The sequence below is a fragment of the Onychomys torridus genome, chromosome 6 (genome assembly GCF_903995425.1).
Source record: "Onychomys torridus chromosome 6, mOncTor1.1, whole genome shotgun sequence".
NCBI lineage: Eukaryota > Metazoa > Chordata > Mammalia > Rodentia > Cricetidae > Onychomys > Onychomys torridus.
In genome coordinates this window covers 120170426-120439742 of record NC_050448.1, presented here as the reverse complement: position 1 = coordinate 120439742, position 269317 = coordinate 120170426, and the positions used below count along the sequence as shown (strand labels likewise).

The following is a 269317-nucleotide window of genomic DNA, read 5'->3' as shown; positions in this document are numbered from 1 at the left end:
TTAATAAGAATGGGTTAATTTAAGATGAAACAGCTAGCTAGCAATAAGCTGAAGCCAAGGCCACACAGTTTTCAATTAATATAAGCCTATGAGTGATTATTTTATAAGCAGCTGTGGGACCATGGGTAGGAGAGATTTGTCTGGAGAAATTTTTGTCTACATACACATTCATATCTCAAGGCACAAAACAAGATCTAAAATGATCAAAGGCCAAGAAGTAGAGAACATGCTCTGAAAGATCACTTGGAAATAAGGCTGGAAGAAAGTTTTCTTTGTTTAACCTAAGTATTCTCAGGCAATTTTACCTCCTAAGAGACATGTGACAAATTCTGGCGACACATTGTCAGAACCATCCTATTATCAACAATAATCACCTTTACCTCGATGTGTGTTTCATTGCCATTGAGAAACTCTGTTTCATCTAGAGGGAAGGGGAGGTAGAGACGACTCAGAGAAGCAGAGGAAGGAAAAACTACAGTCAGGATGAGAAAAGAATCTATTTTCAATAAAAAGAAAGAAAGACGGACTACAAGACTCACATGTTGTCACATTAATAATATTTTTCCTGAGAAATGCCAGAAAGACAACATTTTATTAAATATTAAATACAATTGCAAGAATTGAGCTATTATTATAATAAATTACTGATAAACTTATAATTAACCTTAAAATATTGATCCATATAAAGTGACTTAGAAATCAAAACTGAGAATCACAGACAAAGGCTAAAACAAAGGCCAGTATTTTAATTGTACTAGAGAAGCAATAAATAGAGTGACATTTCAAAAAATGAGAGACAGAAGCTTGCTGTTCTATGTCTACCTGTGTGTTTAATGAAACTAATATTCAAGCAAGCTCACCACAGCCTCATTCATCTTCACAGCTTCTATCTTATCTTTATAAACTACGAATGAAAAATGGTTTAGAGGGTATAAGTTGTGAGCACAGCAGTGTAGAGCAGAAACAGGATCATAGTGACTTCAAGGCCAGTCTGGTTTACATAATAAGACTCAGTTTCAGAATGATTCATGACCTTCATTTTTTAAAACTAACTTTAGGTTTATGGAAAATTTGAGTGGAAAATAGAGAATTCCCAGTTGGCTTCTTACCTCCCATTACAATCTCTCCAATCATTAGTCTCCTATATTAGTTATGAATTAATCAAAATTGAAATATCCATATCAATACATTATTATTTAACATCCATTGTTTACTTACATTGTTGTATAAATGATACTTGTTAATAAATAATGAATTACTTACTAATTTAATTATTTGTCAAGTATCATGCCAATAAAAGAGAAAAGTAAGTGAAATAAGTTTAGTATCTATTATGTTTGGGGCATTTTATTGGTTAACTCATTGTAAGTACATATATACATATACATAATGGGGTTCTCTTTCTGGCAGTAGGGCCTTGCATCATGGCTTACTGTGGTGATATTGTGTTCCCCAAAATATTGTGCACCCTAATAAACTTATGTGGGGTCAGAGAACAGAACAGCTACTAGATAGAGGCCAGAAAATAGTGGCACAGACGCCTTTAATCCTGTCACTTGGGAGGCAGAGATCCATCCACATCTCTATGAGTTCAAGGCCACACTGGAAAAAGCCAGGAATGGTGACTCACACCTTTAATCTCAGGAAGTGATAGCAGAAAGCAGAAAGGTATTTAAGGTGTTAAGCTTTCAGGCTTTCAAGAAGCAGTTCTGCTGAGATCCATTTGGATAAGGACACAGAGGCTTCCAGTCTGAGGAAACAGGATCAGCTGAGAAATTGTGAGGTAAGGAAGCTGTGGCTTGTTCTCCTTCTCTGATCTTTCTATGCTGACCCCAGTACCTGGCTCCAGGTTTGTTTTTATCAATAAGAACTTTTAAGATTCATGCTACAGCTTATTGCATTTCCTACTGAGCAGGAAAACAGAAAGATCTAGTCGGAACCAGGATTGTAATCCTCTGAACCCATTACTACATCTCCTATCTAAGTTTCTTGTCCAAAATGTCTATGATTTACCAAAAGAGTGCCACCAGTTAGAGACAAAGTGTTCAAACATGTGAGTCTGTAAGGAACATTTTAATACCAAACCGTAACATTTGTCCTCAGACCACCATAGGCTCATGGCCATCCTATGATGCAAAATGTATTCAGCCCAGTTTCACAGCCCCCAGTCTCATAGTTCCAACACTATCCAAAACTCTAACGTTTCTTCCAAGATTCAAAACAATCTCATCACTGTGATCACCTGTGAAGTCAAATCAGGTTCCATATAAGGCTACAGAGTACACAATACCATTCTAAAAGGGGGTGGAGGGTCAGGAGGATAACAAGAAAATTTTGGATCAAAGTAAGACTCAAAGACATCATGGTAAACACCAAGCCCTATAGTGCCATATTGGGCATCTGGAGCTCATAATGTTATTACCTGGGCTCTAACAATCTTGGTTATCCCTAACCTTCTATTTCTGTTGTCTATGACAATTATAGTGTCTCTCTTACGGTGGTTCCACATGGTTCCTGCAGCTTTCCCCCATGATTATCCCTCATTTCTAGCATCTCTAATTTATTGGGGTCTCCACTGCAATTTGGATTTCACTCCACAGTTATGTACAGCCTACTCAAGTGCACCATGCCATGCAGGGAGTCTGACAGCATTGCTTGGTCTCAACATCTTTCTGGAACCTTAGTGCAAGCCTCCACAACCCTCTCACACTTGCATCTGCATGCCTAAAAAACTGCACCATAAAGAAAATGACAAGTTCTGCTGACAGCTCAAGATGTAGCTTAGACTGAGTCACAGATGCCATGGCCTCTGGCCATCTTTTGCCATTATAGCCATTTTGTCTGCAACTGCTTTTTCCATTGTGTCCAAAACTTTAATGGTGTAGTCGGTTCTTCTCTCACCAAACAGTACATTCTCACATCTTTATGCTATATTCTCTGCTTTGAATTCTTACTCTAAACCTCACCAAACAAAGTAAATAGCAATCATACCACAGCCCAAATGCTATGAGGTCTGGAATTTCCTCTGTCAAACAATGTACTCTGCTACCATTGAATCTTACTTAAATTTGAACACAGGCAAAACATTGCCAGACTCTGGCAGAATGTAGTAGGAAAGGTGAGTAGTCCAATTTCAGGTATACTCTTTGTTCTCCAAAACCTCATGAGTCCAGCCTTTAATATCCACATTTCTATCAACAATGGTTTTCCACACCCCTCTCCCAAACTGGTTTCAAAAGCCTATGGGTGGTGCAGTTTGGTTTATCTCAGCCACAGCCCTACATTGCAATGTAATAGTTATTTCTCTGATCCCTGGGTTAGAATAATGACTGCAGCGTCTTGGAGGAAGGAGGATGTGTTTTAGCTTACAGTTTCATGGTGAGACAGGCATGGTGGCTGGGGCTTTGCCCCTGCAGGCAAAAGCTTGAGCCACAGCTTGTTACATTTTAATGGATAGGGAGAGAGAGAGCCTAGGCCAGAACAAGGATAGCTAGAATCCATTATTAACCTTGTCCCATGGCCTTACAACTTCTAGATAGATCCAATATCCAAAAGGTGCCACAATCTCCCAAATGGTGCCACCAATACATGAGCCTATGAGGGGTGCTTCTCATTCAAACCATAGCAATTATCATCATGTCAACCATTCCAATAATTGAGTTAAATGTTATCATCTCAACCTTAAACATGAGATTTAGGCTCAGAAATTTTGTGTGATTTCTTCAGTTATATGGCTATTGAATAGAAATTTGATCACAATGGTTAGGTCTTATATATCAAATACTCCAGTGTTTTTTTTTTATCCACTAGGATTTTTTTTTCTCCTGAATTTTCATGTTTCAAAGAAATTTCATCTGCTTCTTAAGCAAGAACTCAAGAAGTGAGTATCCCAAAACTCCTTTTCCAGCCTTGGCTCTCAGCTCTACCATTGGAGATCTGTGTGGTTTCTGTGTAAGCCAAGTGGCTATCTAAACCCTGCTACCTTTAAGCCAAGGTTGCTCACTCACACAGACCTATAAAAAACATGTTGCAAATGCAAGCAGTTGTTCATATCTTTCAGCTCCCGCTCACCTCCCATTTGGCCCTTGCCTCACTACCCTTCCTCACCAAACTAGCTTTGAGCTTGGCCTTTTCTGTACCTGCTGACCCTTCACCCTACATTATTGCTCTTGCTGATTTTTTCTTAGAAACTCTGTCCTCTGGGTATCCCTGCATATTTCCCAACTAAATTTGAATTTCCTACTTCTGTACTTTTCTTATCTCAGATATATCAAGAAGAGACGTTCATTTTTCTCCCTCATCCTTGGGTCATGTTTGCAGTCTCATTCTCTCTGCCCTCTACAGAAGTCTCAGGAGGATGAGTTATCAGCAACCATGAGCTGGAATGTAGAAAGAGCCTTCATCAGAACAGTGTTTGAACATGAGTATACTGCCTGGCTAGTTCCATATCCCACTACTTCCTCTACTTCTTTGCTGGTACATGTATTAATATTATTCTTCTAAGTTATAACTCTCTAGGGAGAAAGAAGCATTTCAGTCCCAACTATGGTTTCCTTTTCTTATAATTCCAAGTGTATCATGGTTCATCTGTGTCTTCTTTGGCATATGTTTATTTTGATTGTTTTTCCACTATAAACCGAACTCTTATGAGTATTTATATACCTCTTCTACATACATACAATATTCCCAAAGGGCACCACCTAAAAGTAGAATTGCTGAGTTTTAAGGCTGAGTGTTTTCAGTTTCATTGGGTAATGTCATGTTTTTATTTTTAGACTTACACCAGTTTACACCAGTCTTATTGTCAGTCAATCTAGACTCAGAAACTGCAAATGTGAAAGAAGACTTAATCCAGAGACTGGGGGATTACAGTTTGTAGAATCAAGCTGAGTTTGCTCTGAGTCTGTGTTCCACACAATGGGGCACTGAAAAAAGAATTATGACTGTTAGAAGATAAAAATGAGGATGCCTAACTAGAATGCAAATTCCCATAAAGCACGGGCCTGATAACCTGAGACGCATCTTAAGTCTCAAGGCACAATGAAATTATCAGTCAATAACCATCTAGTGGTTGCTTGTGGTCAAAGAGTTTAGATGGGAGCATCTGAGATGATGCAAAAGCCCTGTGTCCTAATGGTCTGTGTGGTTATGAGCATACTGCTCTTATAGGAGACCAGAGTTCTATTCCAAGTGTCCATGTTGGGTGCCTCATAACTACCTATAACTCCAGCTTGAGGAATTCCTCTGACCTCTACAGGCACCTACATTCACATGCTCCCATGATCTTTATTCAAATAACTATATTTTGCCTAAACTAATACTATGCCTTTATTTTTCTTCAGTATCTCCTGGTTATCACAACTTCAATGTATAGGAAAAAGAGTAATGGAGAAAGACATTAGACAATAACACCAACTCGAGGTTATTTGGATGAAGGAACCCAGGATAATGAACAGGCACTTAGTAGGTCCCAAACATATTTAAAGATTTGTATTGGTTTGTTTTGGTATGGGTATCAAGGAGTTAATTTACATGAGATGAAATGTAAGTGATATTTGAAAAAAAATTTCCTTAGCTTATATTTATGTTCTGTAATAAAATAGGATAGTTTAGCAAAGGTTGAACTTTGTTGTTTTTGCAAAATGAAATATGTGAGTCTTTTCAAAAACTTAACTCTCTTGGCCAATGAATTATATCACCTGCGACAAGCACACAGTATTTTGCAGAACAAAACTTTCTCACACATCATAGTCATAAGTCACAGAGCAAAGATGTATTTCAAATAATAAAAAGGAAGTGCCATTCAGTTTAAGGGCTTGAGTGGACAAAAGAGTTTGAGGAAAGTTTCCTTGTGAGAGGTGGTCTTTGGCCACACTTCCTTCCCATTGAGCATTAATTCATTATTCATACATTCATCTACTCTTCCTGAGCACAAATGTTCCATTTGTGCTCTACATGGACCCCATGGTGCCCAGAGTAACCCAGGAGCTAGAGGTGGAGCTAGAGATGCCCACTTCTTACTGATTATTACAAAGGAATTGGGAATGAATGCTTTGCTTCTCTTCTCACTGGCCTTCCACACACACAATTATACCATACAAGGGCTTCTGCACTATAACAAACATGTTGGGTTCTGTATTGTTTTGTTCCATAAAAGAGGGTGGAGATGGTTGGCAAGGGAAATTGAGGTCTGAGAGATCTCTGAGGTCAGGAAAAAAAGGTTATGAGAAGCTGGTGAATTAAAGAAGCTGTACAGGATCCCAAGCATATGTGACATTATTCACTCCCGGTAAAGGTCAGACATTGGTAGGCACCCAGGCACATCCCACCCCCACAGGTTATCTCATGATTACCAGTCCCTTCAAATGACACATTTATGCTATCTTTATGCCAGGAGTCACTTTCTGTTCAATGCTTCTTGTCTGGTTTTTGACAAAATTCTGCTAATAAGCTGGTGAAAATAGTCGTGGGAGAAGATTTCTCTGGGTTTTGATTACAGGAAGTTCAAGATCAAATTCAATAAGGTTTCTTCAATGAAAGGCTTAGATATTCTGTGCCCTACACAGAATGTCATTGTAAGTACAAAACCCAATGTTGAGTAGAAGTTATATGATCATGAAGTAAAGAGAGACATTGAAATCCAGCCTGAATCTTCACTGAATCTCAATAAAGTCTGTTTCTGTCAAGGAACATACAAATCATTTCCTGACTCTTTCATCTTCTTCCATTGGAACCCAGACAGAAAAGTCTTCATCATAAACAAAACAGCCATTGAGAACTTGATTTATGCCAAGCACTGAATTTGGTACCTGGGAATCAAAGTTGAATGAGATTGTTCTCATTTTTATGAATTCACGGGTGATCCAAAGTTCATATTGTCATAGCCATCTCCTTCTAAGCTATCTTAATATGCTCATGGAAACATTCAAAACAGAAATCATGAAGCTGAAACTCTCACTGGGAAAAGAATGCACTATTGGAGCAGAACATCTAGTGGCTACTAGTTTAAGAATTATCTATTTATCAAAACATAGCATTTATCCTCAAAACAGTGGGGTTCATGAGTAAAGTGGAAAGGCTTCTAGGTTGTTCAATAGAAGTATTTTTAGCTGGCTTCTCAAGTGTGGCAGTACTGACATATTAAGCTGAACACTGATGCTTTCTAATTGCCTGATATTTGTCTAGAGACAACATCTAGTTAATATGACATAATTTGGAGGATAGGATTTCAGGGTTGCACAGAAATCCATTCCTGAGTGGGCTCTTCTGTATTAGTATTAGAAGATACAAAGTAATGGTCAAGCGGTTTTGGTTTCTAAAATGGAAAGATAAGTAGCATTCTAATTTGTTCTTGCAGGCCTTTCAGAGGGCTGGGCTTCATGGCTTTAGCCATCTCAACATAAATACATTGGGAACACTGCAATGATTTGAGCAGTCAGCCGAGCATCTCGATTTGAGGACATGCCTTTTCTTAAAAAGCGATCAGTCCTCTAATGCTGCTTTATTTATTATTTGTAAAAGCATAAATACTTTTCCCATTAGGGAACCCCCAGTCTTGTCTTGATCCATTTAAGAAAGATAATCCCGAGGCTGTTTTGTTGAACACTGGAAAGCCAGCTATTCTTGTTTGAATGTGAAATGTTCCCCACAGGCTCATGTGTTGTAATACCTGGTTCCCAGCAGGAGGCGCTGTTTTAGGAAGTTGTAGAACCTGTAAGAGGTAAGAGCCTTCCTAGAGAAAGTGTATCACTGGGGACTGGAGCTAGGTTTGGTAGCATGGTTGCACTCTCTGTTCTGTGTCTCTGCTTTCTGTGTGTGGATGAAATGTGATCATCCAGCTTCCTGCTCTGCTAGCTCTGTCTTCCTTGCTTGTTGCTATGGTAAACAGTATCTCCCCTGGACCTGTAAGCTAAACTAAATCTTTCTCTTCTAACCTGCTTTATGTCAGAGTATTCTACCACAGCAACAGAAAAGTAACTAATATACCAGCAGTCCCACACAGACAGAACAGAGTAGGCCAATCTACCCCATTCTCTTATTTATGTAGTTCATTCATTAACACATTAAAGACCAACAACAAGCTTTTATTGCCATATGTAAGCTCAGATATTATTTTAGATTGCCAAACTGTTTATAACAACAAAAATGTGAATTGTCTGTGAGCCAATTCACTCACGTATTGTCTGGATCATGTCAAATCCCCTCACCCCACCCTGCATGGAGCAGAGGCCCTAACATGGGCTGATGTTTGGCTTGTCAGGCAGAGTAGCTCTGTTGCCTCAACTGCATCTGACGACAACAAGGAAAAACATTGGACTCATTTTTATTGTTCTCTAACTAGTAAAATATAGCAATATAATGCCCCCATTTAACTGGGGTTTTGTATCTGCAGTAAAGGGATTCTCAGAACAAATGTGTGGAATAAACTTCTAACTCTTCTTGGCTACAACCCTGGTGAGGAATAAACATATTAAACTACAAAGTGTTTCAATTCAATGTCTTTGAACTTTCCCTATCGGGACTGTCATTTTCCTTCTTGTTTGTGTGTGTGTGTGTGTGTGTGTGTGTGTGTATTTTATATGTGTGTGTGAAATATATATTGGAAATATATATAGGATATATATGTATCATATATATATATATATATATATATATATATATATATATATATATATATTAGTATATCAATAAGCTTCACATTCTGTGAGCCATTTTTTGTGCATCCATTATGTATTAGTTAAAGTTCTCCAGATAAACAGAGCAAATAGTGTTTGTTCAGATACATGGAAAGAAATTCACAGTGAGGAATTCACTCACAGGGTTGAAGAGTCTGAGAAATCTCACGGTGCACAGTGAGGCTACCAGTGTTGCCTGCAGTCCAGTGACTGACAGAAGTCAGACCACAGAGGGACTCTAGCACATGAACGCAAACTGAAGAATGTAGCTTCATTCCAGGACACATAAAGACAGGATGAAATGGCCACTCTTCACTTGTACTGCAGTTTTACTTGAAGAGTGGGGCAGAAGTTCATTCCCTATATAGCTTATGACTATATAGAACAGTACAAGTTTACCTGCATTTCAGAAGAGAAAATTGAAATTTAAAAGAAATTTTAAGCTAGCAGCAAAGAGCTTCAGTTTTACATATTGAGTATTCAACTCACTCTTTTGTTAGGGATTTCTGAAGAGTTTTGAGAAAAAATTCTTCCTGTCCCACTGCCTTTCATGTAAGGGAACTCATGTTGAGATAATAGATCAGGGTAAACATCAGAGCCAGCTAGTGGCTGACTCCTCATGAAGCACACCAGTGCCTACTCTTTCAGATATGGCTCTTGCTCGTTAATGAACAAAGAGTTAAATCTGAAACCTCCCATATACCAATTGACCAAACTGAGTGTAGAAGGGACCCCAGTCATGTACTTATATTTCCAAATTAACTAGAGGGAGCATTACTAGCATATAAAATAGGTACAGGTAAATGTCAAACATACTGAGTATAGGATACACTCAGGGCAGGACCAGAACAAGAGACTTTTAGTTTGATAGACTCTCAATGGAAAGGAGAGGAGAGATTTATATTTTTCTTAAAACATGGTTTGAAACACCCTAAGGTCTCTAAGCACACTTCCACTGCTTACCTAAGCTGGAGGTAGTCTATCTAGATAGAATGGGTGGTCATGGTGGGCACTGGATCACACATGAGGTGGGCACTGGATCACACAAACTACCAGATCCCATTCAATCATTGATGGTGTAAGATTCTACAATGACAAGAAATTTTCCATCTCTTCCATGTGACAAACAGTGTTGGGTGTTCGCCTTGTGAGCACTTGCTATTTCTAATGAGAACATCCACAAGTATTCATAGAGATCAACTCAGACAGTGAATCTGCCCATCTCACATGCCTGTGTGTAAATGTAAATAGTGACAAAATGCACAGTGGCTCCAGAAGTAATACAGGGACAGCCTCTGTAATAGAAATGACAGACACTGGGTGCTTCACAAATCCCCACATCAAGCAAGCTCCTAGGCTATCTCTAAGGGACAGTGCCTGTGGGTATATAGCTGAATCCTCTACTACCACCAGCGTGAACCTTCCGTTAATCAAGATTTTCTTTTGTTTTTTAGGGATAAAAATCCTTTCTATTAAGAGCATCCCCTGAAGGCTTCTACTGGGCATCTTGTTCCACTTTCTGTCATGCAGATGTTCACTTGGTTAGCACTCAAGAAAGAAGCAGACAGATTCATTAACAGACACGCAGACATACAAATTCCTCTTTGGAAAATACACCACAAAATTTTCTTGAGGGCTTGCCTTTTATGATTAGTTGCCATGGACATTGTGCTTCAGATTGCAGCCATGCCTCCTTCATTTTGAAAGCTACTGAAGGGTTCTATCACATGCCAGGCTTCCATGAGGCAGGGGAGGGCTGAAGAGCAGCAGCGAGGGTAGGCAAGCTGGCGCCTCTGCCCTGCCCCTCTGCTATGTTCCATTCTCCCTGGCAGCATCATCTTTATTTGTGACTTGTCATTAATTCCTTCCATCTTGTACTCCAAGCAAATCCTACCTCCTGATTACATTTTGGGATTAGTTTTCTGGGCTGAAGCCTAGCTTTGTTACACATGTGTAGCTACTATTGAAACTTAACACTGCACAGTAGAATGTTGGGCTCTAAGTTGGCTTTCTGCTCTGTAGGCTGATTAGGTGGAGTAGAAGACAACTACCCCTCACCAAAGCTTGTGCTTTCTATTACAGCTTGAAGAACTTCTCTGGCTGCTTTAAACACTGAAGATGAAAAGCAAGGACTGTTGGGAGAGCCCGTTGACTTTCCCAAACATCAGCACATTCTCTCCAGAGACTTAGCAGTTCTGGGTGTAGTCACATTCTGTGTGGTCCTAGTAAGGAACCACACGCTAGATTGTGGACTACTGAGAGATGGGAGTAACTATTGATGGTTAGACATGTGTGTGTGTGTGTGTGTGTGTGTGTGTGTGTGTGTGTGTGTGTGTGTGTGTGTGTTTAATCTACATCACAGGGAAGTCCACTGCTCTGATTCAAGCTGATTGTGAAATTCTAGCAGCAGTGGGGGCTCATCTTCAAAATGGTGCAAGCAGTGTCCATGTTGAAGCAGGAGGTAAGAGCTACCTCCTGGAGCACAGAATCTGGAAGGAGTGAGGAAAAGGCTGAAGAGGAACCTAGGACCACTGTAGAGTGGGGGGTGGCTCATCAGTACCTGGGAGCCTACACTGTGACTGGTGTCATAGTACTTCTAGAACTTTCTTTTTAGGTTCAAAGGTTGCTCTTTTGGAGTCTTTGGTTTGTGGCATGCAGATATTTTATCACACTATGGGGAAATAGGTTTGGAGTGGGAAGGTTATGAAAGGTATTGTATCAAGGCTAATAAAAATAATTCTCTTTGAGGCCAACAATGATAGGAGAGTCTAGGCAGCATGGCCAGAAAGCCTTTAACTGCCTTTTCAAATTTACAGGGACCCATCTTTTTATTCAGTGGGCAGTTTAAATCTTTGAATTCAAAACTTTCTTTGGTTGTTTCATTGGGATCCTTGACTCTTTCCTTGGGAACTCCTGGCTGTCTGAAGGGTATTCTAAGGAAAATAAAAAACTCTACTCACAATCTGTAGACCAAACCCATTACCACTCCCCATTGTCACATTTCTGGTGCTGGCAGTCATGTAATTACACTTTTAAAAGTAGCACTTGTTTCCTGTCCTCTTCAACCTCAAAGAGAAGCTCGAGATAGAAGTTGAGTTGGGCAGCATCTTTTAGCAGGCCCAGAATACCAGACAGGGACATAAGAAAACACGAGAACTCTTCCTTAGATTCACTTATTATGTGTATGTATGGCATGTATGTGCAGGTATCTGTAGAGCCAGAAAAGTACATCAGATTTGGAGTTGGAGTAGCAGGCATTTCTGAGTCACCAATGAAGGTGTTGGGAACTAAACTTGGGTCTTCGGGAAGAGCAGGAGGTACTCTTAACTGCTACTGCATCTCTCTAGCCCAAGAGTCTCTTCTAGATGTTTGTATACAAAAATACAAGGTTGCCACTGTTTATTAGTACTAATGTTTTGAATTTTTGTGGATTTCTGATTAGATAACATATCTGAAAATAAGTGTTTTGTTTTATGGATTATGTATCATTATTACTTTACCTTTGCTGACCCTTGCATACACACACACACACACTGCAAAACAAAACATAGAATATCCTCAAAGAGAAAGGAATGAGTGAAGGAATACTGTCCATTGAAGGCCATCAAGGCAAGTAACAGGATGCAAGCTTGGAAAGACTATGATTTGAAAAGGCACAATATGTAAAAACATGTTGTTAAATTTAATGTCTATGAGTATTGTGTCAGTATTGTGCTATAAATGAAAAATAGTGGAACTGAAAAAGGTATCTGTCTTCTCAATATTTTTTTTAAAGTTACAACTCAAATTCTCTGCTAAAAGCTAATAGTGTGGTAGCAAATTTAATGGCAAAAATCTCAAGGTTTTTCTGACCTTCATGGGCATCAGGTTGACAAGCCACAAGAAGTCCTGCACAACAGGACTCAGTAGCCAATGTCGGCTCAAACTTGGGGGTCTGGCTTTGAGTTGTTTATTTTAAGTGTGTTTAAATACAGCACAATCTGGTGTAAACTTTTCCTGTGATGAATAAGTCAACCACATGTGTACAACAAAGCATACCTAAATCTCTTTGAGGAACAAAGTAAGCTAAACACAGATCAGCAACAACGAGCAAAACTCTTGGTAAAAAATATGTGACACTTTCCATAAAGATAAGTTCTATAGATTGATTGAGAAAAACAAGCTTAAAAAAGGGTCTGGAGGAGACTCTGGTGCCGGGAAGTCCCCAGCTACACAGATTTCACAAAGGTCACCAGGCTAGAAAGCCCGTCCATTCCAGCCTTCTGGGTGGAAAACAGGTTTCACATTACTCACCTTGAAGAAACAACACTGTGTGCTTAACATTCCAGCTTCCCCTATTTCATGTTTGTGAGCACAAAGACCTCTGCCACCCACGTCTACAAAACACATGACTTGATGGTCAGTCCATTAAGCAATGTATAGAGAGCATGGCAGATATAATATGCCCCGAAAAGAGGAGGTATTTCTAAAACCCAACTGTAAAGGTAAACTGAAGAGACTGGAAAACCTATCAAAAGTTGAAGAGAGGAGTGGCTAATTTTAAATTCTGGTGATGATGATAACACTGATGCTGCGAGTATGGCCCTGTTTGCCATTTTCACTCTAGGTCTTGATGATGAATGTAACATCACTGGAAAACAAAACTAGCTTCTTTAGTGCCATTAAAAGACAAGTAAATCAAGAGGTTTACATGAAGCAGTAAAAAATTATGTTCCAGCAATTGTGGTGCTTTGAAAGAAAATGGCCCCCAAAGGGAGCAGCACCATTAGGAGGTGTGGCTTTGTTGGAGTGGGTGTGGTCATGTTGCAGGAAGTGTGTCACTGTGGAGGTGGGCTTTGAGGTCTCATACATGCTCAAGCCACACCCAGTATCTCAGACCACTTCCTCTGGCCTGCAAGATGTAGGACTCTCAGCTATTTGTCCAGCACCATGTCTGCCTGCATGCCTTCATGTCCCACTGTGACGATAATGGACTGAACCTCTGAAACTGTAAGCCACCCCAATTAAATGTTTTCCTCTGTAAGAGTTGCCATGGTCATAGTGTCTCTTCACAGACATAGAAATACTAACTAAGACAGCAATTTTCTTGGTCTATTGTCAACATATCCAGTGTAGTTACTGATGGTGCCCAAGCAATGGCAGGTAAAAGAAAGACACTTACCAATGATGACACTTTTCTAATTGTGATCAAGCCTGTGAAATTTAAAAGGACCCAGAGATTAAATCATCACTGGAACTCCTGGAATTCCTTAAAAGTGTTGGCAGCATTGTTTACTTTCCAGAAGTGTGATGGCTAATCGGAGGTTAAAGGATGAAAACTGACTTACCAAATGCAAGTTTTTTGTAGCATCAAACTAAACTGCATTGGAACTTGACGATGGAAACCTGCATCTTTTAGATTTAGCATTTTTAGTGGAATTTTTTGCTTATTTAAATGAGTTGAACAAGTGTGTTCCAGGTGAAAACCAATTTACCAATACAATGTTTCAAATGAATTAGGCAATCTTAAACAAAGGCTAACATTTTTATGTGATTTGACATCAGCTCCATACATTGTGACATCCCAGCTTCACACAGTCCTGTGAACAGTGAAATTACATGGCTTCATTTTTTGATTTTGTACGAGAATTTTCAAATAAATGTCATGAGTTGGGGGAAATGATACTTGGAATATGTGTCACTCCATCTTCAGTCAGCGAAAACATGTTAGCTGTCAGTCTTCACAGGGATGTGTAGAGCTGAAACAGGACACTCTCTGCTTACAGGAAAAATCAACTGCATCTCTCTCTCAGGATTTTGGAGGCCCTATCTTCCCAGAGACAAATATCTCTGGCTGTGCAATCAGCTAATTCACGTCATTGCCTTTTGGCAGCACTGGCATTTTTGAGTAACTGTTTTACAGGTGAAGCATACCAAGAGTAAAATAAGACCCAAGACTCCCAAGGAACATTAAGAATGCCCTGAGAATTGCAGCCACTCCCATCAAGGCAGATACTGACAAGCTAGCTTCTCAAATACATGTTTCCCTTTTTTACTTTCACAATTTAAAAAAGAGAGCTTTCTTCATTCCTGAAAATACACAATTTTCATGATGCTCACAGGAATAGATGCTGCCAAAAATATATGACACAAAGTCTGATTGTTTCGCTCAGAAGAGGTCCTTCACTTTCCACATAAGTTTTAATAACTAGCTAATATGTCTTCAAAGTCAAAGGAGATGTTGACAGGGATTATTCTCAATCTATCTATCAGTTTAGAGAAAACTGCTCTTAGCTCAATATGGAGTCTTACATTGTTGACTAGGTGATCACCATTTATGTAGATGTTTAATTTCTCTCAGTCATGATTTCAATATACAACTTTTATATTTATTTACTCAAATTTGTTCTGATTCCAGTTATCCCTTCACATCTATGGTTTCTGTATCCTTAGCTTTATCTAAATGCAGACCATTAGTCTATAAGAAATGTAGCATAACATTTAATACCCCTTAGATTGCATTAGGTATTATAATTAATCTATACTCTATAATAAATGAGGGATATGTGCAGGTTATATGGAAATTTTGGGCTGTTTTGTAGAAGTGGCTTTAGTATCCACAGATTTTGGAATCCACAGAAGTCCTGAGAACAGCTTCCTGTGGCCACCAAAGCACAACAGCATTTGATTACTTTTGGCACCAACATAAATGGAATTATTTTACTTTCATACTTTCAGCATATAAATAGAACTTATTTTTGTATATTGATATTACATTCTATGAAACTCTTTGTGTTCTATTGAAAAGCCCTTGATTATAATTAATTAAAATTCCTCTTGGTATTTTCTACACATAGGATCACATGTGCTGCAAATAAGGACAGTTTTGATTACTTCTTTCCAATATGGATGCTTAATTTTCCTCCCTTTCTTCACTCACTACTGTCTCTAGTAGAATGCTGAATGCATGCGGTGACAGCAGACGCCTTTGCCTTGTTTCCATTCTCACAAAGCAAGCCCTGTGCTTTCTGCACCAGCATTGTGGAGCCATAGAAGTTCTGCAGATGTCCTTGACTGCGACATCTTATTCTTAATTTGTAGAGAGGCTGGTATTTTAATCATTTAATTTCCTCAAATTGTTCTTCTTTATCTTCTAAATTACCATACTTCTGCCTTTAATTCTATCAGTGTGGCACAATTCATTGATTGTTTTATATATGCTAAATCACCCTTGCATTTCCAGGATGAATCAAGTCTAGTCAAAGTGCATAATCTTGTTAGATTCAGTTGACAAATCTTGCCTCATGTGAGACAGTGGTCTGCAGTTGTCTTTTAGAAAAGACATTTCTTGTGCTGGGTATCAAAGAAACACTAATTTCTCAGCACTAATTAAGACGCTATCTTTATTTTTGGAGAGTTTGTGAAGAATTGATGTTTTAACTTTTTTTTTTTTAACTATTTGGAAGAATTCACCAACAAAGATACAAAGACCAGAGCCTTTGTTTGTGAGATCTGAAGTTACTAATTCAGTTTATTTGGTTGCCAACCTACTGGGTTTTGTTTTTGTTATTTTGGTTTTTTTTTTCTATTTTCTTGATGATTTTGTCATTTCTTTCTAGGAATTCTTCCATGTCTTTTCGGTTTGTCTAAGTGTTATAAAATCCTTCCCTTCACTTCTTTAGATTCAGCCAGAGTCACCTCCCTCCCCTCCTTCATTCTGTCACTTTTTGTCTTCTCTCTCTTGATTTTAGTCAATCAGCTAAAGGCTCATGATATCGGTTGGTCTTTTCAAAGAATCAATTGCTTATTTCACTGTCTGCAGGTGTAGTTTTTTTATTGTTTATTTGTTTGCTTTTTACATATCTGTGCCATTTGTTTCTGTTCAGATTTCTCAGAAATCAACACAGTATTCTCACGTTCCTTTTTACTCTAATAAACAGCAATTTTGATGCATTCCAAAGTGTGTGTGTGTGTGTGTGTGTGTGTGTGTGTGTAAACAATTACTGAGATGAAACCAAATAGAATCCTAGAATATTAGGTTTGTCTTTAAAGATGTAGAATTAATTTCAAAACTGGTCTGATCTTTTATGTCCATTGGGGTTTATTTCATGTAACTGGGAGCCCCAGCATTTAGGACATATATGTTTACAGTTGCTATAATTCATAGTTGTATTGTCCCCTTCATTAAGGGATTGTTTCCTGGTGGTAAAGCAGTTTTAACACTGTACCTAGATTGTAGGTACAAGTCCATGATGGTATCAATTTAGTAAGAATAATCACTGGGTTATATAGTTACATTGGATTGGATCTTTATAGTATGTAAATTGTATCTTATTGACATGGCCTTTGAAAAGATTACAAGGTAAGCTGTTCTGTGCTTCTTATTACAATAAAGCTAAAGATTTCTGGCCTGATCCTATTTATTGAGCATTCAATAAGATTTTGTTAAAGTTTTATGAAGAACGTTTTATTTAATTATCACAATAGCCCTCAGAGTAGAAATTACTTCCCACTGTGGATATGTAGAAACAGTCAGAGAAAAAATAAGCAGAGATTCAGTCACTCAAGGAATACCATAGGAAGGAGGAATGTGAACCCTTTGTCTGGGGCAACGCTTGCATTCTTAATGAAGCTCAGCACCTCTGCCAATGGCTGCGCAAATTGACTCTGACTGTGTTTTCTATGTGGAATGGACTGCCTGGCTCCCCACAATTGTCCCTTTAGGATTTTGCAGACACATTGAGCTTATCTCCCCCTCCCTGCCTATGTCACTCATCCCCATCAACCTCTGTGCTTCATCCTGTTTCGAGCTTCATCTGTGTTTCAGCTGTGATTTAAACCCACTGGCTTCAGGAAACTACAGCAGTACTTGACATCTTGGATCAACAAAACCGAGGACTCCAGGCTCAGAGAGATTTCCTCTTTGGAATTTGGAAAAGCAAATTTTCCATATATTAAGTTTTGCATTAACTGTGGATCTACTGTTAATTTGATTTACTATTGAATGTGGCAGTTGTTATGTAAGATATAAATAGATCCTTGAATGACTGTTCTAGAAGTCCATTTTCTCTAATGGGTTTTATGTTAGGCATAGCTTATTCTATTGGATAACTTTCAAAAGTAAACTCTAAAGTCAAAACACTAAGAAGAACCCGGATTCATGAATGAATGATGACTTCTTTCAATAACAACAACAAACAAAACCAGCTTAAAGTTGGAAGTTCTACTGGTTGAGTCTGAAATGTGGGAACAATTTATAATTGAGGGTCTCATGCTTCATTAGATAAAATCTCTTTGAGGTATCATCAGACAAATGTGATAATTCCCCACTGCTGGCCCTCTCCAAGGAAAGATGCCAGTTTGACCACACAATTTAAACACGTGCCTGGGAAGTTTTACAAATCTTTTTTAAAAACCCAAGGAAAAGTATATTCTCTACTACTTAGTTAAATTGGTCTTTGGGAAGGATTTAGAGATGGGAAAATGTAGAAAACAATATACAAGTAAATATGAGGGTACTTCTTCCTGCACCTGGGCCATGCTGGTTGTAAGTTAGCCTCTTGAAGACTTACACAAGTGTGTACAAACACACTCGAGAAGGATAAGAAGGAAGTACCGATGACCAGGGAGTGCTACAATAAGGATTGTCAGCTGGTTTTCTCTGAGTAGTTGTGAAAGCTCTTCTCTGGCTAAGCATCAATGAGGTGAACTGGGACCTTTTACGACCTCAGTGTCAGCCACTTATCATGACGATCACCACAATGATGCCATCGCTAGCACAATGGTAGACAGTTGTAAACCTGTTGATACATAGGAGGTGGCTGGTGATTTCTACCTTGATTCATAATTCCTTTGTTTTCATCATCTTCTTCCTTTAAAAACCCATTATGATTTCTAAACTCACATATTTGTCTAAGGGTTTATATGTCAATTTCTCTCTTTAATGAGATGGTTAGTCTACTTTTGGAAAGTAATAACAGTTATTTGGACTGAGTTAGGGTCAAAGGACATGTTCCGTGGCTGAGACTAAAGGTTGGCAGGTGGCAAGGGCTGGTTGCCCTGCATACCTGAGGCCAAGCTCCTCATACCATTGCTTCTGAGGTAGAATGATCCAAAATGAGGCAGTGACAGATGTGCCTTCTGACACTGTCTGAGGTGTGAAGGCATGAGTGGTTAAAAAGAGTTATTTTAGTATCCACACTGAGGAAGGTCTTTCTATATCACAGAGGAGAGAGAGCAGTTTAACTCTTATTGAAACCTTTGGGACAGCACACCAGGCTAGGCATTTAGAGCAGTGGTTCTCAATCTGTGGGTTGTGACCCCTTTGGGGCTGAACAATCACAATGGTCACATATCAGATATTTACATTTCATTTCATAACAATAATAAAATCATAGTCATGAAGCAGCAACAAAATAATTTTATGGTTGGAAGTCACCACAGTATGAGGAACTGTATTAAACTGTTAACAGCATCAAGAAGGGTAAGAATCACTAATTTAGAGCCCATTGAGGGAGGTCCTGAGGGAATGTTGTATACATCACAGCATAGCCTGTGTGTTCCAACATAACCTGTGACAGTGTAACCATTAATGTTTACACATCTACTTGATACTTCTGAGTTTTGGGGGGTGCAGGCAAGAGAGTTGCTGTTTATGTTAGAGTTGGGATAGAACACATCACTCAATCCTTCTGAAGCTATACTTTTAGTGGGGTTCGCTCTTCTTTTATATGTAGTTACAGGCACAAGATTGGGCTGTGGTTATGATAACAGTAGCATACAAACCCCAACTCTCTACAGATGTTTTTAGCATTTTCCCTCATATTCCTTCCTAGTTCTTTTTCTTGGTTAGTGGCCCACTATATGTGTCCTTGGAGACCAAGGTAGAACTGCCAATTGCCACTGGCTAAGGGGCTCCATGCTTTCCACTCAGAAGGGTTACAGTTCCACACTGGAAATTTGGTTTGGATTGGATTTTGGGCCACAGTTCTCATAGATCCAAAAGAAAAAAAAATGTTCCTCTTCAAAAAGGTTCTTTGTTTTAGAGTTGCAAATAAAAAGGGGGAAATTATAAGCCAAATCCAAATTACTATTATTATTGATGATTATTTATAAGCATAATTTTCCTAAGACCACTGTTCCAATGCACAAATAAACAGAAACAGCTGCTCTGGAAACTGTAAAGAGTGGAATGCAGGCAGGAGTGCATCCTAGAGCATCTAAGTCGTGAAAGTTTTCCACAGCATCTAACAGTGAGTCTGTCTCCCATCTATCTGTGCTTAAGAAAGAAAGAAAAAGATAACCAGCTAAAAAAGACTGTACTAATTACTGTTTACATATCACTGTAAAACTCCAAAAACTGCTAGATACACATTTAAGTGGCTTTTTATCCTTGTTATGTGGGATTAGGGAAACTGAGGCTCAGCTCCATGGATGGAACTGATTCAAATCTAAGCTGTATTCATGAGGATCTCATTAGAAGATTAAAAAAAAAAAACAGAAAAATCTTATTAGTTAGGAGTCTCTGCGTGGATAATAGCGCTGTGTGGAATGGAAAGTTCAAAGTTGCTGAGTCCTGTGTTTGTGAAGAAGCTTCTAGCCATGTCACAATTCCTGGGATGAATGCTACACTTTTCAGCTTGTCACTCAGGAAAACTTAATTGGGTAGAAATACTTAGGTAGTTTTTTAACATGCCATACTTCCTGTACTGAAAATGAGAAGTTAGAGACTCAAAGTGTCCCTGTCCCTTGCTTCTCTGGAGGCCACTGTTGAGACTAACAGCATGAGCTACTAACCCCAGTCTCTGTTCTGGAGTTAAAGCCAGATTCAGTTCACAGAGCTGTCCTGCAGTTCATTAGAACTTCCATTTTTTACCACACAGTTCACATTCTGTTATGATTTTTCTCTCACCTCACTGATCTCATATTGCCTTTAATTAAACAATAACTCTTCATGATACTATGATTTCTTCTAGAACAGGACTCTTTAGCATCTAAATCTCATAGCACCTGGCTTAAAGAACAGACTTCATGGACATTTATGACATCAATAAGTATAATGTCAGAAGACACACTGTATGAATGAACTCAGAAGCTGGGAGAATTGAGGCACCATAGCATCCTAGTATGACAGGGAGGCATTAGACTGGAAAAATACACTGTTTTGGTCAATTGTGTAATCTATCTTTGACCAGGAAGAATTTCCACCATGGAATTAAAAAGTTAAACTCTCCTTCATTTAAAGTTTCTTTCCACATCAGTCTTTGTTCATAGAGACACTGCTGCTCTACATCACTGAAGGACAGTCTTAACTCCTTCTCTCCTTCAGTAGTAGGAAGGTGCTGTGTCAAATCACGTGTGCTTTCTTAGCCCTCCCTTTCCAAACAATAGCAGAATCTTCAGGCTGAGAAGCCTTGAGAGCAACTGTAATCTGGAGTGAGCACACAAAAATCTGTATAACATGAAAGGCACTAGCCAAATCAATCTCAGGGGAAGAAGACACCTTAATGGATGGCTATTAAGAGACTCTCTCCATGAGGCAGTGGTGCGCGCCTTTAATCCCAGCACTTGGGAGGCAGAGGTAGGTGGATCTCTGTGAGTTTGAGGCCAGCCTGGTCTACAGAGTGAGATCCAGCGCCAAAACTACACACACAAAAAAACCCCTGTCTCAAAAAACAGGAGGAGGAGGAGAGGAGAAGGAGGAGGAGGAGGAGGGCATCTTGCCATGAGGACCAAAAATGGGCTATTCTTCTGACTCTTATCTCCAGTGAAGATGTACAGAATTGTAAGAGACAGGAGCAAAAGTAGCTCCATAGAGCTGTAACTGGTTATCAAATGGTAGAATGAGTCTGTTCTCCCTGACACAAGAGCCCATCCCCAGCACTTCTATAGCATGTGATGTTTCTAAACACTTCACACACATATTCTTAATTCATCTTCTTTGAAGAATCAGGGCAGAACTATTACTAGCTCATTGTCCAGGCACTGAGTCAAACTGGTTACATCCTGGCTTCTGTAACTTGCTCTGTGACTTTGGACTCGCTCTGTAACTTCTTGGAGCCCCAGTTTCCATGCTTACTGAAGAGATACTAACAGTACATATCTTGAGTTTCTAAGATTAGATAAGACATCATAAACAAAATACTTGACTCTTTGCCTCATATAGAATAACCTCTTAATAAAAGACAGCTGTAAATGGTATAAATATCAACATTTAAGAAAACGTCCCTCTGCTACCCTTCCAGAACTACGCTCATGGACAAGTGAAGGAAGACCTGGATTAAATGCTGGTTCTGAGCCTGATCACAAGCTTCTGCCTGGGAGCCCTCACAATCTCATTTAGTCATGGCTCCCACTGACTTGAGTTAGCCTCCTGCATATGTTGGGAAAAAGCCCCAAGTTTCTCTCCATCATATGGGTCTTCTAACCTTCTCACTGGTTGTACACTGCCTGATGTCAGCCATTGTCAGCTGCAGGCAGTACGTGACATGGCCATCAGACACGTTTCATGTTTCATAAAGTTGGCCAGGAAGACAGCTTTTCTTAGAGAGACTTTTGGGGGGAAATAAATCCCTCCTTTCAAGTAAAATAACCCTGACTGGAATTGCTGGGCTATGGCAGCTACATCAGGGCATCATTAAAGAAGATCTTTGACTAAAGCACTGTTTATAATTTCAGAGTTGTTTAGAGTCTATGGTCTAATTTCTGCCGTGTGTTCTATCATTAACAGTTCAAGAGAAACCCTACCTTTTTTAATCATCTGAGCAACACAACCCCCACTTATGACATGGCACCTCCCAAAGGAGAGAGACAGTCTTTCATTGAACTGGGAGGTGTCCTTTGGACACCATTATTTGCTGGTTATCATCTCCTTTCAACCATCTAACTGGGTGGAGACAGAAGAATAATTTACAGAGAAGAGAGTTCAATGCCAGCCTCTTCTGGTTTAGAACATGTATTGTGAGTTGTCTATCATGAGGCAGTCTGGCTTTCTGGTAGGAACCTGCTTTTATTCAAGTGTAAAACCTCAGAATGAGATCTCAATAGACAATTTGCAAAAGAAGACATACAAACAGCCAGTGAGTACTCCAAATGCTTAGGACAACCAACCAACAAGGAGCTGTGCAACAAACTGCCAAGAGATGACATTGTTACTCCAGACAGAATACCTATTATCAGAAAGACAAAAATTCACATGTGGAGAAGATGAGGAGAAAGGTGAACCTTTACAACACTCTTGAATATAAATTAACGTGGATTTTTATGAAAAATATATAGAGGAAATGAGTTAGTGAGACACCTGCATTAGTCATAGCAGTCAAGAAATGTAATTGATGAAGCTGCCCATCAATGGGAGAGCAGATAAAGAAGGTGTGATATACATGGTGGAATATTATTATTCCATAATACTCATAAAAATGAATCCCTTTAGTTTGTGTCAATGTTGATGAAATTTTAAGTATGTTAAGTTGCAATAACATGCAAATGCATGTTCCTTTGCATTTGTAGAAACTAAAAAAATCAACTTCATAAAGGGAGTCTTCTGTGATCTCTAGAACCTGAGGAAAGCAGTAGGGGAGAAGCAGATATTTCCCAAAGGGCTCTGAAACAAAGGGAATTTGTCCAGGTGCTCCGCGGCACAGGAGAGTAAACAGGGTTCCCAACCATCTATGATACAAAACAACCAGAAGAATCCAGTTTCCTAACACACAAATTACTAGTGTTTGAGGAAAAGAAAATGCAAATTCCTCTGATTTGATCTTTATGTTGTACACATTATTGAATTACTGTACTGACCCTTCATTAAACATGCACAAATTAGATGTGTCAAGAAAAAAGATAATCCAAACAGAATTGAACCAGGAACATTTCTGCCACTGAGCCAAGTCCCAAACACTTGAAGGAAGTCTCAGGGGCAGCAGGAAGTGTTCTCCAGGAGGAGTGGGTAGAGAGGCCATAGGTGGGAGGGGCTGAGCTCTGGTGCCTATCCACAGTTTCCAGAACACATTGCACCACTAAACACAAGACTTCTCAGAGGTCTGGCAGTATGAAAGCTAGGCTAAACAGGGCAAGTGCCTAAGGAAAAATAAAATGCATAGTGTCCCCCTTTAAAACATCTGCCTAAAACTAATCATAACATAAAACACATTCAAACCCTACCTCCTGCCTTGGGTTCACTGAGTAAGATATCAAATGCTCCTTGTGTGTTGATACCATGGGAACAGGATTAGGCAATATGACTTGGTTGAGAAGGTGGACTCTTCATGGAAGGGAGCTCCTGTTCCCTGACTGATTTCCATGTTCACATGCATACTGAAGCACCATGTCAGGCATCAGCCTCAGCCGAGATTCCTCTGTGCATCAGCCTCAGCCGAGATTCCTCTGTGCTACCTCTCAGGCTTTCCCAGGTCCGAGAGGAAACACAGGAGTTGGGAGTGTGAAGAAACACAGGAGTTGGGAGTGTGAAGAAAAGGAGACTGCAGACTTCTAACCCTCACATCCATCCAGCCCTGAGTCATCAGTGCCTCCCTTCCTTACTCCCACAGCCATCCTTCCCTAGGTTCTCCCAACCTCCCTGTCAAGGGGGGGGGGGGGATGACCACCCCACGGGCATCTCTTTGTCTTAGTTGGTGACACTGTCATTACTTACAGCTGTAAGTGTACTAAAAGCTGCCTCAGCCCTGACTTCTTTTTTGTCCTTTTCAAAATTATTTGCTTTACCTCCCCCTACAATGATCTCTTGAAAATACAAATCAACAACAACAAAAAATGCTCTTTTCACTCCTTTGCCTGACAATTCCAAGATGCAGACACTCCCCACAGCTTTTTCCGGTGCCATTCAGTGGCCTAGAGACCACCTACTTGGCTTCCTTCATAGGTGCATATTTGCTCTTAATCTTTCTAAGTTTCTACTTCCTCGTCCTTAAAGAGGCGATAGTAACAACTGATCTCTAAAGGTTTTTGTGGGGGCAGTGGGTGGGGGTTACCATGAGACACAGTGAGTAAAATCCTTAGCAGAATTACATGCAAGCACTAAATGAATGACTGCTGTACTGTCTTCAGCTCCTAGACCCTACATCATATCTCCTTCAGTCCCAGGAACAGGCCATGATATGTCTCTCTTATCTCAGAATCTTTGTGCCTCCTATTTTTATTAGTTGGATTCACTGAATATTCATTCATCGAATATTTACTGAACATCTGCATGCATCCATGGCTTCAGCACCAACCATTGACAGTAAGTGCCCAAGTGACAGCCAACAGCAAGACACAATATATATGAATGCATGTCAATTTTATATTCTGGAAATGATGATTCATGGAAAGCTTAGCAAGCCCCTGTCGCAAAATAAGGCAAACGGCTTGCCCATTGTGTGGGAAGCCATAGGTTCAATCCCAGTACTGAAAAGAGAGAGGAGAGTTGATCCAATGAATCTAATTATTTTTATAAACAACTCAACATAATATTCCACTTAATATTTAATTCCAAGTAAATGAATACAGAAAGTCAACTATAATTTTGCATTTGAAGACACAGCTTCAGAACGGTAGAGCCTGGTAGCTAGCTGAGCTGTTTATAGAAACCCAGTGGATGCATCTGAAAGGGACAGGCAGAAGCCTGCTAAGAGATGCCGAGAGGCACAGACGTCATTAAGAACCCACAGATGAGGTTTAGTTGAAGTGAAAGGCAGCTAGCTAGACATGCAAGTTCTGGGCTTGTATTTTTTCTTTCCCAGATAAATTGTGAAAATCATTTCTGGGATCCTGCTTGCATCACTTGGCTGCTTTTCCTGTTTCCATGGGGGTTAGCACAGTTTTTGTACTCAGAGTAATCTGCCAGATCACATATTGAATTATGAGACAGAATAAAAAAAAGTGATTCTATTACTAACAACTGGGGTCACATTTCACTTCTCCTTTAAGACACAGTGACAGGAGCTACTTGGTTGTTATTTTTAAATTACAAGTCAATCCTGAACATGGCTATTTCTGGTCCCTTTTAATAAAGTTAAGAATAAGTTGCACAGTCATAGTGAATAAGTGGTTGCAAATAGCCAAACTCAACTCTGACTCCAAGGACACAGTCTTGTCACTGTGTCACAAAGGAGTATGTTCTAATTAATGTTTATCTTGTCAAAATAATGTCCAGTTGAAACAATAGTAACCAGCTGTGGAACCACTCTGCTATGTAACAAAATGGATAATCTCTAAAAAGCATATTGTGTATAAGAAACCTGGCATGGATACATGCTACTGATTCCATGCATGTGAAATTCTACAAGAGACAACTTTGTAATGTCAGGGAGCAGACCACTAGATCCCTAATGCCAGGTTATAAGGGACCAGGAAGAAACTGTTTGGAGTGATGGATGCATAGCTGATTGAGGTGAGAGCATGGATATTCAGATACATATGATTAGTGCATTTTACTGGTAGCAAACATAATAAATGTATACTGAAAGTTGATTTTTTTTTCTAACAAGATTTCCAAATGTTTGCTCCCTAACAAACTAAACACAGCTCTTTCAGTCACTAAGGATAAAGGGGACTTTATATTTTAAGTGAGCATTTTAGTGTTTGAATTCAGGTAACATAAGCCAGCTGATGTGAGGCATTATGCAGCACAGGCCCCTGGGTTCCATACTATCTCCTGTGATATCCTTGTGCTTGGCCTTTGGACAATGCAGTAAGTCTCCATGATGAAGCCAGAAAGGCAGAAGAGAATAAGAAAGATGATTCTAACACAAAGCAGTGATGTGTTCTCAACGTCCTTTACAAAGTACCATGGGGCACTCTGAAAAAGATACAGGACTGGCTTAACCAGCTGCTTGCAAAGGAGCAGGTCTGGGTCGGATGAAGACACCATTGGAGAGCTTGGGTTTAAATTTTCAATGGGGGGGGTGATTTCAATGTGGAAGCTGAAGCTCTGGAGATGGGTGAGATTTCTAAGAGAAAGGATAGAAAATGAGGGAAGGGACCACAGAGCCCTGGAGCATTGAGAAGACGTAGAGATGGAAGGTCCAGAAGAGTGGAAAGGGAGTGTCTGGCAGAGTCACGGGGAAACAAACAGAGCCTGGGGTTTGAAGGAGTATCCCTGGGTATGCTGCAAAAAAATGAAGAAAGATAAAGATTTGACAAGCCCTGGACTCAGACAAGGGCAGTGGACGTGGGAGCAAAGGTCGGGCTGAGTGATAACGAAGTGGAAACAGTGAGTCGTGGGAGCAGCTGATAGAGCAGGATCAGAGCGGGTATGCTGAAGAGGTGAACGGCCGGCACTTCCTGTAAGCGTGATTGTAAAACCCTGACAAACAGATGGATTTCATCTCTACCTCTGAGAATTCAGTTACCAAAACCATTTCTAGTATCAAATAGAAAGCCTCCCTCTAGCCCTGGATCTGGAGACCCATGTACTTCTACAGCTACCATGTTTTTCCATGTAACTGTCCCCAGTGCAGAACACCTCCATGTGCCTAGTACTGGCATCATACCATCTACAGAATAGGCGTTGTGGCTTGCCGACCTTTGGGTACTGTGGTAAGTATGAACTCCAGATATATTTAAAAAAAAATTCTTTGAAGTAAAAGAGAGGTCAGACACCCATCATAATAACGCTGTTCTTGGACGGTCATGGATGCAAAGTACATTCTTGTGGAAACTCAGCTCCTTTTTGGCACTGCCTGTGCATTTGAGATAATACCTTCGGGCCTGTAGTCTCCCAGGTCAAGTCCATAGCCACACTGCACTGTCCCTCACTGGCAATGAACTGCCAAGCTGTGTTGGTTTCCTACTGACGGTGGCCAGTGCCGCTGTTTCCCTTCAGTGGCACAGCCTGCAACAAGGATGACCTTGAACTAGTAACACAAGCATTTTTGCATTTCAAATTCTCAGGGGAAGATTAGTTATGGGTTTTTTTTTTGTTTTTTTTTTTTTTGGTCAGGACCCTAGTCCCTGTATTTATTACTTCAACCAGGTCTCACTTTCCAACTACCAAATGAAAGAGCATTGTGTATAACCCTGCATTTGTGGGTATTTATGAATACATGCCAATCAAAGTTCTATTTATATATCATACAGTGTAATTTACGTGCAAAAGTTGTTTACTTTAGAAAAATAGAATCTAATGGCTTTTCTTTAACTAAATCACGGAGTTAAGGAAAATTCCAAATAACTAAGTAATCCTGTATGCTTTTAATTTAGCTTAATGTTATCTACCTTAATTTGTATTTGCTCCTTCAGGTTGAGTCCTTAAAAATAAATGTTTTATTTAAGATGATAACTTTTATATATAATCCTAATGATTCCCTTAAAACACAGCAAAACAAACAAAAAAACAAGTGTCATTTTAACTTAGTAACAGTGAGTTTAATATTTAAAACTTAATGTATACATAAAAGTCCCATTTTACTGAAGAGCTTGCCCTATTTTATTTAGCATGTACAGATCCAGTCCTATCCAAACATTATTTACTACTTTACAGTTAGATAACTACCCTTAAGTAATGCTGATTAGCAGAGTAACTTCTAGAAAACGGCTTTTATGAATTGAAGTTCAGAGAAAACAAATGAGTTTTATTTTATATTAGAACATGAGTAATTGGATAGGAAAGAGCAGTGGATAAACTAATTTGTAAGCATCAAGGGAGAGCAGATGGTATTCTGCCTCTTTGATGTGTCAAAGTCTGAAGAAATTATGGGATGTACTCGGAAACAGTGAAAGTGAACCCAGCTCAAAGGAGAAAGGAAATCTACATGGGGAACCATTTTATGACATACAGTGTTTGTGATATTGTCCCTATTAAAGCCATTAGATGCCTCACACAGTCACTAGGGTGATAACATCATAGCAAACTGACAGCACAATTCTTCCATAAGCTTGCTGGCCACCAAGCCATCTGAAGACCCTCTTTGTCTAGAAACAGACTTCCTGCTACTGATCAATCAAATTTCCCTTAGAAGTGAGGAGAAAATAGAGAATTTAGACTACTCTCTGTTAGATGTTCCATCTAGTCTAGTCCCCATGCAGAATTCTATCTCTGATTTCCAGATGGAGATCAAAGTTTCAAAGACATTAACTTGACTGAGGGATATAACTAGTTGAATTAATAAAAGGATCAAACAGGAATAATTTGGTTTCTTAAAAAGCACCATGGGGCCAGGCAGTGATGGTGCTTGCCTTTAATCCCAGCACTTGGGAGGCAGAGCCAGATGGATCTCTGTGAGTTCAAGGCCAGCCTGGTCTACAGAGTGAGCTCCAGGACAGGCACCAAAACTACATGGAGAAACCCTGTCTCTAAAAAAAAAAAAAAGCACCATGGGAACTCCCATGATGAACTTAATTTCATAATATTGTATCATATAAACAAGCTACCCTACAGAAAGAAGAAGAGAGAACTAAAATGTGAACTCCTTTTAACACATGGGAAAATATTGACCTTGCCATTAATCCCCAGGCCCTGACTTGTTCCACAAGGCAGTGAACCAAGAGGGTCCAAAGAGCACACAGACAATTCCTGAGAATGTGTCTCAGGTTCTGCATTCTCCAGGCATCCCCAAAAGATGAGTCAGTCATTCTGTGTGGCTGAAGCAAGAGAAAGAGGACCAACTTCTGGGAAACCCGCCCTCACTGGAAGTCTGAGGGAGACCACAGCTGACATGGCTTATGGCAAATATTAGACAGGGAATACCAGTGGGTTCTCCTGAAGAGGCACAGCTATTTCCTAACTGGTCAGTGTTTTCAGAAAGAAATGCACTTAGAAGGGACAAAGAGAAGGTAGAATCATATTTCACTTAGCATAAACCAAAATACATGCAAAAAGAACATCAATAATATTAATGTTAGGCTACATAAGAAATTAAGGAAAATGAGATTATGGAATGACACAATGTATAATTCACAAAGAAAACTGAATACTACTTATTGCATCATGTAATATTAATACCAAATAAACTCAGAAAATGAGGACAATATTAGAAACATATATATATATATATATATATATATATATATAGAGAGAGAGAGAGAGAGAGAGAGAGAGTTATAAATCTGTTTATCCAGAAATATGCATCTTACAGAAACAGAACATATTATTCCTTTGAATGTATTTGATTATAAAGTCAGCTACAAAAAAGAGGCCAAAATAAAAACTACTATTCCAGAAAGCAGAGATTTTCCAGTCTTTACTTTCTTATTGTAAGCAAATGAATTAAGAGAAGAGTTAAAACCCAACTACTGTCTTTGACTGGACTCCCAGAGCTTAGTCTGGTGCTGTTACAGATCTCTGCATCTGCTTCCATCAGTTACTGGATGAAGGCTCTGTGATGACAAAGTATTCACTAACTGATTACCGGGGATGGCCAGCTCAGGCACCCTCTTTGTCATTGCTGGTAGTCTAAGCTGGGGTCATCCTTGTAGATTCCTGGGAATTTCCCTAGCACCAGATTTCTCCCTTACCCCAAAATGTCTCCCTCTATCAAGATATCTCTTTCATTGCTCTCCCACTCCATCACTCCCCCAGCTTAACTTTCATGTTCTCATGCCCCATTCCCTCCCCTCTATTGCCCCCTCTATTTCCAGTTTACTCATGAGCAAGTGTGGGGGTCAAGATCATGATGGAGAAATCTACAGAGACGACTGAACCAAGCTCGAAGGAACTCTTGAACTTTAGACTGACAGCTGTGGAACCTGCATGGGGCTGGACTAGACCCTCTGCCTGTGGGAGACAGTTGTGTAGCTGGATCTGTTTGAGAGGCCCCTTGCAGTGTGATCAGGATCTATCCCTGGTGCATGAGCTGGCTTTCTGGAGCCCATTCCCTATGGTTAGACACCTTGCTTACCCTTGATGCAGTGGGGAGGGGCTTGGTCCTGCCTCAGGTGAATGTACTAGGCTTTGCTGTCCCCTCATGGGAGGACTTACCCTTTTGGAGGGGAGGATGGAGGGTCGGCCAGGGTGGGAATGGGTGGGAGCAGGAAGAGGGATGAGAGGGGAATCTGTAGTTGGTATGTAAAATGAATTAAAAAAAAAATCCTCAACTACTGAAAATTAAGTTATATTCAAATTAGCCTGAGATCAAAATAAAAACATAAACTACTTATGAAATTACTTTAAATTTTTCTTTATCTTAAAATGAGTGTGTTATGATAGCTCAAACTCAGAAAAAATACACTTTTATTAGAAATGAAGACAGAAATGATTTAACTTTAAATACTTTAAAAAGAATACTCGAGTAAGTCTGAAGAAAGTAGAATCCATAAGTGAATAAAGATGTATACAAAGGATGAATACTCATTGCAGCTATATTGATAACACATCAAAAGTGGGGACATTCCAAATATTTGTAAGAATAAATAGAATACTTATGCTATGTCTCTACAATAAAAAACTACTTAGCAATACAGTGGAATAAACCTCTGGCTATGTCACAATATGGATAATCTCAAAAGAGCATATTTCCTATGAGAAGTTTGATATAATAAACACACACTATTCCATGCATGTGAAATTCAAGAATAAACACATCATGAAGTCAAGAAGCAGACCACTAGATCCCTAACATCAGGGTACAGAGGGACCAGAACAAAACTATTTGGAGTGATAGATGTGTATTTGATTAAGGTGAGGAGCATGGTTGTTCAGACACATACAATTAGTACATTTTACTGGTGACAAAACATACTGAACATATTAGCGTACTGTACACTGAATGTGGTGGTGTGAATAAGAATAGTTCTCATAGGCTCACATACATGAATAAGGCCATTAGGAAGTGGTGCTATTTGATAGGCATTAGGAGGTGTGGCTGTGTTGGAGTAGATGTGGCCTTGTAGGAGGAAGTGTATCACTGGGGGGTGGGCTTTGGGTTTCAAATGCTCAAGCCAGGCTGAGTGTCTGTTTGTCTCTTCCTGCTGCCTGCAGATCCTGCTGTGGAACTCTCAGCTACTTCTCCAGCACCATGTCTCCCCACATGCCTCCATGATGACAGAGGACTAAATCTGAATTTTTAAGCATTAAATTAAATCCTTTCCTAAGACACTGAACAATGCTGATTGTGTTTCAAAAAAGATTTTCAAGTGTTCACTACCTAATACACTCCAGTGTGGCAGAACCTGGGGTGTGTGTTCTTAGTACCTGTAGTTCATCTTCATCTTGCCCAGGAGGAACCCAAGATGTAACTATACCACAATCTTAAAACTGTACAATTTCAAGTATTCCTTTCTACTCTAAATATTTAGATATTTATTTTAAGATGTATTCATTTTTATTTTATGTGTATGAGTATTTGTCTGCCATATGTATGTGTACCACTTGCACATCTGGTGCCTGTGGAGGTCAAAAGAAGGCCTTGGATTCCTGGGATGAGAATCACAAACTGATATAAGCTACCTTGAGGATTCTGGGAACTGAAGCCAGGTTTTCTGCAAGAGTGTTCTTGACCACTGAGCCACCTCTCCAGCCCCTCTACATTTTTAAATAAATGAAAAAAGGAGTAAAGAACTCCTTACATCTCCAAAGTTAGTTATATTAGTATACTGGCTACATCAGAAGAATGATTCAAGTAAAATACCAACAAAAGTCTAAAAGTCAACATTTGTTCTCCAAATGTCAATACTCTCCATATGTGTTTACTTAAATGTTTATTGTGCTTAAATTTTTGAAAGAAAAATGATGAACTTTTGCCATACGGCAATATTACAAAGCCAAAATTAATAAAATAGATAGCATGCTTAGCTGAAAGAATTTGAGGGATCTGTGATTAAGAACATATAGGTTTTGAGGATGGACTTCAGCAAGCTCTGTGAACTTTCTGTACATCAGTTACCTGCTCAGTGAGAGAAGCTGCACTTACATCATAGAATTGCTAAAAGATTATGTCATGTGATGCATGCATGCCCAGTGCTTTGTACACACTGACTCAGCACAGAAAATGCAGTCTTATCAAAACGTTCTTATCTTCATTCTAGGAAACAAATGACTGGTTTCTCAGTCTGAGTTGTCTTCATCAGAGCCATTTGTGGCTTAAGAACCAGAAGACTTACTGTTTTAGGCTTGTCTCATCTCATACACAGCCTAATTGAAAGGCAAAAGGCAAGATGTCTGAAGTTTCTATTTGCAGTCTCTAGCTGAAGATGCTTGTGACCTCATGTGTGTATGTTAAAATCCTCTTTCTAAGACATGAGTTCAAACCACCTTTAACAGAGAACAGAGGGATGTCTACTAGAGGGCATTTTCTCTGAACCTGAAAACCCAGTCACTGTGGAGCAAATCCAATGGCCAGGACACTTTCATCTGGGCAAGAAGGCAAGATCCTGTAAACCCAGCACTTGGGAGGCTGAGGCAGGAGGATCACAGAGTAGAGGCCAGCTGGGTTACATTTTAAGTTTAAAGATAGCTTGAGGTTCACAGCAAAACCCTGTCTTCAAACAGAAATTCATTCAATTATTAGGCTCATCTGAATATTATCTCTTATTAGTTTGGAAATCAGAGTTTCAAAGATACACTGATTAGAACCAACTATAACAGGTCATAAGTTCCAAACTATATACATGAGGTTTTCAACACCATTGAATTTTAAAATGTGTTCAAAAGTTTGCCTTGCTCTCAAATACCCATTTGGTAACAATTTTATTAGACTCAATAAAATGCACTATGTCTTAAAGTACTTAAATACGTTGCTTTGAATGTTGTCTGCAGCCACAGCTGGTATCAATGTGTTGATAAAATGTCATTCAAGAGAGCAAGTCCAAGAACACTGCTGGCATTGATGTTCTTTCTAAGCCAGCTGTATAGGTCAAATGTCAAACCATGCTTGCCAGCAATACATAATTAATGGAGACTTAGACAGTTGTATCTCACAGGATGGAGCTGAATGAATATTAAGCACAGTTTTAGAATCTTGTCGTGTGTTCTCTTCCACTGCTTCTGTTACTGACACAGTGACAATCAGTAGTTTATGTGACGTCCTCTTCGTCTGCCACCAAAGAACATTAAATAGTGCCACTTTTTACCACTTACTATTTTTCTAGAATTGCTCTTTAGCCCTCAACTCCAAATAAAATAGAATCTGGCAAAGAAGGAATTATTCATGTTTTGAGGGCTAAGAAAATTTAAGTGACCTATGGAATAGGAGGAACAGATAAACCCACAATGTCCTTCTGAAGCATCCTGATCACCTGGACATCAACACTAATAAAATCAGTGCCCTGGACTCATTCAATGTTTGCCGACCTTTAGTTCACATACCTGGAGGTGAAACCAGGGTCCCAGATAACAGAAAGCAGTGGTGGCATCCTCCTGATGTCTACTGGGGGATCAGTGGGTCATGGGCTGTCTCTGGAGCCTGGAGCTCTAAAAGAGGAGAGGATATCAATTCCAGAGTGTTGTGTGAAGACTTATCATCAAACAGAGTTAACAATGCTGATACTGTCAACAAAAAAAAGAGTTGAGCATCTGCATCTTCTTACACATGGCTAGCTTTCAAATTTTTTTCAGACCATATGTGGATTCAGCACGGATTTGACAATAGCTGCTTTTTGATTTCTTGATTTACTTTTCTTTTAAGTTGAAAAGAGAAGAAGAAAGGCCAAATGAAAAGGATTACTGCCAGAAAAAAAAATGCCTTAGTATGTCTTTCTTTTAAAATAATTCTTGGGTTTTTTGAGTGTATAGTTGCCTGGTGTTTTGTTGAGTTTTTCTTAAAGCAGGTATGTAACTGAATAGCTACAAAATGATCTCATATGTTTATTAATAAGAGACTTAATACATGATGCAAATGCAGTTTATATGAAATTATAAAAGAATTTAGATATCAGAGTAACATAAAAGTGTATATGTTATACATACTTTTTTATGCCTTAAGAAGGTAGAGGCCCCACCATTTAAAAAATTAGGAGAATGAGAAAGAGACTATAAGAAAAACATTGATTGCCACAAATTTGGCAAAAATTTGATGTCACTTAAACTGACACCTTCAATTATATATTAATACTTCATAAAACCAAAGTGAATTCTAAAGTAGTATGACAAAGAAGAAATAGAAAAAGAAAAATCTGAATTTTATCCCTTTCCCTAGGTAAGACCCAATGTGTCTAAATATATAAGCAACCAAGAATAAGTAAGGCTATATAACTAAAAACAGCAATAAGAGCAAAATGGGAACCGCTTACCAGGAGAAGAATCATACAGGTTAAGTATGAAGACGACAGAGGCTGCCTCACAACACTACATCTTCTCACCTCACCTCTACCCCATGAGAAGCTTTCTATTATTAGCTGACAGAGGAAGAGAAGTCTGTCCTCCATTACAGATGTTCTGTATGATATGAACGCACCACACAAGAGTGGATAGCTGCAGCACTGCAGTTCCCTAGGGACATCCCAGACAAACAATCCTGAAGAGATTCTCCCAGGAAGCTAAGTATGGACAACAAAACATCCACTTGTGTCCTTGGCTAAAGAAGAAAATAGCAAGATGTCTGATTGTATTCTAATATATTGATAAGATGGTCAGGGTCTTGGAAGGAGTATGATGGGAATTTGGTGATGAGGAAATCTGAGGAAGATGTATGTAGATGGCTTGATCTCTGACTGAACCAAAAAATCCACCCCAAAACATGTTTTAAAATGAAAACATTTATTTTCTAGATGAATCTCTGAAAGATGACATCATCAGAGAGGGACATGACAGAGTGGCCCAGTATGTGGTCACTTGTCACTTTCCCCCCACTTCCACCACTGTCTTGGACCATTGAAATCAGGAACATGTTGGCAGGGCTGGTAGTTATGCATAGGCTTAGCAACTGACCTCCACTTGCAAAGACCACATTGAGGGTGACTATGTTGAGTGTTCATTCTGCTAGCCCCACAGAGCAATGCTGAGTCCCCAGATGGTATCACTGGCTGCGACAGTCACCCAGCTCTTTAGTGGCAGGTTATGTCGAATTTCTTCCTTCATGGATCTGAATTTGTTTCTCCTACGCAATGTTTCTGCCACAGCTATCATCATGGCTCAAAGAAGGCCTTATGATATCCCACAGGGCACTGCTTCTAATCAAAGAGCTTACTTCATAACCAAGGACATTCAGTCATGGTCCTCAGCTTGTGGAACTCACTGATCTTACCAGGCTCTCTTCCATCTTAAAGTATCAGCTTTGTAGAATGGCTTAGTGCAACAGCCTTTTGAAAATGCAATCACAGCACTAGCTGCATGGCAATAGCTTACATGATGGGGCAATTTTATCCAAAGGGCTATGTATGCTCTAGATTAGTGTCTGGTACATGGTGATATTTCTCCTATAGCCACAATTAACGAGCCAGATGCCAGGAGGAAGTGGGAAATAGGTAGCACACTTTCTTGCCTCCAGGGATCCATGAGCAAAAATTTCAGTTCCTGTTTTCACAACCTTATGTTCTAGGGGAATTATGGTAATGGTTTTGGGAGGAAGAAAACCTCTGCCTGAGGAAAAGCCATGAGTAAAATGAACTGAAAGTTAAGTTGGGACTGGGGAGATGACTCGGCAATTAAGAGCACTGACTGCTCTTCCAGAGGACCCTGGTTCAATTCCCAGCACCCACACGGCAGCTAACCACATCTGTAACTACAAGATCTGACACCCTCATACAGACATGCATACAGGCAGAACACCAATACACATAAAATAAAAGTAAATAAATTATTTTTTTAAAAAAAGAAAGAAAGTTAAGTCTATACCACCTGGCAATCTGAGGTTTCTTGTGTCTCTGAATCAAGAGGCAAAGAAATGAGATATTATCTTTGTTCACAGAGTTTATTTACCAACCACTAAGGGCACTCTTAACTATTGCTCCATACGGAAGATAAAGAGGAGTGCCTGGGTACAAGGTGCTCTTGGGACATCCCTCAGCATTATATGTTTAAAGTAAGACCACTTCATTCCAATCCAGGACTTATGCCATTCTCTTTAGAAGATTTGGTTCACTTCTGGTAAAGAACTGTCACCAGCAGAGGAACTTGCCAAAGACAAAGGACATACAGAATAAGAAGTAAAAACAAAACCCCAAATACCTGCTGCAATCACAGCCACACGACACCCAACGGAAGCAGCACTGTTCTTGTCCTAGGATTTTCCTGATTCTGCTGTGGATGGGATATAAACCATTCCAACATGCATTTTTGTGTCAAATATAAACATATTTATAACCAAGTAAAGACATACAAACATCAAGAATTTTTGTTTCATTCTGTCTTATTCTCTTAACCAAAAATGGTTGATTTTTTGCCACAGTATTTAGACAATAATTTCATAGCACATTATTTGAGTTAGGAGCTATCAAGGAGAAATGTAAATATCATTGAAAGACTTAACCTCCTAATCAACTCTGAAAATAAGAATAGAGTCTCTCTCTCTCTCTCTCTCTCTCTCTCTCTCTCTCTGTCTCTCTCTGTCTCTCTCTTTCTCTGTCTCTCTCTCTCTCTCTCTGTCTCTCTCTCTCTCTCTCTCTCTCTCTCTCTCTCTCTCTCTCTCCTCTTCCTTGCCTCCTCTTCACCTTGCTCTCTCCTCTCTTCTGCCTCTCTGACTAAATTGGAGCTAGGACATTGGTATTCTACCTTTAGACTAGATCCGTCCAAATGGGACTATATACCGTCATCTCTCCCGGTTATGAGCCTTTATTCTAAAGGTGGAATTCACACCAATAAGTCTCCTGGATCTGGGGTTCCTGATCTAGACAAGAAACATGTGATTGAAACTCCTTTGAGTCTCCAACTTGTCCACCAAAGTCCTTGGAACTTTGTAAAGCCTGTAACATACTGAACCAGTCGCTTATGGTCTATCATTCTGTCTACCTCTGTCAGCCTCCTACCTACATTATTAATTGTATTCATCTGGAGAATCTTTACTAATGTAGATTTATGAGAAACTGAGTAGGTTAAAACTATAATTTTTAAAAATGAGAATAAATCTAGTAATCTTTCTTACTATCTGCAGAATCATACACTGAAAGGAAGAGGAAAAACAGGTAACATGGTTTATATATAAGTCATGCTTAAAAATAACCCACAAATTCAGAAAATACATAATTAGATAATGAAATAAAATCAAACACAATTATCAGTCAAAATGATAAGTGTAGGCAGGTTAAGTAAAATACAAAAGGATTTCATATAACATTATTAAACCTACTATACAATGTCTTCAATATCCTAAAATAGGGTATGTCTGAGTAGCCAAATGGATATACATACATACATACATACATACATACATACATACATAAATAGGTAGATGGTAAATAGAGAAAGGAAGAATAGAAGTATAAAGAAGGGATGGAGAGAAGAAGTGAGTAAGAGAAAAGAGAGAAGGGAATATAGAGCAAATATTAAAATCTACTAGAAGAGAAAGTAGACCTGAAATTAACTAGAGAAAAGAACTTGACAAAACCAAGGATAATCCACAATAGATATACAACAATTAGAATTATTTAAAACCCAAGTTAGTAAAAGGAACACAAAGAGGACTTGATATCTACTAATAGAAGAAAACTTGATTCACCTTTCTTAGAACATGGCCTCAGGAGGAAAACAACATCCTATTTAAATGTTTATGAAATACTTACAGAAATATTTGACCTTTCCTTAATACATTGTAAAAGCAGAAGTTATTTGGATAACATTCTCTGCTCATTAAGAAATACCAGAAACCAGAATGAAAATAGGAAACAAAAGCCAAGCCAATCTCTCTTGATGAAGGCTCCCTTAAATGTTCTTTACATCTATGAGGAAAATACAAAACTACAATTACTAAGCACCTAAAAACCAATGTTCATAAAACTACTGATGATTAAAGAAATGCCAAGAATAAATAATAGCATTCAATATTTGACTGTAAACATCAAACAACAAGAATAAATGAATTCAACATTCTTAAGAAGTTAGGAAAGAAACAAAACAGAAATAAACAGGAACTAAGGATAGGAAGTGATAAAGATAACTGAATAAGTGGAAGTATAAACTGAAAGCTGTTACTTTGAAAAGTGTCAGTGAAGTAAATAAAACTCTAGCCACCATCATAAGAAAGAAATGAAGACTGTGCTAACAAGACTAGAAATGATAAAGAAATAACCACAGGTCGGGAAAGAGCCTTACAAAAATGGGCTGTTTTCTTTCTAGGAACTATTAAGACTGACCCCAGCATGCTCAAGACCCTAGGTTCAACTTCCAGTACTGATAAAATATAGCACATGTTATATCTCTGTGACAGAAATATACATGTGTAATTTACATAGAAGAAAGAGACACCTCTTGCCCATCTTTCTTAGCTCAAACAGTAGGGGAAAGCATTACTAAGGAAGTCCTACAAGACCTTTGAAAACCGATTCTTTATAATGTTATTTACACTGTTCTAAAGTATAAAGAACAAATCCCAAAGGAAACAGGACAGTAATGCAAAATCTAACAAAGTACTTAAAAAAGAAAATTGTCTTTAATTATTTATTTAATTTAATGTATTAATATTGAACACAATTCCTAAAAATTAGCAACGTGACAAAAGAATAATGCATTATTTTAAAGAGTTATAAGAAATCTGCAAGATGATTTCAATATTATAAATCTATCTTGGAGATTGGAGAGATACTTGGTGATTAAGAGCACTTGCTGCTCTTCCAGAAGACTGGAGTTCAGTCCCCAGCATCCACACTGGATGGTTTACAACCATCTGTAACTCCAGCTCCGGTAGATCCAATGCCCTCTTCTGATATCCTCAGGTACCTGCACACATGTAATTTATACTCACACAGACATATATACATATACATAAGTAAAAAAATCTTTGTATTAAAAAATTCTATTGATATAGCAATATAACCTTCCCATTAATATGCATGTGAACAAGAACTCCTGGGAAGAAGCTGTGTCTGCAGACTGATTGAATGGTTAGAATTTCAGCACTATGAAGAGATTGGGATGTTGCAGGTCAGGAGGCTAATTTCCTTGTCTTGGGCTAGTTCTATCCTTTTCAGAACAGACATTCCTGGACTATCTCTATGTCTTGTTACTAATAGACATCCTTTGGAATCTATTAACTTAGCAGACCACTAACTTCCACTAGCCCAAAAGCTAAGAATGTCATCAGATAGCACATACAAAAATCTATACAATAACTTCTCCCATTTTGCTTTATCGGCTATTCCAATATACTCTCCAATGTATTTTAAACTTGCCTTCATTTATAACTTTCTTCATTTTGTTAAACTATGAACTCCTTCCCCATTGGAACATGGAATTTGGGGTGACTTAAATCTGTGGTTCTGGGACCATAGTCATTCAAAATGGCTCCAAAATAAAGTGTTCCTATCACCTTTAAGATGAGAGCTTTCTTTTTGTGTGTCAGCAGTTATAAGGAACAGTTATCACTTTTATATGTGCTAAAAGGTTGGCCAATATCTGTTCCTATTAAGAGTATTAAAAAAGTATTTTAATGGATATACCTCTAAATATTGAAATACATTTATTTTAGTTCTCAAAAAAAGGATTATATTTCAGCAAGAAACATGAAAGCATCCCTATTCACAGACAAGTCATGAAATTTCCTATTACCACTATGATTTAACATTTGTGGTGGTTTGAAAGAAAATGGCCCCCAAAGGGAGAGGCACTACTGGGAGATGTGGCCTTGTTGGAGGAAGTGTGTCACTTTAGGGGTAGGCTTTTTGCTCAAGCTTCCCTCGGTGTGGCACACAGTAGACTTCCTGTTGCCTGCAAGATGTAGCGCTCTCAGCTCCAGCACCGCATCTGCCTGCATGCTACCATGCTCCCCATCATGATCATGATGAGAATGGACTGAACCTCTGAAACTATAAGTGAGCCACTCCAATTAAATGTTTTCTTTGTAAGAGTTGCTGTGGTCATGGTGTCTCTTCACAGCAGTAAAAGCCTAACAAAGACAACATGCACCCAAAAGTACTAGACAGCGAGATTTTCAATTTCATTTGGAATAGAAGCAAAAAGAATTCAAAACACCCCAGCAGAAGGAGAGCACTGAAGGGAATTTTTCTGTCAGATAATTCCACGATTGATAAAGCACTAACATGGAGGTGGCCAAAAAGAAAGCGTAACAGAGCATACAGCCAAGCATAGATCTGAGATCAATGGAACGTTACGTATAGTAAGTGTAATATTTCAAATCAGTGAGGGTATCAGCTGTTACAATGAATCACTGAGGTAGAACCAGAGGCCATGTAAAGAAAAAAATACAGCCTGACCTATGTTGGTCACTACAATTCAAAATAAATTCCAAATGTGTTGAGAATGCACTCCACAGACGGCACCACATGGGGAGAACTTCTGCGGGTTGTTCGTTAAAGCACTAGTGCTGGTGGCAGCAGCACCCTGGGAGACTGAAATGCCGACTGATAAAGAACTGGGCGGGGGTATGGGCCAGGGCATAAACTGTATGTCAGAAATGGAATGTGAGCGGTGGAAAACAGCAAAAGAACATCTTTATCACTACATCATACCAGAGTATCTCGGTGCTACACTGAATGAAAAAGTGAAGGGCAGTAATGCACATAGCTTGCCGTTATCTGTAATTCTAAGGGGCAAGAAAGAAAAGCACACACACCTTGCTAATTTCTATACAAACACTAGTTCTCTTTCTACTGTTGCTTGTTGGTTGGTTTTTGTTTTGAACGTACTCTGTAGTCCTGGCTAGCCTTGAACTTGCAGCACTGCTCCTGTTTGAGTCACCCAAGAATACCTGGAGTAAATACAAATTTTTATCAAGGATAAATATAAAATAAACATCAGCTGTCTCTCATTGGAGAGCTATGGGTGTTAGAAATGTGAGAAAGAATTGGGGTTTACACTTTTTTTTTTTTTTTTTTTTTTACTTTTGTTTTGTTTTATTTTGTTTTTCGAGACAGGGTTTCTCTGTGTAGCTTTCGCCTGTCCTGGAACTCACGCTGTAGACCAGGCTGGCCTTGAACTCACAGAGATCCACCTGGCCCTGCCTCCTGAGTGCTGGGATTAAAGGCGTGTGCCACCACTGCCTGGCTCACATTTTTTGTACTTTTTAATATTTAAAACAAGTAAATAAATGCCTGTTCCAGAAGTAAATAGTATTTTAAAGGACAAAGTCCTAATGCAACTAAACATAGCTAGAACTAGCATAACACAAAAAAATTAGAAAAAATAATGATCTATAATAAACATTTGTCAATGAGCAGAAGTAAATCATTTGCCAGCAAATGTCCATAATTCTTTGGATACTAAAATGTTGCTTTAAGAAGAAAAGGGCTTCAGCTCCTGTCCGCCCCGGAACTCCCATCTGGACCAGAGGTGAGTGCCTGGGGTTATAGCCAGAGAGGCAACTGCCCCTGGGTCCCACCGCTGGACACAGCCCATCCCAGGAGGACCTGACCAACTTGGCCCCAGTTTTGGCCAATCAGTGGGCCCTGCGGGAAGGCTCCCCTTTTCCAAGACTGCAGACAGACACTGCAGTCTCCACACCCTGCCCCCACACCCATCTTCTGGAGACCCCAGCCACTTCCTGAGAATCCGAGACCAGCCCCCAGCTTCCATCCTGCCCTGGAACTCCCATCTGGACCAGAGACCAGAGGAACTCCCCTCTGGACAAGAGGACCTCCCATTTGGACAAAATATGGAGACTCCAGGGACTTGCCGATACTCAGAGTCCAGTCCCCAGCTCCTATCCAGCCAGCACTCTCATCTGGACCAGCACTCCCATCTGGCCCAGAGCTTCCATCTGGACCAGAGAGAGGCTCTCTAAATCTGTCAGCTCTCTCTGGACCAAGTACACTGATAAGACCAAGAATGAACCCAAGAGGAGATGGGCAGATGTCAAGGCAGAAGTACAAACAACAAAATAAAGAGCAATACAGCATCACCAGAACCTAGCCCTTCTCCAACAGCTAGACTGGAACATCACGGAATGGAAGAAGAAGAAGAAAACAACCTTATAAGTAACATCAAAAATAAAGTAGAGGAACAGACAAACAAAAAATGGGAAGAACGCTTTAAAAAAAAAAAAAAAAACTAGAGGAAAGGACAATTAAAGCAGAAGAAAACAATAAGTCCTTGAAAGAAAATCATGAAAAAGCAAGGGAGACAGTCCAAGAACTGAAGAGGGAAATAGAAAAAATGAAGAAGACACTAGCAGAAGGAATGCTGGAAACAGAAAATCTGAGTAAATAAACAGGAACTTCAGAGGCAAGTATAACCAACAGAATGCAAGAGATGAAAGAGAGGATCTCTGGTGTTGAAGATATAGTAGAAGAAATAGATTCATCAGTCAAAGAAAACACTAAAGCCAACAAAGTCATGACTTTGAAAGCCAGAAAGACATGGACAGATATAATGCAGACACTTAGAGACCATAGATGCCAGCCTAGACTAATATACCCAGCAAAACTTTCAATCATCATAGATGGAGTGAACAAGACCTTCCAAGACAAAACCAGATTTAATACTTATGCACAAACCCAGCCCTACAGAAAGCACTAGAAGGAAAATTCCAACCTAAGGAAGGCAGATACACCCATGAAAACACAGGCAATAGATAACACCACAGCAGTAAACCCCAAAGAAGAGAAGTACACACATACTACCCCCAAAAAATAAAAATAACAACAGGAATGAACAATCACTGGTCATTAATATCCCTTAATATCAATGGACTTAATTCACCTATAAAAAGACACAGACTAACAGAATGGATATGAAAATAGGACCCATCTTTCTGCTGCATACAAGAAACACACATCAAATTCAAAGACAGACACCTCCTAAGAATAAAAGGCTGGGAAAAGACTTTCCAATCAAATGGTCTTAAGAAGCAAGCTGGTGTAGCCATCCTAATGTCCAGCACAATAGACTTCAAACTAAAATCAATCAAAAGAGATGATGAAGAACATTACATACTCATCGCAGGAAAGATCCACCAAGATGAAGTCTCAATTCTGAACATTTATGCCCCAAACACAAGGGCACCCACATATGTAAAAGAAACATTACTAAAGCTTAAATCACATATAAAACCCCACACATGAATAGTGGGAGACTTCAACACCCCACTTTCACCTCTGGATAGATCTGCCAAATTGAAACTTAACAGAGAAATAATGGACTTAACTGATGTTATGGCTCAAATGGACTTAATCGATATCTACAGAACGTTCCACCCAAACAAAAAAGAATATACCTTCTTCTCAGCACACCATGGAACCTTCTCTAAAATCAACCACATACTTGGCCACAAAGCAAATCTCAACAGATACGAAACAATTGGAATAACCTCCTGTGTTCTGTCAGACCACCATGGTTTAAAGTTAGATTTCAACAACAGGAAAAACTACAGAAATCCTACAATCTCATGGAAACTGAATAATGCTCAACTGAATCACCAATGGGTTAAGGAACAAATAAAGAAAGAAATTAAGACTTCCTAGAGATCAATGAAAATGAATACACCACATACTCAAACTTATGGGATACTATGAAAGCAGTGCTAAGAGGGAAATTCATAGCACTGAATGCCCACATAAAGAAGCTGGAGAAATCTCACGCTAGTGACTTGATAGCACACCTGAAAGCCCTTGAACAGGAAGAAGCAAAGTCTCCCAGGAAGAACAGACGCCAGGAAATTATCAAATTGAGAGCTGAAATCAATAAAATAGAAATAAAAAGAACAATACAAAGGATTAATGAAACAAAGAGTTGGTTCTTTGAGAAGATCAACAAGATAGACAAGCCCTTATCCAAACTAACCAAAAGACAGAGAGAGAGCATCCAAGTTAACAAAATCAGAAATGAAAAGGGGGACATAACAACAGACAATGAGGAAATCCAGAGAATCATCAGGTCAAACTTCAAAAACCTCTACTCCACAAAACTTGAAAATCTAAAAGAAATGGATAATTTTCTGGATACATACCACATACCTCAGTTAAATTAAGACAAGATAAACCATTTAAATAGTCCAATAACCCCTAAGGAAATAGAATCAGTCATTAAAAGTCTCCCAACCAAAAAAAGCCCTGGACCAGATGGTTTCACTACAGAATTCTACCAGATCTTCAAAGAAGACTTAATACCAATACTCTTTAAATTGTTCCACACAATAGAAGCATAAGGTATATTACCAAACTCCTTCTATGAGGCTACAATTACCCTGATTCCTAAACCAAACAAAGATGCAACAAAGAAAGAGAACTACAGACCAATCTCCCTCATGAACATTGATGCAAAAATACTCAATAAAATTCTGGCGAACAGACTCCAAGAACACATCAAAACAATTATCCACCATGATCAAGTAGGCTTCATCCCAGGGATGCAAGGGTGGTTCCACATACAAAAGTCCATCAATGTAATACACCATATAAACAAACTCAAAGAAAAAAAACCACATGATCATCTCACTAGATGCAGAAAAGGCATTTGACAAAATCCAACACCCCTTCATGATAAAGGTCTTGGAGTGATCAGGAATACAGGGAACATACCTAAACATAATAAAGGCAATCTACAGCAAGCCAACAGCCAACATCAAATTAAATGGAAAGAAACTCAAAGCAATACCACTAAAATCAGGAACAAGGCAAGGCTGTCCCCTCTCCCCCTACTTATTCAATATAGTACTTGAAGTTCTAGCCAGAGCTATAAGACAACATAAAGAGATTAAGGGGATACAAATTGGAAAGGAAGAAGACAAGCTCTCCCTATTTGCAGATGACATGATAGTATACATGAGTGACCCCAAAAATTCAACCAAGGAACTGATACAGCTAATAAAAACCTTCAGCAACATAGCAGGATACAAGATCAACTCAAAAAAATCAGTAGCCCTTCTATATACAATAGACAAACAGGCTGAGAAGGAAATCAGAGATACATCACCCTTTACAATAGCCACAAATGATATAAAATACCTTGGGGTTACTCTAACTAAGCATGTGAAGGACCTATATGACAAGAACTTTAAGTCCCTGGAAAAAGAAATTGAAGAAGATGTCAGAAAATGGAAAGATCTCCCATGCTCATGGATAGGCAGGATTAACATAGTAAAAATGGCAATATTACCAAAAGCAAACTACAGATTCAACGCAATCCCCATCAAATTGCCAACACAATTCTTCACAGGCCTGGAAAGAATAATACTCAACTTCATATGGAAAAACAAAAAACCCAGGATAGCCAAAAGAATCCAGTACAATAAAACAACCTCTGGAGGCATCACGATCTTCGACCTCAAGCTCTACTATAGAGCTACAGTAATAAAAACAGCTTGGTACTGGCATAAAAACCAACATGTGGACCAATGGAATCGAATTGAAGTCCCTGACATTAACCCGCACACCTATGAACATATAATTTTGACAAAGAAGCCAAAAATGTACAATGGAAAAAAGAAAGCATCTTCAACAAATGCTGCTGGCATAACTGGATGTCAATGTGTAGAAGGCTGCAAATAGATCCATATCTGTCACCATGCACAAAACTTAATTCCAAGTGGATCAAAGACCTCAACATAAATACAGCTACTCTGAACCTGATAGAAGAGAAAATAAGAAGTACTCTTGAACGCATTGGCACCAGAGATCGCTTTCTAAATATAACACCAGTAGCACAGACACTGAGAGAAACAATCAATCAATGGGACCTATTGAAACTGAGAAGCTTTTGTAGAGCAAAGGACATGGTCAACAAGACACAGCGACAGCCTACAGAATGGGAAAAGTTCTTCACCAACCCCACATCTGACAGAGGGCTGATATCTAGAATATATAAAGAACTCAAGAAATTAGACATCAAAATGCCCAACAGTCCAATTAAGAAATGGGCTATAGAACTAAACAGAGAATTCTCAACAGAGGAAGTTCAAATGGCTGAAAGACATTTAAGGAATTGCTCAATATCCCTAATTATCTAGGAAATGCAAATCAAAACGACTCTGAGATACCACCTTACACCTGTCAGAGTGGCTAAGATCAAAAACACAGAAGACAGCTTATGCTGGAGAGGATGTGGAGCAAGGGGAACTCTCCTCCACTGCTGGTGGGAATGCAAGCTTATACAGCCACTTTGGAAATCAATATGGTGCTTCCTTAGAAAATTGGGAATCCATCTCCTCCAAGACCCAGCAGTAGCACTCTTGGGCATATACCCAGGAATGCTCAATCATACCACAAGGGCATTTGCTCAGCTATGTTCATATCAGCATTGTTTGTAATAGCCAGAACCTGGAAACAACCTAGATGCCCTTCAACTGAAGAATGGATAAAGAAAATATGGTACATATACACAATGGAGTAGTACTCAGCAGAGAAAAACAATGACATCATGAGGTTTGCAGGCAAATGGATGGATCTAGAAAAAATCATCCTGAGTGAGGTAACCCAGACTCAGAAGGACAAACATGGTATGTACTCACTCATAGGAGGATGCTAGATGTAAAACAAAGATGATTAGACTGCTACAGATCTCCAGGGAGGCTACCCAGAAAACGAGACCCTAGGAAAGACCCAGGGATCACCCAATGACAGAGAAATGGATGAGATCTACATGAACAACCTGGATGACAGTGGGAGTAATGAAGGGCAAGATTTGAGGGAAAGAAAGCTTAGGGGAGCAGGAGATCCCAGCTGGATCAAGAACAGAAAGGGCGATCGAGGAATAATAGACCATGATAAATGAAGACCATATGAGAACAGGAATAGGCCGAGTGCTTGAGAGGTCCCCACAAATCCACAATGATATATCCTTTGTAGACTTCTGGCAATGGTCAAGAGAAAGCCTGATCTGACCTAGTCTGGTGATCAGATGACTAAACACCCTAACAGTCATCTTGGAACTCTCATCCAATAACTGATGGAAGTGGATTCAGAGATCCTCAGCCAGGCCCCAGGTAGAGCTCCAGGTGTCCAACTGTCAAGAAAGAGGAGGGACTGTAAGAGCATGAATTGTTGAATCCTAGATTGCAAAAAGCACAGGGACAAATAGCCAAAAGAATGGAAGCACATGAATTATGAACCAAAAGCTGTGGAGCCCCCAGCTGGATAAGTGAGACAATTGAATAGCTTGAACTGTTTGGGAGGCACCCAGGCTGTGGGACCTGGACCTGTCCTTAGTGCATGAGCTGGCTGTTTGGAACCTTGGGCTTACACAGGGACACTTTGCTCAGCCTGGAAGGAGGGGACTGGACCTGCCTGTACTGAATCCACCAGGTTTAAATGAATCCCCAGGGGTGTCTTGGTCCTGGAGGACATGGGAATGGAGGGGAGGGACTGGGGGGAAGGTGGGGGTGGGGGCAGGAGGGGGGAGGACAGGAAACCCATGGCTGATGTATAAAATTAAAACACATAATAATAAAAATAAATAAATAAATAAAATATAAGAAGATAATATTTTTGCTGTGGAAACAACTGAGTCATTCAGCATAGGTATCCTATGCACAAGACCTTTAAAAAAAAAAAAAACGAAGAAGAAGAAAAGACATTCAGCCTTGGTCAAAGTCCCAGTTGTATGCATAATTACATATCCACTCTGTACTTCCCTGGGGCAGTTATCAATTAAATAGTCCACTTCAAACAATATGTTCCATGTGCTTCCAGCCTGGAAGAGCAGCACACACACCGGCTATCTTATTTCTGTAAGTATAATCTTATGTCTTCACAAAACAGAACTCACCACAGTGAATGGAGGAATTGGTGTATTTCAACATGAAGGGTATGTCATTTCTATCAAGAGGGCCAAAATAGCTCTGGCCCTCCCTCTGCCACATTGCTACTTAGCAGAGACTGAAAACCTCTCTCTCTCTCTCTCTCTCTCTCTCTCTCTCTCTCTCTCTCTCTCTCTCTCTCTCTCTCTCCCTCTCTCTCCCTCTCTGATCTTCACACAGGTGCCCCACACCTCTCACGGATACTTGTTTTAAGTGACAGGCTCCAGGCAAGAGAGTCTGGTGTTTCAAAAGACAGATGCCGTCTTAAACACACCTTCATATCTATTATCTTCTTTCACTGAGCAAACACCCTGTATTGATGAAGCTTCAGCTAGAGTAGTGACCACTTCATTTTGTACTTCGTTTTCTTCTCTTGGATCTCAGTGAGGCTCCAAGCCGTGGTTTTACCTTCTAGGCTTCAGCTAAAGCTTCTACTTCCTGTCCCTTATAAGTTGTTGTATGCCACGTGTTTTTCTTTTCTGGAGCCTGGAATGTGGGTACAGTGTAGTTGAAGACAACTGTAGTAACTCTCTAGACCCAGAAAGAAAAGCCATGTGCCAAAGATGGCAAAGTTGCTCCACCAGCCTGAGAGCTGGGGTGACTTTGTGAAGTAACACCCAAATACTCACCTTTGAACTATTAAATGAGGTATAAATAAGCTTCTAAAACTTGTAAGCCCTTGCACTTGGCGTTGCCTTTAAAAACAAATGAACAAACAACAACAATACATTGGCTTGGCTTAATCCTTGATGATAGAAACACGTTTTGGTGAGGTTCTTAATTTAAGAAATCAGTTTATTGCAACCCACTAGAGGAGGAAGATTTTGGAAGGTGGAGAGAACACTGTTGAATTTGACATTGTTGGGATCAGTATAGACAGAAGAGCACCCAGCTTGCTACAGATTTCTTCCAGGGGAAATGTCACCATTGGCAGGATCCACAGAGATCTCTCCCTCAGAATCACCCAACACCCAAGGTTAGATGTTGTTTGTTTCAGTGTAAAAGGGGTGTGAACCTGTCCATAGAGCTGGTCTTCCTGAGACAAGCCAGGGTGGTCATGGGCACATCGGGATGGACTCCAGCTGTACAAGGTCAGCCCTGGATAATACCAGCTGGCTTTGATTGTGATGCACTGGTGCTCTTAGCTCTTTTTCCTTCCTGGAGTTGATGTCTGTTCTCAAGACACTTTTGTTTCAGTCTTTTGGAGGGTTAACTGCTTTTGTTTACTCTTGGTGACATCATTTCTTCTTCATGAACTCTTAGAAATGTGATCTTTCAAATATTTTCATTACATGTTTAGCAGAATAAAATAAAAGTAATAAAATGAACTGAAATAAAACAGTGTCATGTCCAGCAACAGAAGGGTCATGCCTAATTCCAGAAGTGTCTCAAAAAAAGAGTGACATAAAACACAAATGTAAGTAGTAGATTGGTAAGCAATCAAAAGAGATCGGTTTCCCATTATGAAGGTTCAAAGCTATATGCAAACTGAATGGAAACTAGACCTTCAAGCCATACGCATTAAGATTTGTTATTTCCTTTCTTTAAGCTTAAATTCAAAAAGCATTTCAGAAGCACATGCTTTCATAAAGGAAGAAAAACTAGGCTGAATCTACTTGTTTATAATACGAGAATATTATTTCACCTTCTTTCCAAATTTTTTCTTAGTTTGAATTCAATCCTACCAGTGGTTTTCAAAACTCACCCCAGGGATACCTAATAATAGGTCAAGTTACGTCACATTTACAGATTTTCACATGACCAAGTTCTCTCTTTGGTTCTGAAAATTATTCTCTTCTGTCATAAGAAACCTTTCCACAGTCTGTTATATTCTTACCTGCCATATTTCTAACATAATGTGCTGCCTTTGACATCCCAGTGACTACTTAGCACCAAGTAACCCTTTACAGAATGAAATATGAGCTGTATTTTTAATATTTTAATTATATGAGCTACTTTGAAATCTCTTTTCTCTGTATAGCATTGATAATCACATGACCTTACACCATTTCTAATACATCCACAGAAAGATTTCTTTGAAAAGATACTTTTGTATTGTATTTGGGATTACATTAAATCTATAGGTCAATGTGGAGGGTCAGTCACTTGGCCCATGAGTAAATTCTATTTGTACCTTTAGCTGTTCTTTAATTTTTCTCAACTATGTTGCACACCTTTCAATGAGCAGGACTTCCATAGCCTTTGCTAGGCTCATTCTGGGAAAGCTCACATCACTGATGTAAATGATAACTTCAAATATGTTCCCATCAGAACACAGTCCAAGAGTGCAGTTCTGTAAGGAGATTTCTGAGTGCTTATGAGAAAACTCCAAGAAACCAAGACAAGAGTCTTGTGGCCTTAGTTTCTCCACAAACATGTAATTGTTCTTGGATTATGCTTCTGTTCCCCTCTCAGATGTGGATAGGAGTGAGTTTACCTTGATTATTCATATCAAGTGGCTATTATTGTGTATGGAAAAACATGGTTTTGCAGCGTGTACCTTAGCTGACACATGCAGTTCATCCTTGTGAGGGTACACTTTGCTCATGTGACTCTTCTTAACCCCCAGAGTATAAATTGTCCAATGTTCTATCACACGAGATAGAACCTCATTTTAGGCTCCACTCTCCCAGGTCCCACTGCCGTTATAGAGCAGATATTTTTTTCTATTACATCAAAATTTGTCTTTGTACATGGACCTTGTACTCTGTGTCCCTTGTGAATTTACTAGTCTACCAAGGATTTTTGAGGTTACAATGATAAAGGTTTTCGAGGATTTGCTAGGTAGGTGATCCTGCCATCTGAGAAGGGGGCTTTGGTCTACATGCCCTTTACTCTTTTGTGTTATTTGGAGGCTAGAATGTCCAACACAGTGTTTTGAGGAAGGGGTAAACATATATATCCACACTTTTCTGATACTAAAGGGAAGTCCATTTCTGTATGTGTAGGCAGACATTTACTTTACCTCAGCCCATCCTCATTTCCCTGGACTCTGTCCTAGCTCATCTGTCTACCTGAATTTCCCCTTACTGCTCTTCCTCCTGGAAACTCAGATAGCAAGCTGGGACAGTGACGGACTCCTCTTATTTATTTTCTGTCTCTCGGTGATCACTGTCCTTTGTTGCCTAGAGTTTGGAGTCTTCAAATATTATATATAAATGATACATGTCCCATTCGATTCACCATGGGGAGAAGGAACATAAGAAGGGCAGCCATGCCCTTCCCTGCTCCTTATAGGATCAGTATTCATTCGGTCACTCTAACATAGACTCTATAGTTTTAGCAATGGGGTTGTTGATTTTTTTTATCTTAATAAATAATTTTTTTCTTTATTATTATGTGTTTTAATTTTATACATCAGCCATGGGTTCCCCTGTCCTCCCCACTCCCACCCCCACCCCTGCCTTCCCCCCAGCCCCTCCCCTCCATTCCCATGTCCTCCAGGATCAAGGCACCCCTGGGGACTCATTTAAACCTGGTGGATTCAGTACAGGCAGGTCCAGTCCCCTCCTTCCAGGCTGAGCAAAGTGTCCCTGTGTAAGCCCAAGGTTCCAAACAGCCAGCTCATGCACTAAGGACAGGTCCAGGTCCCACAGCCTGGATGCCTCCCAAACAGATCAAGCTATTCAATTGTCTCACTTATCCAGAGGGCCTGATCCAGCTGGGGACTCCACAGCCTTTGATTTTTTTTTTTAAGTTTGACAATCCAACCTGTCTTTCCCAAGAATACTTTATTGCTACTTTGCTGTAGCATTGTAGTTAAATAATTACATCCATTAGAATGCCCCCTGCTTCATACCATTCCTTTACTCTTTATTCTCCCTGTTTAGCACAAACTAGCCCCTGCCTGCCCTATAGTTGCAGGGTCCACTGTGTGGTCCTGAATAATTTGGGGACCATTATCACCTCCAGACCTTACCTAGAAACTTGGCACATGCTTCCATTTATTTTGCTTCTTTGCGAAGTTTTGATATTACTTCCTTTCTCTGTTTTTTCTTTCTTTCTTTTCTTCATTTTTTTCCCTAGACACAGTCTTACTATGCAGCGTTGGCCAACCTAGGACTCACTATGTAGCCCTGACTGATGTCAAACTCATAGAGATCTGACTGCCTCTACCTCCTGATGCTAGAATTTAAGGTATGTGCCACAATACCCAGGTCAGATCCTACTTCTTGTTACTTGTATGAAAACCATTCACTATTATTTATTTTACATCTGGCTGCTTAACTGTATTATTGGTTCCAATGATTTTCTAGCTGCTCTTATTTTTAAAACTTTTAAATTGTTGTTTTGTTTTGTTTCTTTGTTTGTTTGTTTGGTTGGTTGGTTGGTTTTTTTGAGACAAGTTTCTCTGTGTAGCCCTGGCTGTCATGGAATTCACTCTGTAGACCAGGTTGGCTGCTGTGGATATTGATCTGTATACATAAAATGCTGATTGGCCAGGCAGGAAGTATAGGTGGAAGAAGGAGAAAGGAGAATTCTGGGAAGTGGAAGGTGAAGGCAGAGAGATACGGCCAGCCGCTGCCATAACAAGATGTAAGGTATTGGTAAGCCAGGAGCCATATGGCAAAGTATAGGTTAATAGAAATGGGTTAATTTAAGATAGAAGAAGTAGATAACAAGAAGCCTGCCACAGCCATATAGTTTGTAAACAATGTAAGTTTCTGTGTGTTTACTTGGTTGGGTCTGAGTGTCTATGGGCCTGGCAGGTGAGAGAGATTTGTCCTGACTGTGGGCCAGGCAGGAAAACTCCAACTACAGTTGGCCTTGAACTCACAGATCTGCTTGCCTCTGCCTCCTGAGTGCTGAGATTAAAGGTGTGCAGTACCATTCCTATCTGGACTTCTAAATTGTTTTTATTTATGTGTACATGTATGTTTTGATTTATGTGTATGTATATGTGACTCTGTGTGTGTTCAGATATCAGAAGAGGGTGTCAGAGCTTCTGGAGATACAGGCTCCAACTATTCTGGTGAGATGCCTAGGTGAGTATACATGTGCTCACAACCACAAAGCCAAATCTCCAACCCTGTTTTCTGGTTTTTCAGTCTGCTCTGGACTGAACTTTATGTCTAGCTAAAATTCATGTGGAAACTATATCCTCTCCTCCCAGGATGGCATTGGGTGGTGGAGTTTTAGGAGGGTAATTAGGATTGAATTAAGTCATCAAGACTATTGCAAGATATTCGTTCACTGTGTGAAGCCATATTGATGTGATTGGTTTAATAAAGAGCTGAATGACCAATAGCTAGGCAGGAGATAGAGCCGGGATTTCCAGGGAGAGAGAGGTAGAGGAGCAGGAATCTAGGACAGGAGAAGCCAGCCAGATGGAGAAGAGAAACAGGAGGTGCAAGATGAAAGAGAGGTAACACCACGTGACAGAACACAGGTTAATATAAATGGGTTAATTTAAGTTAAGATATGGTTGAGAGGAGCCTAAGCTTAAAGCCAAGCTTTCATAATTAATAAGAAGTTGCCGTGACATTATTTGCGAGCTGGCTGGTGGGATAGAGAAAGATTCGTTATCTGTGGCATCCAACATGGAGGCTCACATATCCACACAGGCCTGAGAAAGTGGTCTCTCCGTTAGGCTCAGCGTACAGAGGTATAGCTCTTTTAAGAAGCCCCACCATACAACTGAGCAGCTGAGCAGCCAGCACTGGGTACAAATTCCTGCTTCAGGCAGATACAACAAATTGACAGAACTGGGGCTAGTATGTGCAGCTCCAGGGCTGGTAGCTGATGTGAGAATGGGTTCTCCTGGAATAGGAGGTGGGGTTAAGCCAGCCACCAGCTCGCCATATGCTAAGCAGAACCCAGTGATGGTAGCCTAGCAGTTTAAGGCAATGCTGCGGGTGCTTAGGAAAACCTAGTCTAGATCTCAAAACCTTCTGAAAAGGTACAGTATACTTAAAAAGTTGCTTTGGTGCTTAAGAAAGAAAAGAAAATGAGTATAGACAGTCATAGAAAAGAATAGTTCACTGTGGTCCCTCAGGAGTCAGACTAGCCAAACGCCATCTCAACGCATGCTTCTATAACAGTCATAGCAGTGAGCAGCAGGGGTCTCCACCCCCAGACAAAGTCTGACCTTAACAGTCACGTGTCACTCTGGATGGTCATAGCAGAGCAGAACCAACAATCCTATCAGAGGCCTGGGGGTCACATATGAAACATTGTAAATACTTCTGTATCTTTGTGCCTTAGTCTTCATTTTAGTGAAAATGTCTGTAGGCTTTAGTAACAGGCACATGTCTTGCTTTTATAGTTAATCTTGGAAAACTCTCTATAATGATATTATGCAGTTTGCTTTCTCATTACCATGGTTTTTTACTAGAGGGAATGCTGAATTTCTTATTAGTATCTATGGAAATGAGCACATGTTTTTTTCCCTTTTAACTAATCACTTACATACAGTTGATTGCTTTTTATGAATGAATTTTCTTCTGTCACAGGCAGGAAAGTTCATGAAATCACTGCTTGAACAATATTCTGTGGCTTTCCCCATCATGATCTTGACCTCACTTGCTCCTGTGGTCCTCATAATGGGGAAGACCAGAGACAGCTGACCTAAGCTGGTGGGAGCTCATGGACTCCAGCCTGTCAGCTGGGGAACATGCATGGGACCAAACGAGGCCCTCTGAATGTAGGTGACAGTTATGTGGCTAGAGCTGTTTAGGGATCCCCTGGCTGTGGAACCAGGACATATCCTGGGTACATGAAATGGCTTTTATGGAGCACATTCCCTAGGGTGGGATACCTTGTCAGCCTTGACATAGGGTGGAAGGGATTTGGTCCTGTCTCAACTTTAGTATGCCAGACTTTGTTGACTCCCCAAGGGAGGCCTCACCCTCTCTGAGGAGTGAATGGGGGTGAGATGGGAGGACGTGGGGAGGAGCCAGAGAAGGGAGAGGAGAGGGAACTGAGATTATGTAAAATGAAAAAAAAAATTTTTAATAAATAAAAAAGCAATATTCTGTTATTTTGTTTACATGTTCTGGACTTGATAGAGTTAATCAATAGTTTTATAGTTTTTATATACTGGACATCAAACCTGCAATTTGCACGTGTTAGGCACCTTCCACCCAGTTGCACCTCAGGCTTTTACACCATCTCCATGGTCATAACTGAGATTGGGCTCTACAGTTTGATACTATAGTCTGTTGATGATCTAGAGAATTTAGCAGAGGAAACTGCTGAATTTCTCATCTCTAAGACGCTTTTCTATGGATGTTGGCTTGTTTAAGCTTCTGTCTTTTTTTATTAAGTTCTTCTGGGTTAACTTAAACTGGTGCTTCTCAACCTGTGGGTCACAGCCCCTTTGGGTGGCATATCAGATATTTACATTATGATTTATAACACTAACAAAATTATAGTTATAAAGTAGCAACAAAAAATTTATGATTGGTGTCAATCATAAAATGAGGAATTGTACTAAAGGGTTGCAGCACTAGGAAGACTGAAAAACACTAGTTTAAACCATTTAATCTAGATATGTTTTTCTTGATAGTTATGTATTGTCATTTTGCTTTTTTTAACCTCTACAAAAACATATCTTTATCATTTATAATATTTGCAATTCTATTCTTTATTTTTCATATGGTCTGATTTATTAAAGATTTATCTTTATAATTGGAGTATTAGATGAACCAGCTCTTGATATCATTTACTAATTTTTATTTATTGCATTCTTATTCTTTAATTTTTTTTCTTTCTACGCCCCTATTGAAAATTTCAAATTCATGTCTTTTTCTTAGCTTCTTAGGCCAAATATTTAGTTTCTTTAATTTCAGTTATTATCATTTTATCTACTATTTATAGAGTATCCTTAATTTATATCAAATATCTAAAATGTTTCTCTCCATTTGTGTTTTAGGAACCAAATTTTAGAAGATATTTATACAAAAAGGAACAGCATAAGATTCATGTGGCCCAAATTGTTCAGTTTATAATGGTAGACTTTGTTGTGCTCTGATACTTTTGATGAAGAAATAAAAATGCTTATTTCTTGTTTACATCTCCAATTTTAGTCTCAAATACCCAGAATTCACCCTAACCCTATCTCTGCTAAGCAAATGTGTATTAATCTTTCAAGTCTAGTTCAAGGTCAATTTGCCAAAAATCAACTGAAGAACGCCAATTTTCCACCAGACTAAATTGCCATTTTTTTCTTGTTCCTTTGAACTACTTATAAAGTTTATAACAATTCACATTGGATAGGATAGTTTAATAGCTTTCAAGGTTTATGTAAATGTTTAGTTGACCATTTTTCATAACAGCATTTTAAGCAATGTTTATCTTGTTGCTACCCTGCTTCCTGCTGCTATTGGTGAAGGCCAGAGAAGATAGAGGGGAGCTTCATAGAGATGGGATTGAGAGGAGGGCCAGCATATGTTGCTGATTCCAGAGAGAGAGAGAAGCCATTGCTGGTGAAAAGGGATCCATTCATGGGACAGATGGCCACAAAGAACAGACCCTCAAATCTAATGACATCTTACAAATAGAGTCTTCTCTGAAGCGAAGGGCCTCCCCAGTTTCTTCCTCCCTCTGTGCCCAGGACCTCCTGCCCCATGTCTTCCCTGTCCCTGGTTTCTTTGCCTACTGCAAGGGCCGTGCTGGGTGCTGACTGCTCCCTCTTCTGATCGCTCCAGCTCTGCTCCATGCAGAGCAATCAGCAAGGAGCTGTAGCAGAGACAAAGCCTCTGCTTGCTCCTTCAAGCACTGCTACGATAGAGTCCAATGAAAACCAGTGCACAGAACGCAAGCAGGGAAGAGGTTCTTCAACGAAGTGGACTCTTGTCCCCCGGGGCTTCACACGTGTGACTACTTCTTCGCAAAACCTTTTCCAAGTCTCAACTGAGTTTCTGGCTTTTCCTCTGGAATCCCAGATGAGCCTTTTCACACCACCTCTGCATGGCTGAGAAGGGACTAGATGGTAGCACTCCATGTTTCAAAAGGACCTTCACTTCCACACACCTCACTGGAAAGCTGCTTCACTATATAAACACGTATTAAACGAAGAAACGTGACCTCATTTGGAGTTGGCACTGTGCGCTGCCCAGGCTGCTGGTAACGAAGGTTAAGTAACAACCAGCTCTTACTCAGAATACAGTCGAGAAGCGGTGAGGCCCAGGCCTTAGATATCTTCAGATAGCATAGATACCCACCCTGACCCCTTGCTTTGTGGTTGCCACAGGATTAGAAGTACGCGGTGCTTTACCGTCACAACGTCACTAGAAGAACTAAAATGAGAAGTCCTAAGCACGTCCACAGTTAACAATAAAAACAGCAGCCAAGACGCCCCATGGGAGGTCTTACCCTTTCAGAGGAGGAGATGGGGGTGGGGTAAGTTGGGGGAAAGGCTGTGGAGGGGAGCAAGAGGAGGGATGAGAGGGGGATCTGTGGTTGGTATGTAAAATGAATAACACTTTCTTAAGAAAGTAAGAGCAGCAAAAGGAGTGTACGTGGAATCAGCAGCATGTGCTGGTCCCTCGCCGTGTCCCTGGCTCTGCACTTGACGCTCACTCTCCCAACTAGCGCATCCTCCCAGGTCAATCTCTTTTTATTTCTATAGACCAAGCATGTGTTATATACCTGTGATATTTTTGAACAAAGTGTGTTTGGGGGTCTCTTCTTCTCCCCTGCCTCCACCCCTCCTCCTCTCCCCTTGAATGCCCCATTCTTTTCCTCTTTAAAGTACCCTGTGTCCTGCTGCCCAGCCCACCCTCCTTCCTCAGTACCTGCTCTTACCCTCCATTGGTCTCCCTGCTAGGATTTTAGGTTTTATCCAAGCTCCTTTATCCTACAACTTAAAGTACTTTTGGAGCGAGCCCTATAACACATTTTGGATAGTTAGGGAAGACCTGAGAGGTATGGCTTTGCTTTCTGAATCACTTTAGATCAGACCCCGACCCCAACACATTTCTAACCATGTACTCTACAATACAAACTGTAGCTACACACTTTCAAATCCTAATAAAATCTCAGGTCAAAGCTTTAACCTTCTATCGCTACAGTTAAGGGGAAATGTTTTAAATACACACATATTTCAAGAACTATTTAAATTAAAACATTTTAGAAGAAATATTTTCCATTTGAGGGATGGTGAAAAGTCCAACTTGATTCTGCTTGGGGCATTAGTTCAATATAAAACTGATCTTTCCATATAATATTCTGTAATTTCCCCACTGTTAAAATACCTCAGCCAGACATGTGCTCTTTGAAATTAATTCCAATTTCTTAAAATTAAAAGGTGGTGAATAGAAGGAACTTAATTTCATGCTGGTGTTTCTGTGGCTTTGGAGTGGCATTTTAATGTTTTTGTACTCGCTAAATATGTGAGTTAAGTCACTAAGCATGGTAGACATATGGTACCATGTTTATCTGAGCTATGACCAGTATAAGAAAAAAAAATCAAGAATTCACATATTTTTGTTCCTCCATCTACTATATTTTAACATGTGGTTTTTCTACTAGTAATGATCACCAGCTAATATGAATTATGGAAATATATCATATACTTTTAAATATATGTTAGTAACTATGCTATATTAAAAATAGGTGTTTGTGATTATACTCAGTTGACAGGCCTTGGATCCTGAGCTTGGGGGCAGAGGAGTGAATGAGCCCAGTCCAACCTTAATACAATCAACTTAAGACACCATTCTTCTGCCAGAGTCATAATGGGAGTGATTACAGACACGAAGCTGGTTGCCATCCTTGGTGTTGTGGCTTGAATGTGGAATACCCCCATAGACTCCACACTTGTTCCCAGCCAGCAGTGCTGTTGGGAAGCATGTGGAACCTCTAGGAGGTGGGGCCTTCCTGCAAGAAGTGGTCCCTGCAGATGGTCCTTGAGGCTTTACAGCAAGGTCCCCACTTTCAGCTTGGTCTCTCTAGCTCCTGATAGAAGCCGTGATATCTAAGGAGCTATGGAGAGACAGGATCTGACCTGCTGTGCTAAAAAATAAAATTACACATGACAAATGTGTTGTGTCTGTAGCGAGGAGGCTAAGAGTCTGTATGTTGGTGGGACATTATGAGTGGTTCTCTTGGGTCAAGACTACAGGGGATAGTTAGGTGGTGAAGCTTCACAAATGCTAGAATCAGGCACCATCAACGGGTCTGTGAGCAGGCTTGTTCAGATAGCCCGTCTGCAGCAAAATCCTTCAGATTGATTCATAGTTTATTTCGGGACCTGTTATTTTTAGTATGCTCTAAATCGGGGCGGGGGATAAAAGTATACTGCCCCTTAAGGGCAGCATTTGAAATGTTAAAATGTCCAAGAACAATATTTTAATTTATACTTAAGCCAAGGAGCTCTGACAAGGGTCTATGAGTGTGCATGTAAATGTAAATGGAGGGGGAAATGAGATATTTATTTTCACTAACTTTGTGTTGAGACAGGTTTTCGTGTGTCCTAGGTTGGCCTTGAATGCCAATGCAGCTAAGGATAACCCTGAACTTTTGGTCCTCCTGTGTGCACAGTTCTTGGATTACAGGTGTGCGCCACCATTCCTGGTTTATGCAGGGCCTTGTACATGCTAGCTCAGCACTCTACCAGCTGAGCTACCTCCCAGCTCTATGTTCACTAACTTCAAACTGACATCCAGCCTTGCTTTCAATCATGAATGTCAACTGAAGATCACATTACAATGACAGAATAAACAATTCTGTCACCAATGATAAAGAGACATTTACATACTTTCCTTTGCTGTTGCAAGTACCTCTGAATGTCATGTACATTCATCACTGCTTTGACATCATTCTTGTCATTCACCTGTACATGGTGGCAGCTTTTCTAGCATGTGCACCTATACAAGGTAGCTGGCTACCACCCTCTAACCTCTAATCCCAGGAGTGCTTCACCTCTAGCCAAAGAAATCCCCAGTAGGTGGCCCAGACACCTACATTGCCTTCTCCTAAACATCTTATTTTCATTGTTACCAGTCTGCAAAACTAAATATTTTAAGTCGGACAGGCACAAGAGCTGGGTGCAGACATGCCAAGTACAGATATACTTGAGGGGTCAGATCATACCTGCAGTGAGCAGCAGCTCCTATTGCTAACAGATCCCAACCAGGCAGTGTTGGAAGTCCAGAGCAACAGAATACTTACTTCCAATTGTTTCTCCCCTTTGTGCTTCTGCTAGATCAAGAAGTAAAGTGTGCAAGCTCAGTGTGTTGCACAAACAGTGTTTCTGTACAAGCCTTCCATGGACATGCCAACAATCTAAAATCAACTATAACTGGGCTGCTGGGACAGCTCAGCTGAAAATGCACTCCCCCTACAAGCCTGAAAACGTGGGTTTGATCCCTGGAACCCACTGTGCAGAGAGGGAAGTGTTCCCTAAACTTTTCCTCTGATCCCCACACACATGCTCTGGCATGCATGCACCCATACTCACATATACTCATCTACACAATGATACAAATTTTAATTTAAAATAATAAAGTCACTCACAGTCTTGCAGATGAGAACTACTAATTCGAAGAAGACATGGAAAGCCATGTGGTTCTGATGCTGGAGAGAGCGTTGAGCCAAAATGAAACTGAGACACAAAGAGCTCTACAACACGTGCAAACTATTCAAAACTTTTCCTGAGGCAACTTGGATGTATTTTGACAAGTTAGAGCATCATTGAGGATTCTGGGGTCCTTTGCAGTACCACTGAGCTAGACTTCATTAGTACCCTGATCTACTCTGAATCTGCATAATTCATATCAGTTATGATGGCTCTCCTCAGCTTGACATAACAGAATATTAATTTGATGTTGAGAGTCTGTGATAAACTACTCAACACTGTGAATCACTCAGAAATCCGTAACGGCTCCCAGATCACTTCTATAAGCAAGGCAGACAAATCTCAGCTCTGTTTTCTGAATATAATTTTCACTGAAAACATCACAGATCTTTCTTTCCAGACTAGCAGGAGTTTTTATCTCCCATTCTCTTTAGATGATCATAGCCCAGCTTAAGAACATAAACTCATCCACTCAGTTTCTCAGGCAGGACTGGTGGGAGTCTTTCCTTGAGGACGGTTTGTCATTGACATTTCAGGTGCTCATGCCCAATCCATCAATGATTGTTTCTATTTACATTCGAGTTACTTTGCTCTTTGCTGTGACCAAATACCTGACAAGGAGCAACTTCAAGGAGGAGAATTTTACTTGACTCGGGGTTTGAGAGGATACAAACTGTCCTGGAGGGGAAGGTGTGTTGTGGAGAGCAGTCTGGCAAGAGCATGTGGTGACTGCTTGTTCACATCTCAACAGGCTGGAAGTAGAACAGAACAGGAAGCTGCCAGCAACCTACTTCCTGATGCTAAGACCCCGCTCCTCAAGGTTCCACAATCCCCCAAACACCACAGCAGCTGTAGACTGAGTGTTCAAATGCACGAAGCTGAGGGAACACTTCACATTCAAATCGTCACAACTTCCAGAATAAAGGAAAAATCTGCCTCTATTATTTTATCACCACAGCCAACACACCGGCCCAAACATGTCATTCTCTGTCTGATTCTAACAATTTTACTTATTCACTTGTCAAATCTCTCCCTCAATTCTGACCATGTGCTCCTAAGGGTTCTATATATCTGCTCTTACCTTTTACTTCCTATGATGACAGGCATGTGGTTAGGGAGTTAGGAAAGGAGGTAGATTCTCAATGAGGCAACTTAAAACTTTCAAATACTACCCTTTTCACAAGTTATACTCAACACTGCTCAGTTAAAAAACAAACCAATGGAACGGTATAAGGGCTTATGCTGACCACAAAGCTAAAAGATAAGTTTCCTTTCACTCCTGGACCCAAACTAACAATCACATAAAGCTAAAAGGTAAACCCACAAGAATAAATACAATTAACTTCCCTTTCCTGGCCCAAAGCTAACAGGCTATCATGTAAACTCGGCAGCACAAAGGAGGATTTGTGTCTGTGGGGCAGCTGGGGAAGGCTGTTCTCTGGAGCTTCCCACAGAACCTTACCTCAACTCCTTAAATTCTTGCAACAAACACCACCAGACCCCCTTCTCACTCTCTCTCTCTTCCTCACTGTGTCTCACCCACAATTCCCTGCCTCCCGTTGCCTACAAGCTAGGACCCACTTGTGGTCCTGGTACTCCTTCCTCCTCTGGTTGGAATAACTGTCACATGTCTGTCTTCTTCTGTGCAAGGTTTAAATAATACTGTTTCCTCTTTAAACAAGTCACCTGCACCCCTGGTTTGTGAGTTCTTTGTCTTATTCTGCCACAATGATTAGCCCAAGGAGAAACTGCCTTACTTGTTAACGTGCTTAGTGATTTGACTTCTATGTTAGAGCAGCAGTTTGGGGAAGTGTGGAACTTTCTCTGATCCGAACAATGAACACAGGTGCTGGAAGATCTCTAGCCCTTTGGCACTGAGCAGTGGGGAGGTGTTGGCAGCCACATATCAAGCCATGCATCTTAATATAACAAAAGCATCTACAGCATGCCCTAAACAATACCATTTCCTGAAGACTCCCTTGATGTCCTATGGGAGAGCTCTAACCCAAATCTTTTTTTTTAATTGAATACCTTAAAAGTATACTCTTTAAAGCACAGTAATGAATCCAACAGTTTATTAGTTCTCTATTGGCAAGTAATAAATCACCCTTACATTTGGTGGCTTATGGGAGGAAGGGTCAAGAATCTGAGAGAGGTAAGCTTGGTGGTTCTGGTTCATAGTCTCTAGGGCTCTCCCAAGCCTGAGGCATCTGAAAGGACCACAAAGTTAGTTCTTTCAGTCAGCTTTGGCAAGAGGCTCCAGCTTCTCATTATGGGATCTCTCCATGGTGGCAGGCATTGAGGGGTGCTGGCAAAACATAGGCAGCTGGTTTATCCTGAGTGAATAATGAAGAGGGAGAGAGGGGAGTCCAGGAGAGAGTGAACTGTAGAGTTTCCTAACCAGATTAATCAGAAGTCATACACCCTCCTTGCTGCTTGTATCCTATTGGCCTACAAGCCAAACCTGGTAGAATGGACAAGGAAACACACTGGTTTAAAGGACAGGGGTCATTGTGAGCTATCTTGGAGACTTGTCTCCACAATTTGAATATGACTTAGAAATATACCTGCTACCATTTGATTATATTTTGCTCACTTAACGCATACAGCTACCAGTGGTTTGCTTATTTTATGCTATGAGAAATCCCAGAGTGGGCAATACACAGATGCTGTGGTGGAGTCATGGATACCTCTGAGGTCCCAGGTCTTCTTTCCCTCCTTGCCCTAGGCAGCCTCATCACCTCAGGACACACTGGAAAGAGATAGTATGATATCAATGGCCCTCTGTCTACTCATTCATGCAGTAATTATTTGTAAAAAACAAACAAACAAACAAAAAACCTTCTGGGGAAACTGAATATTCAGCTAATCCAACACCTGTAATAGATGAAGACAAGGAGAAACAACCCAACTGTATAATAGACAAAGCTAGGAAAAACAAGTGTTGATCATGCTAACAGTATCTACTTATGTTCCAAATTCAGATTCTGCTCCAAATTAAGGAGAGAGCCTTAAATATAAAGGAGCTAATTAACTATTTCTCAAATGAATGTATTTGTTGTGGAATATTATTTTAAGATGTGTTACATTTGTTTATGCTGTGGGACATTTGTTTAGTAATACAAAGATGTGTTACATTTCTTTTATGTTACATTTGTTTAACTCTGTGAAGCTGTGTTCCTGTGCCTGTCTAAAACACCTGATGGTTTAATAAAGAGATGAACAGCCAATAGTAAGGCAAGGAGAAAGGATAGGCCATGCTGGCAGGCAGAGAGAATGAATAGAAGGAGAAATTTTGGAGAAAAGATCAAGGAAGAGGATAAGGAGGAAGACTCCAGGGTAGGCCACACAGCTACACAGCAAGCCACAGAGTAAGAAGTAAAGAAATGGTATACAGAAATAGAGAAAGGTAAAAGCACAGCGGTAAAAGATAGACGGGATAATTTAAGAGAGCTGGCTAGAAGAAACAAGCCAAGCTAAGGCTGGGCATGTATAAGTAATAATAAGACTCCATGTGATTTATTTGGAAGCTGGGTGGCAGGCCCCCAAAGAGCAAACGACAAACAGTCAAAGAGGAAACAAAACCAACAATAGCTATTCAATATCACAAGCTTTGTGCATCTGTAATTAGCATTTCCCCCAGCTGTGCATGCTACATATTTGTATTAAAGAAAATAGAATTTTTTCCCATTACTGAGAGTTAAATATAGTAAAAAAAAAAAAAAAAAAACAAAACAAAAAAAAAAAACAAAAATCAAAAAAACAGTAATTCTGTGTGATTTCATTTTCTCTTATCTTTTCGGCTTGGACTTACTGTTTCCATCAGTATATGAAATGATGAGCCTACTTGCTTTTAAGTAAGATGTTTGTTTTTCCAACCATACCTGAGCCTCCTAACTTTCTCCCTCTCTCCTACAGCCCTGCCTTATGAATAAACACTTTCCTTAAAATTGTTTTTCTTTGATGGGCACTAAGGTTGGGGACTGTTGTTTTATCTTTGAGATAGGGTCTCATAAAACCCTGATGGCTGCCAACTTACTATGTGGCAGAAGATGGCTTTGAACTTCCCAGCCCACTGCTTCTGCCTTCCAGATCTTCCAGTTCCTTACACATACATTCTTTTTCTATTATTCTTTTCTTTGCTCAGAATTTGCCCTGCAAATATAATTTAAAAATGAAAAGAAATCAGGCAAATTGATTAAACATACCCACTCTAGTATAAAGGAAAGCATGCTCTAAGAAACTGCCTAAGTTCTGTGAAAGGTCAGCCCCGAACAACCAAACACATCCCCCAAATACCCTGAAATGCCAACATAGCATTTTTGTACTAAAAACAAAACAAAACAAAAAAGTTCAATTTTTATGCCAAAATTGACTTCAAAATTGAAGCTGTTAAAAATATATGCTTAATTTAGTAGCTTTTAATTAACTGAGCTTTTTTCATGGGTGGGGTTGCTAAGTGGTGAGTTGATTCTTGCCACAGAGGAGTATCCTGCCTCTGAAAAAGGCGTGCTTTTTACTAAGAATAGATGTGTGGGATACAGGATAATTAAAAAGCACTTGGCGTAATTGAAGTTCTAGTGAGGAAATAATTAAAGTCATGGCTTTGCATGCTGGGTGTACACCAACTACTTTAAGACTGAATTCAGTATTGGAATGTATGGCCTTAAAAGGGTTTTATTAAGACGAAAATGACTTACAATGCCACTGATAAACCATACTTTCCGTCTTTAAATAGACCGGGATCACTAAAATTACACATTACGTGGATAGGAAGCCCTGTCACGCCTATCAGACGTATAGAAAACCATCCTTTAAAAGTCAAGTTTCTGCTCTTCTTCAAAAGAAACAAGGGAATTTTTTAAAAAGTACTCACTTGCCATGTCATCACTAGTCAGTCTGTTTGCTGCAGGAGTTAGTAATTTCAAACGTGGGAGTGACTGAAGGCTCTCCTCACTTACCAGAGTCCATCTCTCCCCCTCGGCAGACTATTCAAAGAATTGGACTTTCTTTCAAGATTAGGGAAACACAAATGGTAGCTAATTAGGGACTGGAATCCAGATGAGAAGCAGCTGAAGTCTACTTTTCAAATTCAGCATTATTTCCGTTTATTTTCAAGTGAAAAGAAGTTTAACTTTCATGACCATTAACAGGCAAATAAGCCTGAAGCTTGGTGAGAGCTAGACATTGCTGAAGAAGTAAAAATTAAGGGAGAAAATAGGAGCTGCCCGTTTCAGAACATGAAAAATCACTACACATGGAACGCAAATAAACATGCTTCCAAACAAATCCAAGCCCAGGATGTGATTAAATTCAAACAAGAGAAATTGGGAATATTATTTTGAGCTGTAATATAAATATACTGAAGTGACTCTGTATCTACTCCCTGTTCTGTAGAACTTCACCAAAACAAAACAAAGCATGACATGGTGGGGGTGCTCGTTACTCTGCAGATGACTCAGACATCCATCTTTCCTCCTGTGCTCCTTATGTCAGAATAAAGAACCAGTTGATGAAGGAAATGTCCACAAGGACAAAGCACAATAAATAAATGTAGACAAGTAATGCAGGGAAAAATCACCATTTTACTGCTTCTTAATGAAATAATGGATTTGGGCAAGAATCAACAGTGGCTGCTTAAACACATTCGGTAAAAATGCTGACCTAATCCTTCTAACGAACCAGTCAGTCTGACATCACCTGACACACATCCTTTTAACATTAATGGATGTGACAACCAGACATCAAAGTGTCCCTAATGTGATACACCAGGCACTGAAAGCATAGCTCCTCTTAGGTAGTATTTTTGCCAAAAAAAAAAAAAAAAAAATCTGAATTCAATCAAGATTTTGGCCCTAACTACTAGTTTACAGGAAATAGAGATGAGGGAAATTAAATAATGTCATGAGAATAAAATAACCAAATTCAGACTGTGGGGAATTATATATGGCAAATGATCCAGTGTCTTGAAAATAAAGGCAAGGATGGTTACACATGATAAGGGCTCTTCTACCAAGGCACTGTACTGGGCCCTGATATGAACAAACCCATTTATAAGGACTTTCGGAGCTGATGTTGACTAATGGTGCAATATTAATGACATCATTACAATCTGGACAGCCAATTTATAAAAGGCACACACACAAAAAAAACCTATCAGAAGACTGACAAAATGTATCAGTAATATACCTACATCCAAGGTAAGAATTGCAGCATCCATAAATACTGTGAACTACAAGGAACTGTGAGTTACAAGTGAGCACTACATACAATGTAAAGTGCTGAAGACCACTTTACCAATAAATAGGTGTAAGCAGTTGGAATGAAACTGAGAAAATAGATGTATCTGTAAGTGTAACAGAATATCTATCATTAGGAATCATTGCATTGACTTTTTTTTTTTTTTTTTTTTTTTTTTTTTGGCTAGTTGTGTTCGGTACTTCTGGCTTCCAGTTCCTGGCCATCCAAGCAGTGTCAGGCATGGGCTCCAAGTTGCGGCTTGGGCCTTAAGATTGACCAGTCATTGGTTGGCTGCTCTCACCAGCTCTGAGCCACTGTCATTCCCTTTTCCTCCTGCTAGGTTGCTTCATTCAGCCTTGACATGAGGTGCCTAGTCTTAGTGCACCTTGTTATGCCATGCACAGGTGATATCACTGGGAACCTGCTCTTTCCTGAAGGAAACGGGGAGCAGTGGATCTGGGGGGAGGGGAGGAGTAGAAAGAGGGAGGCTGCAGTCGGGATGTATTTTGTGAGAGAAGAAGAAATAAAAAGAAAAAAGAATGGCCAGCCAATGACTGCTCCAACTTCAGACCCATAACAAGAGAGTGAGCCCACCCCTGACACTGCTTGGAGTGCCTGGACCCAGGGGACCCAGACTGGATGGTCCAGAGACCGAGGAGAGAACCAAACTCAATTGGAGAAAAACAAGTATCAATGTAATGCCTAAAGATACTCTGCTATATGCAAAGACTGGTGACTACCCCAATTGTCATCAGAGAGCTCTTGTCCAGTAACTGATGAAAACAGATGCAGAGACCCATAGCCAAACACTGGGCTGAGCTCAGGGAATTCTGCTGAAGAGAGGCAGAAAGGATTATTCGAGCCAGGAGGATCAAGGACATCACAAGGGAACCCATGGAAACAACTAACTTAGGCTCATAGGAGCTAGCAGAGTCTGGACACAACAACCAGGAAGCCTGTATGGGACCAACCTAGGCCCTCTCTATATGTGTCACAGTTGTGTAGCTTGTTCTACTGTGGAACCCTAGCAGTGGGAGCAGGGCTGTCCCTAATGCTTTGGCTGGCTTTTGGAAACCCATTCCTCATACTGGGTCGCCTTGTCCAGCCTTAATACAAGGGAGGAGCTTAGTCCTACAGCAACTTGATATTCCATGCTTTGCTGATACCCACGAGATGCTGATACCCTTTTTGAACAGAAACAGGAGGAGTGGGTTGTGGGGAGTGAGGGTAGAGGGAATGTGGGGAGAGGGAATGGGAAAAGAAGGGAGGGGAGACTGCTGTGGTTGGGATGTAAAATAAATGAATAAATTTAATTAATAAAAAGTAAAAAGAAAGTATACTAATAAACATTTAATAAACTTGATTTCACACTTTTCCTCCAGTTGCCTTAAAAATCATTAAACATGAGGCTGGAGAGATGGCATAGAGGTTAAGAATACTTACTGCTCTTTAAGAAAAGCCAAATTCAGTTCTCTGCATCCACAACCATCTGTAACTCCAGCTTCAGGAGACCCAAGGACCTCACAGGCTCCTGCACTCATGTGCACATGCCCTACACACACATATATATGATTAAAAATAATTAAAATGAATCTTAAAAATTTCATTAAACATTAAATTTTGTTCATTTTATAATATACTTAAATCTATGCCAATTTATGAATGTGATTACTGCAGACAACTTAATTGTTTGTTCTGGTAAACAGAACTCTCCCTAGGAATCCCAAGTCATATTCTGAAGTATGTGGTTATAGAATCACCTAGTGACAGGAGGCTGGAGACTCACAACCAGATCCTTTCACCGTTGGTGAGTGAAGGGTGGCTAAATCATTTGTGGCATTGGGATTACAAAGTCACACAGTGGCCTTGTTAAGTTCATATCCGAACTCAGCCTTTACCACGTCCCATGGCCTTGCCTTTAAACAGTATTTTCTTGACTCAGGCTTGCTCCTAGCATACCCATGCAGCCCATCACTGGTGAGGCTCCCTTCAACACCTCCACTGAAGACTTGCTATGAGACCTTACTACCTCGACGATTCCAATTTCTCAGTATGAGTTTTTGCATGATTATGTTGTCAGTTATAATCTATTCCTACCAAGAATCAATTCTATAAAAGGAAATTACTTTCCCTACATATTTATCTAATAAAAGATATCACATCACACCAAATAAGACTTCTTATGTTTGAATACATGCTGTCAGTTTTGCATATCATCCTTCAGCTAAGTATCACAATAACTCCCACAGTTTACTATTGGTTCAGCAGAGGAGTGTGTGTGTGTGTGTGTGTGTGTGTGTGTGTGTGTGTGTGTGTGTGTGTATGTGTGTACATGTGTGTATATGCATGCACTCACTTATGCATGCACATGTGGAGGTCAGAGTTCTACATTGGGTGTCATCCTCTATCACTCTCCAACTAACTTATGAGAAATCGTTTACCAGACCAGTGGCCGAAAGGGCCCAGGAATCTGCCTCGTTTTAGCCTCTAGGACTAGGGTTATACTGCTGGGTTTTCTGTGAATGCTAGTGATCTGAACTCAGGTCTTCAAACTTGCATGGTAATCCATTTATCCAATGCATGATCTCTTCAGTGCAGGTTCAATATCTATTTTCAATACAGATTGTGTAGAGAGAAAAGACAGGGTAAAAACAGCCTGACAAGACACTGTATTCTACTTCTATTCAACTAACTGTGGGTGTTCTAGAAGTGCCATAGAACAGGAGTCCAGACTGACAAGGGATGTGAAGGGATCAGGCGTGTGTGTGTGTGTGTGTGTGTGTGTGTGTGTGTGTGTGTGTGTGTGTTTTAAAATTTCACCAGGGTTTCAGAAGGTTAAGAAACTTTATCATAAGTCACAGAAAGAGGCCTTAATCATCTTCATGTGTTCAGGATCAAGTCCAGCACTTGGCACATAGTGTCGTCCATGAGTTTTCCCATTTCCTTATTCCCCTTCAGCCTGATGAGACAGAAAATAAAGGAGTCCCCACTCCTTCCTGTGGCACAGAGGCCACTTCTGCAACTAGAAATATGATTTAAGCCAACAACACTCCCACTTTACCTTTTCTTCCCCTATTTTTCAGCATAACCAACCATGACAATTTCACAGGTGTGGATACAGCACAGAATAGCTAGTTTTGTTGAAGCTCTCTCTTCAGAGCTGTGTTCTTTGGAAATTGCCCTTCCTTCTCATTATTTAGAAGTATGGGGTAGCAGGAGTGCTTTTCCTAATGCTGGGTAGTTAATCCATGATGGTTACACTTCTCGTTCTGAGTAGGGATAAAGAGCTTTGCAGCCATCCAGACTTCTTGCAGATCTGTAGGTTCACCAATAATCCTGGTTTCCCTAAAGCCCTCCCAGTTTTGGCATGGAAAGCCCTCTCAACATGTCTCACTCACAAGCAGTCTTGGATAGGTGACCACACTGTGATAACAAGAAAGCCCAAATATAGTACACAAATCCCCTTAAAAGGCAACAGCGAGCCATGGAAGCAAGGATGACTAAAGGAACTCATTTCCAGAGGTAAGCTAAGGATTCTCAGCTGCATTTTCCCAGAAAGGTCACAGGCTAAGAATTTTGGCTTGGCCAGGCATGGAGCCGCAGCTGGTACTCAGCACCCTGGCAAAAGTGTTGGCGATCTCATATGGCTAGAGAGACAAAATTGGAGGCAGAGGAATCAGATGCATGGCTGGTTTATACTTCTACATATTTGTCAGGTTCTGAAGCTACACAGGGTCGGAGCTAAAGAGCCAAGCAGAAAACCACAGTAAAGAGAAGCATAATTTCATGCAGACTCACACAGTGATGAAAGACAAAGACCTACTGAGGGTAGAAGCCCTCCAGCAAATGGAGGCAAGGGCTGGAAGCTTTGCAGGGAGTTGCTTATTGAGGGTAGAGCTGCCAATTCTGGACACAACTACAAGCTACGAAACCAGGCATGGTCCTTGGCACAAGACCACTTTTGGAGGGCAAGGGATGGCAGAGAAACTGGCAGAGGCTTTGGTGGATGGAGTGGAATACACGAGAAACTGAAGATGAACACAGCTCATGGTCTCGAACATATATGATTTGTGCCGAAATCAAGACTGGGGAAACTGGCTAAAGTTTTAGGCTAAAAAGTTGTAAAGAGCAGGCCAGAATCACATGTGCTCTGTCAAAGCTAAAGTGAAGACAACTCATTAGGCACTCAGACCAAATCCCAAAGAACACATGGCTTCTAGGGACTATGCACTTGGCTGGTCCTTCCTCAACTTCCCTGGAATCTATGTCTTCTACAGCCAGACTGAATTAGGTTGCACTGCAGTGTTCCCAACTGCTTCATTTTAACTTAGTTACCTTTTAAATGAGCTATCTCAATATAGTTACATCCTAATACATTGGGAGTCAGGCCTTCAACATTTAAAATATAACACAAAATTCAGTCCAGCCATTGGGTTAAGATTATCGGTGCCCTTCCCCACAAAAGGGAGATTTGTCCTGCTGAAAGTATGTCCTGTTTTAAAAATGAAAGATAACATCTGGAGCTCTTGTGCCCTTTTAAAAACAAAAGGAAAAGTGAAATTTAAAACATTTGACAATTTACAAGAGGAACATAAATGGATGGAGCAAACAGAAGAATACAAACAACTAGTAAGATAGTAGATATAAACCGAACTATATTTAAATTATATTAAACATAAATGAGCTAATTGTTTTAATCAAAAGGTAATGATTGTCAAACTGAAAAAGCAGGCAAAGAAATAAAAAGGAAACCAACTAACAAAAATAGCAAGTTTGAAGCTAGCCTGTGCTGTATAGGATCTTGTCTCAAAAAAAAAAAAAAAAAAGAAGAGTCCAAGTTTAAAGTCTTCTCTGAGACTCAAGACAACTTACAGCTATAAGTCTTTATAAAATAAAAACTAACACATACTCGCAACATACAACAACACAAAATAGTTCTCATCTACAAGGGAGAAATGGGAAAACAGCAAGGTAAAATTAGACAGAAGGCCAAAATGGAATAGGGCAACTATTAATTCCTGTAGTTCCATGATTCCTACAAGTTGCTCTCTGATATCCACATAAAAATAAAACAATATTTAAAAGTATTATGTGTGTGTGTGCATGTAAAAACTAAGAGTAAAAAATACAACCACAGAACCAAGCTCAGAGATTAACTTAAAAATAAGTATGATTAATGTTAAGGGAAATAGTGAAAATGTATATAGAATGCTCTTTTTGTCAGGCAGGAGAAAGAAAGGATGTGTCTTTAAGTATCTTCTATACTACCAAGTATTAACTTTGGTCTTTTAATATGCCTTAGATCATTTGAAATTAAAATTCTTATTTCTTGGAGTGCTTCACTTGTCACATGAATGATTTCAGAAAGGCTGAATTAAATTCTGCAAATAAGACAGATTCAAAATAATTAGGCTGTTATACTGATAACCTAGAAATGAAAATTTCAGAGCCCATATAGTAATTAACTATACTTGCCCAAAGAAACAGAACCAAGTTTAAAGTAGGTAAATAAGAAGTGTTAGGTTACACTAAATTGATATCTAAGAAATTCTGTTGGAGTGGGGGCTACAATTCAGTGTTGAGTGTTTCACATACTGGAGGTGCCAGGTTTCCCAGAACCAAAGAAGAAAGTCATTTGTCACTGTTATAACGAAAACATTTTTTCCCCTAAAGATCATTTGCATTTGCTTACTGATTTGGGTTTAGATGCCCTTTCTCACCCACAACAGACTGGGTCCTTCCTTATCAATCATTAATTAAGAGATGCCCCAAGGAGGCATTTTCTCAATTAGGTTTCCCTCCTCTCAGATAACTCCAGCTTGGGTCAAGCTGACATATAACTAGGCAGGACAGGGCCCAGAACCACTTTTCCACAATTCTGGCTTCTGGCTGGAGTCCAGGTCTCAGCGGGCCTCTCGGATGCTCCCAGAGAAGGAAGATGGCTGAGAACAGAGAGGCCCTGGAGACAGACCCCGAAACCTGCTGTTTCAGCAGCAGCCAGGAGACTCCATCAGTCTTGGGGCTTGTCAGACAGGAGAGGGGCTCGATGGTGAACAGCCCTCTGCAGTTTCTCTCCAAGACTTAGCTGCCAGAGAGCCCCCAAGAGCACAATGTCAGCCGGAACCACTGGGGGTCTGTTGCTACTTTCCTATTCAGATTCCTACTTCCCAGTCTGACCTTCTCTTAAGTCCACCCCTGACTCTGCCTTCTGACTCCATTCCTGGAGGGATGTCAGAGGAGAAGCCATGATAGAACTGACCACCTCCTTGTGGGGGGGTGGGATGTTGATCATTCTTTCACATTTGCAGTTTCCCCAGTTTCTTAGGCAAACCATTTCTGCTTTGAAGCTCAGAACAGTGGTATTGCTGCCCATTTGCCTATTCATCCAGCCAACAGATCTGCATTTGCCACGCTGTCCGCTAGGCTGTTAGAGACTGCCAGAACAGTGAAGACTCCTACATCAACAGCTAAAGAGAAGTGTGGGAACAAATGGCCACAAACCCAACAACTGTCAATCGGGAAAGAAAAGAATAGGGAAACACCCAAGAGGAGGATGTGGTGGTATTGTGTTCCCTACAATATTGTGCACCCTAATAAACTTATCTGGGGTCAGAGAACAGACAGCCACTAGATACAGAGCCACAAATGGTGGCTAGAAAATAGGTCAGAGCAAGCCATAGCAGAAGCTGGGCGGTGGTGGCACATGCCTTTAATCCCAGCACTTGGGAGGCAGAGCCAGGTGGATCTCTGAGTTCAAGGCCACATTGGAAACAGCCAAGCATAGTGACATACACCTTTAATCCCAGGGAGTGGAGGCAGAAAGGGAAAGATTATATAAGGCATGAAGACCAGAAACTAGAAGCATTTGACTGGTTTAGCATTCAGGCTTTGGAGCAGCAGTTCAGCTGAGATTCATGTGGAGGACTCAGAACTTCCAGCCTGAGGAAACAGGATCACCTGAGGAACTAGGAAGGTGAGATAGCTGTGGCTTGTTCTGCTTCTCTGATCTTCCAGCATTCACCCCAAAACTGGACTCAGATTTGATTTTATTAATAAGAACTTTTAAGATTCCTACTACATCTGGCGCCCAACGTTCGTGGTACGAATTCACAAAAAAGCCTCTTGCCTGTGGCCTTGCAGGACCCAGCTCAGGCCCAAGCTACACTTGGCCGGTTGTGGTGGCACCCGCTGGTAGGATTTACTGAAGAAGGCAGAGGCAGGAGGATCCCGAGTTTGAGGCCGGCCTAGGAGGCTTGCTAAGGAGAAACTACGCCGGCTGGGGACTAGCTACAAATGGTGGCAGTGGGACCATGGAGGCAGTGGCTGCTGCTCCCCGAGTTGCAGGCTCCTTCTCATTGTGTTGGTGACTGCGGTGATGCTGCTACCTGGGACAAAGATTTTACTGCTTGTTCAGAGAAGAATTGCCGGGACCATGGTGTTACAAGAAAGCATCGGCAAAGGTCAGTGTGGAAAAGTTTGGTAAGACAAATGGTGGGGAGAAATTGCTGTGAAGATATTCTCTTCTAGGGAGAAACATTCATGGTTCCAAGAGACAGACATTTATCAGACTGTGATTACTCCAAACCACAGAGGAGGGAAAAAAAAAAAGTCTGCAGGTAACCATGACCATGCCTAACAGTGACTTTGAAATCTTCAAAAAGATGACAGGATCCCACAACGATGATTCCACATGGATTATTAACACCACAGAAAGATCGACTTTGGACTACAAACTGCTCAGGACAATTTCGAGAAGCTAGCTGAGATGATCCAGCCTGTCAGGCCACCTGAACAAGGATTTGAAACAAGCCCTGCACTTTCTCATTATGCAGCGGCTGGACAAATGATACAGGACTTGACAATTAACCCAAAAATAGAGTTTTTGTTGAAAACGGAGAATATAGATAGATATGAGGTAGATCACTGAATCTACCCTGAGATAAAAGAAATAATAGGCTAAATGGGTAGATGATTGAATCTACTGTAAAAAAAAAAAAAAAAGGAGAAGATATAAAAATGATAAAAGGTAGATTACTGAATCTATTATGGAAAGAAAAATACTTTTAAAAAGGAACTACTTGTTTTAAATAGGATAAGTAATGAACATTTTTTTTGTCTGAGTTTATCAAATGTTACTGGACTGGACATTGTTAGATACCAATGGAGTTTTTCATCTGAATCTGTCAAATGTTAATGGACTAGACATCATTAATGTAATCTTGACTGTGTATATTGTATATACTTATTGGATATGATTTTTCTTGTATTAGTTATAATCTTCTTTAAATTTTAGACAGAAAAAAAGGGGAAATGTGGTGGTATTGTGTTCCCTACAATATTGTGCACCCTAATAAACTTACCTGGGGTCAGAGAACAGACAGCCACTAGATACAGAGCCACAAATGGTGGTTAGAAAATGGGAAGAGTAAGCCATAGTAGAAGCTGGGCGGTGGTGGTGCACACCTTCAATCCCAGCACTTGGGAGGCAGAGCCAGGTGGATCTCTGAGTTCAAGGCCACATTGGAAACAGCCAAGCATAGTGACACACACTTTTAATCCCAGGGAGTGGAGGCAGAAAGGGAAAGATATATAAGGCGTGAAGACCAGAAACTAGAAGCATTCGTCTGGTTTAGCATTCAGGCTTTGGAGCAGCAGTTCAGCTGAGATTCATGTGCATGAGGACTCAGAGGCTTCCAGCCTGAGGAAACAGGATCACCTGAGGAAGTAGCAAGGTGAGGAACTGTGGCTTGTTCTGCTTCTCTGATCTTCCAGCATTCACCCTATACCTGGACTCCAATTTGACTTTATTAATAAGACCTGTTAAGATTCCTGCTACAGAGGAGGACTTCAGCGAGGCAAGAGTGGGGGAAGATTCTGAGAGGAGAGCAGGGAGGAAGACGACGCTTGGCTCTCAAGGACAACAAGCTGTTGCTAGTGTGGGAGGAAGAGCGTTGGGTAGCAGCAGACCACGCAGCCCTTGGGGACCGTGCTGAGGACAGAAACTCAGACGTCACAACTGCATTCCTTATCAGCCGTCTGCTTCTGCTTACTGTCAACATGGGCACACCATGCCAGCTTTACACCCAGGCTTCCCCACCATTCTGCACTCTCTCTAGCGGCAGCCATCTTAACCCCGGGGAACCTCCTCTTTACTTTCCCTCTAGTCCAGAATTCCTACGGCCCTGAAAATCATATGCCAGCACTTCATTCTTAGACCACAATTTCTCACCAATCCCACCCTCCCACTCCCTTCCACCTAAAAAGTCTTCAAGATTTTTATTTATCTTAGTTAAAAATTAGCATAAAAGTTGTCAAATTGCATCAGAATAAGCAAAACAGGAAGTTGCATGCTTTCCGCAGCCTACCAAGGCACGCAGGGTTGTCCACACCCCTGCATCTCCAAACATCTGTCAACTTATATGCAAGCAAAAAATGTTTTTTGTTTATAATGAACACAAAATTTGGGGAATTTTTAAAAACTTAAAACAATGATGAAATTGCAGATGAGCAAATGGATCAGAGCCTTCAAGGTGCTTGACGGATCCTCCTTTGGGCTCGCCTCCAAAGAGAACGAAGCCTCCCTTCGACGTGTGCCTTAACAGACGTGTCGGCCCCAGAAAAACTTGCAGGGGCCTCTCCAGTGAAGTGTTTCTAGTCTTTGTAGTTGAGAAAGAAAGGCTGCTTAGAACCAAAAGAGTCTGTGGGCAGAAGGGTTCCTCATTGAAACCCGGCAGATGGCAGCATGGCTCAGAGTTCCAGGAGAACCAAGGCCTCCACACCTTTCACCACTCGGTCCACCGCTGCTCAGCAGATGTGCACAACAGGCTGTTGGCAGGTGTTGAGGAAACCGCAACCTTAAGCAGGCAAGGAAACTTGAAACTCACTTGTGAGGCCTGGATGGAAGGAAAGCCAGCAGACCAAAATAAGAGAAGCCTACTTAAGTAGAACCAATGGAAGAGACAGAAAAGGACCCTAATGAAATGAAAATATAATGGAATTACATAACACAAAAGAGTACTTTTAGGAACTAAGAAACACATAAGTTTTAGATTAAAAATCCAACATTCCAATTGAAAAGGGGAATTACTGTCTTCCAAAACTTTAGTGGTGGTCAAAAGATCAGATGGAACCTTACAAGAGGCCTAGTGACAGATTCTGTATTGATAGAAGGCCAAGTTACACAGAAATCAGATCCAGAGAACCAAAGGAAAGAGAGGAACACAGGAAGAAGAGATAACAACTGAGTAGCAGAAGAGAATCTGTATAACTTACTATAATCGCAGGGCCCTGGATATCAATGAGAATTCCCCAAATCTGCTACAACAGCACGGAGACAGTTTGCTGGGGTGGTGGGAAGCTGGGAGACAAAAACCACCCAGGATACTGGGCACTGACTCTGGGGAAATGTGAAGCACACAGATACTGAAATCCTCATTGATAAATGATATCTAGATACTTGTCATAAAGTACCAACTGCAGGGATGCTGGGAGACAATGACCTTCCTTTCACACTCTTGCTAAAACACTGCAGACACAAACACCTAAAAGCTGTAAATGTAAGTGACGCTGATGAAGATGCATAGTTGAGGACACAAACAGAAACCACTCATAAGTAAGTGAATCCTTGTTAGCAGTCACTGCTTTTACTTTTCAAAAGTGCTTGAAGGTAGGACAGCCAGAGTGGAGACTGTACGTGGAGTGGTATGCCTCCCGACTGTCAGCTGTCTAAAGAGGGTGAGTTCTTGACTTTGAAGTTGCCAGTTTCCTGAAAAGTGAGAGTCACTCATGGATCACATTTAGAACTGGACAGACTGTAGCAAGTCCTTAATAGCTAAGAGTCACCCCCCTTCTCCTGCTCTGCTGTGGCTCCAACAGGAAGACAGTTCTGCATGCAGAACTTGAATTCTCGAGCCACAAACCTGAGCTCCAATGCCAACTTTAGTTTCCCACCACAGCCATGGCAGTTAATTCCTTCCCGCTTCTGTGTTCTAATCTAAAACGTTAACTCAAGCAGCAATCTCTTCCCATATCCATCGCCAGTACCTAGTATATAGCAAAGCATAATGTAGGACCCGAGACACCAAGAACAGCATGCATGTCTGGTTTTGGCCATCAGAGAGTGGCTGGTACAGAGTGCTCAGGAGCCCATGGGGGCACTTCCTAAGGCCCTAGGAGAACCCACAAAGAACTCAGATGGACTAAATCAAGTAAGAGGGCAATTGTGAGAGAAGAGAAGCAAACAGTTTCTGACACTCTACATTGTGTTACTTTAAGCAAAATAAAAGCTGGAAGAGGTGGAAAATGATTGCCTCCAGGAACTGGGAGGCAAAGGCAGGAAGCCACAAGCTCAAAACCAGCCTGGGCTATACAGAGACCCTGTTGGCCTCTATTAATGACTCTACTACTAACATTATTTGTTATTATTTTATATTAATATTTGTGGGACTGGGGATTGAACCCAGAACTTACACATTAGGCAAGAGATCTACTGCTGAGCTAGCTATATGCCCAACCTTCCCTTTTTTTCATTCTTTGAGATAGGGTCTTATGAAGTTGGTCTCCAACTCACTCTATAGTACAGCTCTTGACCTTTTAATCCTCCTGATTCAGCCTTCAAAGTAGTTAGGATATTAATGAGGCCTGAGCCACTATGTCAGGCTGGGTGATCTCTGAAGAGTAAGTGTTCCTTTGAACAACACTCTCAGTCACTCTCCAGGAGGAGATACAGTCACTTGATCCCTGGCATCCATATCCACCCTTTCCAAATACTCCACTGTGGCACACGGTAGTGAAATTCTTGATCTCACTTTGACTTCATGCTAATAATAAAGGCCTTATCCTGTAGCATGAATCTAAAGGTACTTATTAATAAAATCAAACCTGAGGCCAGTTATTGGTGTAAATGCTGAAAGATCAGAGAAGCAGAACAAGCCACAGCTACCTCACCTTGCCAGTTCCTCAGCTGATCCTGTTTTCTGACTGGAAGCCTGAGTCCTCATCCAAATGGATCTCAGCTGAACTGCTTCTTGAAAGCCTGAAGCTTAACCAGCTAAAAGCTTCTAATTTCTGGTCTTCATGCCTTATATACCTTTCTGCTTTCTGTCATCAATCCCTGGGATTAAAGGCTCACTTTGTGGGATTAAAGGTGTGTGTCACCATGCCTGGCTGTTTCCAATGTGGCCTTGAACTCACAGAGACCCAGACGGATTTCTGCCTCTGGAATGCAAGGATTAAAGGCGTGAGTGCCGCCATTTTCTAGTCTCTGTATCTAGTGGCTGTTCTGTTCTCTGACCCCAGATAAGTTTATTAAGGTGCACAATATTTTGGGGAACACAATATCACCACAGTTATCCCATTGGGACTGGGATCCATGACTCTGCATTCTGACTGGTTGTGGTTTTCCGTTGTAATTTCCATCTGTTGCAAAGAGAAGTTTCCTTGATGAGAAGTAAATACTACACTTACTTATACCACACTATACACTGTGGGTATAAGAACAACTGTCTATAGATGGTTAGGAATTAGACTAGTTTAGTAAACTAGTACTTGTAGATTCTCCATGACTTTACTAGCACTGCATAGTTAGGTTAAGTTTTTAGACACATCTATGAAACACTAAAGCATCATGGGCTCAGGGAACATTGTAGAAGAGGGGCAGAAGACTCTACATGCCAGGGGATCAAACTGTTTGCTGTGAGATTGTCTCCTGGTAATATCAGAGGCTATACCCATGAGGTCTCACCAACATGGCTGCCCAAACACGAGCTGAACAAAGATGACACCAACAGTCATGCCAAAGTGGACAGGGAAAAGACTATGTGGCTTTAACCCTACACAAAGGAAAGCTGGGAGCAGGAAAGGCATTCCTCCCCGGGAAAAGCATGCCAATTGACTGTCCAGTGCCACAGACATCCGTATAAGCAACAGTATACACACTGAACAGCTTATATTTAGGAACACACACACACACACACACACACACACACACACACACACACACAGAGCGGGGGGATGCAATAACAATTTGTGAAGAAAAGAGGTCACACATTTGAAGGAGAGCAGAGAGGTTTTGGAAGGAAAGAAGAAAAGGAAGGGAGAAATGTTATAATTACAATCTCAAAAAGAAAATAAAAGGCTTATCCCAAAGCCTCGTAGTATTAAGAATGGGTAATTTCAACTGTCCGATGTGATCTGGGCATGGAAAGGACAAAGCAAGCTGTTCTCCTGTGGTCCGGTAGTAAACACCAAGGCATTAGGGTATCTATAGTAGGAATGTCAGACAATCCCTAACATAAAATGAACGAGCTCTGGCTTCCGAGGACAGCCTGAATGCCCATGAAAAGAAACAAGGGCTGACACCATGTTTTTTTCTGTTACATCAGCTGGCACTAAAAACTCATGACTTAATAGTTTATGTCTAAAATCTCAGAAAAGTAATGATGGAAACTCAACACATACTTAAGGCAATATTAAGTACAATGAGACATTTGCTATCTTTAGAAGGTGTTATATCATTATTAAAATAAATTTCTGAATATTTTATTTATATGGCATTACAATATAAGACAAGTAAATATACTATTTAAAACCATGCATTTGGCTCATAACTGGCCTAAATTTATTACAAATTTACTTCAACGGTTCATAAGAATAATTCTGATTTTTGCATAGATAGACAAAAATACTTTAAGAATTAATATTTTTTAAAAAAGAATGAAACCAGAGTTCAATGCAAAATATCTACCACAAATGAAGACTAAGAGTTATCATCTCTTAACGTTTCAATCAAATAATAAATTATGTCTCAAATATCTTGAGATACAAACTCTAACACTGGTAACAATCATCGGTCAATAAATTCAACATTTATCTAAACATGGTTACATAGGAAATCTGAAGAAACTGCAAGTAATTCTTAATGCTCTCATTCTGATTCTCCGACTTCTCAAGATTGTGCTGTATTTCTTTCAAACATATATCCTGATGCTGAGCTTTCTAAATGAAGAGAGAAACAGATAATCAAGATGGCATTCATATGCAAGATGAAGAGCTATAAATATATATGTGATAAGTAGATTTTTCCAAAGAATTTTTAAATAGCATCTTCCTTAAAACAAAATCCTTAGTGATTAAAGCATATATGGCTGATCAGTCTACTTTGATAGTTTGTTGTAGTACATTTATTTAGCCCTAAATTATTACAGATTTAATGTGATGGTTTTATTTAGAGCAGTCATTACTAGTTCCTATTATGTTTAACATGACATCTTTTCATATTCTTTTTGTCACTTTTCTGCTAAAAATTATGTTTTATCCCATAATGCCTTCACTGTTTTTAACTTTTTTATTTTATAAATTTTATTATAAAAATTTTTGCAAATAAATAATACAGTTCAATAATCTGCTGTATCATTAGAATATACATACATTCAGAAAGGAAGCTGTTTTAAAAACTGACAAAATTCTAGCTTTGATAAGGTGAACATTTTCTCCTAAACACTTTTAAAACCTTAATTCATGTCCTGTTTTTAAGGAAGAAGTTTTTAAACTCATATAATTTTTGAACTTTGGTTGTGTACAGGTTTCTAGGTGGGCTGTCAACTGCAAATGCAGTAAGCATTTAGGTAAGATGGATTTCCACCTAAAACCTAGACACCCCAAGAACAGAGAGAGACCGTTTGTGTTCTCATAGCAGGTGTTCCCACACCCAGCAACTGAACCTGAGCAGTGCCCAGCAGGTCACAGACCGAATGGAGCTGGTCATTATGGTGCATCAATCTGGAGGAGACAGTAGCCACACCATCACACACTGCAGGGCAGAATGTAAATGCAAATGAACTTTGGGACAATAAGGAAAGTTGGAAAGACACTGTGGCTTCAGTAGGGTTGCCATGGCTGTGGAGCTCTGAGGTCACCCTTCCAGCTGTGCATCCACCCCACCTCCTAACCAAAGTACTTGGACCAGAACCATGAGAAGGCCTGCAGAGTAGGCGGTGTGCGGCAGAAGACACTGAGACAGCCAACTACGGCTCGGGCTCTCTGAGTAGGACACATTAGCCCATTTCTAGCTGTTTCTAAACTAGGCTCAGAATTCCGGACTGTCTGCTAGAGCAGTGACCGTGGGTTCGACATCAGACCCTAACCTTTTACTGAGTAGCTTTAGCAAAGTCCTAAACACTTTATTTTTTTCAGGGGCTTCAATTGCACAAAGAATATCACACATATTTTATAATATTGGGAATTTGTTTATTTGTTTGTTTTTAAGTTTAGAAACTCAGCAAACAGCAGAATTAAATTAAAAATGGGGAATGTTCTGCTCTGATTTAATTTTCATCAAACATCTGAAGGCAATAGGCCTAAACAGTGTATGTCAATAAACTTAACTTTTTGAACCTTTTAGGTTTACATCTTTTTAGAGAAAATGAAAAAAGGATTTTCACAGAGTATCCAACTCCTGTAAAAATAAAGCACCAACATTCTCTATGTAATTATCAAGTAGACAGTTATTAAATAATTTAAGCATGACTAATGTCAGCTTCAAGATTATCTTATGCCAATAGACTATTTCATGAATATTCAGGAAAAATATGAGACTAATTAAACACAGCCAATTTGGTATTCTCATTTCATGGCTGAGTGGATCAGAGCATCCAGCTCTTATGATGATTGGACAATGGTGGATATTAAAATCATATATTTCTAAGATATATTCATTAATCAAGACAGATATAAAATCTAGTTCGTTACTAAATTGCATGTCTCTTTAAAAGATGAAAATTCAAATAAATAAAATTTAAATAAAAATGACATAGCTTCTTTGTGGAGCCTTCACTGAGAAGCATTACACAAAGATACAGAGCAGGGAATGGCCTGATGAGCCTAAGCAAGGTGAGCAATTCTCTGCCATGGTCGTGACAGCACAGTTTTGCATTTTTAATATTTGTAATTCTAATCTTAGCAGTAAAACAAAAGCTTTGCCTCCCCTACACCTGGGCTTTCAGAATGGAGCATTGTTACAAGGAACGCATGTTAAAGCATGTTAAGTACTCACGTTTATAACACAAGCCATGCTAACACTTACACTGTTCATTTGGCCAACAAGTTGGTTTTGTTCTTCGTTTTTCTTTCTAAGCTCAGCTTCCAGATCTAATATTTTAATTTGTAAAGCCCTCTCTCTAGATGACATCTTCTCTACTTCTTCAGAAACCTGTAATTTTCATTAAAAGAATAAAATAACTAAATGTGCTTTCCTTAAAACATATTTTGAAGCCCTGATATAATCATAGTATACCACTTTTTTCCAAGTAGATACTAATTGGATATTAGACAATTCCATTAGAAAATATTCAATGTATTTTATCTTGAGTTGGTGATATAGTTCAGTGGCAGATGATTTCCTAGCATGTGCAAGGCCCTTGGTTCAATCCCATCACAGCAAAGGGAAAAATAAAGAGTTTGATTTGAAGAAGTACATACAATATATGTGTGTATATATGTATCATAAGTATCTGGAAAGTTAATTTGAGGTTGAGAGGTGTGCATGTTTGCACTATTTATGACCTGGGTAGGGATATCCTTTACAGTTTCAGACATATTAAACCCAACTGCCACTTTTCATAGTATTTATTTATTTATAGTCATTGTGGTATCTGGGGGAGTGGTGGAACACAGCAAGGTCTCACTGAACACTGATTATGTGCCCAGATGCCCAATGGAGGGGCAGTATGCACACAGCCCCTAGACAGACACATGAGATTGGTGCTACATCCTTTACTTTCAATGCAGCCTGAATTTGAGTTTTTCTATTTCTCCTAGTTGCTTATCTTAACAGAAAGTCTAGCCTAGCTATGTCCATCAGAGACTCAGGAAAGTGGAGGCCCATTTGTAAGAATGTTGGTTTGGAGCCACAAGTGTGCAAGCTTAGGTCGAGGCTAGTCTAGAGGATGAGCTTAGCAGGAAGGACTGCTCTGACTATACTCCGAGGACTCAGTTCTAAGTTTCTGTGAACCAATTCCCAGACAACAGGAAAGGACAGCAGTGAGTTCTGAAGTCAAGAGGGGGAAGAAGGCCCAGGGAAGCACCTGTGCCCGCAATGCAGACAAGGAGGACAAACAATCATGGCCATCATCATGTGGTCAGAAATGAGACATCACCACATTCCACCACTGCAGGAGAGTAAAGGATAGGCAACTTCTGAGGACTCTGACCACTGTGAGAATAACTCAGAGAGCATCTGACATTGACAAGGTCTTATGCTGAACTCAAGCAAAGCTCTCCTTTCTTTCCAGAGTTTGGTGGGGCTGAGAAATCTGCAGAGCATGTCTACAACTGGCTCCAGCTTTCATTATTTAGCTTTCATTCTCTGATGTGTGCCTCAAAATCATCTGAAATTGGCTTCTTGGAACTTCAGAAAATTCAAAACACTGGAGGATCGCAGAGTTTAGCCTTGACAGAACTGACACTAAGGACTTAGAGGATACAATAACTAAAAGACAATAAGGAGGGAAGGGTTCACAGTTTACTTTCAGACATGTCAGATTTGGTAAGTCAGTGTTAAGTGGAGATGCCAGGTAAAGTAGACTTTAGTAGGGTCAGGAACGAAAGTCCCTAGGGTAGAGATGGTCACCTTTTAGCCTCACTCAACCTAAGAGGGGAATTATAAGTCCCATTTTGCTGATTCTTAAAGAGACAGCCTGCCCTTGGTGAGTGAACCATGCATCAGAGGCAGGATCCAAATCCAGCTACTTGGACTCCAAAGCTCACTCTATGGTCTTTCAATGTGAGATTTCAAGTTGTTTTTTGTTTCTTTTTAATAAATTCATTTATTTATTTTACATCCTACTTTCCCTCCCTCCTCTCCTCCCAGTCCCTCCTCCCAACCCCCTCCCTTCCTACCCCCAATCCACCCCTCCTCCACTTCTGTTCAGGAAAGGGCAGTCCTCCCATGAGTATCAACAAAACATGGCATATCAAGCTGCAGTATGACTAAACACCTCCCCATGTGTTAAGGCTGGGCAAGGCGACCCAGTATGAGGAGTACAGTCCCAAAGGCCAGGAAAAGAGTCAGAGACAGCCCCTGTTCCTGATGTTAGAAGTCCCACAAGAGGACCAAGCTATACAACTGTAACATATATACAGAGGGCCTAGGCCAGTTCCATGCAGGCTCCCAACAGTTGTTCAGTTCAGTCTCTGTGAGCCCCTAAGAGCCCAGGTTAGTTGATTCTGTGGGTTTCTTGTGGTGTCCTTGATCCCTCTGGCTCCTACAATGCCTTCTCCCCTCTTCTGCAGGAGTCCCTGAGCTCAGCCTAACGTTTGGCTGTGGGTCTGCATCTGTTTCCATCAGTTGCTGGATGAAGCCTCTCTGATGACAGCTGGGGTAGGCACCAGTCTGGTCACAGATGGCCAGTTGAGGCTACTTATCCACTATAGGTAGGAGTCGTAGCTGGTCTTCCTTCTAGATTGCTGGGAGATTGCCTCGTACCAGGTTTTACCTGAGCCTGGAACAGCCCCCTTTCCAGTCATCTCTTTTGGTCAAGTTGTCTGATAACGCCATCTCTTCTTTGAGATCTTCCCACCATCCCCTCGCACTCTGATTGAAGTACCCACTTTTTCTGTCACTTGAGCCCACCTCTACCACAGAACCTGCAGGTAAGATGACATCCCCACTACACTGAGTACCCCGAGAGCTCAGGACTGGCCTTTTCATCTTTGCCGGTGAAGCACTATTCAAGCGTCCACTCGCCAAGAGGCTGGGCAGGCTGAATGCTAGCTTCAGATTGAACTAGAATGGAATTCTTGTATGTTCTTGTTTGTGCAACAAATATTTGTCACAGAGAAGTTCAGCTTTAGAGTTCAGTGGATGTCAATCAAAACCAGAATCATCTTTATTTATTTATTCAAACACACACACACACACACACACACACACACACACACACACACACACACACTCTCCGGATCCTTCCTATCTTTGCTCACTCTCCCGCCACATCAGCACTCATCTAGAAGACAGTCCTGGAATATCTCCGGGTTTTGCTCTGAGGGAAAATTCAGTAGAGAACAAAAATGGAGTGCTTTCTCCACCCTGTCATCAGCATAAAAACAATGACTGGAGGCTTGGCAATGGGAGCCAACTCTGGCAAACTAATTAAACAAGTTTCTAAATAAAGGCCATCTGTACCTTTTGTCTCCCTTCCTCCAGAGCAGCTTCCAGCTGCCTGGACAGCACTGTGTGTTCTGCAGCTTTCTCCTTCAGCTCCAGGTCGCTGCGCTTCAGATGCTCCTCCTGGTCGTCCAGCTTCTTCTCAAGCTCTTTATTCTCTGCGTCCATCTGCTCCAGCTTTCTTTTACAGAAATATGCATACATATGCTTATTAATGTGAGATAACTATATGACACACAAACATATACACACATACAGATTATAGTGCATAGGGAAAATGAAACGTGTCCACTTAATGCTTACTCTTTTAGGTTCTCACACTTTAGCTGAATGAGGTAATTCTCCTCCTCAAGAGAAAGCTTGTTTAGAAGGCTATGGTTTCCATCAATCTAAGTGGAAAAAAAATACTTTTTCAGCTATTTTTTCATTGACTTCCAAGGAAGCACAAGAAACAAGAAGATATGAAAACACAGACACCAAGCCATATTTACAATGCTAATACACAAGTTCTCCAACTCCTCACTGAGTTTTACAAACTGATGTTGTCTATATTAGAAAATTAACTACATTTTTTCTTTGTGATGGTAATTTAAATATCCTGAACAATGTTTTACTGAAAAGACACTTAGCTATGCAAAGCGTAGGGATGTGGCTCAGCTGGCAACAGCTTTCCCTGCATGTATGAAGCCAGCACTATGTAAAACCAGGTGTGATGCCTCATGCTGCAACCCCAGCTTAAGAGTAAAGGAAAGAGAACCAGAAATTCAAATTCACCCTCTGGCTAAGGCCAGTGTGAGCTACAGGAAACCCTGCCTCAAACCCGACAACAAAACAAAAAAGAAAAAAAAATGTGTGTGAAAATCTTCAACATTTTAATTAGATATTTAAGGTTTCTCATATCAATAATGTTCCACTGACATTACTGATAATTATCTGTGAAGATAGTAAAGTAAAAGCCAAATAAATCAAAGACACAGCTACTCAAATCAAGACAGACTATTCTTCTTACTGCTTCAAAGTCTAATTGAAATAGTTTAAGTAGCTTTAATAGTAAAAGTATTTTTTTTCCCTGGAGAGATGGCTCAGCAGTTAAGAGCACTGGCTGCTCTTCCAGAGGATCCAGTTTAAATTCCCAGCACCCACATGGTGGCTCACAATCATCCCATAACTCCAGTCCTAGGGAATATTATGCTCTCTATTGGCCACTTTGGGTACTACATGCATGTGGTGCACAGACATGCAGAGGAAACATCCACACACATAAAACAAAAACCAATTTTTCTCATACATTAAAGCAGTAACTTAAGTAAAAGAAAATGATTATTTTTCTAGAAGAATTTCTTCTTGAAAATTTGCTTTGTGTTTTTAAAAGCTGAATTACATTCATCTGGAAGACACAAAGTGAATTCTTCCTGAAAGTGTCTTGCAAGTAAAGAAACAGACTGGCTCTCAGATTCAAACATGCTTCTTTAAGAAAACATGAAGTAACCCTAAAACATGTAGAGTGCAGACTGTGTGATAAGCACCAAGGGAGGGTAGATACATAGTGATTACAAGGGTACACATGGTCCTTGTTCTGATGGATTGATAGGTACTAAGTAAAAGGACGGAATTAATCCCAGTAATCTGGGCGCTCAATTCTAACTTTTGCAAGGCAAACAAACTACTATTCCCTTATGCTGATGTCAGGAAACAGACATGCAAGCCCAGCTTGGCCCCTCCTCTCATTATGTCACCACACTGTGTCCTCCAAGTCCAAATGCAGACTCAGATAAATAACTGTGTCAGCTACTTCAATAACCAGTGTCAGCAGGAAACTAAAGGGTAACCGTAGAATATGTACATGAAAATATTTTCATCAACTGATATAGACGGGAATAAAAAGTTCAACCCAACCCGAGTGCCCTCAACAGGTGAAATGATGTCAAATATCCCTTTAACGCGTCTTCCAAGACTCAGAACAGCGACGATGGGACACCTGGCCCTGGAGCTCCCTAATGGTGTGCGCCTGCTCCGCACACTTCTCCTTGCTGCGCTGCAGGTTCTCCTGACACTCCTGAAGTCTCTGCTCGGCTGCCGTGAAGGAGTGGCGGGCTCGCTCTACCTGCTTCAAATGAGACTCCACCTGGCCTCTCATCTGAGGTGTGGCGTCAGGGGAAATAAATGCAAGGTCACACATTTGCCAGGAATATGCTTTCTATCTTAAAGACTAGACATGCTTGTTATTAATAAGTACTTTACATATGTTAAGTTGCAGGAGACATACGACCGGAATTCATTCATTTTCACAGCGCTTGTTGTCTGGTGCTATCAGCCCACTTCAGGGGTCACACACGGGACGGACTGAGGAACTGGGGGTTTCTTTTCCACTGGTTCATCTTTAGCTCTCCAGTAACTGTCACTTTATAGCACCTTGTAACTCACACATGCCCTGTCAGTCTTCTTGGCCTAAATCAGCCTTCACTGAGCGCTGCTTCAGACAGCTAACATATCGGTTCGCACTTGCTATATGTGGCCACTGTCCTGTCATGGGAGCAAATCTAATCTACCCACAGTGCCCCCCTCACCTCCTGCCCTTTCTCACTGCGGCACTTGTGTAAATATTGAAGAACAGTGTGCTGATGCAACCTAAGGAATGCCACACTGCTCTGTGTAACCATAAACAACTAAAATGTGACATTCAGGATGTTCTCACGGAGGAAATGCAAGAGGGTAACTTGCCTGAGTTGGGGACACCCACAGTTTCGGTGCAACATCTGGCCATCTTGAAAACAAGAGATAAAACCAGAATAAAGCACACCTCCAAATCCCTAAAACAGCTATGAAGCCATAAGAAAATCGGGAGATTCAAGCAATGGATAAATAAAAAGAATTAAAAACAAAAAACAAACAAACAAAAAAACAGCATCCTTTTCCAGTTCTACACAGAAAACATTATAAGAACAGTAGCTGGAAAAGCAGGCTCCTCCCCTTTGTGCCTTTGAACAGGCTCTGAACTGGTTTTTACTGCACCCCTAGCAGGAGAGAAAATGTGCATGGCACTGTCCTGTGAAAAACAGACCACACGAAATGGATCTTCTGTGGCCTGCTAAAATGGGCGAGAAACAGCTCTAAGAAAGGGTCCAGTTCCTCATTTGATGGCCTAGTGGCCTGTCCTGGCTGACCTTGACAGTGACACCTCCCTCTTGATTCCCAGTCTCCAAATGTGCCAGCACCGCAGCAACAGTAGCCATGGACTCTGGGCCCGACCACTAACACCCCCGACCCCCAGCCAGGAACCGGTGTCCTATGACTCTCTCACTGTTTCCTTACCAAAACAATGTGAAATCCAAAAGGGAATGTGGTTCCATCTAAAAACTTAAAAATATTCACAAAAACACCATCACCTGCCAACACTGGCTTCTCTGGCTTCAGTCGCAACTGGGTGAATAAAGGGAGAGGTTTCTCAAGATATCATTTTTCCTCCTAAAATGTATTTACCAGATAATATTTACTTTGCAATTTTTTTAGACACAAAAAAATGTAAAAATAGAAAAGAAGAGACTAGTTTGAGTTTTACTGCTGATAGGTCTCAGTTAATGAATAATTGGGCCTTTTTAGTTTTAATCTACTCCTGTATCAAAAAAATGAAGCATTTATGCTATTTCTCAAATATGAATAAAAAAAGTAAAAAGATGTTCTCACAAATAAACAACATTTCACGCCTGTGTTTTCAAGGGGGAAGACAGACCCTCCCATGGCGACTCTGAGAGGCCATTCCTAGGCACGCACTCACAAAATGACAGGGAGAGAAGCGACCGGGCGACAGCCAGGGTCAGATGATGCACACACGGGAAATACTTTGTTACTTCAATTTCAAACTTACCTTCTCTAACTTCTTATTTTTGTTTTTTATTATTAGGTTATTTTCATGTAGCAAATTTTTACATCTGCTTTTTACCATTTCAGCTGCTTCTTGCAACTTTTGTACCTTAAAAAAACACACACAGAGACTGTAAAGTACCATGTATTATTTTAAGTGTAACATGAAATAAAAGCTAAAGCATGTATTTATATTTAGTTCACTTTGAATTTGAATTTTAAAGAAGTCATCATTCTCTCTCAGCATGTTTATGTAACATTACTCCTGACAGAACTTCTTAGTATACAAGTCTAACTCATCCCTTCACTTTCTGCCTGTCTTCTCTCATCGATAGTCTCATACTCTTTACTTGAGCTCTAAAGACTACATCAATTTTCATTTTCAGGTCATTGATTCTTTAAGAAACTAGTCTCTCATTTCCTCTTACACCTGTCATAACAGCTAAGATCAATAAAACAAGTGACAGCTCACGCTGGCAAGGGGAACACACATCCATTGTTGGTAGGAATGTAAACTCTACAGCCACTATGACGTCAGCGTGGCAGTTCCTCAGGAAGATGGGAACTGATCTACCTCAAGATCCAGCTATACCACTCTTGGGCATATACCACAGAAAGACTTGTTCAACCATGTTCATTGGTGATCTATGCATAATACAGAAACTGGAAAGAACCTAGATGTCCCTCAATAAAAGAGCAGATAAACACAATGTTGTACATTTACACAATGGAGTATTAGCTATTAAAAAATGAAATAATAAAATTTGCAGGTAAATGGATGGAACTAGGAAAAAATCATCCGGAATGAGGTAACCCCGACCCAGAAAGACAAATGTAGTATGCATTTGCTTCTGTGTGGATCTTAGCTGTTAAGGCAATGATAAGCAAGCTACAATCTATAGAACTACAGAGGGTAAGCAAAGAGTAAGGGACTATGGGGACAGATAGATCTCATACAAAAGGACACAGAATAGGTAGTAATCGGTGGGTACGCTGGAACAGGAGTGTGGCGTGGTGGTAGGAGGGCACAGGAGAGAACACAGGGAGAACATCTAAACTAAGGGTCACTTGAGGAGCAGCATGGAAACCTAGTACAGTAGAGGCTTCTTAACACATAAACATATATGCAGGTAATCTAAATGAAACCTCCAAATAATGGGGGAAACCAAGTCCCCAACTGTCTTTTGTCAATGAACAAAGCTTCCAGTACCAGGATTAGGTTACATCTAATTGAGTTGTTGGCCAAACAGGTCCCATAGGAATCCCCAAACCACCCAGGCTGTTGCCAAGACAAGACACCACAAACTGACAACAAGCCTCCATTACTGAGGACAACACCTCCAAAACTCACTGAACACGGAGACATCAAGCTGGTGCCCTAGAGCCTTCGCTCACACATTCTAACATCTCTGGTACAGGAAGGTACTCTGCACAGTACCAAAAGAGAAAGGTAAACAGCCAGCCATGAGCCCTTTGATCTGCAATGGTGTCCTGCCTGTACCTAGGGCAATGGTGACACAAACCTTGTGGGAATCATCAACCAATATCTGATTTGACTCAAGACCCACTCCAGGAGAGGGAACTCATACCTGACATTGCTTGGTGACCAAGAGCCTGACACTAGATACCCCAGGGACCTAGGAAAAAAACCAAATACTACTCTTCTAAGCAAACAAACAAACAAGCAGAAATAACACCAACTCCTAATGACATTCTGCCATACTCCTAGCTTCCTCCTGCAGCAGATGTGAACAAATGCAGAGACCCAAGCCAGACATTATACAGAGAATGAGAGACCTTGGAACACTTAGTCCTAAACAGTGTCTCCATCAAATTCTTTCCTGCAGGGCTCAGGAAACCCTGCAGAGGAGGAGAGAGAAAGAATGTAAGAGCCACAGGGATGGAGGACACCAAGAAAACAAGGCCTTCAAAATCAACATGTGCAAAGCTCCTATGAATTCACAGAGACTGAAGCCTCATGTATAGGGCCTGTATGGGTTTGTACCAGGTCCTTGCTTTTATTTTATGGCTTCCATTTTAATGTTTACATGAGATTCCTGAGTGTGCAAACAAGTGGGTCTCTAATTCTTGTGCCTTCTCTTGGGCTCTTTTCCTTCTGTTTGATTGTTTTGTGCAATTCTAATGTGTTAGTTTTTGTTTTATCTTATTATATTTTACTATATTATATTTTGTTTTATTTTATTATTGTCCCTTAGAAGCCTGCTAATGAGAGACAGAAAGAGAGTGAATCTGGATGGGAGGGGATGTGGGGAGGAAATGAGAAGAGTAGAGGGAGAAAAGAAAATATAATCAGGATATATTATGTGAAAAAAATCTATTTTCAATAAGGGCAAAGAAAACAGCTCCCATTCCAATAATTTTCCCCATCAAATCAAAATCCATCCAAAGGGCATGAGTGAACTGCCCAGCAGCTACATCGTGATATATTCAGATGAAGCATGCTTGCTGAGGCCGAAAAGCCAAACAAGCAGGTGGACTCGATAATGTGCTCGGCACACAGTCCTCCAGGCTCCATGCATTCCTCTGCCTGCAGTCCTTCAGCTGGGCATTTCAACTGCCACCCAACCGGTCCAGGTGCAGCCCCTCTGCTTGCTACACTTTACTCCACCTCCGGCTTTTGCCTGAGATACATTTTCTTTCCTTCCATCTTCCTTCGGTCCCTCTCTCCTTCCCACAATGCAGACAGTCTTTGGATGGCACCACACCACCAGTCCTTCACTGTTCTTTACATACACTCTCCCAATAACAGCTCTCTTTAATGACCACTTTGTTCCTATTATGCAAGCATCTGTACACATCCAGTCTTTCCCAGTTTTCCTTCAACACTGCACTTCCAAACCTGAAAGCTTAACTATAACTAATCACTGGACATACATTCTACTTTAGATAAACCACCATATGTTATTTTGTGTATTTGGGATGCATGTGTGTGCTCTTTTGTGTGGATGTCAGAGGCCGAAATCAGGTGTCTTCTCTACCGCTCTCTACTTTATTTCTGAGACAAGGTCTCTCACTGAAATGAACTACAATGTGGCTGAGCCGGCTGGACAGGAGTTCCAGGGGTCCATCTGTACGTCTCTACCCCTCAAGTGTACACTGCTCTGCTCAGCTTTGTAGTTACATCCTGGGGATCCAAACTCAGGTCCTCAAGCTTGCATGGCAAGCACACTACCAACTGAGTCATCTCACCAAGTCTCAGATGTTTCTTTCCATGTATTTCATGTGAATAAATCTGAATTATACATTACTTATTAGGAAAAGGAAGTATTGGATTTAATGACCCTCGGTGACAGTCACTGTTGTAAATCAATGTCATTAAATATACTAACAAGATTCCATATTAAGATCCCCATCACACCTATGCAATCAATTTTAAATTTCCTCTTAGGAGTATCTAATATTTCCATAAGTAGTCCCAGCTCTAGGAATTGGCAAGACCACCTCTATGAAGGCATACGGAGTCTTAAGGAATGTTTGAGACACACTGCATTACATCACAGATATTTGCCCCATCTCTTCAGTTCTGTCGACTTGAGTCACAGTGTTTTAAGTCACCTACAGATTTCAATAAGCATTAGCAAGTTACCTGAGTTTTATATACATCAATGAGAGTTTTCTGTCGTTTCTCTATTTCTTGTAATTCTACTAGTTCATTTTCAACAGAAACAACTTCATCCTTCAGAGCATCAAGCGTACTCTAGAAAGAAATACATGATTGATGGGAGGTTTTCCAGACAACAGAACATTATAACCCATGTTGAAGAATATTAAAGCATACCTCATTCATCAACATCAATGAAATAATCATTTTGATGGCATGTAATTTCCACCTAAAATTAATATCTAATATTGATGAATAAATTTAATCAGTATACAGATTTTTAAAAATTTACTGACAAATAAAAGAGCTGAAAAAAAGTTGAGTTCTAAATAAAAAGAATCAATAACATTGACATGTCAAGTTTTCCACATTCATTTAACACTTCTCAATCTCAACCAAAAGTGTAACAGTTGGAGGTTATACAACAAAACTAATTCAAAACTCAAATGGCAGCTGGGCATGGTGGCACATACTTATGAGGCAAAGGCAGAGGAATTGTTGCGAGGTCTAGGCCAGCCAAGGCTATTTAATAAAACCCAGTCTCAAAATTAAAAGCAGAAATAAAAATGCCTTATACGAGAGAATAAACAGGAAAACCAAACAATTTATAAACAAAGGATACTAAGTGACCAATATCTGTACTTACTAGATACTGAAATATATAAAGAATTAAGCTGTCAAGATACTAAAAACACAGAAGACAGAAGAAAAGGAAAAGAAAAATACACAAAACATAGTATACATTCGACTCTGGGTTTTAAACCACTAGGGAAAACATGGGCTGTAAATGAACCTCAAATAAACTACAAGTACTAGGCTAACCACCTGCCTTGGCCAACTGCTAACAAAGCACCAAACAAATTAAAAGTTTTTAATATAAAGATATGAAGGAAGATCCAGACAAAACTGTACATGACTTTAGAAGAGCACAAACTCTACTGAGATGTTGCGACTGGCAAGGATATTCTCCTTGTGTGCATGCCAGTTAGCCTACCACAGTTTCACAGATGCTAGCATAAGGCACAGACCAGGTAAGCTGCAGAGGCCATTATTTATTACCCATAGCAGTAGCGGGGAAACCATAGGCATTGTGTTAACTTCCTGAGGTGTACCTCCAGTGGGGTAAGACAAAGGGGTTGATAAGAACTACCTATGGATTTAGATGTATTAGAAGAAGGAAAATGTAAAAATTCAAATATCTCATAATAGGCAGAGAGCATGTCTGTTCTTTGCGTGAAAGAAAACTACTGGTATCCACTGAGGATGTTGTCCTCATCAGCCTTAACTGTTAATATGGCCTACAGTCAACTGAGTAACTGCCTAGTTCAAGCTGGCCTGTGGGGATATCTGTGAGGGGTAGTCTTGATAATTAATTGATGAAGAACGGCCCAGCCCACAGTGGGCAGCACCACTCCCCAGGCAGGTGGTACTAAGCTTTATAAAAAAATCTATCCCCCACCCCCAAAAGCTGAACAAAAACAGAGACTGAAAACAAAGTATCAATCCAGGTCACTAACTCATCAGCGTGTATCCTGAATTCAAGAAAATAGAAAGGGAGAGGAGACAGCATCCCAAAGAAACTATACAATATACCCATATAAATGTGTATAAAATCTTAACACAGCAAAGATAAAGGAATATTTTGAAAATCCAACATAAATGTGAAGCAGGATTTCCACAGAATAAGAATCAGACTAGCAACAGATTGTTTTCTATTAACAACTGTTCTTGTAAAAGACAGTAAACAAAAGGGTCACCCTCTCTCTGGGATGCTATATCCACTTGAAGTCAAGCAAATGAAGGCGCAATAAAGATATTTTTAGACATGTAAAGCACTTCTTCCTATTTTCTCTTTTTAAGGTTAAAGAATTTAAAGATATAGTCTAACAAGATGGGAGCTCCTGACTAACGGTTCTTAAGGAAAGACTCCAGGACAACTGGAGAGCAGCCCACTGAGGCAGCAGGGGGGATACAGAGGGGCGGGATACAGAGGGGCGGGGATGCGGCGGGGCGGGGATGCAGAGGGGCGGGGATGCAGAGGGGCTCCTGCACATGACAAGAGTACAGACCGGCTTCCAGGAACACAAATATGAAACAGAACTTCTGGAATTTTTATCCTTTAAGAAATGAAGCATTTTCTTTTCTTTGCATTAGAAACACACTTGTTTCCTTTCTTGAAACGATTATGATTACTGGATGTTTAAAATTGTGTTCACATTAGGGAAATTTCAGTGGACTTTTTAGGTATTTATTGATAGATTTTAAGAAAAATGATGGGATTCCAGACTTTGAGTTTCATAATTGTTGGTGGGGAGGGGTTGACATCCAAATCTTTTCTACTCTTTCTAAACTTCTATTTCTGTTTCTAGAACATGAGTCTTGGAGAATTTTGTGATTATTTATTTCATGGTTCAAATGCTTCTTTTCTGGTTTCTGTTTTGTGGAGTTGAGAATGGTGCCCTCATGTTCAGTCACATCCCATCCAGCCACAGGCGTGTCTCCTGTCTAAGAACTCAGGTTCCCTTTTTTCTCAGAAAGTCTAAAATCTTCCTCTCTCATCTCTTCTCTGGGACACATATAAACCAATCACTCCTGGGACTTGGCTCAGTTGAAAATTCTTTCTGGTTATAAAGCAGCCAAGAACATACTTTCTGGTTTCAAACAGACCCAGCCTGATGGCGTACCATATGGTAACCATGACACCTACAAATAGTTTTGTGCAGTAAAGCTAATGCAATTTTCGATGATTCACTGCTAAAATTAGAGAGTAAATAAACTGTTTTAAAGTTGAGACAAAGAGAGAGTTGTTCAATCTCATAAGCCTTGTTTTGTCCTACTAAATGCAATTTAAACTTATTTTTGTATTTGTGATTAAAAAGCTTAAATTTTATATACATGAAAAAAGACATTATCTGTGTATCTAGAAATTGTCTTTCGTAATAATACAATATCATGAGAAACATGGAAGACAAAACAATACATGAGTATTGCCCAGCCTTGCCTTTACTCCAAGGTATGGCTAATAAGTGTGCACATACATGTACACACACGTACACACACACACACACACACACACTACCTTTAATTTCACATTCTCAATATTTAGGGCTTCATTTTCATCTTCAAGTGAGTGAAGTTTTCTAAGAATTTCTTCACATGAATTTTTTCCATGAGTTTCCATTTTCTTCAAATCATCCAAAAGATTAACGATTTGCCTTTATAAAATAAGTGAAAGCATGGAAAATTTCATTCAACTAACAGACTATAAATGTTTTTTAAATTATTCTGGTAGGGCACACTGTTAGAATGGAAAAGGTACAGACAGGCAGCAGGACTGATGGAGCAAGGGTGCAGGAGTGGTGGCCCAGGCTGTGCTCAAAGCAGCCAGGGTTAGAAATACTCACTTCCTGATGATGCCGTCTAGCCTATCGCCCACTGGAGGCATGTCTGCTCATCCCACTCATAAACATTGCATATGAAAAGTACACACACACACACACACACACACACGGAGACCAGCTCAAAAGAAGGATCAAGTGAGGTAGTGACACCTCCTCCTAAGAAGCAATTACATGTTAGTTCTCTATGATCAAGCGTAACAGCACGGGAGCAAAACTGAAGGCAAATATTAGGGTCTGTTCTGTTACTGCTCCACAGCAGCAATGTCAAAGAACAGATGTGTATTTTTACTCATTAACTTTCTGTTATGCACTTTAGTCCCTTGATTTAAGGGGTAAAAATTTTTAGGATTTGAAAACTTACATTATAAACTTTGCTTCATTCATATCCTTGTTTAATTGAGAAACATTATTTCTACTTAGAACAAAGTTATCTATATTTATAAGAAATAACAGAGATACACACTCAAGCACAAAGTGCAAATCTGCAAGTTTCACCTTTAAAATGGGAGCAGCAATGCATGTTTAAAGAGTAATCCTTCTCACTGCCATTTCTTAGCAGAAGAACAGCGTATCACTATCAATAACACCTTTACCACACAGAATCCAGAAGAACCAAAGCGTGCAGTGTTGGGGAGAATCAAGTCGCCTCTCTTCTCATCACACACTGACAATCTGCATCCGTGCTTACTTTTTCATTGTTTCAATCTGAACTTCCACTTCAGTTTTTTCCACTACGATCTTCTCATAATGACTTTTCCAGGCATTGGAAGCTGAAACTGTTTCAGACAACTTGGCTTCCTAAAAATATATAAAGCATTCATCTTGTAACTTAAAAGTGTTTTTTACAGGTCTTAGGCACAAATACTCTGTAAATATGAAACCGCTCCTCCAGTAAAGCATGCAGCTTTTCTTGTAGAGAAGCTCAGTGTGCAGCTTCCAAAAGAGGAAAATGTTAAAGTGAGCTTTAACAAAACACTCATATGACTGTTACTTTATATGTGCACAGTAAAGGTCCAACTTACTATCTTAGGATGTTGATGTGGCTAGTTTTAAGGAATATTTCACAATTAATAAAATAATTTCTATTTTACTTATGAATGCATCTTAATTTTCCATTCTTTACACAGAAGAGCTAACAACCACACACATGTTGGTTTCCCCAATATATAGAAACTATTTGCAATTCCACAGCTCACAGCATCTTCAAATGCAGGCTGATTTGTCTGTCTAGAGGTCGCCCATGAGCTTGCCAACACGGCTGCTGTCAGCAGAGAGCAGAGGCTCAGCCAGCATGCACGGGAGAGCCACAAAGGAGGACTTGTGTTTGTCTCCTTCATCGCTGCTGGCAGGGTTCAAATGACGCCAGGAACACTCGGTAAGTGCCATCGGCTCTCGGCAGCACTCTGGCTTTGTCCACATTCTACAGAAAGCAAACTCACTAGTTATGAGAACGCCAGTTAACCATGAATCAGAGGACCCACCAACAGTCTGGATAGCAGTTAACATACTGTTCTCCTCTTTCCTTCTATCATTCATTCATTCATAGAAAAGTTTATTGGTCATCTTGTATGTACAAGATATGGTTTACGCTTTTCACAGAAATATTTGTTACACTGAAGATTAGTATCTTATTTCATATTTTGTGTAAAATAAAATTTAATATAAATTATAAAGTCAGAGATGGCTATGACATTGACTATAAAGTCAGTTCATATTATAATGTATATAATGTAAGATACTGAGGTATTAAATCCACAGAAGAAATGTATATATTAGATATGTAAAGTCCTCATTTCTTCTTTCACCTGTCCTTATGGAAAGACACAAAGCAAGAGCCCCTCACCCTCCACTGCAATGGACCTGCTTCTGAACTAGTGCTGCGGCAGCCTCCGAATGACCGCAGACCTCACAGACCCTTCCCAGTCCCCACCCTCCTTGATTTCTCTGTGTTGTATTGCATGTATGTGCATGGTAAACAAAATAAGAATTCAATAAAATGTGTCATGGTTGAACTCATTTGTGTTTCAGGCTTAAGACAAACTTGAGGGAGAATAGAAAAACATGGGATGGCTTCAGAAAGAAAGAAATACCATAAAAAATTAAGACATTAATATGATGAGTTGAAAAGGTAACTGATTAGAGGGAAAAGGAGCCTGGGACACTGAGCAAGGAAGAACTTAAAGCCAGAGGCAGCAGCCAATCAACAGAGCAGCCAACTCCACACACGGAGGCTCAGGAGGGAGAGAGAGAGAGAGAGAGAATATAGCAGCCCCATCTGTTTTCTCATGCATGTTCCCACAGTCACTGGAGGAAGCAGCGTTCTTATGCCCAAGTTCATAAAAGAACTGAAGGTCAGAGAGGCTAAACACCTTCTGTACAGTCTCCAGCGCAGGAGCCTTTCCAGACTGGCCTGGGGCTCTGGTGCTGTTAAATCAAGGAGGAAGCCTCCAGAGCACCAAGCCAGGAGTAGTGTCAGCCACTCCAAGCATCTGTCAGGTTACAACCTTGTAGGTGCTAAGACTAGTCTTCAATTCAATATCTAGTTACTCAAGTGAGTATAAGTTAAATATTAGAGCCTTAAAAGGGTGAGATTTGAGCTTATAAAATATTAACTTGTTTTGTTTGTACAAGCTTTTATACAAGTCTGTTTTCATTTCCAAAAGTCACTAATAAATCTATAAGCCTTAGCATACGTTCTTAAGAGGTGGGATACTAGTGAGCCACAGCAACAATGAATATTTGATTGGTTTGCAACTGAGTAAGAATACTGATTTGTCAGAAGAACAAAGCACCAGGCCACTTCTCAGCTCTGTGTTAGACTCAAAGATATCTTTCACATGTTTGTTGACGTCAGCATATGGCTTCAAATGCATTACAGAGGTTAAATGAAGTGAATTACTGAATACAGTCATATGGTCTAACAACATAAATCAGCATTTCCCAAACTGATATTTCTCAGAACCATTTCCAAGAGCTGCTTTGTGGGCACAAGCAGAGTTCTGTGGTTAAGTGTGGGAAACTCTTTCTTCCATGCCTTCATTACCGCCTTCTGAGAGCCTTCTCAGGGCCTTTAATGCTAATATGCACCATAACTTTCCAGGAGGCAAGACTGAGTTAGGCCTACTCTTAGCTAGCCACAAAAGCTTTTGGTGTGTATGTGTTAGGGAGGGGGCATGGCATATACTTACATCTCCTTTCAGCAAGCCCCCCAAAATGCTATAAATTTCAAATTGTGTATATTAGGATACATAATCTTTCAAAATAAAAAGCAAAAAAAAATGAGTAGATTTTTATAGCATGAATAGTAACATAGATAGGAATGATACCATTATCTAAAGATTCACAACATTAACTAGGCTAACTAACTATGCTATCTAACTATGTTGTCGAACTAAACTAACTAGCTATATTGTCTATTTAACTATGCTATCTAACTAACCATGCTATCTAACTAACTCTGATATTTAAGTGCATGAAGCATCTTATACAAGAATGGGCACACTCACCTGGGCTCTAATCTGGGAAGTGAGGTGTTCAATATCCCCTGTAAAGTGTTTCAGCCGTTGTCTGTAAACTTTGGATGCTTTTTTCAGAGCCACACCTTTCTGCCTACTTGCTTCTTTGATGGCTACAGCTTCCTGCTTATTCAATTTCACCTGCAAGTTCCACTTGGCTATTTGGGTTTCCAAGCTCTAAAAAATGTTAAAAGAAATTAAATTACACCAGAGCTTCAATGTTTTAAGAAATGTTGCAAAAACACATATGGCATCTTCCGCACAGATTTTATCAAAACAACTAATGGTGAGTAGTTAAAAAGCTAAACAGTGATAAGAGGTAACATAGCCAAAACTTCCTGTAGCAAGTTAAAAAAAAAATTCCACATATTTCAGTATATGTAAAACTAAAGGCATTATGACTAAAGAGACTAATATTTGTGATTGTGGCAGAAACATCAGCTTCCTAAAAGCTCCCATGATCAGATATCATTTAGTTCACATATGAAATATAACACAGGACAGTTGAAAATATGACCTTAATCGTAGATATGCAAAGCTCAAAAGGTAATTCTCCAGATACCTGGGAGTGCCTCAGGGGAGCAAGATGCACAGGGAATGGAGGAAGAAAACAGGAAAAGCCAAGACCCGGTGACCAATCTTAACTTTAGGATCGGAAGGAATCTGCCGATGTTCAACGTTCCAACCAGGAGAGTAAGTGTTTACCCAGGAGCAGCAAACAGTTTGAAGGGTGTGCAAGGGCACAGCCACTGAATGGGATGGGGCTAACAGGCAGGATGAATTCCTTGACATGCTCTTGGTAAAACATGAGAGAGCTGGTCTAGTGGGACAACTGTTATGCCTTCCTTTCAAATGATTCTAAGTATCTGAACATTAAGTGCTGCATGTAAATATTAGTGAACATTAAGTATGTAAGAACTAATGACTAGAGATTGTTATGCTTTTGTATGTTTGAAATTACATGCATATTAAACCTGAAATTACAGAATCTACCATTCCTGGGGTAGCCATTTCAGCTAAAAATAAATTTAGGACTCACAGTGGTAGATAGGATTTTCTACTTAATGCTGTGACCAATAAAGGCTGTTTCCCTTCACTTCCATGAATGTTGTAATTAAGAAGCATGTTGCCGGGCAGTGGTGGCTCTCGCCTTTAATCCTAGCACTAGGGAGGCAGAGCCAGGCAGATCTCTGTGAGTTCAAAGCCACCCTGATCTACATAGCGAAATCTAGGACAGGCCCCAAAACTACACAGAGAAACCTTGTCTTGAGAAACAACAACAAAAAAAAGCAGCCATGTCTTTGGATTTCATCTCTGCAGACTGGTTAGGTAAACTTTGAAGCAGCAACTACCTCTTCAGCTGCCTCTACAAATTTATCTTAAACAATCCAGACCAAAAAATAAAAATAAAATAAAATAAAAAAGTCCCATGAGCGCTCCAGTAAATAATTGGGAAACATAAACTGGAAGGTCAAGTCCCTGTATGAGAAAGGACTCGCCCACAAGAAATGCACCAGTCATTCCTCGAGATGGCCACACGGTGTCACCACCACACTATCCGGTTTGGGCATTTGCTTAAACTCTTACAAAGTTTACAGACCATAAAGTTAAGGGGGTTATGAGTCAGAGAGTAGAGGTGGCTGGGGGTGGATATACTCAAAACACACTGTATACATACATGAAATTCTCAAACCATACACCTTAATATTCCAGGGATAGAATGAAACTGGCAAATTATTTTTAGTTTCAAAGTAAACCCTCAGTCATTTGCCAAGTGGATGAACACATGTGAGATAGCACAAAATGTGTGCGTATTATTTACATACACATGACAGGTTATACAGTGGTCTACACATACGTCCTATTGTGCATATATGTGCATACAGACACAGCAGGACATAGATCATTATTCACTATCTCTTCTAAAAATATTCTAGGGGTTGGGGATTTAGCTCAGTGGTAGAGCGCTTGCCTAGCAAGCACAAGGCCCTGGGTTCGGTCCTCAGCTCTGAAAAAAAAAATATTCTAACTCCAACTGACATACTATAAAAATTTAGGAGGAAAAATTGGATCAAAGCATCCAACATTGCAGAGTATCTTTGGGATATTCTGAAAGACTTAAAATGTAAAATTTTTAAAGGCCCAATGAATGACAACAAATAAAAACCTGAGATTTTAGCCGGGCGCTGGTGGCGCACGCCTTAATCCCAGCACTCGGGAGGAGAGGCAGGCGGATCTCTGTGAGTTCGAGGCCAGCCTGGGCTACAGAGTGAGTTCCAGGAAAGGAGCAAAGCTACATAGGGAAACCCTGTCTCAAAAAAACCAAAAAAAAACAAACAAACAAAAACCAAAAAACCCTGAGATTTAGGTTGCCAGGCTGAATTGTTTTTACACTTAAAAAATAAATGTGTTAAACTCAAAGTCAAGTAACTGAGTTCTAATCCTCCCACCACAGCTTTAAATTCCAGATTTTATGTATTTATTTTACATAACATAATTCATGCATACAAATAAGGTCAAACTGTAATTAAAGTGTGTGTGAGAAGAAAGCGGAAGAGCAAGGCCCCAAAGCCGCCTGTTCACTGTCCTTAGCAGCGGCAGTGTTGAGGGATCTGAATATCAAAAACGGGGATGCCACAGCAGAGCTCTAGACTTTAGCCTTATGTTATGTCTCCAGATTAACCAAGTATACTTAAAAAAAAATACTGTTAAAAATTATCTTTGAAAATAACTCATTATTTCATTTAGAATTTAAAAAAAAAAAATCAACTGCTCTTTGAGGGCACTGTAAGACCGTGAAAGATGATCTGAACCTGGTGACTGACAGGCTAGAGCACACTATTTGCCTGTGTGTGCCTACACAGCATTGGCACAGTTCACCACTGTATCCTATATCACCCACGCAGAGAGCAAAGAGGATCCATGAGGGCTATGGCGGAAGGTTCTTGGAGGAACAGGAACGGAGAATAAAGGACTATTTCCTACTGACAGAGTCCAGCAGAGGGAAAATCAATGCCTCCAGCTGGCTACCACTCCTGACTCCTGCCAGGTTCTGATAGACAGCTCCAAACCAATAGCTACACAGATGCCACGGTTACACTAAAAGCAAAACTGAACGTCATGTATCTAGGGAAGGGGGCAGCAGGATGGAAGGGGTGATACGGACAGAAGAGAGCGGAGAAGGCAGGTGGAGCGTAGTCAGAATACACCAAACACACGAATGAAATTGGCAAAGAAAAAAATTAATTAAAACAAATGACAGCCTCTATAAACCTGCTTAATATCCTCAGAAGAGCAAAAGCTCTTTGCCATTGAAGGACAGGAGAGCTCTTGAAGCAGGTGCTACAAGATGCAGACTTCTGCTATGATTCAGGACAAGAAAAACAGGTCTACCTAGACATTCTCACCCTTGGTCTGTAGAAGTCTCTGAAGGTGGGAACACTGTTTCTTTTCCTTTGGCAAAAAAATAAGATAGTGGATCCAACTAGGTTGTGACATGTAACAACACCCTCAGGCTCTGGCCTCAAAACGACTGTGACTGGGAACACCTTTTTAAAGCAAACATTCCTTCTAACTGTACAAATACAAGGGGTCTCGGTGTTCTGAATACCAAAAATAAGCTCATTTCAAAATTATTAGAATTGGTAACAAAAGAAACAACTTACTGATTGCCTATTAGATACATGTGAGAATATGCATAAAAGGCTACATAGATATGGGAAAAGACTGGAATACTCTGCAACCAAATGTTAACAATAGTTTTGGTGTCCCTCAGTTATTTTAACTTACGTTTCCATAATTTACAAAAATGTCCACAGTAAACATAAATTAACTGTATGGCGAGAAAGATTTAAAAGATTTAAAATCTCTGCTGGGGTAATCTTTTTGTATACTGTGTGACGATGTGTCTCTGTTTAACCTCACCTGCCTAAGGCACCTTCTGATTGGTTTAATAAAGAGCTGACTGGCCAATAGCTAGGAAGGAGAGGATGGGTGGGACTTCCAGACAGAGATAGAAACTCTGAGAAAGAATCTGAGGTGAAAGATTCGCTGGACAGACAGTACTGAGAAGAGGTAACGGACACATGGCAGAACACAGATTAACATAAATGGGTTAATTTAAGTTTTAAGAGCAGTTGGGAACAAGAGTAAGCTAAGTCCAAGCTTTTCGTAATCAGTAAAAAGTCTCGTGTCATTATTAGAGAGCTAGTAATATAAGGAAAGACCTGCTACAAATCTCCATACATTCTTCCTAAATTGAAATATAAAAGGAAACATCTTCATACAGTGATCTGGACCTAAATATTCAGAAGGCTAGACACCTTATGATTAAGATTTATATTCAGTGTTTTCCACAGAAACACCAAAATTGCATTCTTTTATTATCACTGAATTTCACAATTAAGCAAAGCTGTTAAAGTTAGTTTTTCATTAATTTTATTACATAAGCTATAGAAATGGAAATTCATAACCTTTACATGTTCTTTTAGCTTATCATTCTCAGCTTCCCTTTTCTGAATTTGGAGGTGTAGACGGTCATGTACTACTTTGACTGACTGAGAAAACCGGTTTGCTTTCAAAGCACTTTCCTGCAATAGAAAAGAAGACAAATACTAAGTTCCTGTGTCTCTTTATCTCTGACAGAGCTGGAGTCTGAGTCCACCTGAGCAGAAGGTGATGCAGAGCACTCTTTTCCATACACTGCGGCCCCATGAATGCACTTCAAATAAAACTGCATGTAAAGCTCCCACATGTATTCAATACCTTCTAATCATCTCCTATAAACCTTCCCATCTCTCCTCCCAAGTAAAACTTTAAGTATGTGCAAAATGTTACTCCAAATACCAAAATTATTTAATTTTTCCAAAGAAATGAAAACATAAATTTATAGTTCTTAAATGTGCATGTATATATTTGCATGTGTTTTCAGGTACAGGGACACATACATATACACATATGCACATATATGACATGTGTGTGGGATCACAGGACAGCCTTGGGTGTCATCATCAGGACCACCCTGCAGCTCCTCTGAGACAGGCCCCCTCATTGGCCTGGAGCTCACCAAGTAGGCTAGTCTGGCTGGCCAGCAAGCTCAAGATCCTCCTGCCTCTGCCTTTCCAGGACCAGAATTACAAGGCTTCTTGGGACTAAACTCGAGTTGTGGTCTTCTGACTGGCCCATCACCCAACCCAGGAGTATAGAATTTGTGGTGACTTAAGCCAAGTGGTCTAAGCAGCATAAAACTAAACTAAACAGACGAACAAAAACCTTTAAAAATTAAGATGTTCTATTTGATACATAACAATTAACACTGATCTAAACTGTCAAGAAGCCTTCACTGTGCCCTTAACTGAGGATATGAGAACAGAGTGGGAGGAAGGGAACGGGGTCAATACTAACAAAATATAAGTCATGCTTTAAAAACTCAAAATGTGTTTACCTTTTCATTCTGAAACAGACACAAAAGTTCTTGGATATAGGTCTCTTTTTCAAGTACCTTCTTCCTAAGAGTCTTCAGGAAAGACATTGGAAATTAGAATTAGAAAACTCAGAATGTGGATGATACTGGCTGGAACCAAGCAGCATACATGAAGCAAAACTGTCCCCACGAGGGGCTGTCAGATGGACAGACACTTACACTACTGTCACTCTCATTGTCCCTGAGGTCCTTCAACAAGCGGGGCGAGCTCTCTCCTGTCTGTGAGGGAGAGACACCAGACATCAATGTTTGAAAGCACACTTGCCGTTTTCAACACGATTATTGTCTGTCCAGTTTGGGAGTTCATTTCCTACGGCTTCCACTCTCTGCATGACATACAGCTGGCCAGTATTTTCTCCTTTCTGTAGATGCCCTGTGCTGTTACCTGACTGTATACAGAAGCTTTGGAGTGTGGTGTCCAATTTCCACTATATCATATATTCATTCTCTTCCCTCCCCTCACTGAGGAGTGAGCCCAGGGCATCGTATATGATAGTTATGCAGTTTGCCACTGACCTACATCCCTAGTCCTTAAATTATTAACTATTTCTATGGTGATATTTTGTTTGTACTGAAATGTGATTTTATTTGTATGTTAATAAATAAAGTTGCCTGGGGGTCAGAGCTAATAGCAAGCCATAGCAGAAGCTGGGCGGTGGTGGTGCACACCTTTAATCCCAACACTTGGGAGGCAGAGCCAGGCGGATCTCTGTGTGTTCAAGGACACAGCCAGCATGGAGACACACGCCTTTAATCTCAATACCAACCATAGAAGACCTGGAGGTCTGTACAGACAGGCAGTGATGAGGAGGTCATGTGGTTGGGTTTACACCCAATGAGAAGGCAGAACAGAAAGTCAATAAAAGGAAAGACACACAGGAAGTAGGCCTCTTTCTGAGGGGAAGGATGACAGCGGCAGCTAAGGGTAAAAAAGGCGGTTTTAATTCTCAGCTCTCAGCTACTGCTCTGACCTCTTGAGCTTTTAACTCTGTAATAGGCTCTGTGTTTCTTATTTAATAAGATTGTTCCTCTACAAAAAAAAAAGAAAAAAAAAGACAATTACTAGTTTTAAATACTTTACATTGGACTGGATTTTTTAAATTGTATACAAATTATATATATTGAGATCGATACTGTTAGAAAATGCTATATGTATATTTCTAATCTTGTTCAAGATATTGTATTATACCATTCATTTAACAATGTAATGCAATTTGCTGATCCTTGAATGTTATTCTCTCTCTCTCTCTCTCTCTCTCTCTCTCTGTCACACACACACACACACACACACACACACACACACACACACACACCTACTTTCTAAAGACTCTCAGAATACTGTTTAGAAAGAGGCATTATAACTCTAAATTCTAGCAATGGGAAGGGAAAACAGGATATGGTAATAGGGGACTGAATGATCAAAATGGATTATACACATTTTTGAAATATCATAAAGACTATCTAATACAAGTAATAAATGCTAACAGGACAATGATAAAAAAAATAAATTGAGTAAGACATTAAATTCTTTTAAATCATCAATACATATAAATAGACATTTCTCAAAAAGACAAAGATGGTTAATAGGTACAGGGCAGTGCTCGGTGTTACTGATCACCAGACAAAAGCAAATCAAAACCAGACTGAGTATGAAAAGGTTATGAAAAGATGAGAAATAAAACGCTGACAGGGATGTGGAGGATAGGGAACTCATACGTGCTGCTTGGTGAGAATATAAATTGGTCTAGACAACTTAAGTGTCTATCAGTTGGTGGATGGATAGCACATATGGGTGTAAATACACAATGGAATACTGTTCCGCCATTTAAAAATTAATCCTGTCATTTGCTTTACTATGGATACAAGTGAAATCATGTTAAGTAAAATACAACTCAAAAAGACAAGATCATGTAACTCATATGTGGAATATAAAAGTTGATTTTATAGAAATTGAGAGTAAAACGGTGGGAACCATATGTCAGAGAGAGTAGCCGGGGAGGGGAAGGGGAGCAGTGGGAAGAGTTAATCAATGGGAACTAAGGTGCAGGAAGGAGTCAGAGGTGCTGGCGTGGTATTTCACACTAGGGTGAACAAAAAGACCACTTATCGGCCCTTTTACCAGGGGAGGGGCACCGAACGAAACACATGAGAGCTGAAATTATAAGAATTTTAGACTTGCAATTAGAAGTTCAATCATTATATTTCAAAGAAAAAGTCAAAGACTTACTTCTAATTCAATATACCAGTATTTTAAATTCACAGTTGGAGAACTCACATGTCCTCCAAGCAGGAGGTCTCCCCACCTCGGGAACACTCAGCACAGGAGCCTTACCTGTTCGTAGTGTGTCTGTTGGATGAGTTGTTCTAAGGCTAATTTCACACGGTTAAAAGTGTCTAATCCTTTTGATAATATTTCCTTCTGCTCAAAAATCCTCTTCAAATTGGATGCAGAAAGATTAACCTGACAAAATAAAAGAAGCCCACATATACATGTTAAAACAACATTAAGTAAAACACATTAGAATGGAATCATCAGTGAGGAGCTGTTTCCTAGTATCAATCAAGATCATTATTTTGCATGCAGTATTGGTGAGCCATGGCAAGTTTACCCACAGTAGTCAGAATGCACTATATGGTACATTAAAATAAAATAAGTTGTAGAACTTCACAGCCTTGCAGTATTTGTTCTACTAAACCACAGAGCACAATCTGTTCTTGTCTCAAAGTGAAGTTTAGTTGAAAGTGTAAAGTTGTCTTCTGTTCCAAATGACATCACAGAAAACAGGTAAACGGCATCTCTCTGAGTTTTATTTTTTTAAAGATCTATTTATTTTTGTTTGATGTGAATGAGTGTCATGCCTGTATGTTTGTGCAACATGTATGCCTGGTGCCCATGGAGACCAGAAGAGGGCATCAGATCTGCTGCAGCTGGAGTTAGGGATGGTCCTCCAGAAGACCTGACAGTACCGCTAACCACTGAGCCATCTCTCCACCCCACACATTTAGTTTTAAATGAACTCTTCAGAAAATCTCATTCTCTAGTTCAAGGCCAGGTAAGTCACACATCAACCTGTAGTATGTAGCTTAGTCTCTTCCTAGGTGCATGTCTGAGAGATGTCTGCCTTTTAAGAAAAGAATAGTCAACAACAAGAATAAAGAATGCTGTCCTGGCTCCCCCCACCCCCGCATTTTTGGTATCATGTAACCGTATGTGGGCATTCCGTTAAGATTTGAGTTCTTAGTCAGGTCATCTGAATATGATGCTCCCTTTCCATCTCACTAGCCATTCTAAATCCAACACTCACGTTTTCTAAACTAATTCCTTCCACGGTGTTCTTAAATAACGGCAAAAGTAATTCTATTGAACAGGATGCCGATTCAGCTTCCTTAAGCGCTGCTTCCAACTCCGTCTTTTCATTTAAGATGTCTTGCTTGAGGCTAATAACAAAAAAATAAACCTTCAGTTACATCTAACACACAAACTGGAGACTTTTTAATGTAAGACAAGAACAGACAAGCCTGCCTCCAGACTAACATGGGTTTGGTTTACAAATGCCCCTAGAGGAAGCCTGATCATCAGGACTATAGGCATCCAGGCCAAATGTGGGCTGAAAAGAGGCAAAAAAGAGGTGGACCTGGAGTACAGAGAAGAGAATATCTCATCTTATTTACATTCTGCTATATGGAATCATAAGTTACGTGAATTTAAAATTTATCTATAGGGCAGTTAAGAGCATTGGTGCTCTTCCACAGGACCCAGGTTCTATTCTCAGCACCCACATGGCGGCTCACAACTGTCTGTAACTCCCTCTTTGGGCCTCCATGAGCACCAAGTATGGATGTGATGTACACACAAATATGGAGGCAAAATTCTCATATATATAAAGTAAATATATCTTTAAATTTTTAATAAATAAAAATCTATGTATAACTAACTTTAAAGAAGCTTTTCCAGTAATTATAAACAAAACAGCAAGTTCTGTGAGAGCATCATGCTCTTCATTACTCAGCACTGTTTCTTTCTTTACAGAATGTCTTATAAAAATTCATTCAGAGCTGATGATAGAGCAAGAAAGACAGCTCAACAGGTCAAGGCATTGGCTTCGAAGTCTGGAGGTCTGTTCAGACCCTGGCACTCATGGTGGGAGGGCAGAACAGACTCTGAAAACTGTCCTCTGACCTACACAACACAATTTCTCTCTCTCTCTCTCTCTCTCTCTCTCTCTCTCTCTCTCTCTCTCTCTCACACACACACACACACACACACACACACACACACACACACACATACACACACACACATACACACACAGTGGAATTGTGTTCCCCAAAATATTGTGCACCCTAATAAAATTATCTGGGGTCAGAGAATGGAACAGCCACTAGATACAGAGGCTAGAAAATGGTGGCAATCACACATTTAATCCTAGCATTCCAGAGGCAGAAATCCATCTGGATCTCTGTGAGTTCAAGGCCACATTGGAAAGAGCCAATCATGGTGACTCATGCCTTTAATCCCAAAAAGTGAGCCTTTAATCCCAGGGAGAGATGGCAGAAAGCAGAAAGGTATACAAGGTGTGAAGACAAGAAACTAGAAGCTTTGGGCTGGTTAAGCTTTTAGGCCTTTGAGCAGCACAGTTCAACTGAGATTCGTTCTGGATGAGGACTGAGAAGCTTCCAGTCTGAGGAAACAGGATCAGCTGAGAAACTGGCAAGGTGAGGTAGCTGTGGCTTGCTCTGCTTCTCTGATCTTCCAGCATTCACCCCAATACCTGGCCCCAGGTTTGCTTTTATTAATAAGACCTTCTAAGAGTCATGCTACACACACACACACACACACACACACACACACACACACACACACACGTAAATAGAATTATTGACATCTTACATATACTTCAAGTAGAATAGTTCATTCTTAAGTATCACTGGCTTAAAGTAAAAAGCTTATGATAAATAACTGCCATTCTCTCAAAATTATGGTCAGAAAATCAACAAATATATTTGATGAAACACCATTTTCCACTTTCCCCCAGATAAACTAGAAGCTGGGCTATACTACCTGTAAAGGCAATATGACATTTTAAGATTACTGTTACTATATTAATTCACACATATATAACAAGTAAATTTCCAATTCAACAAAGCAAAATATGATAATTATCTGTTATATAACAATACACCAAGCATTAATATTCACTTTACAAGTTATTAGTAGATTGGGTTGGCTTTTCTATGCCTTTCATTAAATAAAAACTTAAACCACACACCTGTAATCCAAGAGTAAGAAAGGCTGACAACCACTCTAAACTGCTAAGCAAGTATTTTTATAATCAGATTACCTAGGTATATTTTAATGAATGAATTCTAAATGTGCAAAGGGTATTCTTGAATGATTACTGCACTTGATTTGGAAGTTAGAAAATGACATTTTCTCTGCCAATAACAAGGATACCTGCTGAGGTGATTCTCACTGGCACACTGTGGGACAGGTCCTCTCTCCTGTGTGAGATATGAAAAGAGTCTCCCAGGATGACTTTCATTGCTAGCAGATGTTTCCATCAACTCAGTAACTCTCTTTTATAAGGTGCTTTGGCAACAACTTTTCCACAGATGCTGAAAGCTAGGGAACATATGTTATTAAACTCATCATTTCAGTAGACTTTTTTCCTGTTGTTACCCTGTGATATAAAGACCCCAATCATGTACAAAACATTTCAAAAACAATATCAAAATTTTAACTGCTACCTAGGCATGGTTTAGCATGGCTTTAATCTTTGCACTTGAGAGGCAGAAGCAAACAGATCTCTGTGAGTTTGAGAACAGTCTGGTTTACCCTGCAAGTTCTAAGCCAGTTGGGGCTACATAGTGAGACCTCGTCTTAAAAAAAAAAATGATAAATGCTACTCACTATTCTAGTGACTCAAAATAGTACCAAAATTGCACAGCATAGTAATTTATCAATTTCAACTTTCCATACACACTTTTAAAAGGTTTGCTATTATTATTATATCTGGGTACAAATTTTTTTAAGATTATTTTTAATTATGCGTCTGTGAGTGGGCATGTGCATATGAGTCCTAGGGGTTGAAGACAGAGATCAGAGTCCCCTGACCTGGAGTTCACAGCAGTGTGAGTAACCTTGCATGGGTTTTGGAACTAAACATGGGTCCCCTACAAGGACAGTAAGCTCTTTACCACTGAGCAATCTCCCCAGCCCCAAGTGTAGATATCTTTACTGATCTGTTTCTTGAAGAATTATAGTAATCCTTCAATAATCACCCATAGGACTAGAAAACAAATGTGCAAACTGCGCATTTTGTATTAGTTCCATCAGGCCTAGGCAACAAGACGCTGTTTACATACACTTAGAACTGTACAAACTCAACACACCTTTGAATGCACTTTGCAACAACAGCTGCAGAGCAGGTGAGACATTATTTTGAAAGTAGTCCTTTGTGATGCATTTCTTTATTCCCATTCCTAGCTCAGTCTAGACTACTCTTCACTGATAATAATAATAAAGTAAGAATATTTTCATTTAGCCCTAAAGATGTCACTTTAAAAATGTTCATACATGAATTCCTCCAAAATTGCCCATTTAAAGAGATGAATTAACACATCAGCAACAAGAGGCTAAGTTTTCATAACTAAACAGAAATGCTCATGTGTCTCTTTTGTTGTTGTTCATGCAAGATCAAAGGTCACATTTAAGGTTTTCTACATTGCTTTCAAATATTTATGATTTAGACTTCCATATTAAAGTACATTATGCTCAAGAACTTTTCTATAGTTTAGGTACATGTTGAAATGATAGGTGGAAACTATTCACAATATTTGATTAGCAATTCAGAAACCTCCCAGGACACCTGCAAAAACGACATTAAAGTGTGTTGGATGTTTCTATACACAATACAGAGACAAATATTTAGTAGCTAAAATTCAAAAGGAACAGTAGTCCAGAGAGCCTGCACCACTCTCCCTGGATCTCTGGCTGCTGAACTGTGCAACATCTGTCACTACAACATCACACTGCAGAGGATACACAGGGAGATTTACAGTCCAGAAGAAGCGCAAGTACACAGATCACATGAAAAGCCAATACAGGCCAAAGAGGAATGTGCCCTGGAAAGTCACAGCAAAGACATCTGTGGATCTGCTTGGTTTGTGACTGTCACAGCCCTTCGAGGGGGAATTAGTATTTATGTTTTACTCATTCATATGTTCAAATATTTACCTCTCCACAGGCTGGAATCTCAAGAAAGAATGTCCTATTTATACTTGAATCCTAAATGCCTACAAGCCTTGGAGTACTAAGCAATGCCTGGAAAGTATGAAAGACTTAGTACTCTCAATGAATATGATAGGCTACTGATTTTCACTTATCTGTCCCTTGACCGACTTTTCTGAGGGGTTAAAAGAAAAATAGTTTCTATATTTAGAAATAAAACTTAAAACCAGAATGAAAGGATACAGATCTTCCATTCTTAGGAAATACTTGATAAAACGAGAATCACTTTGGTGGTATCAGTATTTTAAGTGAGTTCTCATGTAGCTTTCTGGACTATCAGTGAGTGTACATAAGACAAATTATAAAGCAAAAATTTCGTGCTTCATCACCTACAATTATTAACTACATCTTAAATGATAAATAAATAAATAAATAAATAAATAAAGCTAATGTGTGGTAAAAATGGGGATCTGTGATGGTTAATTTTCATTATCATCTAGACACAATTCTATACAAGTTTAAGTAAATACTTAAAGTTCAGTAGTCTTAAGTTTTTTAAATTGTTAAGGGTATTCATGAAGCTGCTGATGTAGCTATAACCACAGAACTATGTTCCATTTTGATCAACAAGTGTGTTGAGGGATGGACGCTTGGGGACAATGACTTTAAAAAAGAAAGATCATGGCACTGGACCATTCAGGAAATGTTCTTTTGAAAATCAGTCTCCCTTGGAGAGGAAGCATAGAATTCCACAGGCTTTTATTTGTTTTGCTAAACATGAATCCCTGAAAAACAAAATTCATTAACCTCAAACAATAGCATCCAGATTCTAAAAAAAAATTTAAAAATCTTCCATGAAATACTCAGCAAGGAACACAAAGTACATGTAGGAATGATGCCTTCTGTCTCTCAGTATTCTGGAAACTAGTCAAAACTTATCAAATAAGTAACTGCATATTGTTTGACTCCATTGTGGAAAAAATATATTTGTGAAACTTGGAAACAGGTAAGTAAAAATGAGCAAAGTAGGAAAACAGACTTCTAAGTAAACCTACCAAAATGATGGAGGTGGGAGTGAGAGATGGGATGACATTTATGATTCAGAGAACCTAACCTGAATAAGAATCTGTGATTAGCGGGAGACCAGAACCACTGAAATAAAACCTGTGTTTTATGGGGACAACAGATGCTGGTCAGCTGAGGCCGAAAAAAATAGCTGTGATTAAGAAGAGACCTCCGCTGCTGACGTGGAATTGTCTGGGATGCTGTGGTCCAGGGGGACCAAGACTACATCTTAAGCTGGCAGATGAACTTAGTAATTTGTTAGAGTTTTCCTTTTTGAAGAGGAAAAGGGATCAAGCTTGGCACCATGTGGCAGTATTGGAGTCCCTGAAGAGAGGCCAGGAGGCCACTGGTGACAGAGCAGCCTCAGTTGTAGTGGAGGCCCCAGAACTGAAAGGGCCACGAATAGAAACTGAAGCTTGGTATCATTAGCCAAGGTCAGAGTTCCTAAAGAAAGCCCAGGAGAAGTTATTGGAGAAAGTGCATCCTCAGTCACACAGAGACACCAGGATTGAAAGACATGGAAAGAAACTGGTTAAAGTGCAGCCTCAGATGCATTTGAGATCCAAGCATATTGAAGATGCTAGGACCATAGGATGACCACCAAGGACAGCAGTATGTGTGGTATAGAGTTGACCTAAGATAAGCTTCCCATGGCAGAACTGGAGAGGTATGGCTATGCAAGCCCTTTGAAGCTCAGATCACGAATAAGTCCCAGATACCACCAGACACTGAATACAGTGAGTTATTTATACTTTTGGTGTCTGGTTTCTGCTCTGATTGTTTCTGTGCTCTTGGAATAAGAAAGTATATAAATTGTTTGGATTTTAAAGTAATCTTGTATTTTAAAGTGTTTAGACTTTTAAAGATGATAGGGTTTTAAAATTATATTATGTTTTATATAGCAATGTTAACAAAAGATCTTGGGGATAAAAAAGAAAGGAAAGGTTATGGATTAATAGCAGTATGTCTGTATGTCAAGTTGACAGGGTGTCAATTGTATTGGTTAGTTTTTGACAATTTCAAACAAATTAGTTACATGGAAGAGAGAATCTCAACTGAGGAACTACCAGCCTGGTCTTTGGGCATGTTTATGGGGCATATTTTTTTTTTTTTTTTTTTTTTTAGTTAATGACTGAATTAGACACAACCAGCCTACTGTGAGCATTACCACCCTGGGCAGGTGGTCCAGGTTGTATAGGAAAGAAAATTAAGCTAGCTAAGGAGAGCAAAGTATTAAATAACATTCCTCTGTGGTCTGTGCTTCAGTTTCTGCCTTGAATTTCTTCCTAGGCCTCCCTCATTGATGGGCTGTAACCTGTAAGTAAAAATGAACCTTTCCTTCCAAGTTGCTTTTTTGGTCAATATTTTACCACAGCAACAAAGAAGTAAACTAGAACACAGAGCTAAAGATGAAATGTCAATATATTTTCTCAGAAAATATTTTAAAGAAATCAATTAAAAATTGCTTTCACGGGTGATAAACACATGAATGTAACAAAGGAATTGTAATCCTAGACCAGCATGGGAAGAAGTTCAAGGAGAAGTGGCCATATATAAATATAACACATCATTTGCCCGTGATGCTCTAATGAATCGCTCTACATGTATTTTTTTAAAGTGTCCCTTCAGGTACCAAAAATAATTTATAAAATTCTTAAAAATTTTTTCTAATTCTTCTTCACTATCTAATCTGAGAACAAGTAGACTAAACAAAACTTAACCATTCTTAGATGGCCAGAGATAGCACATCAAACTAAATGATTAGGACCTATGAATATCACTTAATTCTTACTGGCCCCAGGACATGAAAAATCAATTAACCATTAGCCACACTGGGCCTTATTTTTCTCATCTACAAGAACAGAATACAGACCACAGTCACAGTAACGTGCAGAGAAAAAAGTGGACTTTGTCTTTCTTTTGCCCCCCGCCTCCTAAACTTAGAACCCATCGGGCTCACTCTGCTGGGTCTTTCTCAGCAGTCTTCCTATTTTCCCATTTTTTTCCTTTTTAAGTAATTATCCTGAATTAACCAACCTATTCTTAAAATTACTTACAAGCTTCCTGAATTGATCAGAACTGGTTTTACAGAACAACCTTTAGGACATATTTATTCTTTGTGGAAATTTTAGAAGTCATTACCAAAGTAGTCATAAATTGAGAACTGCTACACTAGAAGATGGGGTGAGGGAGAGCAGTGGCTTCCAAGAGAATGCAGCCCAGAGGATGGTTATTTATTTTTATAGTCATCTTCCTGTTGTGTGTACGGAATTAACAAAAGTTGGCCAATAAATAAAAAAAATCTCAAAATGCTTGAAGAACAAAAAACTAAACTATTAATACACAACAATTGTAGAATCAGCAAATAATAACAACAATATAATACCTAGCTATTAAAAATTACAAATATGGTAATTGTTTTACCATAAGCCAAAAGTATTTTAAAAGCAGACAGAGTTTCTGCAGTTCGATCCTTTAACTACTCCAGACCCTCATCCCCTCAAACACTTGACTATAAGGCCTCGCGTGACACGGAAACTTGGCCTTTTGGAACGCCAACAGCAGCCACAGTTTGGTTGTGGATACTCAGTTGACCTCAGTGCCACCTATATGGACTTGTGTTTAATATCATTTATTACAACTGTATTATCTATTCTCAGTCTGCAAGTATGGAAACGGAAGCCAAAATTGTGATGTGCGCAAGACCACACAGATGGTTAAATGTCAGAGGTGGGACTGAAAGCACATTGGCTTCTACCACGTTCTACCTTATGTCAATCATGGTTTTCTTGGGAGGTGGGGAGGAGGCGTCCTACAGGGCTAGAAGAAGGTATTATTTCCTGAGGGTACATGGGACATGACTCAGGGCATGTCAAGAACTGGGCTGCCAGGGTGGGCTCAACATCCCCCAACCCGGAGCCCGCTCTGCACAGGCCCTCCACGAGCTAACCTCATCCCCCACCCCAAATCCCGAGACCACACCGCGGAAAGCCGGGGCAACCTAGCCGCCTTCCTCGGATGAAAGTGGGCTCGAGCACCAAGGACCCAGTGTCCAGGCAGGGTGGGCATCAGAGGACTCACTTCCGGGTAACCCTCCGACCCCGCGCCCCAAGGTTCCTAGAGTCACGGGGGCCGCGCTCAGAGCCCGCCCCCGAGCGCGTCCACACGTCGCCGTGACGTCATCCGCCGCCGCCGCCACTACCTACAATGGCCGGAGATTCCTCTGAGATACTGTCCGGCTCTGGGTCGGCAGAAAGAGAGTGCAGAGGGAAGAGTAGAAGGCCGGAGGGAAGGACAGGGCGCGCGACGCAAGAAGCCGAAGAGTCACTAGAACAGGCAGCGGTGGCGACAGCGTCGCTACGGAAGCAGCCAACGTTGCTAGTAACCGTTGGCTTCTCTGGAAACGGACGCCCCGCCCCTCCGCTCCGACGTAGCTAATTGGCCAAGGCTCCGGAGCGCGGGCGCCCTTCCTGCTATGATTGGCGGAGGCGAGAGGGCGTGGCCGGCGGGGAGCTTTGTCTGCTCTGGTTTCTTTGGTGTTGCTTTGAGAAAGAGTATGGCTTTTGTGTGCAGTTACCAGAAAAATCTCAACCACTATCATCCTAACGGGGAAGAAAGGTCCATTCCGAGCCTCCTGACACTGGATCGAACAAATGCCCTCCCTACTTTTGCGGGAGGAACTTGAAAAAAGCCAAGATACGATGACTAAAAAAAAAAAAAAAAAAAAAAAAAAAACCTCATTTCCGGTGTATGCCATTATCCCTGACCATTCCCTAGTCGTCAACCCTCATAAGTGATAGAGTCAGCGTGTTCTCCAAAATACCTTTCAGGTCCCAAATACTTCCTATAATAAAACTGTTACGCATTCTAGACTGCTGAACCAGCAAAACAAGCTCTTAGTGAAGAAAAAGGAGGACCCAATAGTGCATTTTTACAAAATGAGATTTTCATTTTCTTGTCATTGTTTTGGTGGTTTAGGACAAGGTCCCGAGTAGTTCATGCTAGCTTCATACTGTTTATGCAGCCTAGGGTGACTTTGAAACCCAGATCCTTATGCCTCCTAAGATTGTAAGCTTGAGATTGCCAAGCAAATAGAAAGTTTTGTACTCTCTTTCTATTTAACTGAACTCACAAGCACATGAAAAACGAGCTCTTTAGTCCATCACAAGACCCTCTCGGCTATAAGATTACAATTCAAGGATTTGCACATAATGAAGCTATGTAGCTAGCATACTTTTTCTTTCAAGATCCAATAGTAATATTTTAGCTTTTCCATATCATATTGTCCCTGTTGTAGTATTTAATTCCACATTGTTGCACAAAAGAAGCCATGGAGAAATAGAAAACACATAAAGATAAGAATGCATCTGTGCTTCCATCAAATTTTATTAATAAAAGTAAGTACTATGCTGGATTTGACCAACAGGTTATGGTATGTAGACCACTGATATAAAACTTAAGCTAAACAAGTGTCTAGTATGTGTTGAACTCATTGGCCATGTATGTGAGTATAGGTAGCATCAGTACACCCATTGGCTATTTCCCTCATGGACAGATATGTAAGAGCAACAAATAGGCTCAAGATATTTGATGAGTGCACATCATATTTTGACAAAATAAAAATGGCAGTTTAAAGGACAGCTTATTGGTGACATAAGTTTTCTTCAAAAAGGTTTCAAGTAATTCCCTTAATCCCTAATTACACAAAAATGGAACCTATTTAACTTATTTGGAAATTTACCTGGAGAATGTGGCATTAAGAGGTCTCGCAAGTTATTTTTTTTCCTCTTAGAAATCAGCAGCTTAAAAAACTTAATTATCCTATAGAAAAGCAAAATCTGGCCAAATTCTCACTATCTTAGTCACTCCAATAGGTACCAGACAAGTGAATTCCAGCATTTTAAGGTCCTGTCTTGGACTCAGATGAGTGCACACTATGAGGGACCCTGGTCAGCAACAGGACCTAGAAGAAAGCAAGGTGAAATGACTTTGTTTTTGAGGTGATAACACAATATCTCTCAGACCACTTAGCCCTGGAAAATTCACCAAAGTAACAGGACTTTGGGTTTTCATAGAGTTCCCACAGAGCAGATCTACATCACTGTTACTGGATAGAGTGTTAGTAGGTATTCAGCCGAGCATAACAAAATAGCAGACTGTTTAAACAACAGAAACTTGTTTATCACATTTCTGAAATCTCAGAAGTCCAAAATCAACAATCAACCAATTTGGCTGCTGATGAGATGTCTGTTTCTGGTGCTTGCGGATGGATGGTTGCCTTCTTGCTTTATTTCTCACTTTATCGAGAGAAGTAGCAAAATGTCACCTGTCTTATTAAGGGCACTAGTCTAATCATGAGGACACTACACCTGTAGTCTAATCAATCCCCAAAGGCCCCATCTCTAAGTGCCAACACACTGAGCGGTAGTGGGGAAGAAGGGACAAAACTCTCTTTCCACAGCAGTGGGTGCTTGCTACTGCTCGTTGATGAGTGCTCCTTCACTGAAGGTAGTTCTGCCAGTGCTGGTTTAAGTGTGGGAAACGATTTATTTTCTGTGGGAGCCCATTTTCAGGTTCCTCGTGGCTTTACCCAGCAGGTCCACATAGAGGATGATTAGGGCCACGGGCCTGAGTGCAGGTGTCCGAAATGGTCTGCACTTGGCTGTGCTGGGGGCAGAGGTCTTTTGCTCCACCCCCTTAGTGTAGCTATAAATACCCCGGGGCAGAGCGCGTCAGGGCCTGTTGGAAAAGGTTCCAGGCCCTCTCGAGGCTATCCTTTATTTTCTACCTGTTTATCTTCGCAATATATAATCCTTCTATCTAATATTTCCTGCTGCTCACACTCAAGAAAACTCTGGGGAACTGTGGGGTTGGTGGGTAAATGCCCCACAATTTTCCCACTGTCATTTCTCAACATGTAAGTGTCAAATGAGTATCTTTGGATTGGATTGCTAGACAAGTGCGTGTGTCCATCTCAATATGCAAATTTGGTTTCACCTTCAATAAGAAGTAAAATTATGTGTCTACAAAAGAATTGTTTTAAAATAAATTTCTTTATGATGTCATCAGTAAATGTTGATTTGTATACTTCTATTAGAGATCTAAGTACCCTGCACCATGGAGGACTTTCTCAGTTTGCCTGAGGCTGTGAATTCAAGATCTAAGAAGCTGTTCCAGTTCTCTCTGTTTGGGGGATAAACCACCCTGACCAAGGAGCAGCTTAGGAGAGACAGGATATTTTTAGTACACAGCTCCAGGTTACAGCCTGTCACTGGGAACACAGTAGCGCTGGTGGAGGCTGAGGGCAGGCTGCAGGAACGGGTTCTCACTTTGCACTTTGCTGAAGCAGGGTCTCTCTTGCCGCATCCACTGCCCAGCATACTCCACTCGAACTGGATTTTGCAGTAGGTGCTTTTCTTGTGTTCACTTGTCATCTCCCCAGGCTAATCCTGTTAAAATCTAATAAAGGGAACAATTAAATCAGTCTGTGATAAAGTGAAAGTAATAAGCAGATGCCATTAACAGGCTGCTCAGTCTTGTCTCAGGCCTCAATTTCAGTTTCTGGGCCATGAACAAAAGACAATGAATCACTGATGCCCCTGCCAGCAGGGACAGGGAGATAGGACACACTGAGCCTGAGACACTGAGCCAACCCCCACAGTCAGTACATGCTAGGCCAGCCAGCCTCTGTGGCAGCTCAAGGACAAAGCCTGGGACCTGTCCAGGCCTGCCCAAAAATAGATAACTGTAACCCCCAACTAACGCTAGCCAACTAAAAGTTACTAACATGATTGCCACTCGCATAAACCAATCCAGAATCTGTTCCTATGTTGTCTGTAGACCCCAAGCACGCCTTGCTTTAAAACCCCTGCCCCATTGTTACTCAGGGTCTCTCCTGCTCTGTTGCTACATCAGACAGACAGAGAGGCCTGGGTTAACTCTCAACAGTAAAGACTCTGCTTTTCCATCGGATTTGGTCTCTTGATGGTCTTCGGGGGACTGTGAGACAACAAAAGGATACATGCTGAAAAGTATTTTTAAAACTGTTTGGCTGACTGTTCACAGAGTGGCTGGGTAGAATGAAATACTAAGAACAAAAATAGAGGAAAGAAAACAAATATGACCTGCTACTGCTTCTTGGTATGATTAGAGGCAGCAGGGAATCTGGCGAAGCCCTGGGATATCAAGGACACATTGAGGGCAGGGTCAGAGCGGAAAGAAAACTGAATTGGAGAGTAGAGAGAAACTTTACACTGCCTTTAGTACTGCTGCCAAGTCCTTCTGCTTATTTTCCATCTCTTTTAAAAATCCCCTTATGTTTCTGCTCTGTTTTTCACCTTTGAAAAATATCTATAGTAATAATAACAACATCTTATATCCAAGACATGATGTTATATTCTACCAGGTTCAAACAGATATAGCAGTATTTAATAGAATGTAATTTTATGCCTGATTTTCAAATGAGTACTATTTAATAGCATTTCTATGTATTAAATTACTAATAGTGATTCTTATTAGCCACTCATTTTGACAAAAAATACTCTCTCTCTCTCTCTCTCTCTCTCTCTCTCTCTCTCTCTCTCTCTCGTTCATGTGTTGATAAGTTATTTCCACAGTGAAGTTAGCAAGAAGTGTAGGGAAAGTAATTCTAAACAAACAAGTGAATCTCTTCCTTTGGATCCAGGCCTCAAGAGTTTTCCTGGTGTGATCAGACTTCTCTGGAGAATGAGTGCAACCAACACTTCCTGCTATTCACACAAGGTACATTCTACTGATTTTCACAGAATTATTCAGACAACCCCTGACCTCAGTCCTACTCTTGAACTCAAGACACATCTCATTAAATGGCCCTTAGAAAATGTAACTACCTATATTTGATTTTTAATTTAGTCTAAAGGGGAAGTCATAACTTCCTGAGCCTTGTGAAGTAAGGTATGGGGAACTGCTTTGAAAACTGCAAAAGCAGGGCCAGTGAGATGGTTCTGTGGGCAAAGGCACTTGTCAACAAGCCCAAGGAACTGAGTCCAATCCCTGGGACCAACATGGTGGGATAAAAGGAGTGATTCCCACAGGCTGTCCTCAGACCTCCACATGCACACCACGCCACAGACACAGCCACGCAAACAACCTCACACACTAAGTAAATAAATTTAAGAAATCATTTTAAACCTGCAAGACACTACACAAACATGTTGGTCCTAATCATTTCTGAAGCTCCAAGGTCTTTATTGTGGGAAACTCTTCACAGGATCCAAATTCAGTGCCTGCTTCTGCCCTGAAACATGTCCCTGTCTTGTTCAGTTTGGTAATCTTTTCGTCATCAGCTCCTCAGTAAGCAGCCTCGAGAACCACTTGTTTTGCTGCTGGGCTCATTTCTGCCCTGCTTCATCTCACCCCATGTTCTCCGTCACCATAGTTTGACAAGGTGAAGACTCAAGCACAGGCTTTCCACAGTTATATGAATCCACCGTGTCCCCTGCTGTGAGATAGATACTTCATTGGTTTGCCCATTGCTGTGTGCCAATAGTCTCCATGAAAAGAAACACAAAGGTCCTCAAAGACCACGCTGGCCAGCAGACCAGACAGTGAACAAAGATGGGTTTTGATTCTTGAGTTACTGAAATAGAATAACTTATTTTCTTGAAAGCAGATAAAAGTAGAGCAGAATGGTACAGTTCATACAACACTGAAATGAGCCCTTGGAAATTGAATTCCCAGGTTGTTTTTTTTTTTTTTTCCACTTCATCAGACATTATCAACTCTATGGACACAAAAAGATCACTTGTTCACTTAGAGTCACTTTATCAGAACAGAACACTGCTCAGGATTGATTTTTAATTACTTGCCCAAGTCACTTTCCCCAGTTTTGTTTTTGTTTTTATCTCCTGTAGAGTCAGCCAGGTGAAGGAGAAAGGAGTAAAAAGATCTCAGTACCTGGCCTGGCCCCGGGATGGATGCTGACAGCAAAGAGGGTTCCAGAGGGCAAATCCATGTTTCAGAAGTGGGTGTGATTCCCAAGGTACCTTCAGAAAATGAATGAGTGGCTGAGAATCTTGGGAAGAGATGATACAAGTGGAATCTAGGACTGACCAGAGGGAAGATTTGATCCAGAACCAAGGAGATAGAAAGAAGAGAGACAAGAATGGGTGCCAAGCCTAAACTACCAGTGCAAGGTAAGCAAAGCCCCAGAACACCTGCTTCGGTTTAACCAGGTGAAGTTGGACAAGACTATCCACCCAAGGTATTCCTTGCAAAGTTACATGTATTCTGTATATCGAATACCCTCCATACCTGCATCCTGACACAGCCATTGTTAACTACCAACTAACAGAGACTGAACGTAGTCCTCAGTTGTTCTTTCATCCAATGAGTAATTTCTGTAAGTGATGACAAGAAGCACTTTTTATGAGTTATGAGTTTCATTTTTGTACATGTTGCTTGACTACTGGGATCACTTTTTCTTAAAAGCACAAGAGACTGGCATAAGAAAATAAACTGGAAGGAAAGTTAAAATGAAGAGCTTTGTCCTGTTCACTGAGTCACCATCCCTAGTTGCCCTTGGGAGTTGCCACATAAGCCAGTGGAAAAAACCCACACTGGGAAGGAGCCTCAGAAGGCAAGGTGTGATGTGAGCTGCAGGTGAACATGTTTGGCAGTCACACAGTAAACCTCATTCCAGTCTCCAGCACACCCAAAGGAACACAGACCTAAGAACTGTCTGTCATGCAGGAATGAAAGGACAAACTTTCCTGAACAGAAGGCACTTTCTCTAGGAAAGAGAGTTGGGGACATGCATTTTATATCTTCATGGTCTAGCTCTTATTTTTCCTGAATGCATGTGTTTGTTCAACAAATATTTATTCAGGTTTGACAGAGCTAGGTGCTGGGAAAGAAGTAAGCAAAAGTGAACATGTTCTTTATCTCACACAGCCACCTCAGGAATCCATCAGTATGTGATGTAAATGGACCCAAGATAGTGCATCAAAGGAGAGTACGGATATCTTCATAGCATGGAGACGATCAGGCAAAGTCTTTAGTCCATAGCTGGGATTTGAAGGAAGAGCTGGTGAATAGTAAATAAGGAGACTCTCAGGAAAGGGCCATTAGGGCAGTATGCCCTCCCTGTCTCCCAATGTTTCAACTTGCTCTTAGCTCTGCTCCTCACTACTGGGCTCTCTGGCTGTGGTCCTACACTCCAGGGTGATTGCTCTGGAGATTCCCCCATCCGCATGCTCTCTATATCACCTACCATCTACTCACCCTTCCCAGCTCAACTTACACAGAGACTCTTTCCCTTCATCCCCTCTTGAGCCATAGAGAGATGCTTCCCAATGTGTTGCAGATGCTTCTGAGGCTTACCCTTCATATGTTGGAATCTGTCCTGCTAGGCTATGAGCTCCCTCGGGACAGGATTCAGCCTGGTTCTTTGAGATCCTAAGTATTTACCATAGTACATGAGTCTATGAGCAATAAGTATTAGTGAGAGGAAGAAGAAAAAGAGTTATATGTCATGACAGCAGTAATAACAGTGATAGCTGATGTTTAAATGTCACTTTCTGTATGTTAAGGATTGTTTGTTGTAAGCATTTAACACTCTTATCAACCAGCCTAAATGATGGATGTCATTCTCTCTCTCCCTTTCTTACAGATGCTGTTTAAACTTTTGATCCCAATCTGTAAAATGCAGGTGTTAATAATAATAATTTTTGAAAATGAGGATTTTAGAAAGTGTTATGGCTTGAATATGAAATATCTCCCACTGGTTCACATATTAAAGCCTTGGTCCCCTGCTGATGGTACTATCTAGGAAAATTCTGGATACAGTGGGAAGTGAGGCCTACCTGAAGGAATCTGGTAACTAAAGTCACACCTTTGAAGATTATGCTAGCTCCTCAGTCCCCACCTCTCTGCCTTCTGTCGGCTGGGAAACAAAGACATTCCTGAATGGCATACTCTGCTATTGCGGTGCTCTTCCCAAGCTCATGGAATCAAGAAAATGTGTACTAAAGTCTTAGATACCCACAAACTAAAATAAAAATTTCCTCTCAGAAGTTGTTTATGTCAATTATTTTATCACAGAAACAAGATAAGTAACTAAAACAGTAAGTGAAATGCATACATGGTAAGAACTGGCTAAAGACTGCATGCTATCATGATGACATGCAAGGACAAAGACAGGAACCCAAAGCCCTGCTTCATAAGACTCCAGTTTTTAGGGAAAGAAGAGTGACAATAAACTTACCCTGAAGATGCCCATTAGAGCACAACACAGACTTAGTGAGACCTCCACATCGACAGCAGTGGTAGGTTTTTTCTTGGCCTGACACGCTCCACTCCCTAGCAGCCCTCAGAAATGGGTCACAATCGGGCAGAATGTACAAGTGACTGAAGGTCTCCTGATGTGCTCTCTGTGGAAACAAAGCTTTCTCTTGGTTCTGGAGAAAATTCACAATAGCCACTGCTGTGTTTGGAGCTAGTCAGCAGGTCCAACCTTTTGACATTGACACAGATGTTATTATCCACATAGCTCCACAGGCCACAGGTTGGAACTCCGTTAGGGAAGGACATTGTGTAAATATAATTTGATAACTAGGAGAAAACATGATATAGTGATAAACAACAGAAGTGGAAGCCCCTCACGCTTAGTTTAGCACTATGCTACTACTACCAATTTTAAAGGGTTTTTAGGTTTTCTGAGCCTTAGTTTTGACACAGTTCCTGTAATAAAACATCATGACTAAGGCAACTTAAGGAAGAAAAGTTTCAAAAAATAAATAAAAAGGGAAAAAAGTGTTCACTTGGCTTATGGTTCCTGAGGTACAAGGATACATTATAACGGTATGCCATGACAGAGGGTAGCAGGCACATCTGCAGGAAGAAGAAGCTGAGAGAGCTCCTCAACCACAAGCACAAAGTAGACAGAGTGAACTGTAGATGGCATGGGGATTTAAACTCTGAAAGCCTACCTCCCAGGCTTCCCCAAACAGGGCCACCAGCTTGAGGACAAGTATTTAAACACCTGAGTCTATGGGGGACATTTCTTATTCAGCCACCACAATCACTCATGAGCTAGGGATAATACAACCCACCATTCAATACAAATATACATTCCTTCCCTTACTGGCTAACTATCAGAATTTGAAAAGCAGGAGTAAAAATGATGTCTGCATCAAGGGAATGACATTTAAAAGGGTTCTACTGCAAATTCCACAGCATTGTGTTATTATCAGAGATCATAAACAAGGCATAAAATATATGGAAAGCCTGCTTTCATCCTGCGATGTTACTGGAGATACAGGTTGACTGAATCAAGTCCTTATCCCCAAGGGAGCCCTGCTTGGAAAGAAATCCATTCTTCTCCCTGGCACCAGGAGAAAAGGGCACTGGGGCCAGGGGAAAGGCCTGGCCTGCACAGCATCCAAGTTCCTGGCACTTTGCCCTCTCTTGGCAGGGTATCTGGTCTCCTAATCCCAGCCATCAGCTCAGAGCTTGCCCAGACCACCTGGCCCAGGGCTCTAGGGACAGGGATATGGGATGATTTCCAAATCTTCAAAATAAGCAAGCAAGGGATTCTCACAATGGGCACAGTGTCCTGAGTGCAGAAGGGAAGTGTGCTGATGGAGGAAGTCGCCAAGGACTCGGGAAGGAAAATCACGGAGGTCCCTGGGTGGACTGCAGCAGACTGAATTCAGTGCTCCGATTGCCATGCAACCAGGCCATTACTCTTAAATTCCTCTTGCCTCATTTCCCTTTTCCTTCTGAGAAGATATGATAGTAAGTGGTGGAAGGTTTTTTTCCAAACTATGATTCAAGAAGAAGTTTAGCCACGGAACAGGTGAGTGCTACTGCCTTAGAGAAGAACTTGTAGAGACATGTCCCAAATAGATCCACCCCAGATTTTTCAAAGGAGGCAACTCCTTCATCATGTATTGTAAGGCCTTCCCAGTTCAGGAAGAAGCCATCTGCTCCACATTGATCACCTGACTCAAGGTACCCAGCAGGCTCCCTGTGAGTATACGAGAGGCTTCACTACAACATGACCCACAGGGGTAACACAGGACCTGTCCACAGGCTAAAACTTGTGACTCTTCTGTTTGCTCTAAGTCCAGAACTTCTTTTCCTGGGAGCAGGAATGAAGCTTCAAGACAATGGGTACGACGGATTGCTTGTTGCAATTAACCCTCAGGTACCCGAGAATCTGAACCTGATTACAAACATTAAGGTGAGTGGCAGTTATGCAGTTGATACCATTAGCCCATTAGTTCAGACCTCTTACCATTTTTAGAAAGTTAATTCCACCAGGTTTGAGCTTGAACAGTACAGAGACCAGTATTTCTTAAAGACAGTGCTGATAACATGATGTGTACACTCTGGCTAAATCACACAGTTGTGTGTAGTCCCCGCTCATAGAGATTTCTTTTATCTTCTTATTAGTCACCATCTGTTGGCTTCAGGGTTTGGTCATAGTTTTCATATGTTCTCTGGAGAACAGCTTAGAGAAATTAAAGCTGTCTTTGGTGAAAGAAAGTCGGATGTTTGAATGACAGAGGAGCCTGGGAGTGTGTGTCAAGATCATCCTGTGGTGTCTCATTTCAAGAATGAGAGTTCTCAAGGGAGAAAGTCTATGTAGGCTCCCAGAGAGAAATATTCTTTGTTTTCTCCCAATGTTCTATAAAATAAATGACAGTTTTTACTTCATCATGGTATGGGAGGATCATTACCTAAGAGCTTCTTTGTTAGGTATTGCTTAAAGTGAAAATAATATCCTCAAAAGGTGCAGGCCTGAACATGCCCATAGGTGTGACATAAAGATGTGTTCAGTAAAAGCTTAAAACCCTTTCAGAAACTTGGGGAAATCATGAGGGCAAGCTCCAACACATAATCAGTGTACTAAAAATCTCTTTCAGGTAGCCATTTGATGTCTTTTCTAAAGAAATCTTCATGGGTTCATTCAAAATAAATGTATTGCACTGTTGTTTATGTGTTTGTGTGTCATCAGAGAAACAAGGATTTACACATGGCGGTGTTCCTTCTGTTTGTTATAGGAGATGATAACTGAAGCTTCCTTTTACCTGTTCAATGCTACCAAGAGAAGAGTGTTTTTCAGAAATATACAGATTTTAATACCTGCCACTTGGACAGCTCATAATTATAGCAAAGTAAAACAAGAATCCTATGAAAAGGTAAGGATTTGGGATTCTCTTAAAAGAACCTAATTCAATTTAAGGGTGAAAAACTTTCAATTTATACTTTGTCATTGATAGCAGGACAGAGATATGCTACTGCAAAGAGTATTGCTGAGAAAGTGTGGACCTTATCCCATAGACCTTTATAAATGATTATGAGAAAAAAAGAATGGAAACACAATAATAAGTGTAAATTATTCAGTCACAAACTCAGTCACATGCCTTTGATGAATCTGCTTCTCAGGTCATCTCTTTATGCAATGCACAAGATCCTAGCTCAGTTTTTAGTCAAGGAAAAAGTCGGGTTTATGTTGCTGAGGGCGAGCAGGGACCAGCACAACCCAACTCTGGTGGTCTTTGCTTGTCATTGTGCTGGGAACAGTCAAGTCCATGCGGAGAGACATCCATGCATGTAAAAATGCAACTGTGGTCAAAATGAGCATGCTTTGCCTTTAACTAAGGCCTACATGCTGATTCAATGGAGAGAAGCAAACCAAAAGGCTGTGATAAAGAGAACGTGACTCCATTTTCTTTTCTAACAACAGAATAACTTATCATTGAAGAACATTAATAAACTGCAGATGATATGAAAATATTCATTGGTATGCACCTATAAAATGCTAAAGCACTTTGAAAATTACTATGAATAAGAGTTCTTCGTGTATAGGAGAAGAGCTAGCAACAGGGCATGGAGAGGAGCTTAGGGTTTCAGCAATGGAGTGGCTTGGTGTCTGTAGCTACAGTGCCATCAGGATAGCTAGGACATGGAAAACATGTCTTTTATTTTAATCTGTGTCACTTGGTTTAAATTTCCTCAGACTGTTTTAATTCTTAGCTCTCCCTTGAAGACAGAAATTGAATAGCCTAGCAATGTAGAACGTAGCCCAAAGGCATGAAGATGTTGAGAGGCTTACAAAAGCATTTGATTTTTCATCAGATAGAAACATTTGACAGTGCTTGGCATGAAGATAAGTAGGAACCTGGAACAAACTGGGGAAATTCTAGTGTTTATTAAGCTGCCATTAGTACCTTCAATTGAGTTATGTTTATACGTGTGTGTGTGTGTGTGTGTGTGTGTGTGTGTGTGTGTGTATGTGTGTGTGTGTATTTACTACCTATGCAATCTCATTAATTGCTATTATCAAAAATTAATAATTATGTTCACATAAGGTAAGGACTTTGTTCCATGCAAATAATTAATAATTACTGATCCACAGTTTGAATATTTATTTAACTTCAAAACCCACACTGTTTGTACCAAGCTATGCAGTCTCTATAAAGATTACATTCATGAACTTGCCCTTCAGTACAACTGAGAAGTCAATGGGAGTACCCTGATCCTATGAGAGGTATAAGTATAGCATATGTAATATGATCAAATGTCCTGGATACAATTTTCCTAAGCATTGTAATGTCAGTTAAGCAAACATTTAGTGAATGATACTGATCTATCTGGTTATGGAAATGAAAGATGGGGATACAGTGTACAGAAGAGGCCCCACAAACAACGTCCTGCTTCCTGTGATGGTAGACTAACCACAGAGAGTTCACTGGAAACTGCTGTAAGTTGACTGTGCAGTCCTGGATGATGTGTAAATACTAGTAAATGTTCTTGATTTTATGACTTTTACAGTGTCATAATATCACAATTTTACAGTGTCGATGTCTGAGAATATTTTGTTCTGGAAAATGGGAGGGTAATAAAGGAGAGAAAGAAGTCCATGAAAACTGGCTAAACATTTAAAGGAGAGTTTTCTGAAAGTGCCAAAGAATTTAGCTAATATTTAGCTATCAGAATATCTAAACTCTAACCTCGAGTCATTCCTTTTGCCTTTAATCTGTTTTAAAATTGTGTATAATTACATACAGTAAAATTGTAGCTTAAATTTCTTTAAAATGTATTTGTTTTAATTTAGGCAAATGTCATAGTGACTGAGCAGAATGGGGTACACGGGGATGATCCATATACGCTACAACACAGAGGGTGTGGAAAAGAGGGGAAATACATCCATTTCACCTCTAACTTCCTGCTAAATGATAAGTTAGCAGCAGGATACGGCTCAAGAGGTAAGTTCCAATCATAAAAATCACAGCCCGTGACAGTACAATATTTTGTGTTTGGTACAGAAGAGATCTCATACAACCCTCAGCTTGTCAAGGACTTTCTGTTTGAGCAGAAGGCAGACCAAAGGCACATGGAAGGAGAGGCACAGAATGAGCCAGGAAAACCAAGAACCTGGTTAGATAGAGTAGTGCTCTGAGAATTCAGTGAAGGCACCAAGCCAAGGGTTGCCGGGACATGTCTTCTGAAGCAGGGGTTAACAGCGTTTTGATGGGTGAAAAGGAGAGAGTAGGAGGAATCATGTGAAAAGTACTGAGGTGCAGAGGAACTCAAGGCTTTGGAGAGAAGCATTAGACCCACTGACAGGGCACAGGCTGGGCATGCAGGGAAATGCCAACATGTACCCAACAAGCAGGTGATGGGAGCGTTGTGGAATATCCACACTAGGAAGTCACCACTGATGGCTCACTGTGTGTATGGGAACAACAGCACCATATCATTTCAGAAGGTGGATCTGTCTGTCCATGTGCATAATTGGGCTTGCTAGAGTCAATGAAGGAGAAGCTGGATGTGGAAGGGTACAGGGGAACACCTCAGGGGTGTGCTCAGGAGGCTTGAGTTGAGGCAGTAAGGTAGAAAGGACCAGAGCCTGGAATACAAGCAACAAGGATTTCCTATGCCCAGATGCTCTGCCAATTTCATTTAAAATATGTTCTTATGAAATCTGAGTGGCCTTAAGTTCTGAGAATACCAGAAAGGAGTTCTGGATGGCTGTCTGCAGAGTGGAAGACCAGAGGTGTGCACGGACGATGTTAAGAACAAGGAAGGGAAATGGGGGTGGCAGTGGAAAGGAGAAGCCATGGGTCTGGGTTAGGCAAAATGATGGTGAGGAGCAGTGGACTGCCCTACAGATGTCTAACTGTGGTCAGACATCAGTGGCTGACACTTAGGAGAAAGATTACAGTCACCAGCCTGTAGACTGGTGGACCATGTGTGAGGAGACACCAGTGAGAACAGGCCAGGCAACCCAGTGCTAACTTCAATCTGCAATTTCAGTTTTTGTTCAGTTTTAAATAGGGCCTTTCAGAGATTTTTATTTTTATTTTTATTAAATCTAAAACTAAGTACATTTTGTTACTCCTGCTTAGCAAGCAGGAGGTAAAGCAATCTATCAGGATATTTTACAAAATTCTTAAAAATTAGATTTTTCCCCTCTCTGGTAACTAACCATGAGGTTGATGTTCTCTGGCCCTCCGTACGACTTCATCAGTGTCTCTAGATTCATGAGTCAGCACATCATCAGTGTCTCTAGATTCATGAGTCAGCACATCCTTTCCCTTATTACTCTCAGCTGCGGCTGTTCCCTCCCAAGATGCAAACATTGCACAATGTTCCACAGCCTGGCTCAGTCAGCAGGCAGTCCCCAAGTTACAGAACCTAAACTAATTCAAACAAAGGGAACGTGTGCTTTGGTTAGACAAGGGCATTGACCCGGAAGGCTTCCACAGAGAACAATTAACTGCTGAGCTGACCTTGGAAAGAAATCTAAGATTAGAGAGGACAAGGGTAAAACTGTGAAGGATTTGGTGTTAAGAATGAGAATTTCTAGGGGCTGGGGATTTAGCTCAGTGGTAGAGCGTTTGCCTAACAAGCATAAGGCTCTGGGTTCAATCCTCAGCTCCAAAAAAAAAAAAAAGGATTTCCAAGAACAAGGGTTACAGAAGGGGTACAGGAGAAAGGAGCATCCAGGCTGGAATGGGGATGCTGTGATCTTTTCAGACTCTTCCTTCTTCCCTGGTTTCAGTCATTGATGTAGACCGGGGAACGGCCCATAGGAGAGCAAACATGCTTAGGCCCAGACTAAACTTAGAAAAGTTACTTGATTGCAAAGATGTACTTCTTCCCTCTAAGTCCTTAATCTACTGGGCTGCATGCATGAAGCTACAGAAAAACTTGTTAGACAGCTTCAGGGGAAGAGAATGTGGGATGCCTTGCCACTGCTGCAGTGGATGATGCCTCACAGTTCTGGGAGCAAACATTTCCATGCTGCCTTTTCTATGATGGCAGAGGATGAGGTAGGAGAAGAGGGGGGAAAAGGACCAAAAATCTGACCTCAACTCTTTGGAACAAGAGTGTAGTAAGGTGATACTGCATCTAAGTTGATTAGCAAGGCCCATTGCTGAGATTTTAGGCACTCAGAAAGTCAAAACTCTCTCTTCTACAGGCAGGGTGTTCGTCCACGAATGGGCCCATCTCCGCTGGGGTGTGTTTGATGAATATAACAACGACAAGCCATTCTACATGAACGGGCGGAATGAAATTCAAGTCACAAGGTCAGTGTTTTCTCTCATGTTACAATTCACTACTGATTGAGTACACTGAAAATTTCAAAAACTAGAAGGGCTTTAGAATAATTTTTACAGTAAGTGGCTGCACATACTGACATTTGCTGCTATAATCTCAGCACTAGAGACAGAGGCAGAATGTGTGCTACAAATTCAAGGTCAACCTGGTCCACACCGTGGGGTCCAGGTCAGCCAGGGCTACACAGCGAGGCTTTTTCATAAAATGTTAAAAAATAAAATGATAAATAAGAAAGTAGGCATTTTTATCTTGATTTAGCTATTATGTTATTTAAAAATAAGAAATAAAAATAAGTTAATGGCAAGTAAATATTAGTAAGGAATAAATTCTTGTTTTTTATCCTTATTTTTTACTGAATTTTAAAATGGGCAAATATTTATGTGATTCAAATATGAAAAATGAAAAGTTGTGTTCCTCAGCATCTCTCACTGGCCACCATCTTCATTCTGCTTCCTCTATGAACTATAAACAGTTATGTTTTCATCATCTTACCACTGTCTTCTCTATTTCCAATAATAACATTGATTCAGTTCTTATTTATTTTTCCTCATCAAGAAAATTCAAATAAATATGAATATATATTTCCCTCCCCTTTTAAAAATGATTAGTGATCCATTGTGTGGTTATGCTATAACTTATTCAATCAGTCCCCTCTTGTTGGAGACATGGAGATTAATAGGAACCTTTCATGGTTGCCAATATTACTGTCACAGCATCATACATGTGCTGTTTCATTTTTATGCATGGAACTCTATAAATCTAAAAAGTCTTCCAAGAATTCTGGGTCACAGAGCATCCTCAGCTGGTAGACATGTGCCATCAGTACCACTTCTAAATGACACCATTTCTCACTCAGCAATGTTCAGAATATTTTAATAAAGATGGAATCTTTCCAAAGTTCTCCATTACAAGTTCACTCTCCTTCCCTTATGTCCAATGGAGCACTGTCTCAGTATGTTGCTGCCCCTGTCCTTCCTTGGTCTTCCCTTGCCCAGAGTCCCTCTGAGCTCAGTCCTGCTTTGTCTCACTCTGGTTGCTAAAGGTTTTGGCAATACAAAACTCCCCCGTCCAAATTCAAGGTTTTAAACTAATGCAGAGAACCTGTATTTCTAAGTTAATAAACTTCCATAAGAGAACATTTAAAATTTTTATACATATCTACTGAGCTATAATCCTTGAAACAAACTATTAGAAAAGATAATCAAGAAAAAACATATTTCTAAAAATACCCAATTCCTAGTTTCTCATTCCATTTTTTTAGGTGTTCATCTGACATCACTGGAGTTTTTGTGTGTGAAAAGGGCCTTTGTCCCCAGGAAGGCTGTATTATTAGCAAGCTTTTCAGAGAAGGATGCACATTCCTCTACAACAGCACCCAGAATGCAACTGGATCAATAATGTTCATGCAAAGTTTATCTTCAGTAAGTATGTCCTTGGAATGGCAAACTCCTATAGGCTGCCATGTCTTTCTAAGACACACAGATATGCTTGATGTATGTAAATATCAGAATAATTAATAGTCACTATACTAGAGTCAGGGGTCTACAGTTAATTTAGTCTTTATCCTACATAGTAAAAACAAAAAGAACAAAATCTGTCTCCTCCAAATGATAATAAATGCAGATTGTTTTTAAAAGCAAAGATCCACTTTCCAGGGAGAATGTTTAACAAGAGGACTTTTGAGGCCACAAAATGAGCTGCCCATGTGGTAGTGTTCCTTTCTTGTGTCATTTCATAGGAAGAGGTATGAGGCTTGCTAGAATGATGGAACAAATAACTGTATTCCTCTCACTTAAGGCCCTCTTTCCTCTGTTTTGAGAAAATCTAGAACTTCAAAAGACAAGCAAGCTAGCCCAGGAAAGTTAACTGATCCTCAGCTTTACACCTAAGTCTTGTCAACTAGTATTTCATATTAACTCTAAAAAGATGAATGTGTAACTCCATTTTAAACCTGATATTTGCCAGACAGTGGTGATACACACCTTTGATCCCAGCACTCGGGAGGCAGAGCCAGGCAGATCTTTGTGAGTTTGAGGCCAGCCTGGGCTACAGAGTGAGTTCCAGGAAAAGCACAAAGCTACACAGAGAAACCTTGTCTCTAAACAATAAAAAACAAAAAACAAAACAAACAAACAAACAAAAAAACATCTGATATTTAAGAGTAATCAATTACCGTATTTCTCTCTGGGCAGTTCATTTTCTTTAAGAAGGACGTCACACCCATGACAAACTGTCCAAACTGTCACCAGAACCTTGCACTAGGAGAAAGCATAGAGTGAGAAAGGAGGCAGTTGGCTAGTTCACAGGTTTCATGGGGCCAGCCTGTGTGGCTTCATTTGTCTATTGCACTTTCCAAAGACCTGAAAGTCATTATCTGTAGATCTCTCTGCTAGGCTGGGAGTGTGGTGGGCACATGTCCTCCTGGAGTATTCTCCCTGTTCCATGGCTGACCGATCATGTTTACACTGGAACTGTCTTCCTCTATCTGTCCCCTTTCCCTCTCCCTCCTTCCTTTCCTCTCTCCTTCCCCATCCCATCTTTTCTTCCTTTTTTCCTTCATTTTTCTAACTTGTTTCTTCAGTCTGGTTTTAATCGATGGTAGGACTCCTTTGCAACATGAACTTGACTGTTTCTATTTCTTGCCTTTATCCATTCAGTTTTCTAATATATAACTTTTATAACTGGCCTGTTATAACCCAGTTCTATATATTTGATCTAGATTTGTGAGTAGATAAAATCTTGGTAACCCCTTGCAAAAACCTACTTGAACATATCCAGTCACAAAAGTTTAAAAATTCCCTTGCTACAGTCACAAAATGTAGGGGTAAAAAGCACTAAAAGAAGCACCATGGGTGTGCTCCTGAGCCTACCCCACTGAAAACCCAAGCAGGTGTTACCCAGCTAAGCTTCCTCCTCTGTGGAGTCAGAGATGGGACCAGGGAACCTATAAATTTTTCCAAACTCTAAGCTCCCATGCCTCTAATCTTTGTTCTTTGTAGGGCCAGAGCCACAGAGAATAGACAGGCATTCCCCTGCAGTGCAACAACTATAACTTTAAAGGGGGATGTTTGCATAGGTTTATTATCATTAAATGATTTACATTTAGATTTCTAAATGGGAAAGGGTTTCAGGAAGTAGATTTAAGTTGTTTTGCCCTCATCTTATCCTCACAGAGATCAATATTTGAACTAGATCAATGTTTGTTGACTGATCTGTGGAAAAGATACAGTGTCACATAATGGGATTCCAAAGAATGGGCTAGCCAGCATAACATCTCTTAGGGTGTTTCTTCAACACAGTATCATGCAAGGGAGGAGAAGGAGTTGTTCTGTTTAAGACTAAGGCGTATATACACAATCTGCTCTGTTTTCTCAGTGCAAACAAACTTCTACAAGAGATTGCTTCTGTGACCACAGGGTGCTACTATTTCAAGCAAAAGGTGTCGAGGGTTATTTGCAAACTTGCTACCACTTTTGAAAAAAGGAAGTGCATGACCTTGCTGTCAGCTCTGTCCTCCTTTTCCCTGTGGCCTAGGGAGGACACAAGTGTCTCTGGTCTGGGAAGGGTGCTTTGTTCTTTTCCAGGTGGTTGAATTCTGTAATGCAAGCACCCACAACCGTGAAGCCCCAAACCTACAGAACCAAGTGTGCAGCCTCAGAAGTACCTGGGACGTAATCACAGGCTCCTCTGACCTTAATCACAGCCTCCCCATGCATGGGGCTGAGTTTCCGCCTCCTCCCACATTTACCGTCATGCAAGCTGGGGACAAAGTCATCTGCTTAGTGGTGGACGTGTCCAGGAAGATGGCAGAGGTAAGGCACTGGTTCCTACGGACCGAAAACCACTCTTTAGTTTCCCCTATCAGGTTTTAGCTCTGTTTCATTCAGTGTATGAAGCAGGAAGGCACAGAAAGTTTTGAAGAGTCCAAGATATGTTATTTTCTTGGGAAATAGGTAGGGCAAACTCAGAATGAGGCTGAGAAATTATGGTGACATAAGTGAGATCCACACAGAGTCCCTAACCCCATTAGCAAGCCCGTGTTGCTGCTAACTGTAACATTTCCCCCCCAAGACCCTTTTCTAAAACCTAGATACTGTTTAAAGCCGTCGCCGAGCCACACTCTAGTCACTCTTAGAGGCTGCGATTGGGAATGTCGGCACAACCACCACAATGAAAACAAAACTATTGAATTCCTACCCAGCCCCTGTGCTCCATGACAGAAGGAACCAAAGCTACAGAGAAGTAGTGTTTTCCATGCCCACCTAATTATGTAAGGCTGGGGCAGATTTCAAGGACCATGTCTCATCCACCATATTAACCTTCTTCCAAGCTTGTAAGAGAAGTAATATTTGGGGTGGGGGGCACTAAATTAAAATGTTGTCTAGTTTGAGGTATCTATGAGACATTAGATTAGTGATGGGTCCTGAGAAGTGTGAGAGGTGGGTCTGGATAACAGGGGAGATATCGGAGGGTTGGGGATTTAGCTCAGCGGTAGAGCGCTTGCCTAGCAAGGCCCTGGGTTCAGTCCTCACTTCCGACAAAAAAAATAAAGGAGATATCAAGAAACAGAGGTCACAGCCATCTCTGAGCAGCTGGTCACTCCTTTACCTGCCTTCAGAGCCATCAGAGTGACCTTAGTGAATTAGTGGTAGCATTATCCCTATCCTTGATTAGTGCATGTCGTGTACATATCAAAGGCAATCCTCATAGCAGCTATAATAACCAATAAACATAATATTGTGCTCACTCTCTAAGTGTCCAGCCTCAAGTGGCCACCATAGCAGAGGGATGGACACTGGTGCTGCAGATTACCACAGCTCTCTATTACCAGATCCCTTTGTAAAGCTTCCTCTCTGGACAGAGTTAAAAAAGAATCAGTTACAAACCTCTTCTCAATGGACATCATAGGTTGTTAAATTCTGAGCTGGAGTAAAATGGTGAGAGTATGTCATCTCATTTGTGAATAGTTCCTCAGCACTCTCTCTCCTGCACATCCAACACACAACTAGCTGAGTTGTGTGCTGAGTACACAATTAACTGAAAAAATGTTCTAGCACTATGCCACTCTTTACAACTCAAAGAACTGCACTGTGCCTGTAAAGAATGAACAGACACTTTTGCTAATTGAATCACTTCATCATCGTTGGTCTACCAATCAAATGCCACTTTCTATTTTTTCTTTTCTTTTGGGGACCTAGGCAGACAGACTCCTTCGACTACAGCAAGCAGCTGAATTGTACTTAATGCAGGTTGTTGAAACTCAGACTTTTGTGGGCATTGTCACGTTTGATAGCAAAGGAGAAATCAGAGCCCAGCTACAACAAATTAACAGTGACAATGACCGGAGGCTGCTGGTTTCCTCTCTGCCTACTACCGTGTCCACGGAAGAAGAAGCAAATGCCTGTGCGGGGCTCAAAAGGGGCTTCGAGGTAGAGTACCCTGAGCTCAGCTGCCCTCACTACCTTCTTTTTCATTTTGAATCTCAGGCTTGGGGTTTTTGGTTTTGTTTGTTTGGTTTTGGTTTCGGAAAAGGGGTGTTCTCTTATAGCATGGTCATAGCATCCTCAGCTGTTAGAGGGTAATGATGAACCTAAAGTCAGGACCCGTTTCTTACTACCATTGCCCTCCCTCGGCTTGACCAATCAGCCAACATAATCATGAATTAAGAGCTGCTTGTTGAAAGAATGAGTACATAAAACGGTACAATGAGCTTGGCTAAAGGACTGAAGCACCATCTAGAGTCTTTCCAAACTATCACTATCTACTCTGAAGTGGTCCCAGCTGTGGCCATTGTTATCCTTGTATGTTTCAAGGCAAAATCATCATTTTTGGTCTCTGCCTACAGACATGCCAGATTTCAAAGATAAGAATCAAGAGGGTCTGAGAAGATAAATAAGTCAGTATTCACACAGACGCGCACGGGCGCGCACACACACACACACACACACACACAATTAAGACCAGATATATGTTTCAGGATTGACAGAATTGATCTAAATCAGCATCTGATAGAAAGCAAGACATCAGCTAGCACTGTTACCACCCCTAGCCAATGGCTGTTCAACCTAAGCTGCCCATTGACATTGCTTGAGCTCAGTGGGAGAGTGCATGTGATTTTAGATTCAATCTCAGGCATGCGAACTAACAAAAACAAACCCATGATGCCTGCATTTTAGGATACATTTGGGGGTTCTGATGTCATTGATCTGGGGTGTAGCTAAGGTGGGGAACCACAGCTCTCAGCCCTCTTACTGGTCACTGGCTGGATCTTACAGGCAAGGGTCTCATATCATAATGTGTACAATATATTTTATGAGGCAAAGTCTGTACAACTGTCCTGTGATAGAGTGAGGTGAGGATCAACTTGGAGGTGGTCATAGAACACAGGGGACCTTGAAGAGGTGTAGGTAACATTGGTAGCAACTGTACATGAATTCCTCTATTAAGTCAGACCATTTAAATCACATTTCCTTCTAAGTAATGGGTGGCTATCTACATTCAGGTCATTGAGAAGAGGAATGGAAGAGCCGATGGCTCTGTCATGGTATTGGTGACCAGTGGGGCAGATGAACACATAAACAACTGCCTGCTCACCACCATGACCAGCGGATCCACCATTCACTCCATTGCCCTGGGTGCCTCTGCAGTCAGAAAACTGGAGGAGTTATCACATCTTACAGGTAAAACCTCCCAAGGTGGTGTCTTTTAGAGAATACCCTTAAAACTGAATGCACAAAGCTCAGCTATGAAACCCAGATTACATGTCTTAATTAGGAAAAAGGTGAGAAAGATTTCTCTTAAAACACACAAACCATTGATAAAACTATCTAAAAAATTTTTTCTAGTTTTAAAATGTTTTCTCTAGATTTGGAGTTTTGTACATCCAATGAAAATAGTATTTTTATGATTTGTTAAAACAGCCTGAGAATGCATATTTGCAAAGCTAAAATCATATTGACTAACTGCAACAACTTCTAGAGTAGACATACGAACAGCATTGTAAGATACATGTCTGCTATTTTCTAGACAAGGCAAAGAATAATTTCATTTTATATTCCATAAAAATTAATCCAACAAGCTGGGCATGGTGGCACATGCCTTTAATCCCAGCACTTGGGAAGCAGGTGGATCTCTGTGAGTTTGAGGCCAGCCTGGTCTACAGAGTGAGTTCCAGGATAGGCTGCAAAGCTACATAGAGAAACCTGTCTCAAAAAACCAAAAAAAAAATAAAATAAAATAAAATTAATCCAACAAATTGAAAATTAAGATTTATTGGAATTTAAAAAAATGGTGTTCTCAGAATATAATTGCAAATGCACAGCAATGCAATGACTAGCAATTAATCTACATCATTTAGCAATTATTTTGGATCTAAGACTACCCACTAAGTATCTCCTGAGTTCTTCTACAGTGGGCAGTACACTAAAGCCTGAGGAAACAGCCATGAACTGACACTGAAAATCACCTCCCTAAGGCCACTTGCCTCATAGTGATGTGAGATGTCATTCACAATGAGCCAAGGACCCTCTTACCAGCTCCAGACCATCACACTAATGTGGACACAGTGTGTCGGAGGAGACATAATCTTTATTTTATCTATCTATCTTAATAGTTGGCATTCAAATCTTGTGTTTCAGGAGGTTTAAAGTTCTTCATTCCAGATGAATCTAATCCCAACAGAATGACTGAAGCTTTCAGTAGGATCTCTTCTGGAACGGGGGACATTTTCCAGCAAAGCTTACAGGTCAGAACTTCAGCCTTCTATGTGTAGAGGGGGCAGAGTACATGGACTGTACCACCCACATTATTCTCTGAATCTGTAACTCTCTGTGTGGAGAAGGTTCGAATGAGCTTCTTGGTATCCCCAGAGCCTGGAGTCATTTTACCTCTTGTCTGCGTGGCTCATTTCCAAGAGTTACTTTCTGTAATGACCATTTCAGCTTTCAAGGTCTGTAAAATGACTTCTTAGAGCCTGAAAATGCAGCTAGAGGTAAGGTAGAGTAGAGTGGGGTGGGGTTGGGTAGGGTTGGGTGGGGGGGTGGGGCAAGAGCCAGAACAAAAATAAGAAGCAATGTTTTCATTTTTTCAGTTCTGTTCATTTCCCCTCAACCACACTTTGTTTCACTCTGGCTGCTTCCACATCTTTACAGTTTCCCATTTTTATGAGGAATATTAATTATTTCATGAAGTTTTAGAAATTTCTATATCTTTACCTTGGTGTATGTGTGTGTGTGTGTGTGTGTGTGTGTGTGTGTGTGTGTGTGTGTGTGTGTGTGTTATTTTGAGACAGGGTTCACATGGTTTAGACTGTATGTACCCCAGGCCAGCCTTGAACTCCTGGTCTGCCTAGTTCTATCTTCTAACTATAGGAATCACAGGCATAAGCCACCAGCCTCAGTTTTAGATTGGCTCTTAATTAGTGCAACTTATTAGATTTGGGGCACAAAAACATCCTCTAATCAAGCTACCATTAAATTTTTTCAGTTTAAATACCTTAAAGAGTTTAGATATAACTAAATAATGTTTCAAACAGAATTTCACCTGCAATTTCCACACAGATGGTGAGTCAACCTGACAAGTTATGCTTGATGTAAACAGTGAACTCAATGAATTACTGCCAGGAAATATTGAACACACAGCTGATATATGCACAGTAAAGATAGTAATAGTCCCATCACTAGAAGTCAAATAAATGCCCCCAAGAGATACTGTAGTCAAGTGTTCAAAGGTCAAAGATAAAGTGAAGATTCATAAAAGGGAAACATGCATCACAGGTTTCCCAGCTTGGCAGAGAGTAGACATCTGGGCAGAACCTCTATGGGCCTCCAGAGATAGTCTAAGTGCTAAAGAAAAACTCTGCCCACCAATAGTAGTCTACCTAACAAAACTGTTCTTTAGGGTAGCCCACTAGCCCAGGCTGGCCTTAAACTCTCAGCAATCTTCCTCCATCAGCTTCCAAAATGCTAGGAATACAAGCATGCACCACTGTGCTCAGCTAGCCAACTGAATTTCGACCAAAAGGGGCATAAATATACATTGAAGAAAGAACAAACTTTTCATTAAATGTTGCTAAAAAAGATTGGATGTTCCCAGGCAGAAGAATGAAAGTAGACCCATATCACTCAGCAATTTCAAAACCCAAGTCAACATAGATAAAGTTCTTCCTTGTAAACTTTACATAGACAATAATAGTAGAAATAGTGAAGCACTTGAGGATGAATAAGGGTATTTTTGTGGGGGAGATGGGGACAGGGGATAAGATCCTCAAAGCATGAGAAATAAAGGTTCAAATCAACTAATGACGATTACATCAAACTAAAAAGAAGCTTAGCAAAGGAAGCAATCAGCCCAACACAGACAGATCCTGTGGAAGGAGGCAGCATTTAAAAACTGTGCTTCTAATGATGGCCAATATCCAAAATAGATGAGGAACTCCAAGGACTCTAGCAAAAAGCAAAAACATCCCAGCTTTTAAAAGTGGGCAATAAGCTGGATGTGGTGGTGCACTCCTTTAATCCCAGAACTCCAGACGCAAGGGGGGGACGGGGGGGGGGGGGGGGAAGGGGGGGCTCTGTGAGTTCCAGGCCAGCCTGGTCTAAGAGTCAGTTCCAGGACAGTCAGAGAGCTACATAGTGAGTCCATGTCTCAAGAAAAGAAAAACAAACAAAACAACAACCAAAAAACCCCAACAAGAACTGGGCAATAAACACAAAAAGACTGTTTTTAAAAGGAGACATACAAATAGTCAACAGATCAAGCAGATGTTTTTCAAAAAGAAACTTACAAACAGCCCATAGGTGTATGAAAAAAATGTTTAAAATAACTAATCATCAGAGAAATAAAGATTTAAACCACATTGAGATATCACTTGTTCCAGGAAAAATGGCAGATGGTAAAAAGATGGAAGACGACATGTTGGTGAGAACGTCATACTGTTGACAGGAACCATGAAGGAGAATTTCATCAAGCCTCCTCACAAAACAAAAATGCAACCACCATATAATTTTTAAAGCTGGTTTTTAAATTTCTTACTAGAACTTGTTAAAACATAAAGATATAGTTATATGAATTAAAACCATCTAAACCTATCAACAAACAAAATCTTCTAAGCGCTCACCATCATAAGTGGTGGTGTAAAGCCAGTACTTACTTTCATGGGAGATACAGGAGAACAGCTACATCACTTTTGAAGGGTAATGGAGCAGACTGGGTGTGCAGCACAAGGACAGAACAGCTGCCTGGCGGGCACAGGCTCTTGTTTAATCCCCAGCATCACAAGAAAACAATCAAACAGATGAACAGTGAAGCCAGGCATGAAGGCATGAAGCTATAACCCCTGTATTTAGAGATAGAAGGATCAGCGATTGAAGGCTAGCCTGAGCTGCTCGAGACCTAGCAAAAATAATAATGCATTGTACTTGCACTAGCTGTAAGAAGGTATTTACAACTAGTTATGCAATGTATAATGTTTTGCTTTGATCTATATATGTACAGTACACATCTGAATTAAATGTATTGCCTATTCATTTTTTTATTATAAACACAAGGCAAAAAAAAAAAAAGGGAATGTAAAGTGTCACTAGAAACTTTCTCTTTAACAGCTTGAAAGCGTGTGTGAAACTGTGCAACCCCAGCACCAACTGGAGAACTCTGTGACAGTGGATAGTGCTGTGGGTAACGACACAATTTTTGGAGTCATGTGGCAGACCAGTGGTCCTCCTGAGATTGTATTATTGGATCCTAGTGGAAGAAAATACAACACTAGTGACTTTGTAATCAATCTGGCCTTTCAGACAGCGATCCTTCAGTTTCCAGGAACTGCGAAGGTTAGTGTGGGAGCCTGTTCACAATGACATGACGGTGCTCAGGCGCGTGTAGAGCTTGAAAGTGTGTCACATGCTTAAACATGTTGTGCAAAGAAATGTGCTGACATGTCAAAACATTATAAAAAATATTTAAGAGGAGCAATCAAAGCATGTCCACTGTGTTAAGGACTATGTAAATCTGTTACATTCACAATATGGAGATCAATGTTTCTCTACAGCATTAGTAGTTATTTTTGAAACCTGTATCTTTGTTTATAAGAGATATCCAAGCTGGGCAGTGGTGGCACACACCTTTAATCCCAGCACTCTGGAGGCAGAGGTAGGCAGATCTCTGTGAGTTCAAGGATAGCCTGGCCTACAGAATGAGTTCCAGGACAGCCAGGGCTACACAGAGAAACTCTGTCTCAAAAAAAAAAAAAAAATGAAAAGAAAAAAGGAAGGAAGGAAGGAAGGAAAAAAGAAAAGAAAAAAGAGATATCCATATAAATATAGTTTCCTATATGTTTGGGAGCAGATCGATATAGACTTTATAATATGACTACTAAAATGTCTAAGTTTTTGAGTACCTACTATGTTCTGGGTCTTGCACTTATAATAAAATAAAATAAAACGCCCTGACTAGGATTAAGCACCTGGTACCACTAGAACATACATGAGGATGGGAAGAAGGAAGCTCCTTAGCAATGAGAACATCATCATGGAAATACAAGAGACAAGAGTCCTGAAATGGGTGCGGCATTCTGGGCACAAGAAATAGAACATGGGAAGGCTCAAAGACGAAGCAGAGCTGCTAGTAATTCAAGATGGAAGAACCTGAGAGTAGCACAGAGGCTGAGAGTGTGAGGGATGGGAGAAGAGGGAAGCGAAGAGGTCCAGCAGATAAGCCACAAGGGCTCTTCCTAACAGCACAGAGAGCAGGGGCTGGACCACTGGAGGCTGGGAGCCAGCATGCCTCAGACCTGACTGCCTCATCAAGTACTACCCTTACCTGCCTTTCCCCATTATTTTGTTGTTTTAAGTCAGGGTCTCACAGTGTTGCCCAGGTTGGTCTCAAACTCTCAGACTCAAGCATTTCTCCCACTTCAGCTTCCCAAATTGCCAAGTTCTGGGACAATGCAGATGTTCCACCTGGCCCAGATTGGCAATGGCCACTTCACTGGATTCTGAGCTGGCAACCTCCAATCTACCCATCAGTGGAACCTTCTGAGGCCTGCCTCCTGCTCAGAACTCTGTGGAACTTTTATGATGAAATGCCAACAATTAAGGTTGCTGCCGAGCAGTTTATGTTTGGCTTCTGCCCCAGCTCATACCCTTCTCCAAAATACGTCCTTCTCTGTTCCTATGGAACTTTTCTGCAAATTGATTATGCTCACCTCACATAAGGGCCGTGGATGCCATCTCTCATCTTCCTTGAACTTTTCTGCAAATTGATTGTGCTCACCTCCCATAAGGGCCGTGGATGCCATCTTTCATCTTCCTTGCTCTCTTGCCTGACCCCTTCATCTGGATTGGAAACACCAAAGAGAACTTTTTTGATCTGGAGGTTCCTGCCACATGTCTGCTAGTGACACCATCAGTTCAAAGGCAGACAGTGAGAGGTGTGTCCTGGGTGTTTGACTCAGGCCTCCCTGGTGGGAGATGGCAAAGTGTGAGTCCCGTGGAGGTAGGCTGGCCAGAGTGTGGTGGCAACCAAACCCGTCTTCTCAAGTCTCGCCTTGATTCATTGAGTTTCTGCTGATTCTCTTCTGTTATTTCCAGAGGTTAAACACTGGCAGCACAGGAGTCCTAACGTCAAAAAGAAGAAACACTCTGTTACATAGAAATCTCAGTCTTGTTTGTTCTTTCAAATATTGTTTCTTCCAGGTGGCTTGTATAAATGAGAGGATGACAGGGAGCAGAATTTTTAAAAATCCATGGGCATAGGCACTGTGCCACTCTGAACTGTTCAGGATAGTAGGTTATGTTCTAGTGATATGAGTACTTTCTGTTCTTTAAAATTTCTGGGGCTTGAGAGGTATGGAACAAAAGAAGAATGTTCCTCTGTTAGCCCAGGGTGTCGATAGATATCACAATGGCCCACTTAATTTATATAATTTTACCAGTTCTAAAAAAGAACTAAAGTATTTAACTTTGAATAAAAAAGTCCAGATTGATCAGTGCAGAGTCCTTTGATGCAGTGATGGTTGCCATAATGTCCTAAAACTGGGAGGCAAGAATGTGTCCTCAGATTGATTCAGGATATATTTACCCTCTGGGGCTGCCTTATAGTAACAGTGACTGGCTAGGTACCACTTAACTAACAGAACCTGTCCTAACATCTTTTCTTGAATTGAAAAACAATTCAGCATCAATAAAGTGTTGATTTTTTTTCTTCTTCACAATTAACAAAAACAACACCTTGTTTTGCAGCCTGGGCACTGGACTTACATACTGAACAACACACACCATTCTCCTCAAGCCCTGAAGGTGACAGTGGCCTCCCGTGCCTCCAGCTTGGCCATATCCCCAGCCACTGTGGAGGCCTTTGTGGACAGAGACAGCACCTATTTTCCTCAGCCAGTGATGATTTATGCAAATGTGAGGAAGGGTCTGTATCCTATTCTAAATGCCACCGTGGTGGCAACAGTCAAGCCAGAGGCCGGAGATCCCATTGCACTGCAACTTTTGGATAACGGAGCAGGTAAGGAGTAGCAGCACGGTGTTGTTACTCACCCTGGGAAGTCCCTTCAGTCAACTGCTTTCCTAGTCAATCTTACCCGATTCTTGAGAGCTTGTTTGAAAGGGAACCCAGCTGCTCACATGACTCTTGATCAAAGATTCGCCCTCCTCTATTGGGAACGGTCCTCTGCTTCCACTGAACACACATCTTTGGGAGGGAAGTACATGAGAGAGGATGCAGTTACCCACACATTTTATAGATATAAAACTGAGGTTCAGAGGCAGTCAGCTTCAAAGCTGTCCTGGTACAGATCCTTAACTTAAACCCAAGTTCTCTGACTCCCTAGAGAAGGTTCTGTCCCCTTTCCTTCTGACAGTGATGAGAAGAACTGACCACAGTGCCTGTAGAATGGACAAATCTCCCTTTGCAATTTCTCAACAAAGGTAGACCATCTAAATGCCAAGATTTTTTTTTCTTCCATCAACAACAACAACAAAAAATTCTATATCTTCATGAGTAAGATGGTTACCACTTATTTTATATAAACAGACCCCTCAGTTTTCTCACATGGCAGGGCTTGTCCCTATCGTGGGGGGAGCTGGTTTTGGGGCACTTTAATAATAACACAAATGTCAACATTTGGAGCCTGAGGTGTGATGTGAGAACTGTTATGACCTTGGGATACCACAGGCTGCTTACCCAGAGTGACAGGCTGCCTTGAATGCACTGCTATCCTGGGATCCAGATCTTTCTTCCTAGAGTAGTGGACTGGACTCTGGATTGTGCTGCCCTCTGAGAATCACAAAGCAATGAAGGACAGGATGTGAGAATGTCCCAACGGCAAGGCACAATGGCAGGGACCAGAGCCTGCTAGCCGCAGCTCAGGGAACTCTTACACTCTAAACGACAGTGTGGTGTGTCCTCTATTGAGGACATCAACTAACTGCATGCTTTTTATCAACCACCAAAACTGTTTAGCATTTCATTGAAGATTCTTAAACAAACATTTCTCTTGAACTTACAGGAAAATTTAAGTTTGTGCATTTGAATTTATCTTTTGGAGACAGATTTTTATTTCAAAGGGGTGAATAAGTATGGCCATATGACCATAAATAATCTTAAGAATGCTTTGGTTCTGCAGAAATTATTATTAGTTTTTTAATTGTAAATATATTTTAGTACACTATGTTCTGTTATTATTTTGGATCATAAGAATGAAAGCTTTCAAGATGATTTTTAAGTGTTATCTCTGAAATACGTGTAATGAGGTTGGATGCATTCAGAGTGATATGTTCATAGGTTATTCAGCTTTAGAAAACAACTTTTCAGAGACAAAGTAATCACAGGACTAAATTATGATGTCATCTCATTTTAAACTGCACAACAATATCAAAAGTAGCTACACTACCATATGCCAAGATAGAAATAATTTTGCAGGGATGGGGATGTGAGACCTTCACAGCCTACAGCAACACCATCTGCAGGAGACAAGAAAGCAATTCAGTTCAAATTCAACAGTCTGACACAAAGTGTCGTTTTAGGCACATGTAAGCACAGCACAATTTGATGAAAACTTTTCTGGTGACAATGAACTCAAACCTGTGTGCACAACGAAGTATTCATAAATCTCTTTGAGGAACACATTAAGCTAAATAAAGATCAGACATGACTACACTGAAACTCTTCATGAAGTACACGTGACAATCCCATAAAGAAATTTTCTATAGACTGAGAAAAACAAACATGGTAAGAGTCTGGGCGAGGGTCTAGCCACACAGATAGCACAAAGGTTACCAGGCTAGAGAGCACACCTGCTCCCAGCCTTCTGGGTGGATAATAGGTCTTTCATTCCTGGAAGGAACAATCTTATGTGTTTAACATTCTTGCTTATCAGTGAGCACAGAGCTCTCTGCTCCCTACAGAAAGAGGAATACATATTTAATAACTCATTAAATATTAGCAATCAACTCTGTTGACATGTTAACACAGAATGTTTGTCTATATGCACAGGTGCTGACGTTATAAAAAAGGATGGAATTTACTCCAGGTATTTTTTCTCCTTTGCTGTAAGTGGTAGATATAGCTTGACAGTGCATGTCCATCACTCTCCCAGCATAAGCACCCTAGACCACTCTGTTCCAGGAAGCCATGCTATGTATGTGCCAGGTTATATAGCAAACGGTAAGAACCATTTGCACTGTGAATGTGTGTAATATTATTTCGTGTATGTGTGTGTGTGTGTGTGTGTGTGTGTGTGTGTTTGTGTGTGTGTGTGATAGAAAGAAGGAGATGAGAGGGGAGAGGCTAAAGGAAGAAGGAGGGAGCGAGAAAGAAGAGAAGGAGAGACAAGGAGACAGAGGCAGGACTGAGGGAGGGAAGAAGGGGAAAAAACTGAGAGAAACATGGAATTTCCAAACCATGCTTAGGTCTGTGGCTACCGCTAAGTGGTAGAGCACTTGCCTGGCATGAATCAAGATTCATTTCCCAATAACTCTCTCTCTCTCTCTCTCTCTCTCTCTCTCTCTCTCTCTCTCTCTCTCCTCTCTCTATTGACTGCATCTTCAATTCTTAGTGATTTGTGGTAGAGAATACAGAAAAGAGATATTTCCTATAGACTGACCCTCTCATTACTTTAGTAATTGATTCTGAATACTGTCTTGTGATTGTTTGGTTGCAATAACTGACAGACAAAGAGACTCCTTACAATTTATTGGTTCCATATTCCCTTTATAGAAATTTAGACAAGGGCAAAAAGTTGAAAGCATGATGCAAACAGCCCCAGAGGTCAATACAGGAAATGAGTTCCTGAAACATGAGCTTGGCTATTGTAGACAGCTGAGCAGAGGTTCTGCTACCCTTCAGATAAAAGTGCCAAGATAAATAGGAGGTAGACACTGCCTTTTAGTTCCCATTGGGAAGCATCGTCCAAAATAAAAGGGAAACCCACTGGGCTGAGATGTCTGTCAAGGCAATCTCTAGGACCATTTCTAATCATTTTGTTTCTAAAAATGGAGGATTTTAAGACAAGCTCTCTCCCACACATTCCCCCTTCTCATCTTCAGTGGCTTTGTTTTGTTTTGTTTGTTTTTGTTTTTATTTTTGTTTTGCAGTGCTGGGAATGGCCCTCAAACACTTGTGCACCCTGGGCATATACTCCCTGGCTAACCTACACCCACCTCTCAGGTCCTTCCCTCCTCCCTTCTGGAATGGCACTGCCTGTGCCTGAGGCCCAGCTCCTCCATTTACTGCTGTGTGATGCAGAGCAACTGAACTCTGTGTCTCTCCATTTCATTAGCAATAAGTGTATGGCAAAATAATTCACCCTCCTCATTGCCTTGCTAAAGGAATTAAGTATTTAATACAGCGATATATTTAAAAATACCTTGCCATAGTAGACACACAGTGAATACCACTTACTATTATTAAAAATCATCACTAGATAGCTTCATTAATCCACATGGTTTTGATAACATTTATATGCCAAAACCTCCAAATTCATAATTTTAAGGTTATTGAATCTAGCTTAAATGTTTTTAAATATTAAAACCCATATCTAATTAGTTCTATTTTAGAGGAATCATAAAAATCTAACTTTTGGTCTCTGACTCTTTGGCCATCTTCTATCAAATTACATCAATTAGAAATTATTTTAAGAATTACTTTTAAAATATTTATTTGTTTGTTAATTATTGTATGTGTACATGCTAAAGCAAGTGTATTGAGTTCAGAAGACAACTTGTCAAAACTGGTCCTCTTTCGCCCTTATGGGTCCTTTCTTTCATCATTCCATGTTCAAATCTATCATCAACTTGTGCTGTCTGCATATTACACACCCTTTCTTGCCTCCCCCTGAAGTCACCATTGAAAGCTGCCACTGTCTTCTCTCATGGTGACTATCGAATGGCTCTTTCCAAGTGGCCTCATGGTTACTGAAGTTTGATCCATTTTCTAGGGACCTGTGAGAAGGCAAAATGATGGATCATGCCATCCCTGCTTTCCCACAGCACTGGGGTTAAACCCTAAGCCTGCTACACTGATTCCTGAGGTCGGTTATTACTGTTCTTATGTCTCATCTCAGGGTCTTCTGCTCTCTGTTTGTCTGTAGTGCTGGGGTTTGAACCCCAGGGCACCATACATGCCAGGCAAATGCATTACTTCTGAGCTGTAGCTGCTTCCTTAGCTTCCTTCTCCTTAGCTCAGTCTCTCTAACCTGTACCTTGTCTGCATGTAAGTTTTCATGCAAGCTGTTCTCTTTGCCAAGGATGTTTCTCCCTTCACTTCTTACCTGAACAACTCAGCCTTTGGGAAACTTGAATGTTACTTCAATACCACCATAAATGATGTGATCTTGCAGAGCACCCTGCCTTTTTATTATTCTGTGTTAGTCACAGTTTATAAATATCTATTTACTGATATGACTACCATGGCTGTAAATCTCATGAGGGAGACTGTTCAGTCTGATTCATAGTATAACAATCTGCCCCCAAAGAGTATGTATGGAGGGAATAAATGGATGAATGAACACATTATTGACTCAGTTGTTCTAATGATGTCTCAATAACCTGACAAGGCAGTTCAGGTTTGTAATTTGATATTTGGCTTTTTCTTTGTGCTTCAGATAATATTCAAATGAATGCTCCAAAAAAAACTGGCCACAGAGGTGTGGAGGAGCAGTGGGGCTTCAGTAGAGTAAGTTCTGGGGGCTCCTTCTCAGTGCTGGGAGTTCCAGCTGGCCCCCATCCTGATATGTTTCCACCATGCAAAATTACTGACCTGGAAGCTGTAAACGTGGAAGACAATGTGGTCCTCTCTTGGACAGCACCTGGAGAAGATTTCGATCAGGGCCAGGGTAGGTTTGCTGACGTTGTTACACAACTACCTTTCTACAAACAGTATTTCATTTTCAATGTTCGTGTACGTGTACGTGTGTGTGTGTGTGTGTGTGTGTGTGTGTGTGTGTGTGGTCATTTTTATTGTTTTCTGCAGCAAACTTTCTGGTCAGATGTTCTTTGGACCACCAGCCCCGACATGGAGACTTATTAATTACAAAAGCTTAGCCTCATCTTAGGCTTGTTCACAACTCTTACAACTTAAATTAACCCATTTATATTAATTTATGTTCTGCCTTGTGGCTGTTTTTCTTCTCCATAATGTACATCTGACCTCCTATGTATCTTGATGGTGGAATCTGCACACCTGATTCATCTCCAAAGTTCCTCTCTCTCCCAGAAATCCCACTATCCTCTCTTGCCTAGCTATTAGCCATTCAGCTCTTTATTAAACTAAGCAGAATAAAACAGCAACACATTTTCACACAGTATGATCAAATATCCCACAACAGTTTTCCATATAAACTTTACAAAATGTTTCACTAGTTAAAGCAAGACCTAGAGACAGCTCAAATAAAACAACCTAAAATTTACATAACAGCCTGTAGGGAGGATGACATCTTGATTATGTTGCATCTTGCTTTTAAAAAATACCAAGTCCTCCTGGCTCGGGTTTTAGCATCAGTCTTTACAATGTGACTTGGTATTTAGTGCTTTTTCAGTTGTATATCCCTTTATATCCATTTTCATTACTCATTTTCAATAAACTAAAAAAACTTACCCAGTGACTAAACTTTCCCATATATGTTTTCAATTTTAGCTACACGCTATGAAATAAGAATGAGTAAGAGTCTACGGAGCATTCGAGATGACTTCAACAATGCCATTTTAGTGAACACTTCAGAGCTAAATCCTCAGCAAGCTGGCACAAGGGAGATATTTACTTTCTCACCCAAGCTTGTCACCAGTGAACTTGAACATGAACCTGATGGAGAAATGCGAGAAAACCACGTAGTGTATGTAGCCCTGAGAGCAGTGGATCAAAACTCCCTGAAGTCAGCTGTGTCTAACATCGCCCTGGTGTCACTGTCTGCTTCCCAAAATTCTGCTCCTGCACTTAGCAGAGACAATTTAATACTAAAAGGAGTTTTAGTGGCAGTAGGTTTGATAGCAATGGTCTGCCTTATTATAGTTGTAGCACACTGCACTTTAAACAGGAAAAAGAGAACATTAAAGAAAGAGAATGGAACAAAATTGCTTTGAACAAACATGCATAGTACCTTCCTTCCTAGATATAATGCCCATGGTCTTTACTTTCATAATAAATGTCAACAAAATAAAATTAGCATCAACACTATGTTGAAATGCATTTGGGCAGTTATATAATCACGGTTCAGGTTTTTACATAGCAGATGGACACCACTCCCCAACCCCAACCCCCCCCCCCGCTGTGCACACGCAAAAAAAAAAAAAAAAAAAAAAATCCAGCTTTTATAATACTCATTTGGGGGAAATGTTTAGAAAACAGTAATGTTCCAGTTATGGAAAAATAATTTTAAAAAATATTGTTCAAGGTAATATCTTGAAAGGCAAGTTAAGGGCAAAATCAAATCTGAGCCAAGAAGAGCATATTTTATTGATGTTGAGGGAAACAAAAATATTCCAGGCACAGAAAAGGAGGTTGGGTCTGAATTAGGCAGTGTAATTGACTGTATGAAGCAACCATGTTACTTTGATTAATTTCTCATCTCCGCTTTTCTGTGCAGAGCAGGATGCGTGTTTATAACTGACAACCAAGCTGCTGCATAGCTGAGGTCTCCACTGCAGGCTCTTCATGTCTTCTCCTTTGGTTAACTACATTATGGCTCTCATTACACCACCAGTGCTTGGACAGGCCCTTTCTCACTGTGAGAGGAGACCTTAGAGTGTGGCCATTGTCCTTACCCCTGGATACTGATCTGTGACAGAGGTCGCCAAAGTTTATTGTTTATAAGATTTTAGTCCCATTGAAGCTGCTTTGAAGTTATTGCCTGGGAAATAATTGAATAAAAATGATTACAGCTCTCATGAAGCTTTAAGTAAAGAATAAAAACATTATTCTGAAATAATTTTAATATGTACACCATACAGTTTTACTCTATTTGAAAGAAGAGGTTATGGAAAGAGAGACATTTAGAAGCGACTAGCAAATTCTGTTCTCTAGTTAAATAAGAATCTGCAATCCTTTCTTTATCAAGGGCAGAGAAAGGAGATGGCAGTGATGACAGAATAAAAACCATCAAAAGTTACTTACTCTTTTTAAAGATGTTATTAAATAGTAATATTTCATTTCTGAATTCAAGATCTTACAACTTTATTGAATACATATAATAATAATAATGATGATGATGATGATAAAGGTGGGTGTTTTTAACCAGAATCAATTAGGAATGATTTTATCATATTTGGGGACATGTTGTTGGGGAAATGTGGGGACATGGGAAAAGAAGAAAAGAGAGGACGTGAAGCCAGGAGAGAGAGATTCCGCAGAGTGGAACAAAAACAGCCAGGGATTCTCTCTGCCCCAGCTGCCTTCCCAGAATTCCTGTTACTGTCCATGTCCACCAGTTCCGTCTAAGTTTCCAGTCCCTAAATCTCCACAGGCTGGGGGCTGGAGGCCTCTTCAGCCCAGGTTCCAGTGTGGAGCTGAGTCCTTCCGCCCTGCATTGCCACTACATCCAAAAGCCAGCATTTGCTTCTCCGTGGCTTCAAATTGGGCTGGTAAAATACAGAGATGGGGCTGGGAGTAAGGGGTTCAATTTCTCAGATGTTTTCCTTATTCTACAGACAGAAAGACAGAATCAGGGTGGATCAAGGCCCTGTGCTGGAGAATAGCAGAGCTGTGTAAATGTGGAGTCAAGTTATCAGTTACCCCTTTACTCTCTGCCTACTGAAAAGGGCGTGAGAGCTGCCAGGGGTGACTTCACTCTTCTGTGATCCATTAGCAGGAGAGAGCCACTTGTGGGGTTTGATGCGTAAGTGAACCCCAACATTAAAGAGGCTGTGGCAAAAGGATAGAAAATTGAAGCCAGGCTGCACCGTACAGCAAGACTGTCTCAAAAAAATAAAGCCCAAGGAAACAAAAGGAACGAAAGACTAAAGGACTTGCTTTATCTCTGTTTTTCCCCCATTTTGTGACAACAGTCAGTACATCTGACAGGTTTGGAAATTAGCAAAGGGGCAGAGACAAAAGTGAAGGACACCGAAAACATAAAGTTCACACACACGCTGGGCAGAGTGGTCTCATGAAGTGGGGAGAGGAAATGGTACTGAGGATCAGGAGGGAAAAGTGGAGGCAACAGGACAGATGCAGTAGATAGAGGAAAATACTGAATTAGAGATCCCAGCCACCCATAGAGCAGACCTACGGTAAAGTTCATGTTGATCATTAATCCATAAAAAAAAAAAAAAAAAAAAAAATAGAAACAGAACGTTGGGACAGGGAGAAGGAGGAAGCATGAGGCATTAGCCACTGGCTGTGTACCACATGGATAATGACAACATTAAAGATTTGACCTGAGATTATAAGAGGAAGGAAAATGTGAGCTAGACACTCAGTTATCTGATTAGGGCAGAGAAGTCTGGGAAAACGAAATACAGACAGACAGCAGTCTAAATGACAGATTGGTGATGGTTATACAGTAGACAAAACTGTTCTCTGGGGATGAAAGACTTCTCACGTTTGCCCCAGCTTTTAGTGCTAGCAAAGAAAGATGAAAGTTCAATGGAAGACGGACAAAGGTAGTAGATGCCAGCTTCTAAAAGACTATCAACAGAGCATAGGCTCAGCAACTGAGAAGACCCCTAAGCAGGCAATGTCGCCTTGCATGTTACTCCCAGAAAAAGCTACCCCCAAAATGTTTATTTGTCTTTGTTTATCTGCTATTAAAATATATTTATTCTAAGAAGTACTGAACCTGCTGAATCATTTATTTCAAAGTTTAAATCCAAAGACACTAATGAATGAAAATTCAGATGAATTTTCTTGTTTCTATGAACCAAGATTCTTTAAGACACTGGACACTAACAAAAACAGAGAGAAACTGCCCCATCAATGGGGGGTCCATCAAGGTGAGATCTGTGTTTAGTCAGATTTCCCTGGAAGACTCGCATTTTGAAACATTAGATAGTACTTAAGTAGAAAGCAACAATTTTATGGGGTGAATAAACTAGGCTCTCAGGACCCTGGTGTAGTTGCAAATTCAAAAGTGAAATCTGAGAAAGCAGGTATCACAAAGGGAGAAGTTCACAAGTCGACACCTTTTCATGTTTGGATGAGTCTCACGTTACACAGGAAGTTTGTGGGAGAAAAATGGCTGAAAGGCAAAGAGCTGGAGAATATTCAGCTACTGCCTCATTCTGGGGAAAGGTGCCGAAGACTCTGCTGCATCTGTTGGGAAAGGTGGAAATCACACTGGGTTTTCTCTGGCCACAGCAGAGACCATGTTACCTAAATAGATTATACCTTAGAACTGAGGGCAAATCCTCAATCTTCTCTGAAAAAGCCTGATACCAAGGCTCTCTGGAAACAAGATGACTGACTAGTAATTAAACCAGCACTAGAACAGAACTCTAGAAAATTATACATACAATCCTGCGCGTGCGCGCACGCGCACACACACACACACACACACACACACACACACACAAGTGAAACATACCAGTAAGGAGTAAATTTGTTGGTAGAAGTAAAACAATTCTCTAGATCTGGAAATAGATGACAATGAGATAATAACTATTATAATGATGATACACTATCAGAAAAGAAGAAGAATTTTGAGAAAATTTTTAAAAAGAAAACAGTAGCAAACAAAAAACTTCCACCAGGGAGCTAGAGCTGACAAACACTTTCAGTGAAATAGCTGGACACAAAATTAACTCATGAAATCAGTAGTCCCTCTACATACAAATGACAAATGGACTGAGAAAGAAATCAGGGAAACAACACCTTTCACAACAGCCTCAAATAATATAAAACATGTGGGTGTAACTCTAACAAAGCACATGAAAGTTTTGTATGATAAAAAGTTCAAGTCTTTGGAAAAAGAAATTGGTTGGGCATGGTGGCCCATGCCTTTAATTCCAGCACTCCGGAAGACAGAAACAGGTGACTCTCTGAATTTGAGGCCAGCCTGGTCTGCATAGTGAGTTCTAGGACAGCTGCGGGGGAAACTCTACCAAAAAAAAGGAAGGAAGGAAGGAAGGAAGAAGAAAAAGAAAGAAAGAAAGAAAGAAAGAAAGAAAGAAAGAAAGAAAGAAAGAAAGAAAGAAAGAAAGAAAAAGAAAGAAAGAAAGAGAAGAGAAGAAAAAAAGCTGAAAAAAACAGACAGAAGAAAGAAAGAGAAATTAAAGAAAATATCAGAAGATGGTAATATGTCCCATGTCCATGAATTGGTAGGATTAGCCTAGTAAAAATGGCCATCATACCAAAAGGAACCTACAGATTCAGTGCAATCCCCCATCAAAATCCCAACACAATTCTTCACAGATCTTAAAAGGACAATTGTCAATTTCATATGGAAACACACACACACACACACACACACACACACACACACACAGACACACACACACCCCAATGGAATCAAATTGAAGACCCAGACATAAATCCACACACCTATGCACACCTAATTTTGATAAAGAAGCCAGAAATGTACACTGGAGGGGAAAAAGCATCTTCAATATATGGTGCTGGTCAAACTGCACTTAGAAGAATACAAGTAGATCCATACTTAATCACATTGCACAAAACTCAAGTCCAAATGGACCAAAGACCTCAATCTAAAACCAGATATACTGAACCTAATAGAAAGTGGGAACAGCCTGGAACTCTTTGGCACAATAGAAGACTTTCTGAGCAGAATACCGATAGCACACGCACTAAGATCAACAATTAATAACAGGGACCACATGAAACTGAAAATCTTCTGTCAGGCAAAGGACACCATCATTTGGAGAAGGTGGAAGCCTAAGGTATGGGAAAAGACTTTTACCAACTCTACATCCAATAGAGGACTAATATCCAAAATATATAAAGAACTCAAGAAACTAGTTATCAACAAAACAGATAATCCAATTTTAAAATAGAGTACAGATCTAAACAGAGAATTGTCAATAGAGGAAACTCAAATGGCTGGGAAACACTTAAAGAAATGTTCAACATCCTTAGTCATCAGGGAAATGCAAATCGAAATGACTGAGATTCTGTCTCACACCTCTTAGAATGGCTCAGATCAATAACACAAATAACAGGTCATCCTGGCAAAGATGTGGAATAAAGGGATACAGACACAAAGGAAATGAAATGAGTATGTTGAAGAGATATCAGTATCATATCATGTTTATAGCATCATTTACAATAGCCAAGATATTGACTCAACCTACCAGTCAACAAACAAGCTGATAAAGGAAGTACGATACATATAGGCAAGAGAATACTGTGGCCATAAAATAGAGAAAGTCATCTGTGGCCACACAGATGACCCGGAGAAGGTTACATAAGAGAGTCAAGCCAGGCGAAGGAAGAAACATCCTGCACTGAGGTCAAAAGGCCTCGTTCATATGCAGAATCTAGACGATTGCTCTGCCATGAAGTAAAGAGTAGATCAGTGGTTACCAGAATTTGGAGATAATGGAGAGTAGATAGAAATGAGACAATATTAGCCAAGGATATAGAATTCTGGATAGATAAGAATTCTATCAACATATCCAGAATAGGTAAATGTATAGATATAGAAAGTAAACAATTGACCTTGTGAAGTCTGGGCCTTGGAAGAGAGGGCCTGGTGTAGCTGAGGGGAGAATGATTTCAAATTGTCTTTTTTTAAAGATTCATTTATTTAGTATGTATACAGTGTTCTGCATGTGTGTATCCCTGCAGGCCAGAAGACGGCACCAGATCTTAATACAGGCATGGTTGTGAGCCATGGTTGCTGGGAATTGAACTCAGGACCTCTGGAAGAGCAGCCAGCACTCTTAACCTCTGAGCCGTCTCTCCAGCCCTCTAATGGTCTTTTGGGGAGGTGATAAAATGTTGTATAGTTGCTTGTGGTAATAGCTACACAAATCCTAAAAAACTAAAGCTCCCTAGATTGTACAGTTTAAAAGGGTGAACTGTGTAACACATGAATGTCTCAGTAAAGCTATTTTTGAAAAGGAAATAAAGAGATGGTATACAATATAAATTTGGGTGTACCCTGCCTTACATGTTAGGATCTGTGAATGTAGTATATGGAGAATTAAGGCAGACATGAAATCTGAGAAGTGGTGAGATCAGAGAGAATTTCCCTGTGTGTGTTGTAGGAAGCAGAAGCATACAGATCAGACATGAAGACAGAGAAGAGATAAAATAAAAGTTAGGGACACAGGTCACAAGTTTATGATGACAGAGAAGCTCTTGGGAACATACATGCTGGGAGGAGACTGCAGTTTGTCCCTAGGGACTAAAAGAAAGAAATTCCTGCTCTACAAACCCCATGTGCCCTTCTATTGGAATGCTCCTATCTGCAGGACGGTTCCTGGGATGGGTGGAGAGGGGCCCAGATGGCGGCTAATTTTACTTCCCTCTTCCTGCTGCAGTCTGTTGAGTCTTATCAAGAAGCCACTTTGGAGAATACTTCTCCCCCAATAATTAAAGAGCAAACAGAAAACAAATTAATAAAACAGAGATTTGACTAGTATGGTTAACTGACATGTAGAAAAATATACCCAACCATTGTAGAATACACATTTTTTTCAAATGCATTTGAAGTATTTTACCAAAATAAACATGAGCTGATGAAAAATTCAAGTCTCAACAAATTTTAAAAGGTTTAAAAGTCTCCAACTATGGACTACAGGAACAATGTAATCACTAAAGTGTTTACCACGTGAACATGAGGCCCAGAGTCTGAATTCCTACCCAGCACCATTGTGGACCATGCTTCTAGCTACCGCACTGTGTATGTGGGCTGGGAAGACAGGAGGGTCCTGGAGGCTCTCTGCCTAGCCAGTCCAACCAAATCTGTAAGTCCCGACTCAGGAAGAAACCCCATCTCAAAAAGCAAAGTGGGGCACAGTCAGGAAAGACACTGGATGTCAACTCTGACCTTCATACACACATACAAGTCACAGGTGCATATAAATACCTAACATCACACATACTGGCAAATAAATTAAAAATCAATCTCCAAGCATGTTTTCCAACTACAATGGAATTACAAATCAACAAGCGATCAGTTGGAGAAGTCCTGAACGTTTGGAAATTAAGCAGTATACCTCTGTTTAATTGATACTCTAAAAAGAACTCAAAATTAAAATTATAAAGTATTTGGAAATAAACGATCATTAAAACATGTGATTTCACAATATAGATGATGAAGGTACAAGAATGGAATGAAACTTAATTAACTAGAGGTAATCATACGAACTATTCCAGAGGATGGAAAAAGAATCCTGACTTCTCAGGATACATGAGAAGCTGGAGCAAGCGTGGGATTACTAGCTGGCAAGGCATTACAGGAAGGGAAGCCCATACCAGGCTCTCACTTGGACACAAATGCAAAGATCCTACTGAAATACCAGTCAATTTAAAAGAATACTACACCCCAGAAAAGCAGAGTTTATTCTAAGATGCAAGAGTGCTTTAACTCTGCAAAGCCAATCAGTGGAACCTGTACTGCCGGAGTAAAGAGAGAAATGAAATGGGAGCATCATCATAGTAGAGATACTCAAATGTCTGACAGCATTCAGGACTTCATGGCCATTTTTATGGTTGGATGTGACAAAGTCTCACACTCCAGCTCAGACTATCTTGGAAATCACTATGCTGTAAATCTGCTCTTGAGTTCCTGGCAGACCTCCTCCCTCCGCCCACCAAGTGCTGGGATAACAGGCATGAGCCACCATGCCAACCTTGTTCATGATTTTAAAAATGTATTTTTGGTAGACTTGAAGGGTAGTTCCTTAATAAAGTATAGTTAACTATAAAATATCTCTGGTAATAGTGTGCTTCATGATGATATATGGAATATTTTCTGAATGGTTGCTCTGAGGTTGGGCAAAGCAACAAAAAGATATCCATTCTTTCTATCTGTAATAAGCACTACACTGCAGGTCCTTGCTAGTGCATGAAAATGAAATGTCAAGTGATACCAGATTTTTGTTTGTTTGTTTGTTTGTTTGTTTTTTCGAGACAGGGTTTCTCTGTAGCTTTGGAGGCTGTCCTGGAACTCGCTTTGTAAACCAGGCTGGCCTCGAACTCACAGAGATCCACCTGCCTCTGCCTCCCAAGTGCTGGGATTACAGGCGTGCGCCACCAGCACCCAGCTATGATACCAGATTTTAAAAAATAAACACATCACAAATCACAGGATCATACACATATACCCACAACAAATCTACAAATTTCTAGAAACAAGCAAACTTATCAAGAGCACTGAATTTGGGGTCGATATATAAAATTGACTTATTTGTGTATAGCAGTAAATAATTATAAAATGAAACTATAAAAATACCATTGACAGTTCCCTCCCAATGAGACATCCTAGACATAAACACTTGTTGAAGATGCTATGAGCGGCAGTGGTAATTCAAACAACCACCACTGCAATGACATTTGACAGTAATGAAGAGAGAGTCTATTAAACTCCACTGAGGACAAGTAGGGATTTAAAACCAAGGAACAAGGTGAGTTCAGTACTGAACACTGAAAGAAAGCATAAAGGATAAGGAGTTTCTGTCCAAACTCACTTCACAGAATTGTTGCTGACAGCTGGCCAAGGAGATAAGATATTGAGGTGAAACACATGCCAAGCATGGGATTTTTCCTCAACTATCTTAGGAAATTCAAGTTCAAACCAAATCCTACAAGGAAAGAACCACTCATGGAAAAGGCTGGAGATTCTGACTAGAGTGTTGGTCAAAGGAGAGTTTGACACTCCCTAAGACCCAACAGTTAAGATTTTAAAATACATGCAACTGAAATCAATGCTTCTATCTGTGACAACTTTAGTCACATCAGCCCCAACTGGAAATAATACAAAAGTCCAACAACAGCAAATGGGAAATGAACTGGAGCACATTTTCACAATGGAATATGATAGTAAGAGAATATATCACTGCCACTTAAAACCACGTGGCTGAACTTCACATAGAACATGCTGTGTCACAGTGGCCAGACACAAAATTTCATAACCTGAATTCATACTCATGAGACATTCAAAACCAGGCAATGTTAACCAATGTGACAATCAGTAGAAGTCAGACAGTAATTGTCATCTGAGTGCTTTGCCTCAGAAAGGAGCCTCCTAGAAGGCAGAAAATGTTCCATGTTTGGGAAAAGATTACCCCTAGAGAGTTAACTCCCTACACTGAGATTTGTGTTGTTTGATTCATAGAGCTGGCTTAGAAAGCCAGATCCCAGGTGCCATGTTGTAGTGCTTTATCTGAGCCAAGGCCTCTGCATGCAACAGGCCACTGGTGGGTACCATAGAGTGTAGAAGAGCAGCCACAGCCTGTACAGTGGTGGGCATGCCAGGGTAGGCCCTTGACCTGGCAGAAGCTTAGAAGAGTGTCCTAGGTGAAAGAACAGTGACAGGGGCCAGCTGGAAGGCCTGAACAACCTGTGAGGGCACAAACACAGACTGAGACCCTCTCACAGGAACCACTGTTGTCAAGAATGCAGCAAGAACAGTGCGGCTAAAGGCTCCACTTTGGCTCCATTCTAAGTGCAAAGGTAGAGGGAGAATAAACCTGTATCTTGTTTGCACATGTGGGCGTTGCTGTCTGTCCAGCATGAACTGCAAGGCACAAGCTGACAAATAATTTATTTGTGCAAGTAGTAAAATACTACTTAAGAACTTATCGAAATAATTAAGAACACATGGGCATGTGGGTGTTTAAAAATCATATCAGAAAAAAAAAATCAGGAACTTACCAAGCACATCAGATGAATGAGATGCAACACTTGGACGGTGATGTAACCATGGAACTGTTGTCTGATCATCCAGGACATGTGTCAAGGGACAGAAAGACAGAGAACTCTTGACTATTCCCCAGGGGCTTCAGCTCAGTAGTCTCTACTGTTTGACATAATCCACTTTAATTGCTGTTTGTCCATCCATCCATCCATCCATCCATCCATCCATCCATCCATCCACCCATTTGTATAACTAAACCTGGCCTGTGACTCACCTCAAAGGTCCTATACTTCAGTGCCTCAGTATGGTGATATTTTATTTGTGTTGAAATGTGATTTTATTTGTATGTTAATAAATAAAGTTGCCTGGGGATCAGAGCTAAGAACAAGCCATTATGCAGAAGTCTGGTAGTGGTAACACATGCCCTTAATCTGATCACATGGCAGGCAAAGTCTCTGTGTGTTCAGGGACATAGCCAACTTGGTGACACATGCCTTTAATCCCAGTACCAACCATACAGACCTGGAGGTCTGTATAGATAGGCAGTGATGAGGCAAGGAGGTCATGTGGTTGGGTTTAGAACCAATGAGAAGGCAGAACAGAAAGGAAATAAAAAGAACACAGGAAGAAGGTCTCTCCCTCAGGAGAAGGATGTCAGGGAGTAGTAAGATAAGGTGGTCTTAAGCTCTTGGCTACTGCTCTGCATTTTAACTCTTTTAACTCTGCATTTGCTTCTGTGTTTCTTATTTAATAAGACCGTTTAGAATTACATCTACAGCTCGGTGTCTACAAGCTCTTCAGTAGGGTTTGTCAGCATCTTGTCTAAGTATCTTTTGTGACTCTTCTGCCTCTTTAGCAGCCTTCTGACTCTGCCTTGAATGAGACTGTTTTGTTCTCTATGTATCCTCTTTAAATCCTTGGTAGTTGTTCTGAAACACATACCTATAGGTATATATTACTATGTGAAGTGCAGCATGTGATCTGAGAGTTAACATTAGTAATTAAGATGGGCATTCCAGAACTTGTGATTGTTGACAGCCATAGTCTCAAAAAAAAAAAAAAAAAATCGGGACAACTTGATAAACTGTATCCAGTGGAACTGATGTAGCCTGTCAATCTAACTCTATTGATTAACTTTTGACATTTCAGAAAGACACAGATGAACCTGTCTATGGTTTTAATAGCATACCCACAATAACTGTCCTACTTCACACACTTTAGGCAATTGTAATTAGTCATCAACTTGAGATTCTAGGAATGACTAAACTTGCCTTTGGTCTCAGCTTGTAGACAAACAGACAGACAGACAGACAGACACACACACACACACACACACACACACACACACACACACACACACACAGCTGCAACCTCTTTATTTAGTATTGGAACAAAACATAATGAGAATGAATCTGAGTAGTTTAAAAAGTGGCTCATCGTAGAGAACATTAGATTCACCTTAGGGAACCTTCAGGTTTTCTTGCTTCCATGTGTCTGCTAGACTCTCAGTCACTTGCTCACCTTAGTCATCATCCACTACTTATAGATCCAAGTGTCCCCACCACCTCAGATCACTCTGACATCTTTTGCAATTGCCATCTCCTTAAACAACAGGAAGGTTCTTGAAATACAACTGCTGGAGGCATTGGGTAACAAACAGACTGTCCAGTATCCAGTAGATCACATGTTGGAGATGAGCAAGAACCAATATTTACCCTTACTCCAGTGATTGGTCATTTCCCGGCATGGTTTCTTAGTCCAGCCACTTATAGGACATGAACCCAAGGCAGGGCAGAGACAACTGTAGGCTGGCTTGCCTGGTCTCCCCCTGTATGGCAATACAGTCAAATCTTTTTCTGTCCCACCAGCCAGCCCCAAATAACAACACAGAGACTTCTTATTAATTACAAAAGCTTGCCCTTAGCTTAGGCTTGCACCACTAGCTCTTATAACTTAAATCAACCAGCTTTTATTACTCTTTGTTTTACCATGCGGCTTTTTACCTTTCTTTCATCTTGCATCTCCTGTTTTCTCTCCATGTCTCCTGGCATCCCCTCTGCACCTCAATTATTTCCTCCTCTTCCTTTCTCAGAAATCCCACCTGTACCTCCTGCCTAGCTATTGGACATTCAGCTTTTGATTACACCAATCACAGCAAATACACCTTCACATGTTCAAATACCTGCAACATTCTCCTTTCATTGCTTCCCATCCCTCTGTGACTCAGTTTCCTTTCCTTTAGATGAAGTTAACACTCAAATAGATCCTAAACTTACCTTTGGGCCTTTTTTTCTAGGGAAAATAAGCAAACCTGTAGTTTGGAGACAGAACCTGTTTCTTTACATGATTGAGTGTGTGTGTGTGTGTGTGTGTGTGTGTGTGTGTGTGTGTGTGTGTGAGAGCGCTTATGCCAAGGCATATATATAGAAGTCAGAGAACTACTGGCAGGAGTCTCTTTTGTTCTTTCTCCATGAGAATTCCAGAGATCACACTCAGGTTGTCAGGCTTGAGAGCAAGTGCCTTTCTTTATGCACAGTCTTCTCTCTGGCTTGGATCTACACTTTGTATTTGTAGGCATGACGAATGCAGTCATCCTTTCCTACAAACATGTACTTTGATCATCTGGACAATCACTTTAAACCTCTACTTTAATTCTTCCTTTTTGATTGTTTATGAGCATGTTAGCAGTAAATACTAACTTAATTGTTATGAGCCAAATGTCAAAAAAGAAAAAAAAATGAACAGACAAGGTTAAATTCATGCTTTTGTCTATCTGAAGACCAAATTAAGTTTGGGTAAAAGCTATTTCCAAGTAATTTGAAGTCAGGAACATGGTGGGCCACTTTGGATTTTCATCTGAAGTTTGGTGAGCTTGTAAGAATCTATGTGGTAGCTGATCCTCCATAATTTATGCTTTTCAGGGTGGCATTTAATTTCAGCAAAATAAGTTCATGTTGTTGGTTTAAACTTTAATGACTGGTAGGAGATGTGTGGTAGGGAAGCAATGTGGTACTGAGAGAACTGGAGGAGATTTGTTTTGAAAAATAAGATCAAAGTTTTACCTTTTCTCCCTAGTATAAAATATTTTGTAACATCTGAACTACTCACTGATGATTTGGTATATACAGATTGTATAAGGAGTATGCCATGAGATGCTAAGGTCATTCAGGTGTTGCTGGGATTAAAAGTGAAGTCCACCAGTAGAGACAATTGGACAGATGCCTTATAGGAAACAAAAGTCTACTTAAATGCACTAAAGTCAAGCTGGGAAGGTGGGGTCCAGGGTGGTGGTGGGTGGATCAGTGTCCCAGACTAGACAAATATTTGTAAGTAAACATATCTTTCAATGGCCAACCTGCTTTTCTGGCATGCATGTTTCTGGGAACCGGATATAGGCTCCCCCACCCTTGCTCAAGCATCTGGCACAGCCTAAGGCAATCCCAACATTCCCTTTAAATAGAAACAAAAGTACACAGTTTGATTTTAAACAATACTTACTCTTGCATTGTAGACAAGTGTGGTAAAGAACTATTTAGGGTCAAAAGGTTAAAGACCTATAATAAATCACCTTTGATAAGGAGAAAACTGTGTCTCTACTTAGTGCATATATACAGTAGTAAAGACACTTGTACAACCAGCCCTTTCCAAAGGGAAATCGACATGATGGGATCTTTGAAGAGTCCTGTCTTCATCTTGATCCTCCACCTTCTGGAAGGGGTTCTTCTGAGCAATTCCCTCATCCAGCTCAACAACAATGGCTATGAAGGCATAGTCATTGCCATCGACCACAATGTGCCAGAAGATGAAGCCCTCATTCAACAGATAAAGGTGTGTTCTAAGAGGCAATTTCCTGTGCTTTGGCAATTCCTAGCTAATAGTAATTAAATCATCAATAGGTATAATATTGTGGTAAAGAGAACATGATTTGTCTTGGCTCCAGTTGCTTGACTTGGCAAGATATTTTTACGTCTGGATCTCAGATTCTTTATAAAAGGAAAGCAGTAACTCTTTAGCCACCAGGAATTTCATGAGAAACAAGGTGAACACAATGCACATAAATCCAAGTTAGATGTGCTGTTGGCACTTAACAAATGACATCTGTATTTTCTGCCTGTAGGTTGTCACTGAAAATTGTTTTGTTCTATACAAAGGCAAATTCAGCTGTATTCAGCAGACATTGGTAACTGCACAGCAGGTAATTCCTCTGCAGGATGCTACCACCAGCACATAGTAGGCCCTCTTTTATTCTGCTTGTAACCAATCTGTGATGCTAAATAGGAGTCTGAGGTACAAGTTCTAACTTAACCTTCCCAATAGGCAGAGACGCTGCATATTTTCAACCTGGAAGCAAGGGGTCAGCTCAGAGCTGCCACAGGTTGGGGCAGGCATAGACACACGCTGGCACCTCTTCTGTAAAGGGAGGAAAGGTATTCAGAAGCTCTTTGTCCTGGAAAAGCTGAAAGAGTCATCCAAACTGTCAGCAGGTAGCTAAAAACAAGAGGAAACACTTTCCAGCAGATCACCCTGGAGTCCTTAGTCTGCCCACAGCACATTCACAGTCAGTACTGTGGAATGGGTGAGTATCCTCTGCAAAATGGTTTGATAATAAGTTGTTCTCTTACAGAGCCTGGGTAAGAGCATATGAAAATGCACACTGGTACCTAAGACACCGTAGGAGCTTAATAAACTGTAGTTCCTGGCACTGCTTCCCAGTTACCTGTTTGCTTGTTTGCTGTTTGTTTTAGCAGTGCTTTTACTTTATTGTATTTTTAATTGTTTATGTTTGTATGTGTTACTCTCTTTCATACATTAGTTTAATTTGTTTATGCATTTCATTATTAGGCAGTATGTTACCTTTAGCTTCTTCTTTAGCATTTTAAAAATTAATGTTCTTCTTTGACAATTTCATGATGTATATAATGCATTGTGACTAATAGCCATCCCCACCCAGTCTCTTCTCTCCCATCCCCATCAGCATCCCCTTCCCTAGATTCATGACTTCTAGTTTTGTTTAGGGGCAATTTTGTTGTTGTTGTTGTTTTGTTTTGTTTTGTTTTGTTTTGTTTTGTTTTTGTTTTTTTGAGACAGGGTTTCTCTGTGTAGCTTTGCACCTTTCCTGGAACTCAGTTGGTAGCCCAGGATGGCCTCGAACTCACAGAGATCCGCCTGCCTCTGCCTCCCGCATGCTGGGATTACAGGCGTGCGCTACCACCGCCAGCATAGGGGCAATTTTTGATGACAGTCTGTGTGACACTTGGATGGATGGGAACCATTCATGGGACCCAGGTGAGGTAACCAGTGAGCACACAACGGGAGGCAGTGACTGTTCTCTTTCTGAATCTACCTAGCAAAGAGTTGGGCAGTGAAGGTTAGGGTCCCCTGAGCCCCTCTTCCATTAGGTACCTTTTTACCCCTTCTGAGGGAGGGTTCCTAAAGTCCAGAAGACGCCCAAGGATGCCTCACAAAGCAAACTTGGAAAAATGGAGTGTGGGTGAAGAACCATCTCTGTCTGCCAGGACTCCTGGCCAGAGTATAACTCAAACAGTTGTGGGGATAGAGGGTGGCACCGCTTCCCAGGAAGCCATCCTGCCTAACCCACGGGCCTTCGGACCATCTTCGGTGCAAGCAAGTTCATGCCTGAAACTGGTCAGTAGTCAGCAGAAACCTGGGGTGAGCTTTCGTTGGCCACAGCAACAATGAAGAAAATACTGGGAGAAAGAAACAAGGTAGAAAGTGGACGAGACGCACAGCTGTCTCAGGCCAGTATACTTCAGGGATGTGCTAGGAGAAACTGGCACCTCACTCCAATAACAGCAACTTGGCCTTTCCTGAAGCTTTGAGCCTTCAGGGTGCTTGCCCTCCCTACCTTTGGTGAGTTTCCTCCTGAAAAATATTCATGTCTCACCACAGTTATTAAATTGGCTTTCTAATATGAACAGCGACTGAGTTGTGTGAGCTAAGTTGGATTTCACTACTTTCTGCACAACATGAAAACAGTTAAGTATGATGGTGTCCTGAGGGTCCCTGCTTAGAAAGAGACAGCTCCTACTCTTGGATATCCCAGGTCCGAAGAGTTCAGGGACCACATCCTCCCCCGTGACTGCAGCTGCCTTTCTTGACGCCTCTTCAACCTTTGTTCCAATAATCTTTTTGAGGGGAGATTCTCTACCCAGATCCCTTGTTGGGACGCATCCCCTAATTCAGCTCAGACAGTGTTCAAGGATCCCCTACCTGTGTGTAGAGTAGGGTACTACAGCCGCTCTGTCCCCACGTCTGTGTATGGAGTAGGGTACTACAGCCGCTCTGTCCCCACGTCTGTGTGTGGAGTAGGGTACTACAGCCGCTCTGTCCCCACGTCTGTGTGTGGAGTAGGGTACTACAGCTGCTCTGTCCCCACGTCTGTGTGTGGAGTAGGGTACTACAGCCGCTCTGTCCCCACGTCTGTGTGTGGAGTAGGGTACTACAGCCGCTCTGTCCCCACGTCTGTGTGTGGAGTAGGGTACTACAGCCGCTCTGTCCACCACTACCAGCTCCTGTCATTACTGCCACTGTTCCATGCAGAAGCCTTGTGAGGACATTCCACAGATGAAATCTGTCTCTCTCTGTCTCTCTGTCTCTCTCTCTCTGTCTCTCTCTCTCTCTCTGTCTCTCTCTCTCTCTCTCCACACACACACACACACACACACACACACACACACACACACACACGACAATGGGAATATTTGGAGGTGTCCCTTCAATGCACATAGACCTGTCTTGGCGCTCATGTACCAATTTGTCATTCATCAAAATAATTTGCTCAGTCAGTCAATTAGTCTTTTATTCATTTATATGACAAATATTTGCCAAGCACTCCATTATGTTAGGTACCAGGAATCCAGCTGCCATCAATGGTCTATGCTTGTCCTTAGGGAATACTGGCCCATCCAGTACACAATGTCCCACACCCTTCTCTCATTTAGAGTTTAAAGGTCTATGTGGACATGATGTCATGCTCTCAGAATGCAGAACAGGTGGCATATGCCTCTATGAAAACATATAGACAAGAACATTTACTTCATGCTACTTGCTCTTTCTCCTGGAAGGCATCAAATAGTCACATTTCACAAGTGCATCATAGTCAAGTATTCAAACACAGTCAAGTTTATACCCAATCACCAAGCATTTGTTTGTTGTTTATTGTTTTTAATTCAGGACAATGATAGCATGTTAAATTCTTCTAGTGATTGTTAAGATCTGGGCTTTGGGGGATAGAGATGCAAAGCACTGAGCATGCTTTCTGACTTAGAAAGGGAATCATTACCGCCACTATTTGAAATGGGTAAGGCTTGGAGAAAAAAAGTCCATTCCCCCAGTTTTCCCACTGAGAAGGGCAACCACAAGACTCCTCAGTCACAAGACTCAGCCACAAGACTCAGCTCTGCATCATTAGCTGAGCACCGCCTTCCTCACCACAATGGACTGTCTTCCTCCCATAGCCTCTCCAACTGAGCAGTCTCCTCATGAGGCCTGCTCCAGCCAGGACTTGGCTCCTGCAGTGAGCCCTCTTTCCTTTTTGCAATTATCCTGTCCCACTAACATCTACAAATTATAACCATCCCCATTAAAACAAACAACCACACCTACACCTCTTCTCCCATTCCCCTTTAACTCAGACATTCCTTAACCTGCTGTCTGTAATCACCGACTCCAGGGTCTCACCTCTCACCCTCCTGCTCCATTCACACAGCACTGCCATCTGCGTTCTGCAGACTTGGCTTACCCGTGTTGCACAAGGCAAGGTCCCCTTCCCAGTCTTCCTCTCATCACCCCTGATTCCCTCTCTGTGTACTGACTCTCATCCCCTGTCTCAGAACACCAGAGTTCTCCTCTTTCCTTGTCAACACCCATTCTCAGTCCTAGCTGACCCAATGCCTTCTTCCTACAGCATCGTTGTTTATACACTCTCTCTACTATCTTGTCTTACTGCACCCAGGGAGTCTGCAGGAACACATGCTACCACTGCTCCTTCTTTTCCATGAAATAAAGCTATGTACCATTTGCAAGTACTAAATGATGCTGTTTCCTTAAATCTAACTCTTAACACTGCACTAAAATGAACGTTGCCATAGTATTTAACATTAGATTTAGCCTAACTGTTACGAAATTCTCAGGTATGTCATTTTGTCTCCACTGTTGTGTGCTGTGATAGCCAGAGAATTACACCTCCAGTTCTCAGTTTCTTTCTCCAAGCTTTATTTATGGTTGAGGCATCAAATGCAATGGGGGCTCTAGATGATAGTGAATAAGCATTAATGTTAAGAAAACATTCTTCTTTCTAGGGTGTGCTGGAGTTGAGTTTTTGTTTTGTTTTGTTTTTCACTCTTTGGAGGCCCACCACCCAGCTCCCAAATAAATACACAGAGATTTATTCTTACTTATGAATGCCCAGGCTTAGCTTGGTTTGTTTCTAGCCAGCTTTTTAATTTTTTTTATTTTTTTAAATGTATTCATTTATTAAATTTTTTTCATTTTATATACCAACCCAGTTCCCCCTCCTTCCCTTCTCCCACCTCCTCACCTCCCTCCCACTCTACCCCCATCCACTCCTCAGAGTGGGTAAGGCCTCCCATGGTAGTCAACAAAGTCTGGCATACCAAGTTGAAGGAGAGCCTAACCCCTTCCCACTGTATCAAGGCTGAGCAAGGTATCCCACCACAGGGAATGGGCTCCAAAAAGTCAGTTCATGCGCCTGGGATAAGTCCTGGTCCCACTGCCAGGGACCCCACAAACTGATCAAGCCACACAACTGTCACCCACATTCAGCGGGCCTAGTTCAGTCCCATGCAGGTTTCCAAGCTGTCAGTCCAGAGTCAGTGAGCTCCAACTAGCACTGGTCAGCTGTCTCTGTGGGTTTCCCCATCATGATCTTGATCCCTTCTTCTTCTTCTTCTTCTTCTTCTTCTTCTTCTTCTTCTTCTTCTTCTTCTTCTCCTCCTCCTCCTCCTCCTCCTCCTCCTCCTCCTCCTTCTTCTTCTTTTTGAATGCCGAATGCTGTTTATTGAAGAAGGGAGAAGGTCTTAAATATAGGCTTACAGCACAATGGGAGAACCCTGGAGGGCAGAAGTTTGCTTCTGATTTTTTGTTTGTTTGTTTGTTTGTTTTTTTGAGCTGAGGATCTAACCCCGGGCCTTGTGCTTGCTAGGCAAGCGCTCTACCTTTGAGCTAACCCCCACCCCCACTTCTGATGTTTTACAATCTTGCATCTAAGCTGTTAACGCCCAATATGCTGGATATACAAGGAGCTTCCTTTAAGCATTCAGGAGGGTGGAATCTCACAGGGAATTAGCATAGGGAGGATATCAAGGTCAAGGTCAGCAATCAAGGCAATAGTTACCCAAAACGGGAGCCAGGACCCTACAAGACACCCCCCCCTTTTACTAAAAAAATAAGCTTCTGACTTAGGTTGTGTGGGACGTCAGCATGTCACCTTACCCGTCATGGAGACACCTGTCCAGGCCATACAGGCGTTCTGTCTTAGGTTGGTGAGCGCCCCCCAGGTATTACCCATCTCTGAGTACTCATTATCATCCGGGCTCAGTTGTGTGAGAGCTGCAGAGTTAACTGTTGCCAAAGATCTCTAAGTGGCACTGGGCTTGCAATCTGTGTGTTTGACACAGAAAAGACCTAAAGAAGTCTTAACCCACCCACAGCCAGTAGGCTAAAGGCAGCTGAGCCATTCTCTTCCTTAAAGAGCCTCACTGCAAACTTAAATGACTTGTAATTTAGTCTGTTTTCAGTGATGTTATATATGCTCTCTCTCCTCTAGGATATGGTGACTCGGGCCTCCCCATACCTGTTTGAAGCTACAGGGAAAAGATTTTATTTCAAAAATGTTGCCATTTTGATTCCTGAAAACTGGAAGACAAAACCTGATTATGAGAGGCCCAAACTCGAAACCTTCAAAAATGTGAGAAAAAATTCTTTTTGACATCTTTTTCTTCTGAAATTTAGTTTTTATTTCTGTTCATTTGTTTGTCTCAGGCAAAATAGTATAGAATGAAATGGAATTGCGCCAAAATCCCCCAACTGTGAGTAAGTTCTTTACTGAAATGGTGTGATCATCTTTTCTTATCTTTCAGGCTGATATCCTGGTGTCGGCAACCAGCCCTGCAGGTGAAGACCAGCCTCACACTGAGCATGTAGGCACATGTGGAGAAAAGGGAATCAGGATCCATCTGACCCCCGGCTTCTTAGCAGGGAAGAAGCTGAAAGAATACGGACCACAAGGTATGGACTCAGCTAAAGCATTTCAGCAAGTAACATAGCACAGCAATTGTTTATTAACTACTGTACTCCCTGTATGAGAAAGCCCACAGGTGACAAGAAAACCTGAAGTCAAGCCAGGGAAGCATGCTTTTCATTTAAAACAAGGAGTCAGAGTCATGTTTTTCTGAGCAATAATTTAACATCGGCTTGTGAACCTGCATATGTGGGGCAATTTTAGCTTTATAAATACTATAGTGGCAGGTTGTTTCAGTGAAATTGTTTGGCATGAAGTGTTAGACTTCTATGGATCTATGAGCTTCATTCGACTGAATGAAATCTCCTTCCTGCAGTTCATAAGATAGCCACCAGATGGTGATAGTGCGCTCAGGCTCAATTGATTTGAGTTCCTGATTCAGCAGAATTTGATTCTTGATTCTGTAGTATTCATGAGAGGTTCGCACTCCAATTTTTTAACAAGCTTCCAGGTAGTGCTGCATGGGGTACCACTCTCTAGGTAGCAGACAGAATCATCCTGCTGTCATCTCTCAAAAGTCTCTCTCTCTCCCTCCCTCCTTGGGCAAGGCAGAGGGAAAGGGCAAGCCACGGCCCTGCCTGCCTCACCCCCATATCTTACACACTGATTAGAAGGTTTGCACCTTTGTTTTACACTATTCCATTTCATTTCCATAACCGGAACAGGAGATTCCCAACCTATGACCCAATAAGTATGTGTTGAATTAATTGGTCTATCTATGCCTTTCCAGTCCCGAGCTCATACTAGCCACCACAGCTGCGTATCCACCATTCCTTTAAATAAATTCTTTATATACCATGACCCCAGGCTTTTGCCCTCAAAATCTTCTGCTGCCTTGACAAACAGTTATTTCTTTTCTAGAACTTGAAAGAAAATCTCGTGCAAACCTTTAAAGCAGAGTCTGGATTGAAGTTCTTCAGCATGCCCTCCCACCTAGCTCTCCAAACTCAGCCCACCTGGGACTATAACTCAGAAACATTAAGATGCACATAAGTCACTAAGAGTCATCTAAATATAGCAGATACTTACTGGGTGCCAAACAACAGTCTCTAGATATGATGTGCCCAGATACAACAGGAGAGAAATAATATTGCCTGTCTTCATAGAGATAAGCTACGATGACAGCATAAGATGCTAAGTGCCATAATGAGATATGCTCAAACCACACAAGAAGAGTGTCTGGTCTGGTCTGAGCATGTTAAATGGCAGTTGGCTAGATCAGGGCTTGATATTTTTTTCTTAATGTTTTGGAGACAGAACCTCAAAAATATTGCCAAGGCTCATCTTGAAGTACTGATCCTTCTGCTTCAGCCTCTCGAACAGCTAGGTTTACAGGCACTGTCCACCAGGCCCAGGTGGAAGCCTGGACTTGAGAGAGGAGTGGTAATTACCACTGCAAAGACAGTGAGCGATGCCAACCAAAGAAAGCAGGCGTCAAAGGAACCAGAGGTGAACAGAGGATGATGTGGCCTAGAGCAAAATACTCAGAAATGAGCTGTGATTCAAGAGCACAGAGGTGAACAGCAGGAAAAAGCTGGCGTTGTTAATCACTCCCACACAGTGTAAGGACTTAACTCTTGTGCTGAAAGGCATGTCCTCCACAAGACCACATCCTGTGTGATGAGGCAGCTGCCTGACCAGTGTAGATAACCTCCCGCTCTCATTCATCACCCCATGAACACACAACAGGTCAAAACAAATGTGTGTATTCTATATAACTGTATACTTGTCATATTAGGTCATGTTAAGGAATGCTAGCTCCCAATTTTATTATTTAGAAATGAATAATAAAGTCAAGCAAAACAAGCATTTAGAAGAATTATTTTCTAGTGTGAGGTTATTTTACCACATTTTTTTTATCTTCAGCTGTTTGACTTTTTTCTCACAGAGAAGGCCTTTGTCCATGAGTGGGCTCATTTCCAGTGGGGAGTTTTTGATGAGTACAATAATGAGGAGAAATTCTACATATCCAAAGGAAGAACAGAAGCAGTAAGGTGTGTACATTTTGACTTCGCCTTACCAAAATAATTTTACAGTGCAACCAATTTTTCCTTGAATTACTTTTTTGTTTGTTTGTTTGTTTTTCAAGACAGTGTTTCTCTGTGTAGCTTTGCACCTTTCCTGGAACTTGCTTTGGAGACCAGGCTGGCCTCGAACTCACAGAGATCCGCCTGCCTCTGCCTCCCAAGTGCTGGGATTAAAGGCATGCACCACCACTGCCCAGCCCTGAATTACTTTTAAAATACCAGTTTCTGTCTTATATCAAGTGGTTCTGTTAACTGAGTTCCTACTTTGTGAATTGTGGTGGTATGCAGTCTGCCAGGTGCCTCTGCTTGTGATGTCTGTCACATAGATCCAGAGTCACTGTGCTGTCATGACCACAGGTCAGTTTGACCATTCAAATCTCAGCCAATGGGCACCATGGTCTGTTTGTCCCACTTCTCCTTTCTAAGCTTCCATACCATTAGCTACTGTGTCCTCCCTTAAGAGCAAGGCTGATTTGTGCACATTGCTTTTTGAGATCTAGAAATATCTATCAACTTATTCACCCTTCCACAGCTACCGAGCACATCAGCCTACATGACTAACATGGCTGCTTAAAAACAAACAAAAAAAAAAACAAAAAACAAAAACAAAACTTTGTCAAGTCAAGCATGATGGGTCACGCCTTTAATCCCAATATTTGGGAGACAGAGGCAAGTGGATCTCTATGAGTTCGAGGCCAGCCTGGTCTACAAAATGATTTCCAGAACAACTAGGGATGTTATACAGAGAAATCCTGTCTTGAAAAACAAACAAACCTTTATCTAAACATATTAATAATATTCATTGTCTCTTGTCTTCCAAACAAACTTTTAATGTATATGCAGGCCCAGAAGTAATCAAAACATGATAGCTGTCCAGAAGTTACTCTTTTCATATACTGTAGAGCATCTATGCAATCCAACAGATTGAACCATACTTAATAGAGAAATTGCAGGGACAGTCTCAGCAAGAAGACGGGGGGGGGGGGGGGGGGGGGGGCCTCTATGATCACAGCTGTCTCAATTTCTTCAGGAATTTGTGTCCAATCCAATGGCACACAAAACTGAGGAAGTACACAACAAGGTAGCCAGTGGGGGAGAGCGAAAACCCAAGGTAGTAAAGTGAAGTTCAGGTCGTCAAGGGAAGTCAACATAGGGACATGATACAAAGGGGTCATTCCATGTGCTTTCCATATGTTAGCAATAACTGACCCTGAAATAGGGTGGAAATACTCCACTGAAGACAGCAATTCACTGGAAAGCACAGTAAGAAGTGGTAAAGATAAACCTGAGAAAACTACAAAATGATTATGAAAGGCTTAAAAGAAAACAAAGCCAGGGAGGGTGTCAACACAGGAAGTGTATAAAGTCAACAAAAGTTGATTTATGAATTCTATGAAATTCTAGTATGAAATGCATTTGTGTCTTGTTCAAAGACCCCAGCATTCATTCAGCAAGATCATTCCTGGAAAAGGGTCATAATAAAATGGACTTTTACTTGTCAATTTTTAAAGATATTTCAAAACTGAATTGAATAAAAAATTATATATTGACAATAATTTACATACACAGTAATTTAACAAAATTTGAATAATAGATCTATGAGGAGAGGTGAGATTTCTTAAGATATAAGGAAAAATTTTAACTATGGGAAGAAATAATAGAATCTCTTACAATTGGATAAACTTGTCAAATAAAAAAACACAATGCAAATTATACATATCTATGTACTAAAGTCTATGCATGTAAATTATTAATATTAATACATCTCAAATTAATAAATATTAATATCAAGTCTACATGTAGTAAAAAATCTTTCTATGTGTTTAGATCTTTACACAGTGAAAGTTTTCCTGTGCATTTAAGAATTAAAACAATAGATGATTTCAGTGGCACGTGTGTAATTTCAGCATTCAGGAGGCTGTCTCAAAAACAAAACTATAGAAAGGCATAATTAAAAGAAAAAGGGAAAAAATGTGACTACCCATAAATTAAGAATTTTGTTTTACATTAACTAAGTAGAGTAAAAGGGAAAACAGAAAACAACACATGCTCACAAAAACAAAACAATCCATTGGGTGGTGGTGGCACACGCCTGTAATCCCAGCACTCAGAAGGCAAAGGCAGGTGGATCTCTGTGAGTTCGAGGCCAGCCTGGTCTACAGAGCTAGTCCAGGACAGGCTCCAAAGCTACAGAGAAACCCTGTCTCGAAAAAAAAAACAAAAACAAAGGCAAAAAACAAAAACAAAACAATCCAAGCCTTTAGAATCATAGTGCTCACTGTGGCACCTTAGGAACATTCAAAGCCAGTCGTGATGGCACACACCTGCAATCGCAGCATGCTGGAGGTGGAAGCAGGAGGCTGGGAGGTCAAAGCCATTGTCAACTACAGAGCCAGTCTGAGGCAATCCTTGGACATAAGAGTCTTTGTCTGAGAGGAAGTGAAAAAAACAAAAAAAAAACAAAGACAAAAAAATTGAAACTAAATGAAACACTAATAGAAAAATATACAAAGAAAAGAATACTTAATTCATAAAGAAATAAAAATAACCAATAAACATACGAAATGATCATACTTACTAGAAATTGAGAGAGTCACTTTAGACAGAGATGAGGTCATCTCTTCTTTGCAGGTTATCTCGTGTAGTTGACAGCTCCCAGGCATGGGGTTTAGATTCAGAAATCAAAACAACTTCCCCAGAAGATGACATATATCAGAGCTCTCATTTTTTCCTGTTTCTCAAGCAAATAATTTCATGTTTAAAATAACATTTTAAGTAAATGATAGATAAGCCATATCAAGAGGTTTTCAGAATATGCTCAAAATTTCATTTGAAATTTGATGTTTACACACATTTTATTTTGGATATTTAAAAGTTAACAGAAAAAGTAAATTTAGTAAGTTAGAGTGAGTTCATATAATGTCAAAAGATGAAAATAATTAAAACCACATTGTGCAAAAATGTGCTACATATCTATATATTAGGACTTTAAATATGCCAGCTCAATAATTTTTAAATCAGAAAACAAAGCACTGTTATGCTGACACACGGAAAATCTTCCAACAAGTCAGCAGTCATTTATTTCTGATGGCGAAATATGTTTTTCCCTTCTCTTTATAGTTTTTATGAGTTCTCAAATATTCTTTTACATTTTTATTATTTATATACTCAAATCTGTAATTTAAAAATGAAGCATCGGGGAAAGTATTCCATTTATAACAAACTCCATAAACATACAATATAAAAAATTAATTGTCAATGAACATACAATCACTGTACAAAAACTGTTTGGAATAAAGAATCAGGATACATAGGTAAACACAGGGAAGATATCAACAAGTCCTGTGGGGAAGCTAAGTGGACTCTTGATTTTCTAGAATGAGGAGACTGGATTGAAGGAGCCTGACGACTTTGATCCTAACTCAGGCTATTATAGTACTATTTGTGAAGCCCCTCTGGTTCTTTCTAGCCTTATAAATGACTGGCATAAACTTGGTGCTTTTGTTATATGAAGATATGTAATTTCTTCTTGGTCCAATGAAAAAAAGTCATACAAAATCATACAAATTTCAGGTGAGTTCTGGACCCACTGCCTAAGCATTTAACTTTAATCTGTTTTCAGATGTTCAGCAGCTATTTCCGGGAAAAATCAAATTCGTTGGTGCCAGGGAGGCAGTTGTGTCAATAAAGGAAGCTGCAGAAAGGACCCATTAACAGGACTGTATAAAGGAGATTGTGTGTTTGTACCAGACAAGCAACAAAGTGAGAAGGCGTCCATAATGTATGATCAAACTATTGATTCTGTAAGTGCCTTATTCTTTCCGCTGGTGCTTTAGTGAAGTCATTTTGGTTTTGGTTTTGCCCAAGTGCTCCAGGGGAGGATCAAGTTTGAGAGATACTAGCAGCTTTAGGAGAGAAATCAGCAGTTGGTTCTCTTTGGTATAATCTCAGTTGCAGAAAACAAACATACAGAACTCTTACTGAGTGTCCCACAGGGCCAAGTCTTGAGGAAGAAAAATTAATATGCCATTGTATATTGGGTTTATAGCCCGAATGTACAGTTGGATGGCAAAGGAGTTTGTTGACATTTGTCCATTGCACTCTAAGACCACAGAGGACTGAATGGACAGACATTCTCTAGGAGGCTAGAAGATGAGGAAAACATCTGGGGAGTGAATGAAGACAGGTTTACAAAGCAGGTGATGGAGAAGGATCTCCCTGGTAAAGAATCAGGAGCAAAGCGATAGGGGTGAAGAAGCTTGGGAAGCCTGAAGACCTACAGGATAGAGCAGAAGAAACTAAAGACTCACACTCCACAGCCAGAAGGAAGGAGAGAAGTGAAGGAAAATCAACCCTTGTGACTGCTATTTGCTATGAGAAGCTGCAAGGCTTGTAGGGTGTGAGTAATCATGAACCACACAAAGGGCCTTATAGGGCTACAGAGACACAGCTCAGCTGGTAAAGTGTCTGCTGATCAAGCGCAGAGACCTGTGTTCAGATCCCTAGAACCTATGTAAGAGCCAAGGGTGCCAGCGCTGAGAGATGGAGATAGGTAGATCGCTGAAGGTCATTGCCTACCAATTTCATCAAATAGATGGATTTCAGATTTACTGGGAAATCTTGTCTCAAAAAACTGAGTGTGGAGGGTGACTGAGGAGAGACACCTAACATTGACCTCAGGCCTCCACATGAATACACTTGCATATGCACTCACACAGTCTGTACACACAACACACATAAGACACCACCTACAATATAAATATAGAAGTGTTATTAGAGTAAAAGGGAAGAGTTCTCAACCACTGTGGGGTGAAGAAATTGGAGAAACAGCAAAGTGGAAAGCCAGATTAGTCATGTTCACAGTGTGAAGAAAGGACCATGAGGACTTGGATGATGGAGATTTCACTGAAACTGGGCTGGGGGGTGCAGATTATGAACTATAAGTAGGAAGAAATGACTAGCTCTTGGTTGTTTTGTTGAGGGAGGAGAGCAGAAACCTCCTCATTTCTTGAACTGGGTGGCAGTGTTGGTAGTGCTGACATCAAGTAAGGAAATGCGTAAAGAGGGTGAGGAAGCAACAGAGGAAAGTGATGTGGTCATTTTGAAGACGTGGGGTTTGAGAAAAAAGATTTCCAGGTACATTTTAGAGAGAGCTGGAATGATGTGTGTTCGAGGTTGAATGCAGCATGCTAATTAATGGGGTTCAGGAAGTAAAGAAATGGAGTCTGGTAGTCTGAAGATGGAGAGATAAGATTAGACAGAGACGAATACTGAAGAGTGTGGTGTGAAGGATGATGTCTTGGGTAGGAAATCTGAAGAATAAAGGAACCCACCTTAGAGCAGGTGGGTTGTTCACTGAGGTCCAATGAGGCTGAAGACATGGACGGGAACCCAACTTCAGACTGATTTTCCCCAGAAGTGGCATGTACCATTGTGACACAGAGCCATGGTTATAAGCGAGCAGAGGAGCCTGAGGATGGGGACATAAGGAGGTTATTTTGTTAGTTATTTTAACAAGTATATGACTGTTATAAGCATCATTATATTGGCAATTTCAGGTGGTTGAATTCTGTACAGAAAAAAATCACAATAAGGAAGCTCCAAATGCCCAAAACCAACGATGCAACCTCCGCAGCACATGGGAAGTCATCCAGGAGTCTGAGGACTTTCAACAAACCACTCCCATGACGACTCAGCCTCCCACACCCACCTTCTCACTACTGCAGATTGGACAGAGAATTCTGTGTTTAGTTCTTGATAAGTCTGGGAGTATGACGGTACGTTCACTGAGCTTTCATTTGGGGGATGTGGATCATAGGTGTGTGTATATGTATGATACAATCTGGCCCGCAATTTGGACTTGGTGGAAAATAAATACAATGGGAGTGTCCAAACCTAGCAATAGCTCTGTCATCAGAAACACCCACCTTGGACTGGAGATATAGCTCAGCTGGTAAAGTGCTTGCCTTGAAAGCATAAGGACTTGAGTTCAAGGCCCCAAACTCACTTGTGATCCCAGCACTGGGTAGGTAGAAACAGACAAATGCCTGTGAACCTGTGATCAGTGAGCTCCAGGTGGTGAGAAGCACGAGTGCGCGCGCACACACACACACACACACACACACACACACATACACACACACACACACACACACACACACACACACACACACACACACACACACACACATACACACACACACACACACACACACATACACACACACACACATACACACATACACACACACACACACACACAGAGAGAGAGAGCTCACATTGCCTCATTCCACAGACCCAGTATCAACTGTCCCTTCTGTCAAATTAAACTAATGTCAACTTATAAGCAAAGATCTGATTAAAAGGTTAATATTGCTCATATTTTGTTAACATACATAGGTCTAGAGTTCCATATAAGCCTTATTTAGACCTATTACTAATGCATTGTATTCCAATGATTGCCTAATATATTTTGTCTTTTACTAGTTACGCAAAAACTCTAAAATTTTACCCAAAGTGGTTGGTAGGTACAAATGGGAAACAGGCCACACAGCTTAATTATACTCTCGCTTGGGACAGTCACTTCCAAATACCCTTTAGCCTGGTCTGCTGTTGGTCTGTTCATTTAAGGGTCAACTTGACCATTTTTATTTACTTGCCTTTTCAGAACGATAACCGTCTTAACCGAATGAATCAGGCAAGCAAGCTTTTCCTGCTGCAGACCGTGGAGCAGGGGTCCTGGGTCGGGATGGTGACATTTGACAGTGCTGCCTACATACAAAGTGAACTCAAGCAGATCAACAGCGTTACTGACAGAGACCTGCTGGCAAAAAGTTTACCCACAATATCTTCAGGAGGGACGTCTATATGCTCTGGGCTTCAAGCAGCATTTACAGTAAGGCCTGTACCTTATGCAATAGTTTGCAACTCTTGGTGATTTTTGCTCCTATGAAATTTTTATGTCCAGTGTTTCCATACATGGCTGGTGTCAAATTGAGTTCTGTGACCAAGGACAAAGCAGTGGTCAAAGGGTACAAAGATACTGGCCTCCAGAGTTATCACTAATTCACTTCTTCATGCTTCCATCCTTTTCTGCACATAGGCATTCAGGCTTTTCTGTGTGCATGCCTGCAGTATGTCTCGTGTGCCTCCTCTATCAGCTCCACTGGGTTACACATTCTCAGACACTATGGCAGAATCACCTGTTCTTACCTGATGGTTCAACTCAGTTACCATTGTCCCCCTGTGGGAAACATGGAAACTCCAACCTACTCCACAGAACACAGTAATGAGAAATTAGACAAAGGGATCCAAACTGGGCTGCCGATCTTACTTCCTAGTACCAGAAGGGCTTTGGTCAGACCAAGGTTATGACCACAGCTCTGAGACCCCCAGGCACTGGCTCTTTTCCATGTCCACAGTCTCAGCACTTCTAATATCATCAAGGTCACCTTGTGTAGTGGCCTCCTGTCAGCACAAAGAGACAATGCAGTGGAGAGAAGTCCCCTGTGCCTGCATCTTCCCCTCCAGCCTTCTGGCCACACAATCTCATTCTGAGTTCTTCATCCAGATAATGGGGCCTACTTGATCTTGACTGTTTGCCCTGTGTTTTGGTCTCTCTCCATCATTTCAGTGGTGTGTAGAATCTGGTCTTCTTGAATAGATCACATGTGCCTTTATTTAATTTTCTTTCCATCATAATCTTATTTAACATTGGCATATGGACTGTCCTCTATGCCCTATTAAAAGCATATCTGGGTACACAACTATAGGAAGCACTTTGGAGATTGGAGGTGGGAGGGTCAAAGGTCAAGGTCATCCTTGTCTATAGAGAGAGCTTGACACCTGTGTAGGCTACATGAGACCCTGTTTCAAAATCAAACAAAAGCTGTGTGTGTTGAAGGTGGGGTTGGACAAAGTGTTGCTTTAATAATAAGCATTAAAAGGTAACTACCTCTGTGATCTGGGTAACACTGTCCAGTCAGAACCTATGACACCATCATGCAGTAAATCTTGTCAGACAGTACAAAGCTAAAGCTACAATCTCCTCTGGGTCCACGGTCCCTCAGCTTGTTCCTGATGCTTTCAGAAGGTGTGTTAGAACCTCTCTAAGCCTCTTGGGGAGAGACTAGATGAAGGAAACTCAAAAGCCCTATGCCCTTTCCCAGAACCGCCTGTCTCTTGGACCACCCTGCATTGTCCAGCATCCTTTCTGGGCAGGCTAACAGGAAAAGATCACTGTAGAGTTCCATGACATTGAAGTGCTACAGCAGTGTCACTGTGAGACAGATGCTCCTCCAACATCACCAACATGCACTTGTTCCCTCTGCAATTGCTCCTTCTTGCCCATGTAGATGCAGTTTTCACAAACACCCTGCCCACCCCAAGACTGATTCCCACTCTTAATCATGTCTTAAAAGGTAATTAAGAAGAAATATCCAACTGATGGATCTGAAATTGTGCTGCTCACTGATGGGGAGGATGGCACCATCAGCACCTGCTTTGACCTAGTGAAGAAGAGTGGGGCCATCATCCATACAGTAGCTCTGGGACCAGCTGCTGCTAAAGAGCTTGAGCAGCTATCCCAAATGACAGGTGAAGGAAGATCTGCACAGACTTACCACTATTGCTTCCAATGGTCCCTGAACTCCAGTGACCTGAGGAGTCAGGACAAGTGAGAAAAGGAGAGATGGGTAACCTCAGCCAATAGCTATGCTTCTCCCAAATGACCATTAGAACTGACCACCCTTCTCACTAAGGTCTTGGTTCCAGTCCAAGGCCAAACTATAGAAAGTCTAACTATGCTACACCCTAGCGACAACTTGGGAGCCCTTCCTGGATACCTTATAAGTATTTAACTACCTGAGAAAGACAGGAAGGAGAGGAGGGAGGGGAGAAGAGCCTGGTGAATAAAGCATAAGGCTAGTTCAGTCATGCAGTGCGCAGGCAGTCTCTCCACAGAAGACCAGTATGGTGCAGACAGGCCCCATCTGGCCCTGGCTTCTTTAGCAGAAAGGGTGATCATTTTCTTTTATTTAGGGATAGTATTAGAAACATAAATTATTACTGTTGGGGCCTAATATATCTGCCCATGTTGTCTAGGAGCAGGGCCTGAGATGGATGATTTGATACATGTGATTATAGAAGAAGAGTTCTCAAAAGAAAAGAAATGGAGGACAGACAGAGCTGGAAACAGCAAAGGATGGAAACAGATCTACACTCTAATCTCACTCTAGTCAAGAGGCCTCTAGACTAGAAACACAAGATACAGGAGGACTCCCCTTTGCATTGCTATACCCATCAGTCAGTGTGCATTCATTGTTAGAGCAGATCAGACATAAAAATCATTTTTCTGTGAAGGATGGTCCTGGTGTAAAGCAATCCTCTGGAAAATGAAAAGTAGCCATTGGTCACTAGCAGGCAACTCTTGGAGCAAGGCAAATTTCACTCACCTGGAAAAGGACACAGGACGGATATCAGTAGCACTACAAAACACTGTTCCTGACTTTGGATGCTACTTAATAGTTTAAAAGTGACTACCCAAGATGGCCCCATGGGCAAAGGTGCTTGCTGCCAAGCTCACAACCCGAGCTCAGTCCCTGGAACCCATGCTGTGTAAAGAAAGAGCCAACTGCTACAAGCCATCTTCTGACCTTCACACATGCAGGGACACATGCACACACAAATACAAAAACACAAAAAATAGGAAAGACTTCCTATCCTCTTCTTTAGTTATACTTATTCTCCATACCCAAGCTGCCAGGCATGGTATTTTAATCTTTCTTTTACTACACATCCCAATTTTCTGTAACAGATCCTTTGCTCACTATTATTTCCTAATATTGACACACATGCATCTTTTTTGATTTGACATACAAGTTTAAAACCCAGTTTGTTAGAATTGCATTTAAATAATAGGAGTCCAATCAGAGTGGACTAATAGACTTTCTCATGTAGAAGGACATGACCTTTAAAATGCAGATACTCTTGGAGATTTGTGCAGATAATTGAAGCAACTTCATGATGGGCGTTTCTGAAGCTATTCATTACTAGGATTGAAAAGTCAGGACCAGTGGGGCATGGTGGTATAAACCTATAACCCCAGTGGTTGAGAGGTAGAGAAGGTAGAGTAAAGGTCATGCTTAGATAAATAGTGAGCTTGAAGCTAATCTGAGCTACAGGAGACTATGTCTCAAATATATGATATATATACATCAGTGTCAACTTCTGAGTTAATAGGCACATATATTTGACATTGAACGATATTATCTGTCCTGCTATTTTAGCTGTGGCCAAAATGTTGCACATACTTGCTCCTAGAAAATAACTTCTGATATCATAACTGCATTTCAGGAGGTTTGCAGACATATGCTTCTGATCAAGCTCAGAACAATGGTCTTGTTGATGCTTTCGCAGCCCTTTCATCGGGAAATGGAGCTGTCTCTCAGCGCTCCATCCAGGTTGGAATTCTTACTGTTTGGTTTCTCGTGTCTACTTATGCTCACAGATGAGACACTTCGAGTTCTACACTCCTTTGTGTATTAATTAAAAGTCAGAGTCTTCTGCTTGACATCAAACATTATTCTCCAAATGCAACCTTCCTTATTTAAATGAGGCAGTTGGCAATGACTTATTTTGTAAGAAGATGAAATGACTTATATAAAGTGCCCAATAATTGCTCGTAAGCATTTGCTAATGAGTACTCATCAGAATAGGATTGGCTTGTGTTGTCTTCTGAACAGATCATCTATACATTTTCTAGGTCAAGTGTTCAGACATGATTTGCCCTATTTTTCCATTGCTCTAGTCCCTATGCTTTGCCATGACTGTCCTGTAGTGGAGAGGCAGCACTTTGCACTATGGAAACCCGTGCAGTCCATTCACACTCCTAAATCTTCATCCTGGGTCTTCCATTTACTGACTTTGAGTGAAGAACTTTACTTCTCTGAGTCTGGAGCAGAAAGCAACTCTGGGCTAGTCTGGTTCTAAAATGCTGAGAAGCTCAAAGTACCTTTCAAATATCTTGGGACTATTTCTGAGAAGGACAAATAGATTTCAAAGTTCTCTATTAGAGTAATTGCAGAAACTGCATGCGGAATTTTCAACTAGAGAGAATAAACAATCAGCCCAGTGTGAATCCAGACATTCACAATCAAAGTTTGAGTAAACATGAAGGAACAGTGGCACCTCAAAGCCTGGATGAGAGATTCAAAACAATAGGATTTGGGGCCAACTGATGTGCCATGTTTCCAATCGAGGGAGATGGCAATGGCTCCTATGTTGGTTTCCTGCAGAAAATTTAAAAATAAACTCAAGGGCCTTCTTTTGCAAAGAAAGGAATTCACTCCAGAAAAGGAACTCAGCAGCTTAGAAACTCCCAGTCACATCTATGATTTTTTTTTTTAATTTAAGAAACTAGCAAGGAGGGAAATAGAAAGGTGAGCTGGATTCATTTCCTAGCCCACCATGAGAACAAGAGTCCTGTACATCCAGACTCACTTGTTATCTATCCATAGGACCAGAAAGCCTGGCTCCATGGCCATTACCTCTTCTAATAGGTGTCAATTTAGAGATAATGAATTACTACAGAGGAGACAATTCTCAAAACCCCACTTTCTACAGAAGCATTGTTACCCTTTTCCCACCCCAGTGTCTACTCTGCAGCAACCCCATCCTATGCCAACAACAATCGCCTGGTTCGCTGCTTTACTTCAGACACCTTTATAAGGACTGCCATGATGCTTAACTCCGTAATTTGTCATTTTAATTTATATCCTCTCTCCATGGGTAAGAAATGAGTACAGCCAGTCCCCCTTGGGTTTAGTGTAGCAAGAAATGGGATGTTTACACTCGTACAGCAGAATATGATGGGCACCAAAGGACAGCCAGGGAAAAAACTGCATCAAAGCTCATAGGAAAGAGGTGACTCATGTGTCCTAAGAGACAGACATCAGTGAAAGCTTCATGAGGAAAGCAACATTTGTACCAAATTCTGGAGGCGCAGTAAGACTCAGACAAGCAGAGAAAAAGTAATGATGTCTAGGAGAAGCAGAGAGTGTGAAGTTTGGGATTCATAAATCCTTAGAAGGAGGTAGTCTTTTTGGTGGAGAAAGAAATATCATGAAAACTTGAAGCTGGAATAGTAATGTATAACTGAATCCTAAATGACCCTAAATACTGAGCAAAGGACTCGAGAACACATGTAGGCCTTATCATTGGCTCCTGGTGTTCAGGACCTGGTGCTGAGACTCTGAGCTGTAGGCTGGATTGTCCAGGAAGTAAAGCATTTGTCTTCTCCACAGCTGGAGAGCAGGGGAGTAAACCTCAAGACAAACCAGTGGATGAATGGTTCAGTGATCATGGACAGCACAGTGGGGAAGGACACGTTATTTCTTGTCACCTGGACAACACAGGCTCCTCAAATTCTGCTCTGGGATCCCAGTGGAACGAAACAAGGTGGCTTTGTCATAGACACAACCAGCAAGATGGCCTACTTCCAAGTCCCAGGCACTGCCAAGGTACGGTGTCAGCTTCCTTACACACTAGACAATTTTTTTTTTTTATAAATGACTGTAGATTTTTTAAGAGGGTTGAGTATTGACTTCAGATGAAAACTCTTCATTCATTGAAGTCAGTCTGCCACTTAAGTCAAGAGAGAGGGAATGGGTAATTTTATGTCCCCAAATAAAAGGGAAACAACTGAACTTCATAGCAGTCAGGATGACAAACGATCCTCGATGCTCTGGGATTATGAAAATTATTTTCTATCCTTCAGAAACCCATGCCTTGAAAACTCCAGGTAGTGATCAGTAAGGACACAGCTTTTGGGCCTCATTATCCCATTCTAGCTTTGTCTTGACAGTGGGAGCCATGTAGTTAGTCCAAACACATTCAAGTTCGCCTTGACTGATAGAGTCCCAAGGGTGCCCACATCTTTTTAGATGTGCTCACAACACACTGTGAGCACATAGGAATTTGTTGTAAGTCTCTGTTACCCACTGGGAATATCTGCATCTGTTTTGGTCAGGTTGGCTCCTGGAAATACAGCCTGCAAGCGAGCTCACAAACTCTCACTCTGACTGTCACCTCCCGTGCAGCAAGTGCGACACTGCCTCCAATTACAGTGACCCCAATAGTGAATAAGAACACAGGAAAGTTCCCCAGCCCTGTAAGAGTGTATGCAACTATTCGCCAAGGAGCCTCGCCCATTCTCAGGGCCAGTGTCACAGCCTTGATTGAATCTGAGAATGGAAAGACAGAGACCCTGGAATTACTGGATAATGGAGCAGGTAACCATCAAAGAACTGGAAATTAGTTCTTCTACTAAGATACCACTATGGAATAGCTAATGGGCATGGTCTGGTGAGAACAGTTGGTAGTAGGGAACCTGGTGCTGGGGGCTGGCTAAAGAGCTCTCAGCATCCTCATACATGTTTGAAAACATTGGGGAACATGAGGAGGGTCCAGTCTTAGCCTCTACAAAGCCAAAGTGTGCTGATGGTTTGAATTCAATAGGATTGGAGATTGCACAGAACTGTCTGCCTTCCAAACTAAGGAAAGGGAATAACAGCCATTTTCTGTCAAGTCCATTGCCTCCTCAATACGTATGTGCTGCTCAAAGCCTAAAAGCGTAAGCAGCCAAAAGCTTCTATTTTCTGGTCTTCATGTCCTATATACCTTTCTGCTTTCTGTCATCACTCCGTGGGACTAAAGGCTCACTTTCTGGGATTAAAGGTCATGATTAAAGTCACCATGTTTGGCTGTATCCTTGAACACACAGAAATCCAGGTAGATCTCCACCTCTGGAATGCTAGGATTAAAGGGATGTGCTACCTCTGCCTATCCTCTATGTTTAATATTGTGGCTGTTTTGTTCTCTGACCCCAGATAACTTTATTAGGGTGCACAAAATTTTGGGGAACATAATATCACTACACATATGCACATATAAACATATATATCTTCATTTTTATGTTCACCACACACTTTTTAGGTATTACTATCCCTCCATTACTGGTGAAGAAATACTGTCACATTTTAACAACCGAGACAAATTCCAGCACAATTCTAGATTATTCATATATCCATGTGAACTCTAGGTTAGATTCAATCCCCAAGTGAGAAACTCTGCCCATTTTTCTTGCATTTAAGAAATCTGTAAGGAAGAAATACAATTCTGTATTTCTTTTTTTAGAAGATGTCTGTTTACTATGACAGGAGTATCTTTATTAGAATGAATTTTGTAAATGAATTCCCTACTCAAACATCCCTTGGGGAGAAATTGTTTTTCTTCTCCAATCATGTACATAAAGCAATCTGATTTGACTTGGCAGATAATTAGTGAGTTGATAGTTCATGCTATCAGTCATGACAGAGATGTAGAAAATGACAGTTCAGTGTGAGAAGATGTACACATAAGTACATATACATGTACACATACAGTGTAAAGAATTGTAAGGCCTCATTCTATACATAATCAAGCCTCATAGTCCATTGTAAATAATGCTCAGTTTCTCTGTTTGCAAAATGTTAACCCACATATGGATTAGAAATACAGGTGTCAAGTTGCCTTTATGGTATTCATGAATTCCTTCATCTCCTTGTCAAGGTGCTGATGCTACCAAGAATGACGGTGTCTATTCAAGGTTTTTTACAGCTTTTGATACAAATGGTAGATACAGCATAAAAATATGGGCTCTAGGAGGAGTCACTGCAGACAAACAGAGAATGTTACCTCAGAGGAATGGAGCCATGTACATAGATGGTTGGATTGAAGATGGTAAGTGATCTGAAGACTTGACCAAAAGACTTAGGTCTAGAAGAATCATTAAGCCTGTAAGGAAAAGTAATGCAAGACAACTATTTATTTCTGAGTCTTACCTCTATCTTATTGGTGTTTGGGGCTGGGTGATCCTTTGTGATGAGTACACTCTTACATCTTGAAGGATTCTGATGCATCACTGGAATCAATCAATCCACTAGATACCAGTAACAACCCATTCAAAAATGTCTCTAGTCATCCTCCGTTGTCCTGTAAGAGGGCAAAATCCCCCCCCCCACACGTTTGATAACCAATTAGGCAGATCATAGCTTTTTACTAATTTGGTTACAAATCACAGCATCTACAAACTAAAATATAATATCTCTATGTGTTTTACTTTCTTCCCCTGCAAAATAGACTCTTAGAGGGAAGCCCCCGAGCCCACAGGTAGTCAAGTGGGAAAAACAAATCTTTAAGAAATAAGACCATCCATACCACTCTGGGTTTAAAACACCTGCTCAGGATCAGAGTGGATTAAGAGCAAAAGAGTCTAGGACTTCCCTTACAAATTAAAACCAACGACAAAAAAAATGTTTTAAATAAGTGGAATTTGTGAGAAAGTAAATTCTGAATAATTCCATATTCTGGATGGAATACCTTTATTGAAGATGAGTTCTTGGAGCTTCATTGACTTCACAAACCATAGCAGTTTTGAGGCATAGAATTAGCTTTAAATAAGAATGTAAAGCAAATTTTATAATTCCTACATGAATAAATCCCCAGGTATTGATTGAGACAATTAAGTTGAATGTGGGTGGCATATATCTGCAATGTTAGCACTCTAGAAATGGAGGCAGGAAGATCATTGAGTTTGAGACCAACCTGGGCTACATGTAAGGCACTGTCTCAAAATAAAAAGAGAGAACATTGGGATTCTTTTAAAAGCATAAAGTTTTGGAACCCTTAACATAAACTATTTCAATGAGAAATTGTAATCAAGTAAGAAAGATAAAACACAAATATGGAGAATGTAAAAAATAGCCTAAATTAAACAATCAAGGAAATTCTCCAAGGCCAAGGAGATTAAGTAGGAAATAAATAAGAGAGACTATGGCACTCACAATATTATCAAAGTGATAAGCGACTTCTTGAGGCAATGCCATGGTTAAACAAAGACAGTATTTAAACAGACATTATAGAAGACAGGAAAATGGAGACCAGTGAGACAGCTAGGTGGGTAGGAGAGCTTGCTGCCAAGTCTAGTACCTGGAGTTCCCTTCCTGGCATCCACATGTGGGAGGAGAGAACCCACTCCTGCAGTTTGACCTCTAACACCCACATGCTCTTCTCCTACACAAATAACTGACTAAATAAATGTTTTTTTTAATTAAATGAGAGAAGGAATATATCTAGGGCAAATGTTTAAAAAATTAGTTTTTTCCCTATTATAATCAGGAAAAACCTGTTAGGTAAAGAAATGTGGGCCTCCCTTGCTCCTTTTCTTCTTATGAAACCCAATTTGGTGTCTTGTCACCAAGCTTTAAAGTGGAGTTTGTTGGTGGAAGGAGAGAAGGATAAAGGAGAGGAAAGAAAGATCCAGTAAGAAACAGGAACTCTAGCCTTTCAGTGATGTTACTCTTCATATTTTGAATAATTTTTTAACACAGGTGAAATAAAATTCAATCCTCCACATCCTGAAACTAATAATGTTCAAGACAAACAACTGTGCTTCAGCAGGACATCTTCTGGGGGATCATTCACAGCCTCTAATGTCCCCTCGGCTCCCATTCCTGACCTCTTTCCACCTTGCCAAATCACTGACCTGAAGGCCAGCATCCAGGGGCACAACCTCGTGAATCTGACTTGGACAGCTCCCGGGGATGATTATGACCATGGGAAAGGTAAGATGAATGTGATACAGATCCTAAAGAGGAGTTGACCAACCAAGCAGTTGTAGAGCTGAGGTTGGCAGCTGTGACAGAGGCAGGGAATCTCGGATAGCTTCTGAAATTAAAAGTAAAGATTTTAAAAGTACAGGAAGTTGACCTACTTAAGGAATAAGATATTTTATCTCAGAAAAGAAAACTTTGGGATTTTGTTTTTTGGGTTTGTTTGTTTGTTTTTTAACCAATGACAAATGAGGGTTTGTAGTGTTTCTAGAGAAGGGTTGGGAATAGAGGGTAAATGTCTTCGAAGGAAATCTCCCAGTCCTCTAGACTTTGACTCTCAAAGTATCAACATAGAAATTAGGTCTGGGATGGAGCCTAAGACTCTCTGTTTCTAGCATGTATTTATGAAATGCGTGGGCAGCAGCCTGACCTATTGAACTGGAATCTGGTTTTTACCATCCTCTGAGCACATTGATGTTCAAGAAACACCAGCACCAAAAACCCCTTGTCCACACAATGAAGTCAGGCAGTGAGCAGCCTTTTTCCTCAGCCAAACCCCATGCTCCAGAGCTCTAAGTAATCACAGAATGTCTTTATATTCACCCCTTTGTTAAGAATAACAAGTACACACAGTAGGTAGAAACCCTTGTAAATATGGTTTACTGGTTCCGTCTATTCATGGCAACTTCATGAGATAATAATGTAATCCCTAACAGACTTTTAAAGCTCAAGATTTGAGAATTACAAGTCACATTCCCCCCTCATTCTTTTTTCTGTATCTCTCTATTTGTATTTTAGCTTCCAAGTACATCATCCGAATAAGCACAAGCATTGTTGATCTCAGAGACAAGTTCAATATCTCAGTCCAAGTGAACACTACTGATCTCATCCCCAAGGAGGCCAACTCTGAGGAAATATTTCAGTTTGAACTGGAAGACAGTAGTTTTGGAAATGGCACAGATATCTTCATTGCAATCCAGGCTGTGGATAAATCCAATCTGAAATCAGAAATATCTAACATTGCACGGGTATCTCTGTTCATCCCCACTGAAGAACCACCCACATCTGAAGACACAACTCCTCCTTGCCCTGATATTAGTATCAACAGCACCATTCCTGGCATCCATGTGTTAAAAATAATGTGGAAGTGGCTAGGGGAAATGCAGGTGACGCTAGGCTTGCACTGAAATTTCAGGAGATAAATAAATCATTCCTTTCATTGTAGACTTTTCTAAAATGTATTTTAGACTTCCTGTAGGGGGCAATATAGTGATATGGGAAGCTCAAGATCTGGGTCCATGTGTATTAAAAATCATCTGCCCAAATTCTAAGGTTTAATCATTGCTCAATCTTTGAATGGTAATTTTGAATCCTTGGAAGAACCAAATGTTGCTTGTATCAACATGGATATTTATTTGTACAATTTGGTTTTTATTTAAAGAAACATTGCCAAGTAAAAATGACATTCAATTGCAGTTAGTTAATCTACTAACTACTAAGATCTGAGTAAAGATGGTACATGTATGGAAGGGAGGGAGCGCACTGTAGGAATAAATGGCACTCTGGTGGTTTCATGGTGTAGAAACGCACACTATGTTCCTGACACTGCAAGTCAGTGATGCTGAGAGCCACAGTGGCAGGAAACAAGGAAGGGGAGGTAGATTCAGGCCAAGTGATACAGAAATAAACATATATTCCATAATTTTTTACAAATATTTTATTAACAGCTGTCTTAGTTTTCTATTGCTGTGAAGAGATGCCATGACCAAAGCAACTTATAAAAGAAAGCATTCAACTGGGGGCTTGCTTACAGTGTCAGTCAGTCATTACCATCATGATGGGGAGTTTGGCCACAGACGGCAGGCACTGGAGCGGTAGCTGAGAGTTTCCATCTTAGCCTCAAGTTGGAAGCAGAGGTGGGGGACAGGCCTGGTGGGGGATTTTGAAACTTCAAAGCCAACCCCCAGTGAAACACCTCTTCTAGTAAGGCCACACCTAATCCTTCTCAAAACAATTCTACCAATAAGGGACCAAGCATTCAAATATGCAAGCCTCTGGGGGCCATCCTTATTCAAACCACCACACCACCTTATAAACAGGAGCTTATTTAACAGTACTCAGTTAAGTCCACAGATGTTGTTCAGCTGCTAATAAAGCCGGCCATTCATTCTGCATACATCCAACGTGTATTTCTTCACTTATTAAAGCTAGAATTTAAGAAAATGTTAGAACAATTAGATACACAAATAATAGTGAAAAACAGAGAGATGTGAGCATATCGGGAAGAAAAAATGTCTAGCACCCTCCCCCTATCCCATATTCAAAGTGCCAACATGGGGTTTAGTTTAAATAGAAGGTGAGAGGTATGTATAATTAAGCAATCTAAGTCAAGGTGTGGCCCTTTCTGTCAGTGACCCAGGATTGTCATTCACGCCAAGTGGCCTGCAAGTTGTCAAAACTGGGTTCCAAGAGACAAGTCCTTCCACTGGCTGGAACCATGACCCCAACCAACCTTTTCCTTTTCTCAGCTTGAGACTGGGAAAATTCCAATTCTCTGGGGATTGTCTTAGTTAGTGTTACCATTGCTATGTGAAACACCATCAAACATGGTGACCATAACTATGACCAAAAAACAAGTTATGGAGGGAAGGGTTTATTTGACTTACATTTCCACTGCACTATTCATCAAACAGGAACTCAAACAGGGCAGGAACCTGTGCTAATGCACAAGCCCTAGGGGGATGCTGCTTGCCAGTTTGCTGCTCACAGCTTGCTCAGCCTGATTTCTTACAGAAACCAGGACCACCAGCCCAGGGATGGCACCACCCACAATAGGTTGGGCCCTCCCATATTAATCACTAACTAAAAAATGCCCTACTGGCTTGCCTCCAGCTGGATCTCATGGAGGCATGTTTTCAACCTGAGGCTCTCTCCTCTCCAATGACCACAGCTTGCGTCAAGTTGACATAAAATTAGCCAGCACAGGGATCAGTTTCATAGTCTGATGGTCAAAGAGAGGGAGGAAAGCAAAAGGGCATGCTTCTCTCTAAAGACCTTCATTCATGCCAGGATGGTTACACTGGATGCCAGTCATCTCTCAGGGGTACTTGTAGATGCTTTGCCAACTCAGTGATCAGAAGGTCAGGAGGCAACTCTCTTGAGCAAAGTGCAAGCGGGCACTAAGCCACATGCCAGGTGAGAGGGCCACTTCATGTTGCAGTGAACAAATGAGTCTGAGGTCCTGATCCAACTCTCTAGAACATGGCTGCCGTAAGTCTTGCCGGGAAATTTCTAAGAGATTACTCATTGCAAAAAACTTAGCTTTCTTCCCCATGCAATAATGCAGCTCCATTCCATGACAAACTGCTCAATGATACAGAGTTTATAGAAATGGCTTTTTTTTTCCTGAGCTCTACTTTCTATCTTACCTCTTTGTTGACGTTCATCCCCTTTCTCCTCAAAAGTCAGCTCTTGCCTGTCTATGAAGAGTGTATGCATGAATGTGTGAATGAATGTACTATTCCATAGTACATTCCACTGAGTTCATCCAAATGGAAAATTAAATTCCCAATGAATGACATTCATAAGGGACACTGTCAATAACAGGATTTTCTAATAAGTGGCCCATACCCCACCTGGCCTTTGTCCTCTAGGATGATGACTTTGTCTCATATTCCCTTTACACTCATTCCCTATCCTCTTCATTGGCCTCAACTTGCATCAAAAGAAGCTGTCCCTCCTCTCCAGTACCACATACCAGGCAAGGATTCATAGGACATTCACCAAACTCCTTCATGAAGCTTTAGATCTGGACATTACTCCTATAATTTTTTTAATGCTTCTGTTCTATGCCTTGGATATATGCTATCTCATCTCTTTTTTCACTGGCATGATCAACCTTACCTAAGACAGACACTGAGTGGCAACATTCTCTTCCCAACCCTCCTACAATCACTCTGAGTGACAGAGTATTTATGTCATGGTTTGACAAATATCTTAGACAAAATTCCTGTGAAAGCTCAAATTCCAGCACCCTATTCTACCCATCCAAGTCCCCAAACCCTCGAGTTTGTTCCTTCTGCCTGCTTCACTGGCTTTGGGAGCTCATGGTGGACCTCATGGTTGTGTCTCTTTACTCAGCTCATTCTCACCATCTCTGTGGGGCGTCTCCATGCCTGTGCATCCCGCATCCTTCCTAATGACATCTTCATCTCTCATCTACCTACCATCTTATTACATCTGCCCTGAAGCTAGCTAGTTTTCCATTGAGCATGTTGTCTGAGGCTTTGTGGCAGGAGAGTAGAGGCATGGGGGAAAAAACATCAGATTCATAAACATAAGAAGCTTGAAGCCAGTTGATAGAAAGGCTGGACTCACCAGGGCTACATGTGACAGTACAGAGTACGTGTGCACAGTGCAGCCACCTCTCCCAGACAGGGCAGGTGCTGTATAAGAGACCTCTAAAAGAACAGAACTCATGTGACACAGGGCTTTGGAGCAACAGTCTCCTCAGCTCCTTTGCCCATTTCCACCCTCAAGAGCAACTTCTTTCTTTATGAATAAACTCCTTATATTTCTATCACTACTCATGTTCAGTTCACTGTTCCAGGATACAAAAATCTAGAAATCCCAACAGGTACACTCCTAAGTCCAATCCACACCTGTTAACGTTAGTGCAGCCAGCAAGGAATTAAGATCTCAGCTACTTCTTATCTCCCTCTTCCTTCTTCATACTTCCTTTTACCTTTTCCCCAGAGCACCTCAAAATTTCTATAAGGCAAACTTCCAAGGGAGGTCTAATCATAGCCCTGGGAGCCAAATTAAACCTATCCTTCCTCTCTTCCCTTTGGTGGCTTAAACTGTTCTCCCAGATTACAGGATATTAGTCAGTCTTCTGTAGAGGCATTGATCAGCAGCTGTCTGGGACCTGTGTCTTTAAACTGAGAGGACTGCAGACCCTCACTGTCTCCAGGGAACCTGAGAGGCCAAAGCCAGAGTCCTCCGGTGACTCCTGCCTTAAGGGTAAATGTTCTAATGCCCTTGGTCTGTTGTGTAGATAGTCGGGATGGAGCTCAAATCAGGGTAAGCATGATGGTGCCAATAAAACCGATGATGCCCAGTGGTCCCACCTGCCACTAAGTCCTTTGAATATCACTGCAACGACAGACTTCCCTGGCACTCTAGCAATCCTTTGCCTGGACCATTCTTCCTCTCTGTTCGTTTCCTCCCACCCTCCCAAAGGCCTGCAAGGATGAGAACAGCAGACTTGGATGGTGCTCTGGCACAGGCACTGTGGCAGCTGTTGCCCATACCTTCATCAGACAGTTCCCCAGCCATTCACCCCTCCCCGGAACTAGACGGGGAATTGGGGAAGCAGTTGTTGAACCTGTCACACATAGGATTCTAATGCCCACTGGTGTCACATGCTGGTCCCACCAGAATCTCCAAGCTTATGTTTATTCTACAAAACAAACCCCTGGTGGAGACAGAAACCTAAAGTCTGGGACCCAATCTCAATGTGATCTTTAAAGATGCCACCAGTGACCTACTTCTTTTAACCAGGTCCTATCTCTCACCACGATATTCTATTCAAATTTTGAACCCACTGGTTAGATCAGAGTCCTCAAGACCTGGTCACCTCTGGAAATAGCTTTACAGTCACACCCAGGGGTATGCTTAACTAACCTCACAGGCATCTCCTAAGCCGATGAAGTGACAGTCAATATTAGCATCACCCTGTCCAAGCCCATACTGCCCCAGGGTCAAGTAGGACCCATGGTCCTACTGCAGCCAGGGTCTGTGTTGATATCCGTGGCCTATGTTACCACCAAAGGCTGTGGGGATGTCTGTAGTCTGTACTGAAGCCTGAAGCAATGTTGATGACCCAGGGTAGTACTTGCTGACAGAGGCCATATTGATGTGGGTGGCCTACACAGTCACCTGAGGCCATGGTGATGACCGAGGGAAGTGTGGGAGCCCATTTTGAGGTTCCTCGTGGCTTTACCCAGCAGGTCTGCATAGAGAAAATGATTAGATCACAGGCCTGAGTACAGGTGTCTGAGATGGTCTGCACTTGGCTGTGCTGGGGGAGGAGGTCTTTTGCTCCACCCTTTGGTGTCTCTATAAATACTGAAAGACCCCCAGTGGAGATCTTCCCTCAGGAGAGACCCCGAACCCAAGGAACATGCCGAAACCATCCATCAGATGCAAACAGCAAGAGGGTTTATTTGAATACACAGGTACCTGGGGCAACAAGTCTCTCGGAGGACTTGCGCGCCTTCCTAGGGAAAGGGGGACTTTTTATAGGATCCCAGGGGCAGAAGCGCGGTTACAGAAGCGAGAAGCATAGTTACAGGGTTCCCATTGGTTGATTCAAATAAGGCCAGGGTGAACTTGGGGACATCTCGGAATTTGGATGTGTGTGGCTGACCTGGCCTTGGCTAGGGCACAGTGGTGTTTTCCTAGCCTGACTGTCTATTCCCCAAGGCCAGGTGGCCCACCATAGATATCCTGTTTTGACTCAACGGTTTCTCTCCCAAGGCCGGGTGGCCGACCATAGTTATGAACTCCTGTTTGGCCTTCTTCCCCTGAACCGCAGATATCCTGTTCTTTATGTTTAAGCCTTGCAAAATGGCGTTACAGCAGTCAAACTAAAGCTATTGTAGGGGGTCTTTCAATACCTTAGGGCAGAGACAGTCAGGGACCATTGGAATGGGTTTCAGGCCCTCTTGAGGCTATCCTTTATTTTCTATCTGTTTTTCTCCACAATCTAAATCCTTCTATCTAGTATTTCCTGCTGCTCACACTCAAGAAAATTCTGGGGAGCTGTGGGGTTGGTGGGTAGCTGCCCCACAGGGTAGTGCTTGCTGACAGGGGCCATACTAATGTGGATGGCCTGAACTGCCACCTGAGACCATGGTGATACCTCAGTCAGTGCTGCTGCCAAGGGCTTTGTCTGGGTCCCTGCCCTTACTGTAGCTGGGCCTTGTTTGTGGTCTGTGCTGAGGCCAAAAACCATGTGGAGGCCCATGATCTGGTCTCCTGCTGGCTGAGCAAGGAGGCTGTTGTGATATTGATGATTGCAGATGCACAGTTGAGAGGAGGGACAAAGGAGGCTTCTGTGACAACACCTACCCCTATCCCACCCACCCCACCTCTAAAAAAGTATCAGCCTAGACAGAAAACCATCGAAGAGAACTTTTTAAAAGTGTGATGGGGATGCTGACATTAGCTCTCCACAATTGATGGCTTCTGGCCAGGGTGCAGGAGGGGAAGGACTCAGTCCTATTTAACGAGTTTGACCATGCTCCAGTGAGTACATAGATAACACAAGTTAGACTTTTATGTTATTTTTTTGTGTGTGTGGGTGAGGAAGTCACAAGGATGGGGAGGGCCGACATGGAAGGACTGGAGGTGAGAATGATCCAGGTGCATGATGGGAAATTCCCAGAGAATTAATAAAAATGTTATGTTGGTTAAAAAACAATTAATATCATGCTTTATATGACCATATTCTACCATCGTTCTCTACCAGGCTAGCATCAAACTCACAGAGATCTTCCTGCCTCTGCCTCCCAAGTGCTGGGATTAAAGGTGTGTGCCACCACTGCCTGGCTAGGATTTTATTTATTTATTACGTATACAAATGTTCTGCCTGCATATATGCCTGCAGGCCAGAAGAGGGCACCAGATCTCATTACAGATGGTTGTGAGCCACCAGGTGGTTGCTGGAATTGAACTCAGGACCTCTGGAAGACCAGTCAGTATGCTTAACCTCTGAGCCATCTCTCCAGCCTCTAGTTGTTTCTTAAAATGTCATTTCATTCTTTCTGTGTTTGAAGTTCTGGTCTGAACTTAGAGTGTGGCTTCTCTGACTGTTGGGGCATCTGCTTACATGGTTCCTGGTTCTAGACACATGTTTGTCTTTGAGCCTCTCAACTCCCACACATTTTAGGCTCATGTAAATTCTGTGTAAATGAGTATCATGAACCTATATGTTAATGACACAAGGAACAATACACACACACACACACACACACACACACACACACACACACACACACACGCTCTGCTTAAGCACATTCTCCATGATCCTATCAGACACAAATTAAGAAGTTAAATTGTTAAGAATTTCAAGATAGGGGCTGGAAAGATGGCTCAGTGTTGTGAGCACTGGCTGTTCTCCTAGAGGACCTGGGTTCAATTCCCAGCGCCCACATGGCAGCTCACAGCTGTAACTCCAAAACACCAATGCACATAAAATAAGAATAATTTTTTTTAATAATTTCAAGATAACTACAGCAGAGCATTAAAACAACACAGGACCCTTGTGAGGACAGGACCACATGTGACTACACCAGTCTGAGATGCAGGAAGTCAGCCCTAGGACAACACAGCCCAGAAAGGACAAGCATAGAGCCACCCATAGGAAAAGTGTCTTTCCAAGGCTGCTTGCATGAGCAACTGGGATTTATAACTAAACACACTGCTTGTGGTCTCTTTTGGAAAGTGACTGGGCCACATTCAACTCGAAGTTAGAGTGACTCTGGAGACCAGCCACTTCAATCAACATACTCTTCTATCTTTCTGGAAACAAAACCAATCCAGGCTTGGACCAACAGTAGAGAGATCTCAGATTTTCAGGTGATCTGTTCCTTTCAGCCAAATAGCATTTTTAGTTAATTAATTGGCCAGCTGGTCCAGAAACATAGTTACAATTACATTGATGTTATTCATGAAATATGAGCTTGATGAAGAGGGGAACTGCAGTTACTTTCCTTAGTAGTAATAATTATTTGGAAAATAATAATATTTATTATTGTTTAGATGTAGTAATCAGAAGATGCTAGTCTGTGCAGGACGCTGCCCCAAGGATTCTGCTATGATATCACATTTTCCTTCACAGAAATTCTACAAGGCTCCTGATGTTATTGCTCAAGTTTGACAAATGAGGAGGTCGAAGCCAAGAGTGATTCAGCAAACTGACTGAAGTCACACAGCTCCTCAGCACTTCAAACCAGGCAGCTCTGCTACTGTATACATCTCTATTTATATTTGAATCCGTCTCTATGATTGCAAATCCTATTTCCAGGCAGGTGGACTGGTCACTGACAGAGACAAGATCATTGAAAGCTACTTCCAGAATAATAGTACAGAACTTTAATAATTTTAAAATGTTATTTGACATCAATAAATTACAAGTTATAGTTGGTATTATTATAATTTACTTTCTCGGAAATAATTTTTAAATAGTGTTATTATAGATATCATTTTTATCAGATAGTCCAGTTCCCAAAGGCGGGGATCTTGCAGATGCAGGAAACATTTTATCTTAATGTTTCCACATATATGAAACATTTAATGGAGTTCCCCTTGAAGAAATAGTTGTCTTTTACCTGAATATTCTGTATACTCTTTCATAAGGCTACATTTATGAACAACCAGGTAGTGGGAAATAAAGCAAAATCCCCACTGACTCACAAAAAGAAACTGTTGGCTGCATAGCTGTTGACTTTAGCATTGTGTGTCAATCAAATTACTAACAATGGTCACAGTTCCATGTCCCACTTGCCTCTTTGCTTTGCTTTCTATTTTGATGCTGGGCAACGTGCTGATGGAATTTGCCAGCTAACATAACTGCTAGATAACATATTTGTCTCAGTAGTTTGTATCCTCCTCTGTTTACTTCTGGATTGAATCAGATCTACATGGAAACACACATACTAAAAACATTTGCCTGGTAATGCATTAACAGCCCTGAGTAATAAGCAGTGAGTAACAAAGGTAACCAGGTGTAACAGAAGATCCCAAGCACTGGAACTATTTCATTCATATCCTCATTCGAGAATGGGGAAAGCTTCCTGCCCTAATTTCCTGTGTTTTGTGAGCAACTGCAATGACCAACAGCAACAGCATCAAAATTTATGTTACCAAATTAAATAATGATTCTTTACTTTTCCCACCAACAAAGTATCTTTAAAGGTTCATACTAGCAAATGCAGTGAGGGGCATATTCTTACCTCATATCTCATGGAATAGAAAGAAGCAACCATCCTTCCAGAAGGCAGCTGATAATGTTAAGATCCACAAAAGTTTTTAACTCTGGGAACATCAATTTAGGTGAGATATCTACCACAAGGAAGTAACTAAAAGTTTAGTAACATTCATAGCAATGGCATTTGAAAGCTCTCAAATGGACCTGATCTTAACATTTAACAATAATAGTGATTAATGGTTTATTCATAAGATGAAAGTCTTCATTTGAAATTGGACTTATTAAACTTTTACAGACATAATAAATGGTTTAAAATACATATATACTTGCTAAATATGTACATTAGGAAAGTTAATACATTGCTGTATTTAACTGAGCTGCTGGTCACAGAAGAAGCACTAAGCAATTTCAGTGTTTCAGCATCTCTCCATTCCTCTCCATTTCATTCCAAAGAAGTCTCTCAGCGGGTCGTTGGTAACACATCATACAGCGTTTAGATGTTTGAATGCATAGATTGTCTTGATGCTTTAAGTGGGGAAAGTGTGTGTGTGAGGGGGGGAGGGAGGGAGGGAGGAAGAGAGAGAGAGAGAGAGAGAGAGAGAGAGAGAGAGAGAGAGAGAGAGTTTGTACACTTAACAAAGAAATCATCTGTGTAACACAAAAGCCAAAACACACTGAGAAAGAAAGAGTTGTATTCTAAACAATGTATCATTTATAGAAAGAAAGTCATTAGCATTGTATAAACTAAAACCGTATACCAAACTGAACCAAACCACTTATCTGGAAGACTCTTTGACATTATTACATAAAGCAGGCGACTCCTGATTTGTGCCAAACAGCATAACTACCACATACTCATACAAACAGCAATGGGGAATAACAGGTCAGCTGGGGCTGGTTCTCTTGGAACTGCTTATGTGAGTAGTCAGTCCTCCATACTGGCCTACATAGCAGCTGGATGCTTGAGTACCAGCATGTCCTCATCTGGGACCATCTCATTCTTCAGAAATCACCCCCTAGATAACTTCAGAAATTGGTATAGATTGGAGAAGTTGACAACAAAACTAATTGTGGGGGCTGGCAAGCTAGCTCAGCAATTAAGAGCATTGGCTGCTCTTCCAGAGGTCCTGAGTTCAGTTCCCAACAACCGCATGGTGGCTCACAATCATCTCTAATGGGATCCAATGCCCTCTTCTGTCATGCAGGCACTAAATGCAAATAGAGCACCCATATACATAAAACATAAATAAATAAATCTTTGAAAATTGATTGTATATTGATTCCTGCTTAATCTTCAGTCAAGCTGAGTTCTGAGTTGTCAGGGATTTAACTTCCCTTAGCTGCTGCTCAGGGTGTCTTTGGACAGAGCGTGTCCCTCGGCTACTCTATTCTTGTCACAGCTCAAGGGAACCAATGCTATTCCAGAACACTCCAACCATGTGTCCAAGAAAAGAGTAAATGCTCAACATGGGCAAGAAAAGCTATGTTCCTTAAAATTAGTGTATAGCTCACCAGCCATATACAATTTAGCCACGCTCAACGGAATCTAATCCTTTAGTCTACCTGTTGTAGTATGGTCCTTTTTTCTTTCCAATGTTTTTTATGAAGTGTCCTGTAAATCGTGTGTGTGTGTGTGTGTGTGTGTGTGTGTGTGTGTGTGTGTGTGTGTGTATGTGTGTATAGATAGATATAGATATAGATATAGATTCAATGACACAAACAATAAGAGGGTAGTGAGGTAGGACTCAGCTAATGGGGTTTACTGACTTTACCTTGGTGTTGGCAACATCTAATGTGGCATAGAGTGTTAAGTAGTTACAAGAGGTTTTGACAGGGCAGGAAACCTGGGGAAGACATTACAATTCAGTTTCTAGCAGCTTATGAATAATATAACATCCATATTTTCACTACTTGAATACAGTTGGTTTTAAAGCTTGAAGGGTAAGTATTTGTGTGAGTGTGTATCTGTGCGCACACAGAACCTCACTTGTCTCAGGGCAGAAGCCTGCTTCATAATCCAGAAAAGCCTTTCAGATATGACTATTTTTTCTTTATATAAAAATGAACTCTGTAAAAAAAAAAAAAAGTCTTCCATTTTTAAAACTAATTAACCTAATTATGTCTTTATATGTATATGTGTGTAGGATATATATGTGTTTGCACCAGAAGAGAAGATTTACAAATATGGGAAATCTGTATTAACTTAAGATACATGTGAATGCTTCACTTTATTCTTTCCTGAAAGAGCTTTGACATCCTACAGAGGCTTTGGTACAGAGGATCCAATTTCTCACACTTGGCTGACCAGCTGACGCAGGTCACTGTGATACTGAAGGGATATTGATTCCTCTCAAAGACCACCATGGGAGTTATCAGTCAATGTCCACAGGTAAAGTGGGATCATATGGGAAAACACAGTGAGAGTAACCCCAGGAGAATGCCCACCACTAGCACAGACAATTTCTCAGAGCCAGTACTAAATCTCTGGCATGTGAATTGAAGAAAATAAATCTGCCATAAAAATTATAAAGGAAGTTAGAATGTCTATGTCTTTGCATATATGACAAATTATCCTAAAGGAAAATACTAACTTTTTTTCATTAAAAATTCCTGTGATGGGCATAGTGGTGCACATCTTTAATCCCAGCACTCTGGAGTCAGAGGTAGAAGGATCTCAAGGAGTTCAAAGACAGCCTAATCGCCATAGTGAGTTCCAAGATAGCCAGGAATATACAAGGAGACTCCATCTCAATAAAACCAAAATAAATAAATATATACATAAGCCACAAATATATTTTTTTAATTCCTCCAAGAGAAAATTCTGCAACTTGTCATATTTTGTTCCAAGTACTTAGGATGACCTTGTAAACATTTCTTGACATGCCTCCTCCCACCACTTGACATCAATGCTGAACTTCTCATCCTCGGGAGAAATTAAGAGTGACTCTTCCTGGTTAATGCATCCTCATCTTCTCAAACTTGAGTTTGAATGCAAATAACTTGGGAAGCTATTTAAAAATACAGATCTGATTCAGTGAATTCAAAGGCCCGGGACTCTTTGTTTTGAATGAGACTCACGTGGTGCTGAGCCTCACCTTGAGAAGTAAAGGATCAATACCATCCCCCCCTAACCTTGGGCCCCTGGCTTCCCCTTCAAGGTTGACTCACCAGGGTGGACCCGAGTCAGGCAGATGAGTGTCTTCTCTTGGTGACAGGTGATTGTTTTCAGGGCTGGTGACTCAGGGAAGGCTGCTCACTGCTCTTCTTCTGACACAAATGATTCATTCATTGAGGATGTGTGACTCAGAAAAGGCTAGAGAGCTCTCTTCTAGAGGACTCTGTGAGCTAAGTCAAGGAAGAAGACCCATGTGTCTCTGGCAGCAAAGCTGTATGTGAACTGGTCTCTGGGCACGTGTTCTGATGAAAGGTGAGACCAAGAGGGCAGAAGATGGGCGGAAACCTGACTCTACTCAAATCCCTTGTTTCCATAGTTACTCCCAACCTGACCTTTGCCTCTGCAGTGCCATGTAATGTGTTTCTGATAGCCTTTATTCATATAAATTCAGTTGGTTTACTGTTACATGCAACCATCTACATATTACTCAGAAAATACAATTAATAATTCAGAAAGCAATTTATCTTCCATTTTTAAAAGCTAAATAAGCCATTCATTGGAATTTTATACAGAGTCCACTTCCTAGATTTTAGCCATTCATTGGAATTTTATACAGAGAGTCCACTTACTAGATTTTAGCCATTCATTGGAATTTTATACAGAGAGTCCACTTACTAGATTTTAGTCTGTGTCTTAATTACTTCTCATAGCTTTGATCAAAACTCCCAAGGGGACAACTGAAGAAAGTCTGGGTTGTTCGGGTTTGTGGTTTCAGAGTGTCTGGTCACTTGTTCCTTGGTCCCATGCATTTAGAACATCATGACAGTGGGAGGGTGCAGTCTTCTTGTGGTGGACAGGAACCAGGGAACCAGGAGGAACTAAGGAATAGGTATAATCTTCAAAGTGCATGTCCAGTGACCTAGCTCCTCCAAGCAGTCCTCACCTCTTAAGATTCCAGGACCTCATAAAACAATGCTACTTTTGGTTCCACACATGAGCTTGTGGGGGTCATTTCATAGTTAACCTGTAACAGTTTGAACACTGCCTGGTCTAGCATCTGGGATATAATATCTGTTTATGAATAAATTTATGCTAGAGGCTCCTTCTATATGCTCCTTGCCTACTAATGGCTTATAGTTTAGTAGGAGAGGCCAACGAAGAGGCAATATCAGTTAACATAGTGTGATAAATTACAGGAAAACAAAGGAGGAAACAATTTCCATGAGAGAGCATCTCATCAAAATCTCAAAGAAAGGGAGAAAGAGATTCTGGTCAAACAGGAAAAGGAAATAAGCAAATACAATGTTCCACTTAGAAGTAGGAACGATTCATCCCCAAAGCATGAAAACAGACAAGTTAGAGGTAAGGAGGCTGTGGAACAGCAGCTAAGCTATAAATCTGGAAGAGCTCTGAGTAAACTGCCAAGATTTTGGACTTTAAACTTTGGTAGTGCTCATAGATTGTAAAATGTACCAACAAGACAGTGCCATCTTTGTGTTAGCACAAGGGTGTTGCCCAATATAACAAGAGGAATCAGGAGACAGACTCAGTTCTGTCAGGGGTGACTGCAATCTCAACCAGAGAGCTATTGTGCAAAAATATAATAAGGCACAATGAAAAGGTTTATATACAATTAAGTTTATCATTCTCATTTCTAGTTGTAAACATAACATCTTTCTTACAATTTGATGTATGAGATTATTCTCCTTTTGATTTTTTTGACTTCCAGGCATTTCTTGTATTTATTATTCATTTAATAGTGATCAAATTCTAAGGTGTATCATTCCTCTCATCTGCTCTCTGTATAAAATTCCAATGAATGGCTTATTTAGCTTTTAAAAATGGAAGATAAATTGCTTTCTGAATTATTAATTATGTTATCACTCTGCATTATCAGTCTCATCTATCTCTAGAGTTTAAACTACCCATCCACGGAGTACTATCACAGATTTTTGTTGTGAGTCATTGCTTGTTCAGACAAGAAATTGTATTTGATTACTCATTGACACTTATTTACTTCCCATATCTTGCTGATTCTAAAATTTCCTGATAGATAACTTTCTCAAAGAGTACATGAAATGTGCATTGGGTGGCCTAAAGCCTAATGTCTCTGACATTATTTCTATCTCATGCCAATATTTAAATGATCATTAGAGACAAATTTAAAATAGCACTCCCCAGCTTCTAGAGTCTAGGGTTGCTGTTGAGAAACCTGGACCAGATGTGTAACTGATCACTATTAGCATAGTGAAGATGGCTGAAACCGTGTGTAGAAGTAAGATCACTCTCTAGACAGAGACAAGAAGCCAAGCATGAGCACTTGAGAAGAGTTAGCATTTTAAAAATGGGCAGAAAAAAAAAAGACCCCATGAAGCAAACTGAAAAGGAATAGCCAGGGGGTTGCAAATGTAATTAGAGAATGATCTGAAAATGACAAAGGGTCAGTTCCACAAAAGAGGAAATGGTGATAGTATCAGGTACCAAGAAGAGGTCACATAAGAAAAGCACACCAAATTGTTCATGGCATGAAACAGCAAATCTAGGTTGTGGGTTTTCTTTTGGGGGAAATATGAAAAGTGTATGTATAATTTCCAGATGTTGATGAAGGAGTGGAGAAATGCATGTTTGTCATGTTTTCAGTTCATGATCCATTATCTCCATAGTTCTTGAGCCTCTATAGCAAAGCCCTCTGTGGCAGCCAAGATGCAAAGACAAAAAAGAGGAGGTGCCAATATCCTCTTTGGAGAGTATGGCCCCAATAACCTAACTTCCTCCCATTAGGCCCTACCTCCTAAAGGTTCTACCAACTCTCAACAGACCCAAAAGTTGAAGATGATCAAGCCTATAACATTTGGGCTTTGGGGTGATACTTTAATATAGAAACTACAATGTGTTATGTGCTGGTGTTATATGTTGCATGGTATCATGCTGCAATCCTCTATCTCAGTGTCTGTTTTGCACACTAATCTATGATCTCACTAAAGTCAAGACTGTGTTTATTTTATATCTATGACAGTGTTGAGTTTATAGCCAACACTAATTTACGACCTCATTAAAGTCAAGACTGTGTTTACTTTATATCTGTGACAGTGTTGCATTGGTAGTCAATAGGGGCTCAGTAAATATGTGATGGCAACTTCATTTTCCTGGAGTTCCGTGTCTAATAATCAACCTACCTCACAACAGCAAGCTACCTAATAAAGAAAGAATACTGCAAAGAAAGGGCTAACCTAGTTAACATAAACATGTAATATAACACATAAATATTAAACCTTCATCCTCTCAAATTAAGTGTATATCCACCGCATTAAGCACATTCACAGTGTTATGTAGCCATCAACCCTATTCATCATCTGCTTAACCTGAAGCACCATCTCCATTAAATAACTCCCTCTTCCTCATCTCAGCCCCTGACAACCACTAATTAATTACCTTTCTCCCTCTATATCTGACTACTCAAAGTACTCTATGTGAGTGGACGATCAACACTTGTCCTTGTATGACTCCGTCATTTTGCCTACATTACATCTTCAAGGATCATCCTGTGTAGCATGTGTGAAGATTTTCTTTCTTTGGAAGGCTGGAAAATATTCCACCATAGATATCCTCTTCCACTTAGCCCTGAATGGACACTCCAGCTGCTGTTGTGAGTAAGGTATGAACATGCGCACAAATATCCGTTCATCTTCCTGATTTCATCGACTGTGGTGTATACCCAAAAGTGATACTGCAGGTGTTTATTGTGAGGACTCACCACACATTTTCTAGGATGGCTGCAATACTTCTACCAGAAATGTACAACGCTACGACTTTATGTGTATCCTTACTGAGTTTCTGGTTTTATCTATCTATTGTCTATTGATCATCTCTCTATCTATATCTATGTCTATATCCATGTATACAGATATAGACTGTGTGTATGAGTGTGTATGTTCATGTGTACAGATAGATATATATGTGTACATACACGTAGAAGGAGACCTCAGACAAATACAGGTGTTGGTTTTCACTGTAGTTGGAGAGCTTCTCTCCAGGTGCCACCAAGCCCTGTTAGTCCAACAATCCACTTGTAACATAAACACACAGACATTTGTATTATTTAAACTGCTTGGCCATTAGCTCAGGCCTACCATTGTCTAGCTCTTACTCTTATATTTAACCCATTTCTATTAATCTATACTTTGCCACGTGGCTTGTGGCTTACCAGTACCTTATCTCTTTCTTGTCATGACAGTGGCTGGTAGTATTCCCCCACCACCACCCCACCCACTCCACCGCCCACCCCCCACCCCCGACCCCCACAGCCTTCACTTTCCAGAATTCTCCTCCTCCTTGTCCCACCTCCCCTATCCTTCCTGCCTGGCTACTGGCCAATCAGCACTTTATTTATTTTAACCAATCAGATCAACACATTTGACATACAGAACATCCCACAGCATTTCACCTTCGTTTTATGTTTTGTTTTGTTTTGTTTAAGGCAGTGTCTCTCATTGGCCTGGACCTTGCTGAGTAGACTGGGCTGCCCAGCCAGTGAGTCCCAAAGATCTGTCAGTCTTACTCATTCCTAACACTGAGATCACAAGTGCATGCCACTGCAGACAGAGCATTTGTTCTTTGTTGGATTGTCCCGGGGTCATTAAACTCTGGTCCTATGCTTGTAAGGAAAGCACTTCACCACTGATCCCTGGCTACAGCCCTTTATTTTCGATAGGCATCTATTCCAATAGCTGTGAACAAAGTACCTCGTTGTAAAGCTCTTAATTTTAGGTTTTAGAAACTCTGGATTCTCTCCAAACTTCATATTTGCTATGGCAGGTGATAAAGTGGCAGTCAGCTCACAGAGGACACTGGCACAGCTCACTTCAATGAGGTTTACTATGAAGAAAAAGCCTCCAGGCCCTGAGTGGGCCTCAGGTGGAAGAGAACTCACAGAAACAGTGCAGGTGATTATGGAGCTGCATCAGAGGGAAGGAGAGGCTTCCTTGAACTCTGAGCATGAGCTCCATTAAAAGTGATAATGACACCTGGAGCTCCACCTGGGGCCCGGCTGAGGCTCTCTGCATCCACTTCCATCAGTTATTGGATGAGAGTTCCAGCACGACAGTTAGGGTGTTTAGCCATCTAATCACCAGACTAGGTCAGATCAGGCTTTCTCTCGACCATTGCTCGCAGTCTACAGAGGATGTATCATTGTGGATTTCTGGGGACCTCTCCAGCACTCTGCCTATTCCTGTTCTCATATGGTCTTCATTATCATGGTCTGTTATTCCTCGTTCTCCCTTTCTGTTCTTGATCCAGCTGGGATCTCCTGCTCCCCTAAGCTTTCTTTCCCTCAAACTTTGCCCTTCATTACTCCCACTGTCGTCCAGGTTGTTCACGTAGATCTCATCCATTTCTCTGTCATTGGGTGATCCTTGGGTCTTTCCTAGGGTCCCATTTTCTAGGTAGTCTCCCTGGAGTTGTGTAGCAGTCTAGTCATCTTTGTTTTACATCTAGTATCCTCCTATGAGTGAGTACATACCGTGTTTGTCCTTCTGAGTCTGGGTTACCTCACTCAGGATGATTTTTTCTAGATCCATCCATTTGCCTGCAAACCTCATGATGTCATTGTTTTTCTCTGCTGAGTAGTACTCCATTGTGTATATGTACCATATTTTCTTTATCCATTCTTCAGTTGAAGGGCATCTAGGTTGTTTCCAGGAAAGAGGAGGGTCTGCAAGAGCATGAATTGTTGAATCCAAGATTGCAAAAAGCACAGGGACAAATAGCCAAACAAATGGAAGCACATGAATTATGAACCAAAGGCTGTGGAGCCCACAGCTGGACCAGGCCCTCTGGATAAGTGAGACAATTGAATAGCTTGATCTGTTTGGGAGGCACCCAGTCTGTGGGACCAGGATCTGTCCTTAGTGCATGAGCTGGCTGTTTGAAACCTTGGGCTTAAACAGGGACACTTTGCTCAGCCTGGAAGGAGGGGGTTGGACCTGCCTGTACTGAATCCACCAGGTTTAAATGAATCCCCAGGGGTGCCTTGATCCTGGAGGACATGGGAATGGAGGGGAGGGGCTGGGGGGAAGGTGGGGGTGGGGCGGGAGGGGGGAGGACAGGGGAACCCATGGCTGATGTATAAAATTTAAAACACATAATAATAAAGAAAAAAACAAAAATAAATAAATAAATAAATAAATAAATAAATAAATAAATAAATAAATGTGATAACGAGACAGAGACAGAGAAAAGGGGAGGGTGCTGTGAGAGGGGCCAGAACAGCCTCTTCAAAGAGCAGCCTACATCTCCAGACCAACCAAGCACTCTCCCTAGGGAGTCCCAGACTAATCCCCAAAACAAAGAAAATGCCTGACTTTTTATCGTCTTTCAGGAATAGTGGGAAGTTTCACATCAAGTGATTTAGCTCAGTATAGTGTATGGGACAAGGAGAATGGAGGAACTGGAATAGGCTACCTTGCATTTCGAGCTGTCAAGTCACAGAGGGATGCTTATTAACCCTGCCTGACAGAACCGCAGTGTGCCAGGCCCATTCAGGATATGGGTTCAGGCTTGTAGGTGCAGGTCTGGTCCTACCATTCTTGAATCCTGAACTGAGATTTCCTTTATGTTTCCTGAATGAAGAACACTTTACACAGAATGCCCTGTTCATTCATGGACTGTTGTGGAGCTGCTGAAATACTTGTCATGTCTTATTTCACAAACAAAACCACCCTTTTTTCCTGTTAACCTAAGGTAGCCTTTGTCTTCTCTAAGTGTGCACGTTAGACTCAGTGAAGCTTTATCACTTATAAATAAGCTCAATGATGACTTTAAATTGTGTTGCCTTGAAGTATGTGTGAAAAAATGGAGGGGGGGGGGCTAAAAGTACTTAGAAACAAGCAACCCAGACAATAATTAGCAAATAGTTGGACTACTAGTTCACTGAAAGAGGAGCAATGTGTAACATTTCTTCACAGGTGGCAAGGATCAGCCAGGAGAATCATGACTACTAAAAAATGTAAAGATGTGAACACCTTGCAAAGAAAAGAGGCCAAGCATGAAGGATTATTTCTCCCCAGAGCTGACACTGGTAATCAGGAAACTGACAAAGCCGATGTGTCAATATGGTGAACACCAGCAACATTAAAATTCAATGTGATTAATGGAATCTTGTTACAGTGCAGTTTCTTCCTGGAATCTTGTTAAAATGAAAGCTGTGGTTCATTAGATCTGGGCTAATGCCTGCCAGTCTGCATTTCTAACAAGTTCTCAAGGTGATGGTCCATTACAGCTGGTACACAAATTACACCTGGACAGCATAATATACACTCTCTGAAGGGCTATCATATTTGCTGACATTTGAGGATTTTGATAAAACTTCTACCAAAAGAACTAGCACTGCTGCGGCCATCACATTCCCCTGAATAATACTGTAGGTATGAGGCCCCAGGCATAGCCACTGTGCTACCATCGTGAGGGAAAAGCCACCAACCTAAGAAATATGAAAGAACCTGCCCCAGAGTTGTCACTGAGCCACGGTACCACCCTGGACTGCTTGTAGGGAAAAGAAATCAGCATTTGATTGAGCTACTGTTAGTCAGATTTCAAAACAGAAGTCACTCAGAATGAAATAGCATTCTCTGCAGAACAGTCATCCATAGCCATAGATCCTTGTGAAAGGCAACTTTAGGTTCACACTAAAATCAAGAAGAATATCCAGAGGTTTCCAATGTACCTGCTGCTTCCAACCTCGCTGCTAGCATTTTCCACCAGAATGGAACATTGGGACCACTGCTGACGTCCAAGGGCATCATCATCACTCAGGGCCCACAATTGGCACTTGAGCTCACTTTTGGTACTCTGCATCCTATTGGTTTAACAAGTGCATCATGTCGATGTAGTATCCTATGGGAAATTGTCACTGTCCTAAACAACCTCTGAGCTCTGTTAATCCTTCCCCCAACCCAAACCCTAAAAGCCGTTCATCGTCTCCAAAGTTTCACTTCTTCAGAACATCAGTCGGGATTCTGCAGTGTGCATACCTCTTGTAGCTGTCATAGTGCCTTGGATATTTTTTTCAGTTTAGTACCTTCAGTTCTCTGTTTGAGATCTGCACTGATATAGTTCAATCTACCAATAAGCTCATGAAAGGCATGTTTAATTTCATTTACAATAACTTTTACCTCTAGCATCTCCTTTTTAATATTTCTTAGAATTTCCATTTCTTTGAGTATATTGACCATCTGTTCATACCTATTACTTTCTCCAGGACTATGTTTAGCATAGTCATCATTGTCTTAATTTTCTGGTCTGAGTATTTTCAACAAATGGTGCTGGTCAAATTGGATAGCAGCATGTAGAAGAATGAAAATAGATTCATGTGAACCACCTTGTACAAAACTCAACTCCAGATGGACTAGGACCCCAACAGAAAACCAGACATCCTGAATCTGATAGAAGGGAAAGTGGAGGTTAGGCTTAAACTCATCGGCACAGGAAAAGACTTTCTGAACAGGACACTGATAGCACAATCATTATGATCAACAGTTAATAAATGGGACCTCCTGAAGCTAAAAAGCTTCTGCACAGCAAAGGACACCATTATTTGGGTAAAGTGTAAGCCAAAAAGTGGGACCCAGGCCTCCAAAGACAAATATTATATAACTTTCCCTTATATGTGATGTTAACACTTAAGCTTTCAAAATGTGTGCTACAATGTGAATAACCACAGGGATACGGTACCTTAAAAGGTACCAGCAGGGGAGGAGGAATCTCCCAAGGAAGGGGGAATAGAATTTAGTGTTATGTAGAGACAAAGGGGAGCTTGAACAGGAGGCTCAAACAGGGAGGGGATGAAAGAGGAGGGAGGAGGGGTGAATAAGGGGAGGAACAACCAAGGCCACATGAAAAATCATATGGAAACCTACTACTCTAGAAGCTTCCTAAACTACACGCATATGAATGGAACCTAAATAGAGTCACAAAACAATAGGGAGACAGTGCTGCAACTACATCCTATACCACCAAGTGAGGAAGTGGGAAGGATCAAGGGAGAATTTGGGGGAAGGGAAAACAAGATGAAAATATATTGTAAGAAAAAACATTTAATAAAAAAGGGGGGCCTAGATAATTAACCAGATGATAGTGATGCATCTGTTTTTACTAAGGTTATTAGTCTTGCACAGAACAGAATAAAGTCGGGGTGAAGGGATGAGAAAAAGGAGTCAGAGGGTGTTGGATGACCCCAAGGACAACTCCTTCCAGAAAACTTCCTTCCAGACACAGCAAAACTGATGTGCAAAGGAGCTCACAAAGACCAGAAGCTTGTGCAAGTTCAAATCAGACAAAATTCAAGCAGGAAGAAGGGAAAGTGAACACAAAGTCCCAAGGAGGAAGTCACAACTGCACAGGTTCAAGCCAGATGGAGTCCAGCACTGAGAGGGGGAAGTGGACATGGGGGACCAAGAAGCTCTCTGAAACCGATACCAGCAGACAAAGGGAAAACATCCAGTGGAGTGTCTGGGTCTAGCAACCACACTCCAGAGCAGGCCTCATGACCACGAGTAGTTGGCCAACACAAAATGAACACAAGGGTGATTTTGTGGACATTTTATTTGATTTTGTGTTGCTTTGCATTTTTGTCTATTGGTCTTTTGCTTGTTTGTTTGGATTTCTACTTTTGTGTTTTGTGGGGATTTCTGGGGTTTCTTGTGCTGTCAGTTTTTTGTTTCTTTTGAAAGAGAGAGAGAAAACAAAGTTGAGAAGAGGGATAGGGAAAGCATGATCAAAATCTATATGAAAATTTTTTCAATAAAAATGAATGAATTTTGGTCTGATCAGGAGGCTGCATCCTGTCACACCTGTTTCTTATGCTCCCTCATCTCTTCACATTGTTTCTTATGCTCCCTCATCTCTTCACATTGTTTCTTATGCTCCCTCATCTCTTCACATTGTTTCTTATGCTCCCTCATCTCTTCACATTGTTTCTTATGCTCCCTCATCTCTTCACATTGTTTCTTATGCTCCCTCATCTCTTCACATTGTTTCTTATGCTCCCTCATCTCTTCACATTGTTTCTTATGCTCCCTCATCTCTTCACATTGTTTCTTGACTTTCAGTATGCTTTTTTTTTCTTCAAGGCCAGACATGAAGAACTGAGTAAAAGGAACTGAAATAGATTTAGAATGTGGTGGCAACGTGTGTGCACAGGAAGAAAGCAAGCTATGATCCTGTGAAGTGAGCCAATGCCTCTGGCCTATGAGTGTCTCAAGTGACCTCAGAAGCGTTCTCACTCCTTCAGAGGACAGGACAGCTGGAGTGAACTAACTTGAGTAATTCCTTCTTCATGTGGAAGCCTAGATGGAGCAGCCTCTTCTTCTCCCGGGTCACATGGGCTCTGATAAACTCCCCGTGGGATACGCTTGGTTCAGTAGCTTCTCCTAAGGGCAGATTTTATTAAGACGACTATTTCAGAAATAGTTGTTTTCCTTCCCACTTCTGGAAGAAAGAGGTGATCATCACCAGCATCTTCTGGGAGCACTTGGTTAGGCTTCCATGGGTTCCCCATGACTGGATCACCCTGAGTCAACACTGAGCCTCCCAGTAGGGTTAGGTCTTCCTGACATGGTGCTCCTCTGTTCCCAATGGCAGGAGACAAGTGAGTAGAGACTCATTGAACACTATGCCAGCATGTCCCTAGAGTCCTGTCTTTAATTCACTTTTGTCTTGCAACATTCTGAGTCAGATTTTATTATCCTCGCCCTATTGTCCAGGAAATGGAAGTACAGAGAGGGTAAATAGAACAACCATGCTACAAAGATGGGGGTTAACCTCAGACAGCACAATCTGTACTCTCAGCCCCAGTGCCAAACCACTGTTCTTTAAAGAGTGTTGCCGTTGGCATCTGCAAGAACCTCTCCCATCCCAAAACAAATGTATTTTTTAAAAATCATTTTTTCTAAGTGAGTCTATAACAAGTGTATGTAGTGAGTACTCCTGTCTAGTCCCTAGTGCACTAGTGGACACTGGAATTAAAAAGCAGGCCCAATGTCACAATCACTGCGTCAAAGGAGGAACCAACACTGGATTCTTTTGTAATGAAAGCACCATTCTTGCTACTGCACTACACAAAAAGTTGAATTCACATAAATACCACAGGGAAAAAAAATCCATGACACAGTTGAAATGAGAAAAAAAAAGATACTCGTTTTCTATCATTTTTCATAACTCATGCATCCTTTTGATGGGATGAAGAAAAAATATTTTAATGACAAAATAATTCTGCACTATTTTAAAGACTACAGTAACCCCATTCACTCTGGTTACCAATCAGAGGGAATCCATGGTACTCTGCCAGAGTAAGTGCTTGGGGATCTAGATCTTTGTTTGAAATTTAACTAGGAGAAGTAGAGATGTCGGCTGTCTCTTCATCTGTGACAGTCCGGCCTCTCTTTCAAGCACAATTCTGGTACCTTCCAGAATAGAATAGGGTAATAGAATAATCTAACTCCTGCACTCTTTTTATGGCCCAGCCTAAATATCATCACTCCCCAACTCACCAGCCCTGACTCACCCAGGAAATAACTGGGCGTGTTTTCTAGCTTCATCCTCCTTGATGCCATTCATTTTTATTAAGATGCTCATCCAACTATATGATAGTCTTCACAGGTCAGTCTTCTTCGCTAACGTACATGACTCTTGTGGAAAAGGACTTACTATCATCTGAGCTTATCCCAAAGCATATACTCCACACATACTTAAGGAATCTCTATGAGGACTATATCACCTAGTCTGGTAGAATTCCTCAGACAGAAATTCTGCTTTCTCACCAGTTTCAGAAATCTTGAAAATATAAGTATAAAACATGTAATACTTTTTCCACTGGGATTTTTTATCATTGCTTTTAGTAGCCTTCTTCGGATAGAGGGTTTGAGCAGCCATGACCTCTGCAGAAACCAGCCACATACATACATTCAGGCACAACATTCTTGCACATTAAATAAAAAAATAACTGAATATTTTTAAAAGTGTATTTAAGCAAATAATAATGCCAAAAATAACTTTTCATAAAATGTGAATAGACTGTTTCAACAAGAGGAGAAATTTCTTATTGGTAATATTAGGGAATAAGACTAGAAGTTGTGAGTTAGAACCAATTGCAAAGAGTCTGAAAAGTGAGTATGACCTGTGCTGAGCCACAGTACAGGTAAACTCTTGAAGAATTTGAGAAAGGAGAAGCAATACTGTAATAAGGGGATTTCCTGAGGTGTGAAACAAACAGACCAGAAGATACACCACCCTGCCCAATTGTATACAGGAAAAAAAAAAACCAACCTTGCTGACTGGGGTTTTTGTGCCACCTGACTAATACTATAGGACAGTTGCCTAGAGCACAGAGTTCTAACAGGAAGAGGAACCGGAATCACCTCCAGCATTCCATCCTCACTTAGACTCTTTGGAAAAGTCTCCCTGTGCTTGTATCAGACTCTAGAGCTCTAGAAATTTATTCTCCTCACAATTGTGGGTTTGAGGAAGGGTAAAGAAAGAACTTCTGTATTACCTTGTAGCACAGAAAATGATCAGAGTTCCAAGGATTTAAAAATCCAACATAGAAAGAGAAGAAGAGAGCAAAGGGAAGAGAGGGGGCAATCTGGACATCAAATAAAAAGAAGGGGTGACATTTTCATGTTAGCTTCCTTAGTGAGGAAGCTAAGCCTCACACAGTAAAGCCTGACCTACTTATGGCCCAAATTACGTGTTGATGGTGATTAAGTTATGATAGCTAAAATCCAGCACCCCTGTCAAGAAAGAAAAAAAAAATCTTCCAGGAAATTAAAATGAAATTGTAGAGACCTACACTATAATTTAAATTTTCTTATCACCAAGAAAGAACTTGCTATTTCTCTCTTAACATGTAACTTTAAAAATCAAGGTGGAAGATCCTCTACCCAAACATGGTAATCAACAATTCTGACTCTCCCTTAAGAATTCAAAGTTAACAAAAAAAACCGGAATGAAACAACAACAAACCCACAAACACAAAAGCAAACAAACAACAAAAACGCATGAGATCTATTTCGGATGTTGACCAACTTTGTTTTTTTTTATTTTCATGTTTTGTTTTGAGAGAGAGAGAATAAAGTTTGGGAGGAATTGGGAGAGGGGAAGAATATGACCAAAATATATTGTATGAAAAAATTAAATAAAAAAAAAGAACTTGATGTTGCTCACCTGAAGTACCAATGAAAAACCTAGAATGAAATGTTTTTAAAAATCTAAAAACTGGGCTTGAGAGATGGCTCAGAAGTTAAGAACTCTGGCTGTTCTTCCAGAGGTCCTGAGTTCAACTCCCAGCAACCACATGACGGCTCACAACCATCTGTAATGAGATCTGGCGCCCTCTCCTGGCATGCAGGCATACATGAAGACAGAATGTTGTATACATAATAAATAAATAAATCTCTTTTTTTAAAAAAAAAAAAAACTTTTAAAAGATTTTTTTTAAATCTAAAAGCTAATACCCCATTGTACTGTTAAACTTGAAAATTTCAAGAGAGACCAAATCCACAATTGCCCAGTTAAAGCAAGTTTTATTTAATACTGGTCAGGAAGATGGACACTGGCCAGGTCCATACCCAGGATTCCCAGAGAATGGCACTGAATTATGTTAGTCAGGTGCTCATAAAGGTGGAACCCATAGGCTATGATCTTCCCTCTGCTGTCCAAACACAGGCAAGCACACATCCTGACATACTTCCTGCCTATGTATCTCCCGCCTACACATGATCAAGTACATCCTGTGCAGCTGAGGCAACCAATCTCATTCACTGAAGTGAAAACATATGAACTCACATGAACTTGTCCTTGGGCAAATGGGGCTTACAGGTTAACTTTCAGCCTTTACAGTATGCTCCTGGCATATTTTTTTTTCTATAAGGAAGATATAAGGAACTTTTTCATGATAAATTAGACATGGAAAAGTAAAATTCCACTTCCTTTATGGTTCTTCAAAGAAAATTAGTATTGATCCAATAAAATGTCTGAGATACAAAGTGAGCAGAATGGAGAATTATTAACAAAGTAAAGATAAGTTGTTCAGCTAAATTGGCACACTATGAAGCTGCCTTTTAAATATCTATGTGTACCCATGGACAAATAATGCTCTCAGCCTTACTCATCGAAGCTTCCCTTTACACTGAATGGAGAGAATGCAGAGACTCATGGCTACTTAAGGTGCTGAGAATACACGATGGATGATGGTTCAGACCCAAATAAGATGTTTATGCCGCCCCCTCAAAGAGCCAGGGAACATCAAAGAAGGGCAGAAGGAATAACAGTGCTGACAGAGAGGTAAAATGGTTAATAATGGCTTCAGAGCGTGGCACAGTCATGGCGATCATATCTACCAGCAGATGAGGCTATCTGCACAGGGCCACACAAGACTAAGCCTGTCAACAGTCAACCAGGGACCAGGGAAAGGTTCAAGGGGCGCGCTGCTGCCCAGCCTAATTACTGGCTATGAATGAATTCTCGGGAAGGAGCAGACATTGTCTTCAGCTGTGTACCACTGATGAGCCCACTAGCCTCCAACAGACAGTTCCAAAGCCATGGTCACAGAGATAGCCTGGTAAACTGAGCAGGTCATAAACAACAAAAAGGGCATGTGGCAAAGGGACTTGCAGGGAGGGTGAGGTGGCATTGACAGGAGTGGGTGGAGATGGAAGATGTGGCGAGAGTAACAATGTACATTATGAAACTTCCAAAGAACCAACTTATTTAATTAAAACTTTCTGTGGTTTACTCTCCCTCAACAGTGACCAGCAAAGTATGATATAAAAAGAAATCTATTCTTTTATTACTAGGAATATTCTAATAACTTGACTTTATCAAATTTTCTTAAATTTACCAAACACTTTACAGACTTTGAGTTTCAAGCTCATCTCATCCTCCCTAATTTTTTATTTATACCATTATTGCTTAGATGATAGTCTAGATAATAATTAAATTACCCTTTAAAATGGAGGGAGAGCTTTAGCACCTCTATCCATTTTATTATGGTTTTATTTCCAGGTCCCATTGTATAGAAAGTACAAAGTCTATGTGTATATTTAGGAAGTTAAATAAAATTGGGAAGCAATATATTATGTCTCAGGAAGAAAATGTGCTGTGTTTTGTAATACTATTGGTCACTTTAACCATTACCAAACAATAAAACTGCTGTATAAACTGGCCAGGTATTTTTCCATACTTGAACATTGACCTTTACACAGTCAGCATCTGTGTCTTGGGGAAGTATATATAGACCTGGCAAGAGGCACAGAGAAAGAAAAGCCTGTGAGCAACCAGGAAGGAGTGATGGGACTCCCCAGGGGTTTTGTTTTCCTCCTAGTCCTGTACCTGCTTCAGGAGTCAGACACTTCCTTGGTGAGGCTGAGTGAGAATGGCTATGAGGATGTTATCATTGCTATTGATCCTGCTGTGCCAGAAGATGAAACAATAATTGAACGAATAAAGGTAAGAAAAAGTGGGCTTTCTTCTGCTTGAGTTTTGAAGAATAAAAAGGTTAATAGCAATTGTCAGAGTTACTATGGAAATCTCTGAATGCTTTGGGAAGTTTAAAAATTGTGTAGACAGTTTTGGAATGCATAGAGTGAGAGGAAGTCTCTAAAATGCTCTAGATGAAGGTTCTAGAGGTTCTGGAAGGGATTCTACCTTCTAGTCATGAGATCCAAGACCAAGCAGAGGCCTTTCTGATCTTGTTTCCTTATGCATAATTTAGAAGTTGAATTGGTTCTGATTTTGTAATGTATTTATTTATTGTGTGTGTGCACATTTATGTCTATTATATGCTTAAGGAAAGACTAGAAATTAAAATAAAAAAGAACTATAGGGATTTCTATTCTTTTTTAGAGTCATCACTAATATCAAAGTGAGTGGAATAATAGGTTGCTGTGGAGTATGCAGAGTCAGGAAAAGGTGACAGAGCTGAGTGTGGCTGCAATAAAAAAGAGTATAAATAACTGTTTCCTGCAGGATACCCAGAGAAGCCCTCCCTCATGGTGTGACATCTGAGCAGACCCCAAGATAAGGAAGAGAAAAAGATGAGAGCAGCTTCCTGGGGGTGATAGCATCTTATGTAGTCAAAGAAATAACAGTGAATAAGCAGAAGGGGGAGAGGCTTAAATGAAGCTGGAATAAGTCACATGCAGCGGCAGAGCCCAGACCACCAGAAAGGACATTTTCACTTTTTCTCTCAGTGATGTGAGACTCCACAAAAGAGATCTTAGCAGAGGTCATGTACACTTTGCTACCTATTCTAGGACCTAAACTATAGAAGGCTTGGACTTATCCCATGCACCGTATAAACGTTGTAGTGTAGGGGTGCAGAACAACCCAGGCTGTAGCTGGTGAATAGGGATGTTGATAAAAATGATGAGATAGCAGTAATGATTAAAGCATATGGCTCTGAATGTATTTTGAAAGTATCAAAGACTTTTTTGTTAATTTAGACATGTGTGGGAAAGGGAAAGGTAGAGAGAACACGTTAAGAGGCAAAAAAAAAAAAAAAAAAAAAAAAAAGCTTCACAACTTTGCCTTAAATACTTGGGTAGAATTTTCATCAGATGGAAAGGAAAACTCTAAGAAAGAGATGGACCAGTCTGGGGTAGTGGGGAGGAATTAGCTTAGTGTAGTTTCAGATTGAGGTGCTTTTTAGACATCCAGGATGAAGAGACAGGGATCTGAATCCAGAGTGAAATGTAAAATGTGTGCTTAGATAAAAATTGGATATTAGAATAGCTACACCAGCTTGTTTCTGAGGTCCATTGGATTGGAAAATCTTTTCCCAACCCTTTACTCTGAGGTAATATCTGTCTTTGAGATTGAGATGTGTTTCTTATATGCAGCAGAAGGCTGAATCTTGTTTTTGTATTCATTCTGTTAGCCTGCATGATTTTATAGGTGAATTGAGTCCATTGATACTAAGATATTAATGACCAGTGATTGTTAATCCCTATTATTTTTGGTTTTGGTGGTGGTGGTGGTAGTAGTGCATGTGTGTATTTCCTTTCTTTGGGATTTGCTGGTGTGAGATTATCTATTGCCTGTATTTTTGTGGGTGCAGCTAACTTCCTTGGGTTGGAGTTGTCTTTCTAGTACTTTCTGTATGGTTGTATTTGTAGATAGGTATTGTTTAAATCTGGTTTTGTCTACAGGGTTTCTGACATCTCTCCATGACCTAAGAACACACTGCTATCTAAGTTAGATAGCAGGTGGACCATGGAGACTATAAAGGAAATGCAGTCTTTGGAGTTAGATAGTACACAACCTACACAGTTGTACACAGCAAGCCTACTGGTTCAATCCATAACTCAATTTGAACCATCAAAACACTGCTATCTCATATGTACACAGAGACCTCTTTTTCTGGAACATGACAGACTAAATATCTCTCTTTAAAAATGGGAGGGTGTATACAGGGAAAGAGGGAATTCTTTTATCCTCCTTCTGTGTGTGCTGAACAAACTCCAACTTGCTTTAGAGTTCTTAAAAGCCTTCTTGCATCAGCCCTTCATTTCTCTGGACCCTGGCCTTCTGATTAATCTCATGACTGCTCTAATCAATTTGCTGACTTCTTGCAACACATATAAGTCAGAACACTGGATTCTTAGAGTAGATCAGGAGGAAAGATGGAGGCCTTGAGGAGCAGTTCTGATGTGGGCTTCTGTTAAAGCTGGAGGCCCCAAAGTGGTCTGTCTTGGGAGATACAGCAGTGGAGACTGAGATGGCTCCTGAGAGAAGATATTATTACTTTTACTTATTTTCCTTTATTTTATATTTATTTATATTTTACTTACCACTGAGAGCCCTGATTGTAAGGAACTGGTTGTCTTAAATGCTTTTCACCCATTGTTTACCTTTCTTAGACAGGAACTCTGGAGAGAGAAATTCTCTTATAAATCACAATAACTTTGAACTCAAGATCCTGGGTATAATTGGGTACTTTCACTTTGGGAGCAGAACAATTCTGAGCTATAGAATTTTCTACTATACCCATCACCAAGTGTCCACTCTTCCCACCTCTTCTAGGAGTGCAGAAAGAAAGCCCCATCCTAATAATGACTCCTGTGAGCTATTCTCCTTAGCTTGCATCTACTAAAGCTGTTTTTGACTCAAGTTTCTTGAAATCAGGAATGGCATCCAGCAGTCTGAGAATACCTCTTAGTTCGTTCCAGATTTATGTCCATTAAAGAGTAGGGTAACTGGGCTTCAGAGTATTCTATAAGTCAACCAGAAAGTGGTAATACAAATATTAGAAACAAATGACTCGAAAGTGTATGTTCTTATGAATTACTGTAATCACCAAGTACAAGCAGCTAGCCATCTTTTGAGATAAGAGGACAGAGGTCTTGGAAGCCTTTCCAAGAGCAGGGTGAAGCCAGTTTTGAATTGACAGGTTAGAAGTGTGGGTGGAGACCACTGATGAATGGTCGTAGTGAATGGCTTCTTTGGTAGTAACTACCTAAGGGAGAATGCCTGAGATGAGTGCCTGCAGCATGACACCATCCTGGCTTGGCCATCTACCTCTTCTTCTTTTTCCCGTTGATAATAGGAAATGGTGACTACAGCATCTACATACCTGTTTGAAGCTACAGAAAGAAGATTTTTTTTCAAAAATATATCTATATTAATTCCTGAGAGTTGGAAAGGGGGACCTCAGTACAGGAGGCCAAAGCAGGAGAGCTACAAACACGTAAGTGTCAATCTTTTCTCAAACAAACAAACAAAAGAATGTTTTCTGGTACTTGCAAGTTTTGCTGCAAATTGATTGATTCAGAGTCTTTCTAACATGTTTCTTCTGTTCTTCAAGTTTTGATGATCTTTTTAACATTCTCAGGCAGATGTTAAAGTTGCACCTCCTGCCCTCCCAGGCAGAGATGAGCCATACACCCGACAGTTCACAGAGTGCGAAGAGAAAGCAGAATATATCCATTTCACTCCTGACTTTATACTGGGGAAAAAGGAAAATGAATATGGACCTTCAGGTGAGGAGTTTGTTAAAACATTACATGCTTGCAACTCTACACTCAGATGAACCAAACAGAAGTTGGGACAGTTCTTAGATCTAAATCCGGATTTCTCTATTTATTACCTGTGTGGCAATAAACAAGTGGTTTCTTCCTCTGTGCTTATTCCAGATAGTTTAAATAGTCTCAAAATTTGCCAAACTCATGACGCAGTAGCCAGTATGAAGGCTTTTCCTTTCTACGTAGTCTATAATAGCATAGCTCAATCTTTTTTCATTATCAGCCCCTTCAGGCTGTTTTTCCCAACATTGCGCCCTCAAAATACCTATACAGCAGTTACTGCATATATGACTAGGATGTTCACAGGCTTGGTATTTAGAAAGCCATAAACCATTATGCTATGTGAGACCTCTGGCTCCCTAAGAACTGAACACATGGGGTCCAAGGATTGAACTCAGGTTTTCAGGCTTGGTGGCAAGCACCTTTACCCACTGAGCCATTTCACTGGCCTGGAAATTTTTGAGATATAAAATTCTCCACTTGAATTATGATCATGTATTTGAAAAATTTCTCATAGGAAAAGTGTTTGTCCATGAATGGGCCCATCTTCGCTGGGGAGTATTTGATGAGTACAGTGAAGACCAGCCATTGTACAGTGCATCATCAAAGAAGATTGAAGCAACCAGGCATGACTCCTAAGTATCCTGAAATGACCTTAAAATAGGCTTTTAACTGCCCTATGTTCCTTTCCAATGACAAGTCTTCATTTTTGTCCCAAAGCAGATAACAGATGCAACATCATAGGCCTGTTTTATGCTTATTTTAGACCATTATCCCTGAAGACGATGACTGTCTGTGTAAAACAGACATAATTTCAATGCCAAGCATTTTTTTGGCTATTTGACATATTTTATTTACATATCTCTCCCACAGATGCCAGAACTCACTTAGACCAGGTATATGCTGAGACATCAAACTTATTCACATTGCATAATGGGTGAAAGCGGCTAAGTACTGTTAAATGTTAGATGGCTAAGAAATCAAGCAACTGCAAGGAGCCGGTTCAGAACTTCTTTGAGATTTATAAAGATCATTTTAAAATATCAACATAGCATCATAGCTAATAACAGACCATTATCTTGATTCTGAAATTAAGAGACCAGAATTGTTGGGAGAAATTAATTTAAAACTTGGTGTTAGCAGCCTCATCAGTGTTCAAATCCTCCCGGTTTGGGGTACTTGCCACAGGGTGAAGTGAACGGCACAGAACTAACTGCCGTACAAGCCCTATTGCCAAGTCTTAAAGGTATTATGTGCATTCTGTTTTTGTCATGCTTCTGCTAAACATCATTTCTGCCACAGAGTATCATTACAACTGGTCATACAGATGGTATCATTATGTTCCTCAATTTGGGGACAATAGTGTCATGGACATATTTGTGAACTTCCCTAAATGACTAGATTAAATCTACAATTCACCTGCTGAATTTGAACTGCAAGCCAATGAGAGTTGCAGCTAAAGCCTGGTGTATCTGTTATGATTGCTGCCTATGCCCATCCCATGCAGTAACACACGAACCCATCATTTTTTATTCCATTGCCTTTCTCAGCAGTACCTCACTCTGGTTCCAGCCACATTTTCCTCTGGATAAAAAGATACTTCGTGAATAATCACAGAACATGTAGTCTTGTGATGCCCTACTCTTTAGAGGATACTTCTAAAAAAAAAAAAAAGAAGAAGAAGAAGACTACATTGAACACCAAGCTAGCTAGAATAAGTGGTTCACAAGCTCTCTCATCCAGGTTCCTGTGAGCAGTTATAAGGCCAACACGGGATGTCTAATGAAAAGACCCACAGCTTTAATTCCAGCTGTGAACCTCACTGTGTATATCTGGAGCCTCTCTTTAGGTTTTTCATTACAATTTCTTGAAAAGCACATGGTTACTCTGATTGCCCGCTTAGCCTTGGCCATCCATCAGTGTGGAAAGGTCATGCATAGACACAGACATAGCATGAACTAAGTGTGAACACACTTTTCAAATAAATGTCAGTTGTCTCTAAGATTCACTTCCATATTTTTAGGTGTTCCACAGGTATTACAGGTATGAATAGAGTCTACAGATGCCAAGGAGACAGCTGTACAAGCAGAAGTTGCAGAACTAATTCCACCACAAAATTATATGAAAAGAATTGTCAATTCTTCCCTGATAAAGTCCAATCAGAAAAGGCATCCATAATGTACATGCAAAGTATCGATTCTGTAAGTCTGCCAGTTGCTTGTCTGATTTCATTCATCTTAAAGTTATGGTAATGTAGATGAAAGTAAGGCATTATACATTGCTAGGCAACCACTCCCTGGAAATTCAGTTGATCTTAAATATGACATGAGGATTAAGTCTGTTAATGTAGAGTTCACTGAACATTGGCTGGCACACAGTAAGTTAAGTACTCATCTACTATTATATCATATTCATACTACTGTATATTAATAACTAGATAATTATTGTTAACTATTATAACATTAAATCTACGTTAGTGTTAATTATATTAACTTGAACAATGCATATTTGTTAAATACAATGTGCTCCTCCTTTCATCTTCTCTTTTTTTTTCTGTTTTTTTCGAGACAGGGTTTCTCTATGTAGTTTTGGTTCCTGTCCTGGAACTCGCTCTGTAGACCAGGCTGGCCTCGAACTCATAGACATCCACCTGGCTCTGTCTCCCGAGTGTTGGGATTAAAGACGTGTGCCACCACAACCCAGCTCATTTAAAAAAAAGTTTTTCATTGAAATTGAACCCTCCCAACAATAACCTCATTCAAACCATTCCCAAGTTAATAGCCTCTTTTTCTTTGATTTCTGTTGACACATACATAATTATGTGTACATGCATGTATATTTGTGCACAAATATATTTAAATACAGCCTGCTGAGTCTGTTTTCATTGATAATGTATATATGATTCAAGGAGGACCATTCTGCATTGGACAACTGATAAGGGGGTTCATCCTAGGGACAGTCTAATTTTCCTTCTCCCAGCCATCATCAGCAGTTCTTTGATTAGGGGTAGGACCCCATGAAGGTCTACCTCTTCCACTTTAACATGTCCATTGAAGTGGCCATTTTTTAGGGCTTGTTTATACAGCCATCTCTAGTAGACTGTTTCACAGCAGACTTCCTGGTATTCTTGCTCTTACAGTCTTCCCACCCCCTTTTCATGATGTTTCCTGAGTCATATAGATCATAGCAAGCTTTTTCTTGTGGACCACAAACCAGCTCCCAAATCATGACATTGAGACTTATTATTAGTTATGAATTCTCAGCCTTAGCTTAGGCTTGTTTCTTGCTAGCTCTTATAACTTAACTTGTTTCTCTTTATCTACGTTTTGTCTCAGGGCTTTCTTACCTTTTCTTTTGTATATTTTACTTTCCTGCTGTCTCCATGTCTGGCTGGTGACTGCCCGGCTTCTGGCCCCAGGCATGTCCCTCTCTCCCTTGTTCTCTTCTCCTTCTCTCTCATTCTTCTTGAGCCTAGATTTCTCCTCCTATTTATTCTCTCTATCTGACGGCCTCCCATCCTTCTCTCTGCCTAGCTATTGGTCATTCAGCACTTTATTAGACCAATCAGGTGCCTTAGGCAGGCAAGGTGAAACAAATGCAGCACATCCTTACATAGTTAAACAAATGCAGCAGACACAAATGTAACACACCTTTACACAGTTAAAGTAATATTCCACAGCATAAATAAATGTAACACATCTTTACATAGTCAAATATTCTACAATAGATACAGGAAGTGTAATGTAGAAGTATCCATTGGGGCTGGGCTCCACATGATCTGTTGATCTCTGCATTGTATCCAGTTGTGGTTTTCTGTAATGGACTCCACTTTCTGTAAAAAGAGGCTTCTTTGATGAGTGATGGCAGCTGCACTTATCTGTGTATGTAAGTATGAGGGACAAGAAACAACTAACATAATAGTTGTTGAAGTAATCATATTATTTTATATTTTTATTTAAATAGGATTCTATGCACACAACGTACATGCACACACACATGGAGAGAGGGGGGAGAGAAGTTAAGACACTTGGGCTAGCAGTGCCCCCACACAAGAACCATAGAATAACAAAAATTCTAGTACCATGTGGAAGAAACCTCCTTTCAAATGGTTGGTCAGGGTAGTTCAATCAATATATTATTGATACAGCCCTTGATTTTGTTTCATGGCTTGAGAATTAGCCTCTATTGCTGAATATACCACACATTTGGGGCACAGGAATCACATGACCTCAGTTGGATCTGACCTAAGAGCCTCCTCCCCACTGTGGTCTAGCTTCCATGGTTGCAGAAAATACTATGCAAGCTGCCAAGGGAAGGAAACAAACAGTTCTGCACAGATGCAGCACCTATGAACCCTGACAATGACCAGCATGGCAAGAAATGCATAAAGGTGTAATAATGGTACTCACATGTTGGTGGCAAGCAACAGCTGTCTAACTGGATTTGAGTTGTGCCTGGAACTGTCAATATAGCCAGCTTCTATGACTAGTGAGGTCATGGAGCTTAGCAAAGAAATGAATTCTGCCACTTTGCTAGACTAGTATAATTACTTTTACATTCTAACACTGAATATACTTTCATTTTGTTTTTCAGATAATTTTTTAATGCATGGGATAGTGATTTTCTACATTTTACTATACTTTTAGGTGATTGAATTCTGTAAAGAAGAAAACCACAATCGAGAGGCTCCAACTCTACATAATCTGAAGTGCAGTTATAGAAGCACATGGGACGTAATTAGCAGTTCTGAGGATTTTATTAACAGCATGCCCATGGAGACACCACCCTCTCCACCCACCTTCTCATTGCTGAGAATCAGTGAAAGGATCACATGCCTAGTTCTTGATGTGTCTGGGAGTATGGCTGTAAGTTCATGGCTCATTTTTTTTCAATGTAGGAATAGGGATAACCGAATAGAAAAAAAAAAAAAAAAACACCCTAAACATTGCTTGTTATGTGGATTTTTAAAAATTGTATGATGTCATAAAGTACTATTACTTCCTGAGATCATGACCTGAAATTATTAGAAAAAAATATATACTTAGAGAACGCTATCTAAGAATAGCTAACCTAAGGGTATCCATTTTGTTCCAGAAAATGTATCCTGAAAGAGATGCACTCTGAAACCCTTTAGTGAGAACAAGATATTGAAATGAAACTGGTTTTAACCATGGATCCTCTACATAATGAAAAATGAGAAGGGTTATATTAGTATATGCTTAAACTCCATTTTAGCTCAAGCAACAGGATTGATTGGCAGAATGCCTAACATGGTATCATTTTCTTTCTCAACTGTGATCTCCTCAGATGTAAAAGGAAAAGCATCTCCGTGAAGAACAAATGGCTATATGTAGTCATTCCTTCATTCTGTTATCATGCAGTGAATAGCAGGCGTTGTGCTAGACTTTGAGAGCAGAGGTGCATGTGCTTGAGAAGTTCATAGTTCCCTTAGGCTGAACTGTGGAAGCATGTTCCTGTCAAAATAGCATTTGGGACACTAGGCAAGTTCAAAGCTGGTTGGGTTGCATAATGAGAGCCTGTCTCATAAAAACAAACCAAAAAAAGCAGATTTTTTATAGTCCATCAATGCTGTCTCTCCCTCTCACTATTACCTATCTACAAGTCAGTCCTGTCCTCCAGAACTTAGGAAAGACATTCATTTCTGCCAGGAAAAGGGCTGAGTTTGTGAGTGCTGTGTAGGTGCTAACCCTTGGCCAGTTCCAAGCACTGCCTCTTGCATGTATCTGCTTCTGTATAATTTTATTGATACTGCCTGTTCCTCTCCCGATCAGATGAAGAGTTCCTCTAGGATCCTGAACCTCATTGAATCCAGAGTTCATAACATATGTGTGACCGTAAGATAGCTGCTAAAATGGACATGAACCACAAATAAGCAGGTGTAATGTGATAAAACATTCAGAATGTCTGCACAGTGGCAGTGGGGCAGACATGCTGTAGCAGAAATTAAAGCTTCATCAACGAGGGGAGGTGGTTATTGACAGAATGACAGAGATTGGTGAAGTGAACCACAATAGCACGAGAGTTTCTGGAAGACAGAAGAACACTACACACAAGTGATCCAAGAAATGTCACTGAGGAGAGAAGAGATTGCTTGTTCAGAGATGAGGAGACTACCCCAGGCAGCGTACTGGCAGGTCTATATTTAAAGGCAAAGCAGGGCTGGTGGGATACTCAGCAGACAAAAGCATTTGTCATGCTAACCTAACAATATGAGTCCAATTATCAGAAGAGAATTGACTCCTCAACGCTATCTCTGATCTCCACATGGATACTATGGTGCGTGCACACACGCACACAGGAAAAGTAAACAGACAGACAGACAGACAGGTAGAGATAATAATTAATAATAATAAAGGCAGAGGATAAATCAGTGGGTAAAGGCACTTGCAATAAGACTTGAGTTCAGAATCTGGAATTCAAATGATGGAAGGCAAGTTGTCCTCTAACCTCTACATGTGTGCCACGACATGTGTGCTGTGGCACAAGTTTCCTTGAACACCCACACACTCACCACACAGAACAAATGTAATAAAAATCACAAGAGAAAGAAGACAACAGCAGACAAGCAGGCAAAGCAAAGCTGTAGATACATAGGAGTTTTTGTTGTGATTTGGTTCAAGAAGTTCACAAGCAAATAAATTGGGGTATGGATTGCAGAAAGGACCTAGAGAAGATAAATGCATGAAGTGTACCTCCTGGGCATTCATCTAGTTAAGAGAGACATGACTGCTGGTGAGTTACCAGAAAGCCAGGGCAGTTAGCCCACTGGTGGAGAAGCAGTGAGGAGAGGTTAGGAGAAGGGGACAGGGTAGGCTGGCCTTCTCACAATTAACTGGAACTCAAGTAAGCTTCCCCTTTGAGGAGTCTGCTCCTTACTGAATTGGTCAGTTCAGCTGTGTTTGGAGACCAGGTTGGGTTTTGAACCCTAAGTTATGAATGTACCTTAACAGGAGTGATTACTGTGTGAATTGTCCGCTACAGTTTGAGTCACTGCCTTGGTTGCAATGCAAGCTCCACCTCTAATTTGGGTACTTAGCAACTGGGGATCGCTCCTTCCTGGGCATCCCATATTATATATGACCACACTTTATACCAGTTTTTTTTTAAATCACAGTTGTTTTCTTCGATAGTACAGATGAATAGTTGTAGACAATTCTCGCCAATAAACGTCATGCACTCCTTTTATGAGGTCTGCCTTTACCTTCCAGTTGAAAAATCACTCGTTTTTTTTCCATATCCTTTTTTCCTCAGAATTCTGATCGCCTCTATCGAATGAATCAAGCAGCACAGTATTTTCTAATGCAGATCATTGAAAATAGGTCCCAAGTAGGAATGGTACACTTTAATCACCAGGCCAATATTAAAAGTCAGCTGATCCAAATAAACAGTGATGCCGAGAGAAGCCAGCTTCTGGAAGCCTTGCCGACAGTGGTCAATGGGGGGACTTCCATCTGCTCTGGAATCCGAGCTGCATTTGAGGTGAAATTCTACTGCAAATGTACTTTGTTCTTTGTTTTGCTTTAAGGGCATTAACTTGTGAGGTGCTACTGCTCTTACTTGCCTCCTAATTTTGACATAATTAATCTTAAAAGGCTCAGGACAAAGAACACAAGAAAAAAATCTTTGATATATGTTCTCTTAGCCCTTGGGAGGTAGAGGCACAAGGATCAGAATTTCAAGATCATCTTTGGTAAACCATGCTGAGGACAGCATGGAAAACATGAGATCCTGTCTCAAGTAAATATAAATAAATAATTATCTCTAACTTCAACATACTTAGAACATTCACTACTGCTTATTTAAACATTCAAGAGTTTTCTAATTTGGAGCCCATCACCAATTTGTATTTTGTTTTGTTTTTTGTTTTTTGTTTTTTGAGACAGGGTTTCTCTGTGTAGCCCTGGCTGTCCTGGAACTCACTCTGTAGACCAGGCTGGCCTCGAATTCAGAGATTCACCTGCTTCCACCTCCCAAGTACTGGAATTAAAGGCGTGCACCACCACCACCCAGCTAATCCATCACCTTTTAATGCTGATGTGGATGCTTAATGCATCCAGCTGTATGTACAACAGATTTTGTATGCTGTAGGCATAAGATAGCAGGGGAAGAAAATGCAGCCTGTATTTTAAATATCTATCTATTTGCCTGGGTTTTCTGAGGTCAGATGCCACTGCCATTTAGTCATGTGAGTTTTTCTTAATACCTGTTCCCACCTATCTTTCATTTGAATAAATATCCTCTGCATTCAGGGGACAGAAAAATAATATGTTTATGTTCTCCAAGGATTACTGAGTGTAAATTCTATGATTCTAAAATAGAAATTATCTCTTCTATCCTACGCTTTCTCCACACAGTTTTTTTTTTTTTAAATTTTCTATCAGGATAGCTGATCTAGTATGATAATGGTATTCTGAATTATGTTTGCAGGTGTTTAAAAATGGAGGTTTCCAAACAGATGGAACTGACATTGTGCTGTTGACTGATGGAGAAGACAATACTGCCAAAGACTGTATTAATGAGGTGACAGAGAGCGGGTCCATAGTTCATTTTATTGCCTTGGGACCAGCTGCTGATAAAGCTGTAATAAACATGAGCATCTTAACAGGTGAAACATGATTTTCATATTACCGACTTCCAATTGCTGTATATAAATGTAAAAGTAATGCTCAACCACTTCTTCTAAGCTCGGTTCTGCAAAAGTCAGGCCAAGGATTGGAGAGCAAAGTCAAACAGACTGACCTTCTTTCCTCATCACCTCATTGTCCAATTGGCTAGCTAGAAAAGACACATAAAACTGTTGATCCACCCCACTGCTTATTACTTGATCTCCTCAGTCCAGTTATTGTTAAGACATCTCAATACAGCAACTCTTTCATCTTTCCAATTCTCTGCTTCTAATCAATTTTCTTATGAAAAAAATCTAAATGATGTAAATAAGAGTTAATAATTCCACTAGAAGACTGTACAAAATCTGTGAGTTTAAATAAGCATAACTGTAGTACCTTCCATAGTCTACAACAAAATGACACACCTCATTCAACAGAGTTTCTATACTGAGGTAATAAGGTGAGTTTTGCTTCACAGTTAGGATATATTAAATTCAATTAACATTTCAGAGATTATCTTAACAGTTTTCTGACAATTTAATTTGATCTATGTAGAAACTTTGGCTTTATTTTAACTGCTACCTTGTTAATCATTAAAATGAGATAAGTACACCTGTTCTATAAAAACAATATAACTTATTCTTTCACATTTTAGGAGGCAAGCATAAATTTGCTACAGATCTAGCTGAGAGCAATGGTCTCATTGATGCTTTTGGGGATCTTGCTTCAGAAAATAGCGATGTCACCCAGAAGTCACTTCAGGTCAGCATTTTTCCATCCCTAGAGGTTTTATGGTTGCTTTTGCCATAACCAAGAAAAGGTATAAGGGCAGAATACTTGAAACCATGTAGAAAGGAGACATAGGAGTTGGCTTTTTTTTAATGTGTAGAAAGAATAGAAATAAATTCTGTCTTTCTCACTTGAGATATTTGTGGTAAGTTCTCAAATAGAGAAAAAAACAAAAAGTACAAATTTTCAAAGTCAAGCTGTATTCTTATGCATGATGGATGGAAATGATTGAGGTAAATAGTGACCAGTTAGAAGCATGGTACCATCATCTGAGTTGATGGGAATTTGGGGTTAGTAGTGGCACGTGGAATACAAAGGAAAAACTGTATCCCACATTTATTTCTTCTAATGCCATTATGGGGGAAAACTGTACCCCACATTTATTTCTCCTAATGTCATTATGGGACCAAAATGACCTTGTTTTCCAAGACTTTGGTGATGAAGAGATAAAATGTGTGGGTGGCATTCACATTCCGAATCCATTTAAAGACTTGCCAGATTAACCTGGAAGTAAAACTTTAGACAATGGAGTGATGCTTTAGAGAATTTTCTTGCCAGGCGGTGGTGGTGCATGCCTTTAATCCCAGCACTCACATAGGCAGAGCCAGGCGGACCTCTGTGAGTTCAAGGCCAGCCTGGGCTACCAAATGAGTTCCAGGAAAAAGGTGCAAAGCTACACAGAGAAACCCTGTCTCAAAAAAACAAAAAACAAACAAACAAACAAAAAACAGAATTTTCTTGTTCCTATCAGGGTCAAAGGTTTAGGATGGAGTAGAAAAGATACATTTTATTCTTCCTAAAATGGTGCCCCTAAGAAACACCCACATGGATAAAGCTCAATAACGTAGAACTGCATGTTAGGTGAAATAAACAAGACACAGAAAGATGAGGTATGTGGCTTCATGTACATGTGAAATCCAAAATAGCTGAATTCATAGAAAAAAAATAAAACCATAATTGGTAAAATGTGAGAGTCAGAGAGATGTTAGGAAATAGATACAAACTTTCAGTTAGATAATAAATAAGTCCAGGAGAGGTAGTATATAAGCATACTGAATACTATAATTAATAGCATGTATCTAATATTTGGTGCAATAGATTAGAAAGTGAATTTAAGTTCTCAATGTATAGTGAAGAAAATGGTTATGCTATTTAGCTTAAATTAGCCCATTTATACTGTTTCAAAACATTATGTTTACATGATAAACATATACTTTTGTGACTTTTAAAAAACAAATTAATATGTTGGCTCTTCTCAACTAAGAATTATCAACAAAGATGAACGACTCCTCTCAGAGAAGGCCCTGGTTTTGTTTTCTCTCTTCCCAGGATTCTGTCCTTCACAACCAGTTTTCCCTCTTTTGGACAGACTCCACTCCAGTGCTTCACTCTTAATCCCATGTGAAACATCACTTAAAGATTCTCTATTAGCATCTATCCAAGAGTGCTTTTCTCAACTGTCTTTTCTATCTTCCTAGGGACTGCGCCTATAGCTAGCTGCCAATGTGCTAGGCAAGTGTCCTGCCACACCCCAGCCACTTACCTGACTTTGTTTTTCTTTGGAAACCTTTACTCTGCCTCAGTTAAAATACTCTAATTACCCCAAGTGTTGTCTTTTGGGTCATCAGCCAAATGAATAAGCATGCCATATATGCACATCCTCTACACATATACACACATACTAATCCTCTGTGGGTTTTAGTATCCTTTAATACCAAAAGTCAGCATGAGTATCTTCTCAGAAAAATAAGAATGTATAGCAAGGTCAAAGTCTCAACTTTTCAACTGATGTTTCCACTTGAAATCTCCTGTTATACACTGCCCTTTCTTCAGCTCCTGGATTTCCAACCTTACAAGGGTCACATTGCAATAAGCCTTCAGAAAAGTGGTGAATCCATTGGTAGGAAGAGACAGGGAGATTGCTAGGAGTTTGAGTCCATTCGGGATTACATGGGAAGACCAGGCCAACCATGACTACATAATAAGAACCCTTTATGAGGGAGAGACAGACAGACAGACAGACAGACAGAAGTCTAAAATAGTTCAGCATATGTAAGATTGTTTCCAGATCAAATATAAATAATTATCTCTAAAAGACAAAAGAATAAAATTACTTTCTTCTGTAGTCATTAAGTTTTGTTGTTATTGTTGTTTGTATTTTTACATTTAAACAGCTTGAAAGTAAGGGAGTCGTGTTGAGCAATGGTCTCTGGCTGAATGACACCATAATAATTGACAGCACAGTGGGAAGGGACACATTCTTTCTTGTCACCTGGAGGAATGCAGCTCCTGGCATTTCTCTATGGGACCCCAAAGGGACACAAATCACAAAATTCACAGTGGATGTGGATTCCAAAATGGCCTATCTCAGCATCCCAGGAATAGCTCAGGTAAGCCACTTGCCTCTCAATTTTCACTGAACAATTTTTTTTCCAAAGACAACAATTTTACCATCTTCAAAATGAAAAAAATTATAAACTTTCATTACCTGTATGGTCCTAAAAACTATGATGTCGAGGAAAAAGGTAAAAAGAATTTACAGATTGAGAGAAAAGAGAAGGGGCGTACGAGAACACTAAGGAGGAACGTGGAGAGTCTGTGTGACTTAGTGCGCCATCTTTTTTGTTGTTCCTCCCAGAGTCACAGAGGCTATGACACTGAGGCCAAAGAATGAGGCCAAAGCCCAGGCAGACTTATCAGAAAATTATTTTCCAATTGAGAGATCACAAAAGGTAGACACCACGCACACACACTAGCCGGCATCCCCGCCTGAACTGTCTCAGCTTCAGTGACTGAAGAATTAAGACCTTTTTAAAACCACAAAACTTCTGTGATCTATTTTTAAATCACATAATGGAAAAACTATGTAGTTGGACTCTAATTGTTTGCGGTATGTTTCCGTTGAACATTTCAGGTGGGCGTTTGGACTTACAACCTGCAGGCCAAAGCAAACCAAGAAATACTAACAATTACAGTAACCTCCCGGGCAGCAAACTCTTCAGTGCCACCAATCACTGTAAATGCTAAAGTGAACAGAGACACTAGCAGTTTCCCCAGCCCAATGATTGTTTATGCAGAAGTCCTACAAGGGTACACACCCATCATTGGAGCCCACGTAACAGCTATCATAGAATCAAATAGTGGGAACACAAAAGAGCTGAAGCTGCTGGATAATGGTGCAGGTAAGTCACGCCACTTATGTATAAACCTAAATTTTTATAGTTCAAAATGTGTCATGAGTTCCTGGGGTAGTGGTAACAACAAGTTGGGAACCTAAAGAAGTAAAACGGATTCTGAAAAATAGCAAGACCAGCAGGATATTCAATCAGGTAAGTCCTATGAAGTGCTTAGCAAGCATCCTGCACATGATAAGCATTCAACAAATGCCATCTGCTGCCAAAATTATGTTCATAATCTTGACAGGCAATGCCTGTCTCCAGCTAAGAGAGGCTCATTCAGAAGGCTGAGAACATAAGCAAGAATTCCAGGTACACGTTTCTTAGGGAAGCATCACCAAAAAGGCACGGTCAAAGGAGGTGATGCACAAATAATCAGGTGAGAGGAGTAGTGGAAGCTGGCATCCCAGCAGGGAAAGGGAGAGGATCAAGAGTGAGTCCCCCAAAACAGAACGAAGAATGGTGAGAGCCAGGACCCAGGAGAGGCTGAAATCAGTGAATAAAATAAAATAACAAGTCCGGTCCACACTTGAATTAGTAAGGATGTCTATCAGTGCATTTTGCAACATCATTTTATGTCATTTTACAATTTTGTCTTCAGCTGTATTTAACTGTTCTTGGGTTGACTTCCTTGTTTTCTTTGATTGCAAAGATAATTCCACAACAACCTCTTGCCTCTTCGAAGTCCCACAAACCCATCTACACTGCATATCACTTCATGCTTCTTGCTTCATTTGCTTGCATTTTAACAGATATGCATTTAGTTCATTGAGAAATAGGCTAATTTGAAATGCATTTACTGGAAGAAAAAAAAAGACTTTGACTACCAATAACTGAGGCAGGCATCGTGACATTTTTTTATATACAGAGGAATCATCTGGAGGACTTTCTAAAATGAGAAAATTTTAGGAGAGGCACTTCTCTGGATAGTCTAGAAAATTTGTATGTCTTAAACTCTCTAGACTTCTGATCCGATCAGTATCCAGTACAGATACTGCTGAGACAAGGACCTTACTTTCTCATGTTCTGATTAGAATGGAAAGTACATTTTGCAACTTATCAGGTGATTCCAGTACTTGTGATTTCAAGAGTGTACTTATTGATACTGCATTCCTGAGATCCTACAAGCATTTATTCCAGTAGTAAAATGGGTTTCCCTCTGTTGGACTAGAGAAATAATTGATCGAGAGAACACAATTTTTTTTTTTTTAAAAAGTAAAGAAACACAGAAGTTGCTGACCATGTAACAAAATAAGTAAATTTAGTAATCTATGATGATAATTAAATCTTGCATAAAGATGCATTTACCACAGTGGGGACCTCACATATAAAAAAAAGAAGATAATACAATAAGACTAACTAAGCAAACTTGAAAGTCAATCAATTGGCAAAGAAATTATAAGCAGAGTCTTCTAACCTCTGTGTAAGTTGGTAGGGCACAGAAAGATAAGGCATTAAAGTGTTTATTATATATTGCAATTATCGTGTGGGTAAGTGTACTACATGAGTGCAGATGCACACACTGCAAAGTGAGTCAGGATGCATGATTCAATAATGTATTATTTTGTCAGAGTGTGATGGAAACATACTCCCTTCAACCGTGAAATAGTAAGCGAGGGTCGTAAATACGCCTATAGAAGCCAATGCATGTGTTAGAAAGCACAGCAAGTTTTCATTTTTCACAGTGATTATAATTTATTTCTTTATGTCTTTAACAAGGGGCTGATACTTTCAAGGGTGATGGTGTCTACTCTAGGTACTTCACAGCTTATTCAGAAAATGGCAGATACAGCTTAAAAGTGCGGGCGGACGGAGGAGCAAATTCTGCTAGGAGCTCACAGCATCCGTCCAACAGGGCCGCCTATGTACCTGGCTGGGTCGTGAACGGTGAGTGGCTCACAGAGGCATGAACTCATTGAATAATACAATCTGAGGCTGGGTCGTGAATGGTGAGTGGCTCACAGAGGCGTGAACTCATTGAATAATACTCACAATCTGAGGCTGGGTCATGAATGTTGAGTGGCTCACAGAAGCACAAACTCATTGAATGATACTCATGATCTGGTATGATGGAGGCCCCAAACATTTTACAATCAAAATAAAACTTTCCCCACTTCTTGGTGAGTTCTGTGTAAAATTGTCTCTAAGTTAACCCAGTCTAAGCCTGGCATCCAGTAGGCACTGAAAACCTATCAGCTAACACTATGTTAGTGTAGAACACCTTACAGGGCCAACAATGATGTTTTAGCCTTTCAGCTCAGGACACAGGAAGCAGCCTACTATGCTAAGAGGACAAGTCCGAGCCCGTGGGAGAATCTGTCCTCTGGGTTATGTGAGCTTCGATGTTTTTAAGCCTTCCTCTCCTGGCTCCTCATCTTGTGACTTTAGTGGTCTTTTTAAAGCAATGGAATAAGTCAGGAGCTTTACTCCTTAGCACTTTCAGCATGGAGGGAAGAATGTTGTCTCAGTGTCAAAGATGGAACTGGCATTGATTTCCCCAGACACGTTTCTAATCAGAAATAACTTGAGAAATAAAGTAATACTTTTCTTAACGTATATATAAGAGAGGCATGGTGACACATGGCTGTGACCCCAGCACTTAGGGGACAGAGGCACGATGACAAGGATTTCAAGGTCATCCTCGGCTATATAAGTGTATTTGAGGCTAGCCTAAGATTAATGCCACCTTGTTTGGGTTTGGATTTGTTTTGTTTTGTTAATTCATATAACAAATTACATAACATTCTCATTCAATGCAGTTTTCAATTCAAAGGAAGTTTTTATCCAATTTTATTTGATACCAGCCTGGTAAGGATTCTGGAGGAAGAATTTTCTCATTAACTGAATGCTTATGATTGTAGTACATAATAAAAATGCAGCTGTTTGGACGGAGAGAGAAAGAAGAGAGGAGAAACAAGTAGGGTCAGGGAGCTGACTGAGTTCCAAATACACTAGTACAGTTTCATCCAATTTAAACTAGAGAATTTCAAATGCAGGAGAAATTAAAGGAAACCCACCCAGACCGGAAACAACCGAGGCTACTCATCCAGTCCTGGAGAATTTCACAAGAACAACATCTGGAGATGCATTTGTGGTATCCAATATCCCATCTCATCCATTGCCTGACCAGTACCCACCAAGTCAAATCACAGACCTTCTTGCCACACTTGATGGGGAAGAGATCAGTCTAACATGGACAGCCCCGGGAGATGACTTTGATGTGGGAAGAGGTAAGAACAAAGAATCATGCAGGTTTGACTTAAATGAGAGATGGCCAATGCGAGGCTCAGTCAGAAGAGAGTGATTTTTAACTGAGAACTCAGCCCAGTAGGAATTTTATGATCTGATATTTTATAATTTATCAAACAGGTCTTGCTTTGCATGCCAAGAGAGTAGCATTTAGCAGTGTTTAAAAGTCAGAACTCAGTTTTTATTGAAAAATGAATAAAACTTTTGATGTGAGCATACTTTGCATGTTAAACATTTTTGAGAATAACTAGAAAAATTTAATACAGTATGTTGCAGCAACTAACCCACACATAACATTTTTCTTAGTTCAACAGTATATCATAAGAATGAGTGAAAATATCATTGACCTAAGAGACAATTTTGATCAGGCTCTTCAAGTTAATACAACTAACCTGTTACCAAACGAAGCCAACTCCAAGGAAAACTTTTCCTTTAAACCAGAAAACAGCTCAGAAGAAAATGCAACCCACGTCTTCATTGCCATTCAAAGTGTCGACAAAAGCAATTTGACATCGAAACTGTCCAACATTGCACAAGTAGCACTGTTCACCCCTCAAGCAGAGCCTGAACCTGACGGTCCCGAAGGTCCTGGCGGAAGTCCACACTCTGGAGTTAGTATTTCCACTATTGTGCTGTCTGTGGTGGGCTCTGTTGTACTTGTTTGTATTATTTTAAGTGCCACTATTTGTATCTTCAAGAACAGAAGGCCTTCATCAAGAGCTGTGACAACATTTTGAAAAGCAACATAAATAAAAGGGTATTTCTGGATTTTTAAGTGTATCCATGTGATCATGAACTCAAACATAACTTCAAGAGGGGTTTAAAGAATGCTTTAAAATACTTATTCATGAAAACTACCAATATTAATGTTTATAATCACAACATAAATAGTAATAAAAACTATATTTTATATTTTTGGTTGTGAGCCTAGCCTTTAACGGCTGAGCCATCTCTCCAGCCCGAAAACTATTTTTATATTGATCTCTAGCTCTGTATTTTTTTTCCTGATGCCCAAGTTTTCTGAAATGCTACTTCAGATATCCTGGAGAAACTAAAAGTGTCTATTTAAGTAGCCAAGATACAACATAAAGGAACAAATCAACAATATTTAGTGAGAAGAAATGAATGTGGTCTCAGTGTTATCAATATAAGTTAATGGCATTATGGTAACTCAAAATCTCCAACTGTACACTATCATAGTGAAGGTCGTACTTACTGTAATTCATAGATATAGAAGATGCTATTTTAATATTTTACTTTTATTTATTTTATATGTGTATGTATGTATGTATTATGTTAGGGCACTATGTGTACCACTGTGTGCATGTGGATATCAGAGGACAATTTATGGGCATGGGTTCTCTCCTTCTGTCGTGTGAGCCCTAGGCATCGAACTCACATAGTCATGCTTGGCAGAATGTGTCTACTCTCAGCAATCTCACTGAGCCTATGATGATACGATATTTTTAAATCAGATTCACCTGTTTATATTTCAATTCAATACAAACACCTCTTTTCTCTGAAAGCCCACCTACCTAGGCACTTTTTCATTCATCTTAAGAAAGAATTGTTGAAACTATAGTCTACTGGCTTTTTCCCAGAGAAAAGAAAGCAAAGTGTGTTAAAGACTTATTTTAATCTGTCACTCAGAGGCACAACCTAGGAGGCTCAAGCACATTGATGACTAAGATCAGTTAAGGAGATAAAGTAGGTGAGAAGAGTAGATCACATTTCGGGAAGTATTTACAATCCTCTGATGAGACCAAGTTAATACAAATTCGGTTTACTTCACATAATAACAAACGCTGGTGAGGATGTAAACAAAGAGGACCCTTACTCCTGGTTGGTGGGGATGGAAATTGGTGAATTTAAAGCAAGAGGTACCACATGACCCAGCTGAATCTCTCCATGGTATACACACAGAAGCCTCTAGGGCTCATCACAGAGACACTTGTACATACATGTTTACTCACAATGGCTAAGAAATGGAACACTCTAGATGTCCATCAACAGATGAGCAGACAAGGAAAACATAGTGCACATGATGCATATTGAATTTAATATAACCAGCCATCAAGAGAAAAGAAATCAAACATTTGCAGGAGAATAGATAGAACTGGAAAGCAAAATGTCCCAGACTCATAAAGACAAATCTTCCCTGTGTTTTCTCATATGTCGGTTCTATGTTTATATGTGTGTGTGTTCCTATAATACTTCTTGTCTCTTCAAATTAAAGTTCCCCTTGACCTAGAATCTCTACTAGTATATGCTATGTTTCACCAAAATGATTGAAACAATTATGAGTATATATATATATTCTATGTCTACCTATTCTTCCTTTTTTCTTTATTAAAACTAATCCCATTAAAGTCATTAACTGTTCAGGGATAATAATTTTGCACACTGTGAAGATGTGTCTCTGCCAAGGCACCTTCTGATTGGTTTAATAAAGAGCTGAATGGCAATAGCTAGGCAGGAGAGGACAGGCAGGACTTCTAGGCAGAGACAGGAACTCTGGGAAGGAATCAGAAAGGCAGAGATTCACCAGCCAGACACAGTGGAAATGGTATGGTATGGAGGATAGGTTACAAGCCACATGGCAGAACATTGATTAATATAAACATGTTAATTTAAGTTATAAAAGCTAGTTGGGAACAAGTCTAAGCTAAGGCCAAACTTTCATACTTGATAAGAAGTCTGTGTCATTATTTGAAAGCTGATGGTCTAAAGAAAATCCAACTACAATTAACAAATGTGTTGATATGCTAAGAGGCCATCTTTGTGCTTCTGAAGTCAAGGCTCTGAGTGAGGAGATGAGTGGCCACATGGTCACAGGCCCTCACAGCTTCCAGCCTGCTGTTTTTATGAGGCAGTATTTACTATCTACCACATATAGAAATTTCTTGCTATGCCTTGGTGAGTTACCTTTGCATAATTCCATAGTTGTGTCCTTTCTCACCCTAGTTGCATAAAGTCAGAACTACATCTCCCAGAAACAATATAACAATATAATTTGATTGGATGTTTGTAGCATGAATCTTAAAGAGTCTTATTAATAAAAACAAACCCAGGGCCAGGTATTGGGGTGAATGCTGGAAGATAAGAGAAGCTGAACAAGCCACAGCTTCCTCACCTCGCCAATTCCTCAGCTGATCCTGTTTCCTCAGATTGGAAGCTTCTGAGTCCTCATCCAGATGGATCTCAGCTGAACTGCTACTCAAAAGTCTAAAAGTTTAACCAGCCAAAAAGCTTCTAGTTTCTGGTCTTCACACTTTATATACCTTTCTGCTTTATTTTGCCATCACTCCCTGTGGTTAAAGGTTCTCTTTCTGGGATTAAAGGTGTGAGTCACCATGCTTGGTTGTATCCTTGAACACCCAGAGATCCAGGTAGATCTCTGCCTCTGGAATGCTAGGATTAAAGGCATGTGCTACCACTGCCTATCCTCTATGTTTAATATTGTGGCTGTCCTGTTCTCTGACCCCAGATAAGTTTATTAGGGTGCACAATATTTCAGGGAACACAATACCGCCACAGATGTTGGGCAATGATTAATTATCTTAATTTTTACCAAAAGTAGATATATAAATTTAGGAATACATTACAGAAAGTTGTTTGAGTATTGGTTTGGTATGGTTTGGTTTGGTTGGCTGTTTTGTCAATGTTGGTGGGAAAATAATATAATTCTAAAACACAGCATTCACCCTCTTCATACATAACTTATGAATTTCGCTCTCAGTGCAATAAAACATCTCTCTCCCCTGCCACTCACATCAAAGACCACAGGCCAATCCTTTCATCTGTCAATTTCTTCACCACTTACACTCAGTCACTGAAGAAGTCTTGCCCTCACACCCTCACACCCTCTCCCAAGGGTCCCTGCACACATGTGCTGCACATACATCCATTCAAACACATGCATACACATAAAATAATTATTCTTTTCATTATGTCATCTCTGCCTGTCTCTATCACCTGCTAGTAAAAACTATAGTCCCTCCTGGTCTTTCTATATTTCATCTAACCTCCCCATATATATCTCACTGACCTTGGTAGATCCCGTGCTGACTCCTAGATAAAATCTAAGGGTCGCAATGTGTCTCTCTATGACAGTGAGGATGCCTGTTTCATTTGTTGCTTTTTTCAGTTACCTAGCATAGAAAGCACACAATTGGCAAGTAAACGAGCCTCATTACCACTGGGCCGTGCCCCATCCACTAGAGCAAAACTCTGCAACTCCCCTCTCTAAAACTGGACTGGCTCTGCACTGCACTCACACTGAGACCTGCTCATGTACCTGGCAATGGCCTTCAAGGCTTTCTCCCAACTCTAGTCTCTGTCCTCTGAATTCCTCTTGCCAGACAGAGGGCACGGTCTTCCCTCCATGGACTGCTATTCTCTGACTAGGTCAGTTACTCTCCCTGGACCCTGAGTCTATTATTCTCCATGAAGATCGCCTTCCATTATCCACCGTACCATACCCTACAGTCACCTGGTAAATCATGTTCATTTTTATGTCTTAATGAGGGATGCTGAATTTCCTAGGGAGGATGCTCTCTCTCTCCCAGCCCCCTTCCCTGAAGAAGGCAACTTCCTATTACCCTAGGCTCTCTTTAGCTCTATACTGTATAGCTATTTACTTGTTATGACTTATCTCCAGATGGTGAGATTCCCAAAAGCAGGAGACAATCCCTTATTCATCATTACAGCTCCGATACCTATCACCATGCTCAATAAATATTTGTTCATCTTTCTCTTGGTATCACTTGAAACAAATCAGTCCCAGAACCAATAGGAGGACAACAAAGGAACCAGTATCACCTGATGCTCAACACATAAGCTATAATGAGGAAATATGATTCCTCTACAGAGAATTGCTGACTCATCCCACTGAAATCAGGGAAAACAACAGATAACTGAACTGTGTCCTCAATGCTTCTGTAATAACGAACTTGGAGTAACTTCCTCCCCATTTGTCCAACCAGCCTTTTCCTGGTATTTAGGCTGACCCAAATCTTACAGAAATTTTCTTCTGCCTGAAATATTCTTTCAATTCCAGTTTATCCAATAACCATTTCAAGCTACTTTGAAAGACACAAGGCAAACTTGTCCAAATGCAGCAAAACACATACTTCATAGCCCCTCCCCACCTGTTTTACTTCAGAAAAGCAACAGCACTGATCCACTGGGCGTTTTTGCAGCTCTTGTTCCATCTCCTAGATTTTAATAATTCCTTTTCTCTTTTAACCTCAGAGAGGCCTTTCCTAACACCCCACTTTTAAGCAACAGCAAAGTTACTATGATCTTTTTGTTATTAAATTATATGTAAAGAATTTGACACTGACTGACATTTTAGCATACATATTGTTTATCTTTTTCATTAAACATTAGTTATATGAGAATAGTGGTCAGTCATAACTCACAAAGAAGAAATGAATCTAACTACGGATGGTCTGGACAAGTTCATCCATGGAGGCACAGAGTCAGGACAAGGGAAGTATTTGAAAATGTTTATGCTATGTGATACTTTATTCAATTATCTTTCTAATCTCCTCTCTGTATCTTACGAAATTGAAGTCTGGGCCTTGGTCGTTTATGATACCTTTTCTTTTCTTTTTTTTTTAAATATATTTTTTTTCATACAGATATTTGTGTTTTAATTTTACATATCAGCCATGGGTTCCCCTGCCCTCCCCCCTGCTGCCCCTGCCCCCACCTTCCTCCCAGCCCCTTCCCTCCATTCCCATCTCCTCCAGGGCCAAGACTCCCCTGGGGTTCAGCTCAACCTGGTAGATTCAGTCCAGGCAGGTCCAGTCCCCTCCTTCCAGGCTGAGCAAAGTGTCCCCTCATAAGCCCCAGTTTCCAAACATCCAGCTCATGCACTAAGGACAGGTCCAGGTCCCATTGCCTGGGTGCCTCCCAAACAGTTTAAGCTATTCAATTGTCTCACTTATCCAAAGGACCTGATCCAGTTGGGGGCTCCACAGCCTTTGGTTCATAATTCATGTGTTTCCATTAGTTTGGCTATTTGTCCCTGTGCTTTTTACAATCTTGATCTCAACAATTCATGCTCTTACAGTCCCTCCTCTTTCTTGACAACTGGACTCCTGGAGCTCCATCTGGGGCCTGGCCAAGGATCTCTGCATCCACTTTCATCAGTTATTGGATGAGAGTTCTAGCACAACAGTTAGGGTGTTTGGCCATCCAATCACCAGACTAGGTCAGTTCAGGCTTTCTCTCGACCATTGCCAGTAGTCTACAGTGGAGGTATCATTGTAGATTTCAGGGGACCTCTCTAGAACTTTGATGATACCTTTTCATAAAAATGTCAAGAAGATTGTTTGCCAGCATCCAGACACAACCTTCCTGGTATCTTCAGGGTCACCTTCCTCCAAGGTAACTACTACCTTCATGGCTACTAGCATGGACTGTTCCCTGTCTATGTGCTTTGCCCAAGCAAGTCTTCAGGTGCACTTTGCTGTGTGGTGGGCGTCTTTCAGATACATATATATGTATTCGATTCAGCTATATTACCACAGAGGGTGATGTGTGCCTGAAACTCATTTTAGTATATTACAAACCTTTAAAACTCAATACCATCATTAATGTTGAAAGCTACTTTTGTTCATAGTAAGTGCTACTAGCAAAGTTGATTGTATAAGAGTTTTCAAATAAGTATCTATGCATCAGTAATGGAATTCACAAGAAGCAATGATCCATGCATCTATTCATAGAACATGGGATTATTTCCATTTAACTTATAATCCAAAGTGTGGGTTTGCATCTTAGGGACAAAACATATAAATATATGCTAGCTTTTTCTCTCAGTTTATGAGAATGAAATCACTTATTTTATAGGATTTGAGGATTTATATGGAGACAATGTGTATAAACTTCCTAACATTGGCTCCAGTGTAGACACTATTTAATATCTACTAACCATGTAAGCTGAGTTTTCCAGTGTTCTTAACTGTAACATTAGGGTAGTTTATTTCCTTCAGAGTTGTGCTTAGGAATAAGTGTGAAGCAGCTATTGTATTGGGCTCAGCATCCCAGGACCACCAAGAGGGCTCAGCAGTTTAAGGCACCAACTGTTCTTCCAGAAGACCTAAGTTCTGTCTCAGCACCCATGTCAGACAGCTAGCTAAAATATAACTCTAGCTCCAAAAGATCCCATGACTTCTTCTGGCTTCTGAGGACACCAACACGGGTAACATATACTTACACAGAAACACACAGATGCATATAAATTAAAATAATAAAACTAAATCTTTTTCAAAAGAATGCTGGTATCCAATAGGCATCCAATCATTCTTTCCTCACTTCCTATCACTCTCTTCAGTAATACTTGCTGAGCATCTCCAACAGTCACTAGGCAGATGTAACCTTCACCCTGCTAGAATGCTTCATCTTGGACTTAGAGGAGGAAATTAGTCAATTAACTACGACTGAATAGGAAGTAGGAAGGGGCTTCTCTCATGTTTCTGGGTTTGAATTTCACCAGAACAGTTCTAGACATTAAAAATACCAAACTTTCATTTTGAACTTAATTGGCTAACCCATTTTCCATGTGCTCAAAAGTATACAATGAAATTCTGACTACCCCTCAGCTCTGCATTGCATCTTGTGTTCTATTGCTCCTGCATAGTTCTCTTACCTTTCTTTCTCTTCAGAAAGTGAGGCGTGTCTACTGATGATCGTGTTGCTCAAGCAACATTCAAACTTGCAGACACTCATTCTGAGCAATACATCCTCAACATGTTTCGAGTTGCAGAAAGTACCTCACAGATTCACACAGGCAAAAGGCAGTTCCTTCATGTTTCCAGGTTCACATGTTTGCATAAATGTCTCTCAGCCTTACTTCAAACTCTCCTCTTCTGCCCTATCTATCACTTATCAGTAAAGTCATTTGTTCAGGTTCAATGTAGCATGACAAGTAATTTATCAAGTGCCCTTAATGAAAATGTCCTCAGAAATAGAGGTTTCAAATATTGCTTGCGTAAGAGCGAAGGCCTTCTCTGTCATTCATCTTTGAGAGCAGCATATTTGTCATTGGATTCTTCTGAGCCATGTGTGCCTGGAAAGGCTTAATGACTGAGGGAGAGTCTACTCTGCTGTCCTGTCTGTGACAGGGTAGAATAGGAAAGGCAAAGGCAGAGTGGAGATATGGGGTCTCAGAAGGAAAACGTGTAGAGAAAGAAGCCTTCAAACGCGCCAAACTCATCAATAATCCAAGCCAAATAGGGTTGGTTAAGCATATGAGAAAGGCCAAATATGGGCAGTGTGGCTGACCCCCAAGGAATATATGAAAATGTCCAGCAGGCAATTTGTGTGGGGGACCTGCCCCCACTTTTTCCCCAAGGGTACTCTTGAGCAAGGAGAAGTGAGGAATATGTCAATAGAAATATAGAGGAGAGCGATAGGTAGAAACACAGGATAGCCTCGGGAGGGCCTGGGTCAAAACCCACCAGCCCTTTCTGTCTCTGCTAAAGAGCTTTTAAAGGAATGTCAATGGGTGTAGCAAAAGACCTCCCCTAGCACATTCAAGTGCAGACCATCCCAAGCATTTGGTGACCCCACACGTGGTCAAGCCATCCCCTAATGCAACCCTGCTGTGTAAAGCAAGCTCGGATCTCACTAGAAAACCTTTGTGGGCTCCCACAAATTTCTTTGGTTGTTTATTTTGTATCTCAAGAATAAAACGTGGTAAAATATCATTAAGGAGATTCTGCCTGGGAGAAATTCACCAACCCTCTGGCTAGGCTGGGAGCCACTTACTTATAGGTATAGGGCTGCAGAAGGCACCAGACGTATGCTGCATCTGCCAGTGATTTTTGCTCCCTATCCTGAAGGTCCCATCCAGCTCCCCTTCAGATCATCACTGTCTCCCTTGCCACATTCCCTGATGTCAGGTGCTGGTTACAGAACTGGACAAGATGACCGTAGAGACTGGCTAAGTAGGATCACAAAGCCTGAGCGAATGCAGCCAGAGTCCCCTGTCACTCTGTTTAAGCTGGAGTGGGAGCTAAAAGTACTAGGAAAGTGAAGAACTCTCAGTAGGCAGGATCCTTGGCTTGTGGAGAAAGACAGTCTGAGAGATGGACATGATAGGAGAAATAAAAACATTTTTTAAAAAAAGATTCCTCACTGTGGGTGGTTCCATAAATCAAACATCACCCCTTTTCTAATATGGCAGTAGCTTGGCATGGTCAAGGAACTGAAAATTTAATGAAAGAGTGGAAGCAGATAAGGCTAAAGGCCCTGGTGATTATGTAATTATGTGCAAGTTAATGAATCTTAGAACTGGCTAAATATTAAAATTAACTAGAAGGCCTATCAAATATCACTGTGAACTTTCACTTACAATAGTGGTGATTTAGTTATTCAGAACACTCTTGCCTCTTCTATTTAAGATTCTACTAGGGATGCTGGCAGTATCTAAACCAACAGAAGGAAATAGAAAGAGTAAAACAGGCCTTTGTAAATGCCAGGCTTATCTTTGCAGAAAGAATCTAACCAATTCTACAAAATAGTGTAGAAAACTAACGTGAATTTGAAAATATTGTAGTGTTCAAGACTAGTGTGCAAAATAATAGATCTATTTCCATATATGTATGCAAAGGCCAGTGGGAAGTTAAAATTTTAAGTACTATTTATAATAATATAAGAAAAAGTAAATAGTAAGAGGCTAGGTTCATAGCTTAGTGTGTAAAGAGTTTGTCTTACAAGCATGAAGACCTGGTTTTGATCCCCAGAAATCCATGTTTTTTAAAAAAAATGAAGCTGGAAAAGATTTTTTTCAGCTCCATTTTTGTACCTGCAAATTTTATAATTTCATTTTTCTTAATAGCTAGGTAATAGTCTACTGTGTGAATGTACTACATTTTCATTATCTGATCATCAGATGATGGAAATCTGAGCTGTTTCCATCTCCTGGCTATTATGAATAGAACAGCAATGATCGTGGATGAAGGGGAATATCAATAGCAGGATATGGGGGTCTTTGGCTATATGTCAAGAAGTGGTATAGCTAGATCGTGTGGTAGATCTATCCCCAGGTTTTAAGGAACTTCCACATTGATTTCCACAGTGGCTGCACCAATTTGATCTTCTTTCCGTATGTCTTCACATTCAAAATACGGTATATGAAGTCGCTAGAGGAGGTTACTATGGTAAATTTGGCTTTGGCCTCTCCTTAGATTTGATAGTCTAAGAAACATTACATGATCATGGGAGATTTGTCCAAGTTCATAAAGCTGATGGCATTACACAAATCTTGCACATAATACTTAACCATCAACTTCTGGGTTATGTAATAGTTTTGTTTTAGTTTGGTTAGTCCCTTAATTGATGCATATCTTTACATGTGTATATATATACATATATATATATATAAATGACTAGATACGGATATGATAGTTAAGTTTTAATGAACTGTAAATGTGAAAACTGTCACTAATTGAAGTTAGGCCCACTAGAATCTTACAGAGTCTGCTATTGCTCTCAAATTCACTTATGTAATGATATTTCATAGAAAATTAGTACAATGTCACTTGATTTTTGTTGGTTTTTGTTGTTTGGTATTTGTGATTTTGTTTGTTTCTTTAGGCAAGGTCTTGCCATGTATCACAGACTGGATCTAAACCTCGTACCTCAATTTCCTGAGTACACAAGTCCATGTCTCTATGTTCAAATCATCCCATTCTTTTCAACCTAGTCTATTTACACCTGACTAGTTACAAGAACTTCACAGATAATTTTCCCCCACTCACCATTGCACATCTACATTGGAGTGTACATTTCCTTTCAAAAACAAGTTACACCATATCACAGCTCAGCTTGAATGCCTCCCTTTAGGGTAAAGTTCAAAGTCTCCACTGTGACACTGGAGGCCTAATCTTCATAGCCATTCGGTCTGCCTCTACCCTTCTGTTTGCTGTAACACATTGGGTATCGAACTTTCACGCTTTAATTGCAATCATATATCTCCTTGGTTCCTTCCTGAGTTCAATTTATTTCTCTCCTCCCTGTGAAACCACTCATTTTAATATCTGAATATACTACAAACATATATAGAGAGAAATACATATTTATATATAAACCTGTTTGTGTATTTGAAATGTACTATTTCATACAGTCAATACACACTGATTGAATTCAGGCTCTAACATAGAAAAAAAGAAAGACACACTTTAAGCATTCACTGATTTAGAAATAACAAAAATCGAATAGCTTGCACTCCAATAAATGAAAATTCATCAATGTGAAATCTGAATGAAGCACTTATTTAGTAAATTTTTAAAAATATCAGCGCTGAATATTCTGTCATCATAGAGCCCTCATCCAGTGACTGATGGAAGCAGATGAAGAAACCCATGGCCAGGTGCCAGGCCGAGCTCCAGGAGTCCAATCAATGAAAGAGGAGGGTTTGCATGAGCAAGATCATGATAGCAAAATGTACAGAGATTACCAGGCCAAACTAGTGGAAACTGCATTAACCAATAGCCGAGGAGCCCCCATGGAACTGGACTAGGACCTCTGGATAGGTGAGTCAGTTGCTTAGCTGGAACTGTTTAGGGGGCCTCTAGGCAGGCAGTGGGATCAGGACCTGTTTCTGGTGCATGAGCTGGCTTTTTGGAGCCCAGTGCCTATGGTGGGACACTTTGCAGAGCCTTGGTGCAGGGAGGAGGGTCCTGGACCTGCGTCAACTGAATGTACCAGGCTCTGCTGACTCCCATTGGGAGTCCTTGCCTCGGAGGAGGTGGGAATGGGGGTAGGTATGGGGGGAAGGTGGGAGATGGGAGGAGGGAAAAAAGGGCAATCTGGGGTTGATATGTAAAATGAATAGAAAATCTCTCAATAATAATAAAAAAACTGATAGTAAAAAAAAAAATCGGCACTTTTGTTATTTGAAAATATTGGTTCACTGAGGGGTGTGGTTCTTCCAGAGTTTGACATTTTTAAATACACAATGTCAAAAACTTAATGAAACCATCAATTGTATCAAAACAGTCTTAAATGTTGAGAGTACACCATACTTACAATGACAGAAAACTATTATCTCTTTTTATTTGCATATATCTGTCTGCAGGTGTGTGATACTGTACTTGCCTGTGCATGCACGTGTCTAGGCCAGAGGTCTAGTTCAAGTGTCTCTCATTGTCATTGTTCACCTCACTTTTTGACACAAGGTTTCTTATTGAAATTGACCCTCAGCTTCAACTTGACTGCCTGGCCGTCTAGACCCTGCCATTTGTCTACCTCTACCTACCCCAATACTAGGGCTAGAGGCAGACAGGCTCACTCCACTCAGGGTATGAACTCAGGTCCTCCTGCTTGCCCAGCAAGTGCTTTACTCTCTAGGCCATCCCCCAGCTCAATTATAATTATTTGACGAGATCAAAATTTCATCTTGGCAAAAATATTGTTATTTTTTCTAAGTCCTCTTTTGAGAGAATATATGCATCTGAGTCTGAAGGTAATAATCTACTTGTCAATAGTTCTTTCAAATAAAAGTGGTACTCAGGAAAAGAAAGTGTAACACAGTTAACTTGCCCCTTTCACTGGCTGGTTTTCCTTAGTTAAGATATCACATTATAACGCAAACACGCTGTTTGCTCATGTGGAACATCAAAGTAACATAGACTCAAAGTAATAGAGCTAATAAAATTGGTTGTTATTACTTCATGCAATTCTTACATGCAAAAGGCACTATTTTATATTTTGAGTGTCAGTTAACAACTCTACACTCCTGTATCGTTATCAAACAGCAAATACTAAATATAAATAACTTTTTAGGCAAGACTCCATTTATTCCAAGCTACAGAGCAGAGAATGACCTCTAACTCCTGATCTCCTGGCCCCTCCCCCATCTCAATTGCTGATATTCCAGATGTGCATCACCATATGTGTTCTATGAGTTACTGAGGATCAAGCCTAAGGCTTGGTGAAGGATAGGCAAGCATTCTACTTACTGTGCTATATCCCCAGCCCTGAGTATCTTTATAATTCTCAAAGCAGTTTTAATTTCGCAGATCCTCATACGGGATCTTGGAGATCTTCAATGAGTAATAAACTACATTTTGAGGACCATGACCCAGGATAACCTAGGTTTACCAGTGGGCTTTGGTTGGGAGCAATTTTTTTTTGAGTCATATGAGAGTTGAATATTCTGAAGTGTAAATAGCTAAAGGCAACTTACAGGATATAACACTGAATGTAAAAGCTAATGAGTTGGTTTCACATAATGTTGACTGTAAAGATCACAGTAGTCATTTGTACAATAATCAAGTAGAATAATCTTTAGATTGAAATAAAGTTCAATGGCATATTAAGATAAACAGAAAAGCAATCAGAATGATTATCAGTGTCCAAGACCTTACACAGGATCATAAGTACTTGAAGAAGACAAAGACAGTAACTCTGGAATGTTGCACACCCTTGTGTAGAAGTGTGTCTGCTATACTGTAAATTGTCCGCTAAATTGAATGAATGAGTAAATAGGTTAATAAACATTAAAATAATACTCTTGTATTCATGACAGTTGGCAACAAACATTAAAAATAACTGATAATAATAATAATAGCATTCTAACCATGATGACATAAAAGAAACAGCAAAAGAGGAAAAGCCAATGCACAGACTTCAGGAGCTGTCTACATGGAAACCAAGATGCCAAACTCACTGAATTCTTCAGTTTCATGATTATGAAAAGGCAACACCAGCACAATCAGCATGGGAGTTAACTCTGGCATCCAAGAACAACTGTGTTGGAGCATCTGTGGGTGTGTGGTGTGGTGTTGTCTCACAGAGGTCAGAATCTGTAATTCCATCCCTGGGGAGGATGCAGGAGTATCAGGAATTCAAAGGCAGCCTGGGATACATAGCAAGTTAGAGATCAAACTAAGCTATACGAGGCTTGTCACATAAAAGAATGGGTTGGGGAGAGAGGGAGGGAGGGAGGGAGGAAGCAAGGGGGCAGGTACACATTTTAAAAACTGGTTTGCTGTTACTCAATACTTAGACCCATCCAATCACACAGTTTTACGTGGAGAAATCTTTGAGAAAGAGCCAGGAGGAAAAAAACACAGAAATCATTTTAATAAAGTCCACTTACAGAAGTTGAGAAATGATGGTTCTAGAATTTGTGACAGTATGATCTTTATTGTTGTCCATTTTGATTTCAGATGCAGTTGAAATGACATACGAAGATTTTTCTGTCTTATATTCATCAAAAACAAGTAACTAGGTACTGAAAGAATCCTACTTAAATTTAAGTTTTTAAGTCAAACCTGCCTATGAAGACTCCATCCTACAACCTAAGAGTTAAACAGAAGAGAAGTTATTTTGGCCTTATACAAAGTCTATCATAGCATTTCACACTCTCTTGATTCTCCTACTGATAACTACTGTTTATAACACAAACAAATAAACCCTCAATATTATTTTAAGATGAGTTCCTTTCTAGTCATCGTTTTGAAAAACAGCATATTTTTTTTCAAAAAAAAATTTTTTAAAACCCCAAGTTGTCCTTTTCTGGAACTGTAACCTAGGGTGACTTAGCTTCTCCATGCTTCCATTTTGTAAAGAATGACCCATCACAAGTGCTTTTGTGATTCCTTTCATCAAGTGCCACACCAACTCCAGTAGAGTCTGTGTGACATGTTCCACAGTTGAGGAGAGAACTTCAAAAGAAGGCAGCTTCCTGGAACCAGTTGTGGAACTCTTGGTCGGAGCAAACAATTAAGTGGTAGTTCTCATGGCAATCTACCTGTTTTATCTTTTTCTATTTTCTTTTCATATTTACATATTTATAAGATGTTCCTGATAGCTCAGACAGATTTTAAGCAAGAAATATGGATAAGAAACCATCATTTGAGTGTAAGTCACTAGCCATGATCTTATCTCCAAAAAGACCAGTGCTTTACTTCATAAATCATTTACAAAATTATAAAATAGTACAATGATTAAAAAACTTTCCTATCAATAAAATTTCATATGACTCTACATGTGTCATCAAAAATGGGCTTAGATATATAGTAAAAAAGCCTTAAACTAAAAAATTAATAATCTCAACTTACACCTTGAAGATTTTAAAAAAACTAGGTACTAGTTATTAAACAATAACTAACAATAAAAATTTATTAACCTGTTCCTGGAAATGTGCCATCTGCCTTGGATGTTTTTATGTACTAACTTGTTCTTGGAAATGTACCATTAGTCTTGGATGATTTCATGCTTTACTCTGCCAAATGACAATGATGTTATCTGTCCTATTTGTGATTGCTTCACTAAACACTTCTTTTAAGAATTTTAATACTTATGCCGGGCGGTGGTGGCGCACACCTTTAATCCCAGCACTCGGGAGGCAGAGACAGGCGGATCTCTGTGAGTTCCAGGCCAGCCTGGTTTACCAAGCGAGATCCAGGGAAGGCACAAAGCTACACAGAGAAACCCTGTCTCGAAAAAACCAAAAAAAAAAAAAAAAAAAAAAAAAAAAATTTTAATACTTGTTTCACTATGTATAAATGTCCTTGCTTGAAAACTGCATACAATATTCAGATTCAAACTGCCTCTGTGCTTGTTTCTGCTTGTCACTGCCGAATCTTTACCCACCTAGTCTTTGAGGACCTCCATCCCTGGGACTCCACATCTGACTGGGGTGGTCTGTGGCAGCTGGCACCCTACATGGGGCTCCAAGGCAGGTAAGCTTTTTTCTCCTTTCCTCTTTTTTTCCTAAGAAACACTTTTTTTCAGGTAAGGATAAGACCTCATGAGAGTGCTACAGATTCCTTGATAGAAAGGCATCGAGTTAAGATGACAAGAAGGTAAAAAACATGGGACATTGAAAGTTCAAAAACGTAGGCTTGTTCCTGGCATTATTAAGTCATATGCTAGAGGTGTTAAAACCTCAAAAAAGACTTTGCAACATTATATGATTTTGTATTGAATGTCAGTCCAAGGTTCCCAGAGGAGGGAAGCCTGTCTTTAGAAAATTGGAAAAAGGTGGGGAAATAGATGAGGAGATTTTATAACAGCTATGGCCTGAAACAAGTCCTGGTTCAGCTATTTTCCTTATGGGTACAAATTAGAGACCTCCTTTCTAAAAAACCAGAAATTGAAATTTTTGCAGAGGAAGTATCCTCAGATGATGAGGTGATTCCTCTGAGGACAGAGACTAAGTCATGTGATATTTTCTCATCTACTATTAATCTCCTCAAGATACAGCCAGGGGATGATTGGTTGAATGATGAGGAACAACAAGAATGAGATGATAAAGCAAAAAAATATGATTTTGATAAGGGAAGAGATTATGTTCATGATAAGAATCCTCATAAGGCAGAAATAGGTGATATTTTTACCTCAGCTACAGCCCCTCCTGCTTTTAAAACAAAATCAGTCAAGCATTAAAAAATGCCAACTAATAGGGGATTTCTGAGGGACATTAAAAAAAGCCAGGCAAAAAGGGGATTTAGAGTTTTGTTTCCCAGCAATCATTTTTCAAGGAGAGACATCCCAATGGGAAACTCTTCCTTTAAAAACTCTTAGAGAGCTACAGCATTCTGTGAAGAACCTTAGGCCAAGTACTCGATATGCTTCACAGATTGTGGAAATGTTGAGTAACATGTAGTTAACTGCTTATGATTGGCATCAGACTACAAAGTCCACTCTTAGCCCAAGACAGTTTATAGTATGGAGGACAGAATATGAGGACAGAGCAAGGGAAGTGATTCAAAATTCTGCCTCTAAGACAAAGGCAGATAAACCAATTATGTCAATGCTCTTAGGTAGAAGAGACTCTGCCTCCCCCCAGGAACATGTTGATTTAAAAAGAAAAATACTAAAAACAAGTTTCCAAGATAGCAGTAGGTGCTTGGAAAAGGCTCCCTCCTATGAATGGTAAGACAACTGTATTAATAAAAATCAAACAAAAACAAGATGCACCATATAAAGATTATATTGCTAGATTGGAAGAAGCATTGGGCAGGATGCCTCCTCCCTCTGAGGGCTTAGACATGTTATTAAAAACAACTTGCATGGGAAAATGCCAATACTCTCTGCCAGGAACTAATTAGACCAATAAGGAAAACAGGGGATATGCAAGACTACATCAAAGCATGTGTAGATGCCTCACCAGCAGTGGTCCAGGGTATGGCCTGTGCCACAGCAATGCAAAGGTGACATTTTTACCCCTGTGTTCAAAATTTAAAAGGAACAAGAAACCAAAAAGTTTCATGCTTTTCTTGCAGACAGCAAGGACATATGAGCCCCAACTATAAAAAAGAATAGCAGACTTCAAAACATAACAATAAGAAAAACCAACCTCCAAGGCAATGTCCTCGATATAGGAAGAGAAAACATTGGAAAAATTAATGTAAATCAAAATTTCATACGGATGGAACACTTCTAAAAAATGAAGAGACAAAAAAATAAGCAAAGGGGCATGCCCTCTGCCCCAAACTAAAAAAAAAAAAGGGGGGGGGCAAAAAAAGGCAAACAGAGGAAGGTAAAAGTGAACTTAATCCTCTGGCCCCTGAGTTTAACATCTTACGTTTACCTATAGCTACCCAGAAAGTACAGGATTAGATCTTGCATTTGACAAAGATTATTAACTCTGTCTTTATGAGGGAGTACAATTGATAGACACAAGGTTTAAAGGGCCATTATTGTCTGGCACCTTTGGTCTTATAATAGGAAAAAGTTCAAATTATAAGAAAAATTTTGAAGTACTTCCTGGAGTAATAGATTCAAACTTCCAGGGAGAAGTAAAAATTATGATTAGGCCCTTAAAAGAAACAATACAACTACATAGAAACCAACAGGTAGCTCAAATAATACTACTCCCTTATATACAGCTCCCCAATCTGATATTAAAACAGACTAGAGGAGATAAAGGATTTGGCTCCACAGAAGTGGTAGCCTGGACTCAAAAAATTACCAAACAGAGACCCTTAAGAACTATAAAAGTAAAAAGAAAAATATTCAGGGCTTATTAGACCCAGGAGCAGATAGGTCTTGCATTGCAGGAAAAGACTGGCCTGGGACATGGCCTGTAGTTCCCACCACCTCCACTCTTAGGGGATTGGGATTAGCATATAATGGAGCTCAAAGTTCAAAAATCCTGACATGGGAATGTCAGGACAAAGAGGGTACATTTCAACCTTATGCTATTTCCTCTTTGCCATTTTCTTTATGGGGAAGAGATAGATATCCTAGGAAAAATGAAAGTAAAATCGGCCACAGGTGAAAAATTGAATGATCAGCATTTTTTAATAGGGGCTGCTGATGAATTCTATACAGATAAAATATCATGGATTAATGATGAGCCTGTTTGGGTGAATCAGTGGCTCCTACCTCAGAAAGGGATACAGGCTTTAAAACAACCAGTAAAAGAACAAACTGCAATTCAGACACATTAAAAACCCAATACTTCATGGAATACTCTGTATTTGTTATCAAGAAAAAACAATGGAGACTTTTACAAGATCTTAGGGCTGTCAGTAGAACAGTGTATGACATGGGGGCTCTACAGCCAGGGCTTCCTTCCCCAGGAGCTGTCCCAGAGAATTATTATGTCATAGTTATAGATTGAAAGGATTGTTTTTTCACCATAAAACTACAACCCAAAGGCACACAAAGATTCGCCTTCAGCATTCCCTCTGTTTATTTTCAAAGGACATTTTAAAGGTATCAATGGAAGGTCCTCCCCCTAAAACATAAAAAACAGTCCTACTTTCTGTCAAAAATGTGTAGATCAAGCCTTAAGATTCAATAGGGCTAATTATAAAAGGGCTGTCACATTACATTATAGGGATGACATTCTTATAACAAAAACAAAACAAAGATTTAACTAAATTGATTTTTAAAAATATGATTAAGGTATTAACCCAGTATGGATTAATCATCACACCTGACAACATTCAACATCACAAGCCAATAAATTATTTTTAAAAAATTCATAATAAATATATTATATCTCAAAAATTACAACTTAGAATAGATAAATTAAAGACATTTAATGATTTTCAGAAACTATTGGGAAATATTAATTGGATTAGACTTTATTTAAAAATTACCACAGAACAATTACATCATTTATTTGAAATTCTTAAAGGACATCCTGATCCCAAATCTAAAAGACAATTTACAAAAAAAGGTCTTAAAATAATTAAAATTAATAAAACCAAAGATGCAAGATACAAAAATAAATTATCTAAAAATGTGGTCCCTTATTATACTTAAAATGTCGTACACCCCTATTACATGTTTGTGGCAAAAATGGTATACTAAAATGGATATAGCTCCCTCATACTCAAGTAAAAATTATGTCTTCTTATCCTTTCATGTATAGTCAATTAATTATTAAAGGGAGGATAAGATACAAAAAATTATTGACAAAGAAATACAAAAAATTATCATTCTCTACAATAAGGAACAATTAGAGTATTTACTCCAAACTACAGATGATTGGGGAATTACATTAGCTTATTACATGGGACAAATAAAATATCATGTACCTCAGCACCCTATATTAAAGTTTGTGAAAGAAACAGGGATAATCTTTCCTTCTATAGTAACATTGGAACCCGTTTCTGATGCCCTCTTGGCATTTACAGATGGGTCATCCAATGGAACTTCAGCTGTTTATATAAAAGATAGATCTGTAATTATTAAAAAGACAAAAGAAATTTCTGCACAACAGGTGAAAATTATCACAGTTATTGCTGCCCTTAAACATATACCTAAAGAGTTTAACCCTATACAGATTCAAAATAAGTACTTCATTTATTTCCTGACATAGAGACAGCACTTATATCTGGAAATTCAAAAATTATATCACTTTTGTTTCAATTATAAAATATAATTCAAACAAAAAATTTTATAGGATATATTAGAGCACATACTGGCCTGCCAGGTCCATTGGCTTTAGGAAATGCTATGACAAATTTATTAACAAAGGAACATTTGATTGCTACTGTGATTAAACAAGCGTTAGAAAGTCATGATTTACATCATCAGAATGCATTGGCCTGGAGAAGGATGTTCAATTTGATGTGAGAACAGGCTAGACAAATTGTGAAGGATTATAAACATTGTCCTGATGTATATCATCCATTAAAAATGGGAGTTAATCCAAAAGGATTTAAGGCTCAAGTTTTGTGACAGATGGACAAAACTCATACCCCAGAATTTGAAAAATTGCTTTATGTGCATATTACTGTAGATGCCTACTCTCATGCAGTCATAGCCACTACATGAACTGGGGAAGCTGTAAAAGATGTCGTACAACATCTTATTATATGCTTCTCCTGTTAGAAATACCAAAAAGAATTAAAACTGATAATGCTCCCACTTATATTTCTCAAGCTTTTGCAAAGTTTTGCATTCAGTGAGATTCCATATAACTCCCCAGGTAAAGCTATTATAAAAGGACACATCAAAATTTTAAGGTACAGCTTCAAAGACTAAAGTCTAGTGGTCACTACTATTTGCCTTGTCAGTTGTTCAGTTCTGCTTTATTTACCATTAATCACCTTGATATAGATGATAAAGTTTTACTCCTATGCAAAAACGTCTGGCTCCCTTACAACACACTATAACCCCTCTAGTGATGCGGAAGGATCTTTTAACAGGCACCTGGAGAGGGCCAGATATGTTAATCACCTTGAAAAGAGCACATACATGTGTTTTTCCACAGAATACAGAAAACCCAATCTGGATCCCAGACAGACTTGTTTGACCCTTCTACCAAAAAAAAACCCATCGAGAGCCCCACACAAAAAATAAATAAATAAATAGATAGATAGATGGATGGATAGATGGATGGATGGATGGATGGATGGATGGATGGATGGATGGATGGGTGGGTGGGTGGGTGGGTGGGTGGGTGGGTGGGTGGATGGATGGGTGAATGAATAAATAAAGAAACAAACAAACAAATAAAGACAAAAAATAAAAACGTTTGTTGAAATCTGTCCTCCACAGGCCTCTTCGCCTGCCCCTGTGCTGTCACCCACCACAAGGACAGATCCACCCACTTGGGAACAACTAGAAAAACTCACTCAAACAGCACAACAAGGGAGCTGGAGAGATGGCTCAGAGGTTAAGAGCACTGACTGCTCTTTCAGAGGTCCTGAGTTCAATTCACAGCCACCACAAGGGGGCTCACAACCACCAGTAAAGAGATCTGATGCCCTCTTCTGGCCTGCGAGGATACATGAAAACTGAACATTGTATACATACATAATAAATAAATAAATCCTTAAAAAAAAAAAAAAAAAAAGCAAAAAAAAAAACCACAACAAAAGGTGTCTAAAACCGGGAAAGCACCATCAACAGAAAATATGTTCCTCACTGTGCTTACGATGGTTGCTCTGCAGGTATATTATGCCTTTACAACCTCATTTGGGGCCTCTGTTCCCCATCCTCCACTTCTTCATCCCATAGGTTGGAGAGATAAGATTCATATCAAAATCATAAATAATATATCAAATTGTTAGGAGGACATCCTGCTTTTTCCTTTCATATGACCTCCTCTGTAATTAAATATAAGGGAATGTTAGATTCAGCCCCAATATTTGCTACTTTAAGGGAAATACCACCCATGGGTTGCCTTCCCATTAGTTATAAAACTTTTCTTTCCAATGATCCAGATAGAAGAGTTGCAAATAAACTGCCTACCCATCATAGAAGGTTGATATGGGAGCTTTCAATAATGATTTTGGGATATAATAATTATAATGAAACTTTTATGTGGACAAAAAAATCATGTCTCTAGAAGATTGTACAAAAGACTATGGGGACAAAGACGAAGTATGGGATACTTTGCTTAATGACGTCAATCCAAGATGGTTTAAATGTGGGTTTGGTTGTAGGGCTTCAGGGTATTATCCATAAAAAAAACTCAAAAAAATTAGGACGATTCTATAGCCACACCATTTCATAATTATAAAAATTTTTAACTAATCACTTACTACAATATTATGGATATAAGCCTGATACATTTACAAATGAGCCTATTAATAGACGATTCACTCCAGGATGGGTAGAACCTATTTATGTTAATCATTCTCCTTCATATACTTCTAGTGTTTTTCCAGGATTATTTAAACTTTTGCTGCAACTAACACAGTTTTTCTAAAAAGCCTAGGAAATCTAAAAGTACTCCTTTGACAATTAGATCTTGTTTAGGCTACCCTTAGGATATACTCGCTGGACAGCCTTCAGATTTAAAATTACTAAAATAAAACAATCTTATTGGGTAATTGTTCTAAATGTATTTTAAGTGTGTTCATCCTGTGTTAATTAAGAACTATTCAGTTATTTTACTGCTACAAAGACCTCCTTATGTTATGCTTCCTGTAAATCTAAAAGCTGATGCCTGGTTTGACAATACAGCCTTACAAACCTTAAAAGGAGTTAATAAATTAAGTAAACCAAAGCACTTTGTTACAGCTTTAGTTTGAGGCATTAGTGTTTTTAATAGACATCCTTACTTCACTTACAGTCTCAACAGTTGCCTTGGTTTCACACATAAAAACTACACATTTTGTTAATGATTTAAATAAAAAATGTCTCTTTAATACTTACAAGACAACAAATAATAAATAAAAAACTAAAATTAAAACTTGATGCTTTAAAGGATGTAGTTTTAACACTAGCACAAGAGGTTAAAAAATATTAAAATACAACTTTCTATTAAATGCCATGCCCGCTTTCGGTACATATATGTAACGCCATTGCCTTATGATGAGAGTCATAATTAAAATCTTACTAAAAATCATGTTAAAAATTAAAAAAAAATGGTATTACCAATGATATGGCTTAATTACAAAACCAGATTTCCACTATGAGTAAAACACCTGTTAAATCTACTAATTTAAAGAATTTGGCTCAGTCTATTAGCTCTGGTTTATAGTCATTAAACCCTGTTAAATGGTTCAATTAGGTTGTTGTTGTGTTGTTGTTGTTGTTGTTGTGGCATCAGGAATAATTCTCCTCCTCCTCCTCCTCCTCCTCCTCCTCCTCCTCCTCCTCCTTCTTCCTCTTCCTCTTCTTCTCCTTATTTTCCAATCATCTTCCAACTAGTCTTTTCTTCCATCTCTACAGCCAAAACAGATATCTATGAACTTCAATTAAAAAATTAAAAAAACAAAATGAGATACCACACCAACTCCAGGAAAATCTGTGTGATAAGCCCCACAGATTGAGGTGAGAACTTCAAAAAGAACCTCCTGGAACTGGTTGTAAAACTCTTGGCTGGAGCAAACATTAAACGGTAGTTCTCATGGCAATCTATCTGTTTTATCTCTATTTTCTATTCCATATTTACAAGAAGGTTCCTGATAGCCTAGGCTGAGATATCAGGTGAAAAATATGGATAAGAAACCATCATTTGAGGTGGAGTCACTAGCCATGACCTTATATCCAAAAAGGCCAGTGCTTTACTTCATAAATCATTTACAAAATTATAAAATAGTACAATGATTAAAAAAAAACTTTCCAATCAATAAAATTTCATATGACTCTACATATGTCATCAAAAAGTGGGCTTAGATTATATAATAAAAATGCCTTAAACAAAAAAATAATAATAATCTAAATTTACACCTAGAAGATTAAAAAACTGGGTGCTAGTTATTAAACAATAACTAACAATAAAAATTTATTAACCTTTTCCTAAAAATGTGCATTCTGCCTTGGATGATTTTATGCACTAACTTGTTCTTGAAAACGTACCTTTGGCCTGGGATGGTTTCCTGCTTTACTCTGCCAAACGACAATGATGCTATCTGTCCTATCCATGAATGCTTCACTAAACACATCTTTTTAAAACTTTAATACTTGTTTCACTATGTATAAAAATCCAGACTTACCCGGTGTGGTGGCTCAAGCCTTTAATCCCAGCACTCGGGAGGCAGAACCAGGCAGATCTCTGTGAGTTCGAGGCCAGCCTGGTCTACAGAATGAGTTCCAGGACAGGCTCCAAAGATACACAGAGAAACCCTGTCTCGAAAAAAAAAAATCCATATTTAAAAACTGCATAATACACTCAGATTCAAACTGTCTCTGTGCCTGTTTCTGTTTGTCATCGCCAAATCCTTACCCACCTAGCCTTTGAGGACCTTCGTCTCAGGGACCCCCATATCCGAATAGGGTTGTCCTTGACATACATGAGAAGACATTCCAAATTGGCTCCTTTGAGTTAAGTGGCATCTTTCATTCTGTCTTGTGGATGAATCCTCTCTTAGTCCAATCTAACGCATTTACCAAGCTTTGAGTTCTTTGAAGGCAATGCCAGAGTTTTCACATGTCTGTACTTGAAGACAGAGCACTGGGTAAGACACATGAAGCACGAATTTTTTTCCCATGAACTTAGAAGAATAAGGAAAATCAAGGAAAAACATTAATTTATTGAAGTCTACTATGTACCAGAATAATATGACAAAGTCCTTTGTGGATGTTTTTTTCTTTTATTATTTTATTTATTGTCTTGCTTGCAACAGGGTCTTACTGTATAAGGAAGACATGCCAGCCACTAAATCCAGCTTCACACATTGTTTTATTTAACCCTCACAGCATTCCTGTTACAGGTATCACTATTCTCATTTTACAGGCCTCAAAATTGAGGCTGAAAAGCTAAAAACAAATCTCTTACCTCCAAGCTAATTTACAATCTAGTAAGGAAAATTATTATGTATATCAAAATGGCAAAAGCAAGGCCAATAGTACACAATAACAACAGTTCAAGCAAGTTCAAAGAAAAGAAAATGATTTCTTTAGGAGAATTTTAGAGATGGTAGTATAATATTTTGGTTGGACTAGCAATGATAAGATAATGCTAATCACTAACGATAAATGCACTCCAAGGAGCTACAGTTTTTACTCTGTTACCCACAGCTTCTACACTCCCCACTCTATTTAAACCCTACAAGACAATATTCACAGTCTTACAAAATTTACTCGTTAAAACAGAGAAGCTGATTAGCAAAATAGCCTATAATGGGTAAGGTATGCTATTTATTGAGGCTTCTTAGGAGTCAGGACACGTGCATGAAGGTTTTCTATAGATTAATTCTTTTGTAGCATTTCCAACATCTCATAATGCAGAATTTTGAGGGAACTGCAACAGAAAAAATCAGGTATTTCAGAAAAGACAAAACGTAAAAAAGAGTCATGCACCCCTAACATAGAAATATGTGACTATTAATTGACCAGGACGAGGAGACAGGCTCACATAGATCTGACTCCGGAGCCAACACATAATGACATTGTACAACTAATCAAGCTGTAAAGCTCTTTTTTCAATGAAAGAAAGAAAGAAAGAAAGAAAGAAAGAAAGAAAGGAAAGAAAGAAAGAAAGAAAGAAAGAAAGAAAGAAAGAGGGAGGGAGGGAGGGAGGGAGGGAGGGAGGAAGGAAGGAAGGAAGGAAGGAAGGAAGGAAGAAAAAAGATATCTTAGGTGAAGTTCTCAAGTTACAAACGGATGTGGAAATTCAATACCATTTGAAAGCTGAAACAAACAGATAGCTATCATGGAAGGTAATAAAATAAAGTCTCCATTTGATCCACAGCCATTTTTGAAACATTGTGCTTACAGCATTCCCATCTCAAGGACGAATATAAAGTCATAAATCACTGCCACTCCCACTTCCGTCCTCTTTGATGTTTGCTTTCTAATACAAGCCTTTCCATCTGCTCTTTCCTGGTGCTTTCTTCTCAGTTGCTTACCTGTCCCTATAAACACACCAAAGACTTAGACCTCAGGTGCTGTCTGACAATAGTGACTGTGATGGTCATGGTCATGGCGATGATGAATACCCACCACTGTGAGGATACCTACACAAACAACTCAAAAAGATGCCTCACTTCAGTAAATACCTGCTGCCTTAGCTGTCTGAGAAAGTATAATGGATGTGTTTATCATAATCCCCACTGACATTTAGCAGCTAAGTCTGTAGAATGAATGCAATAAAGAAGGTCATCAAGAAATAGGAGTATTTCACTCTACACATGCAAATATTCTGGTCTTGATCCAAATCCCTGAGTGAAGCAGACACATAAAAACCCTCCTTTCATAGCTACCTCACTGAGCATATCCAAAAATGGTGCCAGGTCTGAAGGTCCTTCTGTTCCTCAGCCTGCATCTCTTGCAGGAGGTAAAAAGCTCCATCGTCTGTCTTAACAACAATAGATATGAGGGTGTGGTTGTTGTAATTAATCCCAGTGTGCCAGAAGATGAAAGACTCATCCAAAGCATAAAGGTAAGAAGGGTTTCATTATCTGCATATTTGCTTGTCAATAATTCTTTTTACCTAGGCATTTAAACACACACACACACACACAAGGTTATACCCTCCCAAAATCTCTTTGACTGTGTTCATCATGTCTGCAGTATTATTATTATTATTACAGTCAAGATGAGTATCTGCCTAGTTTTTTATTTTTATTAAACATTAAAATCAGTGTCCAATCTCTTAATAAATTATTAGCTAGCTAAGGTAATAGACTTTAGAGCAAGTGGAGAAATGTTCTTAGATTTTATCTTAATGGCAGGTATATTATGCCTTTACAACCTCATTTGGGGCCTCTGTTCCCCATCCTCCACTTCTTCATCCCATGGGTTGGGGAGATAAGATTCATATCAAAATCATAAATAATATATCAAATTGTTAGGAGGACATCCTGCTTTTTCCTTTCATATGACCTCCTCTGTAATTAAATATAAGGGAATGTTAGATTCAGCCCCAATATTTGCTACTTTAAGGGAAATACCACCCATGGGTTGCCTTCCCATTAGTTATAAAACTTTTCTTTCCAATGATCCAGATTGAAGAGTTGCAAATAAACTGCCTACCCATCATAGAAGGTTGATATGGGAGCTTTCAATAATAATTTTGGGATATAATAATTATAATGAAACTTTTATATGGACAAAAAAATCATGTCTCTAGAAGATTGTACAAAAGACTATGGGGACAAAGACGAAGTATGGGATACTTTGCTTAATGACGTCAATCCAAGATGGTTTAAATGTGGGTTTGGTTGTAGGGCTTCAGGGTATTATACATAAAAAAACTCAAAAAAATTGGGACTATTCTATAGCCACACCATTTCATAATTATAAAAATTTTTAACTAATCACTTACTACAATATTATGGATATAAGCCTGATACATTTACAAATGAGCCTATTAATAGATGATTCACTCCAGGGTGGGTAGAACCTATTTATGTTAATCATTCTCCTTCATATACTTCTAGTGTTTTTCCAGGATTATTTAAACTTTTGCTGCAACTAACACAGTTTTTCTAAAAAGCCTAGGAAATCTAAAAGTACTCCTTTGACAATTAGATCTTGTTTAGGCTACCCTTAGGATATACTCGCTGGACAGCCTTCAGATTTAAAATTACTAAAATAAAACAATCTTATCAGGTAATTGTTCTAAATGTATTTTAAGTGTGTTCATCCTGTGTTAATTAAGAACTATTCAGTTATTTTACTGCTACAAAGACCTCTTTATGTTATGCTTCCTGTAAATCTAAAAGCTGATGCCTGGTTTGACAATACAGCCTTACAAACCTTAAAAGGAGTTAATAAATTAAGTAAACCAAAGCACTTTGTTACAGCTTTAGTTTGAGGCATTAGCGTTTTTAATAGACATCCTTACTTCACTTACAGTCTCAACAGTTGCCTTGGTTTCACACATAAAAACTACACATTTTGTTAATGATTTAAATAAAAAATGTCTCTTTAATACTTACAAGACAACAAATAATAAATAAAAAACTAAAATTAAAACTTGATGCTTTAAAGGATGTAGTTTTAACACTAGCACAAGAGGTTAAAAAATATTAAAATACAACTTTCTATTAAATGCCATGCCCGCTTTCGGTACATATATGTAACGCCATTGCCTTATGATGAGAGTCATAATTAAAATCTTACTAAAAATCATGTTAAAAATTTAAAAAAACAATGATATTACCGATGATATGGCTTAATTACAAAACCAGATTTCCACTATGAGTAAAACACCTGTTAAATCTACTAATTTAAAGAATTTGGCTCTGTCTATTAGCTCTGGTTTATAGTCATTAAACCCTGTTAAATGGTTCAATTAGGTTGTTGTTGTTGTTGTTGTTGTTGTTGTTGTTGTGGCATCAGGAATAATTCTCCTCCTCCTCCTCCTCTTCCTCCTCCTCCTTCTTCCTCTTCCTCTTCTTCTCCTTATTTTCCAATCATCTTCCAACTAGTCTTTTCTTCCATCTCTACAGCCAAAACAGATATCTATGAACTTCAATTAAAAAATTAAAAAAACAAAATGAGATACCACACCAACTCCAGGAAAATCTGTGTGATAAGCCCCACAGATTGAGGTGAGAACTTCAAAAAGAACCTCCTGGAACTGGTTGTAAAACTCTTGGCTGGAGCAAACATTAAACGGTAGTTCTCATGGCAATCTATCTGTTTTATCTCTATTTTCTATTCCATATTTACAAGAAGGTTCCTGATAGCCTAGGCTGAGATATCAGGTGAAAAATATGGATAAGAAACCATCATTTGAGGTGGAGTCACTAGCCATGACCTTATATCCAAAAAGGCCAGTGCTTTACTTCATAAATCATTTACAAAATTATAAAATAGTACAATGATTAAAAAAAAACTTTCCAATCAATAAAATTTCATATGACTCTACATATGTCATCAAAAAGTGGGCTTAGATTATATAATAAAAATGCCTTAAACAAAAAAATAATAATAATCTAAATTTACACCTAGAAGATTAAAAAACTGGGTGCTAGTTATTAAACAATAACTAACAATAAAAATTTATTAACCTTTTCCTAAAAATGTGCATTCTGCCTTGGATGATTTTATGCACTAACTTGTTCTTGAAAACGTACCTTTGGCCTGGGATGGTTTCCTGCTTTACTCTGCCAAACGACAATGATGCTATCTGTCCTATCCATGAATGCTTCACTAAACACATCTTTTTAAAACTTTAATACTTGTTTCACTATGTATAAAAATCCAGACTTACCCGGTGTGGTGGCTCAAGCCTTTAATCCCAGCACTCGGGAGGCAGAACCAGGCAGATCTCTGTGAGTTCGAGGCCAGCCTGGTCTACAGAATGAGTTCCAGGACAGGCTCCAAAGATACACAGAGAAACCCTGTCTCGAAAAAAAATCCATATTTAAAAACTGCATAATACACTCAGATTCAAACTGTCTCTGTGCTTGTTTCTGTTTGTCATCGCCAAATCCTTACCCACCTAGCCTTTGAGGACCTTCGTCTCAGGGACCCCCATATCCGAATAGGGTTGTCCTTGACATACATGAGAAGACATTCCAAATTGGCTCCTTTGAGTTAAGTGGCATCTTTCATTCTGTCTTGTGGATGAATCCTCTCTTAGTCCAATCTAACGCATTTACCAAGCTTTGAGTTCTTTGAAGGCAATGCCAGAGTTTTCACATGTCTGTACTTGAAGACAGAGCACTGGGTAAGACACATGAAGCACGAATTTTTTTCCCATGAACTTAGAAGAATAAGGAAAATCAAGGAAAAACATTAATTTATTGAAGTCTACTATGTACCAGAATAATATGACAAAGTCCTTTGTGGATGTTTTTTTCTTTTATTATTTTATTTATTGTCTTGCTTGCAACAGGGTCTTACTGTATAAGGAAGACATGCCAGCCACTAAATCCAGCTTCACACATTGTTTTATTTAACCCTCACAGCATTCCTGTTACAGGTATCACTGTTCTCATTTTACAGGTCTCAAAATTGAGGCTGAAAGGCTAAAAACAAATCTCTTACCTCCAAGCTAATTTACAATCTAGTAAGGAAAATTATTATGTATATCAAAATGGCAAAAGCAAGGCCAATAGTACACAATAACAACAGTTCAAGCAAGTTCAAAGAAGAGAAAATGATTTCTTTAGGAGAATTTTAGAGATGGTAGTATAATATCTTGGTTGGACTAGCAATGATAAGATAATGCTAATCA

At 40.2% G+C, this 269317-nt stretch overlaps 4 protein-coding genes across 11 annotated transcripts; 3 read left to right on the top strand and 1 right to left on the bottom strand.

Moving 5' to 3' along the window:
* Positions 1-80632: 80632 nt before the first annotated feature.
* On the bottom strand, positions 80633-117726 carry Odf2l (outer dense fiber of sperm tails 2 like). Of its 3 annotated transcripts, XM_036191546.1 has the most exons (17): positions 117667-117726; positions 111620-111787; positions 109470-109602; positions 108497-108625; positions 106324-106383; positions 106126-106197; positions 105155-105271; positions 100674-100859; positions 97856-97965; positions 96846-96981; positions 93752-93862; positions 90149-90253; positions 88262-88420; positions 86587-86672; positions 86302-86464; positions 83203-83328; positions 80633-81116 (listed from the first exon to the last, which is right to left on the bottom strand). In XM_036191546.1, the coding sequence occupies exons 2-17, from the start codon at positions 111724-111726 to the stop codon at positions 80988-80990; spliced, it is 1929 nt and encodes a 642-aa protein (XP_036047439.1). In that variant the 5' UTR covers positions 111727-111787; positions 117667-117726; the 3' UTR covers positions 80633-80987. The 3 variants fall into 3 exon arrangements, with proteins under 3 accessions (XP_036047439.1, XP_036047437.1, XP_036047438.1); XM_036191544.1 differs by lacking the exon at positions 88262-88420; XM_036191545.1 differs by lacking the exons at positions 80633-81116; positions 83203-83328; positions 88262-88420 and having other exon boundaries at positions 86330-86460.
* Positions 117727-126979: 9253 nt separating this feature from the next.
* On the top strand, positions 126980-154799 carry Clca2 (chloride channel accessory 2). Of its 6 annotated transcripts, none has more exons than XM_036191554.1 (15): positions 126980-127682; positions 128506-128643; positions 130563-130713; positions 132933-133041; positions 134334-134493; positions 136657-136884; positions 138271-138501; positions 139575-139752; positions 140710-140816; positions 143674-143898; positions 146308-146578; positions 148568-148738; positions 151176-151406; positions 152207-152402; positions 153153-154799. In XM_036191554.1, the coding sequence occupies exons 1-15, from the start codon at positions 127497-127499 to the stop codon at positions 153193-153195; spliced, it is 2625 nt and encodes an 874-aa protein (XP_036047447.1). In that variant the 5' UTR covers positions 126980-127496; the 3' UTR covers positions 153196-154799. The 6 variants fall into 6 exon arrangements, with proteins under 6 accessions (XP_036047447.1, XP_036047445.1, XP_036047444.1 ...); XM_036191552.1 differs by lacking the exon at positions 153153-154799 and having other exon boundaries at positions 126980-127295; positions 127570-127682; positions 152207-152743; XM_036191551.1 differs by lacking the exon at positions 153153-154799 and having other exon boundaries at positions 126980-127295; positions 127565-127682; positions 152207-152743.
* Positions 154800-165963: 11164 nt separating this feature from the next.
* Clca1 (chloride channel accessory 1) lies at positions 165964-192625 on the top strand. Its single transcript, XM_036191224.1, has 14 exons — positions 165964-166151; positions 172132-172272; positions 172445-172592; positions 174494-174599; positions 178255-178435; positions 180191-180409; positions 181300-181527; positions 183053-183227; positions 184986-185092; positions 186935-187150; positions 187660-187921; positions 189240-189410; positions 191060-191293; positions 192080-192625. The coding sequence occupies exons 1-14, from the start codon at positions 165984-165986 to the stop codon at positions 192466-192468; spliced, it is 2745 nt and encodes a 914-aa protein (XP_036047117.1). The 5' UTR covers positions 165964-165983; the 3' UTR covers positions 192469-192625.
* A 27107-nt stretch (positions 192626-219732) lies between these two features.
* Clca4 (chloride channel accessory 4) lies at positions 219733-240041 on the top strand. Its single transcript, XM_036191529.1, has 14 exons — positions 219733-219891; positions 222989-223129; positions 223274-223421; positions 223981-224089; positions 225487-225664; positions 228110-228328; positions 230736-230963; positions 231912-232089; positions 232746-232852; positions 235054-235269; positions 235794-236061; positions 237775-237942; positions 239052-239285; positions 239611-240041. Exons 1-14 carry the CDS (start codon positions 219733-219735, stop codon positions 240039-240041), a joined length of 2784 nt encoding a protein of 927 aa, XP_036047422.1.
* The last annotated feature ends 29276 nt before the right edge of the window (positions 240042-269317 follow it).

Excerpts from the sequence above, each read along its gene's own strand:
- Odf2l (XM_036191546.1), bottom strand. The coding sequence starts at position 111,726 with ATGGAAACATCTGCTAGCAATGAAAGTCATCCTGGGAGACTCTTTTCA. Across the intron at positions 108,626-109,469 it reads AAGGAATTAGTTTAGAAAAC|GTTAATCTTTCTGCATCCAA; the intron begins GTGAGTGTTGGA and ends TTATTTTGTCAG. Across the intron at positions 86,673-88,261 it reads TTAGGGAGCTCCAGGGCCAG|ATTGATGGAAACCATAGCCT; the intron begins GTGTCCCATCGT and ends TTTTCCACTTAG.
- Clca2 (XM_036191549.1), top strand. The coding sequence starts at position 127,497 with ATGACCCACAGGGGTAACACAGGACCTGTCCACAGGCTAAAACTTGTG. Across the intron at positions 127,683-128,505 it reads ACCTGATTACAAACATTAAG|GAGATGATAACTGAAGCTTC; the intron begins GTGAGTGGCAGT and ends TGTTTGTTATAG. Across the intron at positions 133,042-134,333 it reads AATGAAATTCAAGTCACAAG|GTGTTCATCTGACATCACTG; the intron begins GTCAGTGTTTTC and ends CCATTTTTTTAG.
- Clca1 (XM_036191224.1), top strand. The coding sequence starts at position 165,984 with ATGATGGGATCTTTGAAGAGTCCTGTCTTCATCTTGATCCTCCACCTT. Across the intron at positions 172,273-172,444 it reads AACTCGAAACCTTCAAAAAT|GCTGATATCCTGGTGTCGGC; the intron begins GTGAGAAAAAAT and ends CTTATCTTTCAG. Across the intron at positions 183,228-184,985 it reads GCAGCTATCCCAAATGACAG|GAGGTTTGCAGACATATGCT; the intron begins GTGAAGGAAGAT and ends ACTGCATTTCAG.
- Clca4 (XM_036191529.1), top strand. The coding sequence starts at position 219,733 with ATGGGACTCCCCAGGGGTTTTGTTTTCCTCCTAGTCCTGTACCTGCTT. Across the intron at positions 235,270-235,793 it reads GCATCCCAGGAATAGCTCAG|GTGGGCGTTTGGACTTACAA; the intron begins GTAAGCCACTTG and ends TGAACATTTCAG. Across the intron at positions 237,943-239,051 it reads ACCTGGCTGGGTCGTGAACG|GAGAAATTAAAGGAAACCCA; the intron begins GTGAGTGGCTCA and ends TTTCAAATGCAG.